The sequence below is a fragment of the Pocillopora verrucosa genome, chromosome 7 (assembly GCF_036669915.1).
Source record: "Pocillopora verrucosa isolate sample1 chromosome 7, ASM3666991v2, whole genome shotgun sequence".
In the NCBI taxonomy this organism is placed as follows: Eukaryota; Metazoa; Cnidaria; class Anthozoa; order Scleractinia; family Pocilloporidae; genus Pocillopora; species Pocillopora verrucosa.
In genome coordinates, this window is record NC_089318.1 from 21,450,780 (window position 1) to 21,727,488 (window position 276,709).

A 276,709-nucleotide genomic window follows, 5' to 3' on the forward strand; every position below is an offset into this window, starting at 1 on the left:
ATAAACGTGATCGCTGACCAGCCGCTGAGTGAAAACAGTACGGCTCAGTGGTGAGGGGCGGGGTGAGGGGTGGGTGCAGGCAGATTATCAGAAGATTTTTTGGGAACATTCGTACATATGCATTTAGGTATCATGATAAACATTAGGATTCTCAGTCTTAATGCGAAGGCATGCTTCGTGTTGCAGACAACTTTTGTTTTACTTAGTATTCCTTTTTTTCTTTCAAATACATTTCGTTCCAAATAGGACTAGCATCAATTCATAGATTTGCAAACAAATCTTTACCACGTAAATAAATGTGTTTAGATAATCGAGATAACCATTGAACCTCTTATATCGCGCCAAAAATAACGTTTCTTGTCTTTGCCTATCTCTGAGAGCATGGAGCGGCAAAGACGCGAGACACGAGTCTCGAGTCTCGCGGCTTCTCCATGCTCACAGGATACGCGTGACCGCACTATCTTCAAGAAAAATAAGAGACTGCTCGGAGTCTGTAATCCGTTCAACCATTTCATAAGAGTGACGCGAGTCTTTTCAATTGAGTGAAAAAGTCACAAACCCATTCTTTACCTCACGAGCGTAACCACTGACCACTCACGAATTACAGAAGGCTTTTCCTTTGACGCGGAAATTGAAATCGTATCGATTATACAAAGTTATGGTGAGTTCCTTTAGAACTCCCGAGCTTGTATTGCGTTGGAAACGATTACAAGGACAGGAAGAAGTCGTTCGTTAGCGAGACGTTCATAATGTCTCAGGACTGCTTTTTGAATAGCAAAGATGGAAAAAACTGTGGTTCATCGTGTGGCTTAAGTGGTTTGGTACGACTGTCTGAATGCAATGACGAAGTAAAACATCATTTGATAAGCTGCCACCTGTCTAAAGAGATCTTAAGTGAAAATGAGCAATCTTGGCAAGGACTGGCTTATTTCACCTCGCTCAGGAGGATAAACAAAAAAATGTGGATTTGCTATAGGCATCGCCACACTTTGGGGAAGTTTTGGAGAAGTGCAAAGGTAACATGTCAGAATCCTGATCATGAAGGTATCAGGAAGTGTATCCAAGGCAGAGATGTAATTACCTTGCATGTCTCAGGACATTCAAAAGCTGTTTGGAGTTATTATTCCAGTTGAATCAGGTAGTCTTCACTAACATTTTCTGTTATCTATTTTTGTCTCGTGACATATCTGCTCGAAAAGAGAAGAAATTCCTTATTAGATGAAGGGTACTTAAGTACACATCACGTTGAAAAAACATAGATCCATGTATAAGTGCTTTTAATTGCAGATGGAAATATGCTCAATGTTGCTTGGTTGATAATAAATAATGTTTTTGTAGAAGATCAAATCACCTGACAACGCAATACACTTATTCATGCGTACGGTTCACAATTATTTGCGGTCAGTTTTCCTCAGTTTGTGTGATTCTCATTAACCGGTATGATTAAATTTGCAGACTAAAACACTCCTTATTTGATTAAGAATAATAAAAGTAAACAGTGCATGTCGGTTTTCAATTCCCAATGGATGCTACTGGGCTTTCCTTTAACTGAGAAATTTGCAATCGCTTACCTCACTTCTCTGGGCCCATGCCGTAAGAAGCACAAGAAAAAAGTTGATGATAGTGAGTCTTGGCTGAGACAAGAAGAATCAGAGAAGAATCTACGGTCCCCAGAAACGCCACTTTTAAACACGAGACAACTAAGGTAAATTGAATGAAGTAGTATTTGTTTTTATTGAAAAACATCGTTCAGATTATAAGATACGCAAATAACTCTCCCCACCGATTTTTTCTTTAATTCTGTTAATCAGAAGTTTCAGTAATTATAAAGGCTTTCTTGTTGATCGTCTTAATAGTAACAGTTTCCAGGATTCAAGGGGAGCAAAAGAGAGAACAATTTTCTGTGCAGCTCGGTAAGGCAACGTGGCAGCTTTATACTTCTTCCGGCGTGATAACGATAATGATGACAACAATGGGAAAAAGCACCGTCCGCTAATAATAACGATTATCATAGTTATAAACAAATCTCAGTTATAGCCCTGAAAAAAGGCTCAGGGAGTCCTTTGAACTATCTACTTCATCACGCCAGAAGTCAAAGTTGCCTACACTCATTCTAAAGTTCGTGCGATTTTACGACGAATTTTTAATTTTGGTGTGTTGCACGCGCGACTTTTGATAGAAAAAACCTGCAAGCGACATAACTTAAAAGTTTTCCTGTAGTTACCTTTACTATGGCACTTACTTTCTAGCTATTTTAGTTGGATCGGTTAAGAACGCCTCACTTTTTCAAAAATTTACCTTGAATTTGATCGGTTTTGGCGTGTGTGACTTAGGCGGACCGATAAGGTGTCATTCAAGTCTTCCTGTTTCCTGATTGAAACGTGATGTTTACGAAAGTCGCCCCGATAGATAAGATAGAGTTATTATACATGGCTGTGGTATTTTTTTTTTTTTTTTTTTTTTTGCTGATTTCCGTAGTTTTTTGTAAATTGTCCTCCAAAGTTGTATGAAATTAAAATCTTGAAAAGTGTCACGACAAGCCTTCGCTCGAGTGAAATTTTATTTCCGTAAAACTCTGAAAAGTAAAGAGATCCGATCAAACGGATTGTTGTGTTAGTATACGTACATGAAAGTCTTACAACACACAAGAAACGAGCGAAATCCGTGTCTCAAGCAAAATCGACCGGACCGCTCTTACAGAGACACTCTTAAATGCGGCTTACGGCACAAACAAGTGAGGCTTCGCACGACTGTATGACGTAGTTCTAAAAATTTTCGCCAATCCTCAAAGGACCCGATGTCCTGCCTCGGAGGTTTCCAAATTTTGGCAAAACAAACAATCTTGTTTTTTTAACCGCTAAGCTGTCATGTTATGCAAGATTTCTCTGAATAAAATTTCATTGGGAAAAGGATACTTCAGTCCGATTGTATTTGGCGTGGGATGGCAGGATTTCTTTCATCTGACCCTTTTTCTTTTGAGGGAAACAAATCTGAGCTCCACTTTTACTAAATGTCTGTGATTCGTACCCTGGGTACGGTTATACTGGTAGCAATTTGGAGAACACATAGCTTCAACGAGAAATTCTCCTCCCATCGCAAGTGTCGAAGCCATCAAAAGTAACGCAAGCGTTAACCACAACGCAAAAGGTCAGGAGGAAAAAAAGGATCCGTTCTTGTGTAGCAATTCGCGCAATATTTTTTTCAGTTTCTTCTAGAGCAAGATGGGTTTGTGATTGACAAATGGATCAATTAGCGGACGTTTGGTCAAATGATATTAGTTTGATGCGACCGCGGCCAAAATTTGGAAAACGCAAAATTATTGCCAATAATTGAGTTGCGAAAAAAAGGAAAATATTTTAATTCGCTCTAATTTAGAAGCAATCTTTCTCAAGTTTACAAATTGGAGGTCGCATTTATTTTACTCTGCTTGCTGACAGATTTTTCAATTAAACAAACATAAAAGCTCGAATTACGACAATATCTTTTAGTGACACTTACCAAGTGTACCACGCCAATGGATCAAGTCACAAGCGGCCCAATATCATATAAATTACCGCACGTATGACAGGTGACACAAGATAAATCCTATGTCACAAGCAGAACTGAAAACTCACTTCACTTTACAGTTTCAGACTCACTCCCAGCGGATGACAACGGATAGTTCACTCGCGCAGAAGCCATCATGTCCACAATATTCCATTTGCTCTTCCTAGCATCTCTTGCAGCCAAATCTTTTTCAGGTTAGATTGTCCTGTATGATATTCTAGTTTTTTTAGTAATTTTGGCGAAAACCTGTTGAGTTATTAGCTTCAGACACTTCTCAGAAAACCACAAATTTATAAGTTGAGGCACAAGTCAAGGGGGTAAACTTTTTTCTTAAGGAAAGAAAGCAATCAATTTTTTATGATTATTTTTTTTCTTCTTGCTGAAACTGGCAGGAAGAACGAAAGGGGCTGAAGAAAGAAAAAAAGAACGAAAAGATAGCCTAAAAAAGTATTTTAATAAGTAAATAAAGTATGAGATGGAGACAGCACAATTGTGTTGCTCTTAAAGTTCAAATGAGCCAAAGTCATCTCTACCCATGGCAAGACTGAATCAAACAGTTGACCAAAATAGATGCAATGAAAACATGCCGTGAGCGAGAAATCTAGTGAAAATTTAATTTTGAGCTTAGAATATAAACTGGTTCTTGTTTTGAACAAGGTGATTCGATTTTTTCCGTTCTTGGTTTTCATTTTAGAAGTCTTTCTTTGCCTCATCAGTTAAAGACTGGCCACGCATTTTGTCAGTTTCCCCATAAAGTTTGCCGGTGCCCAGAAATATTTGGCGCACTTGAGTGAAAGAAACTAAAGTGTTTTAGAAACCTTATCGAGACTTTGTATCCCTTTTTATGCTGAATTGGTGCGGGCAACTAAAGTGGAAAAAAGGGAAATTAATGCTTTTTTTAATTTGGCTGAAAAATTGTCAAATCTGCCATTAAGTCTCAATAACTTTAAAGCCCTTCTTTCATAATTGAAGTGTCTGAAACTGCTGTAAGTCATCAAAGAAAGGTTCTGTCGATTTGTTGTAGTTATCTGAGTTTTTTTTGTAGCACATTGGTAAACCTTTCAAAGTCTTCAAAGAGTTTCCTGATAAAAACAAACAATGGCTTCTTGGCCGTTATGCGGTTTGGCTGAATGAGCTATAAATGATAATTTATCAACTTGAAGCTGTATCAATTATTTGATTTAAAATTCTGTTTTGTTTTGTTACCTTTTTTAAAAATAGAGATGATTTAAGATATTTCATCATTGCCTTTGAAGAAGAATTTGTCTCCAACTTAATTCAAACTTAGAGTTCCAGTTTTCATAAAATTATACATACAACTATCTATTGGGGCAGTGGAAATACATTTATAGTAGGAAGTAAGATGTTTCAGAATAACTTTTTTTTGGCCCAATTTCAAATCGACATTGAGAATCGACAAAATTATATAAATATATCATCTTTTGAAAGGCGTCGAAACCCGAATTTTTCTCAGGCTTCTTTTTAGCAATTTCTTCCATCACATGCAGCTCAAGTTAGCGGACCATATCTTCACTTTTATATCATAAAATAGGTTGTGGTTTGTCATCGTGGTAAATAATAATTTCAAAAAAGAATTATAATCGTTTGCCTCACGATGTGGTCGATTCGGATGTGGAGTTTTATTCATTTGAGAATCAGAAAACGATTAAATCGGAGATTCACAATCGAACACATTTATCAAATGTCAAATGCAGCAAGAAGCCTTACCCCACCAGGGAGAGACATGCAGTGAGTTCTTGTCTCAGTTTAAGTATTGTAATAGCAATTTGGTCAATATCCATTTTATCCTCCTCAATCCAGGAATGAAAAGTGCTGAACAAGATTTGGGCCCTTCTGACCAGGCAGATGAACAAAGTTATTTTCTTAAAGAGGAGTTCCATTATCTGAACGTTACTCAGATCAGAAAGTTCACGATGTTCGACATGTTTCATTGTGCCCTGGCGTGCCTCCGAAATAATTTGTGCCTCTCATTAAACATGGCCTCTTCTCGTGGAACAGAAAGAAAGCTTTGGTGCGAATTACTGTCCTCCGATAAGAACAGAAACGCTGAGAACTACCACAAAAACACGAGTTCGCATCATTTTTCCATTCTGCAGGTAAGAACACTTTAACCATTGTGTTAAAACTCTAAAACAAGGCATTTGCAAGGGAAAGTATTTAAACGTACTTGTTCTCGACGAGTTATGCTCATTCACAGCTATCGCAAGTACTGTTCAAGTATTCACAGCGTGGTCTTAACAGTCATTTCCTCTCTTTCAGTCTCCATGTTCTTCATCGCCGTGTCAAAACAAAGGAACCTGCATCCCGAATTTTAACTCCAACACTTTTGATTGTCTTTGTAAAGAAAGTTTCTTGGGAGAATTTTGCGAGAAAGGTAATCCATGAATATTTTTTAAATATCTTACAGTCTCTCTTCCGTACTTTTTTTAACAGTAGAATACATCTGGCTCTGACATCACACTCTATCTTTCAGCTGTAAAATCATGCAAGGAAATATATGAGGCAAACAAGTAAGAGGCTTTAACTGTTTACTCATTTAAACATGTCTTTGCTAAAATCTTATCATCTGTGTCACTGAAGACGCAGAGGTGGCCAGCTGGTTAAAACCACGTTGGATCTTAAAACCGAGTTCGGCGACATATCAGTCAGGAAGTTTGATGCGTACAAATGATAAAGATTGGTATCATAAGAGAGTCAATGACTTATATAACTTCTCCAATTGTATTTTTAACAGATCAAACGTGAGTAAACTTGTTTCTCTTCATCTGGGCTCACAGCCAACCTCTGTTCTCTGTCACATGGGAGATTTTGGATGCGGAGATGGAGGATGGACACCAGTCATGAAGATTAACGGCAACAAGGTACCGTATTAAACAGCTTTTCCTCATCAATGATAATTACGCTTCGGCAAAATAAGTCTGACAACACTCGAAAAGTTCAATGAATCATGCACAAAATCACATTACGCCCAGTTAGGAAATGAGACTGCTTAAGTTTTTTGTCACTCACCTTGAAATGTTGATGAATATGAAAGTCGCATTTTCAATTAGTTCCGCCATTGTTTCACTGCTTTGTTGAAAAAATTCTTTGACAAAAAGGCAATGAAAGAAGCAGGTTTGTGGTATAAATAAACCTTATAACCAGAAACGCATTCGAAAAAATTTTTTTCAGTCTACCTTTCACTATCGCTCGAATTACTGGAGTAATACAAGTGAATACAACACTGCTGGAGGGGAGACTGGGTTCGACTCACAGGAAACGAAGTTACCTTCTTACTGGAACACATCCTTCTCCAAGATCTGTCTCGGTATGAAGATCGGTGAACGGATCAGATTCATTGTAATCAATATGAAGGCCAGCTCTCTTTACTCACTGATCGCTGACGGAAAACACCGACGCACCTCATTGGGTCGTGAAACGTGGAAGAAGCTCATTGGCTTAGAGGCCTCCCTGCAAAATAACTGTAACAGGGAAGGGTTCAACGCTAAGTGTGACAGGTTGCCATTCGCCAAAGCAAGAATCGGAATCGTTTCCAACAACGAAAATGATTGCTTGAATGGTGACTCAAGGATTGGGTTTGGTACCGGAGGGGAATGGGATGACACCAACACGTGTGGAAACGAGGCTTCTTATGGCCCAGATAATGGAGACAAGCATATTAAGGCCATGGGATATATTTTAGTGCATTAAGAATATGAAAAAAAAAACAAAAAAAACACCGAAGAAATTTTTTTTATTCTAAAGTTTTGCTTAGAATCAGAATGATTGAAACGTTTCAAAGGATAGTAAATCAAAAAGACGAGAATGTTAGAATGTCTCTTCATTTAATGTGTCTGTAAGGAAATTTATATCAGTTGCTGCAACCTTCAAGGAAAGAGTAAACCGTTTGCTGAATTCATTGCATTAAGGCGAGTAAGTTCGCCTGCATGGATCGAAGATTCCGGCTTCGAGCCTCGACTTCCCAGGCTCCATACTTACTTCTCACATTATCTCTTCCCCCTCCCCCTCCCATCCTTAAATGGGAAAATTAGCAACTGTTCAATGAGCGCTTGTTGGATATGAGATGATAAACGGGCTGATTTGGCTACAATCGTCTTATATCCAACAAGTGCCAGTGGAATAATTGTTTTATTAAAAACGCCACAAAACATGGATAAATCTTTCCAACTTTCTTTAGTAAGAACAAACGGAATGTTAAAATGTACAAGAACACTTTCGGTTTAACTTGTCTTCATGCATGCCCATTGTATAATGGCTAATAACCCATGATGGCTAAACCAAAGAAAACTCTTGAAATGCATTATCCAATGATCCAGTTGTTAATAATGATGAATACATGCGAACTATAAGGGAAATCAATGTTAGGGGCTAACCTACAGAGGGATCTGCATCTGGTCGTTGACGAGAGGTTTCTTTAGGCTACGGAAGTGGAGATAGGTTCCACACTCTATGTGAGACAGTGTAGAATGCACACCTATCCTACCTCACCTTTAGAGGCAGATCTAAGAGAGAACTTTTGACGTAGGGGAGGGGGGGGAGAGGAAAGCACACCCCTCCTACCTCATCTTTAGAGGCAGATCTAAGAGAGAACTTTTGACGTAGGGGAGGGGGGGAGGAACGCACACCCCTCCTACCTCACCTTTAGAGGCAGATCTAAGAGAGAACTTTTGACGTAAGGGAGGGGGAAGGAAAGCACACCCCTCCTACCTCACCTTTAGAGGCAGATCTAAGAGAGAACTTTTGACGTAGGAGAGGGGGGGGGGGTCCAAACTTCCTAACACTCCAAAACACAGACATGTTTTTCAAACTTTTAGCTCAGAAATATCGCGAAACAAGAAAATAATAAATAATTCATAATTAACAATTATTTACGGAAGGCGAAATGAATGTTGATGAATAATCTCTGGGACGAAGTCGAGGGGATTATTCAACAATGTTCGCTGAGCCTGAGGGATATAATTGTTTTAATATGATAATTGCTAAGGTGCTTTCGAATTCTGCTCTAAATTGTAGGAACAAAGAAGCATCGCGTATATTTTGTTTCAATTGTGTTGATTGCCAGTATTAAGATAAGCAAACAGTTTGAACAGGCTTATTTAATGTAATTAACAAAAACTTCAAATTATTCTTTTGAAAAAGTGTTCTGTCAATCGTTTAGCATTTTTTGTGCTCTTCGCAATTAAATTTTCTTGTATAACGTTTATCACCTCCTCGGAAACATTGACATAACGCGAGGCAGCCATTCTGAGATTTGGCGCCCCTGCTATAGTTGCCTCGAGCAATGTGATTATAGCAAAATATGACGCAATCCTTGACCAATCAGAGCGCACTCACCTCTATAATAACCAATTATACTAATGTTGTATAGCACGCGATCCTATCTTTGCAAGAATGTTTGTGTCAGATGGGTCCAATGGTTCGATGGGAAGGGGTAACTGACCCTCCCCCCCCCCCCGTCCCGTTCCTTCATTGACTCTGTCATGAACTCATTTGGGGATCACAAACAAACCCAGCGAAGTTCCATTTTGTTTCATAGGAAATCAAAGTGCTCTGTGAGCAAACTCGTCAATTGACACATGATTTTTTGGATTATGTTTAATGCTATCTGGTCTAGGGAATTTTGTAGTTGATTGTCATATCTAGAGTACGAGCAGTAGTTCAGTGTTCGTTAATGTAGCAAAGAAACAAAGTAACGTTGGGATAATAAGGCATTACCATTGAAATGATCATGCTATTGCATTTGACAACGGTGGATGATGTCATGTGTTTTAAACGTATATCTATATATTTCTGTTTCTGGTTCAAAAGAAAAGGTTGGAAGTAAATGTGGGTGAAAAGTGAAATTTACTGTCTATCATTGTAAATATTAGAAAATTAAGGAAATACTTTCTTAATGAAAACATTAACGATTCCCTCTTTATCAAATGAGACAAACGGGAACGAGTTTTGAGTGATATAACTAAGCCAGGACTGCAACCGTCATTTTGGATCTCCGCCTAGGTAGATTTTAGTCACGTGCTGGGCAACGTATAATCAATAACAAGATAGATTTTCATTTCAGGCCTATTTATCAATTTTGTGGTGTGTAACTTTCGCATTTTAGTACGTAATATGTACTTTGAATCTTTAAATTGTCTTGAAACTTAGAAGAAAATTGTTCTTTAAAAATTCACTGAAAATCGGTAGCTAAAATTGTTTGTTTAGGTGTTATTTGATTTTCGTGTTAACTTGTAATTTCGTTAGTCGCCGGCATCTTCTGTTGTTTCACAGAGGAAAAACACACGATACGAAACGTAATGATCGATTTTGTTCTCAATCTCACGCCGTAACAGAAAAAGCTTTTGAACATCTGTAAACTCCGAGCGCTTCGCAGTAAGTGATATTTTCAATGAATCTTCGGATTGTTTTCAAGTTCAAGGATGGTAAATTACAATTTTATGAAAAGCGAAGGTTGTTCTGTTATTTCAGTGTGAATCCTTGCATACCTGCCAGTCGCTGGCGCCGCTTGTTGAAACTAAAACGAAAAAAAAAATTACTTTAAGATTACCATTGGCTTCTTTGTCACCCCACCACTATTCTTAGCAACAAAGGTCGCCATTTCGTTTGTTTATTGCTCGCCAAAAACTATCAAATTCACTCAAAAGCCTAAAATCGAAATAGAGTTTACAGGAATCAACCAATCGAGCGAGCGAGCGAGTGCCATCCCCCACATCATATTTACAACTCGCTCTTGCGCATGCGCGCAATTCACGAGTTAAAAAGGGCTGATCCGGCAGAAACTATTTCATTATTTATTGCAATTTTGTCCATTATAATAAACCTTAAATCATTTACAACATTTCCTTTATATTTGCCTCTTTTGATCACACAAATTGCGCTCTAATTAGGAACTGCAGTCACAAGATGTTTTTAATAGACGCCATGCTCTCAAAGATGCATAAGAGACTATATCTCACAATATCACAGAGGTAGACCCCACAAAAGGAAACATGATTCTTCTCTAAGAACTTTCTTTGATTACTAAGTTCAATACTATAGGCCAGTGCTTTGAACTGTAAAAATAAAGCCTAATTGGCAAATAAAGATCATTTCAAAAGAGCGAAAAAGAATAATTTCAACTGAATTGTTCCACCCTTTTCGAGCTTGAAAAGCTTTGAGGAGGTATGTCTGTTTTATTTGGAACAGTGGGTCTTTTACAGACTTAACTCGTCTGCTCTTAACGAACAAACATTTTTGGATCTTCAGGGTCACAGAGAAGGCGGTCCCACATCAACTTGGATAAACAACGTGTCGTCCACCAAATACCGCCTCGTTTTCAATTTCTCGTGAGACATGAATCTCGCGTACCCACGACCAGGGTTTTCTTCTGCAGTGGGTCTGGCAAAGTTATCTAGTTTCGTATTGGCTCTGAAGAGCATAGTAACGTTCTGACGCTCGTCTAGGCTCTCTTGCTGATCTATAAGCGTAAATGTGACCTTCTGATTAAATGGCCAAGGCAATATTGCGTCGTGTTCACCTCTCATGACGATTACGAACGCAGAGAGGTGAGTATTCCTGCCTGATCCGTCGCCGTTGGGATTGACGGAGAGTTTTAACTTGTAGCCATACTTTCCAGTGTAAAAGGGATCGCTGTCTATTTTATTGTTCCGGCCAACTTTGGCCTGGTGTAATATATCACCGAAACCAGTTATCTTCCATACAAACATCGGAGTTTCCATCTGGCTCTTATGCATTTCTTTCTCCTGTGCTGAAACTTTGAGCAAGAGATTGTTGTTTTCCTTTTTCAGGTCGTCCAGTTGTTTCTTAAGGGTTTTTTTCTCCTCGTCAAATTCTTGCTGCAGTAGGGCGAGCTTCTTGCAAGCGAAGCTCAAATGAGTAGTCGTATCTTCACGAACGTGTGTTTCCAAGTTTCTTCTTTCCACCTGTAAATATAACGCGGCCATTAGGAAACATGTTTCACATTTGCTACGAGTATGGGACAAATTCAAATCGTCTTCCACTCGGTGAAGCTTCGAATCTCAGCTTCTTCAAATTTAGCGGTAGAAAGCTCTACCGAACAAGCTACTTTGTACTCGCCAGCGTGCTGTGACCTACATCCCTTTTTTAAACCATTGTTCACCGAAGGTCTGGTGAATATATTTAAAGTCCTCAATTTTCGCTATTTTCGGCAATACTCAATGAGTCTGAGGAGGACGATTATTTGTGGTAAAATTGCTCGGGTGATATTAGAAAAATTTCCTGTGGTGGTTTATATCAAATTACACCCGAAGAGGTGCTATTAGTAATACTTACTTTCATGTTGCACCCCAAGTCATGAAAAGGACAAGACACTGGCGTAAGGTGGCACTCTGTTTCCAAATGCTTTAACATCTACGAAACACAAAAAGTTGTTTTGTGTGTAAAAATTCCTCTTACCCTAGGAATGACTATGATGTAGATATTTTGGTGAATATTCAAAACCAAAAAAAAAACAACAAGGGAAAGTGGCAGGTATTAGTTTGTTGACAGTTTTGTAACATTGGCTGATAGTTATGTAAACAGAGAGAAAAATTTACACCGATTTCAATTCTACTGACATACATCTAAGTATGTATTTTCCAATTAATGTTCTTTTGGGTCTCTTTACGATCTAACCCACCCTTGAGGGGTATTCTGATATACGGTGGGTCTCTTCACGATCTACCCCACCCTTGGGAGGTATTCCGATTGATATACGGTGGGTCTCTTCACAATCTACCCTACCCTTGAGGTGTATTCTGATTGATATATGGCAGCACTTATCTAAGGATTGAGGAAAAGTAATCCCCAGGGAGTTCTCTCATAAATAAACACTTTTCTTATCAGGACAGACAGGAAGCTAAGAAAATAAAAGAAAGGGCCAGTAGAGTTTGTACCCAAAACAGTGGATCAATATCAGTATCTGGGCAACTGCCCATCTACCCCTTCCCTAACCCAACATTAACCTTAACTTGTTGTCAATTAACTGTTGTTGAGTTAGGGAAGGGGTAGGTGGGCAGTTGCCCAGATACTGATATTGATCCAAAAAAGTTTCATACCAAAAGGGAAAACAGAGTGGTTCATCCCAGAGTTCAGTTTCTTCCCCAGAGTAAGAGGATTGCTGTAGCAGGTACAATGCAGTTTACCCTTAGGATGAAGAGCTATCTCACTTGTAATTTTTCCTGCACCTTTAGAGACCTGTAAAAATTCTTTGGAAATTATTGTAAGGCTTCACTCTGAGTTAAACATCTCTCTTACCTGCTCCCTTGGGACAACTTGTTCACAACCATTGGAACAGTTCAGAGGGAACTTAGGACAAGTTTCATTGTGAATCTACAAAATAAAATTAACAGCTGAAACATCATTTTAATCTTACAGTAGCATGCATTTGTTGCATAGGAGTTAGTACATAATGGAATAATCCCACTGTAAGTATTTCAACAAACTTCCCTAAAAGTTTGCAAATACCTATTCATACCCCAAGGAAATGAGGGTACTGTTTGATTGACCCCTTCACTCCTAACTGATTTTCCTTAGTGTCTACCATACAATTTTTACCATGCTAGTTTGGAGAATTTGGTGTTGGATCAACTAATAATCCCCTAAGTAATATTTTTTGTTATTCTTGTCAGTAGTCTATTTGATGATGTATTGATATTGTAAGAGGAAAATACAGCAGTAACTGCAAACTGTGCTAACACCTAAATCCCCTGGAATATAGAGTGCCAGTAAAAACAACATGGAGACACTTGCATGGAAAATGCCTCTAGAGGGAAGAGGTTGAAGACAAGGAGGAGTAGTGATACTGATATTGCACAAGAAATGTGATGGCTATTAGTTCAAAGTCAGTAAAACAGCATTCAGGTTTCTGTCTGTCACACCACACATTAAGACGGCTTATTCAAGTCTGCTCACATGTTCTTCAGCTTTTGGATACTCTTCTGAGCAAAATTGGCAAGAAACAATTCTCCATTGACACGACACGGCCACATGTTCTTCAATCAGGTTCCTTGCCAGGAACACACGGCAGTTGGAACTTGGACACTGCACAACCTCGTAGGGACAAATCTGTTGGTGGTTCTGAAAGATTCCAACAAAAATAACAATACTTAGCAACAGCACATGGTACATGTATGCACACTAGAAAGCAAAACAATGAAATTTGAAAAAGTAAAAAGTAGTTACAATCACCTAAAAATTATCCCTCACACAAGTAGAATTTTATTCTAAAATGAGCTGCTTGTTATACATGTATGTGTAAGAATGACAACTTTTAAATCTGGTATCATCTACATTAGGGTAACCAGTAGATTTCTGGAAAGCAGATTAAATGTCTTGATGAGACAAGATTAATCTTGTCTCCCTTAGTTTGTAACATCAGACAAGGAACAATACGAATAAAGGCAGTAAGTTTCTAAAGAAACTGTATTACTGCATAGGTGAGAGGGTATAACAGGGAAACTTAGTATTATCAACTGAGTTTGTATAACGTAAATTAGCCACTGTAAAGAGTTTCAAAGCTGAATTTTCAAGTGTTAGCCCTACATCAGCGCCGCAAAAGGTGTGCGTAAAAAAGGTGTGTGTAAAAAAGCATCAGATTAAGACTGTTAACTAATAAAATACAGACAGCTTTGACACTCCTACTCCCTTTTAAATGTTGAATATGAACTTCCATTTCATACCTGTTTAAGCTGACAAATCAAAGGGATGATGATAGACTGAAAGCATGGATTTCAAGATTTTCATATCCCTAGGACCATGCTTGACTTCATGTGCTTTAAGCTTAAGCACCTAAAGTTAGGTTTGCTGGTAAATTAGTAGGAAAAGTTTACCAGCAAGCTAGGACTTAATATATCCACCTCATTTTCTTTTTTTTGAGAAAAAAATTCTGATTAGCTACCTCCACATCTCTGAGCTCTCCTTCCCACTGGCATCTGTTAGGACACTTGACAAAGTAAGAGAGAATCCTTCTCTCGCTTGCCTTATCTGGAAAAATATCCTACAAATAAAAAAAGATTGAAATGATGGATAAGAAAACAGATCAAAATCAAATTTAATCATTCCTAACTGATTGAGGCTAAGATTAATTTTGGGATCAATTTTATTGTAGGAAAGTTGTGAACTTAAGTAACATTCTCTCCTCTTCCACTTCCCCTGCTCTTTCACTTTTAGGTACAAGTAGCATATCTGGGGAACAGAATGAAAGCAGCTAATGTTTCATATATAGAAATTAACTGCAATTACAAAGTTTTCACTTAAATATTCAAATAAGTGAGTACATAATGTGACTTTTTCTAAAGATCTTTGAGCAACTTGACTGAAAAAGGATCTGGTATTAGCAGATGGTTTAAACAAGACATCTTAGTAGTTCGTATAGTGTGATCGTCCGGGTGAGTGTAGTTCTGAAAAGAACTGTTGTTGGTGACACTCACCCGGACGATCACACTTTATGAACTACTGATACTCCTGGGTTCAAACCATTTACTTTAAGACATCTTAGTTAAGAAAAACCAACTTACTTCGGGAATATAGGCATAACAATTACATGTGTTTTTGGTAAAAATAGCCTTAAAATTGAGTGAGATGGAGAATAAGCTTTTTTGTTACAGAAGCACTTGGAATAAACCACTATAGGAAGTACCTTGTCTTTATCCAATCTTGTTCTGTCTAGTGGGCAGTTAGGATGTTGTATTCTAAAAAGAGAGAACTCTCGTCAAAAGAAATACTACTTTGTGATAAAGTAACATTCAATGTGTCAACATTCAATGTATATTTTGTAGGGTAACCATCAAGATAACGTAGTTGTCCTGAAAATGACCCTGATTTCATTATGTTGACGAAGAAAACACTGTTTTCGATTGTGAGATCCTATAAAGACACCACTTGTTTTTCTACGGTAGTTTTTCAAAAACTTCACTGTGAAAAGCAAAGCAACAGAATTTTGCCCGCATTCACATAATGCAGTGACAAGGACAAGAGATTTTACTTCGTGTTACATGCATCTATTTGTGTATTACCACAAAATAGAAGATTTGTAATAACAAGAGAACCGTTCACGTAGTACGACTCAATGACGAAACATTTCTCGCTGGCAATTGTGCAATGTCATCTACCAGAGAATATGCATCCCAAACTTGAAATTAGGTCAAACTTCAAAGTTTTGCCCACCCACTTGCCAGATTTAGGCTACTCTTTTCGGACCTTAGAGCTGACATATCGCAAATGTTTGCGTTGAAACAAACTATTAATTTAAAACACGACTTTCAAGATACGTGCGAAGCTTTTAACTGCTCGGTTTGATTCATTATGACCAGAAGGAAGCTAAAACCAATCAGGATGATTTCATTCGTAACAAGGCTTCAATGCCTCATATTACTCGACAATGGAAATATAAAAACAACTAGAACTCCACAATTGGACATCAACATGAAGTTTGAAATTGCCTTGCAGCTTGTTTTTGTCTCACGAGGAGCTAAGTTCTGCATCAGTTGATTTGGATTCGAACATTTGACTACACTTCTAAAAAAGTTGCATTGATGATGGCATTGGCTCTAAGTAATTACAGAATTATCATCTGTGAAATATGCTTCTTCTTCCAAAATAGGGGTAGTCCTGTTTTATCGATAATTCATTAGGCATTCGAAGATCAATCGACTCACTCAGACGACAGTTCTGGAATAACCATTCCAACTTACCGTTTGAAATGTTCATTGAGACAGTCATGGCAAAATCTGTGTCCACATCTAGTTAACACAGCATTTCTTAAAGGTAACTGGCATATCTGACAGACAAAATCTTCATCTAGTTCTGTAACAAAGTCGTAGTCATAGCCCGATGGAAGTGGCGGCGGACGGCCGCTCTGGTCTCGGTCGGCCATGTTTATGGCAACGAACTTGCGTGACTTTGTCTTGAACCCAGTTTCCTCTCGAAAGAGGAAAGGTAGAAGGGTTGAAATTTCCAGTTGTCAATCTGATGATCATAGTAACTCAAGCTGTGTTCCCATTACGGAAAACTATTTACTATTTTTATACTTGTTTATTTATCATTGTTGATTATCGTTCCAATCCGTTCTTAACCCTTCAAAATCAAATCTTCCGCTCTACTCTCACTTCGCGAGAACAGTATCATCCGTCGAACCGATACGATACAATATGTCAAGCTGTCCTGGTGGGGTCGCCACCTTGCAGTGTAGGGAGTATTTTGGCCCTGTTTCACAGAGACACTAAAGATTCGTAAGTTGAATCAACAAGAGATTTATTGTAGGGTAAAAACCTCCCAACCTTGTCACAGCGATGCTCAAGAATGCAGCGGTTTATTTATATGGCAATTATGCACACTTGGGAGTAAGCTCTTGCTGGTGAGATAGTTCATTCAAAACATACATGTATTTTGCAGCTTCGCCCTGCACGTGCACCAGAAATTATTATTTTCTACCCACCTGGGTTGGTGCAAGGTTCAGCTTCAAATTCAAATCACTTTTCTTTGCTCGCGAACTAAAATAATGGACTTAAAATGTAATTACTTGTGGAACCTTCCGTCAGTCTTATATAAATTCCCGATTTTCTGTTTCCCGTCTCCTGACAGTTAGAAGCCGGTATGTTGCATAAGATTACTTGAATTGTTGCATAGCAACGAAATAAGTTAAGAGAATTGCTTGACAATTTATCATTATCAATTGAGTTGTTAATGTAAATTGGCCACCGTAGAGTTAGAAAGCTAAGCCCTTTGTCAATCGCTCTGACGAGGGGCTGAAGCTCAAAACGTCAGCTTTTCGACTCTTTACGGTGGCCAATTAACGCTATCAACTCAGTCGATAATACTAAAATTACCTTGTTACACTCTCCCACCGACGCAGCACCACAGTTTCTTTAGAAACTTACCCCCCTTGTTAACAGAATTGCTACCGGTATTTAGAGAAAGGAATCGCGATTATTCGTGACACGCCCTGGCGTTTTTTAGGTCTGTTCCTCGTCTAGTTTATCAAAATGTCAGACAAACAGTTCAACAACGCACAATGAAACATTTTAAACACTTTGAACCCCTGCCAGTGACTAGCATCTAATTTCTCCTTACTTATGAATCATGCATTGCGGTCACGAGAATAGAGGAAGTGATTCTCCTCGTCAGAAACTTAGGAGATGCACAGAGAACAGTATGGAGAATATATATCCTGATGTTAGACAGTAAACGGTTGAAACACACCAGGTTACATGTTTGTGACTCCCAAACTAATATTTAGCACCCTCTCCAATCCGACAGCGATGAAGGAACCTCATTTTGAAGGATCCTGTCTACACCCTTGAACTCGTCAACTAAATGATAATTTAAACACAAAGTATTTCACTCTCTTTAATAATATTGAAAGCCAGGAATTCTGAGTAATTCAGTTGCCAAATGTCTCCATTTCATAATGGAGAAACTGGCGACTCAACACTGTGCAAATTGTTCATATCAAGCTGAACAGTTTATTTTGAGTAGGTTTCGATCTGTTTGTGGTCTTTTTAGTTTCTCCTGTACACGCGCTCGCATCCCAGCGGCACATGGCTTCTTAATGATATCTTTCCTTCGACATTTATCTTGTATTTACCTGTAAAAGAAGATTTCAGAAATTAATTCTTGCTCTGACTTTTTCCAATTTTCCAGATTTTGGTGGGAGTTCATCTTACTGTGAGGAAGGGATGGTGGAATTAAAGGCTTAAACCTGTGAACAGCTAAATCAAAAGTTTGGTAATCCTGTTTAAACACACTGACCCTAATCTTTAACTTCTGCCATAAAAAAATAGCTGTCATTGTATATTGCTGTTTCTAACGCTCCTTGTTACTCTCACTTAACTTCCGTCATTATGAAACCAGCGGGGAAAATATCCCGGTTGCGTGCGGTCTGCTTAGAATAACTTGTATAACTTAAGGCCGTTAAATTTACCAATGATAGTTATTTATACTTACAATGTCATCGATCTTCAGAATGCTACGAACTGTCTCGGATGCCAACTGAATGGCACTGGTTGACACGAGAAGCGGCTGCAGAACGTTCTCTTCTAGAATATTAGTAATTGTGCCCTGAAAAACAAAGATATGAACAAAAATGAAATATGAAAAAAGAAAACTGAATAAAACTCTGCCGACAAATAGAAAAAAAAACGCCATACGAGTGAAACTGCCCGTAGCACACGACGTAGAGGTTAACAAGTCAATTTCCTAAGAAAAAGTTATGAAACAATGTATCTCGCTGTGCTCAACTTACTTTTCTTAATGATGCCGGGCACAATTCAAAAACCAAACGCCAAAAGGCCAAACATGATAGAAAACGTCAAGCTATTTAAAGAACTATTGGAGTTGGACAAAGTATAACAAGAATAACAGACTTCTATATGTAACTGTTGTGGAGTAAAAACGGTCCACAAAATATACATTTGAACACTTGAATAGAGTTTCCCGGATCTTACCTTCCTGACGTTTATTCCTGCGGTAGTTTCGCCCTTTGCATGCCTGTTCCTTAGCTCCGTGACTGTAGCAATAGGATTCAGACCAGCATTCTCGGAGAGTGTGTAAGGGATAACTTCCAACGCCTCTGCAAATGCACGGACACAATACGCCTCCATCCCTGTCAACGTGCGCGCATGTTCAGCCAGCTTGATGGACACTTCGATCTCTGGAGCTCCGCCTCCCGCTATGAGAGCTCTGTTGATATCAAGAATCAGAATGAATTAAATCAACTAATAAAATGAATAAGAAATGAACCGGTTGAAGAACAAATATGAAAAATGACTCTGTCCCTGTTAATCCAGTACGAAGTCTAAGTTGTCCAACTATAGGTGTGAGTAACATGCTACGCTTATAAACCTTCTACCATACATATAATCATAGCCAACGTTGAAAAAAAGGAATTTTGTCAGAAATCTTCATATATACATCTTACTACCCTCGCTTTCTTGGCCCGTACTGTAAGTCACAGACCGAGTTATTTCTGCTCGGATTTACGGCCCAAGCACAAGGTTCCGTAATTTAAAGTACGGACCGAGAAAACAAGATTAGTAAGAGGCATGTACGAAGATTTCTGATAGAAATCTCTTTTTTTATAACGTTGACAATTTTTATATATATTTTAGAAGATTTATAAGCATACTGTGTTACTCACACTTACAATTGCATAACTAAGACTCTGGCTTATGAAGGGGAAGATCTCAATTTAAACAAACTTTGAATTTATGGGGCCGCACAGTGAAATTCGGCCCGCTAAACTAATAGATATACACTCAAAGTATAAAGGAAGTACCAGAGTAAAGAAAACTAATCAGTAATCATAACAAGCTTGAGAAAAAGGCTTTGGTACTTGCATATTTACACTCTTCCTCCTTTTGACTCAATGTTTATGGACATTTTTCCTCCCCTACCACATTCAAGGGAAATGATCTTCCACTAAGATATCGTTTTCATGATTCACAAGTTACCTCTTCTTAACCAAGCATCTCACAACACAAAGAGCATCATGAAGTGATCGCTCAGCCTCTTCCAAGACAAGCTTGTTGGATCCTCTCACCAATATGCTGACAGTTCGACCAGGATTGGTTACCCCTGTTACCTTGACTACTTTGCTGGTACCCAGGGGTACTTCCTCCACAAGCTCTGCAGTTGCCAACATCTCTGGAGTGAAGTGATCCAAACTGGCAATTGGTTTACATCCTAAGCTCTGAAATCAAGAAGATAACAAATTTACTGCATTCATTTTCAAAGTTCTGGTAGTGACAACCTAAAATTGTTGTTTAAATCACGACTGACTCAAATCAAGATTAATATCAATCTACTAATAAGTTCTTAACACTTTCAGAAAAAAAAAAACAGCTTACAGTTTATTTTCAGCCGTTTTCCCTCCAATTAAGATTCAACCCTATATAACATTATAACTAATATACGCTTTCACACAAGAATCTTGAGACAAAAATGTGTACCACCTTTCCAGTAACCTCTATGAACTTCAAAATGGAGTTCTTTGGCTACATCTTTCTACTATTTGTGACTATTTTCCCCTGGATTGCTTGAATAAATTCCTTAGCCCCACAAGGTTCACTTACCTTGCATATGAATTCTATTTCATCTCTCTCTATGTCCCTAACAACAAGAATCTTCATTTTGTTCAAGAAATGGAGGGCTAAGTCACTGACAGCATCTCTGTAAAACAGAAAACAGCAGAGAATATTAACAGAGATAAAGATAAAAACTCTGCAAAAATTTACACTTGTGCCTTCTTTGCCTGGTCGTAAAATAACAACCCAATCAACAACCCAATCTACAACCCAATCTACAAATAACAAACAACCCAATCTACAAATAAACACAAAAGCTGAAAAATGTGCACAACATACCTTAGAATAGATTTTTGGATGAGCAGAACATTACATCCTGCCTTTTTTATTTTCTTGCAGATATCAAGGATGTACTGACGTTCCTCGCGTAGCACCCTGTCCATCTGTGTGTAGTCACTAACTATTACTTGATTTTCCATCTGATAGGAAAACAATTCATAGTCTGGTCAATTAACCCTTTACACCCTAACATCAGTGTGCATATTCTCCATACTGTTCTCTATAAATTTCCTAATGTGCTGGCAAGGAGAATTCGTTAAACAATCTAGAGATTCTTCAGTTGGTGATCATTTCCTTTATTCTCATAACCTTAATGTTTGATTCAGGGGTGATATTGAAAGGAGAATTTAGATGCTGGTCACTCTCAGGAATTAAAGGGTTAAAAAAGGTTTCTTTAATATGATTACTGTGAATTCTTGGGGTGATTTTAACTCTGAATATAGTAAACAGAAAATTGGTCTTGTTTATATTAACATCAGAAATCTGTACAGGTTTATTTTGCCTAGCCTATCAGCAAAATCAGTGCACCCCCATGCTTGAAAAACTGCTTATCTTTTATTAAATTAGATACAGATTTGTGAATTTTACTTGCTATCCACACAAAGTTATCAATCCATTCAAACTTACATCTGTTTTTGGAGGAGAAATACAGAACTGTATAAGTCCAATTTTGGCTTTCTCCACTTGCGATATTCCTCCAGCCAAATGGCTGATTTTTTGTTCCAGAACAAGACCCTCCACCAGCTCTGTATCATCTACTGTGCCACTGAAAAACAAAACACAACCATCTCAGTGAAGAAGGTAAAAGAATTGTTAACATTGTTCAAGACCATGCCAAGACAAGAAGAGGAAGCAAGAGTTTCCAAAGATGAGTTAATAAAAGCTCAGAGTTAATTCCACAATTCAAGTTATTTGTCTGACAGTCATGTCACAGACAGGAATTGTGATATCATGAACATTCAAGATAGAAAATTTTCTGAACCAAAACATACTGAAAATATTCACTATGGTAAAATATCAACACTATACAAGGAAACAGCTCAGACAGCACTCAATGGTGCAGATTGATTAATCACAGAAGAATATTATGGGGGCAATCATTTGGTCATCATAGCTGTACACCAGAGTCCTAGCACACTGTACCCATCTTTACAAATCTTCTTACAGAGAAGCAATTTTGCAGCCTAATGTTGCTACATGGAATCAGAACTGGGAAAAATTTAAGCAAATCCATTTTAATGACATACCCTAATTTCTGCACAACTCGGATATCTTTAAGGTTAACATTTTCAGCTGTTGCAGGATCAATGACTCTCAGGACAGCATCAACCGTGATTGGTGCCAAGAGATTTGAGTACTGAGAGACAACCTAATGAGGAAATGAAAGGAAGTATTAAGACCACAAACAACATCTAAAGAGATGGCAAAATCTCAAAAAAACACTACTCAGATTTAAAGAAGACAAGAATGTCAAAAAAATGCTTTCATGCTGCTTAAAACCTGCTGGAAGTAGAGTGGAGTAGAGTTAACTACTTGACAGTACTTAATTAACACATAATTGGTGCCAGCCCCATCACCTTAGAACTGAGGGATGTCATTGCACTTTTCAGTAGAGATGCTCTGTCACTTAAAGCAACTGGCATGGACATGGTTGTCAGTATTTCCACTGCCTTAGCAGCTGCCTTCTCAAAAGATTCAGATACAGTGGTGGGGTGAATTCCTACAATGATGAAGAAAGACTGTTAAAAAAAGATCAATGCGTCTGATCACTTTAGTGTCTTTATTTTTGTGACATCTTTCTTACTCTGGAAGGCAAATTTCCCAGTCCAAATCTTGAGGTACATTTGTACATCATGCTCTCAGACCAGACTTTAAAGATAAATAATTTGTTAGACTCTAATCAACGTTTTCTTTGTCTTTTGTTTTACCTCTAGGACCACAAGTAATTAAAAAGAAACAGGAGGTAAACAAGTTGGTGCAGATATACTTTAAGAGTTCTCTCACCAAACCTTTCTCACATAATTTTAAGAGAAGTTGTAGGTTGCCTTAAGTGACCTTACCATTAAAAGATTAATGAAAAAGTTGTTGGGGGCAATCATTTTTTTCCTCCCTCTCATCTGAATAACAAGCCATTAGTTCAAGCAAGCTATTAAATGAAGAGGGTATGATGTCATTCTTTGCATTACACTAAATGTAAGTAACTCAAGAAAGATGCTAATGTTGCTCAAACTATCTAGCCAAGCACATTTAAAGCGATAAATCTTACATGGTGTCTGTATCTAATTTCCACACACAATTAATCCTTGTAAGGCATATGCAGTAACAAGATACCTTTCTCCAGTAGTTTAGCACTAGCACTGAGTAAGCTTCCAGCAATCACTACTACAGTTGTTGTACCATCTCCAGCCTCTATGTCTTGTGCTTTAGACAACTCTACCAGCTAAAATCACAATAATAGATATATAATTTTAACTCATGTGGTTTAGATGGTACACAAAAGCTGTCAGTAGTATCAAAACCTAAAACTCATTTATGAGAGAAAAGACAACAAATTTTTTACTGCATAACACACATAAGCACTAGTTTCATTGCAACTCAAGCAGTCAAGCTTAAAAATGTAGTCCTGGAAACAAGTTACTGCATGAAAAAAATTTATAAGACTCTCAAGGCATTATATATATGAACACAGCAGATACATTAATTCATACTTTACAGATGGTCTAAATGTACAACTGTACACCTAACAAGCCCATGTTGATTGCTTCTATTGACTTTAAACGTATCAGTTACAGTAAAGTTGTTGGAGCAACCATTTGATTTCTCCCTCCCATCTGAATAACAAGCCAGAAATGTGGGCAAGCTATTTAATGAAGAGGGTAAAAACAAACACTTGGTACAGATTCGCATTTTACATCAGTAGTGGAGCACAGCATGTAACTCCAGCAAGAAACATTAAATACAAATTTTGCAGTAAAAATTATATGCAGTTTAATGTAATTTAACAGAGTTAACAACAAAGAGCATCAGCTTTCTCTAGTAGTCTGCTGTTGTTGCATATGCGTGTGCGTGGGAATTCCGTGTACTCTTCATTTAAGGCTTTCTTGTGAAAGCTTTGAGTGTGAACTTTCAGCATTGTTTGAAGTGCCAGCTCATTATCCAGGTAGTTTTTCTCCCTCTTCCTTCCCTCTTTCCACTGTTTATTCAGTGTGACTGGTGCCTGTTTCCCTTTCCTGCCTGAGAGCTCATGGCTGAGTTGTCAGGATTTGCCAGCCATGGGAGCAGTCTCCATCTAGGAGCTGGCTGCCAATAGTGGAAGCTCCTGGATGTCTTGGTCACCCAACCTCCACTTAGTGATGCAGTTGTTAATCATAACTAACTAACTTTTTATATCTTTCCACTCCCTCTACTAACAAGAAACTCTACTGTATATCTCAATATGGATAAATAACCACTTTACCATTCTTGCAGCTGGGTGCAACACCTGCATTTGCTTCAAAATTGTGGCACCATCATTGGTGATTGTTACATCACCATTTCCACTTTGGATCTAAGACAGTAGCCAAGAACACAAACAACAATAAGTTCAATTTTTTGGAATAAGCATTGTACTAAGCTGTACAGAGGGATTTGTTACAATTCCTTTTAAGTGAATATGAATTAGAACATAGACCAGTATCCCATCACCCAAAATATCTATAAAAAATGCAAGAGAGTATATGAGGCTGACTAACTCATAAAGCTACAAAGCTTAAGGCTGTGGGGCTTAAAACTTGATTTATTAACCTTTTACATCCCATCATAGTTTGGGTGATCATTTCCTTAATTCTCATGTCATTACTGTGCAATTCAGGGGTAATATTGTGCGGAGAAATTAGATGCTAGGAATTCTTAAGGGGTCAGAGGGTTAAGAGATGGAAATGGAAACATCTCAAAGTTGACGGCTGGAAATCAGTCAAAGTTGCCGGCTGACAATCTGGCTGAGTGCCAAAAAAAACTGAAAAATATATTTCAAACCTTTTTTTTCCAGTCTGGATAATTTGTCGTATCAAGTCTGCCATCACTTCAATTTCGGATACGTTACAAAAATTCAACATTTAAGCCAAAAAGAGGCTTTGTGCAACCATACAAAGTGAACACGTTTGTTTCACCAACAAAACTCCGATAGTGACAAGACTGCATAGCTCCATTGCTACATGTGGCTGTCACTCACCATTTTGTCCATCCCTTTAGGCCCAAGACTTGTTCTGATCGCATCTGCAACAGCTAAGAACGCAAAATAGTTCTCTTGTAAATCCTCCCGTTGTAGATATTGAATCACGGACAGAAATACTCACCTTTTGCTGCTGTGATGTTACTCATACGAATCTCGGCGGGCTTATCCTTGTCTTTGAAAGCACCTTGTTTATTTCCATCTCCAGCGTTTGTCTTCGCCTCAGGCATTGTGAATAAATTCCTCAATTAATATCCTTACTCTTTAACGTGTAAACTTTACAATCAAGTTCTGTAGCAAGACGATGAAAACGGATTCTATAGGAAAACCTAATGCTTGCGCTTAAGAGAGCCACACCAGCTGAAAAGAGCTCTGCATAGACTGGTGCTAGATGACTAGAATTCATGCAGGCTTACATAACGTGTTCAATAAGGCCTACAATATGGCGTCTTCCTCTAACTCAGAAGAGAACAAGAAACTTCCTCCGTTAGAAAAGTTACCTGAGGTAGTGGAAGAACCAAAACCGGTTTATAAGGAGGTATGGGTATCCTTCTTGTCTGTACGTGATAAATATATTTTTGTACAGCCTGGATATTATGGAAAGTAGGGTCACCGTGTGCAAGTCACACCGCAATTGAATGTGTACAAAGAGTACAAATTGTACTGTATCGACATCGTGCGATTGTGTTATTTTTTGAGTTGGTTACCAAGTTGTAGTGGTATTTCTTTGATTATTATTTAATTATCTCCCAGATCAAATTTGTAATTCTCCTTACTGTCAACCGTACAATTCTTATAATGTTAGTTCAGAGAATTTACTTTTGGATTAACTAATTTTCCCCAAATTTATATTTTTCTTTATTCTCATCACTTATCTGGTTGATATTGTATTGATATTGTAAGGAGAAATGGTCACTCATGGAAGATGAAGGGTTAAAAAAACTAATGAAATTATGTAACCTGATGGTTGTTTTCATCCATAGCCTCCTTTTTTAATTTATGCATCTTTTTCACATTCATCTTCTTTTTCTTACACAGGAAAATACCAATGACAGTTGGTCAGCATTGGTTAGGAAGCTTGACATAGAGTTTAATGAGGATTGTGTGAGTTGTAAGTTCATTGGTGCATCAGTGTGTTATGTTTGTGGATACATCGCGTTGAATACTGTCAAGACTATCCCAGCTTCGAACATGCCAGCAAAGGTCATGACTGGATTATTTGGTGTGGGTATGTGAGACTTTTTCTTTGATGAAAACATGCCAAAATCTTTTCTTAAAAGTAAATGATGAAACAATCCTTGCAGTTGAACTGCATGTATTTAGGGGATTGCAACTAAAGAAGCCTGAAAGTATTAAGGCATTGATACAGTTTGAACCTGTGCCCACCAGATCATAGTTGGGTACTATTATCAGCGTGAAGAAAACTGAAAAAATGTGCTTCATGGGGTTCAAACCAGAATGCATTCCTCCCTCATTTAGGAACACTGCATCAATGTTACTTTAATTATTCTTTCACCTAGGACTTTTTGGGATTGGAACGCTCAGACTTTTTAAAAGTCCGGCTGAACTGGCGATCGACAGACCCTCGAACAAGAGCTCAGGCAAGGACAGTGGGTGGTGACAATGCTGTTGAAAAATATCCATGAGAGAATAAACTATTGTTACTATAAATGTAACTTCCTTTCATGTGTTACTTCATCTGTCAACCCTATAACACCTACAAGGAATTAACATGTAATTTCTCCTTGTGATTCAAATACATTATCTGGCTAACAGGTAATGAGAACTGAGTTATTTATCATTTGGAAGGTGTTATTTTAATAGAACACCAAATTCTCCAGTCTAGTTCTCAAGGTAATGTATAGCAGTCAGAAGGGAGACTTACTTGTTGGATCTTGGGAGTTAAAGAGGTAATTGAGGAGAAACATTTGTAACAACTGTAAATCAGAAAACAGCAGCTTGTAAGATTCGATTATAAACTGCTGTTATGGAAATTGCTTTAAGGTCCTTTTATGAAGGGACCTTACAGCTTGTCAGTATTGAAAATAGGACTCCATAATCTGGCTGAAGTCCAATCTACTGGACAAGAGATGTTTTTGGAGAGCTTATGTTACTTTTGTCTTTAAGTATGTATGTTAAACATTTCCAATGATGCATAATTTACTCAGCATTACCCAGAAACACAGTGGATATGGACTGTAGATTATAAAATGCTAAAAACAATGTTTTCAGTAATTTGATTGTAAGACATATCTCTGTTAAGAAGTTTTGAACAATGGAGTTCTAACTGAACATTTTAAATACTCAGGATAAAGTTTTTGAACATTTCTTTCTTTCCTTCTTTTTGTAGATGATTCTTGTAATAGCCCTCTCCCACTTTCTCCAGGCCACCTTACCCCTCCCCCAATACACCTACCCTGCCCATCACTAGCAAAAAAGGTAATTGCTCTTTGATATCACAAGATTTATTCAAGAAATCAAAACTGATATTAGAGATCAAACACTTCCCATGAGAAGAAGATGAAAAGAGCTTGATTTCCATTCATGTCTATCTACTACACCATTAAAATGTGGTTTGGAATTTTACTTTCCTATTATTATAATTTTTTCTGCCGTTTATTTCCCTCTCTCTCTCTCTCCCTGAAAAAAAATATTTTCAGCCAAAATGCGTTAAAAAAAACTCTTGTGCCTTGTACTCCTAAAAATTGATCTTAATTTGCGAAACGTAAAAAATTCCTCAAACCATGAGTCTTCTGAAAAGATGAGCTCGGTAATTTAAGCCAATTTGTGATGTTCGCGGCCCTATCAAAAATGGGCTTCCGGGTGCCGAAGTGATTTTCCCACTCGTGGCTAGTACGCGCGCGTGAGGTGTTTCAGTCATGATCTTGACCGGACTGTAACCATATTTCTTTTTCTATTTCCGGTGTATTGAGATCATCCGTTTGAGAGTTTGCGTGGAGGTCTCGTGTCTTTAATCGGCTATCCGTGAAAAGGAGGCATAGAATACATTTTTGGAAACTGTTTTATAGGTTAGCAACGGTAAAGAAGTGCAAACAGCCTTTTAAAAACTTGTTCAAATTCATGAGCGAAAGCAAAGTACAGCGCAAAGTACAGCGCAAAGTACAGCGCAAAGTACAGCGCAAAGTACAGCGCAAAGTACAGCGCAAAGTACAAAAATCGACCCGAGATGACCTCCTGAAGATAATTTCCTTTGTTGCTTGTCATAAATAGAGCGCTCACCCTTCGGGAATCGGTTGTTCAGAGTTCCCCGCTCATCGGGATGCTACCCAATATTACGTCATCAATCACGCAAGAATGAGAATACAGGGTACGGACAGACTCATCTAAGAAATTTTCAAACTTTCAGAATGGAAAATAATTTCTTGAAAATTCGGGAGTAACTCTGGTTTTGTAGATAGAAATAAGAGAGATGGTAAGTTTTGAGCTCGGTAAATAAAAGATGGTTTTTTTTTTCGTCTTGTCACGACAACAGAAAAATTTTAGTTTCCCATGAGAAGTCGAACCTCAGTCATTCGGTTTACGCGCTCGATGCACTAACCACTGAGCCACAAAGACTCCACGGTAAATAAGGTCTTTTACGAAGTTTAGATCACACGCTTCCTGTATACTGCTAGGATCTGCACTGTCAAAAGCGTAATGTTTGTAGATAGAAATAAAAGAGATAGTAAGTTTTGAGCTCGGTAAAGAAATAGAGAAAGATGTTTTTCTATTTCTTTACCGAGCTAAAAAAAATATTTCTCTAATTCTGGATTTTGCTTCCATGTTGCAGTTTATTAATCGATGAGGAAAATATTTCAGCCTTGTATTCTGAAAATAAAGTAATAAAGTTTGTACACAATATTGTACAATCCCTGAGAGGAAATCATCCATTTCTGGGTCAGGGAGTCCCCCATTTATCACGTGTCCTGCAAGTGACCTAGTGTGGCGTGATCATGCATATCCATATTAGGTAAGTTAAGGGTTCGCTTATTTATCACCTGAGTAACCGAGCCTGACCTTCCCTTGCAAGCAGCCGGCACGTCACACTTCCCTCCGTAACCCCAAATTCCGCTCAAACCAGCTGTGGATTACACTAATTCACAATGCTCAAAGCATTAGGAGATCCTTATGTTGTCGCTAAATTCCAACAGACGTTTGGTCTAAGGAGGGTGGACGAAAAAGATGACCTCTTCAAGATGCGTGATCAGAACGACTCCTCGTCGTTAGGAAATGGACATGTTTCCGATGGATATTCTACACACAACAACCATCTTCTCACGAACGGTTCAAATCACGCCCATCTGCGAAACGGATTCGTCAAGCCTGAGCCACTAGAGAAGTCCAAATCAGCTGGCGAGGAAAAGAAAATCGGCCAGCAGTACGAGTGCAACAGATTTTTCCACGCGCTTTTCGTGTTTGGTTCAACCCTGGGCTACGAGTCGTTTTATCTCACATTTTTTCCTTTCTTGATTTGGAACATTGACGAATATCTCGCTCGAAGAACTGTTATTTTATGGGCTGTTATTATGTACCTAGGTCAGAGTGCCAAAGATGTCATTCAGTGGCCAAGACCGCCATCTCCTCCAGTGATTTCTGTGGAGAAACGTTTCCAAGTGGAATATGGCATGCCGTCGACCCACGCGATGGTGGGGACTATTATTCCGTTTTGTTTGGTGTATTTTAGTTACGATCGTTACCAGGTAAGCTCATTTTTGTCGTGGTTTGTACCTGTTACGTTTATTAATATGTTTAGGGTTAGCTCCTTGTACACTTGTTGTTGCAATCAGACCATGTAAATATGTCACTTGAGGTGGGAACATGCTAATCAAAGAGATAATTGTCCTAACATCGTTCGTAACGAATCGATGGCTTGCTACACTGTCATGTTAATGACCGTTTTATGTAAACGGGAAATTTTCCACACTCCTTTGTCTTGATACTGTATACAAGTTTTGTTATGCCAAAGGAAGTAAGTTTCGTAAGAAACTGTGGTGTTGCGTCGGTGGGAGAGTATAACAGGGTAATTTAGTATGGTAAAATTTCCGCACAGCCCCATGAATAAAACAAATCTGTTTTCTCAACGGCAATGTATTTTTTGTCGTTGTTTTCTCTATCCAAGAACTGAATGCATAATGTAGTAGGGAGCTGTGCAGAAAGTTTACCATTTAGTGTGATCAAATGAATTGATAACGTAAACTGGCGACCGTAAGGAGTTTCAGTGCATGACTTCTTGGATGTCAGGAAGTGATTCAGCTCAGATCAGACAAAATTCCTGAATATTTTGAAAGGCAAATTTGAGAGATCGGTGGATCGCTTGTGGTGCTGCATTGGTGGGAGAGTATAACAGGGTAATTAGTATTATCAAATGAAATGATAACATAAATTGGCGACTGTAAGGAGTTTCAGTGCATGGCTACTTGGATGTCAAGAAGTGATTCAGCTCAGATCAGACAAAATTCCTGAAAATTCTGAAAGGCAAATTTGAGAGATTGGTGGATCACTTGCATCATTTTCTTGATAGCAAGGTGCTGATAAGGAAATAAAAAATGATCCCTGCAAAAATTAGTGAAATCAAGTACTGTCTCCAGTGTCAAGTGATGTGCTCTAATTTGCCTCATTTTGTGTACAAAATACTTCAAGCTCAAATGCAGCCTTTAACAATACAAATTGCATTTTGCCTTTATTTAAAAATGCTTTACAAATTGCTATCAGAGTATCTTCATCATCTTTGAAAAGAAGCATGAAAAAATTTCGAGTTCCTCCTTGGAATTTGCAGTTTCAGATTACAAGGAAGTTGGACCAGGGTGATAGCATTTATAACCTTGTTTTCCAAGGAATTCTACCGGCAAAGTCTTCTTGGTACCCCATCTTTTAAAAGAAATATTTATCAAGGGGCACAATTACGTAATAACATAAAATTCTACAATCTAATAGATTAAAAACAAAACAACTGACTGTTGTTCTCACATGGATTTTATTTTTGTTGTAGTATCCCTTATACATTGGTGTTATATTTGGAATATGTTGGTGTGTTCTGGTATCAACCAGTCGTCTGTACATGGGAATGCACACACTGCAGGTATATACATTTACTTTCAAAAATTTCATTGTCAGCACAAGAATGTGATTTCTCTAGTCAAGAGGGAAAGTTGTCTCATGCTTCCTGTTATATAGTGTTCCTGTTCCCTATCACTTTAAGAGTTGATGTCAATTGGAACCCTTGTCATTGTTAACTTGTAGAAGAAGTTACTAGGTGCAGCTTTGTTTACATTAGCTGTTTATCTCCCAAAAGTAATTGACATGTAAATTCTCCTCATAATTCCAACAAGCTATACATCTTTATCTTGTAAACAGATCATGAGAACAGAGAAGCTTATCAGAAAGAGGGTGTTGTTTTGGAATAAGACCAAATTCCCCTGTCTAGTTCACTTAGAAGAGTTAATGGCAACAAGAAGGGAGAATTAGTATTGGGATCTTTAGAGCTCAAGTTGAATGGTTAGCCCTTTACACCCTAACTTCAGTATGCACATTCTCCATACTGTTTTTATACATTTCCTAAGGTGCTGAGAAGGAGAATTTGTTTATTAATCAAGAGAATATTTAGTTTGTGATCATTTTCATTTATTCTCGTGACCTTACTGCGTGATGCATGGGTTATACTGTTGGGAGAAATAAGATGCTAATCAGTCTCAAGGGTTAAAGGATTAAGATGTAAAAAGAACTTGTGACTCTCACTTGGTATAATTTATTTAATGATTAACTTCCAAATGTAAGGTCAAAAATAAGAAATTTCAAAATTTGAAGACTTTGGATTTTGGCTTGAGTCAAATGTCAAGTCTTATGAAGTGGCATATTTAATTCCTAATCTTTAAAGGGAGTTTGAATTTTCCAATAAGCAGGAAACATAACAGACAAGACAACCCTTCAAATTATTTTTTAAGTGTGTGGAGGCAGCATGGCTGAGTGGTTAGGGTGCTGGACTTGTAATCTGCTGGTCCCAGGTTTAAGCCCTCCACCCTGTTACCCACTAGATTTTTTCTTGGTTGCCCTGAGTTCAACTCCTTGGCTGCGCTGTGTAAGTAGCCAACTGATCTGCCCCCCTGCTAGTAGGGATTTTCAAGCACTTTATGTTTATTTGAGACATTTGTTTCTCTCTTTGCACGTATGAGCATAAGTAAATGAATATGTACATGTTATAAATATTAAATTTATTGTTATTTTTAATAACTGTTGTGGTTATTTTTAATAACTGTTGTGGTTATTTTGATTTGTTAATTTTGTTTATTGCTATGTTAAAGTTTATTTTTTCCTTTGATCATGAAAAGGAACATGTCTGTCTGATTAACCCTTTAACCTCTGGGTGTGATTAGCATCTATTTTCTCACTAAGGTATCACTGCTGAATCAAACATAAGGCTAGTGAGAATTAAGGAAATGATCACCAACTAAACAAACTCTTGATTGTCTAACAAATTCTCCTTGTTAGCCCTTTAGGAAATGTATGAATAACAATTTGGAGAATTTGCATATTGATATTTGAGTGTTAAAACATGGCAGGGGTAGAAAGAAAGAGCAATGGATTTGATTTGCATTTTGGCATTTTGCAGGATCTTCTTGTTGGCATTGCATTTGCTGTTGTTTTACTTGTCACTGTGATTCCACTTCTGGATGTGTCTATTGACAAGTGGGTGTTCAGTTCTCCAAACACACCAATTTTTCTCATCGTGGTTCCAATGATCATGATCCTCATGTATCCATCACCACCAAAATACACTCAGACGAAAGCAGATACTGCTACCATTATATTTGGAGCCTGTGGAGCACTGCTTGGTACTTGGGGAAGGTTTTACTTTCAAGGGGTGCCCGACCCTTACCAAGGGGCACCATACCCAATCCGAATTCCTGGTTATGAGGAGATGTTTTGGATGATTGGCAAGTTTTTGTTTGGTGTTGGAGTGATTATTCCAACGCGTGCAGTGATGAAGTCAACAGTACATACAGTTGTACCATGGCTTCTTGCAGAGACTGATCCAAAGAAGATGAAATCTGTTTCAGAAATCCCCCATCGTTTCCTCACATATATAACGGTTGGCTTCACTGCAGTGTTCTTTGTTCCTCACATTTTTGCTTATGTTGGAGTGTGACCATCTCACAGTGGCGGTTCTCTCTGATTACTATTGAAGTCGTGGATCAATGTCAGTATCTGAGCAAAAACACCCCTAACCCTCCCTTAACCTGATAACAGACAAGTGATAACAGGTTAGGGTTAATTTTGGACTGGGGAAGGCATAGACACGCAGTTTTTCAGATACTGGCATTGATCTGATCATCATTCAAGGAGTAAAGGTATAATTGATCCTTAACCTTGTAAACAAAATTTTCATTCTGTGCCACTGTGAGATAAAAGATTAGAATCTTGGAATTTCTTTTTATTGAATTTGTAGTTATACTCCCAAAGAATTGCATTAACAAAGAGCCAAAAATGTAAATATATAAACCAATGTAGTTAAGGGCTGGTAAGCAGCATGGCTAAGTATTTGGTTGAAAACATTGATGACATTTGTCATCAGCAATTATAGGCTTCAGATTTTGTGGACTGTTTACCAGCTCTCTATGGTATCAAAAACTGATGGTCTTACCAATTGTTGGTGTGTTCTGTAATCAATGACTGGCACATGGTAAAGCTGGAATCTTTTTTTATCACAATAAATAGCAAAAGAAAGTAGAGAAAATTTCAAAACTTGCCCAGTAGCTCAACTGCCCAGAGATTCCACTGCAAATATTTTTCAAGGTCACCAATAACTTGGTTTATTTCATCTTGATGGTAATCATGTTCTGCTAAATTATTTTTCAATGTCACATCTTTTAACTTCAGAGTAATCCTATAAACTTTATTTAAACCAAGCACCATGTTGAGCAACTAGGTAAACACATTTCCTATGTAGCCATGTATCTATACCTTGATAGATCATTTCAGCAAAGACCAATCACAGAGTGGGTAAAATTCACTTCGCTTAAGTGTATGAACATGTTACTAAGCAACATAAATATATCAGAGCTGTCTCATTATTTAGTAAATCATTATTATGATCATCATGTAGGCATAACATCAGCTGCAGAAAAGGGACTAAAACAGATGGCAACGATGTTAAGTGCAATGTCTTCAATTTTTCTGCAACACAAACTTTCCCATTTCTTGGCCTCAAAAAAGTAACCTTTAAGTAAATGTCATGAGCTCATTGATAAGATTATGGTTAGGTGCAGTTGGCCGTTCAAAATAATTTTGAAGTGTTAAATTTATTTTTAAGGTGAAATTGTGGAATGTTTTCTCGAACAACAAACTTGATAATTTCCCAGATGAATGATTGAAAGACATACTCTCCCACAGTTCTAAACACAATATCATCCATATTAGTTGTAGAAAGGGAATTCAAGGTGCAAGAGAATTGTAGAGGTGTCAAAGTTGAGCTGTAGCTGATTTCTGTGTATAGTTATAACAATTTTTTTAAGTTTTTGGACATATTTTCGTTTTTTCTTCTTCCAAAAACTATTCTTATGCAGGAAGCAAAATACCAGAAAAAATATATTTTGGGTATTACTAATGATTTGGGATTGATGTCAGTGACAGCTGTTATTTTCATTGTCTAGTTTAAAAATGGCCTCACTCAACATTGTTCTCAAAAGTTGTGCCCCAAAATAATTTTTTAACTATTTGCCTTTGTTTTGCATTATAAAAATACTCTTTTGGGTAAGGTAAGATAAGGATTTTCCAATTAATGTTTTGGTTACATTCCATATAAAAATGTGTTTTAAGCTTTGTGAGTTTCATTTTGTATTACATCCTAACATGTACTTAGTATCTATTAACATGTCAGAATTGTTTCTGATCAAAAGCTATGTAAATAATATGAGTTGCTTCTATTTTACTAGACAGTGCTGTGCACTGCTATTAATATCAAATCTTTATTTCTTTCTCTGATAATGTAAATAATAATGAACTTTTGGGAAGATTTTAGAGATAATCAAGCCTAGTTCTTAGCCTTTTTCTCTTTGGTGTTATCACTGCACTCAAGGAGAATAAGGATCTGTCATGATTGAGTAGGTTCTAGGTTTAACCCCTAATTCTGCATGATTCCCATTCTCGTTTTAAGTAGACACTTTTTCTTGCAAAACTAGTTGAGCAAACTTAGTGTTTTGAAGATAACTATCTCAGACAGAAGAGTTTATTTACTCTTATTATTTTGCCAAAGGATGTAATAAATTATAAAGGGTGTTGAGAAACTATGTGTTGGTCAGTTATGGCCAGGGACTTTTTATACAAGCTTTACAAACTGAATCAGAAGTAGGTACAAACTAATAGGGGGTTTTACTAAATAACAATTTAACTCTTTTATTAAATATAGTGGGCGCACTGAATTCTTAGATTTTTCAAGACACACTTTGTGTTTGACAAGAAACTAAAGTCAAGTTGTGTTTTAGTAACATTGAGCAATTGTGTAAGCACAGTCAAAATGTGGTTCATCTCTGTCAATAGATAGAGAAACAAGAGTAAAGTATAATAAAAACTTCACTAACAAAGATTCCCTGGCACATGTTTCTTATGTTTGTAATGGATACATAAGGAATTATTTTTTTATTCTGGGAAGAGGTCAAAAATGCATAAACAGTAGTCATGTGATACCATTCTGTTCCTTTTTTTTTAATTTTTGGGAAGATCATGGTTTTGAATATTAGATAGGTTGGGGTAAATTAAATATAAATTCAGATGCAGAATTGACAGCAAAAACTGAAAGAAAACCTCCCAGCAATCCCAGGTGACATAATACTCACAGATCAGATACCAGTTTATAGCCCTTCCCCCACCTCTCCCAAAATTTTTATAAGCCTTCCCCTAGCAAATCACAGGTTCCCATGAAGAGAGGTACTGTTTGAGTAGTTAATCTTGTTCAAGAAAAACTTTTATTCATAAATTTGTTTAACAACAGTTTAAAACATCATCAAACAACTCTGTGTGCTGCAATGTTTGGACATCACATTGCTACCTATGTTCTTGTAAAGGTGCATTGCTTCTTCCTTTGTGACCAGAATTTTAAGATCAGTGTGGCACTATCTCATGGCAAAGTCAATAATCTGTTCCTACAAACAAAAATATAACAGAGAGAATTATTTAACAAATCATTTATATATTCTGGGATTCCAAAAAATTTGAAGAAAAGGGGATATCAAAGTTAGGCAGTTTTAGACACTTGTCTTTCTTCTCCATTCCCCTTTAGTGCTTCTGACTGATAAAGAGATTACTACAGGGTTCCTTTCCTTCTTTCAGAGGCAAATTTCAAGAACTTTTCCAGGACTTTTCTATGGCTCAGATTGACTTTTTCCAGGACCCCAAATTTCACATTAACCTTTTCATTTCCAAGATTTCAAAATCAGTTCAAACATTTCTTATCATGGAAATTCTGAAAATTTTATTGCTTGAGGTAAGCAGATTTCCAGGATTTTCCAAGACCTGAAGTCTTTTTCCAAGACTGGATAGTCCTGAAAAGTGTCTAGATAAAATTCCAGGACTTTCCAGGTTTTTCAGGACCCACACAAAACCCTTTTAGTAGCAATACTTCTATCAATGCTGGCTTAATTTCTTTTAACAATGGTAAGTTTTGTTAATCAAATTAACTATTAAATTTCATTGACTAAAACTGTTTACTTACCTTGATAGGGAGCATAGCACTGGTTGCTATGAGCCCCACTGATCGTGCAAGAAGTGGGAGAGGGCTTGATGTTGAGTAAAGTCTCTTGAGAGCATCAATAGCTGTGATCATAGGGACTACACTCTGCTGCCGTTTTGTTTCATATGTTAAAAGATGCTCCAAAGATCCTGGAAATGGAAAAAGTGGTCTAAGACGATAGAATCATGACATACAATTCTGAGTAATAAGCCAAGAGATTTTCTACTTTCTTTGATGGTTATCTTGTTTGTGTTTTTTTTATCATGACTGACTGATCTATAAATTAAAGTAGTAAGACTTACAAAAATACTTAAGATAGCATAGCTATTTCTCTTCCTGCTTGGGAAAGTTGTGGGAGTCAAGATGGCCTGACGTTTGGCATACAAGCCAGGTCACTGTGATGGTGTTGTTAACCCTTTCACTTCCAACATCTTATAAGTAATTCTCCTTCCTGTATGTCATACAATTCTTATGATTTAAGTTTGGAGAATTTGCTATTGGATAAACTAATAATTCCCAGTTGTTTCTCTTTGTTCTCGTCACTTGTCTGCTTGATATTGTATCAATGTTGTTAGGACAAATTCTATCTTGCTCACTCATGGGATTTCAAGAGGTTAAGCTCTCACAGTGAGGGCTCCCTTCACCCTAAGTTTAACTTGGTACCAAAAAACTGCCAGGACAAGCCTCAGAAAATGGAGTAACAATCCTGATCACTTCATGTGACATGAGCCAAGTTATGTACCAGGTACTTAGAGTAACGTGTTGACTTATACTAATTATAGATCTTGAGAAAGATTGATTCTTAATTACCAAGATCTTTTCCTTCCTGTGCAGCCTCCGACAGCACATCTCTTAGACAAGCAACGTCTCCAAACCCCATGTTGACACCTTGTCCAGCTAGAGGATGGACTCTATGAGCAGCATCACTATAAGAGAAATATGTTAAATGTTAACTTTGTAGTTAGAACACACAAGTGAAAGTGCTACGCAGTTTTATCCTTCTTGGGGCTCTATGTTATGTACAAATTGTCTCAACACATCTTACAAGTGTCACCATTATAACAAAAAGACTAACTCACCCTATCAAAGCCAGTCTTGGTCTGACATATTCCATGGCATGACCAAAGCCATATGGAAACATTGCTCGACTACCTTCCTCAACACCACTCACACTAGGGGGAGACTGGGTACCAGATCCCACCTCTGAAACAAATTGGCAGCATAAGAGTTTTTGTATACAAAGAATCAGAAGGAGTAACAAAATTAGGAATGAGAGATTCAAGCATTGCAGCCCCAACATATAAATTTGCCCCAGGGTTTTCTATAAATATTTTAAAAACTGCAATGTTGTTGATTCATAAATGTAAATAATTAATAGCAACCATTGACTCAGTTGCAAAAAGAGATGGTGAAAATACAAAGAATATTAAACACTTCTCTTCCTTAGTGAAAATAAAAGCTAGCCAAGCCAAGGAGTAAAATAATTTCTGATCAATAAATCAGTTTACATAGCCAGGAAATTTAAAAAGAGGGAGACAGAAGGAGAAATGGAAAGGAGAATTGAATACTTGGGAGGAAAGACCTTACTTGTCCATGGCTGAACGAAAGAAGCTAACATATATGATATCCTTGTGGCTTGATCCACCAAAGGATTGCGGTCCAAGTCCTCCCACTGACAAAAGTTAAGAAAAAAATTATATAAAAGCTCTAAGCTTACAAAAGAGGAAACATGAAGGTTTTCATATACTACAGCCAAGAGGCTGTAGTATATGAAAAAAATCAGACATCATCTGTAGTATATGTTGGTCTCGATCTGTATCACATGTGTGATAATTATAATAAAGAACATCTCAAGAAAACATAAATATTTTAGAATGTAAAACCTTGGACATTTTGGTTCTTAATTACAACATTCTTTAAATAAAATTTTGACAAATGACCTACAAAATAGATTTATGAATTCTGACGCTTCTTTCCAATATGGAATGATACCATGTTAACCCTTAACACCCTAAAACCAGTATGCATATTCTCTATACTGTTCTCTATACATAATCCCTCAGGTGCTGACAAGGAGAATTCGTTCGACAATCAATATTAAATTCTAGTGAATTTATTCTCGTGACTCTGCATGATGTGTGATTACAGGGTGATATTGTAAGGAGAAATACAGTGCTAGTCACTATAAGGGGTAAAATGCTCAGCAAAAGAAAAAATAAGCTAAGATAATAGACCTATATAGTTCATATTTAAAACTTACAAATGCATTGTTTACAGCATCAACAAATCTATCTTCCTCTAATGAGACCAGCTGTTTAGCATGTTCCAGAGTTGTTGACCACACTAATGAGCTTAAATTGTCTGTGAGCTAAATAGAGACCATAAATTAATTTAAAATAATTGTGAAAAAAATTTGGAAAATCATGTTGATTGATAATAAACTAACTGTATCATCTTTCTTTTCTTTCCTTTTTCCTGGTATATTCTTCAAACAGCAAATAGTTTTCATGTGGGTCTCTACTCTAAATGAATCTAAGGCTCTGTTGAAGATCCATAATGGGATCTTAGGAAAGCCAAAAGATCCCTCTAATTTGGAAACGGAGATAGAGACCATCAAACTTAGGATTAACTTTCATTGATGGTAAATTAATTGTACCCAATAAATAAAAGTCTGTGGTAAATTTACAATGATTTTGTGCATGCACTGGGATCTGAAACATGAAGCACTTAACATCATCCCACATAATTATACTCACTGGTAGAAGAGCTATTGGTCCTGTTGGCAAAAACTTCTGCCATGCAACAAGGTTATCTGTAATCTACAGCAGAGAAACACTTTTTTAAATTAAAAAAAAATCTGACTGTTACTTGAAGTTCTTCTCTTAAAGAAAACCTCACTCAGGTAGCCTTCACTAGCATCAGTCAGTATTTCTAACAAAGAGCAAGAAGGTTTTTTTTTAAAAGTAAAAGCTGCATCATCTTTACAGAAGATTACTGCAAAGTCATAATACTACCTCTCCCAACTGAAGAGTTGCCACAACTCCTGTCTGATCATATTTCCAGGAGAGGCAATCCATTGATGCTTGTTGTCGCACCAGGGACTGTGGACCATCAGCTCCTATCTTACAAAGGAATGAACTGGATCACTTATTTTATAAACAATACATAGTCCAAACCCAAAGCTGTGCTCATTGGGTGTCCAGTCACTAGAGGCCATCAACATTTGGCTTTGTATTGTCTCAGCCTACATGATTCCATGTTTTAAGTTTGGCATGCAGAGAATGTGCAACAAAATTTTAAGTGTTTTAAATTTAGGACTAAAACCACTATTTTAACCTGATTCTAAATGCCAGTTTTAGAATGGACTTGGAAATTAATAGGTTTCTAAAAACAAGGACTTGGATTTGAATTCTAAAATAAGAGTTACTTCATGGAATGACTTAGTATATGTTCTAGGGCACTTGTTGCTGTGGTAAAGTGGGAAAAGAAACCACAAATTTTCTCTATATTTGCCACATACCACTAGTCTTGAGTGAACTGTCCTTCCATCTTCCAGCTCCAAGGAAGCCCATGTATGACTAACATCCTTGTTATCCTTCAAAGTCACATGGTTTTTAACAAAGATATCAAGCTAATATTTTTGTGTAAAGCTCTGACAATAATCATGCATTCGTCCAAGGATTCATTATTTCAAATCAATTAAAATGCTTGTGTGGCAGATTTGAAATTGGAATCGTATCAAAACTCTCCTGAATATAAAATCAATCTATGTTCAAGTCCACCAATACTGTTAAAATGGTTTAATTTAATATTTACTTAAAAAAATTACAACCATAGCATGGAAAAGTTGAAAATGAATTTAAATTCCTAATGATTTTAAACTTCAGCTGACAGTTGACTCGTATTTACTTCTTTGTTCAAGGATTATGGGTAGCAAGTAATCTTTCTGAAGAGATAATAACACTTAACACAAACTTGTTTCATCATTATGCAAAATTTGTATTAAAAAGATAAAATATTAACTTCATATAAATATCCATCCATACCAAATCTTTTGTTAAATCAGGCAAACTTAATTTCTTGAGCTTTGTTCCATGCAGAACCTTCACTCGCGAGTGAAGCATTTTTAGCTGTTTTCTCAGGGCCTCAAGGGTGACAGGATTTTCTACAATGAATCCCATGTCTTTTGAACCATCCAAATCCCTTGAACTTGATTCAAATGTGATGTGTGCATCACTGCAAGCATCCCAAACCTTAACAAAAAAAAAAAACAAAAAACAAAAGAATGTCATAACCATGAATAAATTACCTCCTGAGACAATTACTCTCTGATTCTCTGCATTATCTGTCGAACATTTCCCATGTTCTTAGAATCACGAATTACAAGTTATATCCACAAGCTGATTATTTTCTTTTCTTCTTGTTATATTTCTGTTTGAAAATGCATAGATATTGCAGTAAAAAGAAATTCCTCCTCAGTCACTCCCAAGATTGTAAGGCTCAGTGGTTATGAAGAAAACAGCAGATTCATGAGGTGAGAGACAGAGTAAAGAGGAGTAACCCTTACATAAGATGAAAATATAAAGCAGTAATTATAATTTTAAAGCTTACTTGCATCCTTCTAAAAGGCTTTTGTCTCATTTCACAAATATGATCCCAAGCACCAATACCTTACAACAAAAATAATCATACACAACTTAAACAGATCTTTGTATTTACAAGAAATCTAATCATGCATGAATTCAAAATACTTGATGGTAAACAATGGTATTGGGATTTTAAGTTCAATAGCTGTCTTGTTTCCTGAGGTAAATCTTAAAGAAATTATGAGTAAGTCAGCACCTCAGTAAATGTATAGAGAACAGTATATAGAATACGCATACTGATGTTAACTTTCAGTGTACAAGTGTAAAGGGTTAAATTTATAACCTTGGCTATAAAATTATCATCAAATAGCACTTACTTTCCAGAAGCCTTTTGGAACCAGGTGTAATGTTGCTAACGCGGTTGCTGTATACTGAGGTGATCTTTTGAGGTCTGTCAGGAGCTGCTTCCAATAAGAGAATCTTGTGATCATCCAAAGATTTCTCTAGTCCTTGTGGGAAACAAAAAACACAAATATGATTTACAGAACTACCCAAAGACTGTTTGCATGCAGTGGCTGAATCACTGCATAACATCCCGACATGGAGAAGTCCTCTTTCTCACCTAGAGCACAGGCCAAACTCGAGCCGACCATTCCACCACCAATGATGGTAACATCATAGAAATCATGTGTATCTTTACTAGCAGCTGTACATAAAGAACACACTCTAAGTTTCAAAAACTGTTTACAGTTCAAAGATTTCCTCACAGCTGAAAACATTGTTCCAAGCTGACGGAAGGAAAGATTACATAATATATGGTACCGCTGGCCAGGTAATTTTGATTCATTGTCATGTACGCTCAACCAAGTGACGCGCGTTCTAAATCAAAGATGGCTTCAGCTGACAAAAATGTAGTGGGGTTACTAAATGGATTGGCACGAAGGGAATATTTCGGAGAATCGGAAATCACCGACGACTTCCTGCACCAAGAACTTTTTCCCGACCTAGGAAGAGAGCAATTTGATGCAATGCTGTCGAGATACGAGAATTTAATGCGAAATATCGTATCTGCGGATATGGATTTCAATCAACTCGAAGCCTTTCTGACATCTCAGACGAGACGAAAACAAGGCTCACTGACCCAGGAACAAGCTGCAGCGTTTTTAAAGTTCTGGAAATCGCAAAAGGTAAAAATCCACGACGTCTTAGTCCAGAGATCGTCGTGGAATAACAGATTGAAGGACATCAGCTGGAGGATTGATCTGAAGAGCCAGGGGAGACATCTTCAACAGATCAACACACCTGTAGCTATCGTGGAGATGCAGGTTGAGAAACGATCAACTGAGAATAAGGTAGAGTATTAGTATTTTATTTTTTAAAATTTTTTAATCGTTTCTATCCTTTCATATCTCCCAATTGTAGAACACATAGCCTTCGGCTGGAACACTACATCACCGTCCTGGGGGAGGGGGGGGGGTAGCCAAGACGCACATTCCTTTTCTAAGCAACAATTTGCAACTTTAGAAGTGTTCAGAACGAGTACAAAGGGAACTAGGAATAAATTAAATAATTCGAAGTAGTTTGTCACTTTTTGAAGTCTAAGGGTTACAGTTTTACTTTACATTAACAGCAAGCTCAAAATTAACCATCTTCTTAGTTTCTTATCCTAATTGTACACAACATTTTTGATATCGCTGGTCCTAGCAGTGTGCAGGTTGCATGTCACATGTGAACCTTGTAATGGCCTTGCTTACCATTAGGTCGATCTGTGTGGCTCAAAGATTGAGCATTAGAGTGTGGAATCTGAGGTTCTATTCCTCTGTGAGACTCAAACTTTTCTTGCTTTGTTGCATGATTGCAACAAGATTAAATTAAGTCTTTCCCCTTGCTGCAATAGTATTGATAAACATTTATACATATTTTTCAGGAAACAGATGTTTTCCAGTTTGAAATGGATGAATCTCAGCTCTCAAATATCCTCTCAAGTATTGATGAAATCGAAAAGAAACTCACAAGTTATGCCCAATGAATTTTCACATTCTCTCAATCAGAGAGTAGTGATACTGATACACAAATGACTACCCACAAAACAAAAAGGTCTTCAGTAATGATAAATTGTTGATTCTCAGAATGATTACCAAGTTAGATAGCTTCATTATGTGAATATTACATTGTAGGTAAGAATTGAATAATAATCAAGCTGAAATAGTTTTTCAACTAATTTTCATCAAATGTATAACAAAGTCCATGTCTCAAACAATGAGTTAAGTTTGTAATAATAAGAATAAAAAAAATAAAACTTGAAATTGTTCATCAACTAGAAGTCTTATAGAGAATAATCAATTTTAATTAGCAAAGTTTACAGTGGAAATAACTAAAGATAGAATTAAGTAACACAATCCTTAGATATCAATTGAAAAAAAACAAAACCAAAAAAAAAACAGGTGAGAGCCCTTAATTAAAAGCTGCTGGTCAAATGAACAGTATTCACCACTGCATTCAATTTGATGTTTTGCTCTTCTGAAGGTTGTTGTTAAATAGCAGACTTCAGAGGAATTGGCATCTATAATTGAACATCACATTAAGGCTTAAGAAGCTCCCCCTTATGTGGGTGATGAATATTATTTCAAGTTGTAAACAAAAAAACACACTTAAAACCACTTTTTTAAATAATTCATAATGAAAGACAATACTGATGATAAATAACTGACTGTTACCAATTGAAAGTTCTTTCTCTGAAATCTTACCACATGGTGGCAAATATTTAATAAGAACACAAATTAATGTGACTTCACAGGTTATTACTACAAGATATTCAACTTAAGTTTAAGTTCCTATGACCCACATTTTTTAAGCCATCAGTTGCTTATTGTCATGGTAAAGATTTTGATGTTTACCCAGTGAAATTTCAATTGTTGTATCTCTTTACTTTTAATTACTTAGAGCCATCAGTCTAAGCATTGAGCATACTGAATAACAGCATAGCTCCCTGATGTCATCCAGTCTTTATTGATAGCCTCCAGTTTGTCATCTTGACCTGGTGATAATCCAACTTGGACATCAGCCTTCAGGGTTCTTAACGAACACAGAGGTGCTGGCAAAAATCCCCAGAGGGCATGTGTAAAAGGAGTTGTATGATTCCATTTACGATCACCAACCAACTTGCGATAATTCAGGTCACCCTTGAAAAATACAATCTTTGCCTTTGACAGCTCTCTGTACAATTCAGGGGTACTGCTTTTCATTTCACTAAAATCTTGGGCCAGTGTCCAAAATGGGTGGCTTTGAAGAATGAATGTTCCTTCTCGGAAGCGCTGAATCCAGCAATCTCCAAGTTCAGATAAGCACTTGTTTGAAGAACCCTTCATTTGTTCTGTCATCCACAGGACATCTTTGTTACTAGCATCAGAAACAAACCAGGGAATTTGCTTTGTATGAAGATGAATCTCCTTGGCTAAATTTGCTTGCAGCAAAAACTCTGCAAAGCATAGGTCTGTAAAAAGTTCAAAGCCTGAGTTGTCCAGGACAAAATCAATCCTGGGGTTTTCACTGCTACAAGTTGTGTTCCAGACATCTTGAGAATTGTCGACAATTATATTTTTTTTCATGCGCTGAAGATGATCAGTCTGACCTGCTCCTTCTTCCTCTGTGATTTCACCACTAGAGATCGAAAGGTCACAACGGTTTCCCCACAAACAGAACTGTGAAAAAAAAGATAGAAATTCCTGCACTAACATCAGCATGATTACACTTACAAGTAAGTGACCTGAAAGAAAACTTTTGTCTATGGGGAGTATTGTCCTCCTTTTCCGGCAGTAATCTGTCAAATTTATCACCTAAGTACCTCTTTTTTCCACTAAAATAAAATTGTCTTTGATGCTTGAAGATTAATCTATAGAATGAAATTATTTCACTGGTCTAATTTCAATGTACAGGTACATCTTTAGCCTTCACCTGAAGCAGAGTGTCAAATGCATTCTTCACTTTTCTTTTCTCTTCATCATCAACACCAGAATTATGTAGGGAGTGATCAAGGAACTGAGCCAAGGAAATTGCTGAGTTCTGAAGTCCTTTAAATGATTCTTCTTTCTGTTCTTGAAAGGGATCAAAGTCCTGGTGGTGCTGGCTATCAAATAATAATAATGATGATGATGATAATAATAATAATAATAATAATAATAATAATAATAATAATAATAGTACTACATTTAAAAATTATACAAAAAAAATAGTAAGTGTGCTGCAAGTGAGTTTTTTCGGGCAGGTATTGTGAGTTGTGGTGTCTTTTTTTAAAAGATTAGTTGATAAATGCTAGTGTTATTCCCAGGCTAGTGTTATTATCAGGCCCTTTTGTTATTACGGCTTTTTCATACTTTGGTCCCTAAATTAAATAGTTGTATTAAGGGAATGGTTGTTTTTTTTCACTGACAGTCCAGGGTCAGGGGATTTTGGTTGCACTGCAATATAATTAACCAGATTCCTCATAATGGCAACTAATAGGCAGTCAATTTTCTATGCCCCCCTTAAATTTTGTTGGTGACAAGTGACCCCCTTTCCTTTCTCCCTGGAAACTAAGTGTCCCAGAAACCTCCCCACCCCTCCACAGGAAATAAATTATGACTGTTCAGTAAGGGGTGTTTCTTTAACCTTTAGCAAATTGCTCCTACCTTAAAGCAAAGGCTTCATAGATCTTGCGATACATGTAGCATTCAACAATCAACCATGCTCCAGTAAAGGAGGCAATTTTGTCTTGATCAACCAGTGATTTACTCTCCTTAATGGTGTTGTTCCAAATTTGCACATCTGGCCGATCATCTTCCATCTGCATCAATGGCTTATTGGTTTTCATCTCATATCTTAATTTAGAGAGCTTTGCTATCACTCCTTTGCTATCCTCCACCTTTTCCTATTAAAATAACAAAACATTTCCAATATCTAACTATTCATACTTTATTAAAATATTACTGTGAATGCTTTTTTTTCTTTTCATAAGATATTACTAGTTTTGGTCAGAAGCCCAACAATAGGAGCCTCTATCTCTTATACTAAACCTTAAAGTAAGCCTTCTCCAGAGTCAATCAGTGAATAGAAAGGCTACCAGGGGAAATTTTGAGTTCTAAGACCCGATTAAAGTAGTGCTATGACCACCCTATTGCTTTACATTAAACATCTGCTTACATGAATTGGGTAGTGAAATCAGTTCTTACAATTTGCATTTTACTAAACAGACATATGATATTTTTTTGTGGAATAAAGCTGTTCTAAAAATAAACCTATTCAGCAAAGGGTTGACTCAGTGGAGATAGAGGCACCAGTTGATGGGCTCCTGTTTACCTGTATTACACACCAGTCTGAAAAAGAAATATCTCATAAAGGGAATGAAAAGGAAGTCTCAATCAAGGTAAAAATTATAGAGAAAAGCAAACAGGCTGCTTCATGCCATATCTTGAGGCACAATGCCATTCATCGTTATGTTCTATCTCAACTTTATCATTGAAAACCAAGGAGTGGGTCACCTATATGGGGAATTAAAGTAGTTAGGATCTTTAAGACTCCAAATCTTGAGGTCCATGATCAAGCCTTGGCTAGTTCATCCTGCTTTGTTCTTCTAGATTTGCTGGTGTCAGATTTACATTACCTAGCCTACCTGTTGATTGGACTCTGACAATGCTGATGCTTGTCTGTGAACTAAGTCAATGACTTTGGTCAGAATCACTGGTAGTCTATCTCTTATTGTAAGATAGGCAAATGATCTAAAAAATAAAACAAAATAAAAAAGAAATATTCAATTATCACAAAAATACAAGGAATGAACATGAGTTTGACAGAGTTAAACAAAAGACACACACTCCTTACTAAACTGGTTAATTGATTAATATGACTGGTCCTTAAACTTTTGTAAATAAACTCTTGAGTGGCCTGAGAGAAGTTGTAGTAAAGTGAAGGGTAGTAAAATTAATTTTCTTGAGTTCTACTTGTAGACTTAGCCTAATCTAGGTATTAACAGACGAATCATTGCTGCATTACCCACCCATCCAGAGATTAAGAAAGTAACCCCTTCCCGAGTGATCTGGGATAATTCTATGATTTAATTTCTCTGTTTAGTTTAGGAAGCCGGGATATGTACCAAGTTCAGAAGGAAAAGGTAAATATAAAAATTATGAGACATATTAATATAGGAGGCCCGAGAATATAATCAAGCTCCTGCACGTATGATCACAATTTTTGCAAGTGAGTTATTTTAATAACAAGGGACGATAACTCAGTCCAAAGTACAAACATATAAACAAGATTATTTAAACTACTTCATACCCTTCGTCCTTTCCTGATAAAGGTTCTGGTCTTTCTCTTACTGTAGACATATTTTCAGTCACAATTTTCTTTTTGCAATATCTTCACAAAATTTCTAAAGAACCCGCATTAAAGTGGGTATGTGTCTCCTCACCTAATGATCTAATCGACGGTAACGGTTTTGGGCTGGGAACGAATTTGTTCCCAGTCGATAATAAGAATTCAATATGGCCGATTAAAATGGAAGACGAAAACTTGTCATTTGTTCTTTTGCGAAATCATCCTGAATTTCTGGAGGAGACGGCAATTTTATTGAATTCTGAATGGTCAAAAACTCTGGAAGGGAGGTAAGAAGTGAGTAAGATTTCCTTATTTTTGTAGGAGATAAAAGCTGAAAATGCTCACTTGGAGCAGGGATGTAAGTCACTCCTTTTCAGGTGAAGGGGTGGGGTGGAAGGGGACTTTTTTTTCGCAAGCTATTTTCACGCATATTTGGTCCGAGAAACCTACAGACTTCCAAAATTTTACGTGAAATGGGGATGGTTCCTAAGCATCAAAAATAGTAGGGAAATATTTACTTTGTACCAGAAGTTTTATTTATTTGTTAATTTTGTTTATTTCTTTTCCTCTTTTCCTTCATGGTTCTCTGCAATTTGTTAAGAATACTGTGCTTCAAATTGAGCTCATTATTGTCTTACTTTTATTTGCCTCATTTCTCAAACAATCCAGAGATATCAGTTTTGTACTATATTTTTTAATGTTACTGATAAGAAATTTTGGTGGAAAATCTAAACCTTCCCACGGACAAAAAAGGTGCCTTTTTTTCAAGAGAGAAAGAATGTTAGAGTAACACCCTTTCCCTCTTCTCTCCACCCCCCCACCCACCCACCCACCCACTATCTAACCAGTCTAAGGTGTCAAATGGCATGGTGAAAGTGTCAGTGATGATTTGGTTTTGAAAGTATTTCTATCTCTTCCAGACTTCATTATTTAGCAGAAGGTCAAGATGATCTTCCATGTTCACTCATTATTTCATTAAAAAATGACAAAGCACATACAAGAGTCATTGGTCACTGTAGACTCAACAAGGTTCTGGGAAAACCAAAGGCATCACTTTTGACTTGTGGTGAGATAACGTTTTGAATTTCCTTGCAGTTTTTATTCAATGAGAGCTAAGTCTAGAAAAGGCATGGTGAAACTCCAAAATTTTGAAAGAATTACCCTGTTTTAGGCCTTGTTTATCCTTTTTCAGTAATTGTTTTTAGGTTATCTGTTTTTGGTTATCTTTGTTTTTCCTTTTCTCATGTTCTCCCAACATCTCTCTTGGGTTGTTACATGGGTAAATCAATAGAAAGTGTGGTCTACTGCTTAAATAATTCTAGAATGTTTTATGTCTAATACTAACTACTTTTTTGACTTATTAGTGGTGATAGAAAAGGCTTATAGAGGATGTGGACTTGGAAGAAAGCTCATGCAGCTTACAGAAAGCTATGCATCTCAGTTAGTTTTCAACTCTTTTATTATTAAAGTATGTTTAAATTTATCTGTAGACTTGTTTACAGTTGTGAGAATTCATCCTGATCTTCCCTAGCTGGAACAGAGTAGTAGTATTATCATTTCACCTGGGAATCCAGCCTTCATTGACATTGGAAGAAATCCCATTTGTTGCAGTTTGTTATTATCTTCTATAAATGTTTAAATGGACTTTTTGTTAGAAATTTTGAAATAATAGATACATGAAAATAATAAAAAATGGTCATGAGTTTTTTTTTTACATACAATTTAGTAAGAAGATGCATTATTCTTCATATTCACCCACAGACTCTTTCATCTATTCTTTCAATTTTAGGCTAGGATTGACGGCAATTTACCTCTCAACATATAATAAGTATGAGTTTTATAAACATCTTGGTTATCATGAATGTACTCAAGTCACTCCAATTAAAGCAAGCTCAAGCCTATTTATTAACTCTCAGGTAATGAACTATGAATTAAATTGGGAGGAATTAGAATTTAATATTTTCTGGATATGATATTTTGTTAGTTTAGACACATTTTATGTTTTTTTTTCCATTTCAGCTTAATTTACTAGGTGAGCAGGTTGGAGAAGGGGATAATCTGACAGTAAATCAAGGGGAATATGACTTACCTCATTTCAGTCCTGAAAACTCTGTTTCAAGGAATCAAGAAGCCATGTTTAATGAATTGAATCAAAGGGAGAAGGAGCAAAATATTCACCAACAACAGCAAGAGATTGACAATGATCATGGAGCCAGAGAGAGGGAAACAAGTTGTTGCTCATCATCATTGGTTCAACTCACAGAGGCAGTGACACTCACATCATTGCAACAAGCATCCCCACCCCCTCCCCTGCCCCCTCCTCCTCCTCCTCCCCCTCCTCCACCTCTTTCTCTGCAATCTCCACCTAGTCAATTGAGATCTATTCTTGCAAAATCAACTTGGATGATGAAAGAACTCATTTCATAATTACTAGTGAAATTATTTGTCACAAAGTTGAAATGTCATCAGTGCATTTATGCTAAGTTAATCTCATCAAACCACTTTATTATCTAACCATGAATCAGTTCTCTTTTTACTCCATAAATCAAATTTTTAATCAGTTTTATGGCCCATGTGAATCTTTTATACCTCATGGTTTTATTTGGACCTTACCCTTTTCCTGCGGGATTTTTCATCGATCACACACATTTATAGTATTGCGGACGTATGCGCAATTTATGTGTACATTATATGGGAAGCCATTTGTGCCAAAATTATCAACCGCTAGTAACATCATCACCATGTAAGTAGGGGCAGCTGACATATAAAAACGTTACTAATTGTTCTCAAAGGGTATATTCGAGTAATTTCTGAGAGAAAAATGGATAAAAATAAATCAGTATCTACGCATTTTTAGCGCGTGATCTTTGGCTTCAAGCTAACAGGAAGAGGTGTGTAGGTGTGAAAGTCTTCACGTACGATCGCATGCTTCTACAAGCCTCCTTTGAAAGTTTGTGGAGAAAAACTCTGAGGGATTTTTTAATATTCTAAATTAAAAATGGACACAATGGTCATTTTGGAAACATTTCAGTTTCCTTTCATAGTTATCCTCTATTTTAAAATGTGATTAAAATGATAGAAAAAGTCCCCATCCATATTACCCAATTTAGCAAGCTTGCGTACATACGAAATCGGCCATGACGTAATCCCTTGACGTCAACATTGCATTAATTAATATTGTATCGTGATTGGCTTGTTTTCAATTTTCTCTACAGATGATTGGTTGAAAACATGATTAAAACCTGTTTATCTAGTTTGACTAGTTAGGTGTTTCTGTACGTAAAGGAAACGTTTGTTGCGTTGGTCAGTGTTTGGGGCATCGCTCGCACCTGGCAGAAGTAAGTCTTCACGCTGTATATTCTTACTCTTTACATCGCTTTATTACTTAGCCTTACCTGTATCTTCGCGAGAAAGATTTCCATCAAAGAGACGTCTTTGCAATCGATTTTGTGGGTTGTAGTGAAAAGTGTCACGTATCAACGAGTTCAAGCATTCAACAACTTTGCGTCGCTCATAAAACTTGGTACATCGAATCTGTCTTTGTTCAAATAAATTCGGATTGAGAGGGACAACCTTCAGTATCAAGGAAGTCGTAAGAGAGACGAGAAGTCAAAATCAAGAAGAATAAGACAGCAAAAGCGTGTAAACCAGTTCGAAAGGGTTGAGTTCACCTCAGTATTGGCTAGCGTCGTATTAAGAGGGTCCCTCCGTTGCGTGCGCAGAGGTAGTAGAACTTAACGTTTTTACTGTTTTCCTTGCGAAAATAGCATGCACAGCCGTCCCATCGTCAAGACTAAACGCAGCAAACACTCTTTGTACTCAGACAGAGAATTATGGTCTTTGTTAACGACATCTTTAGAGAAGAAGAAAGCGAACAAAAGGAGACGGGATCCAGACATGTTAAGAAACGCTGTGTTGGAGTTGACAGTACAAAAACTAAACGAAGAGATCACAGACAGATGTATGAAAAAAGTGAAACGTCGAAAACTGGAGGATTCTTACGAATGGCAAGAGTCTCCGGACGGACTTGGATGGAACATGACAGCATCCTACCAAGATGATGAAGATCTTTTAGGTATCGACGACTTCTTTCAGAAATTAAGTACTAGCTGTAAAACTCGAAATAACTCGTCTACCATTTCTGAGACGTGATATCTCATTGTCTGTAATGGCAAGGAAAGCCTGTGAAGGCCCATTGCAGGAAAGAAAATTTAAGAAATCTTAAGCGGTCGTAGAGGAATATTCCAGTAATTTTTCTAGACTGATAAGATTATTCTTGTAAGTTTGGGTAATTCGCAGTTTTCCCTGATCTGTTTTTTTTTTCTTTTTTTTTTTTTTAATAAAAAAGGTAAACGAGTGAGTGCAAGTAAGAGTATTTGCAAATGTTTGTACATTTGATAAGTGGTGAAGCGATATAAACTATTTTTTTTAATTGTAAATATTACTATTTATTATAAATTTGTGAATAAAATTTATGTGAATACATAAGGGTTCAAGGTTTGATAAATTTTCACTTATTTATTGATTGCCTTCACAGTCACAGGTTGAACATTATTGTTCTACAGCAGATGTTCCGTCATTAACATCTCTTGCCTAGAGTACATCTAAAGCTTCTGAGAGAAGGTATTATATTCAGAGTTGTGAAGTACTTAAGATAGAAGCTTTAAGTAGCGAAAAAGGCTTGTGTTCACAAAGAGTTTGCCACAGAATTGAATTAAAATCAGATCGGCTATAATCTTGTTCTTAAGTTTGATTTGAAAAGGGAATTGCTGCTTGTGGCAAATGGTTTGAAAACGATAGTGTTGCAAATGAAGAGGAAAAATTGTTATAAATTAGTGATTTTAAATGTAAGTCATTTCTCTTGAAGCCTTGTGCAACACCGATGGTCACATGCTGTCAAGTGACGATTGAGGAAAGGGAGAAATCAATGGTGTGCACGGAGACAGCTGAAGTCACTGGTAAATGCAATGCATTTGCCTGTTCATTTAAATTGAATGTCTGCAGATGGCTTTTGAACTGTTTTCTTGTCAAGCCTCAAATAGAGGAGCTGAAGTAGTTGTTTTTGTCAACTCTCTAGTTCAGCTGCATACCTTCTGAAAATGCACTGGGGGACAAGTTTAAAGGCAAACGTCAAGGCTTGTTATGTAGTGATATTACGTGCAGTTAGTTAGAGCTAATAATTTGAAGAGGGTAAGCTAGAAATGAGGATTTTAAAAAAATCAATAAATTGAGGGGTGAAGGTAATATGCTTAGCCCATGTAGCTAAAAATAACATTGACTTCCATTCATTTGACACTGCTGCATACAGGTTCTTGCTGTTATATTTTAATAGTAGTAATTGTTAGGGTTTGCAACAGTTGTTCCTTTGATTTGATCTTAAGTGGTGCCAAGAAACTGGCAAGCAAGTCCAATTGGAGCTATCAGACCTTGCAAAGGAAAAAGCAAGAATGTTAAGTACATCTATACAGATAAAAACCTCATTTACTTTAAGTCGTGGTTAAAGGAAGCATTGTCATGTCCCTCCTCCTTATTCATGGTACAACTATGCTAGTCTTGGAAATGGGTTATGGAAATTGCGTGGATGGTAGATAGTTTGACACCTAAAAAGTACTTTTGAACTAGTGGAGTGGAAAGCTCATAGCCAGTATTAGTAGTTATCTTGTTGCTCTCCAAAAGAATGGTCAGACATCCCACTTCCTTGTTTCATCACTATGAAGTGTCTTGAATCAGAGATCAGTGTGTGCGTGCAGATGGATGTTTTGTTGCAAAGTGTTTTGCAGGCATTTCAATTCATAGTTCAGCAACTGGAATCAGAACATCAGGTATTTCTGTTATCCAATCGTCTTTTGTCCACTCATAAGATATTCACAGTAGATCAAAAGAAGTATGCATTTTTTGTAATTGCAGTAGTGTTTTGGGCAGGGTGTTGTTTGTTTCTCTATTATTATGCAGTCAAGTAGACTTGGCAATACAAGCCAGAGAGAATGATCCCAGAGGGTCATCAGCAATTGGTAGATCATTGGCATTTCAGTGGAAGCTGGATTCAAGCAATGTAAGCTGACAAAAATGAATTTATCACAATTCCTGCATTAGATTAGTATCATCAATATGCCTGGTTTGCTACTTCAGCACCAAAACTGCACCTATCATGGACAGATTTAACACATCCCTGGGTGTTATGTATGGTGATCAGTGCAAATAAAGTTTACCAAGGATTGTATTTGCCATTCAGCCTTAAACAAAAGTTGAGCATCTCTTCCTCTCTTCATGGTTTGTGGCATCTAGTCATTTGATATTGTTCTTCTCCTCTTCACTACCCTTAAAGCCAGCCTAGCATTGTATAAAAGCGTTGCCAATGCATTTCGACAGAGAGAGACATTAATTTGCTACCCTAGACAAAACAAACATGATACATATGACCTGACTGGACACTGATTCAGCCTAAAGAAAGATGCAAAATGAAGTAGCAACATGAGAGAAAGTAAAAGCTGCCCATTTAGTCTAGCCCCTGAGGATCTTGAAACCATCTTCCCTATGATTCAGCCTAAACAAAGATGCAAAATGAAGTAGCAACATGAGAGAAAGTAAAAGCTGCCCGGTTAGTCTAGTCCCTGAGGATCTTGAAACCATCTACCCCAGTGATAGGACATGATGTGAAGAGCTGAAATGCTAGTAGTATTCCAGAATTAGCTTTGCCATCAGTGTAGAAAAGCTTTCACAGCTCCCATTTGATGGAAATAGCAAGCAGTTTTCCCAGTTTGAATGCAGACACTCTTTGGCAAATCTCATAGTAGAGGTCAGGATGTTTGAATTGCCCAAAGAATGCATGCTTTGAAGCTTTTTCAGCTATTCAGCAAGGAAGCAGCACCAAAATGATGAAATCAAACTGAAATGGCACCGAAATCATTACTTGTGGAGTAAGCATATTCATTGTTAGCAGTTCTTGTGGTGCTCTTGGCTCAATATACATGGTAAAGGTAACAAAATTTTTATTCAGATGAACTTCCTTTAGCAAGGAAAGCTAATCTCACTAGCAGATATTGGTTGTGTGACTTTTGCCCTCACTTGTAAGAGAATGCAACTAGCAATGCAGAAGAGCTGCTGATAAGGAAGACGCACCTTGATTTCCATAAGTGCAATTTTCAGCCCTCCCCCATCATAATGTGGGATCAATGGGACTTTTTCGTCGTTAAAATCACATTCAACCATCAGTAGTGGCAAGTAGTAGTTTACAGTTGTACTTTCAAGTTGCAAGCATCTTTTTTGTGGTTAAAAATTTTCAAGCTTCTTTAGCAGCCACTATTGTGATCTTTCCGGTTGTGTTGGATTCATCCTCGATTAAAAAAAGGGACTTAAATCTGTGAACTTCATAGGATCTGAAGAATCACTTAAAGACAATTTCCACCCAGCTAGGATTTCTTTTCATTCACTTAGATAGTCACTTCATCACACAAGGCAAGCTTTTGAGAGCGCAATGTTGGAATTTTGAATTTGTTTTCTACAGTGTGCATGTGTGTGTAGCTTTCTCATCAGAGTCAAATGTAAGCAGATGGACCAAGCAGCAGTTGGCTATCCTTTGACTGTCCGCATGTTAGGTTGTTAAACCAAGCAAAAATGAAAGAAGGACTGATTATTCTGCAAAGAACACCAGTAATTATATCTATCCTTGGAAATCCATTTTGCCCAAAGTCCCACTTCCCAAGTAGCGAGAGTACAGCAGCGGGTATTGAATTTCAGACCATCCTCTGATCCTTAGCACACCAGGCCATAGTTGGTTACTTTCTCCACTTTCTAGAAGTTATCATCAAAGAAAATACCAAGGTCAACAATATGTTTCCACTTGCATTAAGCCACAAGGTAGAGCTTTAGAGGATATTGGTTTTCAAATATACATAGCTTTGTTAGCAGAATTGGCTTCCAACTCAAGAAATTTGGCAAGAGTTTTGTCGTGATTGCAAATTGACCCAAGAAAATTGATTTGGCCTTTCACCCATGAGTGGCTTCCTCTTCCCCAGCATACTTTGGATGGATGTGTGTAGTTACTGAAGCTAGCTGGCAATTTGTACTTTCCTCAGCCCTTGGCACCTACTGAAATACTAGGTGGATGCCTTTGAAAGTAGCTCTCTGATTCACAGATAAGGGAAGCAGCAAGTAACCAATAGAAAATAGGAGAAGAAATTTCTCGGGAAGTCAGATTGGCTGGAGCAAGCATAATATTCAAAGTAACCTGCAGGATTGATTATATTCTAAGAAATAAGTATTCTTTTGTCAAGGTGATAACCCAACTGATTTCACAGGTAATAGCTTTTTTGAATGTGTTTTCCTTGTTTTCTGCTTGCTTGATGTGTTTTGTTTTTTTGTTTCTGAGAAAGTTGAGATGATAGAGCTTAGGTGTCAACTTGAAACGCAGCAAAACCCTACTGGTGTCTTCAAAGCAATGTCAAAAAGTTAATGTTTCTGACCCATTGGTGATAGAGATGACAACGCAGCTGTGGTGCATAATTCTAAAAGTTTAAAGCCCACCCTAAAAGTCACCTTAAGTTTCTCCTGTGTGATTGGGAACCTGATGTCTTGAGTCCATGCAATTAGATGAGAGAGAGAGGGGATTAGTTGTGCTGTATCTGTGAAGATGAGGAATCTAAGGAATGGCCTGTTTGCAAATTGAGTAACTGGATTTCTCTGGCAAGTAGTTTTGGATCAATTTTTCATACTATTTTTCTTGTGTGATAAGCAAATGATTGCATTCCCTGAGACAGTTTTTTCCAGGACGGTGAAATCAGTGAAACAAGAGCCTGTATGTCACTAGTGACTCTGAATAAGGCCTTCATTTGAGCCCAGCATTGCAGTGGCACTTGTTTAAGTTCTTGGAGAAGTGACTGTAATCAACTGATGACCTCTGCACGGCAGCAAGAACTAGATGCAGGCACAAGTTTTAAAGTCCCTCAGCTTTGCTCTGTAGCATGCTACTTAAAGTTTTCAGATAGTGAGAATTCATCTGATGGAAGAAGCTAAATCTTTGGATTACTATGAGAGTCAGAAAGTAGTGTGTAACATGGGTATTACTCATAATTTCAAAGTATGTCAAGGATGTTATTAAGATAGTGAACATTTTCTTGAGCTTTTGAGTCTTTTTTTTTTTTTTTTCTCTTGCTTGTTCTGAATTCGGTTTTCAGCAGTTTTGTGGAGGAATCTGTCAGCAATGACCAGTGGTGATTTTCTGCCATAGTGGTGGTCTTAAATTTCAATTGGCAACTTCATGAGGCGGCATTCCAGCTTTTAGCAAGGTGCAAGTTCCACTATTACTTTTAGATGTTGAATCGGCAGGCAAACCCAACCAATTTGGACATTTTACCATTCATGTGGCTTTCAGAAAAAGGCTCGCGGCATATCAGTAGGACTGGTCTGTATGGGTCTGGCCTCAGGTAGCTGAATTTAACTGAGATAATCCTGCAGAAAAAAAGAGGACAGAAGTACACGTACAATGACTGTTGGTGGAGCTTCCTCAGAAGTGGTAATGTTAGGCAACCAAATTCATTCTTCCATTGTTTTAAAGAAAGAATCAGAAACACTTTGCACCATTTCAATTGATATGAGCAGTCCTAATTATCTGGTAAGGAAATATTTCAAACAAGTTTATGCATGGACTCAGTTATTTTGGGTATATTTTTTGGATCTTTTTCAAGTGTCTTTCAGAATGTATACAGTCTGTGTACAGTAGCAGTTTCTTGGAAAAGCATTTTTCTCAATTTTGAACAAGACTTCTTAGCATCCAGCAGCTTTCCCTGGTCCTTGTTAAAAACCTTAAATGTGCATCAAGCATGAAGGAAGGCCCTGCTAACCCAAAGGTGTGAACTTAATGGGTATTAAACGTTCTCCGCCTTACAATGGGTGCAGTTTGTGTGGAAACTTTTTGCCAGGTTTTCAGCCCCAGCGTGTGGTTCACAATTCACTCTATTGGTGGAATTAGTGCATTAGGACAAGGGCAATTTTCAGAGTAATCCTAGGGTCAGGAGGCGCATTTTCAGGGTCAAATGTAAGTGCGTGCTGTAATTCTTCTCAAGTGAGTTTTGTCCTATTGGCTACCTTGTCAGTTTTTTTTGTGAGTTGTGTGTGCATGGTTTTAAATGAATTTGTTAGGAATGTGTATGCAGAGTTAGCAACAATGGTTTTTTAGGACTGTATTGTACCCAATTCAAGTCCAAAATGGAATTGTCAGACCATAAAATGGTTTTTCAGAATTTGGCAAGCACCTCGGAGGCAAATTCAGTGGTACACAAAAGACTGTATTGTACTCAATTCAAGTCCAAAATGGAATTGTCAGACCACCAAGAAATTTTTCAGAATTTGGCAAGCACCTCAGAGGCAAATTCAGTGGTACACAAAAGAAGTGAATATACCACATCCCGGAGAACTTAAACCTTCTTCAGAAATGCTGAGTAAAGTTAACCACTCTGAAGTCCTTCATCAATTTGGACCAAAACAACGCTTTTACTTGTTTGATATTAATATTCACAATAGTGCAGACCATCTGGTAAGGGAAACCTTCAAATCAACCATGTATGAGCATGTATTTCCTGTGGATTTCGTTTCTTTAAGGAGTCTTTTTTCAGGGGATAAGCCTAGTTATTTCAGCAGCACTTTACCAAACCAACTGAAATTATGGAGCAGCTATAGCTTTGTGCCAGCTTTGAAGATTATCCAAGTCCTTTTGTGCCAAGGTAGCATCACTGTGGTAATATCCAGTCCAGTTAAGTGGTTAAAAGTTAACCTCCTAGATCCTCGAAAGAGTTTTGCCATACCTGTCCAAGTTAAGGGCCATGTGCTGTCACTCAAGTGTAGCTGAACATGCTGTGTCTTAGAGAACCACATCCCTCTTGTGTATTTATGTGCCAGTGCATTGTCTATACCAGTTTCAGGACTGCGCAATGTACCGTGTATTTTGTTGCAACAAATTTATCAGAACTTGTCACTCTGGGGTAAAACAACCAGCATATTGGGTGCATTTTCGACCTGTTCTTAAAGAGCAAATTCATCTACACACATCTTGTATTCCATGTGTTGTGCCACCTGCCTTTTAGATGTCAAGTGTGTATTGCTTCATGGAAAGTGTCTGTCTGTTCAACAAAAAACAGCCCACTCAACAACAAACTTTTAAGAAGAACATTTCAAAAAATCTGGTTATGTTACTCCTTCAAAGTCTGTGATTGTCTCACTCCCATGGGCAGTCCCAAGTCCCAGTCACTGATTCTCTAAGTAGGCTGATCAGAAATTTACCAGTACATTCATGGAGGTGCAATTCACATCTGAATCCTTACTTGGTGGTTAAAGATTCTTGTAGAAAGTTAAATTAAAGGTTGGTTTTATGTTATGGTTAATTTGTAGTATTTGTAATTAGACAATTCATATTTCTCAATTAAGTTATCCAGGGATGAGGTAATATAAAGACCGTACTGTCTCTCAAGAATTGTTCTTATGCTCTTGACTAAGTGACTTAATTAATGAGATACAGAGTTAAGTTTAACCTAGTAGTATCATCAAAACCAGTACATACTTTGTCAGACCTTACAGATATTGAGTATCACCAAGTAATGGAAGTTTTTTGGCTTCGGCAAGTATTTGTTTTGGAATGTTGCCTTTTTTGTTGTTAATATGAAAAGTATGCTTTGTTTGTCTGTAATTGCGTGTTTTTCTTGTCATGAGAATCAGTGGAAGGGTTTACTGTGAAATACCATCTACTAAGATTTATTTCCCTTAGAAATGCATCATTAACTATTGTTAACATATTAGCTCCATACCTATTTATGCTTGTGTATAAAGTCGAAACTGTGAAGAGCTTTGTCTGTGATTGGGGGGATATTTTTGTTCTCTTTTGATTGTTACCAGGCAAATGTGCATTTTTTGGATGGAATATCACGAATATGAAAAAGGCAAGCTTAACTTTCTGATCCTTAGTTTCATTATAGATTACTCTTTTTTTCATTTTGTAATCTAACCAGCATTTTGATAGTGGTAGTTTGTAATTAACCTATTCCACACGTTTTTTTTAATTTATTTATTTACTGTAACTGAAAATCTTAGTTAGGTTGCAATACTTCATTATGTAATCTAGGATTTATTATGGGCAAACAGTGCATATTTTTGTCAACCTCTATAGCTATTAAGGTTGCTCATGTGATAGATGAAGCTCAGTTTCACTCATTTGGTCTGTGAGCAAAAGCAGCTGGGAATACTTTTTACAGGATAACAATCAAGGCTTAATCAAAAATTTCTGCTCTGAACTGCAAGTTGTCATCATGCAGCAATCATTTGGTTGATGCAGGTATTGATTTGAACTGTTGCCTTTTGAATTGTTAGGTCTTTGAAATATTTTGCATACTCTGATTAATTCACAGCGCTTGTTTTTTCTGGATCAACAATTGTTGCCAGGTCATCTTTGCCCAAAATGGTTATGGCCTTGACTTGCTGTTTGCTGTCGGTCAGTTCAGTAGTTTGTCTTGTTCAAAATTTTTATGCAGAAATCTGTGCATATATCCTCTCTACACAGTGTTGTAATCTTGTTGGAAATGAAGGGCTTTCAAATGCATCCTCTTCATCCAGTTGATACAGGTATTGATGTGACCATTTGGCATCTGCTTTAATTTTTTCTCTGAGATGCATTACATACTTTGATCAATTCATAGTGATTTCTGTTGGAATATACTAGAATTCAACTTAATTTTGAAGTTTTCTTGGCATCGACTTTCAAGGCTGAGTTGGTCAGTGATTGAAGTTCAAAATTGTCGCCCAGAATCATTTCATTTCATCTCTTCAAGCAGATTTGTATTTTCACTGGGTGTTGTCACCCTTCCAAGTGCTGCCTCGTCATTTAGTTTACACAGGTATTCGCTTGACCTTTTGCCACCTGGAGCATTTTTTCTTTGAAATATATTGCATACTCTGATCTTTTTACAGCATTTTTTATTGAATGTGCTACTGTTGACAGCTCAACTTGGCCTAAGATTTTATGGCCTTCGCTTTCCGGCATGCATAGGTCAGTTCCATGATGTGGCAGTTGAAATCGATGTGTAGAAATCTGTGTACATGTCCTCTATATACAGCTTCGTTAATCGATTGGATGCATATGTCCTTCAAATGCGATCTTGTCATTGTGTTGATTCAGGTATTCACTTAACGTTTTGCCCTCTGAACTGTTTTTCTTCGAAATGTATGACATACTCTGGTCAATTCACAGCAATTTCTGTTTGAATGTGGAACGGTGGACAGCCCAACTTGGTCTTGGAACATAATGGCCGTGACTTCTTTTGTCCATGAACGTTAGTTTTACAATTTGTCTAGTTTCAAACTGTTATGCAGAAATCCGTGCATTATATCCTCTTTACACAGCTTTGAACATCTCCTCTAAGCTAGTTGGAATTTGTGAGCATTTTGGACAAAGCCAGATTTTTCCATTCCATCGGCATGCTTTCAGTAAATCTTGAGATTTGTCAAGGGAAAAAATTCTAAGCAAACTGGATCCGAAAAGCAGAGGTACTTCTTCTTGTCATCTTTTTCAACTTCAGTGTTTCTCTCGACACCATGTATGTTTCATTAGTATCTTCAATAGTTTGTCCAGCCAAGCGCAGCACAAGTAAGGTTGAGGATTAGGTACCAACTTTTGAGGTAATTGCAATATGAATTACCATATCATTATTTCAAATTAGTGGCAATGTGGTGCATGCTTTGTTCAGTCTTGACAGAACTTTTGTTTTTTGGTTTGAACTTGCTATAAGCATACTTCATCTCGAATAACTACACTTGGGCAGCTCAACTCCAATCATGAAACGGTTTCCTTGTACAAGGTATTTCCAGCATGAATTATCACTTCAAATTATTGGCAATGCAGTGGATACTTTGCGAAGTCGACAGCATTTTTGTTTCTAGTTCATTCATGTGTTAGTGATTCCTTGGTTACCTTTATCATTTGAGATGTCGTCAAACTTTGGCTAAATCTTGGAAGGCTTTCAAGATATCAGGTACCAAAATCAAGTATCTTTCAAATTCCAATTTGAGTAGATGTGGTGTATGCTCTGTTCACTTTTCACAGCAGTTTAATGTGCCAGATGGAATTTACATTAATTGAACTTGGTCACCTTCAAGCTAAGGCCTGGTGTGAACATCGTGGCGTAAGTCATTACTTGCCAATCTATGGACAGTTGACAAGCTCTTTCTCGTTGGTGAATGCAAATTTTTTGGACATTGTACTTGTCAGTTGTGGCATTCATTCCAAAATTTTTTTTGTATGTGAAAATGTTGGATATTTTGTCAGGTTCCACAGTCTTCTGGTAATTTTTCTGTCCCACTCCGAAATAAGGTGGATTGTGTGCCTGCAGTATCGAAAGCATCAAACATTTCCTCTTGACAGTCAGCTGTTTGTAGTCTTTCTAATCACATTTGTTCAGATAAACTCTGGTGAACTGGATACCTAAAATTCAGGTATTGAATCTTATTTTTTGCCACTATTATGGTTTGATTTCAACATGCATGTCAACACTATGTGTGTTCCATCAGTATCTTGAGCAGTTTCTGCTGTGGCAAGCTCCACTTCAACTCGGATATACAAAGTAAGACATAATTTTAGTCTCATTTGCCATCACATTCAGTTTGAAATGGTTGTCTGGGAAACAGTGTATACTTTGTAAGTCTCGGCAGCTTTGTGAACAACTCCTACAGGATGAAGGTTAGTTTTCAGATATGTATTTGTTTCTGGTCGCAAAGGTTTTGTATATTTCTTTTTCAAGTGTAGTGAAGCATTGGATGAAGGAAAACAATCTCGGTAAAACATTTTCTGTTTTTCCAATATTAAAGTAAATTTGAACTCCTATAGTTCTTTTTCTAAAAAGTCAATTTTTGTAGTTGTGCAAACAGTGTATACTTCATTCTGATCTTAACAGCGTTAAAGTTTAGTGGATTTGCATCTGCTTCAGGTTGCGTTTTTGACCTCCTTTTGTAATCTCAGTGAATTAGTTTCTTTGCTGTCATTATTGTGTACTGTTATTGATAAATATTAACTACATAATGTACATTAAGGGAACATCAAACTGTAGTTGGTTATACTTTCATGATAACAGTTATTAAAGAAATTTGTCGTGCTAGTTCTCATAATTTAAAGAAATTTAGTTTGCAGTACTTTTATTTTAAACTGATTATGGATCATGTATGCAGCAGTGTCTATGCGTGGGCTAAGCCTAATTTAGCAATTAGATTAAATATGTTGAAGTAGCAGTGAGGTCAGGATAGGTCAGGGTTTAGGTTGCAGATGTACCAGCAGACATCACAGTGTGGAAGATGAGGAGGATCTGCTTGAAAGCAGGTGAGTTGAACTCCAGAAGTCCCATTCCCAGGAAGGCTAAAGAAAAGCTAGAAAACAAGGTTACATTACCCTTGCTATTTTTCTTTTGTTTTCATAGGAAGGTGTAAACTGTAAGGATGCTGTGAAATGAATTACACTCAAGGCTTGGATTAGCACATGTTTGAGGTACTAATGGAAATTAAGAATTATTTTTAATACTACATCTGCAATTTAATATACATTTTTTTTTTCACTGAGTCAGTGATTTTTTTTCTTTCTTTTCAGAGTTATTTTTCAAGTGAAAACAAAGTGGAGATTCATCTGAAATTATATTCAATTTGAAATGTGTAAATTTTTTGAGATAAGTCTTTCATGGCATGCCTGGGTGTCAGCTGCCTGCACTGGGCCAGGACTATGTTTCCAGACTGTTTTTATCCCACAAGGGTTTTTTTAAGTCTGGTTTTACGCAGCCGGCAGGCAGCACATAAAACAGATCTACCTGACAAATCAGTTTGATTTCATTTTGACTGATATATCTTTGGATCATGCATGGTTAATTAACAGAGTTTTTGGTGTTTAGTAACTTGGTATTAATTGAAAATAAACTACGTTTGGATGATATCTGTGCTGTCTTTCTCTTCTTTTTTTTCTTTTACATTAACTATTATGTTAAATTGCATGGTACGACTTAAGAGGGCTAAAATAATGGGGAAAGCGAGAGGTAGCTAACCTTTCAAATCCCACTAGTGACCTGGACAGAACTTCAGTATGATCAGTATGATGTCAAGCAGACAAGTAACGAGAATAGAGAAAAATGTCAATTAGGGGATTATTGGTTGATATAATTCCATCAGCATCACATGAGTTGTATGCAGACAAAAAGGAGAGTTACCAATGAAATCTTGGGAGTTAAGGGTTAAGTTACAGTACTTGACACCTAGCTTCCTGGGATGATAAGAACTTTTTCCACTACCACTATGATGATGGAGCTGTTAAGAAGCTAGTACATTTAAAAAACATTCATGCCATTTTATCTTAAATTCTTAACATTAAGGCAAGGTCAATCGTTGCTTTAGGCATACTGGAGTAGCTCAACCGCTTCAAATTGACTTGTATTAGTCAATTTAGCGTTTGATACCATCTTGTCTTACTGCAAAGTGACAAAAACCATCTGAAACTTTTGTTCTCATGGCTTGATCAGAAACAAAATTTCAACTCTCAGAAGTGCTTCTAAATTTCATCAATTTACTTACCGGTAAGTAAAACATATTGACGAACGAGAAATGCACAATGCCGTCAGTTACTTCTGTAACAACTGAGTCGTGTGTTTCAAGCAGAGGAGACTTGTTGAGCGACTTCTGCTCGAAATAGCCAAAAGAGCGGACAAGGTGTCGTGCGGGCTTACAGTCAAGTCGACTGAGAGTCATCTCGCCCAAAGTCATGTCGCCCGAAACACGAGTCATGTTGCCCAAAATTTTAGTTATGTCGCCCGAAAAAAAAAGTCAAGTCGCCCGAGGAAACAAATACTAAAAACATCAGAATTTCAGACTGTAAATAGGCAATAAAGTTGAGAAATTTTTCACACTAAAGCACTCTTTGTTTCCGACAACACCATAAAGATTCTAAAAGCGTTGTTCGTCCCTTTCAACAAAGGGAAACGTTCGTTTCTAATAACGAAATGAAGCGTTGTTCGTTTCTTACTCACGGAAATTTCGTAAGCTTGAGAAACTTTATCTTGGTTTCTAACAATACCATGAAGGGAAGCGTTGTTCGTTTCTACAACAACAAATGCACGGATGCAGCGTAACATACAAGTAAAGTTCTGTTGTGTCTATTTGTGACTTTCTTAACAATAACAGATGTAAAAAACCAGATAAACGAATGTCGATTGTCGCGTTTGACGAGTCAGTAAAGGGTCAACGCTTCATTTTGTTGTTAGACACGAACAACGCTTCCCTTTGTTGTTCAACGAACAACGCTTTTAGAATCGTGGCTCAAACAGATTTCAATTCCGACCATACGATCGATTTCTGTGTAGTCAAAGTCTTCATGACATTGTTAGAAACCAAGAAAGAATCTCTCAAGCTTACGAAATGTCCGCGAGTAAGAAATGAGTACAGACCAACCAACAATGATTCATTTTGTTGTTGGAAACGGACAACGCTTCCTTTGTTGCTAGAAACGAACAACGCTTTTAGAATCGTTTCTCAAACGCACGCTGAAATTCTGATGTTTATTGTATTTGTTTCTTCGGGCGACTTAACTCTTGTTTTCGGGCGACATAACTAAAATTTCGGGCAACCTGACTAAAGTTTTGGGCGACATGATTCTCGGGCGACTTGACCGGTTACCGTCGTGCGAGATGGCCCCCTGCAGCAATACTCGGTGAATTTTTCAATAAAGGTCGAATGAAAGCTCGTCATTATTACTAATTTAAAGCCACCATTGGGCTTGTATTTTCGCATTTTGCAGTTCAGTGGGGGAGAGCACAAAGCGTGCAGGAGGGGTGATTCTCTTGAGAGGGGGACTTTCAACAGTCCCTCCTTTTTGACGAACTCCATCGCACATGGTTGACATGGTCGTGCGTGCTAAAAATATTAAAGTGATGCTACTTTTTCGTACGCCTCACTCCCAAAGGTCGCGCGGGGGACCAAAAATCTTTTCTTTGCAAACTTTTCAGACGCGCCACTGAATTTGCCGTAGAGGGACTGCTTGTAGTTCTTGCGAGAGATGGAGCATAGAAATAAGACTAGCTATACGCTGTGAACAGTGATGTGTAGTCGCGCGTCATTGTATTTTGCTTGCACAAGAATGCAGAGCTGCACACCTGCTATGTATGCTATGCAAAGCTCACTGAGAAAAGACTTTCTCTTGTGGTTTAGCCTCTTGATTGGCTTTTAATTTGCCAACTTTTTCACAGACATAAGTCCCTATAAATAAGCAGTGGAAGTCAGCACAAACGGCAGTTTACAAGGACTAGATTTGTTCTTGCGTATTTTGCTCCACCTTTTCGACCCAGTTTTTCTGGGCTGTGGTGACTAGCATGTAATTCCTTCTTACAGCATTACCCTTGGGTCAAAAATTAAGGACATGAGAGCAGAGGAAAAGAATTATTGTCAGAACTATAGAATTTATATAGAAAACTGTGTGGAAAATATGCTTACAAATGTAGGGCTGTAAAGGGTCAAATTTCTTAATGGACAAACATGGATTCCAAAATCAACAGTGAACATGAATCAATATTGTGACAAAAAGTGATAATTTAGTGTTGTGTTCTCAAAGAGTTGGTTTAACAAATGAGGGTCAAATGTTTCCATGACAACTATTCTTTTATTGTATAATAAACCAAACTAACTCTTTAATTTGTTAATTCTATCTATTATACTAGTCACGACTTTTGCTAAATAAATTGTGGAGTTAAGAATAGCAGAGCACCATAAATGTGTTACAATAATTACTGACTGTTTTCTTGCATATCTTGTTTATCATCTGTTACAACATGAAATTCATGCTCTTTTACCACTTCCTCATCCTCGCTGTCCTGTCCAGACTGTTCATCAGTCTGCTGAATGAGCCCAGACAGGTCCACTGTCAGATGGGGTACAACCCCACCCTGTTCCTGTCCTGGTTCCAACTCCACAGAAAGAGGCAGCTGGATCTGCCCAGCAAGGATGTGTTGGCTTACAACACCTTGCATCATATGCTCAACATTTGACTGATGCAACACCTGATCCACAACAGACATCTCTGACTGGCTACTTGTGGGAATGATGGCTGCTCCATCTAGCATGGTGTGAATGACAGCTTGCTGAGCCACGACAGTTTCTGCCAGGGACACAACATCAGCAGTTGCCCGCACAAGACCATCTTGATTTACCATTGGGTCATCAGTGGCATGCACTAGCAGAGACATTGTCTGAACTGGCGTGGTTTCTATGGACACTTCCTTAGCTACAATGGGTTGAGCCAGTACCAAATGGTCACCTGATGCTTGTGTTACTATGGTATGCTCTCCTTGTGAGTACACAAGGGCTTGGGAAGTAATGGATTGCTCATCTTCTCCTCCTAAAGATAAAAAAAATAAACAAAATTACAGCACTTTTCAGTTTCCAGAACAATAGCAAAAATATAACTAGTCGATAGGCCAGGTAACTAATAGATCTGTACCTCACTAGAAGTTTGGGAAAAGCATGATTGCTCAAACCTTAAAGTTTCTCCAAACTCTAGATGAATTAAACTTAAACTGTCTTCCAAGATAAATTGGTTTATCAACTAAGTTGACAGTGTAAATAAGCCACCATAAGTAGTCTCTGCAGGTGACATTTCAAGCATTAGTCCTTTTGTCAGAGCAAATGGCCAAGTTACATTCATTCGTCAACTGACACCAGCCGAATAGACACAGCACCACAGCTCCTTACAAAACTTTGTACCTTTAAAACTGCCTTCCCTTTCCTAGTGGAACACTGTAGTCAAATCCTAATTTTTCTACCCTTCTGATAACCAAAACCAATCTCCTTTTCCCCAGAAGGCTAAAAAGACTAGGATTTTGTTAGTACCCGGCTTATTTGATTAAGTGCTTAACCTCACATAAACACTCGCCTTGTACAGCTGTAGCTAGAAAAAATTAATAAATTTATATTAAGCACTTTGACCCTCACAGAGCATGTTGTGTTATGACTTGTTTCTACAAAAAGACTATGCTTGCCTGCTAACATGAAAAAGGACTATACCTGTATCCTCCATATCGTCAAGGTGCTGAAGCATCTGGCCACTTTCTGTATCCTCAGGAATCTGTGTGGTAATACCACTCTTGCTTGTTGTCTTCTTGCTTCTCTTGTCGCTCTTGTTTGCATCTGCATGTCTCTTTTGATGAGCATTACGGCTTCCACTCTGACTAAATGTCTTGCCACAGATTTCACAGACGTATGGTTTCTCTCCAGTGTGTATAAGCTTGTGTTTCCGAAGACTAGAGTGTTCAGTGAAAGTGCGACCACACCCTTCATAAGTACACATGTAAGGTCTTTCCCCTGTTAATGGGTAAAAAGTGGTAAAAGTGAGCAATCAGAAGAGCCTCAAAAATGAACCTATAAATAGCAACTAATAAGTGAAGTTAGGAAGGTTGGGGATCATTATCAAAATTTGATAGGTTTTGAAGGAGATCTAAAAGGATATCGGAAGGTGGTTAGGCACAAAAAGGCAAAGAGTAATGTACAATGGGAAGTTAAAAAATTTTAAGAAAGAGAGAGATCATTTATGAGGTGTTATCTTCAACTGAGAATCCTGTATTTGACTTACCTGTGTGTATGCGCATATGATTCTTCAGATTTCCTTGTGTTGTAAAAGATTTCAAACAGTTTTCCACATTACATGTGTAAGGCCGTTCACCTGTGTGTACTCTCATGTGAACATTAAGCCTCTGTAAGACATAAAAGCTTTTGTTGCAACCTTCAAAAGAACAATGATAAGCTCTGTCTCCTGTGTGAGTCTTCATATGATATTTCATGTGTGCTGGCCATGCAAATACACGGTCACATCCTGGGTGTTGGCACTTGAATGTCCTTTTTCCATTGTGTGTACATTGGTGATATCGTAGGTAGCCAGATGATGTAAAGTTCCTGCCACATCCTTCATGTGAACATGAGTATGGTTTTTCTCCTGTGTGTGTTCGCACATGGTATCTGAGATGCGCTGCGGTGGTAAATGTTCTTCCACAATCAGGATAATCACATTCAAACAATCGTGATTGATTTCTAGTTGACATAAGGGGAAACTGCATTAGTAACCTAAATTTGTTTTTTAATTTCCTTCTTTTCTTTATTTTCTCCAAGTAATATAATTATGAAGATTTTTAAAGCAATATTTTCAAAATAGATAGAACATTTTGAAATTTTATATGCTCAGAGATAGGAGAGCAAGTAGAAAAACTTCAAAACAAGATTATCAAACACTTGGTACTTACTTGGTTGCTTCCCTTGACCTGGGCAACACAAGCATTTGAGTTTGCTGACTTTCCTCTGGTGAGCTGCAGTTCTGAATGTACAATAAGCCTTGTAATGAAAAAACAGAGGACAAAAGTGTTACTTTTGTTATTTTTTTGGTTGAAAGTCAGCTATTGTGCATTTCACTTTTGCTTTATCCACAAGTGAAATGAATAATACAATAACATTTTTTTAACCAAAACAACAGGCAATGAATGTAAACTATAGCCTGATTCAAGTGCATAGTACCTGTATCCTCTGCATCTGTTTCTTCACTTCTATCATTTAACACTTGTGGTGAGCTGCAGTTGATGCTATCTGTCACAATGGTGACACACTGTTGCTCTTCATTCCCTCCCTCAGTTATTATTTCATTTGGAATTGACTGCATCACATCAGAGGAACAACTGGAAGACACTCCAGATCCTTAGAAGCAACAACAAAATTGAATGTAAACTTGTGTTGACAGATAATACCCAATAAAATTTACTTGTGACCAAACTAAAACAGGATTGACGTTGAAGCACAAGGCAATGTCACTATCCAGGAGGGGGAGAGGGGGGTTGCAGTACTTAATAAAGTTCTTTCAGCAAAGGGATCAAGGTAAGTTGTGCCTTTTGGGCTATCACTTGAGCGTAAGACAACTTGTCCAACTAGGCTCATCTGTTTCAGACACTATCATTACCTTCTTTAGCCTCTACATTTGAGCACTCATCTGATGAACATGCTATCAAAGAATGCGATTCTTCTGAGAGAATCTCAGGAGATGTTGGAAATGCTTCTGAGCCAATTGCCACAAGACTTTCCTGTTCAACTGACAAATCCATGACAAAAACAGCAGAACAAACTACAAAAGAAACATTTATTAGATCTTTTATTTATAGATTTTCAATTTTCAAATGGAATATAAATTGTGATTTAACCCTTTACACCCTAACATCAGTATGCATATTCTCCATACTGTTCTCCATGTTTCCTAGGGTGCTGACAGGGAGAATTTGTTTAAAAATCAAGAGCATTCTTAGTTGGTGATCGTTTCCTTTATTCTTGTGAGCCTAATTTGTGATTCAGGGGTGATACTGTAAGGAGAAATTAGATGCTGGTCACTCTCTCACTGTACTCCATGTTTATTTTTTTGCTGTCTCTAAAGCACAACTTGATCTTTCTAAATAATCTAGGTGCATTTCAAAATTTTCCGGTATGATGGGTGCAAACGGAGACAAAATTAAACACTTTCGTCTCCTAAGTACACACGCTCATTTCCAAGTCATCCTTTAACAAACTTTTTTTAAAGGTTTTCGTTCGGACATGCTTCATTTAATTAGAGGTAAAAGACTGTAGGTTAATACATTAATGTACGAAAAGCAAGGGAGGACGGAGTTTCAACATTCACCCCTTTATAATTAGCAAACGTCCACGAACTTGACAATATATTATGCAGATAATGTACTTCGTTTCCGCAAACACTGAAAAAACCAAATGTAAAAAAATCGATGCGCACTAGACGAGAACGTCTGAACAATTGTTTACAGAGTTTCCCGTAAACATCTGACCTCACCATACTAAGACATATCCCTCTGAAATACTTCTTTCTGATATCTACCTAGCCTGATCAGCTAAAGCATTTTAAAAGTTACGAATCTGATGACCGTAGTATGTTTCAACGTTTTTTTTTCTCTACATTTTAATGTCAACATCTTGAAAGAAATGTGACTAGTTGAAGAAACCTTCACCCGTTAATAGCAATAACGCATGTCTGACTCACGCTCGCAACAGCCCGCGCTGTTCGGCCATTCTAGCGTTCTTTAGGACAATCATACTGACTGAATATACCTTTAGTCAGCCACTTTCAGCTGGTTGTATTTCCCGCTTCTTTTTAGTGATATATTATGGTCTTTTTTCTTGTGAAAAACTATCATGGTTTATCCGCCATCCCTTCATTTCTTTCTTTACGGTTTGCCTTCCCTGCTAACCTTGCGCGCCTTCAAGCAGAAATAAAACCGGAAGTCGACTTGATTCTCTCGTCATCCTGGTCAGTCACGAAAGTCGTTATTCCAATACGTGTTTAGAACATAAATTTCGCAACACTGAAATGTGTTCATTGTTGAAGCTCATCCATTTTTAGTTTCCTATTGAATGAAGATCTGGACCGGGTGAAATAAGATTTAAAGGGTACGAGCAAAAGGTTAATTTTCTCTAAAGTTTATGTTAAAAATTTTTGCCAAGAGACGATGAAGGAAAACAAAAGTTACGTTTCATCGTTTCAATGATACATTTACGGCAGAATTTACTGCTGATTTCTCTCAATTTTCTTTATGCAAAATTTACTTCCTTGTAATTTGAGTAAACGTCGGGCCAAAGTTCTCGAACACGGGTTCAGGTCTTTGTAAGGTACACATACGATCAGACGAGTTTCGAATGCAGACGCTTTCGAGCACGTAAACGAGGCGGGCTTAATTAATTCATGAGTGGTGCACGTGCCGCGTTCGTGAATGGGATTTTACTATCAACAGAGCGGAAATAGGTTACTGAACTGTCAAATTTACTATTTTTGTATTTGAAAACAATGGCATCTTCGTTGATCGCCCTTCGACTCGTGAACTTTCGTGATTGCTCATATTCTATAAATGTTACATAAGCAGAAATATAATATCCAATAAAAAATTCCTATTTTGTAGTGATCACGAGTTGAGAGATCTCAATACTCATTCATTCCCTCAACGATGTTTCACAGAAAGAGATAGAGAAAGGGCTCCAAAACCTGTTACATCCGGGCTTTTGTAGCGTTATGACTGGTTTAAACCGGGAAAAGCGGTGCAAACTGGCCGCGGTGTCCGCCGATAAACTCAACCAGTGCTCCGAGAAGGTCGCATAGAAAATTGTTCCCGTAATTTTTTTACGTTTATATCCAGATTATATTTTTTTCTCGTGATCTGTCTATTTGCTCCAATGCCTACAGCAATGGCAACCATAGAGCATGCCACGCAGCTGCTGGATTTTACGCAAAAACTCGATATAACTTTACTAGACTCGGTTGTCTCGTGTTTTTACATGGCACAAGGACCACAGGTTCATACATATTTTCCGTTCATTTTATGACTGTATCATGTGCAGATTTTGGAAATGGCCGTCTGATTGACGGATTATTTTTCGCTTCATCAGCAACGAATGGCAGACCAGATCCTAACTCAACTCAAACAGCACCCGGACGCCTGGACTAGAGTCGATACAATACTCGAATTTTCAAATAACCAGCAGACTAAGGTAGGTTTCAATATCTGGATTTTCCAAAAAATTTATAACTTTTTTGATTCATTCTAATGATTCTTATTCCAGTATTTCGCGCTCCAAATACTCGAATCAGTCATCAAGACGCGATGGAAAGTTCTTCCGTCCGAGCAGTGCGAAGGTTAGTCAGCCAGTAGAAAGTTTACTATAAGTCTGTCAGAATAAATTATCATTTCCATGGTTTGAAAGTAAAACCAATTAAAGAAATCCTTCTCATAAGGTAAAGTAAGATTTTTATTTTTTATTTTTCAGGGATTAAGAAATATATCGTAGGGCTCATAATAAAAATCTCGTCTGAAGGCGATATGTTGGAGGTGTGTTAGTGTAGTGTTGTTTACAAAGTTGGTTTTTGTTTTCGCGTGACAATTGTCTAATACTCTGTCTTCGCTGCGAAGTTTTAAGTCTCCTCTTCAGTAAACTAAATTTTTATTCTATTTTCAGAAAGAAAAAACATATATTGGAAAGTTGAATATGATTTTAGTGGAGGTATGTGAACTTAGGTGTCCGTTTACCATTTAAAGGGTGATTCCCGCCAAAAATATTCACATTTAGAATGCTACTTTCAGTGGTCAGGTATAGAAGCGACATTTATTTCGGTAGAAGACGGTTGTGTTCGTCTATGCAAACGAGATCTGTCGTATATTTTAAGTTCTAAGTTGTCAAAAACATTGATTATTTAGTCAGCTAATGCTGTTTATGACAGGTGTTTATGGGTAATAGGAGAGAATGGCTGGTTGCCAGACATAACTTCTCACCATGAGTGCCTAAACTGACATTTTCAGTTGAATTTAAGTACCATATCAATGGACCACTTGATTTTGTTCCTTGTTCCTCAGGTTCGGGTTGCATATTGTGGTTGCTTGCTTGAGCATTGAAAATCAGGCCTTACTGTTTAGCACCTTATTTCACTAAGTCTGATTTGGCGAATAGCATATTATTATTTAAAGTGATTTAAATATTTAAAATGTTGTAATGAATTGCTGTTTGTTGAATTGTGGCATTGTTTTTTTAATTCCACTTTTATAGTCTGTTTAATTTTAGTTCTTATATTTGTGTAGATTTTGAAGCATGAATGGCCAAAGAAGTGGCCAAGTTTTATCAGTGATATAGTTGGCGCTAGTAAAGCAAACGAGTCTCTCTGCCAGAACAACATGGTGATTCTTAAACTTCTCAGGTAGGTGTTTCTCTATGTAACCATTAAAAATTGATTTGAAGGATTGTATGATTTGGGATGAATTTAAGTTACTATTTGTTATTACAGATTTATTTAAACCTTTGGTGTTGTTGGAAGGCTTTTAACACAATTCTATGCAAACATTACTTAGACAAGATCAAAATAATCCTTAACCACAAGAAAGAAAATTAAGATTTTTTTTTGTCTTGCATCTATTATAAAGACCAGGTCAAGATAAATAAAATTGCCAAAAATCTAGTTAGAATGTAGTTTATTTAGAAATGAAATACTAATTATGTTGAAAAAGAAACCTGCAAATCATTTTAAAATATGCATATAAAGGTCAGTTGTCCTGATTGCTCACTTTTGGGCCCATCAATGTCTTTCAAACATTTGTTTTTCTTGACTGCAGTTCTTTTATGGAAAGTTTGTCATTAAATATGAAATTAATTTGAATTGCATTTTTGAGTTATTATTTTTTTAATTTAGTGTCTGTGACCTAATGAGTTTGTTAATTTTTTTCAGTGAGGAAGTTTTTGACTTCTCCAGTGGTCAGATGACACAAGCAAAGGCAAAACATTTGAAGGATAGCATGTGCAGTGAATTCTTGCAGATATTTACCCTTTGCCAGTTTGTTCTGGTGGGTTATGGACTTAATTTTTACATGTTGGAATACTCACTCTAATTACAAGTGACATGACATTTTCCACATGCAGTTTGATATAATTAACTATGGCTCTGTGATCTTATTTGTCATTAGGTTTATTTCTGATCTTACATGCCTGAGAAAAATAATGCTATTGCAGAGAAGTTATGCAGATGATTTACTCCTACTTGAATTATTTGCCAGGAAACATTTTTATAAACTATTCAATATATTTTTGTTTAGGGCAACTCTCAGAATGTCACTCTTATTGGTGCAACATTGGAGGTCAGTGGATTGTGTTACTTAGCAGCTTATTACATTATAACTCAACTCCTGTTAGTTCTGTGATTACCCAAGGTTTGCCTGGGTCCTGGAAAACCTGGGAAGTCCTGGAATTTTATTTTGTAATTTTCCAGGATTGGAAAGTCCTGGAAATCTGCATAACTCAAGCAATAAAGTTTTCTGAATTTATGTTATAAGAAATGTATATAGACTGTGACTATGATTTATTTTGAAATTTTGGAAGTGATAAGATTTAAGTTGAAATTTGGAGCCCTGGAAAAATAAAATTAAATCCTGGAACAGTCTACGAAATATGTTTCATAAAAAGGGTACAAACCCTGATTACAGGCTGAGTGGTATGTATGTTTTTCCTTGTCGTTGTTGTCTCACAAAATGGTTTGAACAAAATAAATTTGTAATGATCAATTTTAGATGGAGGAACAGTTGGTCTGTGGAGCATGACATCCTTAAACTCATTCCTTTTATGCTATTATTGTAGACTCTGCTACGTTTTCTCAACTGGATTCCCCTTGGTTACATATTTGAGACACAGCTGAACAGCACTCTTGTTTGCAAGGTATGCTGGGAAATAACCCATAACAACACAATTAATTTTTTTTTGTTCCCTCTTAATAATTGGATTGCTAAGTTTATTATGTTTGATGTGAAAAGTACAGACTAAAGCAGAAGTTCCTTCTAATTTGCAGTTTCTGAATGTACCCATGTTCCGAAATGTGACTCTGAAGTGTCTGACTGAAATTGGTAAGGGTTTTTTTTTTTTTTTTGCAAAAAGAATGAAACTGAAAACTGGCTTATGAAAGTTTGCAGTCCAGAAATCTTTTGCTATTCTTGCCCTGAACTAGTTTAATCCTTAGTGAAGTAATCTTAGGCAATAGAGTTAAAACTTTTTTTGCAATTGTTTTGTTTTGTGAGTTAGTGAATGTAGCAAGGTACAATTTTATTAGGCTGTTATTTTACTGCATCCAATCCATCCATTGCATTTTTTTAAAACTATTCTTACAGCTGGCATTGATGCAAACCAGTATGATGAACAGTTTGTAGTGCTGTTTTCTTTAACAATGGCTCAGTTAAAACAGGTAAGCATAGCAATATTAATTTTGGCTACTTCATCCTTTAAATACAGTGACTTCCTGCTGCTAAATACTGCATTTTAGCTAACTGCATTGCAGCCCCTTTATTTTGGAAGAAGAACTTGCATAGCCAGTCTTATTGTGTGCCACCCTTACGAGCTTTTTTAAGGGCTTAAATGCAAGTGCTGGTTTCCTGCTCCTTGGGATAGAGATTGCTATAACAGTTTGTGCCTTTGTAAATGTTATACACACTTACATATTTCATGTGAATACAAATGTGAAGAAACCAAATGTAGTTTTTTAATGAAAATTGTAGGAGCTATAAAATTTGTCTTGTTCATATCAATGTAGAGCTCACTCTTCAGTTTGAATTTCTATCTAGATGCTCCCTTTGACGATCAACATCAAAGATGCATATGCAAATGGAAAAGACGATGAGCAGAAGTTTATTCAGAATCTGAGTTTGTTCCTGTGTACATTTCTAAAGGAACATGGCCAGTTAGTGGAGAAGAAGGTATGGCTGAGAAATTATTTTACATCTCAGATTAGTACTTTTGAGTATACCTAAAGAAGCATATTTGATTTGTAAATATTCTCTTCTTTGTAGGAGGAACTACATACAACATTGTTGGAGGTAAGAATTTGGTGGTATATACTTAGTGTCAACTTCCTATGTGCAGTTGATGGTATACTTAATTGGAATGCAAGAGCAAAATTTATGTACAATGACACACCATAGTCAATTAAGAAGAGTCAATAAAATTTCAATTCAGATCTAACTGTACATGACTTTTTGAGTGCTGAGAGGGAAGTGGCAGAGGTGGCAAAATTCCTTGCTAACCTTGCAAAGTAGACAACAAAAAGAGTTATAAAATAATGCAAATAGTACGCATGCTCTGATTGGCCATAAAACCATTTTACATGAGAGTATGTAAACACGGTTTTCGTTCCTCTTTCATTAGTTATTTTGTAAAAGAAATGTAAAATGGTTTCCATGTTTACATAGCCTGATGTAAACACGCAGGAGGTTGGGAGAACACGAGATAAGCTGGAAACCACTCCGCTTCACGTCATGGTTTCCTATGCTTATCTCGTGTTCTCCCAACCTAACGCGTGTTTACATCAGGCTATGTAAACACGGAAACCATTTTACATTTTTCCATTGTTGCATTGTTGTACTTGTAATACATATTTCCAAACAAAGTTATTCTTTGCCTCTTCAGGCTCTCCATTATCTTGTCCTCATCTCTGAGGTAGAAGAGACAGAAATATTCAAGATCTGTTTGGAGTACTGGAATGCACTGGCATCAGATTTATACCGCGAGAACCCATTCCCTTCAAGTACACCTCTTTTGATTGGCTCTTCACAGTCTCAAACAATACCACCAAGAAGACAAATGTACTTGTCAGTATTGTCCAAAGTAAGTAAATTACTGCTGCCTTTAGCTCTTGTTACTTCATTTTCCACAAGAAACAGCAGGAATATAAACCAGGCTGATGGCAAATTAATTGTCACCTTGATTGAGAAACTGCTGTGCGGTTGTGCACATAGGCTCCATACCTACTATGACCTTTCTGAATTTTGAACATTGAAAGGTCTTATTTTTGCATGTTATATTCAGGACCACAGAAAAATCAACAAGAGTTGATTTATTTGGTGATATGTCATTCTGTTCACAATTATTCAAGTATTTCCTTGTTACTTGTTCATGACATATTTAGGTACGGCTGACTATGATTGCAAGGATGGCCAAACCAGAAGAGGTGAGAAAATCTGTGGGATGCTGATAGAATCAAGATGAAGTACAACTTTCTTTTTTTTTTATTTACTCTAAACAACATGATGGCAAAATGAGTATGCATGCTCCTCACTTGCAAAAAATTGATGCCTGGAAAGGAATGGGAATGATGATATTTCCACACTACTGAGGCAAAACGACTGCATTTTTAAAATTCCATTCCTTATTTTCACAGTTAGGGTTGCCATCTATAGTAAAGTTTCTGTCAAACCTCCAACGTCACCTATCTCACTCCACAAAAAAAGTATTGTGCTAACAGGTGTGAATTTAGTGACTGAAGTTGAGCATCAGTTACATGACTACAAAGTTTGTAACACTTGCTATTGCTTAAGCACTTCTTGTCATGGCCTCCTTGGTAGGCAAACACCCTGAAGAAAAAGTTTGTCATCTTGGAAGAAAAACCCACAACAGCTTATGTTTGCAGAAGACGAATTGCAGCCCTGAATGCACATATGGCTTGAGTAGGGTTGCATGTGCACTCATTTTGCCACTGTGTCACTCTTAACAGGTTCTGGTGGTTGAAAATGATCAAGGAGAAGTTGTCAGGGAGTTCATGAAGGATACAGATGCTATCAACCTCTACAAGAACATGAGGGAAACCTTAGGTAAATATAACGATGGAAGATGAGCTATCCAAATGTTTTTACACATTTTGAAATGAATTTAATTACTTAATGCTAATTCAGGGTGTAATAGTGATTTTTAATATGAAATGTGGTAATAATATGGAAAGCTTGCTAACTTTCATTTCTTATTGCATGTTAAGTTTATCTCACCCATTTGGATTACCAAGACACTGAGAGAATAATGACAGAAAAATTACAGAATCAAGTTAATGGCACTGAATGGTCATGGAAAAATCTCAATACGGTTAGTTGTGATTTTATTCAGAGATTTTTTTCCCTTGCAATATTTTGAAAAGGACATTTAGAATTATTCTTTGTGTGTGTGAAAAGATTTTTAACCACAGAAAATATTTCATGTTTGATATACTTGTCAGTATTTATCAGAATTTTGTTTCATGCATTAACGATTGATAATAAACAGTTTGATTTGTATTACTTAACAGCTTTGTTGGGCAGTTGGCTCTATCAGTGGAGCCATGCATGAAGAGGATGAGAAGAGATTTTTGGTTACTGTAATCAAGGTAATGAATAAAAATGATGTATCTTCCTTCGCATCTTACAAAATAAGACTTGTTCTTAAATTATATGTTTATCCTTTATGGTATAAATCAACATGCTTGAGGAATGTTGGTTGAACTTTACCACCTTGAACATTACATCAGCCTGTATTAATGAGTAGTCTGAATTTAGGACATCTTCTTGCTTATCTACTCCTTAGACTTACAAGCAAAAAAAAAAATTTAATTTTTGTTTTTTTTTTTAATTTTAAGTATATTTTTGTACATTGTCCAATTTTCATTGTGGAATTTTTTTATTTATAGGATCTCCTTGGCTTATGTGAAATTAAACGTGGGAAGGACAACAAGGCAATTATTGCCTCAAATATAATGTATATTGTTGGGCAGTATCCAAGGTTCTTGAGGTGTGTAAACATGCAGCTTAATATACGTATTTCATGCAGTATCTCTGCATGACTGTATGTGTGGTTGCATTTTGTTTCGTTGCTACCCTAGCCATAAGGGAAAAAATATCTGAATCATAACTATTTCTTCTTTCCAGGGCCCATTGGAAGTTTTTGAAGACAGTGGTTAACAAACTATTTGAGTTTATGCATGGTAAGCTTTGTATCCTTCATTTTAGTGAGACACTTACAGCTCTAGTAGCATTGGAAATAATTGGTCACTAGATGGGTGGGGCATAATTTATAGATTCATCAACATTCGTCAGTAAATTATTGTATTTTGTGTTATAGAAACACATGACGGTGTCCAGGACATGGCTTGTGATACTTTTATCAAAATAGCCCAGAAATGCAGAAGACATTTCACCCAGGTAGGAAAAAAAATCCATTTTACCAGTCTATTGCTAAAAGCTTGTAAATAAACTGTACTTTATTCACTCTTTATTAGGTGCAGGTTGGCGAGGTTATGCCTTTTATTGAGGAAATACTAAACAGTACACAGTCCATTATCTGTGACCTCCAACCACAGCAGGTAAATTTTATGTTATTCGTGGATTATGTAGCAGATTGAATGTAAGAAAAATGATCAAATAAAATCTAGAGTGCTATTGAAATAACTTACCAGTATATTTTGTTTCATTTTTTTTTTTTTTTAATATGTTTTCCATTAAATTAATGGCAAACAGACCCCAAAAACATTCTAATATTTCCTTCTTCATATTTATAGGTTCACACTTTCTATGAGGCAGTTGGATATATGATCAGTGCACAAACTGTAAGTAACATAAAGTTTACGTATTGTCTTTTTTCAGGCTTTCCTTTTAGAAAAAGTTACATGAAAATTGTTCTGTATATCATTTGCAGGATTCTGTTGTCATGGAGAGATTAATTGAAAAGTACATGTCACTTCCAAATCAAGCCTGGGACAACATTGTCAAAGAAGCAACAAGGGTAAGTTAAGAAAACTGAATCAGCTGCTGTATAGTACTGAATTTCACTTTAAAGATCTAGCATTGTTAACATTATAGGCTACCAGACAAGTTGATGGTCCTGTTTCCATTTCCAGACATCCAGAGCCTATTGTGGCATTCCAGCCACCTTTTTACGTTATGTGATTTTGACTTTGGTGTTTTGTTGACACACAGCCTTAATCATTAGTCTTTATGAACACTAGTGCTTTACACCGAATATTCTGGCCAAACCAAACAACTTTGAGTCATAGATTTCTTTTTTTCTTTTTTTTAGAATATCGATCATTTGAGGGAAATAGAAGTTGTCAAACAGCTGGGAAACATTCTGAAAACAAATGTTCAAGGCTGCAAATCAATTGGACACCCTTTTGTTACACAGCTTGGTAGAATATACCTGGATATGCTTAACGTTTACCGCTGTCTTAGTGAAAACATTTCTGTGGCAATAGCAGAAAATGGTGAAATTGTCACAAAACAGCCTCTTATAAGAGCAATGAGAACAGTGAAAACAGAAACCCTCAGACTAATTTCCACATGGGTTGGCAAATCAAATGATGCAAAGCTTGTGTGTGATAACTTTATTCCTCCATTACTGGATGCTGTACTGGGTGACTATCAGAGGAATGTGCCTAATGCACGGGAACCTGAAGTGCTGAGTACCATGGCAACTTTTGTTAACAAATTAGAGGTTTGTAGTAATGTTCTCATAGTGATAAAGGACTTTTCAGTGTAGTGTTTACTAAATTGTTTTTATTAAAGAAATACACAATGATCCATCAGAGTTCAGGAAAATATCACAAGAGCCACCAGGAACTCCAAGTCAAAACATGTAAATGGACTAAATTGTGGAAAATGGGAGTGATCAAGGACAAGTTGTCATAGTTTGGTATTTAATTGGTTAACATGACTTTAATTTTGTCTTGACTATTTCTTTTTTTATTCAATCTTCAGAGAAATGTCACAGAGCATGTGCCAAAGATATTTGATGCAGTGTTTGAATGCACCCTGGACATGATTAATAAGGTTAGGTGACTGTTGCCATTGTTTTTATTTGTATGATAAATCATGGAACCTTGTAAGAATTCTGTAAGTTGTAAAGAGTATGAATGCTGAAATAGCTCATTTTGTTTTTGGTTCTTCAGAACTTTGAAGAGTTCCCTGAACACAGAACAAACTTCTTCCTCCTTCTCCAAGCGGTGGTGCAACACTGCTTCCAAGGTAATAATGCTTGCATGTAATTAAAAATCTTCTCTTTGAAACCCTTAAAGGGTCTTTCTCTCTGATATTTTTCTTGCTGACAGGCTCCATTGGCCTAATGGTTGGTTAATTCAACTCCGAATTTAACCTAGCCTCTTATTTATTGTATAAATCACTGCTGAATCAAACAGGTCATGGGGTAAGAGGAAATGATCTCTAACCAAAGAACATCTCTATTGTTAAAGCTGTTATTTGAAGCCATAACTTAGCAGTCATTCAAGGAAATTTTGCTTTAAGTCTTGGCAAAGTAAAGCCAGCACACAACTGTCTTGCTGCTTGTAATTAAGTCTTGTAGATGTGACCATATCAAATCACTTCTTTATTTGTATTTCAGCTTTATTAACAATACCACCTCAACAATTCAAGCTGGTTTTAGATTCCATTGTTTGGGCTTTCAAACACACAATGAGAAATGTTGCAGACATTGGTATGTACTTTCATCATGTAAAATTGCATTAATTATTAAGTACTGCAAACCAATCATTATCAGGGCATGTAATCAATCTAAAGGAATGATACTTTTTCATAGGGCTTCATATTCTGTACTCGTTGTTAAAAAGCTTGGAGCAAGAAGCTGCAGCACAGAGTTTCTATCAGACGTACTACATGATGATTGTTCAGCATGTGTTATCAGTAGTCACAGACACATCACATACAGCAGGTACTGTTGAATAATGGTACTTTGTGTTCAACACAGGTGGAAACAATGAAGCCATCCCTAAGAAAGAAATGCAAACGTAACATTTTTGGACATGGTCCAAGTTGTGTTTAAAATTTATTTCATTAGAAAATACTCACTTTATACTTCCAGAATATTATTAAGTGTATCCAGTCTTTCTGGACTTGTTATTATGCAAAGTTAACTGTAGTGCCTATGTAAGGATATGCACACCAGCAGTCTCTCATCCCAGCGACCATAAATACCATGCCCCTTAAAGTAAGGTCAAGTCTCTCATAGGCTATAATTTCATTACTTTATTGATTGCTGAACTTTTTTCAGTCATGTGGTGTAACTTCTTAACTTGTTAGCTGGCTATGTTTTACACTCGGTAGATGTCACTGTCAACTTATATTGATAAAATTAACTGTTTCCTTGTGTCCTTAGGTTTAACAATGCATGCAACAATCTTGGCACACATGTTCAGTTTAGTAGAATCAGGGAAAGTTTCAGAGCCTCTTTTTGCTGCAGAAGCAACACAGTATCCCACAAATCAGGTGTGTGTGGTTACACAAGCCCTACAATTCTGCTTGTTTATAATTTGTACAGTTTATGTTTCTACTCTTTGTGAAAGTCTTGCTATTTTAACTATTTTTAACTCAATCATGTTTCCTGGTTTTAGGCATATGTTCAAGAGTGCATAGCCAATCTTCTCAAGCAAGCTTTTCCTCATTTGCAAGAGTAAGTGGTGCCTGTTTGCATACAGCCTGTAACCGAGCTTTGTGCAATGTGATCAATATCAAGTTTAATGATGTCGAAGTTCTTTCATAGGCTCTCAAGTTAAGAACACTTGTCAATCATGTTAAATAAAGTGAATCTGTTAAAAAAAACAGTGAAACCCACCAAAAACTATGAATTGGTAATTAACACAACTACTCTCAAATTTCTGATGGTAATTGTGGGATCAAAACAATTTCAACATGTAAGAATGCCAGAGTTTATTTTGTTCACTTTTTCTAATGGTGATTTTTATTCTGGTTAGTGCACAGATTAAGCTAACTGTCCAAGGGCTTTTTGATCTAAATCAAAACATTCCAGCGTTCAAGGAACATTTACGAGACTTCATGGTGCAAATCAAGGTATCCTGTCTGTTTTGTGTTGTGTTTATTCACTTAATTGTTTTGAAAGAAATGTTTCAAATATAAATATAAAGTGGATATGAGCTATTAGACCAGTTAATTTGACAATCACCTTATGTCCAAGAAGTTTCAGTAACAAATTTGTATTTTTTTAAAACAGCAATATATTTATTCATCACTCAGTGTTAGTTTGTAAAGGAAAAGCAACAACAACTAGTACAGAGTAATCATATACCAGTTAACTTCTAGTGTGAATTGTGTATTTTGATGGCTTATCAATCACAATCCTCAAATTGTAGTATGTACATGTGTGATAATATAGATGTTAAAACTCAGTTCTGTCTTGTTTATGTTATCCAGGAATACAGAGGTGAAGATGTCAGTGACCTGTATTTGGAAGAGCGTGATCAGCAGCTGAAATCAGCTCAGGAAGAGAAACGAAAAGTTCAACTCTCTGTACCTGGAATTGTCAACCCTCATGATGTGCCTGAAGAAATGCAAGATTAATATTTATTATTAGTTTTTAATGATATTCTTTAACTATTAGTTAGATTTTGCCAATGAGTAAGATACTTGTATTATCTGCATGAAACATGTATTTTTGTACTTTTTTTGTGTTTGTAATTACATGATAATCTGGCAGAGAAAAGCAACCTACTTTTTAGGTAATGGCAATTCAGAAACATTGTATGAATGACGGATTGTGGTCATGGATACCACACTCTTTAGCTATTATTGACAATAAGTTGTATTATTTCATGTTGAAAATAGTTTGCTGCAGAAGCTAAAAGGCCAAAGGCTGGAAGATACAATTTTTTAAAAGATTTGTTGGTTTATACTGAGCAGTGAGCGGTTGTATTTATATGGACTGTTTTATTAGAGGGGTAATTTTGGTTGTTAAAAAAATGCTTATGGCATACGCCATCTGAAATATTTGGACCATCTCTCCTTGCTTAGTTTCTTGAACAGTGATCCACAGAAAGTGTAGTGCTCAGTGTAAAGATTTTGTCAGTATATCTTGAGTTTGTATTATTTTGTTACCAGTTATTTACATCCATTCCATCATTTAATATAAAGTGTTCTATTGGAAAAGTGTGGAATATAAATAAAAAGACAAGTAATGTATTTTATATTATTTTATATTGAAAAGTAGGAGTTTATGAACAGTTAATAAATTAATTGCTGTACATTTCTATATTATATGGTGAAGAATAGTTTCACTGCGGGTCGAAGGGACAAATCGTGAGGCAGTTTGTGTAACATTCCTGTTAGTTAGAATGGTTTATCATTAAGTTTGAAACTTGAACGTTAGATTTGTTGTCAATGCATTATGTTGTCATACATGAAAACACTTCATTTGTACCACTGAAGTTGGTTGGTGTTCCAATGAAAAACGTGTAGTTCAAGTTTAAACAGTTTGCAATTAGTCCAGAAGGTCACATTATGTTAATCTTGTATAGTTCATAACTTGTGAAACATCAAATGAATCATTTCTCCTTTGAAAGAAAAAGGAAGCATATGTTTTATTGCTCAAGTTGTAGCAGCAAAATTAGGTTATGACCTATGTTTGCTTTTCTGATGAAGTGATTGGTCAAAGAATTCAGTCAATAACTTCAGTAAATTTAGGCAGTGTCAGAGCTCCTTTGTATTGTTTATACAATGGTTTGATTTTTATTTTGTTAGCAGTTCGCCATTATGTGTTGCAGCCTATCTCCCTGTTTGTAAATCTGTTTTCCTTGAGATGCGAGCTTTTAGATTGGGGGTAACTTTTTGTGTTGCTCAGTCCAGTGGACATGAGCCCAAGGTATGTGCAAAGAGAGAGTCATCTCTCAAGAGACTATAGCTTTGTGCCTGCCTAGCACTTGCTCCCACTTGCCCTAAAAATACAAAAAAAAAGTAGTGCTTAAGTTTTTCCTGACAATAAGTCTTTTGCTTCTTCTAATATTATTTTACTTTGCAAACATAGGATCATATTAGAATATCACAACCACACTGTCAATAAAGAGAAATTTAAACAAAACTCAACAAGGTCTGTTCTGTGGACATTAGTGGATGTCAGATTGATGATTTATACCAATTTAGTGGCTAGTATTTTTTCCTTTCCAAATCCTTTAGACTGTTATTATACTGCCAAACACCCTGGATGCAACCCTGAATGTAAAGATATTTTAGGATGCATTGAGAATTTGACTTACCCAGCCACTTGTGCTAAAATAGCAGGTCATGGAGTTGAGACAATCCATTTTTAAGTTAATTTGGTTATCCTAGACTGATGAAGTGGATAAGTTGTTTTAAAGGTCAGTAGTCAACCCTTGAAATCCTAAGATGCAATTGTTAGTTCTACCCTTTAGCTGGGACACATTTCCTTGTAAATTATTTACAAGAATTTGGTCTTAAATCAAGTGAACAAATTCCATCTGCTAAGTGTGAACAATCTTATAGTCTGTTTGATGGATGATGTTATTTCCTTACTCAGAACTGGTTAGATCAAATGACCACCACAAACCGTTTAATATCAAACCAAGCTTTAATAATTATTTGATCTTAAAGAAATACATTTATAATTCGCAATTAGAACAAATGCAAATCAAGTCTATCTTGTAACTAAATTCAAAAACTTCAATATAAACTTACTTCTGTGGCAGATCGTTACAACAGTCTCACTTTATGGGTTAGCAGATTCTCCAGGTAAGCAGATTTAGAGACAGAAAAACGATAACAAAATAACTTCTTTCTCACTTTGATTCTGCTGAAAAACTGACTTAAAACAATCTAATGCTTTTAAATCAATTTATTGAATTAATGTCAATCACAATTCTTGTCATCAAATAAAACTCAACAAGAGGCAACCCCTGTTTATTAAACGAAACAGATGTAAAGATGTTACAGGGAGAAGTTTCATGTTAATCACTTCTTGGAGTTAAAGGGTTAAGATCTGTGGAGTTTGTACACCCCAGGTTTTTTATTTTCCAAGGGCTGGAAAAAAATTCCCTCCCTTACCCTCCTGAGATATGACAGACCAAAAAGACATAAATCATTTTCTGCGGTCAAGATCTATCAAGAACAGTCCAAACACTGGCTTCATTCATACAAAACTTCTTGTTCATTACCTGATCCTTTTTTTTTCAAGCGTTGTTTCATTTTCCACACTAGCATGCAAATCTCTACCATATTTGACAACAATAACAGGATGCCACCGACATCAGATATACCAAAGCAAAATGGAATGTCCAATTTTTAATACTCTTACACACAAATCATAACACGCAAAAAAATAATTTCAATAGGTAATTATACATTCCTGTTTTGTTTTAATGTTTTTTTTTTTAGAATCTGATTCTCAACTTAAATGTTGAACACAGATGCTTTCCTTATGAATACTGATCAATGTGTATGTAACTTGGGTTTCAAAAGAACTTGAAGTATTTATTCATAGACCAGACTTTGACCAAAAAACAACTCCTTACTGAAAAATAATGACTTCCACTTGGCCTTTGGATTATTTCGTTCTGTCTCTGGCAACAGTCATTTTCAGGATAACTTGGTTGTACAGTGCAGCATTTCAACAAATACAATAAAACTTTTCATAAACATTTTTCACCTTTTTTTTTTTTTTTTTACATTTTCCACTGAGATTATGCCATAGCGATACAAAATAAACCCTCTTAAAATATCAGCTGTTCCAAAATCATGTCCCCAATGAATGATATAAGTGACAACATAAAGCTTCTCTCTCTCAAAAGTTTTAAGAAAAAGATTACTGGTAAGTCAATTCTTATCAGCTAAATATTGATTGCAGATTTACCAAAATTATATTTTTTCTCGCTTTCTGTTGTTAAATACTGGTATATTTAGATTACTTTTGTTGTCTCTCTTTTCCTACTAGCTTTTTTTCTTTTTCCTTTTTGTGTTTGTGTGGTGTGTGCACGTGTGTGGTACCTGACCCTTTAATGTAATAATTTATTAATAACCTAAGTAAGGCTGCACTATCTTTTTAGCCCTCAATGGTTATTATGGACAGCCTGTACTCTCTTCATTTTTTGTGTAATATATATATTTGTTGTATCATAAAGATTTAATGTAGAGTACAAATAAAGTTGTTGTTGTTCATTGGAGGGAGAAAGCACAGTCATGTTTAGGTTATTTGGGTAAAAATATCTTCCCTCCCCCCCCTCTCTTCCCTCCCCCCCCTCCTCTTCCCTCCCCCTGCCTGGTGCAAGGATTCAAGATAAGAATAGATACTCCGAGATATTTCATCTTTCCTCTGCATTTAATAACAGCAGGCATTCACTGTTGATAATTCAACTGTTTAAATGTATAGAGAGCAGTATGGTGAATATGCATAGTGATGTTAGAGTGTACAAGGTTCCAGGCAGGAGAGTTAACATGAGAGATCATCCTGGCCTGCTAACTTAACCCTTTTACATCCTAATATCAGTATTGATATTCTCCATACTGTTCTCTATACATTCCCTAAGATGCTGACCAGGAGAATTTGTGTAACAGTCAAGGGATTATTTATTTAGTGATCATTTCCTTTATCCTCTTGCCTTTAATGATTGATTCAGGGGTGATGTTGTAAGGAGAAAGTAGATGCTGGTCACTCTAAGGGTTTAACAGGTTAAAGATCTAATTTTTGGAAATCAAACCATTCCACTTTCCCATGTGAACAGGACAAATACATATATGAGGAAAAGAGTTGAAAGGCAAGAGCTCTGAAAATATACCAGTACAACAGACAAGGTGGATAACATGAAAAGACGATTTTTTGACAAAACTGTTCTAAGTATGCCTCTTTAATGACTGCAAATTTCAATAGCTTATACTTAAAAAATTGAATAAACATCATATATTTTTTATTGATAAGAAAACTTTTCAGATACACTATGTTTGACATATATTTATACTGAAAAATTATCAGAATCCAGATTTACACTTACTCTTTGGATTTGGCTCGTGAACCTTGGATTCTAACCTTTCCTACAATCTCTTTCTCTTTAAATATATCATCTGACTTAATATGTAAATATTCCTCAGAGAATTAGCTATATATAAATAATAGCTCGTTATGCTATAAATAATTTACAAGCTTATACTTTCCCTTTTTTACATTGCATGCGAGAGAATAGATTACAAAAACAGAAAAATTAGGAAACATAAGGTTGAAATAATAAAAAATATACAGGAACGAACCATGACGTCAATTTTCCGAGCGGAAGTATGGCAAAAATTTGGAACTTCCGTTTTGCAGTGTAAATTCTGATAGACTTTTGAGGGCCAAAATTAACTTTTATATCGTCAGAATTGGTACAAAAAAAATTCCCACACTGATCCATATCATCATGAAATTATAAAATATAATTCTTAACCTACGTATTCTCTGTTAGAATTTATGGGAACAATACCTCAAGAAGTCCTGGGTAAAACGGATCGCTACTAGTGTTTAGCAGTGATTCGATCTCGTCACCCAAAACATCTAGGTGGGATGAATCGCCTTCGATCTCTCTTAACAGTTCATTCACATCTTCAAACGTTGGCAAATTTCTCAGTTCTGTTGTTAAGCTCTGAAGAAATTCCTCGAGCTGCGAGTCCTCGCTTGCACTGCTCTGCGGTTTATCAGACATGGTGATAATTTCCTGAAGTTCATACAAGGAGTTATTTTGTATTTCAGATGTGCTATCTCCGCCATCAGGAATTAAATCTGTCGTATCTGTTTCATTGGACTCTCGGCTTATGCTCAATTTCCTCTTCTTTTTGGAGGAAGAACAAACACAGAAGTAACTTGAGCAAACTTCGCTACAAATTCTTCGCACAGTGCATTCCAAAACTGCTGCCACAAACATGTCAGGCTCTCGTTTTCGTTTATTTCTCTGCTGTTTCTTCACGGCAGATTGAACAAATTGTTCCTGCTCCACTCTTTTATCCTCTGTCGGACACATTTCACTGCGGCAATCCAGAGAAACTCAACCGAATCGCCAAGGAAGTTGATATAATTAAAGATTCTAATCGACACGGCGAGGATCCTAACCGTATCACCGTCACGGTAAACAATCTTTTCAGTGATGTGTAAAATACAAACAACAAATCGACGAAATGCTAGACGGGCTAGAACTTAAAATCAGAGTATACTATACTGTTGGCTACGGCAAAAGTACTGAACGAGCCAAATGTGATGAATTATTTCAACCTGTCACGGAATCGCCAACCGGCACATTGCACCACGAATCCGCAATTTGGTTTCTGAAGTCGTCGCTCTGGTAGGTAAGGAAACTACAGCTGTAGGAACGTAGTCGAAGCTGATTTCCCACTTAAATTCTATCGAAGTATCCAACACAAAACAATCAATTTCGCCCACAAGTTGAGATTCTTTCTAGCCGTTCGTTCTCATCTGCTCATTTAATTTTTCTAGAACTTCCGTGAAACTCCTGGTAAAATTGACGTTTTTCCGATCCTTGTTGCCATGATTACAGATGACTGGCAGCTAATGAACCAATCAATTTGAGCGGGCGTATTCCACCGGGAAAGACCCTTACAAAAAATGTTTTCGTTGTTAGCTAAAGTCGCTAAAAGATAAAATTTGTTTTTCAGAGACATTTCGCGAGGGAAATGGTCTCTCACTTCTCACTAAAAGTTTCAAGTTTCTTTTTCTAAAATGGACAACAATTATTTGGTGTTGTTAAAGAGAGAAACCCAAATAAATTTCAGGTTTCTCTTAGAATGTATGACCGTGACGACTTGGGGCGATTGGCCTTGACAGGGTTCGAAATGACGTCAGAGCATAGAGGCACGAACTAACAGAAAACGCAATATCAATTTAAGGTTTTTTCCCCGGCCTTCATCTGGTATCGTAAAAACAAACGACGCTAACATAAAGCCGTTCAAATTTAAATAAAAATTTTCTTATAAGGATCGAGTATTTGCCGAAGCTTCGATAAACGCGACCAATTTGCAGGTTGGAATTTTAAACTGGGTTTTAATGAGATGAATTTTAATGTTTTACTGCACTGTAGAATTGTTGCATGCTTAGCTACGTGTATGCTACGTATGCAAAAATGAAGGCTGAAATTAAAAAAAAAAATGTCAGATATGACAATTATACGAGTGTCGGAGCACTCGATTGTAAAATATTCCCGATTGTTTTAATATTCCGACCATGTTGCTTACAGGCGACAAAACGAAACTAAATCGTACGTGCTTGCTCTCATGATACAAAATTTCGAGTTGTATAATTAAGTCCGAGAAAAAAAAGCAATAAACACCTGCTGTTATCAGGCGAAGAACAGTACGACTCAAAAGACGTTTTAAATTTTCTTCAACCAATTTTATCGACGAAATAGTTACCCAATCCTATTATAACGAAATTCATCTTTTTACGAAATATACAAATTTAATATATAGTCGACACGTTCAATAACTAGAGGATCGCGTAAGAAATGCTTACATCAGATGTTCACTTCGCTTATTTGCAAGCTTCGCACATTCTTTAGAAGGGCTAACTACACTTAGCATAGTGGTGATCAACTGCTGCTTTGTTAAGCTTTTACTGAAGTTGTACTTTGAGTTTGCGAAAAATCACGTATCCTCTTAGGGTTTGCTTATCAGGTGCCAAGACAATCAGTTTCGGCTTAGCTTTGGCCAGACAGCTGTGACTCTGGGGGGGTGGGGGGTTGAGTTTGTTTCATCGCGGCTCTCTTGGCTCGGTACATTTCCAGTCGTTTATGTGCTGCATTTCATCACTCGTTGCGTGAGCCGGCTTCCTCTCAAAGATACCCGGTAAACTCACTGACGACTCGTCGACGTGTCACCGCTCGTTGACGACGTAAAACGTAACGACCACATAAAAGATGATGGGGACTCAGAATTTTTCCTTTGTCCCACGTTCGTGACTGGACGAAAAACATATTTCTCTAAGATGATTTACAAGTGGTGCTAAAGGACCTTTAATGTTGATTGATCTGGGCAGAAGGGTTTGTATGTGTCTAACCACGGAAATAGTCGTCGACCAGTGAAGCTCTCGGCCGTTCATAAAATTTCACTACCGTAAGATCTGTATGGAGAACACTATGGATAATATGCACACTAATACTGTTTGGAAGTGAAGGGTTAGCTGACCCCATTAACAGTGACCGCACTGCAAATTCAGAAAAGGATTATTTGGCCTCGAGTTTCAATCCAATGAACACAAATTCAATCTCTTTTAATAGTGTTGTTTATATACTGTATTTATTTCCCTAAGAAGTTCTTGACTACAAAACATATCTCATTTCACATTTACATGAAATACTTTTATATTTCATTATCGCTGATAGTCGTTCCATGGTCACTAAGATCTTGAAGTTCTTTGTTTTCTGGCTGTATTATCTGAAGCTTTAATCTGCAATGAGCTCTGAGGGCCTGTATTCCACGGTATTCCAGAACTATCAATCACGCTAGTAGACACTGTCACGTGATACACAGTGGGTGTACTCAGAGAGAGCAAGAATTGGGCACTGAAGTAGTCGTGATGCGGAACCACCGACTGTTCTAAACTGGTCACACAATCGCGCGGGGACTGAAACAGAGATGATTCACAAATTAATTTCTTAATTCAAATTTAAACAAAAAAAAAAACTTAAGGGAACTACAGTTTAGAACAGTTCCGTGTTACTCCTTTCAGCGAACATCTTCAAGAAGCTAAAAAGCCGCAATTATGAGAAAGAAGGAAAAAAAATGAACAGATGAAAGGATGGATGATTAGGAAATTTGGCGAACTCCACTAACCAGCGAACGGACCATCACTAAAAGCGCTGCAGGACGAGCGATAGATTTGAGACGAGTTGGGGAGAGGTTTACTGGGGGGTCTGGCATTAATAGTCAGTGCCAGAACCTTGCAGACCTTCCGTCGGTTCGCGATGCTCAAGACCTTATATTTTCATGCAGGTGAAGAAACACTCGTGCTGGAGAACCTACAATGAGGGCTTGCTCGTAAGCTAGAACTCCAAAAGCCTCTTGTTTTTATCCTTTCACAGCACTGTCATTCATTTCTGGTACAGTGCAATAAATTCACGGCCAACGATTCCAAATTAAACCATAGACGAACCTTTCCATCCAGGGTTTGCTGCTTCTTCTCCTCAGCCTGCCAAGTTACTGACAAACAGACGGACTGGACATCACGAAAAAGGCCTGGGAACAAAGCAAAAAGGGACGTATCAAAGTTTTACCCTTTCGAATTCCACTTCCCATTTAATTCCAAAAAATTCTTCATAGTTGTGAAGTTAATCCAAACCTGGTCGCTGTCCATGATCGATTACTCCTTCCACCTTGAGAACAAACTGTGTATCCAAACTGACCGTGATAGGCTCTCCAGGGGACCGAGCCGAGGGAGATAACGCCAGCTGCAAAAATAAGTTAATCTTTTAACCCCTAAGAGTGGATAGAATCTAATTTCTCCTTACAGAATCACTACTAATCAAACATTAACCCTTAAACTCCCAAGATCCGATTGTTAATTCTCTCCTCTAGCTGTTACGCACTTCCTTGAAAATAACTTACGAGAATTTGGTGTTAGATCAAGATAACAACTTCTACCTGATACATTTGAGTATTCTCATTACCTATTTGCTGGAAAGTGCATAGATATCGTTGGGAGAAGTTACTTTTTAATCACCTCTGGGAGTTAAAGGGTTTAGGTACGTTTTAAAAAAATACAAGAAATGACCGCCCACTACAGAAGCTCTTGATTGTGAAACAAATTCTTCTTGCCAGCACTTTAGGAGATGTGAAGAGTAGGTATGGAGAGTATACATACTGATGGTAAAAAGGGGGGAAAAGGGTCAGTGTTTGTCGATTGGTCAAAGGTGAATTTTGCGTTGGCTCTAAGATATTTTCTTTTCTAGTGGTTGGTTGTTGATATAACTTTGGTTTTAGTTCTACGACATTCAATCAAAAAGTGCTCAAAAATAATCAGTGATGGGTCACTTACCTTGATGGACGTAGATTGTTGGCTGCAAAAGAAGTACTTTGGAAATATGAAAGGTACTTTGATCAGAGTCATTGAAGCACGAATAAGACACTCGGTTTGCTGAAAGAAAAAGAAGCTGGTAAGCTTTCAACAAGGTCAGTGGATTTTAAACCACACAAGTGATCTTAATGAAGAATCTTCTAATATGTTAAACGTTATTTTGCTTTAATGTGAAATTTTCAGGATAGCCAGAAAAAGGAACATGTCGCGGTAAGGGCAAAGAATTGTGATCTTTTGAGCCCGAAGGTAAAATGATAGTTTGGAAAAGTTCATTCATGAAACAAATCAGTTCAAAGTGTTTAGAACTGAAGCCTCTTTACTACAGTGATTATTGCTATGAGAAAAACGCTTTTCCTTTTTTTCATTTATCTTTGTTTGTAAGAACTCAAGGGAAAAAGTGCGTGTCGGCAATATGTCGGCCGGCGCGTTCATCTTTCGTCTATTAAATACTCAAACACAACATTTCACAGGCTTACCAAATGACAGAGAGGAAGAGCTTCAAGTTGACTTGCAAGGTTCTGAAATTAATTATTATAAAAACAGACCATTCACTTTAACTATATGAGCAATTTTGAACGAAGTGAGGAAAGTAATCTTCGACATTGCATCGGTTTAGCTTTTGCTCAGTGATTAGTTTAGAAATCTTGCGCCAAAATTTCGACCAATCAGATGCAAAATGAAAACCAACGGCGCCTTTTTCAGTTGCGTCTTCCCGCGCTTCAGGTAGTTTGCTCGTCTTTACTTCAACTTCTCCTTGGTTTCTTGAGATTGTTTCTTTGTTATGACAGGACATTGCGATTACTTTTGGTTTCCTGACACTAAAACGAAATTCACCATAAAAAAGTAAAGATAAAAAAGAGAAAAATCTGGGACAAAACCAACCTCTACTGTTTCTAAAATGTCTGTACACGCCAAAGACAGTGCGTTTTGTCTCAGAGCTGAGGATCTGTTTCGTTGTTCACCCACAGAACTGGAGGAAAATTGCATTAAAAAATTAACAAATCAACACAATTCTGTGTAGTAGTCAAATTAAGCCATTAATATGAACCAACATAATGGCCAGCCCTCAATTGTCTTGTTAGCTCAGTTGGTGGAGCATCCCACTGGTATCGCAAAGGTCGTAGGTTCAAATCTGTACAATCCTGAATTTTTTTTTTAGGCCTTATTTTCACTACTGCTTAACTAGTGTTCATTACTACGAAGATCGCTTTTATATTCATTTCTGAAAAACCGCAGTTCACATGTATGATTTTCATATGTTCACAGTCATCGATTCGTGAATAAATCGCGCCAATGAGAGCCAATCAAATTACAAGCATCACCAGTGATTTCAAAATGGATGTAATGAAATCTGAAAATTATCAGTGACCGTACCTGGGCTGGGATGTCTTCATTAGTACATCAATACTGTAGGATATCAATAAACAGCTTTGTTGAAGACTGAATTACGTGTTAAAGAAAATACATGCTACTGAAAACAAGTTGCTACTTGAAATACAAGCGATCCTCGCAGCTATGAACACTACTGAACTAGTAGTTGAAATGAGACCTGAAAAAAATTCAGGCGCGTACGGGATTTGAACCCATGACCTCTGCGATACCGGTGCAGCGCTCTACCAACTGAGCTAACAGGCTAACTGGGAGCTGATCATAATGTTGCGAGGATCGCTTGCATCTCATTTCTTCACCGCAGTGTACATATATGATTTTCATATATTTCAAGTTGCTACTTCATAGAAAAACCAAGATATCTCTGGAGAATCTTCGAGATTTCAGGACCACGATCTCCAAGGGAGACGTTTATCCCTTTGACTCCCATCAGTGACTAGAATTGCCTTGAGAAGGACTTCATTCAGGAGAGAGAAAAAGTGCACGATACAAACAGACGTGGAGAGGATCAGTGGCAAAAGAGACGAAAGGGTTCAAGATGAACATGAAACCAGATGCAACGGTGGTTATTTGACAGACAACAATGGTACTCGTTTGAAAAGACCTTATGTGTTACGTTATCGTGATCAAATTGAGCAACGAAAAATCATGTGAAAAGATACGTCTCGATGTTCTTGAGGCTTACAGGATCAGCATTAAATGAAGTGCGATACAACTGTCCATAACTCTCACCAAGATTACGGAAAACTTTGCTGCATTCAGTCATCTGAATAAGAAAAAATAATACTGTTTCGTAAGTGCTACCTTAAATCGAATATTCTGTGAGCACATTAAAATCTTCAATGAATTAAAGGAAAAAAAACCTAACACGAAGACTAGCTGTCTCAGCTTTAACATTTATTCAGACGAGCAACGTAAAAAACTCCCTCCAGATAGGAAATCTCTCTTCCCTACAGACTTACTTGAGCAGCAAAGTGACTCAACCGCTGAACATCTTGACCAGTCGCCATGGCAACAGCCGTTGCAATGGCAGGCGGAGGACAGGATTTCATGGTAGCACAAGATGCGAGGAGCAGACTATGAGCCTGGAACGTTTCTGCCCTCAAACTGGCATATGAACATTGGAATGACAGTTGGTTGTTGGAAGACACAGAAGCCTGGTGAAAACGAAGAGCGATCATCATATCGTTAGAAAATCATTGAAAAAAGTACCACAAAGCAAACAACTTATTCAAAGCGGAATGGTTTTTTTTAACCCTTTACACCTGAACATCAGTATGCATATTCTCCATACTGTTCTCTATACATTTCCTACGGAGCTGAAAAGGAGAATTTGTTTAACAATCACAAGCTTCAATCTTGACTTGGTGATCCCTTCCTTTATTCTCGTGCGTGATTCAGAGACGATATTGACTCCTAATACACTAGTACTTGAAATTAGGTTTAGAGTGACAAAAAGACCATCTAAAGTTATTCAGTTTTATTTTTGGCTCATTAACATTTACACAAACCTTGAGGGTTGTAATGCCTTTGTGGTATTTGGCACAAGCTTCTGATATCTGTTTAGCTAACATTAACTGACTATCACATGGGACACTAAGCAAACTCTCTGCCTCACAAAAACACTTTAAGGCAGTTAACCAGAAGTAGAAGTGTTCTGATGCCACCTGAAAGATAATAAAGCAAAAAGGGCGAAAGATAAAGTCTGTAATCAAGCCAAGTGGCCCATTCGGAGGGGGGGGCCAGCCATGGGTTGACAAGGAGTATTACAACTCCCCTCTGGATGGGATGCCAATTTATTGCAATAGTTAGTTAGAATTCACTTTCCCTATGCATTAAAACTAAAATAGCTCATGCAAAAATTACATCACACTTTATACCTTGGATGACAGGTTTCCAAAAATTTTGGCTGCAATGCTGTGAAAACCCTGAGAGATAATAGAGGAATAGTTTAGGCTTAACATTTTTAATTGTGAAAATTATTCAGGACCTTGATAACTATAATTTGTCATAAGTTTTCAGGTTTCAAGATGGCTAAATGTCCAGTATTGTAGCATCAAGCATTCCAAAGGAGGATGCCAGGTCATTGAAGCAAAGCTATCAGCCCTTGCAGCTGCATAAGTGGGATTGCTCAGATATAAGCAGGCCTAAAAAGGCTTGTCATCAGGAACAGCAACAGACATTTTGACAACTTGAGTGAGGGTCTGCACCAGAGTCAAGCAAAGAGTTTTTCATCTGTCAAAAGTTTTGAATCTGATGGTCAGTTTATTTGGGATGTTTTCTACTTTGAGACTACAATCTAAGTTCTCAGTTTTGATTGGCTAGTTTTGGTGTATTATCTCAGCAAACCATTGTGTTTGAACACTTATTGAGCTAAATGGTAGCTATTTAAAGAAATATGAATAAAGGAGGTAAGTTTCTAAAGAGACTGTGGTGCTGTATTGTTAGGAGAGTATAACAGGGTAATTTGGTATTATCAACTGAGTTGATAACATAAATTGGCCATCATAAAAAGTTTCAAAGCTGACGTTTCGAGCATTAGCCCTTTATTAGAGCAAACTTTCAAAGTAACTTTCATTTGCTCTGATAAGGGGCAAACGCTTGAAATGTCCCCTTTGATACTCTTTGTGGTGGCCAATTTACATTGGTTGGTTAACCATCTTAATCCAGAGCACAAATTGATTTCCTATGGGCAGGAATTGAATAAGAACGTGCCTGTCTAGAGCTCTAGAGCAGGCAGTCCCAAACAAATAAAAAAGGCATTGGTACATAAAATGGACCAAACAGTGTTACAGCACTAAGACTAACTAACCAGTCTTGTGGCCTGTTTGCCAACTCTGAACATGGTCCAGTATCTTGAAGTTGTTGTTAACTTTCCCAGGTTTTCGAGTAACATTTTTTCCAAGTTTGCAACTGAATCTTCATCCTCATTGTGTGAAACACTTTGATAAGACTGTAAAACCAATGTTGCCATACCAACCTATGGTGCAAAGAATATACAAAAACTCCAAGTATTTTAGAAAACAGGTCTTCTGACAAACAGCAATTCCCTAAAAAAACACATACCACTAAATCTTTTGATTCCTTGCGGTCATCATCTGCAATTACTACTACTTTGGCAAATTGTGAGACAATTTCACTTCTTAAAGGTGCAAGTAAAGATGGAATCTGTGTTGCCATGGTGACCATCACATGACACAGCTCAAGTGCTATTGGACCTGAAAAGAGGAACAAAATGACAGAGATTTAGAATTCTCTTCAACACCTAAACAAGGAAATAGAACTCCCAATATCTGATTTGAAATTCTCCCTACTGATTCATACTCATTTCTTGTAAATCAGCAAGGAGAATCTAGTATTGGGTCAAGATAAGCTTTAAAAGGTTTTGCTTTCCTACAACCTTTCAGCAGAACAATGTATTGCAATTGAAAGCAGTAGTTATGTTCCCTCAGGTTTGGGCCACCACAATAAATAAGGCAATATTATAGTACTATTGCCTACAACTGACCAACAGATCACAGACAGATTACCAACTGTAGGCCACATGTCAGCAGACAGCTAACCAGGATGATAGGGCTATATATTATAAGGGTTTGATGATCTGCAAGATTTCACTCTAACACTAGCTCTTTCATTTTTGTGTAAAGAAGTGGAGAAATAATGCAAAGAAATTGAACACTAACCAGATGAAGTTGGAAGCAAGCTGGACACACTTTCAACCAGGGTGGGAGCCACCTCAGGGGAACTATTCACCAAACAATTCATTGATGACAAACAAACCTGTACAGAAAAAGATAAAAAATACATCATTTGTTATTATTGTATATCTGTTCTTGCATATTTTTCTTCATAGGTTCATCAAGGAATACCTTCAATGGCTGAAGTTGATTGTTTACACAACAGACAACAGCACCACTCTCTAATGCAACAGCTGCTTGTTCACAAAGGCTGCAGTCCTCTTTATCTAGAGAGTATGGAAGAATTACATCAAATTTCAAAATTGTATTTTGTCTAAGATTGAAATAACCTCTGTACATTCTTGACCTCAGGTAACCACTGGATCCCAAGCTCAGCAGCCCACAATGGACAACACAGTGACATGTGACCCTTTTTCAATAATTTATTTTGTGTGACAGGGAATGATTCTGTGGAAAACTTTCTCCTTGTGAAAGAATTTTGTGACAAAAAATTCACATATACATGCTTGCTTTGCTAACTTTCCAAAAAGGAGGCTTTTCAAACAATTTTAAATAAGTTTGAGTCTGTATTAATGATCACCATAAGAAAATGGTAGATGCTGTCCAAAAGAAGAGATTTATCAAAGAGATATCTCCAAAGAACTTGTCCCAAACTTTTTAATGGCACATAAATGAAAATTATCTTATGCTAGAGATAAGAAAAATTCTGGTTTTATACCAATCCCGTCTCCAAATGATCTACCAAATGTAACAACACCCTCTTGTTATGTGCAAACACGAGTTAGATAGAACAAAAAGAAAAAAGGTTGTAAAACAAACCAGACTTAATTCCTGCCACAGCAATGTTGACAAGGAGTTCTGATGCTAAGGCTGCTATAGCAGAGTTATAGGAATTTGTTTCTTTCTGGCAGATTTCAAGGACTGAAAAGTCAGCAACAGAGAAAGGAAATATTATCAGCAACATAGCACTTCAACCCTTTACATCCTAATGTCAATATCCAAATTCTCCATAATGTTCTCTGTACGTTTCCTAAGGTGCTGACAAGGAGAATTTGTTTAACAATCAAGAACTTCTTTAAATTGGTGATCATTTCCTTTATTCTCTAATCTATAGTATTGTTGAATTATCGAAATCAAAGCTTAAATAAAATATTAACCTTTTAACTCTCAGAAGTAATAAACATGTAATTTCTCTTTATGACATCCAATTCTGACTACACAAAAGTTAGGTAAGACGAGTCAGTCAGTCTTCTAGTTTACACATCCTGATACAATCTTAACATGTGCACCCTGAAACTAGTGGTTCTACAAAAAGAACCTGTACTACGCCAGATTCAAAACACCACTAAAAAACCACTCTTTAGATGTGGCCAAAAAATGAGTGGAAATGCATTCATCCTCAAAGTGCCATCAGAATGTTAACTTCTGACTAACTAGTTCCCATGTCACTCAAATGTTGGAAATTACATTATAATATTGAACAAACAGGTAATGATAATACTTGAACTTATCAGGTAGAAGTTGTTATTTTGATTTAACACCAAATTGTCCTAACTAATGCACAAGTAAATTTGTAGCCACTAGTGGGGAGAATTGACAATCAGATCTTGAGAGTGAGAGGGTTAAAGTCACCAAATTCACCTTTTTCACTCTTGAGCAGATCTACAGCCTCTGATCTTGATAGAGTTACCATTGTCCTCAATGCAGAAAATGTAAGGTTATCATAACAGCTACTCAAAATGAATTCAGAGAGAGCCTGGATAAAACAAGAAACAAATGTTAACAAATGGCTTGAATGAAAATTTAGAAATGAAATCCTTGACTTCAGATTGTCTCGCAGAAAACTACTAGTATGGTCATAATTTATTTTTTTTTAGTTGTTTTGGTCTTGTTACTGTAACTGTTTCATGTAAGTTCTGTTGAAATTCATACTGACTTTAGAGCAATCAAATATCACAGTAAGTAACATAAAATGAAAAGATAAATTAATTAGAATAATTGTTTTCTAAAAGAGACTGTTGACTTCTATGATGGCATGCACATGAAAGAGTGACAGGATTATTGCAGTGAAGTTGACACTTCAATTTAACATAACCATTCGACTTAGCAAATTACTATAAAGCTGACAACTTCAAATTTTAGTTTCTTGTCAAAACAAAGTGAAGGATTTGAGATCTTAGGTATCACAGTACCTCGATGTCCTGGATTCTCCACATGTGTGGTGCCCCCTTGGCTAGCATCCTTAAATCTGAAAGGGTATGGTTCTTAACTACTTTTCTAGGATCTTGTGTTAGGTACTTCAGTAACAACTCAGTCTGCAAGATAATTTTTAAGAACTTCATATACTTATTTGTGTCAGTCTTTGGAACGTGGATTATTTTCTCATCATCTCAACAGAGATAAAAACAGATAAAACTTTGCTAACCAAAAAAAGCTCAAAAATTCTATGAACTTTAAATTGTTCCTCTAGCTGCTACATTTTCCCTGTATTTTAGGAAAAAGTCAGAGAATTTTACATTCCTTTGAGATGATATGTTTCCCCTGATTGGTTTGTATACTCTCATGAAGAGTTCCCTGAATAGTGTATTGACTATGCATGGAGAAGTCATGTGTTCGTCGGTTCAGTGATTCGACCAGGTTAAGTAACAAGCCAGTCTTACCTGTTTAGGGATGTCAATCACTGATGATACAGCAAGACAAGATAAGGTGTGTAAGGTGACAACAACAAACTGGCATGTGGGATGAGAAGCAAGAAGAGAGGAACATAACTCATGGACCTGTAGAGAAGAAGACCACAGAGTCCTTTACACCCTAACATCATGTTGCATATTCTCCGTCCTGTTTTTTTTTTTAAATTTCCTAAGGTGCTGACAAGGAAGAATTTGAGTAACAGTTCAGAAATTCTTTAGTTCTTGATTGTTTCTGTTATTCTCATGACCACAAAGTCAGATTCAGGAGTAATTTTGTTAGAGAAATTAGATGCTGGTCACTCTTAGGGGTGAAAGGTTTAAGCCCTGTAGTTCGCAAATGAGTTTTTTCTTTTTTTCAAACCATATTTGATAAGCAGCGCATAAAAACTATTTATTGCCACAGTCCTTAAATGTGATGTCACTGTGATCATGCTTCAAACACCATTAACCAAGAGAATTTTTGCTAGGAAATAAGAGATGATATCTGATATTTCAGTTATTTCAGTTTACCTTTGCAGTCAGCTGTAAGTCATAATGCATGTGTCTGAAAATAGATATTAACTTCAGCTTCATTTCCACAGGAGTATTCAGTCCTAAAAGAGAAACAATAAAGTCAATAACCACATTATAACCCTAACAGGAAAACAATAAAGTCAATAAGTGCATTATGGCCCTCACAAGTACATAATATTGTCAAGCATCTGTACTAACACACTCTCAACTTACCTTCAATAAGCTGTGCTATTTTGTTGTAGAGACCAGAGGCAAATTCTCTGTCAGTAACAAAAAAAAGAGAAAGAGTCAGACATGCAATTCTAAGATAACAAAGCATTAGAAGGCTTTAGTCATAATCTCAAGTTCAAGTTTCAAGTTTATTGAGTTTGCAGGAAAATCTTTGTACAATAATCACCTTCAACAAGAGTTGCCAAGAGCAGAACAAATTTACTCACTCAGTGAAACAGTCCACTCATTTTCTCACCAAAAACACAAAAACTAATTGACACTGCAAAATTACCCAAACTATATGACTTGGACAAAGATTTTCACAAAATGAAGTGAGTTGTTACAGCTACATGTCAACCGTAAATTGTGTTGTCAGGACTAATCCTTAATTTTTTATGACCTCTATAGACATTTATCACCTGGATTGTGCACAAAGCCTGTCCGTTGCAAAAATTGCTGCCTCTAATTCCACCTGATCATGTGATTCCAAGCTGCTTCTTATGCTACAATGTGACAAAGAGGAGGTTTTCATATTCAGTTCAACAATTTGAAAAAAAAACTGTCTCTATTAAATCCACTACTTATGTTATCATCAACCTGCCTGAGAGAAGCAATCATCAAACCCTTTACACCTCAACATCAGTATAAATATTCTCTATACTGCTCTCTGTATATTTCCTAAGGTGCTGACAAGGAGAATTTGTTTAACAATCAAGAGCTTCTTCAGTTGGTGATCATTTCCTTTATTCTCGTGACCTTCATGTTTGATTCAGAGGATATATTGTAGAGAGATTTTAGAAGCTAGTCACCCATAGGGATCAAAAGGTTAAAGTGGAGAAAACACTGCTAAGTATTACAGTCAAACATTGTTTACCTGTGGTGGACATTCTTTCTTTCAGAGACGATACAAGCAATACTACCAAGAACTCTAAAGAAGCAATATGTTGAAATAAGTAACAAATGCAATACAATATTCTTTATTACACTGGATCAACTTTCAACAGACATGGGATGAGAATTAAAACCTTCATGCCCTCAAAAGTCATTTTGAGAGTATTAATTTTTTTTTTTTTGACTCTGAACATGACCTCTGCTGAGTTTATCAAAAGTGTCTCCAATTACCTCAAACAACATTCATTTACAAGGCTACTCTCACTTGCACAATCATGTCACATGATCATAAAAATCATTTTGTTGCCTCTATATGCAGCTGAAGAACCCATTCCACTAATAACCTATAATCTGTTCAATGAATAAACAATCCTTTTTCTATTCACCTGACAGTGATGGCTCTTGCCACTGGATCATTTGAATGAATAACAGAGTAAATTCGCTTCAAGAATTCATCCACATTCAAAATCTTATCCAGGTGTTTTTCACTTTGTTGAATAACCTTCAGAATGCAAAGCCGCAAAAAATTACTCCTGCGAAAAAAAGGAGAAACATAGGCATGGAATCTACGTTTTTATTTGATTTTTAGCAGAATGCGAAGAAACAGATGTGCTCAGTTCCCTTTTCTTTCGCATGAAACATCGATCAAATTACACATAATTGACAAAAAAATAATCTCTTTACCCGATACGAAAGACATCAGCCAGCTTTAGCAGAGCAGAATTGATTAAAATTGGGAAGGGATATTTCTCAAATAACCCTGGGAATCTGACTATTGCCTCACACTGTTCTCCAGCTTTACTTGATCGCAGTCCTAAAATGAAAATAAAATCATCCCCGTTGTCGACACTTGAGTGAGACTTACGACAGCTTGCAGACTGGTGTTACGGTTTATAAATTTTGGGATATTGGGAATAAAGCTTGTCTGCAAAGTAGCATTTATTACCTTTATCAAGCTCTGACAATGCACTGTTCGCATCTTGCCAGCTGTCAGAACTATTGGAAGATTTTTCTCCAATGTTTGTGAAAGTTCCAAAGCTTAGTAAGGACGCCATGTTGGAATCACATATCCCACAAATCCACGTTGGCGATGCTATAGAAGAGCATGCTGGGATCTTTCCGCGAATAACAAACCAATCAGAGGCCAGTATTGAAACCTTCCCGCGCACTTTTGATTTCGCGGGAAGACTCCTTCTTTCTGCTGCCGTGATAAATTTCAACGTGGGTTTATATTCATGACGAATACTGACAAAATATGACTCTTCTTGATTCAATTTTCCATAGACAACTTGTTCCTAGTCCGCTGAAGAGGGGTGAGTGCGAAAATGACGGATTATTATCGTGTGTTTTCAAAACAAATCGTGTAGTTGACTAGTACACAAAGCGAACAACTTCCTCTTTGAATATTTCAGCTTTTCCGTTTGACTTCGCGTTAAATACGTTCAGTTGTGTTAGAGATGATGAATATCTCGTCCAAAGAAGAGAGGTAGGTGTATAGAAAAATTACCTCCATGATCTATATATTTAGAACTCGTTTTGCTCACCATAAAACTTTAAATTTGATCGTGTGCACAACACAAAATCAAAAATAATCTCTGAGCTTCGCTTTGTTTTGCAATTGCAGATCGATGTACCACCATTTGCATGTCGTTTTAGTCGTGGTAAGTTTTCTCCAGCTAAAGACTGTCCGTTTCTTTCGTTTTTGGCTGGCAATCTGGTAACTCAAACAGTTTATCATGTCGATATTTTTAAAATGTATTTTATCATTGCAAGCTGGTCTCGGTGGACATATGTTGGGGATTGCTGATGAAGAAGGTTGGGTTCAAATACTGGATTCAAGGAGAACATCTCCAAAATCACTCATAAAAGGTATGAGCATAAAATTATCCATTGCAGATTCTATATGTTCATTCATTTCTCTTGAGGACCCAAGACTGGGAATAATATTCAATTGAACTTTTTAAAAATTTCAGAATGGAACGCTCATGAGAATGCAGTGTTTGATATTGCATGGATGCACTGGGAGCAATATATGGTAAGATGTAAATTGGAGAAAAATTATTTCAAAAGCCATAAGGAGACATCAGAAGATTGAACGTCATTATTCATGGGTGTTTCAAAAAATTAAGTTATCAATATTGGATCAATATCAGTATCTGGGCAACTGCCCACCTACCCCTCCCCTGACCCGACATTAACCCTAACTTGTTATCAATCGACTGTTGTTGAGTTAAGGGAGGGGTAGGTGGGTGGTTACCCAGATACTGATATTGATCTGCAATATTTATTAGCAAATTTCATTTCCTCCACTCTGGCAGCTGACCATTGAACCAATAGTTATGGAGAATTTTTTTTTTGTTTTAATAAAACTGTTGCTGTTTTAAGGGGGGTTTAGTTTCTATAGAGACTGTGTTGCTGCATCAGTGGGGGGTAATACAAGATAATTTGATTTTTTTAACTGGGTTTATAATGTAAATTGGCCACTGTAAAGAGTTTCTAAAGCTGACATTTCTTCCCTCTGACCAAGGGCTAATGCTCCAAAGAAAAAAAACAAAAGCCTTAAAAATTATTTACGATGGGCTATTTAAATTTTCAACTCAGTTGATAAAATCAAATTATCTTGTAGCTGTGTTACTTTTGCTTGATGATGGAGATTATATTACAGACCTGACAATTAATTCTGTGTCCAATGTTGAAGATTTCTGTTTTCTTTTTGGTAAATAATTCTGCTACTTTACAACTGATTGAATATTTTTTCTTTCACAGATATGAAATTAAATTATTGTAATGAGTGTGCTGATGAATTTCAACAGGTTACAGCATCTGGTGACCAGACAGTGAGACTTTGGGATGTCAACCGCGATGACTGCTTGGCAGTGTTCAAGGGGCACACTTGTAGCGTGAAATCTGTGGACTTCAGAGAAGATGACATCTGTAAGTTATTGTTACTGTAGCAGTCAATAAACTGGTGGGATGGTTCATGCAAGAGTTGTATTGAAAACAATTTAGTGATATCCATTACACAGTGTTCTCCCTTAATTTAAGCATGTAAAAGAAATTTTCAAATTGGTTGAGCAAACCTACCACCCATTGAACTTTCAACATTCCAAGCAATTTTAGGTGGCAGTAAGAAGTACTACAGGTGTAAATTTTTACTGGTTACTGCCTGATAAGGAGAATACTGGAAGCAATATGCTGATATTTGAGCAATTCAGCATCGTTTGACGCAAGTTAAGACATCTAGTCAGGTTCTTGCAATGTAACTGATACAGGATTATTACACTGTACAACTGACTGACTCCAAGATTTGAGCAATTAGTCTTGCAATTTTGCTGTTGATAGTGATTGATTTTTGTTAGAATCCAAAGAGTAGAATCTAGCCCACTATTTTGCCTGTAAAACCATCTCAGGTCTTCACAGATAGCTATCAAAAGTACTAGTAAACTTGTAAATAGAATTAACAAAGTCATTTTTTCCTTCCTCAGTTGTCTTTGCCTCAGGTGCAAGAGACGGCAATGTGATGGTATGGGACATGAGATGTAATCGTCGCTCAGGACACTTTAGTCAACCTGTTAATATAATAAGCAATGCACATGCAGAGAAACTCCCTGGAACACCACAAACAATGAAAAAGAAATCCAGAAGGTCAACCTCTTCGCGACCAGTTATGGTAAAGATGACTTGATATAACAGTGGTGTTTGTTGGTCTATGGTGCAAAGTAGTTGTGTGGACAAACAAATGGTTTGTCAGTTGTCTCATTATCAAGTGTGCATTAAGCATCAGAGCTCAGAGAATTCTTACCTATACCCATAATTCTGCAACTAAGTTTGAAGGCCTGATTTTTTTTTAAATTCAAGTGTTAAGCTATTCTGTAGAATATTCCACTATTATTTCAAACTACCTTCCTGCTTATAAATTACTTAATTAAAATCATGTGCTCACAGAATTCCGGCCAGCAAAGTGTAACAGCAGTGCTATTCCAAGGAGGGGAGAAACTCATATCAGCTGGAGCAATGGATGGTAGTATCAAGATCTGGGACCTGCGTAAAACCTATACCAACCTCAAAGCAGACCCACTTCCTTTTCACACTTTTCCTTACCCAGAGCAAGGAGTCAGGAGAAAACATGGTAAGTTGCTTGTAACCAAAAACCATAGAGCCATGTTTAGCATTAATGTCATCTCTGCAAGATACTTTCGCTTTTGCCAAAGAAGTGAAACATTTGTTGCTTTTGGGGCAAAAGGCCTTTGTCCTTAGTCATCCACTCAATCCTTTGTTGCTGTCAGAACAACACCAAAAGTAGTTTAAATAGAAATTCTAGAATCTGTCTTGTGTAGTAATACTACATTGTCTATTAAGTCTGTTGCTTTTTTTTTTTAAACGGGAAGGGGCTGGCTCGCAAACCTCATGGTTTCTTCAGCTAGACTCAGGAATGATCAGGCTATGTTTCTTGTTATTTCACTGTAAGACCAAGTACTCTTTTTGAGAATAGATGGAGATTTGTTGTGGTTGTTGTTGACATGACTCTTTATTTTCTAGTTATTTGATCTATAACACTTTTATTTTAAAAGACTGTTATAATTCCAGGTTTTTCATCGCTTGTCTTGGACTCCAACCACTCATCCTTATTTGCAAGCTGTACAGATGACAAAATCTACATGTACAGCTGCACTGCATTAGGTCAGGAGCCTGTGTGTACTTTCGCAGGTCACATGAACTCCACTTTTTACGTCAAAGCAGCTCTCAGTCCTGATGACATGTACTTACTCAGTGGATCAAGTAACAACGATGCCTTCATATGGAGGGTGTCAGACCCTACTGCCCCACCCACCCTGCTAAAGGGACACCTTGGAGAGGTGACAAGTGTTGCATGGTGTCCATCTGATCAGGGAAAGGTGTGTAGTTGCTGGATAAGAATATAATCTATTTAAAACAACAGTAAAGTTAGAAATTAAATTTAACATAAAGGATTTTTCAAGCAAATAAGTTGGACATGAAATCTGTAGTTGATATTTTTGCAAAATGAGTGTTTATCTGAAATTGAGGCCTCCTTTACATAGATAGTTGAGGAATGTAAACCCAACATTTCTCTAATTTTAGTGATTTTCTTTTTTTTGCCTCCACAGGTTATAACTTGTTCAGATGATAACAGCTTTAGAATATGGTAAGTGTCAAGTTCACAGACAATCTGGAAATTCATGCTCACAACAAGCTAAGAGTGGAAAGCACAGTACAACTCCAATACACTCTTATTAAGTTTGAACTTTGATTTAAAGTTTCTTAGAACCAGAAGGTTTTCTCTTGTTTCCCCTCAAGACAAAAACAGAACAAACAACAGAAAAATTGCCTTATCCCCAAAGCTAAAAAGTAGCTATTACACTTTTCTGCAAGAGGAATGAAATATTTATTTTCAATTCATATTTTGAAACTCATCTCACTGCATTACATGATCATTTGATCCCTGAATCTAAAGGAGAATGGATTGCAGAACAAATAACAGTGATAAACATGATGTCATTGGTGAGAGCTGTAGAGGAACTGGCACAGGATCTCATTCTCCCATCAATGGTAAGGAAAAACAACAAAACTGAAATGTTTAATGTTGAGTATGTGACCGCACTATGTCTTTGGTCTATATCATCCATTATAAAATAATTCAAATAGTATGTGCACTCTGATTGGCCATAAACCCATTTTACATGAGCGTATGTAAACATGGTTTTCGTTCCTCTTTCATTAGTTATTTTATAAAAGAAATGTAAAATGGTTTCCGTGTTTACATAGCCTGATGTAAACACTTGGGAGGTCGGGAGAACACTCGATAAGCTGGAAACCATTCTGCTTCGCATCGTGGTTTCCTACACTTATCTCGTGTTCTCCCAACCTCCCATGTGTTTACATCAGGTTATGTAAACACGGAAACCATTTTACATTTCTTCATTGCAAAATGTAGCCTAATCTTGAAACAGTTTTATTGAATTCTTTTCTCACTTTGATGATTATGCACCTTGCAGAAGCTTCAAGTCCATCAAGATTTTATAGAACACCAAGTCCTTCTCCCAACAACAGCCCTGATTCAAAGAGATTACTCTGGACCCCACTATCAAAAGTCATCACCAATCCAAGATTAAATAAAATCTCCAGTCCTGTTGGAAAGGTGTCTCCCAAATTGCAGAGCTCCCATAAAATAAGCTTGCAAAAGACACAAAATCTTCAAATGCAATCTTTGTCTCCAAAGCTTTCTACAAGTTTGCAAAACCTGACAACAGGTATTCCCTATAACATTTGCATTAAAAGTTGCTGCTAGTATTGCTTACAACATTTTGAGTCATTAATGTGAAGTGAATCATATACAGCTGGGTCTGTACAGATAATGGAAAACCTGGATGGTCATGGAAATTTTGGTGTCCTTTTCCAGCTGTAGAGGGTTATGGAATTTGAGTGTGGGTCATAGAAAGGCGTGGAAAATAAATGAAAATTGTTTTTCTGACAAAACAAAGCAAGAAATGCTACCACTGAATGATTATTTTCACATCATTTACAAACCAACATTACAATATTTAGGTCCTTAAAATAGGTCACCAAAAGTTGAGAAACTTTGATATCATTATCATAACACTAACTTTAGAAAAGTTCCAACCCATATGTTTTGTCTTAAAATGGATTAAAATGTTGAAATAACAGTTTTTCAAGGGAGAGAGAAACCAAAGGAACAAGAATAACACTGTATATGGACCAAGGAGGACAAGAAGGAAACTTATGCAAAAGAAGAAACTGACATTATTAGCCAAACTTTCTGAAATGTCTTTCACACATCATTGTAAATTCAGTTATATCCCAAAACAATGAAAATTGATTGTATTTTTTCCTCAGGTCCATCACCTCACGTGGTTCCTAATAAGAACTCAGATTCTCAGATAGTGCCTTCCTCTGTCTCCTTTCCCTCCTCTTCTGGATCCCAGTCATCACCCTGCTCCAGCCCTAAGTCACCTGCTGCCTCAAAGTTTCACAGCCCAACTCAATTGCTGACATCCTGGTTAAAATCAAATTCAAGAAAGCGATGTCACAGTGACAGTGATGACCAATTAAATCACCAGATCCAGTCTGTTACAGCTCAGAAATGCTCTGACATGACACAGAAAGCTGTTAATTCTTTACAAGATGTCAAACAACCAAACCAAACTGCCAAAAATAAAAGACAAGAATACAGGACTGAGGATAAAACTGAAAATACTCATTTCAATGGACAAAAGAATGTTTCAGTGTTGCCTCTCAGGAAAAGATTATGCATCAGTGATCTCTTAAATTCAAATGCAGGCCATGTGGGAATTAGAAATTGGAATAAATCAAGTTTAAACCCTGATAAGGAAAACAAACTAATTAACAACAGTTCTCCTGGTGAGGCTAAATTTGCCAAACTGGAACTTGATTTTAATTGTCACCAAAAATCAGAAGCAACTTCTGAACAAAAGGTTACTGCGAAAGCTCATTCTGCAAACTGGCTAACACAGTGGAGCAATCGTCGTCAAGAAGAGAATGGTGAGAAAAGTATTCCACTGCCTGAGAAGGGAGGCAAAAACTTTGTTGAAAACACAGATTCAATCATAACCACAGTTTCTGATGAAGAATCACAAGCCTATGGTTTACAACCACAGGTAAGATGTTAACTATGTCTCCCTTCGAAATGTTCTTGACTTTTTAACCCCAAGGGGTGACTACCATCAAATTTCTCCTTAAAGCAGCTCAACTGAATTAAACATTGAGGTAATGGGAATAAAGGAAATGATCATCAACCAAAAAAGCTCTGGATTGATGTATGAATTCTCTTGTCAGTATCATGGGAAATGTTCAGATAACAGTATAGAGAATGAACATAATGATGCTGGGCTATTAAGGGTTAAGCAAAAGATAAACATTTATTCATAATTTAATTTATGATTTATAGAGGGAGTATGTGACATGGTGGTGTGCCTATCTCTCAATCTAATGGGTCTCACTTGAGCCTAGGTTAAATATATTTCTCCTTGACTGATGATGTGTTTTGAGTCTTTACTTTTAGAGGATAAAATTGATCTCTATTAAGTGAGCTACTTTGATCACTCTTGTGAGGAAAAACAATTTATCACCTCTTGTCTTTTGGTTATCTTGTCAGAGAGAAGATAATTCCAAGCCAGGAAAGAGCATTTTGACTTATTTCAAACCAGTCAGCCATTCCTAAAATGTTTTTTAGAACTTACAAGAACTGACAATTTAGAAAATTATTCTACATCAACAATCATCAGAGCTATCAAAAGACCTTTCAAGAAAACATGGAGATTACAGACTGAGATGATTTTTTTAAAGAGGAAAGTGTTATTTAAATGTATATAAAATAGAATTTACTTATTTTTAATGAAAAGAAAAAATATTTAGCAGATGGGGTTTGGTTAACATCATTTTCCCCCTTACTAGTTCATGTTGTCAAGAATGAGAGAGTGCAGAGTTTATATTGTTTCAGCTGATAGAAATAAAACTGTGATTATTTTCAATGTCTAAAGATTTCATTAAATTTAACTTGAATCCAGTGGTGGCTAGGACATTGTAAAGTTTCAGATCAATTCTTAGGAGACTTTGAATAACTGCAATCATCACTAAATCAATTAAAATGGAAGACACTGCTTGGAAAAATAACACTTAGATTTCAGAGTGCCTCCTCCTCTTAGCCAAACTTTTCAAAAAGCTCCTCTTTTTCTTTAGCCAAAGTTGAAATAGAAGTGCTCTGTAGTGTTCTTTCAAGGATTTCCTATATGAATTCCACAACTATGTATCCTCAACTTCTGATGCAGTTGTGCAAAACAATAAAGGTCACTCACTACCTTTATTTTTAAATTTTATTGCAACCTTCAGTAACTGTACAAAACCTGTCAATAGTTTTTGAAAACTTATGTTGTTAATAGCACATAATGCAACTGTTAAATGTGTTTTACGTAACACACTTTTTGGACTAATAAAGTCATCTACATTATCAATAGTAGAAAAGCTAGAATTTAATAAGAAAGTTCTGAATAGAATTCAGAAGTTTCACCTCTAACATATCTTGCATTTGAAAAAGTTACAAACAAATGCAGAAAAGAAAACCCAACAATACCACTGCTGCTTTCAGATTGGCATCTAAACCTTTTATTCTACCCCTCATATCATCAAAATCAGTGTTATCCAGAAAAATCCTTCTTTCTGAGCACACCTTCACATCACAATCTTAACTTTCTTCTTCAGGTAAGTTTTCAATCACGAGCTGCAGATACAACAAATTTATGAAATAAAATTAAGATGGAATGTAACTGGCCAATGGTGCTTACAATAAGTAATAGCCAATTCATCCTCTCCTTACTAATGCAAAACATCACCATAAATAATCATTCATGTGATGTAAAATGTTAAAGCTACTCACGTCCACTTGAATGCCAGGTGCATCAAAATTGAAAACTTTGGAGTAGAAGTAGAATTCTCCATCAATAGAGAATTTAATGTTTTCTGCTTTGCGAAAACCATGTTGTTCACCTTGGAAAAAGAATAAAAGATTTCATCAATGATTAAGGTTGCATGAACAATAAGGTTGGAAAATTGTTTTTTCTTCCCCTCAGTGCAGAGGAATTTGTCTTGCTCAGTCCACTCATGGCAGGAGGGGGGGGGGGGGGGGGGGAAGGGGAATGTCTTACTCATCTAACTTGCATGAGTCAGTTAGTGTTAATTATTAATCTCTTCCATCAACAATTAATCTAGGCAAGTAAACTTCTTTCCACTGTTATGGTTAGAAAAGTGAGAATTGAAATGAGAGTTTCATGTCAGAGAGTTTAATCTTGGTAGTTTCTGTGCTGTAAAGGGCATAATCTTGTGTCTTGTTCTACAATTTTTCAAACTCCCTATGAGCACTCTTAAACAAATTGATTCCAGGAGCAGCAAGCTGAATCTGTTTCTCTTTGAAAAGAACAGGCACAGCACCAAATAGCTCACTCAAACTCAGTGCATGCATGGTTAACTCTGTAAACACTTTTCAGTCAACAGTGACATTAAACACACTACCTTCAAAAACTTTGTATGCCACAGGGACTCCATTATCCTTGACTGCATCATACATCTTTTCTGACTGTTCAGGTGGGACGATCTAAAGAACAATAAACAAATGAAAGAACTAAACCTTTCTCATATCTCACAATCTCATAGAAATTTTAGGATAACACCTGCTAGTCAGAGTGACAGCTAGCACTATGGACTGCAGATTTGAAGGTTTTAGTGTGAGCCCCACCTGACTTTCAACATTGCCACTTGTGTGTTGTGTTCTTGGACAATCATTTTACTCTCACAATGCCTCTTTTCACACAGGAGTGTAAATGAGTGCTAGCAAACTGTCAGGGAAGCCTGATGAAATGCTAAGAGTGACCTTACAGTGGATTAGTATCCAATCTTCTAACTTAATTCCTCTGTTTACTGATAAACTCACATAAACTGAACTGATTGGAGCTCTACTTTTAGGATTGGTTAAATCTTTATTTTACTGGAAAAATATTTTCATAATCTATCAGAGTTTATGAAAAACTTTTTAACACTGAAATTACTTCCACTTATAATGATTTCATATAAGTGACCCTAAACTGGTACAAGAGAATTTTTTTGTCCTTTCCTAGTAAATCAGGTGCCTTATATCTAATTTCTAGTGATCACAGCCTTTTTCCTGAAAGGGCACCGGCTGGTAGTTTTTTTACGTAAATTGCTAGTAGCTAGTTCACAGTTGTCACCAGCTCAAGAAAGTCTGATTGTGAAGAAATACTCATAAAAAGCTCACCTTGTCCTCAGAGCCTTGAAACATTGCCAGAGCAGCCTTGCACTCACTAGCATGATATACTGGTGACCTCTCCTCATATGTTGCCTTATCTTCAGGATATGGGCCAACAAGTGTTTCAGTGTAGCGACTTTCAAACTTGTGCGTATTTTCTGCAAGGGCTGAGATGTCAGATACTCCATAATTGCTTGTTCCTGCACTGAAATCTTTATGAAATGTTAAGGCAGATAATGCAACAAAGCCCCCTGCTGAGCCACCATCAATTGTAAGCCTTTTGCCATCAACTTTGCCTTCTTTAGCCAGATACAGTGCACCATCACAGCAGTCTTGAACATCTATCAGTCCCCAGCTGTGATGGAACCCATATGAATTACTTTTAAAATTGTTTCTGAATACCCAAATGTATTTTTTTGACTTATATTTGAAAAAAGTGAATTTCTTACTTCATAAGTGTTAATATACTTCAGGATTATGCATTAGTGTTTACCAATATACATCTGTTGTTCTTGAAAGCTGTTTTAAACTTGACTGTTTTGTAACCAGGGAATTTAGCAATCTGAACTGACACACAACTCAATCTGTAATTGGTGTGGATCCACAAAATCTGAAGAAGTCATAAGCCTTTGGTACTGTTCTGCTTAACTTAGGAAGTATGACAGATTTCCTACTGATGTTTTTCGCTTGGTTATTCACATAAAGGTTAACTTGGACTGTTCTTCGATTGTGCGCACTTAGGGTTAACAAAAAGATATAATGGTATTGGTGAGTCAGTATCTAGCATATTAACCCATTTAATAAGAAAAATGTTTAATTTGTTGATTAGGAAAATGTTAATTGGGGATTTATCATGTGAGCTCTATTATTGCACACCCCACCTAGTGTGCTGGGTCATTCCTGCTGCCATTAATTTTCCAAGCATCATTGAAAAATTCTGCCAAAGATCATCCCACGTGTTCGGCAAAGTTCATACAATCTTTTAAGCCAATTCAAGACGGAATGGAATCAAACATCTAAACCTTTCAATCATGCATTCAATTCATCTCAAAATGGAGAACTGACTGCTGTACAAATTGTTTCAAAGGTATTTCAATAATTATATGATTTTTCATCACTACTTATAGGAAAATGAGATGAATGAAACCAAGCTTCTTTTGGCCAGCAGTACCAGCTTTTAACCCTTAAACTCCCTTTCTCCTTACAATATCAACACAGAATCAAGTAGACAAGTGAGGAAAATAAAGAAGAAACTCAAGTTGATCTACTTATAACTTCTCCAAATTGAAATCATAAGTATTTTATGGCAGACAATTGGGAGAATTACTAATGAGATCTTCAGAGTACAAGGGTTAATGATAACTCTGGTTTGTGCACTCACTTTGTCTTAAGAGCATCCCTGAATTTTCTGCCAAATCCTGTACTGCCACGGTAGTTGACATCCAACACTGCAAAGCCTCGGGATGTAACAAATTGTTTCTTGAGATCAAGCACTGGTGAACAAGCACTGGTGGGTCCCCCATGAACCTTGACAAGCAGTGGAGGTGTCTCATCATCTGGCCCTTGATAATCCTTGTTCTGAAAAGTTTTATAACACAATGCATGAAAAATACCTGATCTGTACATAGTGATCATTCTATTGTTTGTTAGGAAGTGTTCAGTAGCATTTGCATTACTGGCTTAACTTGCTGCAAATGAAGCCATGCCTCTCATGTAAGGAATGCAACTGATGAGTTTACCACATTTAACCCTTTGATCCCTAAGAGTGACTGGCATTTAAATTCTCCAAACAACATCACCCCTGAATCAAACATTAAGGTGGAGAGAATAAAGGCAATGATAACCAACTAAAGAAGCTCTAATTTGTAAAAAAAATCACCTTGTCAGCACCTTAGGAAATGTTTAGAGACCAGTATGGAGAATAATTATGAATACTGATAAAAGTTAAGGTGTAAAGGGTCAATCTAAAAGAAAGGTGCTTGAATTGGTTTGCTTCAGCAGAGTGGTGTTATGTGCTTTGCATACTTAGGTGTGAGGCATGGGATGTTGTTTTTTGTAAGATGATCAGGATTAGCACTTTGCAATAAAGACAGTAAGAAAAATCATTCATTGTTTCAAACCCTCAACTTGTAACTAAGTCATATTGGAAATTGTCAAAGGAAAAACAGCTAAGAACCTAACAAAGATGATGAAAGTAAAGATCTGAAAAACTAACGACAAACTTGATCTGTACATAACATCACCCTAAACATTCCAGGTTCCCCTTAGAAGCACAGACCTACCTGAGGGGGGTAGTAATATCCATAGGCCTTTGCACCATCACGTGTTTCCCAGCTCACTTCTTGAGGAACACTAACGTACCCATCAATACCCAGAGCACCGTGAGATTCACGGATAACTGATGATTTTCCAGACTTCAGGTCCAATTTTATAAGCTTTGCAAACGTCTGTGGTCCACCTGCCACCATGTATGCGTACTTTCCATCTGGAGAGTATTCCAGCTTGGCAAAAGCTTTGTAATCATCCTCTTTAATTTTAATATCCTGCTTTTCACCAGAGGGTTTGAGGCATGCCAGCTCCTGCACACACACATAAAACAATGTAAGGCAAAATATGAATAATCATTTCCAGAAGAACAGCTTTGAGTTGTTGTTCCAGACATTTCATTATTAATACTTTCATGCAAGACATTGTTACTACTTTTTGATTGTCTCTATTTTGAATTCTATCAGGAGTCTTTGGAAAAGGCAAAAAAAAGTATTCTATGTAGCGTGCCTGACTTTTTGCACTTTCATTTAAACCTTTATTGCCCAAGATCTCATTATCAATTCTCCTTACTGTCTGCCATACAATTCTGATGATGATAGTTCTGAGAATTTGGTACTTATATTTGTCTTAGAATCCATAGGTCTCTAATATTCATTTGACAATTATCTACTTTGCAAAGTCAGGTTGACAAGCATGTGTTTTGTGATTATGATTGATATTTTTTTAATTGTTTTTATTTGCAAGTTTCAGGAGCAAATTTTTATTGAACTCCAAGAGTATCTAAGAATGGCACAATGGCTTGGGTGCAGTGCTGAGCAGGCCTTAGTTTACTTGACTCATGTAACAAGATGATTTGGTTTTATCACTTGAGTTGATAACAGAAATTGGCCACCATAGAGTTTCTATCGTTGATGTTTTGATTATTAGCTTTTGATGAGAGCAAAAGTAAATGAAGAGTAGCCAAATGCAGATAACAGCCAAATGGGAAACCAATTAACATACCTCCAAACACCTAAAGGATTCAACTTGGTATATCAGACAACTTTGCCTCTTCAGACAATTTGTTAGTCATTTTGAAGGAACAGCCATTTTAAAAAAATAATTGTTATCTGTGATTAAAAGAGTCATACCGAGCCGTGAATCATGAGAATGTCACCGTTGCCAGTGGGATTGCAGGAATACGGACTCCCTCCAAACTCCCACGCTGGCTGACCAATCTCTTCCTTCCTTGGACACAAACTGGTCTCCTCGTCATCATCATCTAACTGATAAAGATTCCACCAGTTCGTTTTGTCGTTGATGTAAAGGAGCTTGTCATCTGGGGACCACTTGGGAAGCATGACGCTGATACCAACTCCCCCTGCTACCTAAATATACAGACAACAAAGAGATAAGGACAATAAGTATTATAAAAAGAGAAAAAAGGAAGCTAACAAGTTGAAGACCTTAAATTACATCTTTGTGTTTCATCTCTAGATTTCAAAACTGCATCCTAAACAATCCCCCATTTAGTTGACCCTTTTATCGAAGCCATTAATATTTTTTTGAACAGCGTCAAGAGGGCCCAAACCTAACAGTGTAGGGACATTTATTCAAATAAATCAACGGTCATATAGAGAAGGCCTAAGGCCCACTGATTGGGTAAAACCATGGTTGGGTCAGACCTTGTGTAAATAAGTGGCCCTAGGATTTGAGTAACGACTTTGAGATTTTCAACAGTGTCCCTACCTTTCGTTTTGTGTCATCCTTTAGTGAATCTCCATCCGATGATATTTCTGCCAGCCAAAGCTCAGTGTCATCCCATGGCTTTAAATAAAAAAAAATCTCACTTAGTTTAGAAAATCTTTCTCAATCTCCTACTTCCTAAATTTGTTATTCCTAACTCCCTTGTTTAGAAAATACTGAAGATTATCAAATGACAGATTTTGACATTTTTGCATTTCCCTCAAGCGAACCACCCTCTCTTCCTCTTCAGTGCTTTTTACTCTCCTGTCAATCCTAACACTCTTGCTCCCTATTCTCTGTGGTTCTTGAAAACCTGTTGGTCTCCACTGGCCTGACAGAATGAGGTCATAAATTTTGTCTTCCCAATATGGCTCGGACCAAATTACTAGGTCAATGTGTAACACTGGATACACTGAAAGTCTTGTGCATTTCTTCTCTAATTAATCTTACCATATTTGGGTGATTCCACTGTACCCAAGCCATTGTGCCATTCTTGGATACTCTTGGAGTTGAATAAAAATTTGCTCCTGAAACCTGGGGATAAAAACACATAAAAAACATCCATTAAAATCATTAAACACATGCTTGTCAAACCTGACTTTGCAAAGTAGATATTTGTCAAATGAATATTAAAGACCTATGGATTCTAAGACAATTAAAAGTATGAATCCAAGGGTTTCCAATTGACTAAGTAAATCTGTGGGCTTACCCAGACCTGTATACATTTTCAGAGGGAAAAATCACAAGCTACCCTTCATAAAAAATAAAGTTGTGCTGTAGTGCTAGCAAGTTAGCAGTAATATACATTTTTCATTTTAGAAAGGGCTCAGTTAATTGTCTAGTAACAATAACTGTGCAAACTTTATTATACCTAAATAATACAATGACGCTTCTTGAGTTATACATTTTCCAAGTATTTCCTCAAAAAATTCAATAAAAAACTTGAACTGGTGATCATACCTGTCCTTCACCCTTGAATTCTCAGAAGTGATTAACATTTAAATTCTCCCCATAGCAGACTTACACAAAATAGCAAACAGATTATGACTACCATAGTAACTCACCAACACAACCTGCTCTTTTTTCTTCCGGTTGATAGATACAACTGTGTTTTGTGCCTCTTCTGCTCCTTCAGAAAGCACCTCATGATCTTCACGTACACAAACAACGATGTTTTTTTTGTACATGGCACCATCAGCATATCTCCAGGCTTTATGCTTTGGAGTGATAGGAACTGGTTCAGTCCCAGATTTCTTTATTTTCTGGCAGTACATCCTTTGATCTTCATAATTGGAAAAATAGATCCGGTACTTGTGAACAAAGAAAGCACCCCCTCCATATTCATGGACAAGTGTTCGACTGCTGAAACCATCTGGGGTAATGGATTCTAGTCCCCCACTCCAACAACAGATGACATATCTTCCCTCTTCCTCTGGCCGCATCTCTGACCAGAAGACTTTATCTACAAGAGTAGGTGGCAAAACAAAGAACCTATGAGTTTGTTCACTTATTTATAAACATACTAAATTACTTGCTTTCATTAGTGAATTAAAAATAATTTCCATTGAGTGTGGTAAAAATGAAGCCAAAGTAATCACAACAGCCAAACACAGCACTCCCAGTGACTCATAAAAACCACTAACTGATCATTAACCCTTCACTCCCATGATCTCAGTAGTCTACCCCATGATTGCTCTTACCATCTGCCATAGAATTCTCACAATGTTAATTTCAGTTTGGTATTGTAAAGAATTGCAAGTAAAATGTTGGATCATTATTTTTAAGCACTCAATTGAGGATTAGTCAAACAGAGATACACCCAGATATGTTGAGTTTTTCAAGAGGCCTAAATAAAATTTTCCTTAATTTGAGAGAAATCTTTGAATAATTTTATCAAGGAAGACAAATAGAATGTGACAAATGTTATGCAATAAAGGACTGATTGGCATGGATAATCCCAGCCAAACTTAAACATCTTTTGCCACGAAGCTTCTTTATAGGCAGGAGTAAAGGTCAAAGTGAAAACTGATATCCACCTTGTAAATTCAGATGAGACAATAATGGATTTTGTGTGTCAAGAGCTCTTAATGAACTAGCCAACAGGCTTCAAGCATTTTATCTCAATGTCAATGCCACATTTACATAAGGTAAGATGTTAATTATGGACGATTGTTTAGTGAAGACTATCATGGCACCTTAAAGAGAAAAGACAATCAAGTAACATTTAGCAAAGGTCTTCTACCAAACTAGAAAACAGAAGAGCAAGGAAACAAATTTAGAAATCCTTGTAGCATCCTAACTTGCACATTTTTGATGCACAATTTGTTACAAAGTTCATTATTAATTCATATTATTGCAATTTTAAGCTTTAAATACATAACGATGAAAGTCTGGAAACATTGAATCAAATAATTTTAATGAAAGTGGCATTTCTCAGTTGCAACTTAGAGATATTAAGTAACCTAACAACCTCAATTCTGAGGCAAAAGGTTTACTCTTGGACTTAAGAAAAAACTAGAAGTATTATGAAACGAATTGTGGTTGTTCATTGCAAAGAAATTCAATATCAAAAGAATGCAATTTTCTATCTTATTATGTAGTCACTTTTCATGTGAATCGCAATGTCTTAATGCATATTGTAAATCTTCCTCAGGCAAAGAAAACATGTAGTAAGCAGTTGCAGCAACATTATTCACAATGGAAGTGAATACAATGTCAGACTAATTACACTTAGTTCTTTGAAATAGAAGTAGACTGTGTCTGGCAAGCCTTGCACTTATCTGTCTTTAGTTTAGTATACTTGCAAGTGCAAAAATACAGGATAATCAAAATTAACGGCGCACATGTACAAGTTGTCTGAAAAAACGTTAAGTCTCTTAATATGCATATACTTGAAGGAGGTATGCCTAGGCTGTAGCTGCTGAAACTAAATCAAAGCCTTTAAGTGGAATCAAATTAAAACTTCCAGATTTCTGGCTTTGTGTGGTAGGAAGAGTGGTCAAGCTGTTCCAAACAGTACGTCTTTACTTCAAGTGTCAAAATTTTCATGAATTAAAAAAAAGATGAGGCATGGTTCATTAAGAGTTTTAGGTCTGTCAGCCATCCCGCCTAAGGCAACTTGCAAGACAAAACCATCTGGTTTAATTATTCCTTGATCAGATTCAGCGTCCCTCTCTGTAAGCCATACATGTCTACAAATTACTAGCGTTTAACTCAACGGTTAAAACCTTTTTTTAAGCTTTTTTCCGGTTAAGTCAAAAAATTAATAGGAAGGAAATAATTTTTCTCAGTCTTTTTAATCTTGTCGCTCATGCATACAAAAGGCGCACACTAAAGAGTCGCTTGCCTAGCTCGTGAGCTTTTTCTTCTTTACCGTTTCCGTGACGCTTCTCGGAAAAATACATCGTTCAACTTCTTCCTATGCAAGTTTGCCGACCTTGATCAGCTCATAACCTAAACATGAACCTGCAACGCTTAAGAGAAAAAACCTAAATAAAAGATTGCTAATGCTTCATCTGACATTAGCTACTGCCATGTGCTTTCGCTCGACTCACGCTCGTACTTTCAGAGGAATTTTGCAGTCTCTGTCACTAGCACTGCAGACACTTATTCAAAAGTACGCTTACCTTCTTGGAAAGGGTCTATCCTAACTTCCATTATTGATCTTGACTCTGAAACGACAGTAGTGCTTGATATCTTGCTTTGCCAGGAGCCGTACGGTGCTGTGGATTCCGCCATCTTCTTCAACAATGAAAGGAAAGCGAAACCGTCTGTCTATTCTTCATGCAAATTCTTTTTTAAATGAAAAGGTTATTTGAATTGTCACGCAAATGACCTTTACAGAAAGTCCTTGATCTACATCCGCAAGGCGGGAGGTCAAACCCTGCACGCGTACGAGAATGGTTCCGCTGACAGTTCACGCGCCAGACTCAGCTGAGAAAAATATATTTCTTTCTTGTGATGTGTTTTGTCATTTTTTTTTTTAAACAAGAATCGATAAAAATGGCGTATATTGCTGGAGTGGAGCTTGGAGGCACGACATGTATTGCCGCAATTGCAGAGTTACGCCAACCAAGAAAGATTATTGCGAGTTTTGAAACAGAAACAGAAGCTAGGCCACAGGAGACGCTCTCAAGTTTGACGAAATTCCTTAAGGAGAAGCGCACGAGTCTGGGCATTGCTTCATATGAAGCTATCGGAATCGCTTCCTTTGGGCCAGTAGATCTGTGCAGGAGTTCTCCAACCTACGGCTTTATCACCACAACTCCAAAAGAACCTTGGAGAAATACCGATATAGTCGGCTTTTTTAAACGTGAATTCGGCGACTCCACTCCAATTGGGTTCGATACAGATGTCAACGCACCAGCAATGGCTGAACTCGCGAAAATTGAACACGATCCCGCGGATCCTCCCACGGTGGTTTACATCACTGTAGGAACTGGTGTCGGCGTAGGAGCTGCGGTGTGTGGGAAACCCTTACACGGGCTTCTTCATCTCGAGGGAGGACATACTATGGTACCTCCCCTCGATGGGGACAGCTACCCTGGGGGGTGTGGTTTCAACCATGGGTATTGTGTAGAGGGAATGGTGCACTCTAAAGCAATTGCAGCTCGAGCTAAGGTGAGCCAAAGGGAACTCCATACCCTAACAGATGATCATGAGGTGTGGGAGAAGGCTGGCTACTACCTCGGAGTTCTATGCCTAAATGTCACATATCTGCTCTCTCCTCATGTGATTGTCTTGGGGGGAGGAATCCTGAAGCGCAGAGTACTTTTTAGCAAAGCAAGAAGATGGTTTAAGGATTTAATGAAAGGATATCTTGAGGTAGAGAAATTCAAGACAGAAGATGGATTGGCAAGTTACATTAGGGGAAGTGTTTTTGGTGATTCAACTGGAATTATCGGTGCTTTAGAACTGGCCAGGAAAGAAGTCTGTAACAGAAATTGAAAAAAAAAAAAACTACTGATAAGATGGATGTTTGATAGTTTTTGTGATTAATTTTTTAAATTTCATGAAGCTCACCATTTAATGAACATTTAATTTAAATAAAATGAAAGCTAATAAGAATTGCATGCTTAGGTTCCACAACATGAAAAACAGAATTTAATCAAATGAAGAAAAAAAAATGCAATTTGTAACAGTATCTTTTTCAGTAATTGTTGGTAATGAATGTTTTAGTATTGCCTGAGTATAGAGAAACTTTGTTGCTATGAAACGAGTTGGGAGACTGTTTATTTAATTTGCACTATTTTAAAAAATTGTAAAAGAAATCTGGATCAGTGTGTAAAATAAAACAATTGTGGCATCTGGGAATAAAAATTGTTTCAAGTAAATGCATAGTCTTTGAAATTCATGGGAGAAGAAATTTTTTCCACCAAGTAACAAGTGCATGAATGGGAGACCAGTTTCTCTGACCCTTTAATAGTGAAAATTTTGTTCAAACCATGCTTTGTATTGTCCATGCTACCCAAAGTAACACATCAAACAAATCCCACAAGGCAAAACTTGTATATTTAAGAGATAAAATACCTTTAATTACAATTGAATTGCAAAGAATGTTCTAACAAAAACAACAATTCACTATGAAAAACTTCAAGTTAGTACAAAAATGACAAATAAATATGTGTAATTCTGAAGATAATATGTTTTGTATTTAAAAGCAATCTGATTTCCAAACAACAAACCCTCCTGAGCCATTTCCTCTTTTCAAACAATACTTAACATTTGGCAACAGAGGTAATTCTTTAGAAATTATTTGGTATCAAAATGGAAAACATAAATTTTGTACCTTGGGACTTCAGAAAAAATCATTTTGTTAACCACAACGTTGAAAATTAAACACCACAAAATGTCAAGATATAGAATAGAAGTTAGCAGTTGCAACAGCAGTTTAACAGTTACAACACTACAAATTAATATTTAATTTAAAAAAAATAGAGCAAACCACTACTTTTGCTAAACTTTGTTTTTACAAATTCACCAAGTTCATTTTATCTGGAGGCTGAAACTTGCAAAAATTTTGGATGGTAAGTACCAAAAATAACTACCATAATTCAACTTGTCTCCTTTTTCGTATCTTCATTCAACAGAGCAGATATCATACTATAAACAGAAAAGAAAATTAAAATATTTCATTCAGTACAATGCATCCAATAGAGTTTTACTACCAAGGGATTCAAACCAATAAGTTCATTTGCCAAACAAATCCAAACCCTTAAAGTACAGTGATGATGAAAATGGTGTATTCAACTATCTTTCTGGGGCCGAAAAACACAAACGAGGAAGAAGTCAACATAAGCAGGATTTTATTGATTTGAGGAGAAAAAGAAAATAAAATCCAACTCATAGCCTAGCTTTACCCACATCTTTAACACCCAGATATATTTCCTTAAAGAGCATTAGAAGCTAACTGTCTTTTTTCAAGAAGACAACACTTTTACAAACAACTCAACTTACAGAGAATCTTCAAGACAAGATATGTTTTCAAATAAAGGCTGTTTAAATAATGAGGGATTTCAAAACATGTTGTTGGTTACTCTGGTCAAAATAATTACCTTTTGGCCTTTAACCCTTTAACTCCCAAGATCTGATTGTTAATTCTCCCCTCTAGCTGCTACACATTTCCTTGTAAATTGGTTACAAGAATTTGTTGTTTAATCAAGACAATATGTTGTACCTGATAAGTTTGAGTATTCTCATTACCTGTTTGCTGGATAATGTATAGATATTGTAGGGAGAAGGTACATGTTAATCACTTTTGGGAGTTAAAGAGTCAATGAACATTTCACAATCACCTACAATTTCAGAGTCTGATGCCTACTTTGAAACAATTTAAAACCACTGGTTTATATACATGTTAATGTTTTTGGAAAACAATTATCCTTATGGAAAAAAACTGAAACTTACCTATAAAGATATAAAAAAAAGAATAAGAGATGAAATCCAAGTTTGATCATAGCTTCTTTAATAAATCCTTTAAGTTCATGCCTGTTGTGGATCTCTGCTGGGTCATATACACCAACATTACCAGTTGGCTTGTTAACAAATCTGAAGTGAGAGACAAGATATTAGTTTGCAAGTTTACAAGGCAAACTTTATATAATCCAGGTTTGTTCATGCAGGCAACATAACATTACAATCTTGGCAATCTTAGAATTTTCCCTCATGATTTCATTTGCATGTTGCCATTACTTACAATACTCTTTGCCTCTAACTTTCTTCCTTAGAGCTGAAATTTCTGGGTAAATTCAAAGGGGGGGGGTTTGAGATCTATAAGCCCTGACCCTCTAGGGGACAGAATAAGCACTTCTTGCCAACCTGTCCACTACAAAATATTGCAGCATATATCCTTCTCCTGGAAGTCACATCAAGAATATTCTCACCAAATATCAACTTTTCAAACATTTTTCCAGGCATGAAATCCTTCTTAAAATGCTAAATAGAGAAAATCCTACACCCTGTCAAAATAAGAGGGGTGAACTCTTTTCTTGGTGCTCAGAAAAACCCACCTGTAAACAAGCCAACCTAAAAGAGGAGCATTGAACAAGAAAAATATCCACTGAAAATGTACAAGTAACAATACTGTTATGACTCCATGTGCAACTATTTCTGGAAGAATCCACTGAAAAAACAAAATTAGAAAAATATACATGTGAATTTTGAATTTTGTTGGTAAATAATTTATAGATTTCTCATATTAACAAAACGATGAGAACATATAACTTGACTTATTAGTTGTAGTGGTAACAATTGATTTGCAGCAATCGTTTTAGATGTATTAAGGTATCGTCATAACCATCTAAAGTCTTAATTTTGTATCCTAATTTTAAATTATTGGGGTGTTACGCCGTTATCTAACTACCGGGTGTGGTTATAGACGTTTCGTGTTTTCAAGTCATCTCTGTTTGAATTTGGAACAAGTTTTTAGGTTTCTTTATCTCAATATGACACTTACCATGTTAAGTCTCCTGCAACATGTAGTGGCGTTGATGTAGTCGCATTCCAGATCCGATAAGTTAATGATCTTGATTATGCAAAAACTCAAGTTAACAAAAAAATCTCGACAATGTAAAACATAGAATTACGATTCAAGCTTAAGTGCAAACTAAACGGTAATAAGCGAATTATTAAATGATACATTTATGAGGATAATTAGGTCATGTTCAAGGTTATGCCTATGTAGCAGAACTGAATTAATGCTGATGGCACTGAATTAAGCCGGGAATCTTAACTCAACCGAATGAGATATCGCTACAAATGGCATGCATATGACAACTAACAAATATAGATGTACAAACTAACTTTTCAGAGAGAGTGACGTCCAAAATAATGTACCTATTATTATGTAAGATCAGTTGAAGGATACAAAATAAACGGTTAAAAATAGTAACGCAGCTCCATCGATCAAGCCAAATATATACAACGCTGCTTCAGACATCTTGAATTTTTCAGGCCGAGCCACAACGAGAAGGAACTGGGAACAACAACAAAGAAACGAGGCTGAATCGCATATCCTATACTCAGTGGAGAGGGATGTGGCAGAGTTTTTGTATTGTACAAGCAGGTATGGAATTTTTCATAAACTCAATAAACTAATAAATAATATAGCCTTAATAGTGGTATAAATATTATTTTGTAAAATCTGACGATCCATTTCTGACAAATTATCGAATATAATTTAATTTGACAGCTTTTGACTACCGTACCATACTGCGTATAAAATTTGTCTTCGTTGTCAAGACAAAACATAAAGCCTGCGGTTGTTACGAACTCAGTATTCAATATGGCGTCGAACCATGGAACGACCGTTATAAAAAATCTGTGTTATACAGCGCCTAGACATCCCAGAACAAATAAACCAGCAACTGAAAACGAAAGAGCAAGAAGTTCCTTAGAAGCAGAACCACTTGAGAATGATGGATTATCCGATTTTAGTGAAAGAAAACTGCCATCTTCTCGTAGACACAAAAAGCATCACCAAGGCCACAAAACCAAGGTGTCGGTCAGAGAGTCTTTGTCGCATTCTCTTCGTGAGCTTGACGGTGTTGACGAGGAGAACTTCTATGAACATCTATTAGCGCTGAAGAATGAACACAAGAAAAGTCTAAAAGCGCTGGAAAAGCTTTATTATTCCGAAAAGGACAAACGCGACCACGGGTTTGAACTAGACTCCAAGACGAAAATAGCTGTAAGAGATTTTGATGAATCTAGAGTCCAAGAACACTTCCCTTTGCGTGATTATAATCCCTTTCTAAGAGCGGAAGAAAACGATGAAAAGGAAGGCACTGCAATTTCAGTCAGACCAGAAGATTGCATTAGGGACATGTCAATCAGAGAACATAGAACAAAAGAAGATAAGGAAAATGAAGGTAATAATATTATGCATCATTATTGATGATAATAATAATAATAATTATTATTATTATTATTATTATACAAATAATTTTTATAATTATAGTAATAATTTATTTTTATAATGATAATAATGATAATGAAATGATAATGACAATGGTTGTAATGATAATGATGATGACTTAGCACTTTTACCAAACTGTCAAACATAAGAGCATTGAACATCAAGTCAAACATATATTCTTTAAAAAATAAGGGTGGTAATGTTTGTGTAGATTCTCTTGAGTCATCCAGAAAAAGTTCTTGCTTGTTCCAACACCTCTCTTTGACCATAATAACAATGTGTGCAGGTCATGTTTGGATTTTGGAGGAAAGTGGGCTTGTGCCTTGAACTGTTTTTCTTTATTGTTCCAAGATCTCAATGTGTCTCATTGCTCTGGAACTAGAGTAGAAGAGTTAACTGGAATAGACTGGAAGTGTAGCTTCTATAAACTGTAGGACACTGTAGGACACAGTTGTCCAAGGCTGGGTTGTTCATAGCTGGTTTGAGATAAACCAGGGTTAGAGTGAAATCTGATTTCAGATCTGAAAGCTTGAAAAGAAAATTCACTATAACTCGTTTTTTCTATAATTTGATGATTGGATGCTCTGAAGAGAATAGACAAAATTATCCCAATAACAGCTTTAGAAAATAGGAATAAAGAAACCTGAATGAGAATTTAACCCTGGGTTAGCACTAATCGATCTTTGGACATCTGGGCCCAGGAAAATAAAATTAAGGCTGTTTTAGATGAGAAAAACCATTACTTGCACTTGATTTGCATTCCCCAAATAAGCAAACCACTCCTTGATGTGGCAGTATTGAGTAAATATTGAGTTAAATATTGAGTGAATATGGTAACTGCCGTGAAAACACCAAACCTTCAAACTGGAGAAGGAAAAATTTTCTAGAAGCTTATGCATAAGTCATGGATACTTTCTTTATCAAGTTTTTCAGGATGGCAAAGCTCACTTTAAGTCATTCATAACACTCAATCCTAGAGATAAGTCACTTACAACTTCTCCTTACAAATTCAAAACATTATTAGGCAAAGGGGTCCTAAGAATTTAAAGGATAAATTAGCTAGAGGGAAGTATTTCTTAGGTCTTGATAGAGATCTGTTTTTAAGATCGAGCCGTTTTCTCCCAAAAGTATTATTTTTAACTTTTTGATTTTTTTTCTGCAGGAGACTCATCTTTAGAGGAACTGCAAGCTTCACGAAGAAGATCTTTTAGTGATCCTTTAGATGGAGAATACTGGGAGGATGAGGACAGAGATGCTACCAGGAGTCGATCAGAAGATCACAAAGTCCTGTACAAGGAGATGTATCCGCAGAGATCGTCCGCGCTGGATGTGGTCGAGAACATGTGGGAAGATTTCTCAGTTTATGATTACCCCCCTGAGGCCAGCCCACCGCGCGAAAGACATGCGAAAAAGAAAGAGTGGACCCCGCAGATCACCATTCCTAAACCATTTACAATGACGACGAGAGAAGCTAAGAAAAAGGCGAAAAACATGACCAGATCACAAATGATTCTTCAGGAAGATTTGAAGAAGAAGAAAGAAAAAGAGGAAGCTGAGTTGCATAAGAAATTCCGCGCGCAGCCTGTGCCCGCTACGACGTTTCTGCCACTTTATGACGAGATTACCCGGCAGAACGAACTGAGAAGATATCACGTACAAGAACTGAGCAAAGCGATCCTCAAATCAACTGAAAAACCGTTCAAATTCACGAAGCGCGAAGAGGAGAAGAAACAAATGCGTCGGACCAAATCTTTAAGCAATCTCGCGGAACTCGAGAACAAAATTGATGAAAAAAAGAAGTTTAAAGCTAACCCATTTCCTGATCATTTGTTTGATCTGACTCTTGCAGATAGGATTGCCGAAAAAGAGGAGTACAGAGCAATTCGCATACGCATGCGAGCGCAAGAAACGCTAGCTGTGTCACGTCTCCCTCCAAATATGGAAGCGAGAGGGGAAGAATACACGCTTGGTCATTTCCGCAGTAAGCTGAACAAAGAAGGCAATAAAAACGCTTTTATGACCAAAGACCACAAATTTCGACCGCAAATTAACCCGGACGTGCCTGAGTTCGATGCGCTTCATAGACAGTTTGAAAAAGAGATGAGGAATAAGAAAAAGGAGCTGGAACCTACAGTTGTAGAGCCATTCAATCTTAGAACAGCGCGTCTATCCACGACAAGGAAGGCGAGGTCCTCTAGGTCTCAAGAGGTCCCGGATACTGGCAGATCGTCCCGGGATCGCTCGGCTAGCAGGGAAAGACCTTCTAGTGCCAGGTCATCCACACCACATGATACACTTCCTTTTGGGTAAGCATAAATCCATTTAACAAATAGATTCCATCTAACTACGCGTCTTTTTTAGTAAAAGATCACAGATGACGTCAAAATGTGATGAGAGCGAAAAATTGGCATGCGATGCACGGCAGATTGACCTCCAACAATCTTTCCTTTTAGACGAGGTCTTTCGCTCGAGGTAAAAAAAATCAGGGGTTGCTCATAGTCTACACAGCTGAGTGCGTCACTGATGTTCCTTACTATATTTTGACGTCATTCGAATTTCTAATCTCATTTCTGCGTCCTCTATGATAAAAAACTGCTGCATGACACCACACAAAGGAATCTTTCTTGTCTTACAATAGAAGGAAATGTGAAGTGAACTTAATTACAAAGTTGTCGTGCAACCCTCGACTGTTCCATCTATATTTCACTCTTCAGAGGTTTTTCACGCCTCTAAGGACTCGGTTTCTTTTCCTTACTTTTAATAAGACCCTGTCTCACTTCTTTGAAGCCTTAACTTGTTCAAAACGGAAAAATCCGGCCCATCTTTTCCAAACTGTGCGCTTTGTTAGACGAAACAAAGTGAGCAAAGAGAGAAAAATCCCTCCCATATTCTCCAAACTTTGCGCGTTGTTGAACAAAAAAAAGGAGAAAATTCCTATATGACGTCGCGGTACATCTGAACTCTGATGGATAAAGGACAACGAACAATCTCAGAATGCATAGTATACAGTCAAAGAGAGCCCACCACGCTTAAAATTCAAAGCTGTCCCTTAACGTGGCCGCAAGCGTAGAATTTCTGTCTCTCTTAAAGTGCTCATTTTTCTTTCGAATCAAAAAACGATTATGAAATTAATAGGTATAACTTCACTATTTTGTATTTTAAAAGAAGGCCAAAATGGAGTAGTAGTTGTGTACTACTTGATGTCACGTATTATTTTACAGGGAAAAAAGCCAAAAGAAACTTAGCGGGCATGTATCAACCTTGGTGTAAGATCTGCATTCGTGATGAATCTTACAATTGTGGTGAACATTTTATTTGCCCTTCTTATCGCCCCTATAAGGATTTGATAGAGTTTTAAGATCAAAGTCAGTATCTGAGTAGGAGCGCAGTTGCTCAGATACTGCGGATATTGAAGTCTTCGCGAACATTTTTCTTTCAGAATCACAGAGTCTGCGCGGTTGCGCGAAAGTACAATCCGCAGGAGCCTAGAAAATAGAAGAGCAAATGAGCAAGAAGAGATAAAACAGGTGCAACAGAGGCAACGCCGACAAAAGATATTAAAACCAGAAGTGACGCGAAAAGTCATGGCGAATGATCACAGTGCGCAATTGAAAAAGGCTGCGAAAGAAAAAGTTCAAAGTTTCAGGTGGGTGACCTTTTTATTGACGAGTAACTTATTTATCCCTCTTGCGTGTCTTTAATTCTAAAGCGCATTGCTCCTATAACCACAGAAATCTCGCATTCACACGCGTGTTTCAGTTTATAACACGCGATGAGAGTGGGACGTCTTTGTAGGTTCAAATATTGAGCTGATTAGCGGAAACGTCTCAGTTCCTTCGGAGTGGCTGCTCGTTGCGCGCTCAGCAACGCGCGCATGTCAGACAGGCGTTTCCATCTATTATTTGACGTAAATGAGTAACGCCGTTTTTTTATTACGTAGAGAAAAGTTCGATGTTTGATGGTGGTAGGACCAGTAAATCAATTTTAGTTGCTTATCCTGTAGGCTAAACAAGAACTAGGTATTTCGATTGCAGACTTTTTTTTTGCCAATTTAATTTTCGTCTTTTATTCGATTAGAGGGAATAGGCTGTCGATTTTCGGTCCTTACATCAGTCGTATGTACAGTGTCTCCGGGGAACTACAATTATTCATTCTATGACATTATCTACTTCCTACAGGGAAGGTGATCGGGCACGGAGAGAAGAATACAACCGGGAACTGAAGGAGATGCAGGACCGTGTGAATAAACGACCCCTGCTCTTTGAGCAGCAATCTCAAGCCACGGCAAGGCGCGCCGCAGAGCGAAAGTATGCGGATATCCTTCGTAGCGCAGGCGTAGAGGAGGCGCTGGTAAGGGACTTGGTTACTAAGGATGGAAAAATCGTAGATGTCGACTCGGACGATGAGTTCGAGGAGACTAGGTCCCAGGTTAATTACAGTGGATCAAGGAGGTCTTCAGGAGCAGGATATACGAGGGACAGCCATGATGGAAATGTGGATGAAGACACGAGCGACGTTGAAGAGGAAATAGAGGAAGAAGAAGATGAAACCTAAGCTATCTAAAAGAAAAGGTTGTGATTATCCGACAAAGCTATAAGCCCCTCGTCCCTCCCCTCCCTCCTTTTCCACTTTTACTGGAGGTTGAATTAATGAAATCCAGAAGACAGATAAACAGAGGTCAAACAACAGCCTAGGTTTATCCAAAGAAACCGTTGTCATAACGCAGACTCGTGTCTAATGGCTCAGTTTAATATCTTTCTCGTTGGAAGTAAATTCTGCTTGTTAATTACAATATCGTATTGTTAAACCTTTGTAAGTAACACAACGTTGTTAGGTTCAATCAGTTATGACTGTGTTACTGACGCAATGACGCAAAAGCAACTTGTCGGGGATGCATAAAACAAAAGTCTATTAGGCGCACAATCGTGGGTTACATAAAAAAAAACAACGAAACAAAGGCTGTATCTGCATTGTGTGAGGTAAAATAAAATGAAGTTTGACAAAAAATTTCAATTCCGGATCAGCCCCAATCGCCTTTCGAACAAGCGACCTTACCGTAATACGGTCAATCAAATGGAAACCAATATTCGAAATTTTATTTGGGAGTTAAATTTATCGAAATTTTGGAAAGTAATTTATCATTAGCTACCCGCTTTTAGCTCCGATGGGACAGTGTAAGTAGCCTGTGAGCAGGATTCTGAAGCGTTTCTTCCCTTGCGGGAACGTATGAGGCTTTGACCAACGCGAACCGAGAAGTTTAGAAGGGGTTCAGACCTCCGGCATACCTTTCCCCGACTTGTCTCAAATCTTCTTCCGCGAGCGGAGAAACGCGCTTTCTGCAACGCCGACGGGCCGACTCTGAGGCTTTAGCGTAAGTGTCATTATTGACATTAACGATGCGTTACTTGCGAGCAGTTATATAGACTATGCTTCCTTCTCCGTGGCAAAACATCTGCTTTGTTTTTTATTCTTGAATACCAAAGGGTATTTTTCTCCCAAAATCTTTGTCATATCTAGTTCAGTTCAACTCTGTTTGACATCATATTCGTGATTAACAACCTAAATCCTAGCTTCGCGGTCGAAATCGATTTTGTTAATCACTCATATAAATACAAATAAAAATGGTCTTCACTATCATATCACCATTACCTGAAAGCCCCAAGTTACGAAAATGGTGAATAGAATCGTCGTTCAGTAATTAATAGAGTACAATAATAGCGGTATCATGACTTCTACCATTATACTTTCACTGATACCACTAATACTACTGCTGCCACGGCTACACTACTATTTCAGTGACTGCTACCACTTCTTCTGCTACTACTAATACTACACTACTACTACCCTAATAATATACTACCTACTATATGCCCTATCACTTCTTTCACTATATTCCTGCTATAACTGCAACTCACACCACTACTAATGCTCCTACTACTACACCTACCACTGCTTCGACTACCTCATATTTTTACTTTTACTACTACCGCTACTTCCACTACCACTACTATTACTGCTCCTACAACTACTACTTCTATTTCTACTACTACCACTTTTACTGCTACTTCTGCCACTGTTGCTGCTTTTGTTTCATTTACCATCATTAATTTAACTACTACTTCAAATTTTGCTACTACTTCTACTACACTATTACTACTACAACTGCTACTACTACTGCTACTACTACTACTACTACTACTACTACTACTACTACTACTACTGTTACTACTACTGCTACAACTACTGCTGCTGCTACTACTACTACAACTATTACTACTACTGCTACAAGTACTGCTGCTGCTGCTGCTACTACTACTGCTATCACTACTACTACTATTACTACTACTACCACTACTATCACTACTACTACTGCTACTGCTACTACTACTACTACTACTACTACTACTACTACTACTACTACTACTACTACCACTACTACCACTACTACCACTACTACTACTACTACTACTACTACTACTACTACTACTACTACTACTACTACTACTACTACTACTACCACTACTACTACTGCTACTACTACTACTACTACTACTACTACTATTACTACTACTACTACTACTACTACTACTACTACTACCACTACTACTACTATTACTACTACTACTACTACTACTACTACTACTACTACTACTACTACTACTACTACTACTACTTCCACTATTACCACCACTACTACTACTACTACTACTACTACTACTACTACTACTACTACTACTACTACTACTACTACTACTACTACTACTACTACCACTTCTACTACTACTTCTACTACTACTACTACTACTACTACTACTACTACTACTACTACTACTGCTGCTGCTGCTGCTGCTGCTGCTGCTGCTGCTGCTGCTGCTACTACTACTACTACTACTACTACTACAACAACTACTACCTCTACTACTATATTATCAAATTTATTACTGACGATACTGCTGGGTTAGTATTGTACGTATTACAATCATTTTGTTGATGCAGTTCTCTGTGTAATCTCGGGAGTAAAATAATTCTTCGAGAGGAAAATTGAATATAAATACTGTGTCAGATATATCTCTTAAATGATCTTTAAGCTCCTCCGACACTCGAGGGTCTATGCTGTCAGTAGAAACTAATCACAAATCAGTCAAACGAAGTTATCACTTTCACGCGCCAGATGTTGCACGAATATTGTCTTATCATGTAAATTACACGTGAGCAGATCATGTCTTTGTTGCAGAGTAATATACCCATGATGCCTTTCCAAGTTCAAAGACCGGTCAACAACAAATAGAGAGATGTCAAGAGAAAATCTGTTAAATCTGGTTAAATTGAGTCATTTATTCGCTTTCCAAGCCTTATTGAATGTAAAAGATATTTCAAAGTTTTCGAACGGTCTCCTTGATAGCCAAAACGAGACTAATTCGTTTATTTGAGGACTGAATTTAATTATTGAACGGTAACGATTGTGGACTCATTCAACCGGAACGTAGTCAGTATCGAGAACTGCCTTCTGGCGAAAAGCCAATAACATGTTTGCGCGAATCTGAAAAAGTACGATAACATTTAGAGAATGAAACTCCCTAGTTGAATAAAGAGATGACAATATCATTATATTGTCGACGATCCTATCGCTTTCCCTTCAACGACCGACTAGAACTTAAGGTTGCTCCGTTAAACCCAAATAAGTTCAAGGTCGCTTGAATTGATTAGCAAGTTGCTAAGCATCGGGTATAACTTGTTTGTTTGGCGCAAGAAACGGTTGATAAAATTTTGAGTATTATCAATCATTGCTTGTCTTCAGGGTTACGCGGCTCATCTTCCTGATGACCAACTCGCGCTGACTTGAGCGTATTGACAATTGATAATTTAAATTTATTCTTTCAGATCGCTTTCATGAAGTAAAATGAAAGCAAGATTGTCTCCTTGGATCTGCTTATCGTGACCGAAACGTCAGCCCTAATGTGTTCAATTGTCTGGCACCTGTGTGTTTTATACAACTTATAAAATCAAGTTCCTTGCCTCCTGGCATACCGGTTCAACTCAAAACTGACAACTTTTGAATCTTTCATTTAATGTTGTTGTTTGCACACCGAATATCCTCTGAACAGAATCCTTTCGAGAAAAGTTATGTCAGGGGTTCAAATTGTTGGGTAATGCAAACTGATCGCCAAGTCAACATTGTAAGTCTTAAAAAAAAAAGAACTGTTTCCAGAAAAAGTTCATGATACTTAGTACTCTGAATCGATGCGGCTATTATGCCTGCGGCTTTATCATTGTAATGCGCTGTAAATAATGTCTAGTTCTCGATTCGCGAGTCCACTGGTCCAAAATTTAATATCCGTCTTTGTCCTTTTGTAATTTGAGATGTGCGAGTCGTGCCAATCAATCATCAAAGTGTTGGCTCCGCCTGCCGATATGTCACAACAAGCAACATGCACTTTCACCAAACTAGATAAACCGGTTTATTCCACGCACTTCAGTTGAGGCTGCGCAGAATGTAATATGACGTCAGGACGAGAGTTCGGCAATCGAGATTGAAGCGAAATTTGAAGCAAATATATCACGAAAATTTTGAATTGAGTGCAATTCATTTGAATAGCGTTTCAAAGAGAGTATTGTGGCGTACATCTAGTTCATAGGATTACAACATCGTGAAACTACTATGGTGCCTGTCACTGATTTTAACAACCAAAACTTAAAAGGGAACTTCTTGGAATAAATCTCTTAAAAATTAGATAGCTTTCAAGCAAAAATCGATTACAATTTTCCGGAAAGGCCTTGACATGCAGCAAAACACGTTTCGGTAGGCGTAATTGCGTATAACAAAGAATCGCTTTAGCGAAAACATAACCACAATTACGGCTATTCAAATTCGTGACCAACACGAATGCAATTTGCGTTATGGCCGAACGCGAACCAATGAAAATCGAGGACGCTTGGGTGTGTGTCAGCTACAACTACAACCGGTAAACATACAAACAAGCTGTCAATCACGCTTACGTCATTCTAAACAATCCGAAAAATTCCGAATTGGCACGATTTTAGGCGAGTCTGCGCACCTGTTCTCTCTTGTATCTTCGTGACAGTATACGTTCCGTTCGTGACGTCAAAAGACGCGTGGTTCGCTTTGAGGCGAACAATAATGGCTGCGTTCGTGTGTGGTGAATGACGTTTTCGGTGGAATAGTGCACAGTCTCCATGAAAAACTTGACATTCGTAATTCTTACAGATCAAAGTTTCAAATAAGAAACTCCCGCCATTAGTGAATCATGGCGAACGCATCAAATGTTTTCCGGGTTGGAGGTGAGTGATCACACTAGAAACTTCGGAGAATTTTTCACTGAAAAGCTTCATTTTCCCCCCTTGAGGAAATCGCATTTAATGGCATGTCTTTCCTTGCCTTGCGAATGCTTCATTTCTCGAGTATACTTAAAAAGGAAGTAAATATATTTATTTGATGTTGGTGTGGATTTTTTACGCGCGGACGATTGCGTTATTTTATCCGTATGCCGGGAGAATGAACAAAAACCTCCGTACGGTGTACGAATGTTATCGGGGACTTCACTACTGCCATTCTTTACTAGAAAACCCGAGGGAAGTCTCGTGGAATTGATTTGTTGTAGCCATAAATTGAAGGTTGTCTCAATGATTGTGATTTGATTTTAAAACGACGAAAGGAAAACCGAAAAAAACTTCACAAATGATAGTTTCAGGTCTGTTGATTTGGTGCGCGCGGTTACCTGCTTAGCGGCTGTCGTTGCGACCATGTGCGTTTTTTTGGTAGCAAACCGTATTTCTGATGATATCTGACGATTTTAAACTGATGTATTGCGTTAATTAACTTCTACTTCAACACAGATTATGTTTACGTTGAAACCAATCCTGCGTTACCGTATCAAATACGAAGAATTGAGGAGTTGACTAAGGTAAAAATTTAAGGTGGCTCTGAACATTTATTCATAAATATGTTAATTACTAAATTTGGTTATGGACTTGGAGTAACTTTCTTCTTTTTCTTCCAGACAAGCAATGGGCAAGTTGAAGCTAAAGTTCAGTGTTTTTACAGAAAGAGAGATTTATCTTCAGCCCTTGCAGTTCAGGCTGAGAAACATTTGAGTGAGTATAGCCAAGCTGGAACAAACTAGACACATTGCACACTTTCTTTAGTGGCTTTTATAGTGTCTTTTTCTTTTCAACATGTTCCAAAACACACAATTAAATCATGGAAAATGTGAAGAGCCACTATAATTTCCTGGATCAGGTGTGCATATAGTGAGATTTAGCTTTGGTGTAATTTGAGACAAACAGTGTTGCTCTATTTGTCATAGCTGTTGACAGTGTTTTACTCTGAAATGCCTATGATACCTGGGTTTTTCAAGATCCCTAATTTTTCCAACCATTGTATGGTTTCTGTGATGCATGCTTTAAGACAATTTGGTACTCAGTGATCGTATCGAAATTTTTCTGCTGTTGTTCCCGTCAAGCTATAGGCATAGTTGTGTTATGGTCTTAGACTAAGCAGATAATCTTGAAAAGGGGGTTTGATTTGTACAAAGGATTGTAATGATGATTTTAAGGGAAGCAATCAGAAGTTGTGTAATTTCAGGGTGTTAAAAATTTTTGAAATTCTTGGAATTGATGAGGATGCCCTCCTGGGTCACATGCTCAGAAATTATCTTATATTTCAATGTGAATTATTATCCTAATAAAACTGAACATTTTGGTATTGGTTTATACCTCAAACCTGTGACAAGTAACTTTCTCCTTGATCTTGAAAATTTTCATTTATGGTATACATTAACTGATTTGCAATATTATAATTAAAACAAAGTTTCAACAAAAGGAAATTGGATCCTAGCTTTTGTTTCATCATCAGTAGCACTGAAATGGGGAATTTTTATCACTGTAGGTTGTCCCTCATTGTTGGGTTTTCAGCAGTTATCAGTTATTACAAGATAACTGTTGGAGATATGAGAATTGAGGAGGTTGTTAGGAATAGCAAGTATTTAACCCAACAGAGGGGTCTCTAGCTGCTTAGCAGCTGTAAATGTGATTAATAATAATCAAATTATTCTCAGTTTTCATACTAAAAAAAAATCTATTGCATAACATTATACTTTCTGGTCATTTTGCTGGGTTTCTGGTATAGTAAAAGATTCTGATAATATAGTCAGGGTTATACTTTGGCCAAGCACATGCACTACAGTTGACCAACATCTGTCTTTAGGAGACTTAGATACCCTTGTTTGTATGAAAGGTTTTAAAAGCTTAAAAAATCAGAAAACTGAGATAAGAGCCTTGAAGAACCAAGATATTTTTTTAAGAACTTCACTTTATAACTGAATGTTGACATCCCTGTTTTTTTACTGTTTATTCAATACAATTTTGTCGCAGTACAAGCAGAAGAGGATGCAGAAATTGAAATGGGTGACAATGAAATGGAAGATGTGTTAAGACATCAGCTGATTCACAGAGAAGTGTTTTTGTCCAGACAGTATGAAAATATTAATGCCAACACCATTAGGTAAGAAGACTTAAAATGTCCTATTTTATTCCTTTAAACTGAAGTGAAATCTCAAGTTAACATATCATTTATTGTTATTCCCAAAATCAAATCCTCATGGCAGGTTAGAATGCCGGGAGGATATGTAATTTTGTATACAGTTGGTGTTGTTCATTAAAATGTGCAGAATATATCCACATGTCATTTGTGTTGTAGTAAATTATAGCTTTTAATTACTGAATTTCATGCCAAAGGTCCTGTGATACAATATAAGTGATAAATCTTCTTGGTAACATGCAAAATTTCGAAGTTGTTTTAATGAATAGAATTTCAAAAGTGATAAAGATAATGAAATCACCTTTATTTTGTACCTTTAGGACTTTACCATTGTTTTTTTACACAAATTATTTCCTGTCAAAACTAACTATTTTCTTTCACTCTTGATATAAACAAAGAAAATGATTGAGCTTTTATCATGGCTAGCTTATGGACAGAATCATTGCTTTAATCTGTCACTAGAAATGTTTAATACATGACTGTAATAATTTTAGGCAAGATGTTTAGCTTTTGCAAGGTCAAGATTGTTTTGTATTACAAGATACATAGTTCATGTAATGTTGTTTTGAAGTTTTCAAATCGCTTGAATTAGAAAGAAGAGAAGGAAAAATCACAAAGCAGATTTAGAATTTGGACCACAGGAAATTTCCGTCAATTTTTGTTTTGCAAAGAAGGAAGTTGATGTTTCATTGTGATTTTGAGACAGGTCTGTGTCATCCTATCATGGTACATGCATTGTCTGTATAGAATTCAATTATACCATAGAATTGTTTCATAGTAATTTTCTATGATCCTAAGCACAAATTTGTGCTCTTGTGGGTGTGTTTTTGTAGTACATCTACCTACCTGTTTTGAAAATGCTGACTTTCCCAAATTCTACAATATAGGGCACACTGGTTATTATTGGTAAAGGTTCCAGTTGTAAATTTTAAACTCATACTAGGCTACTATAATGTCAGGTTTCCTGTTGTGTGATCAATATGCATTGTTCTTACAAAAGAATAATTTTACTTGAATTGTGTGTGTTTTTTCATGCTGTTTGTGAATTTTGGATAGAATAAGAAAGAAAAAAAAAAGCAGAATGAAAAGCTTTTTCATTCAGAACACTGAGAGATCACTCCAGAAACTCAAGATGTTTTAGAATTTCTGGATGTGGTACTTAAAATATGCAAAATGTATTTTCTTGGTTACAAACCAACACTTTCGCATAACTTACATTGTACATTGTGCTGATTTTATCAATTGCACTTGTAATCACTGAATATGTTTATTAAATATCTCTGTCCTTCTTAATAATTCATGGGGAGTGGTGTGGTAGCTGGTACAGCATATGCTTGTTGTCTAAAAATGTTTTTTTCAGGTGTCTTTTTAAAAAAATCAGAAGTCAAGGGAAAATCTTTTTAAAAACTCTGAACTGTGTCAAAAATAATTTTCCCAGAGATTCATGTCCTAAACTTTATTAGCAAACAAAAGTGAACAGATGGTTGGAACCTATGTCTTTTTGGCACAAACTACTGTTCAACAATAATTTACTTTTAAATGAAAATAATGCCATTTTGTAACAAATGAATCCTCATACATATATGTATATATGTGTATGGGGTCAAAAGTGAATTTTGAAGAGTTTAGAAATGTGTTGATTTGTGTGATGTTTTGTCTGTCAAATTGCTAGCTTGTTTTTAAATTATAAAGTTGATTTATCTATACATTATTGATTTTTAATGTTTGTTAATGAGAGTTTGATTTTTTGCACTGTAATATTTCTTTTTTTTTCTTTGTAGAGGAAAATGCTTGGTGACTCTTTACAATGAGGCTGAAGTTCTACCAAAATATTTAGAAAAAGAGGTGTGTTCAATATCTTTTATACTCCTGATGTTTGAGGTGATCATGTGTTCTATCATACTGATCATATGTTCCATTCTTCTTGCAGGACTGGTTTCATTACTTTCTTGTTTACGATCCTCAACAAAAGACTTTAGTTGCTGACCGAGGAGAAATGGGAATAGGCACTGCTTATCAAGCTCAAGTACCCAAAACAGCTCGTAAAGGTTAGTTATTGACTTTGGCAGACTTTTGAAATACCTTGTATTTCATACATTGTATGTCATGGTTCAGTATTTTTCTAGACCTCAATTAACACCATCACAACAGAATCTTTCCAAAGGGAATCCTTTGTCTTGTGGTAGAAGGTCAATATTTCATTTTGCTATCATCCACTTCTGGAAAGCATGAAATGTTTAAAAGACAGAAAATGCTCTTGCAGTTGTTGACATCTGCATATATCAAAGATCAAGTTTGCTTTTGATGCTTGAAACAGAATGTGATACTTAATTTTTTTGGGTCTTATGTTTCAAGTGTCAGTTCAAGTTGAAAATGTTGATTTTAAAAATTTTCAGTGTAAATTAGTTAACCTGAAATGAGTTGAAATTGTTGTTCTTTTTATACTTAAGGACTTCAAGATGATAGGGATCTTTCTAAACTGGAAACTTTGGTTTGGAACCCAAAAAATCCCCTGCAGGATCAACACATTGATCAGTTTCTTGTTATAGCAAGGTACACAGGACAAGTGGTAGAACATAATATATTTGTTGTTGTTGTTTTTGTTTTCTATACCTTTCAACTTCCAAGGTCTGGTTTGTAACTCTCCCTTCTGAATATCATTAATTTCCTAGTGAAATACTGTGACTTAATACATGACATGTAAGTGTAATATTTTCTTTTCTCAACACCTCTCTGGTCAATGCTGTTTTGATATTGTAAGGAAAAGATGCATTTTAATCACTGTTAAGAGGGTTACTAAACAAATCAAACTGATGTAAGGCTTCGTACCTAAGCCTTACCCATGTCTTGGTCAAATGAGAATAAATGCTTTGATTCTTTCTTGTTTGGTATGACAAAGCTTCTCAATTTTTTTTAAAATTTATTTTAGATCTGTGGGGACATTCGCCAGAGCTCTTGATTGTAGCAGTTCAGTTAAGCAGCCAAGCTTACACATGAGTGCTGCAGCAGCTTCTCGAGACATCACACTGGTAAGTTTTGAATGATTAATTTCCTTTGTAGTGTGGTATTGGTCTTTAAACGTCTTGAAACCATTTGTGAAAATGTAGTTTCTTAGGTTAGTTGTGTGTAGCCCTTGTCCATTGCCTTAAAGGCACGAGTTCAAGATCTGTCAAAGCCTGAATTATTTTTGTCCTTTTTTTCCCTAAATTATTGCAGCTTACTAAGAATATACTTAAAACTATTCATAGTTGGCTTATACATCATTATGCTTATCAGTTAACTGTATGTGTGAAAATCATTTTAAGCCCATGTTATTGAATACAGCTTATGGTAGGCATACAGTATTTGTCAGTATTATGGGCAGATAAAATGCACAAAGAAAAGAAGAAACAGAATGGCAGTGAAATTACCAAAAAATAAATATGTATAGCTCCAAAAAACATATTTCATGTGACTTCCTTTTTGTGAGCAAGAGCTCTGTGACATCTTTGCTTAATATATACCAAAAAAGTCCTGTTTATGTACTTCTTATATCTAGCAAGGTCTGTGAATGTATGTTGCTTCTAAAAGAAAACAAATTTTATAATTAATTTGTTATAAGGTATGTCAATTGTTGGTAGGCCAAAAAATAAATAAGTTTGGTAATACATGTACCCAAAAAAAAATTAATAAGTTTGTTAATACATGTAAAGAAACAAAGAATCTTATAATAAATAATTTGCATACTTGTTTGATTTGATGCATTACCCAAGCCAAAAAAAAGAAAAAAAACACAAGGTTTCCACCCTATCAGAAAAATCATGTTATTGCATAAGATGTGCTCTCACTTGTAGTTCAGGTTTTACTCAATACCAAATTTGAATATGATAAATTTAGGTGCATTCATCAAACATGCCAGAATTTCTTGTCATGCTTCAGATCATATCGTTACCTTTGTAAATCGTATTGTTTGTTGTTAAGTTTACCTGCCCTTCAGCTGTGTCTTGGTTTGGTCTTAATTTAAGGGAATTTCGTTTGGGTTTGGAATACATTTTCTTATACTAAGTCAAGGTTAAAGGCAAAACTATTGTTGATTATAATCTGATTAGATCTTGCACCCTATTCATAATATTTAAATTCCTTTATGTAATGTGATATGTGATTCATTGGTGCAATATGTGATATCTGTTGTTTGAGAAAATCATTAAAGAAAGAATTCAGAAGCACATATACTGAAAAAAGCCCTAAGCTTCTGGGTTTCAGTGTCATTAGCCCTTTGAGGTTCTCCTCAGCAGGGCAGTTTATTATGCTGTTTGAATGATAATCCTCTTTCTGGGTAGAATTGTCAGAGGTGGTTGAATTGAAGTAGAGCAGAAAGCTGGTGACCTTGCATAGCATGTGAACAGTCCTAGAGTGTGAACAGTTTTGGGTCTCCTCGATAATGTTGTACATGTACATTGTAAGACAATATTTTTAAACTACCCAACTCTGTGAGAACCTTGGTTTCTACTGGAATATTATAGTATAGCAGAAATGCTTCTAACTATTAGTGCATTCCTTTTTCTTGGGGTTCTAATTTGTCAGAGTATACTCTCATTCTGCCAGTAGGGAAATGTGGTTAGGAAAGAATTCTGAGAAAGACCTATCTAGGTTAAGGGGTGAACTTTAGACCACTGAGAAATCTCTTATATGAAAGCCTGAGGCAGAATACAACTTTTTTTCCCTTAATTTTGTGTTCTCTGCCATTTTGTACTCTGTTTTTATCAATAATTTCATGCTTAATTTGGTTTCAGTCTCATGCCATGTGTGCTCTCCATAATAATGGGTACAATGTCAGCAAGGCAATTGCTAGTCTGGTTCCCTCCGGTGGACCCATTCTTTGTCGTGATGAGATGGAAGAGTGGTCAGCAGGTAGGTGTATCAGAACATTCTCTTATTATGCATATTCTCCTTACTGCTCCCTATACATTTTTTAGGGTGCTGTAAAAGAGAATTTGTTTAACAATCAAGAAGTTCTTTACTTGGTGATCATTTTCTTTATTCTCATGACCTTAATGCGTGATTGAGGGATGATTTTGTAAGGAGAAATTATATGTTTGTCCCTCGTAGTGGTTAAAGGGTTCATGAAAAAAATTTTTTTTTGACCTGTTGATGAAATTCTACTGAAGAAAAGATCCATGCTGATGTAAATGTAGAGAAGAGGCCTGTAAAATTCCAGCTGCAAGAGGATTCAAACCTGAGCTTCTTGGCTCAGTTGCTAGTGGCGCCCAGATAGTATCTAGGAGGCAAGTGTTCAATTCCAGGGGATGCCTGAAATTGTTCTTTCTCTTGAAGCCTGATTTTGCAAGATGACAACATCAGGCTTTTGGGAATAAACCATGGAGTTAATCTCAATGAGTCCTGCAATGATTTCTTTTGTGAATCATGAATTACTGATCTACTCCATGTAAAACATTGGATAAATGTTGAGCATCCTTTTGTTTCCACACAGTGTGAAATATCAACATTTTATTTTAACCACCTTCTATCAACAAGTTCAGTTCAGCCCAGTGAAAGTAAATTATTTTTAATTACCCAAGGATAATCACTATCATGCTTGGTCAATAGTGAACTCATTATATTTGAGGTATTACTCTTACATTTGTGTATGGTTCAATTTATGTTCAGTAACAAATGACAATAACATGATAATGTTGGGTGATCATGTGTGGACAGTGTCACAATTTCTTGGACTATTGATGAAAGTGCTAAAATTATTGTTTGATTATCATATTAGGAGAAGCAACTTTGTTTGAAGAAGCGCTTCAAAAATACGGAAAAGATTTTGCTGACATTCAGAAAGACTTTGTAAGTTGTAGTTCAATGTTCTGCTAATGTTTAGATCTGCACTTTTTTATTATTCTGTGTGTGACCTCTATAAAGTGATCTATGTGGCATCACTGGTTAACTCTGTGTTTTCATTTCCCTATAGCTTCCTTGGAAGAGTCTACCAAGTATAGTGGAATATTATTACATGTGGAAAACCACAGACAGATATTTACAACAGGTTAGAGAAAAGCTTTACGGTGAAAGAAATATAAATTTTCTCCACTTAATTTGTCATTTATTGCCTTTTTTATTGTTTATTCAGCTCCTGCACTTTGGTAATATGATAGATAAACTCAAATTTTTTTTTGGATTTCTGATTTCCTCCAGCCATATACCCAGTGTTTTGCACAACTGGAGAGCATTTTTTCCTTTAATTGAAACAGAGAATTTGGGTCACACATTTTTTCATATTTACTGGTAAATAAAACAAAAAAATTGTTTGATTTGATCACTGGATGCCCAATAATAACAATGACACTTCCCAAGTCATTTGTTTGGTACAAAGGAAACTCTTATCATGTTATGTAAATTCTATAGAACTTCAAATCCCAAAATAAATTTTACAACTCTTAATGGTCAGACATAGTTTGATGCTACTCTGGTTTGCAGATTTAATGAATGTAACTGAAGAAGTTACAATTCATAGACCCAACGTTTCGACACTCCTGTCTAGTGGCTTCATCAGGGGTATTAATGGTATTGAGACTTAGTTGACTATTGTTGTACCTACAAAACCTAATATATTAATTTTATTTCTACTAATTTTATTTCAACTTTCACACACATTCTTAGTATATAAAGAACTCATAGGAATTAGATTATTTGAATTTGAGAATGATGATTTTTAGTCTTGATAATTTTAAAATGGAATAATGTTATTTTAGAGCAATAACAATAATGATTTCAATGTTTTTTTCATTTACTTTATAGAAAAGACTTAAAGCAGTCTCTAAGGAATGTAATCTAACACAGATCTACATACCCGGCCTGTAAGTACACTAAAACATGTGTTTTTGACCTAACCATGAGGATAAATTATATTTTCTATGAATTGATGTTGGTTAAGTGTATAAAGTACTTAGTTGTTCTTACTTCATTTTGTTGTCATTAGTGATCTATTACTAGACAGACCCACTACATCATGGAATCTACTTATAAGAAGGTCTCATCCACACTAATTTGAATACATTCGAAAATGCATCTTCTCAATTGGTTGTGCAGGACAGTATGGTTTGATAGAATTGAGCTTTCCTGTACCCATTCATACTGTCAAAGTCCTTTGTTTATTAAATTACTGAAGATTAAGCTACTTTCTGAAGATAATTAACTATAAATAACCTTCAGAGGAGAGTGTTCCAGCATACAGAGCTTTGTCAGAAAATTTTAGTTTTTTATTTGCAGATAGTAGATTGCTGACGTTTTACTTGTTTTTTTTTTAGTGGTGGAAGCACAAGTCAATCAGGGAAAAAGCAGACATCTACTATAATTTTAACTCCACCACCTGGTGTAGCAACTAACCTCATTGGTGTTACTTGTGAAAGCTGTTATGGTGCGTATGATAAACAGTTTTAACTGTAGGTAAAGCATTAGGCTTAGGGCATTGAAGAGGCTGCAAGATAGTGGTATTAGCTTGTTTTACTCCAGTTTACTGCTGTAAGGGGAGATGAACAAATCTTTTATGCCAATTGTCTGTTTGTGAACTGTCTGGTTTTTTGAACTGCAAGATGGTTTGTAGCAGACTTAGAAACCTTTGAGAAACTTGTTTTGCACAAGATTTATAATAATGGCAATTTTACAACAATTGAAGAGGGTGGACACTTATTAGCTTTTCATACTTACAGGGTGGGCTTTTATTCAAAGTTGGGTACTTTATGGTAACACTCTTTACTTGTGGCCACAGGTACCTCATCCCAGCAGTGGTATCCCTGGGGAGTTCCAAATTCGCAACATAAATTCTGGCTTTGCACGTTGTGCTGGATTTACTGGAAGAAGTATGGTGGACTTAAAAGACCAGGTGTTTATATGTACATTTTTTTCACAGCTTTTGATGTAGGACCAGGAATGTCTATTCTGAGAGGCTTGTAATCAAAACTGAAGCTTATTACAACGAAGCACCTGTAGAAAAAGGCCAAGGGAATGTAAAAACGCATTCTTTTATGACAGTTAACTGTTATGAATTAACGTTTTCTAAAACATGCATGGACAAAATTTGAATGTAAACCTTTGGTCTATAGACAAAGTACATCAAACTACCCCAGGCAGGTAACATACTCGGGTTTTAAACAATCACAAGTTGATAATCTGAATCAAACATACTCTAAAAGAGAGTGGCACATTTCCTAGTACAAATCAACAAGGAAACGGTAGGTTGGTAGACATGTTGAATTTGGACCACTTAGATGGAAGTTCTGCTAAATTCTGTTATTGTTGTGAGTGGAATGGGAACCTGGAACCTACTAAGCACATCTTGGGGGTTAAGAGAGGATAAACAACTCTTCGCTGATGAAAACGCTGATTTTGGAAATAATGTAACGTTTCCGACCCGTTGACCCGATAACCTCGCTTTTGCGTACGCTAATAGGAAACCACTGTCCAACTAAACCACGTGTGCGGATCTGGAATAAGAGCTACTGTTTTTAATAATATTTCTTTTGCCTCCGTGTCAGATGGTCTGTCTGGAAAGGGTCATGGCGGTCTTCAGCCAAGCTACACCTGCAGAGTATGCGGCAAGGTCTTCAACAGAGCAGGTATCTACAGAGTGACGTGTAGTTTACTTATGGGAAATTTATCTGAGCAGAAAGGAAAAAACAACAACAACAACATCATCTCCATGTTTTCAAGCATCTTTTCTTCTAGATTTATCAACTCCCTCTGATATTTTCCTTCCCTCTAACTGGCTGTTAAGATAACTGTGGTTTTGGTTTTACAACACTTCATGAAAACATCACAGTATTCATTGATCAATTTTATTTATTTGGTTGATTGCTAAATCAGGTGCAGAGTTTCCTCTGTTATTTTGTAACATACGTGTAATATTGACACACTTAATTGGAATAATGCTCTCAAACGCAATGTTTATGATGTTCATTAACAGAGCGTCTATCCAGTCACATGGGAACACACAAGGTGTACAAGTGTGGGGTGTCACGATGTGAAAAGGTAAATTTGTCACGATATGAGTTATCTGAATTATGGTGTGACTGTGACATCGTGGGCACAGGCATGATGCATTGCTGAGAATGCTCTCTGTCCAGTGATGTGACTTAGGTTGAGCACGTGGACATTTCAGTTCTCTTAGTGAAGAGATTCTGGACAGAATCATTGTCCTCCAAGCTTGTTTTTTGTGGAACCGTAGACATGTACATGAATAGCAAAAATCTCTAGAGGCTGGCGCAATTAAAGAGATGTTGGGGGGGTTAAACTAACCCATTTTCAAACCCGATTTGTAGCCGTACACCCCACTTATGAAATGAAAGCCTATCATTGTAAAAATATTTTGTGAGAGTTTTTAGCTTAATCCTATAAGTATTGAAGAGTTAATGGAAAGTGCATCCCCTTACCAAGGAAACTGAATGTTCTCTCAGATCTTTTTTACGCTTTTGACGCTGTTTACATTGTAACAGTTGCACACAATTCTGTACCTGACAACACAATCCCAACGTTTTCGTCGTTTTGCGTCAGTGAACCTAATGTTAAACATGCTCTGACAAACTTAAAAGTTTGAGTGATTTTTGTGATTTGCAATACTTGGCTCTACACGGTCGCTGTAACTCTTCATTCTCATGCATCATTCCTTCTTTTAGCAAAAATTTATGTTAATCTCCTCCATTCGCAGGTATGCGTATTTACTTGGTACTTTTTGTTGTTGTGTTACATCCCTTTTCATTCTCGTCATCACCAGGTTTTCAACTCTCGTCCCAACCTCACTCGGCACCTAACAGCCGTGCATGGATGCAGACCACCCAGCCCGCGTAAACTCAAACCTAGGTCACCGTTTTACATTAGGGCCTTACCGCTGACCAAACTGGCTCGGCGGCTGTGCCAAGATCTGTATAATAAAGTGCATCATTGTCGAGTGGTCGGAGAAGCTCTGAATATCCAAGAAATCAGAGCACAGTGTAAGTTTCCCACTGGTCAGTCTTTTCATAATTTCCTAGAGATGTCATGTCTTTTGAACTCTTGCATGAAAAGCTTACTCCCAAATATTAAATCTTATCAGTGCTCGTTCACGAACTTGTGTCAGTTTGGTAGGAAGGGGGCAACAGAGTCAGTTCAGACTCGTGGATTCTTTAAAATGTATTCAAATTTGGAGTCCTATTTTGATGACCTTGAAAGAGTAAACACGTTGAAAATCAGTAGAAAACTGACTTTCTACCATTGCAACTGATAGCAAATAAACTTTATTGTTTTAGTAGTTATTCCCAGCCAATACAATGGAATAGTCCAGTATCACTCTTTTGTGATTTAAATGTCTGTGAATTTTTTTCCATCAGGTTTAAAGAGGCTAGAGACGCCTAAAGCTGAGGCCATAATTAAAGCGAAGAAACGGAGGGTGGAGCGAAAACTTCACGATGTCGTGGACAAGATTAAAGCAAACCCGCCAAAACCACACAAACCTCCTAAACCGTCCAAACCAACCTTACTACCCCTCCCTAAGGAACACTCACCAACCTCACCATCCCCTCCCACTCCTACTGGTCACTCAATTACCTCCCCTTCAAGAAAAATGATTCCCCCGTCGAAGAGCTATGTACCCATACAGCCGACCCCGCCCAAGGCCAGCGACTGGAAGTACGCAGCCATCCCCTCAGCTAAACCTGTTGTACAAAGTCAGCAAACTTCCCAGCAGACGACGAACCATATGATGGCCAGGAAGCGGTCTCACGAAAGTGGCTCCGTGCAACAGAATGGTATTGACGGTAAGACGATCTGTGGTTTGAAGTCCTACTGATAGAGCAATGGCTCTACCTAGCATCGCCCCATAATTGATCGAGAAAAACTTGTGCTACTCTCCAAAGCAATCCGTTGCAAGACTAAAAACCAGTCGCTACTTGATCACTCATGTTTTCTTGTGCGTGATGCTCCATAGAATAACGCTCAGCTTAGCAGCTCAGAATTGCCAGCCACTTTCTGTTACCAGTGTATTTGTTGGCTTCACAGAACTACGCCTTGTTAGTGTTCTTGTGGAAAAATCACCCCAGCCTCGTAATAAATCAGATGCAAAACTCGAATCAATCACGAATTCGTTATCGGCTTTTACTCTGGCCTCATTATGTTTAGAAGTCACCTGCTCCTTTAAATTCTTTCTTTTACTTTGGTTCTGGTGTTGAATCAAGAGTTCTCTAATTCTTCGCAAAATTTTATTGTAAGAAGCGCTATAAAGTACTGTTTGTTCCCGTCTGCAGGTCCTTCGGCTAAACGGCTCAGTGCAACGTCACCATTGGGGAAGAAAGGCTGTGAGTGCACCTATTGTGGCAAGATCCTTCATAATCAAGGTAAGCAGTAACTCATGTTACAGGCTGCTTTGCCGTACCAGTCTTTGTGGAGCGTAAGGCATCGGCTGAAGAAAGTGTGAGTTTGTCAGAGAAGATGATGTTGGACGATTCCTTGTTGGGTCAATTTCTCTTACTTCCGGGAGTTTCGGTCTTGATTGTGATCAAATTAGTGGATTTTTAGCTGATTGTTTTCTTCATTAAAAGAAAATTAAAGGAAATGAAAACGGTGTGGAGTCGGATCTTCTAAATTTGATAATAAATTTGAATTATTAATCGAAGAAAATAAATAGTCATCACAAGGAAGCTTAAAATTGTCGGCCGATAGAAGGGGAAAATAAATTAGACAGTATCGGAAGGGAGGATGTAAGGAAAATGTGTGAGTTCCGTTCTAGTGACCAGTTTGTTTAAGTTAAATCCTAAAGGAGTGTTTTCATTATTATTGACAGCGAGCTTAACACACCATGAACAAACGATGCACGCGTCTGCAGAGCCGCCTAAACAGCGGTCGTATCCCGCATATTGTGACGTCAGCCCGGCCTTGGGTCCCGGATCTACTAAGATTGTGCCATATGCGCAGCATTCAGTGACGTCATACATCAACGGACAGCTTCATTTAGAGCGTGGCATGAACAATTTGCCCAACTACTCTCCCTCAGGGGCAGCAAACAAGCCGTACCTCCTCCCAAAGCCTACAGCTCCTGTTAAGGGAAATCCTGAGGGAGGTGTCATAGTGAATTCAGTGGCCACACCAGTTCCTAACAGAGTGGTGGTCGGTGAGAATGTCAAGCCGGTGGAAAATAGCAAGCCAAGTCCGGTGATCAAGTCTGTAAGCTCCAAAGGTCACCACCTGAATCCGCAGTTCATTGATCCACCTGAGGAATTCCAGTTCCGCTCAAACAAACGCTCAAGGTAATCTAAATTGATAATCTAAAATTGGTAATCTAAAATGATAAGAACCTATCGGTAAGAGGCTCATTGTAGAATTCTTATCGCCTGTCTTCTTTATTGTATTGATGTTCGACTTCGCTGGTCTCCAAGTATGTTAATGTTGAATTTGTCCTTTCCTTGGTTTTCTCAAAATACACTTCTAGCAGTCGCTTTTTTTTAGGCGAATTCGCCGCGCGAGTCCAATTAAAATTATGTTTGCGCGCCGTGCAGAACATTGGGGGTTATGCGCACGGCGCGCTAAAATCAATTTTTTTATTTTCCACTGAATTTTTTTGACTCGTGCGACGGATCCGGCGAAAAGGAGGGACTTCTCGTAGTCTAGAATCAAAAGCGCATTTAGAGGTTTTGTGAATGATTCTCTGAGTCTTGATATGTTGTTCTCCGCTAGGAAAGCACGCAGAGTCTTACCAGCGGACTCCCAAAAAAAAGTTGCGCGAAGACCGTGGAAGGAAGTGAAATGTAGCGTGCATCTTCGCGCCCTTATTTACGCCATGCCGCCCCCGCCAGAAAGCGAAGCAGTGGAACCTATTGTTATCGACGATGACTAAGATGTTGATCAGATGCAAACTTGAAGCTCGCGTTGGGAATGGTTAAAGATGGCGACATGTGTGAGTCACATGGTATGTGATGTCACCACAGGCTTTGCATGGCTTTAGATTCAAGAAATTCTCGAGATTTCGTCTGTAAAACACGTGCTATTTTGGACGGAATCTAGACTATCTGAAGTTTATGAGGTCAAAAAGTAAAACTGTTCAATTGACCTAATTCCCTTACGTCTCTATTGTGCAATTTGTACGAAGACGGTAAATTAATTCTTCTTTTTAATTAGGAAAAAAAAATCTGATACTCCCTTCTCTTTGACAGCGGATGTCATATACACATTCGCAAATGTATAGTAGTCTTCGCTTGAATATACCTCAAAGGAGGAGAGAGTTTACGGTGTAGAAATTCGTTTCACTTGACTTAAGCATTCTGTTTCATTTTGTGGACCAATGCATTCCTTAGACGATAAGTAGTAGCTGCTGAGTGTAGCAATTAGTTAGAGCTGGAGAGGTAGGGGGTGGGGTGAGCCGACTGATACATCCCCTCCTAGGGAAATTCCTGTAGATTTTGTTTTCAGGTTTAGAGGTAGTATGTGTTAGAGAGAATGAAGAATATATGATTCAAGGCCGCCTGGGAAAGTCCTTAGGTAAAGTGTTTTGCAGTATTGTATTATAGTTATTATAAGCGTATATTCGTTTTATATTGAGAGACCCTATGTATTGGATCAGATTTTTATTTTAAAGTACTTTGTCTATTAGTGTTATATTGTCTATGTAATTATTTATTTGGTCTTGCAGTAAACTGTAAGAGACTCGAACGCCTTCCTGGCGAGAGAGATAAAAGCCTTCAAAGGTCAACTTTTTCGTTTCGCATTAACCCTTAAACTCCTAAGAATGACTGGTATCTAATTTCTCCTTACTGTGTCAGTGCTAAATCAGACGAAAGTAATGAGAATCAAGGAAATGATCGTCAACTTAAGCCCTTGATTGTTAAACAAATTCTCCTCGGAAATGTACAGAGAACAGTATGGAGAATATGCATACCGATTTTAGGGTGTAAATGGTTAAAGAACAGTTCTTTCTTGGTCTCTCCTCTATTCTGGCGTAGGGTGAATGTCGAATCGAAGTCAGCCTAAATTGACGAATTACATTTATTATATTTCCAAGAAAAGCTTAGGTTCCTCAGCTGGGTTTCGAGCCGCCTTTTTCGTGAAAAGTCGGTCGCATTCAGTCATCTTCGGCACCCTATCGAAGTGATTTAAATTCTTGAAGTTCGCACTTACTCCAAGTGAAACCTGACTGTAACTGTTAACCTAACTTGAACTATTCTAAAACGATGAAATAAATTGTGTATAGTTACTACCAAGAACGGACGTTATTGGCGTGAAGCATTCAACGCAACATAGATTGTGGCTGGGGGGGAACACCTCAATTTCAACGGAGTTTCTGCACGCGATTTTAGTACAGGTCATTAGGGATGTTATTAAATCCTCCGTTCCTACCCCATCTTACCCCTACCCCCAAATCAACTGCTCCCGCCCCCCCTGGGCAGACACAGCCTTGTTTTGGGGTTTAGTTAGCAGACAGAAGTTCATTCCAAAGCGACTACCTGAACTAGGTAGAGCCTTGATCATTGTGACATCCGAAATCAAGAATAAAGACGCGTTGTGACTCGCCATTAATTTTTTGAAGAAGTACATTTATACTAAAGAAAAGTAATGGGGGGGGAGAATCTAGTAAGGAGAGCTAGGCTCCGCGTCACAATTTGAAAAAAAATCCTCCAAGATTTTTCATTACATGAAACTTCAGGCATTCCCTTTCAACTTCCGGCTCCTTAATTAATTACCTATTCTTGTTCCCAGTTCCTAGAGCCCCTTGTTTTTACTTCCTGTAGTCCTCTAGCACGTGGTCGAAAGAGAGGACAACTTTGTGATCGAAAAGCAGCGTTGAAATTACAAACCTGCTCTTGTTGCGATTACGACTGAGAAGCAAGAGGTGAAAGTTCTCAAAATGCAACAAGTTCAGAGCATTCCCTCCGTTGTAAAACTCAATGTTGGCGGTCATTTCTTCACAACAAGTCTTCAAACGCTGACCAAATCCAAGATCAAGGCTCAAGGTTGACCGCCATTTTGTTGTCAAAGTCTGCGATAAAACCTTACGAAGACGGCGCCTTCTTCATCGACCGAGATGGAACTCACTTCCGGTTTAAACTTCGCACTGGGAAATTCCAGGTGACTCTATCGTATCTCCGTATTGGACAATTAATGGAACCAAATAATATATTTCTTAATCAAGTAATCAAGAGGTGGCAGTAGAAGCTAGGTCTAATAAAATTACCAAAATGGTAGAGATGGTTAACAAGCAGTTGCTTTCTTTTAGAATGCAAATCCGCCCGTGAATTTCGAGTCTATCCTAGATCAGTTAAGATCCGTGGATCATCGTCGCTTGTAACGGTATGAATTACACTTCCGTTATCAGCCAAATAACTGTAATTGAACTAAGTGGCGTGCATGATTTTTAGTGCCATATGAGATGAATAAGCACGAGTAAATTTTGGAAAGGCTGACCAAATTGCAAGAGCCCGTAGGGTGAGTGCAATTTGTAATCTTTTAAAAATTTACGAGGGTTAATTTATTCCAAATCGCACAGATAACTTATGAATTTACTTAACAATGATAAAAATGCAAAAAAATCGATTAGGTTTTCCTGTTTAGACGTGTTTACTTTGTTTCATGGCTCACTGGTGCAGCCGCTTGCGTTTGTCTTGTCGTCAGACTTATTCCTTGAAAAACTTGCTCAAAGTCCGTTTTCATCATCTGAGGCTAAATTTTAATTGACCTGAGAACTGCAGCCGGGAGACTCGCTTTACACTATAAAATGCAGGATGGCGTTAGCAGGAAACATGGAGTACCAAATGAGGAAAACGTAAATCACATATTTTCGACAATAAAACTTAATATTGGCGGTCATTACTTCACAACAAGTCGTAAAACACTAACAAAGGATCCGGAGTCCGAGTTGGCCGCCATCTTTTCATCCAGGTCTAAGTTTATAGAATGCGAAGACGGCGCTTTCTTTATCGACCGAGATGGAACCCACTTCCGGTTTATACTTAATTATCTTCGCACTGGGAAAAGTGTCCTACCAGAAGGAGCAACAGCCCTCAGCCAACTGCTGGAGGAAGCTAAATTTTACCAGATCAAGGAGTTATTAGACGAATTAAATTTGGTGGCGTCAAAGACAGAAGGAAGGGTTAGAATAAATGTCGGTGGTCATTACTTCACCACAACTCGTCAAACACTGACCAAAGATCCAAACTCAATGCTGGGCGTCATGTTCTCAGGGAAATTTGACATGAAACCTGCTGAAGACGGCGCTTTCTTTATCGACCGAGATGGAACTCACTTTCGATTCATACTTAATTATCTCCGGACTGGGAAATTAACTTTTCCTGAGGGAGAAAAAGCCTTCAAAGAACTACAGGAGGAGGCTGAATATTATCAGATAAAAGGAATACTTGATGAATTAGAGTTTAACTCCGAAATTATAACAAACGACAACCACCGAAGCTTGTTGTTAAGGTGGCTGCCCCCTCAAGATACACAGGAGAGGCGAAGGCGCCTTCGTCTGCTGTTCCGCGCTTCTCAAGATGGCTTTATGGCGAAAACATTTCACTCCAAGTGCGACAATAAAGGGCCCACGGTCACTATTGTTCAGAGTGGAAAATATATTTTTGGTGGATTCACTGAAGAGTCGTGGGGCAGTAAGTACTCGAGTGTCATAAGATTTATGCAAACTGAGTTTAGTTATGAAGGCGAACGAAACTAGTAGAGCGGTCCAAAATTTTCAATATGCTCATTGCCAAAACATTTTCTCAGAAAAAAAAAACAGACTACGCTTAAAGAGCTACAATCATAAGATAACAATTGGGAAATACGTCAATAAACCATCGCAAGTGTCATGATAGGGTCACAACCGAGGGCTTTTCGCAGAAAAGTCTTCTAAGTATTACGAAACAAACTGCTGATATTTGATAAAATAAGGATTAATGTCTATGGAGAACAACACTCTCATAATGCAATTTTTACAGCTCAAAACAAAACTTATTTATTTCCTTCTTTTTACTATCCGCTGGCATAATCTCCATACAGTCACGCACCGAAAAAAAATAAAACTACATTTTAGCTATTTTCTTAAGAAATTAAATTTGTTTACTTTTAACTCAGGATGACAGGTACTACTCGCATTCATTTTATTTTTCTAGGAATTACGCATTCTTTGCATACATTTTTAGGGTAGATAGTAAAACCTGATTCTCGCGAAATTTCGCCCAACAATCTATTATGAGTAGCAGAAGAATAGCATTCTACGGATTTTCCACATTACCCTCGTGACGGCTGCTAACGCGGCTCGGCGGTTGCGTTTGCGTTTGCGGTTGTGTTTTGTATCTATAAATTAGATGGAGTCGTACACTCGGTGGATGTGAATTTGCCAACCTCTCTCGTACTAGGAAAGGCACGGTTGATATTTATTGCTTTTATTTGTCTGGTTATCTGTTCTTATTTAAAGAAAACAACGAAATAAAATTATTCGTCAAACGAGCCACACGGATAATCCGTTAGGTCGTCTCACCCAAGCAAAGAGCAGATCAACGAGCTAATTCAATTTAATTATTGTAGACAGTGTTATCAAACGCGCTGTGTTTAATAGAGAGGTAACATTTCTTCAACAGGCCAAGGAGATTACACGAGATGTACAGAAGCATTCTTGTTCAGCATGGTCAGCCCAAGTGGCTCAGAACCGACTAAAATGCCACTTAAGCGAGAAAGTCAGTACGCTATTTGCTGCAGAAGTGACTATGGCCCAACGTTCGGGTTGGGAAGGGATGGGCATGACCTGCACATCTCAGGCAAAGCAAACATATCTGCTTCAAGTTCAGTTTGTCTCGGTGAAACTTACAATAACCCAACTTATAATGACCCGGAATCCAAGGCTGATTTGTTCTTCACTGGGAAAACTCATTTTCATGTGACCAATTACGAAGTTCTTGAACTTGTGAACTGACAAATATTCTGTTAAACGGACATTTAATGTGTTTTTTTTTGGCGACTAAAAGGAAATCGGGCACCTTTAATTACGTAACTGATTATCAAATGACATCGGTAAAGAAGGAAAATCTTGATTTAAAGAAAGAAGAAGAGGAAATAAAAAGAAAGAGATTGTTATCACAACTTAATAGAAGTTGCAAGGTCTTTCGGACCTTGCTCCCCTTTTTCCATAATTTTACGATTTTGAATTAAATTTCAGATACTGAAAAATAAAGATTTAAAAAAACGCTGACATTTTTACTCGATATCGATGCAGTGCACAGAAGTGATTATAGAGACGAATCGTTTATAGAAATTTCTCTAGAATTGTAATTTGTTCTTCAGCCGCTAAATAATTTGATGCCATACACGTACTTGTTACTCTGTTAAACGAGTGTCTCAAAACTGAGTCCTAAGACCTCAAAAATTAACCAAGACCTCGAAAAGTAAGACCGAGAAAAGTTAGTGAATTGATGAACTAGCAGGTGCTTAAGGTCTGTTTTTTACAAAACATAACTACAAAAATATAAATATTCCTTTTGGTTTTTTTGACGGTTATGAAATGCCACGTCCGTCTATGCTAGTTAGCCCAAGCTGTCACTTCGGCCATTTTGGCGTTGGAGTTACCATTTCTAGGTTTACTACTCCTAAGAAAAGGTCCTTCTCCTACAAGTAGTAAACCTAGAAATGGATAACTCGGTAAAATGGCCTCGTTGCAACAAAGTAAGCGGTCACAAAACAAGCAATGGACTGTGAAAGTAAGGTGAGGTATTTATCGAGAATTTGACTGTATTTTTACTTCCTAAAACTTTTTAAAACTCGCGCCATGTTCACACCCAGATCTCGCGCAGTCAAAAAACCCTATGGAACCTTCTTAAAGTCTGTTTTCCTGCCGTCTCCATCTGAGGCTGAATTTTAATTGACGTAAAAACTGCAGCTGGGAGACTCGCCTTACACCAAGATGGCGTCAAGCAAGCAACACGAAGCACTAAACGAGGACGACGAAAATCGAATTACTAAGATCATAAAACTTAATGTTGGCGGCCATTGCTTCACAACAACTCTTGGAACACTGAGAAGCTCAAACTCAATGCTATCCTCCATGGTCTTAGAGATATTTGAACAGAAACCTAAAGAAGACGGCGCTTTCTTCATCGACCGAGATGGAAGGCACTTTCGATCAATACTCAATTACCTCCGAACCACGGAATTATCTTTTCCAGAGGGAGAAACAGCCTTCAGGGAACTACAGGCGGAGGCTCAGTTTTACCAGATCCAGGGGATACTTGATAAATTACAGTTTAACTCCGAAATTGTAACAAAAAACGAACACCGAAAGAAGTTGTTACAGTGGCTGCCCCCTAAAGATACACAGAAGAGGCAAAGGCGCCTTCGTCTGCTGTTCCGCGCTTCTCAAGATGGCTTTATGGCGGAAACATTTCACTCCAAGTGCGACAATAAAGGGCCCACGATCACTATTGCTCAGAGTGGGGACAACATATTTGGTGGATTCACTGAAGAGTCTTGGGGCAGTAAGTACTCGAGTATTGTGAGATTTATGCAAACAGAGTTAAGTTATGAAAGCGATAGAAACTAGTAGAGCAGTCCAAATTTTCAATATGCTTATTGCCAAAGCATTTTCCCAGAAAAAAAAAAACAGACTTCACTTAAAGAGCGACAATCATAAGATAAAAATTGGGAAATACGTCAATAAACCACCGCAGGTGCTATGATGGGATCACAACCGTGGGTTTTTCGCAGAAAAGTCTCAATAGTATTACGAAACACACCGCGGATAATTGATTAAATAAGGATGAATGTTATGGAAAACAACAGTTTCATAAATAAGCATGCCATTTCTACTGCTCATAATAAAAATTATTTATTTCTTCCTTTCACTTTCCGCCGACATAAGTCACGCACCGAAAAAAAATAAAACTACATTTTAGCTCTTGAGTTTCGTAAGAAAATTGGTTTTGTTTACTAGTAACTCGGGATGACAGGTACTCAGTACCTGAATTCATTTTATTTTTCTGGGAATTACGCATTATTTGCATACATTTTTAGGGTAGGTAGTAAAACCAGATTCTCGTGAAATTTCGCCCAACAATCTATTACGAGTCGCAGAAAAATAGCTTTCTAAAGATTTTCCGCATTACTCTTGTGACGGCTGCTAACGTGACTCGGCGGTTGCGTTTTGTATCTATAAATTAGATGGCGTCGTACACTCGGTAGATGTAAATTTGCCAGCCTCTCTCGTAAAAAGAAAGACACGGCTGATATCTGTTGCTTTTATTTGTCTGGTTATCTGTTCTTATTTAAAGAAAACAACGAAATAAAACTATACGTCAAACGAGCCATACGGATAATCTGTTTAGTGGTCTCACCAAAGCAAAGAGCAGACCACAGAGCTAATTCAGTTTAATTATTGTAGACAGTGTTATCAAACGCGCTGTGTTTAATAGAGAGGTAAAATTTCTTCAACAGGCCATGGAGATTACACGAGATGTACAGAAGCATTCTTGTTCAGCATGGTCAACCCAAGTGGCACAGAACCGACTAAAATGCCACTTAAGCGAGAAAGTCAGTACGCCATTTGCTGCAGAGGTGACTATGGACCAACGTTCGGGTTGGGAAGGGATGGGCATGACCTGCACATCTCAGGCAAAGCAAACATATTTACTTCAAGTTCAGTTTGTCTCGGTGAAACTTACAATAACCCAACTTATAATGACGCGGAATCCAACGCTGATTTGTTCTTCACGGGGGAAACTCGTTTTCACGTGACCAATTACGAAGTCTTTGAACTTGTGAACTGATTAATATTCTGTTAAACGGACATTTAATGCGTTTTTTGGGCGACTAAAATTAGATCGGGCACCTTCAAGTAATTGATTATCAAACGAAATCGGTAAAGGAGGAAAATCTTAATTAAAAAAAAAGGAAATAAAAAGAAAAAGATTGTTTTCACAACTTAATAGAAGCTGAAAGGTCTTCCGAACCTTGCTCTCCTTTTTCCATCATTTTACGATTTTGAATTAAATTTTAGATACTGAAAAATAAAGATTTAAAAAAACGCTAACTCGGTATCGATGCAGTTCACAGAAGTAATTATAAAGACGAGTCGTTTATAAAAATTTCTCAAGAATTGTAATTTGTTCCTCTATCGCTAAATAATTTTATGCAATACATATTCTTGTTACGGTGATTTTGAACGGGTGTCTCAAAAACTAAAACCTAAGACCTCAAAAACTAGGACCTCGTAATCTAAGACCGAGAAAAATTGGCATATTGATGGACCAGAAGGTACTTGAGGTCAGTTTTTCTTGTTGGGATTAGTTGGCGTCTAGCTTAAAAGCGTCAGAGTCAAAGACTTTTCATCGATAAGTTTTCAAGGTCTTGGTTTCCGAGGTCTAAGGCCTTCGTTTTCGAGACACCTCAGGAAAAACTATGCAAATGAACTGACGAAGAATCAATAAAACACTCGAATTGCAACACAATGCATAATTACAAAAAGATAAATTTTCCTTTTGTTTTTTTCGTCCGCGTCTATGTTAGCTATTATGACTCGTCTGTGAAGCACTGTTTGTTCAAAACCGCCGTCAACGTTGCAATCTACGCCTGTTTAGCTTCCTGTTTTCTACTCAACCTTCGTTCGAAAAAAAGATTCGAATTGCTATAGATTAATTACGGAAACGTTATTGTGCGACTGGAAATCAGATATTTCAATACGATCTATTAATAAGCAAGAGCAGGAATTTTATTGAAATGCAGCAGGACTCCGGCGTTCCTTCGATTGCAAAGCTCAATGTCGGCGGTCACTATTTCACAACAAGCCTTCAAAGACTAACAAAGGATCGAAACTCAATGCTGGGCGTCATGTTCTCAGAGAAATTTGATATGAAACCTGCTGAAGACGACGCTTTCTTTATCGACCGAGATGGAACTCACTTCCGCTTTATACTCAATTATCTTCGCAATGGAAAATTAACTTTGCCTGAAGGAGTAACAGCTCTCAACGAACTACAGGAAGAGGCTGAGTTTTATCGGATTAAAGGAATGCTGGATGAATTGAAATTCAATTCAGAAATTCTAACGAATAACGAACGCCGAGACTTATTGTTAGGGTGGCTTCCACCCCAGAATACAGAGAAGAGGCTACGACGCCTTTGTCTGCTTTTCCGCGCTTCTCGAGATGGCTTTTTGGCGTCAACGTTTCACTCCAAATGCGACAATAAGGGACCCACGATCACTATTGTTCAGAGTGAGGAAAACATATTTGGTGGATTCACTGAAGAGTCTTGGAGCAGTAAGTACTCGAGTATTGTGAGATTTGTGGAAACAGATAAAAGAAACTGATGCAACCAGACTAATGATTAAAATGTAATAATCGTTCGCAAGAAATTGAAGAAAATACGTCAAAGAATCATCGAAGGTGATTTAATCGCTGGCTCCAAAGCGAGCTTGTGAACGGTTTTTCTTTCCCAAAAGAAAAAATTGACTGTCGTTTCTAGGAAAAATATGGATTTATGAAAGCGAGCTTGTCGCATGATTAGAATTTGCTTTGTTTTTAATAAAGTAATGCACCGTCGATTCAGAGAAAAATATAGATAAGTGATGTTGTACACAACGTTTCCGAAAATGATCATGGCTCTTTTTCTGGTAACATTAAAGCTGCTTCAGAAAGTTTTTAAATGAGCCACAAGTGCCCTGACGAGAAAGCGAGTTTTTGTCCCTTTTACTTGCTAAAACGATATTTCAATGATTGTGTATTCCAAGAAATTAAATTTGCTTGCTTTCAAAGCCAAAAGTTCTAGTATTTCATTGGCTGGTATTTCATTAAAGCGATGACGTAGTGTGCCCTAATTTCTTTTTTGAGGAAGTACTTAATATACATGTGTCACAGACAACGTACGCTGTCACAAGCGTAATACTTATCTACATAAAGTTCGCCATATTATGATTAGGCACATGTTAAAGACCCGGATCTGACTTGTAAATTGGTGAGTAATTAAATCTCATTAAAGGAAAAGTGCGTGTGTTTGATGGGTCTTCGATATTTTGTTTCTTAGAAAAAAAAAATCTTGATTGGCAGTGACAACACAGATGAAACACAGGTGATAGTTGTCATGACCCTGTTGCACCATTAACAGACAAACAAAAGTTAGCTCTTGTCTGCTCTTCCGCAACCTCCCCAGTTTTTTCACTCCGCTGCTACAATCGCGTCCTTTGCTGACACGCTTCGTTTCACCAACTGCATGCCTGGAATAGGCTGGTTTATGGTGCATTATTTATAACGATATCTTTTAACGTCTTTCAAGAGGCGTAGGAAACCTCGTCCTACGGATAGATAAATGAATGGGAAGAACAAGCAAAAGATAATCTTTTTGAAGAAAGGAAACCTGTTCATGAAGTTTGGGTGCGGGGTTCATTTTTTCACGGATTTAGTAAGTACCGAAGACGAAGATTAGAAAGAGTCTGCATGAAAGGGGTGGAACTGTCAGCCGTCAAACGGCCTAAAAATTTAACCGTCTATCGTAAAATAGTGAATTTAACCGTCAACCGTAAAAAAGCAGCATTAAATTAGCGGTTTTAAGTTGTGGCAAGATTTCTGCACAGCCCTATCCATCATTATGCATGCAGTTCTTTGTTAAAAGAAAACATTAACGCAAATAATTAAAACTATAACAAAATTCATCACCAGCTCGATTTGAGTACTAACCCCTGCAGAGAATCTGTAGAAGAATTTGTGTCACGGTTTTCAAAGCAGTGAAAGTACAATCAAAGGTCAGTAGGACAATATTTATCATTTTGAGTACAACTCTAAAGATCCTGATTTCAGCATGCAAAACTATCTTTTCAGTATTTCAAATCGAAGCAAACACAAACAGGGTTGGATAACTGTGAAGGCCACACAAGGAAATGTACATGGTACAACTTGTTTATCGATGGAAATGCTTCGGAGATGAAGGAAAGCAATACATAAATATCTCATAAAGAACGGGCACAACCGCCAGTGCAGTAAGACACAAATAACTAAGATCTGCATTAACATGTACCTTTGTTTCTCTCAAAGGTTTGGCGGTTTTAATCCAGTGTAAGACGATCCAAAATCCGCTGGAAAAATGTTTGGATATTGTTTACCGTACAAGATGGCACAGGGACCCTGCAGTGTTTGTCGAGATGACCCCAACACCAACGAACAAGCTATCTGTAGGCAACTTAGCGGGATTTCCTTCCAGGAAAGAAGCGAAAAACAACTAGCTGTAGTACTGTATTATTAAATCAATGGCAGAAACAACTCAAGCAAATCGATCTCAAAATGTAACAAAACAGATGAAACAGAAAACATTTAGCTTACTCGTTTCCGGTGCGATTATCTGTGCCTTACTGCTGCCTGTAGGCGTAATAGGCCGTCTCCAGCACCCAGAAATTGAGGCAAATTGACTGAAAACCTGGATGCTCAGTGATACAACTTATCTGGGTCTCAGGCCCTTGCTCCTCTACTTTTTGCCACAATTACCCGATTTCCGTACAACAAACACTTTCATGAGTTTTCGGCGTTGGTTGACAAGTTCCACACTCGCACCTTTGATAATTACTCAGGCTCTCCAAAGGAAACGCCCGAGTTGAAATTCCGGCTTCCTTTTTCATTTTCGTTCGGTCGCAAATCGCAGTCAAGTCCCCATCACGCATGCGTGACGTTTGACTAATGAGCACATGGCATGGTGTAATGGCGGACGTAGAGAAGCTTTCGCGGTGCAAAATCAGCACAGACACTGTGTATAATACGTTCAAAACGCACACAAGATATGCACAGATCGTTCGCGGTAGAACCACACTAAAAGATGTCGAGCATTTTCGGAACGAGTCGGTCCGCGAACCCTATGAGAGACCTCTTTATGAGCAAACATTTATGAGTGAACCTTTCATGGAGAAACATGCTATATCAACTGAGCTATCTAATGTTAATCGAGAGAAGCATAGACAGAAATCTCATCATGCACGTAGACGTGATCGTGAACCAAGCAGAATACCGATTCGAAGTTTGAAAAGTTAAGGAAGAACAGCAGAAAGGTTAAGGAATTTGTCTATGCACGTATTCTCTCATGTATCCCCATGTCATCTACATTGTAGTGTCATGTTGATGCCAAAAAACTATTAAATGAAAGGACGTTTAAGTTAAGCTGTCGTGAAACAAAGTTTATTTCCAACAGAAAACCCGGGTGAACGCAAATATGCGTATAGTTTTATATAAAACACCCTCAGAAGCTCAGGTTTTAAAAATTTGTGTTGCATTCTTTTAAATTGTACCCTTGCTTTATTGGATTTTCATGTCAAATACGAATAAATCTCACATTAAATTAAATATCAGTTTGAGTTTCCGAGGAGGTCGCATCGCTGTCAACATGTTCTTCGGTAAACCTTACGCGGCTCATATTGTTAAGGACGTGGCCCAGACTCACCTAAAGATTCTGGATTATTCCCATCGCTTTCATATACTAAGCTCAGGGCATTCGAGTTGCTATCTTCTGAAAAAACATCTTCCAAACTACCGCTACTTATACGAGCTCCCACACTAGTTCTATTGGGAAATATGTGTTGCGCAATATCTTAGTTCCACGGCTTACGTCACGACCTCTCGCTATTGTTTTTACCGGAAATGGAATTTCAGTTGAAAATGCCGATTTTCTCCTAAAATAAGTCGAATTGGACAAAACGAATTTCAAATTCGTTTTCTAGGCCACTTTTTACATTGTACAAGAAAAACATATATTTTTGGGTTTACATGCCCTTTAACACCGAGTCACACAACGCTTGACGCTTTCAAAAATTTCTGGGGACTTGAGCTTGGGCCGCCTGGAGCTGCATATGTACAACTGTTGTCTAGAGACCGTGAGAAAAGGAGTTGAACGGTGAGATGTGTTCTGACATATTGACCTTTGCGACATGTTGTTAAATCACATGTATTTATCTATTTTTGAAACTAAGAGCTCACAGTATGAGCTGTAATACCTATAATGATATTTTTGGTAATTACGCATTTCCATGATGGTTTTTTTTTTTCAAAGGAAGTGCGAAGTTAGCTTTTGTGTTTACATCGCATAATACGTTATTTTATCGTGCCCGATAATAACATAATTTGGGAACTACTGGTACCGTGCGGTAACAGTAGTTCCCAAATCCTACTGGCTAGCGGGACAACTGAGGAGTACCATGATCGAGTTTCTGCGTCGTGCGGTTTTCGGAAATTGTTGCCGGGTTCCAATATTGTGCTTCGGTCTTGAGACCCGTACATCGAGGGAGTGTTTTTTAAAGAAAAAAAGTATTAAAGCGTGCGGTACCTATGCACCTTGGGGGCATGGAAACATTTTTTCTTAAAAAAACTGATCGACATAAGTGAAATGCGAACACAGATGTCCGCAAGATATATAGGAAAAAGTAAATTAGCTTAGCTGGCTGGTTTCGAAACCAGCTAGCTAAGCTAATTTAAAACATGCTGACGTGGTTAGGAAGTGTCTGGAAGACGTTTTGCAACCTGGCATTGTGATCTGTAAGATTAGAAATTCCTACTGTAAGTTAATTTCTGAGTATTATACGATTGTGTCTCTCCAATAACCGTTTATCAGTATTTCCCGGAAACTTCAGCTTTAATAACTTTGGTCTTGAGGAAGTTACGATCTGCTGACATATGACTCGCATGCTTTTCCCGAACAATGCTTGGTAATTACCAATTGCGATTAAATAATACCCACATAATTCCTTTTCAGTTCGACAAAAGAAAATTCTAAAATGCGTCAACATTTCAGCTAACGTTGTTCAGATAAATTTTTTCATTCATGCAGAGAGATCTAGAGTAGACACACGAAAAAAGTGAAACTAGAGTAATGTGTAAAAATAGAACGGCTTAAAATTTCTCAACGCAATTGTTTTGTTGACAATTGTCTGACAAGGCATTAATACAGAGTAGACTAGTTTGTTTACCATCGGATTTTACAGGCAGCTGTTATTCAACTATCTCACAAGGTTTTCTTCAGATTCTTTCCTCAAATGAAGCTTACCGTTTTCAGCCGATTCATATCATTTACCTCGAATCATGGTATTATTTTCAAACAAGTAACATGCAGAGACGTGTCGAATCAAGTATTCACCTTCAGGTGAATGTGCAAATAATTATTAAAGTTTAAATGGAAACAAGCTCGACTCTAGATATCGTAATGGTAATGTTTCTTTAAAATTGCCCTATAGGAAAATTTCTGAGGAGTCCAGTGAAACGAAAACCTTTTGGATGATTCCGCCATCATATGAGTGATACACATGACTAGTTCCGTAGCATAATGTTATTTACATTCAAGAAACTTGCTCACATCAGCATGTCGTCGCATCCGAACAGAACAGCAATGACACAGCCAAGCATTTCACTGAGTTGGAGAATCGCGTAAAATAGCCCATCAAAATCTAGCAAATTCAATCGATATGTGATTAACGTTAAGCAGCAACATGCAATGCTCAATGCAGGCTTCCTCGATCATCAAACTCAACGTCGGCGGTCATTACTTCACCACACGTCTTCAAACACTGACCAAAGATCCAAACTCAATGCTAGCCGGCATGTTTTCAGAGAGATTTGAAGAGAAATTAGGCGAAGACGGCGCTTTCTTCATCGACCGAGATGGATCTCACTTCCGGTTTATACTCAATTACTTGCGCACAGAGGAATTAACTTTACCTGTTGGGGCAACTTTTCTTGAGGAACTTAAGAAAGAAGCTGAATTTTACCAGATCCAAGGATTGATAGATGAAATAAATAAGTCAATGAAGAGCGTCGTTAAACTTAATGTCGGTGGTCACTACTTCACCACAAGTCTTCAAACACTGACCAAAGATCCAAATTCGATGCTGGGCACAATGTTTTCTGGGAAATACGAGACGAGAGCCGTGGAAGATAGCGCTGTTTTTATCGACCGAGATGGAACTCACTTCCGGTTTATACTTAATTTTCTGCGCACTGGGAAACTAACTTTGCCGGAAGGAGCAACAGCTCTCGCTGAATTCAAAGAAGAGGCTGATTTTTACCAGATTCTGGGGATATTAGATGAGCTAGATGATACAAAGCTGAAGTCGGAGATCCTGACAGACGAAGGACAACAAAACCTGTTGTTAAGCTGGTTGCCTCCTCACGGTGACGTGAGAAGACGTCGCCTCCGTCTTTTGTTCCGTGCTTCTCGAGACGGCTTCGCGGCAAATACCTTTCACGACAAATGTGATAACAAAGGACCCACAATCGTTCTTGTGCAGAGTGGAAATTATGTTTTTGGAGGATTCACGGAGAAATCTTGGATGTACAGTAAGTCATGTGTTGAATGTTCAAGTTTACACAAGATTAACTCACACAGCAAATAATCAAGCCAAATTTTTCATCTAGATTTTTCAGTATTCACTCCATGAAACTGATAGGTAAAAATTCAAATCGCTGCGACGATTTAAAATCTGTTTGTTTAAGAATTCAATAATTTTTAATCAGCATTAACAACAGACTGCTCGTGGCACTAAACATGTCAGATTTTTTTCGGTCACAACAAAATTCAGAAACTTTATTTCTTACCGATTTTTACTATTACTTTTTTTAAAGTTTACTTCTTTTCGAAAAGTAAAATTGTTATATATTTTCACTTCTTGAAGAACTTTATTATCTAGGGCTATTTAATTGAAACCTTGAGTGTTTTACCTTGACAATTCGAGCTAACTGGTGAAACTGTAGAACGACATGTATCAATCCAGAAATTTTGTAATTTCATATTCAGACGGGGTCATATATAATGCCGAATCGAGCATGAATGTGATCGATTATGCAATCAGAACCATGTGGTCACGCAATATACGACTTCGTCAAATTGCGTTAGCCTTTAGTTTCAGCTTCCAGCAATCATCAAGAGTGACTGTTGACCAAAAGATAGTCTACGACAGGAATATCAAAGCACCCAGTGGCTGCGTACGATAATTGAGTAGAAATCCGCCAGGCTTAAATACAATAGGCCATTTTTTGTTCCCCTTGCACTGATTCATCTCTTTAGTTGACTCTCATTTCCAAAATGTAATCGAAGGCACGATGCTCTATTCGGCATTTTACAGGTCATCATTTCATCAACAGGTCAGGGAGGTTACACCATCTGCACACAAGCGTTCCTGTTCAGTTTGGCCAACCCAAGTGGTCTGGAACCAACCAAATTACCACTTAAGAGTAACAGCCATCAGTATGCTATTCTCTACAGTAGCAGCAACGGGCCAACATTTGGCTGCGGTTGCGACCTCCGCATTGCAGATGATGCAAACACGTCTCCTTCGAGCTCTAGTTTTCTCGGCCATACATACGAGATTCCACCAGCATGGAATAACACATCGTCCTTAGCAGGAGGAAGAAACTTCGTGGTAACGAACTACGAAGTGTTTGGATTCCAACCCTGACTCAAAACGGATCATACGCAGGCAATATCTGGGACTTTGTGTAGATCAAGAGCTAATGAATCCAATTTGTTTTCTTGGCATAAATTGTCAGGGAATAATTTGCTTAAAACGGCTTTTTTTTTTTTTAAAGGAAAAGCGCTTCAATGTCTCTGGTCCGAGACGTGAAGTCACTGAGAAAAACTGCTTATTCGTACTGAATCCTGTTTAGGACAGATTGGCGAAAAATTATAGCCCCGCTTACGACAGAATGGTGCAAAAACCAACTTTGTCCCAACTCTGTATTCTAGCAGTTGCCTCTATACCCTCTACGAGGATGTAACCACCAGCAGGTTTTTTTATATAACAAGGCCGGATTCTTATCTCCAACCTATTTATCAGGTCAGGCCGGGGATTGCGGGTAATCACGTATCGGTCTTTTTGTACGTAGTAAGAGATTAGGATTTTTAGTATGTATACACGATTCAACAACCAGAGGCACCTTTTAACATGTGGTGTTAAACTTTTATCATTTTTTTGAAAACGTGAACTGGTATATTGCGAGAAAGAAATTCGCGGATATCAATAGCCCACTACCCTCTCCTCCCTGGTCAGGCCTGATTAACAGACCCATGTTTCTACCTTGGAGCGTATTATTTGCATAAATCTCCCTATCTGATTTAATACATTTAGGAAATCATCTTCTGAATGCAAGAATTGACTGGGGATGATAAAACACAAATAAATAGATAAACAAATAGAGATATATGCCTGTTGAGCGCTGACCATGTACAGATGCTTATTCGACACCATATCAATTTTTTTCCGATCGTTAAATTGCTATTAAAATGTGCCCTCAGACTGGAGTAAGATAATTAGAAGAGTGATTGAGGGGCTGGGTGTGGAGATTTTGAACCAGGCAAGAATTTTCTTGTACACCTTTTCAGGAATAAAATGTAGTCTCAGTGAAATTGACTAATTGACTCCTAGTAATGGTTAGCATGCAAATTCTCCTCACAGATTTCGAAACATTATTCGGAGAAAAAGTCCATTAGAACTACAGACTTATCAACCGGGGGGTTTAATGTTGATATCTCTCAAAAAGTTTTCAAAGAAATGTATGGCAGCTAGTTGGGAGAATTCAAGATTAATCACAAGTTGGGAGTCAAAAGTTTATTGTGTGCTATTACTTGATAATCCGTGTAAGTGAACTTTAAGCGAAATTTTTAGAGACTTAGGAACCAGTTCGCTCGATATCATCTCTGCTCAGTTTAACTTATTATTTGCATTGCTTTTTGTAACTAATTTGCCAGTCAGCACATTGATAAATAAAGACATCGTTACATGAGACACCATTCTCATTTATTTATGAGTCCTAAAGACAAATCATTTGTCTCTCAAAACGTACTTAGTCATTTCATCTTCTTCTCGACTGTGCACTGTTAGTCCGCTCCAGCTGATGAGGTTTTAGAGTATCATTATTTTTCAACCTATATTTTGAGGTATTTCTTGAGTTTTATCGTAGTTCAGCGGAAGACATATTTACTGAAGCAGTTTTTTCTTACAAAATTGATATATTTGCTGCGACAGTGCTTGGTTTAGGAAGTAAGAAGCGGCGATATCGAGAGAGAAATACCTATGTAGGGAGAAACTGGAGACACAGACGACCATTATGTTGTAGTTTTGTCTTCAGTATACTATCATAAGATATGGACACTAAAACTGCGCAAAGCGCATGCTAGAGTGCTCCAAATAATTTAAATGGCTAACGAGAAAAACCGCAAACTTACTCATGCTACAAAGAACTAAACTTTGGAGGAGAGAATGAATGCCTCAATTACGGTCGTGTGGTCACTTTTCAAATCATGTGCACTTAAATTAAGTCGAATTGAAGCTCATTGACCCGCATTCTCTCTTAACAACAGCACAACAAAGATACAGATAGCTGGAAACCGTGATACGCCCGGAAGTTTGCAAATTGCTGAGCTGGAGCTGAGTTTGAAATGAAAAGCAAGACTATTGTTTAATGGCAACAATGGGAATTATCCAGACTGTGTAATGTCGAAAGACTTAATTGCTCTCCACTCAAAGAGTCGGACCGTTTATTCGTACAATACAGGTTCGGCTTCCTTATCACATCTGACGCGTAAGCCACGCACGGCCGCACAGGAAAAAGCGGGACGAGCGAAAAAACGAGTGCGAAGGGGAATAATGAGAGGGAACGAAAGCCTCCCGCCACGCCCCTCACGTTTCCTTCATTACTCCTTTCCCCCATCCGATCTCCTTTTTCCCTTTTTCGCTCGTCTCCCTCAACGGACGCCTGTGCACTACTTTTTTTGGCCCTCAAGGCCCCCAACCATGCTAATGTGTCCTTACCGAAAATATCAGCTTTCAGCTGAACCAAGTCGAAGGAGATTATGTTTTCCCAGTCTAGCGTTTTTATTTTGTTTTAACCAGTCCACACTAAGGCACTCACTCGTGAAAACGCCGTTATGCAATGTAACATGGTTTTCGCTTATTGTTTTCAAAGAGACGCCCGTAAACGATGGCGGGTGCGACATTATCTGATTATTTGACGCCCTATTCGTGTCCGTTTTCAAGATGCTTCGTTTTAACTTGCTTTCTCTTGACTCAGAGAGTTTCCTAAACACGAGACTGTTTAAACACCCTATTTAAATAATCTCCGTTCCCATCGGCGTTTTTAGACGTTTTAGAGTGGATGGTAAACGAGAACGTTAGTGTGGATTGGGCCTAATTCATAATGCAATCTCATTTCACTTCGTCCTGCAAAATTTCCGCTTTGCCGATTATTAGAGACCTAACGATCCGCCAACGTCAACGGCAACGGCAACGTGAGAAGTCTGGGTCGAGCGGGGGCTACGTCGTGTTGGCGTTCCCGCCAAAATTTTACGAGCGAGAACGTTGACGACGGCCATCGATGTTTATCGTGTTTAAGTCAACGAAAGTCTTTTAAAAACCATGCCAAAGTTCCGTGACACCATTTTCCTGGCCCAGGCTTCTCGCTTGATTAACGCTGAAGAATTTGCAATTAACTCTACGAATTACTCTAGCCTAAAAATCCGGAGTTACCCTGCACCAACTACGAGTGCTTCGACCTCGACAAGATGACAGATGATGAATGTAAAACCGAGTTTAGATTTTACATGAATGTCTTTAACAATTTGGTAGATATGTCAACTTTACCGGATCGAATCGTTTGTTACAATGGTGTAAATGTCGACATGGTTGAGGCATCATGTATTTTTCTTAAAATATTTGCCTATCCCTGTAGATTCGTAGACATGATATCCAGATTTGGAAGGCCAGAGCCACAATTGTGTATGATCTCAAATGCTGTTATGAACGAGTTGTATCAAACACGGAACTGCCTTCTTACTGATTTGAACCAGGATTAGTCAAGCCCCGATTATTTAGCGGAGTTTGCTGTTGCAGTTCACAACTGGGGAGCTGCTCTTGACAACTGTTGGGGTTTTGTTGACGGTACTGCAAGGCCCATTTGCCGACCTACATCTGCAAGGACCTTTTCGAGGAGCTGGACTAACTTCCATACAGTCTGCATGGAATGAATCTATGAGTGGAGAGAGTTTCTGTTGAATGGAATTTTGGTGATATAATAAATTATTTTAAATCTCTGGACTTTAAAAAAAAAACTTAGTTTTAAAAATAAGTTCAAGTGCTGTTGGCAAAATGTATGTGACATGTGCCCTTCTTCACAATGCTCGTGTTTGTTGTTATGGATTCACCACATCAGACTACTTTGATGTTTCTCCTCCAGAAATTGGAGATTGTTTTCACTAAGTCTGCCAAACAGGTTGTACAAAAGCTAAATAGCACTTTTCCTTTACAAAACTGAACTGCTTTTTAGTAAGAAATTATAAAATTGAGAAAGGCTAACATATTGGAATTAAAGTGAAATAAATGCCACCAAAACAGACCATTTAATGGGAACAAAGGGTGAGAATGTTCACAGAGAGTGATGCAATTTCATAGTTGAATAAGTCCTATTGCCTTGATAAAGGCTCAATCCCAGTTCCTCCAGCGCTAACCACCTTAAAATCTACAGGCTTTTAGTGCTGGCATAATATCAATTTTTTGACTTTCAAAGGTTAACAATATTAAGCAACATTTCCTTTACAGTTATATATGTAAACCAATAATTATTATTATAAATCTTTAATTTTTAACATCCTTAAAAATGTTCTCAGGCTAATAAAAAAGGTGAACTTTTTGTGCATCTAAATGACCTCTTGCATATATTTATCAGCATCACTTATCAGCAAACTTTTTCATTAGCTCCCTTAGTGCAAGGGTTTGTTGTTGGTGCTGTTGCATCATGTTTGCATTCATTTGCATTAAATGCTGCATTTGCTGCTGAATATCTCTAGTTTGCTTGTTCATCAGATCAAACTTCTGTTGTCTTCCTTCCTGCTCCTTTGCTTGCAGTGCTAACTCTTGCCTTTTTATCTCAAATTCATCATATTTTTAAGTGGCTTCAACTTCTGCCTTATCCTTCAGGTAAGCCAGAGTGTTTGCACCACTAGCTCTACTCTTTTTATGGTCTTGCTCCTTGTTGTTCATCTGCATTCCTTTTTGCACTATCTTAAAAAGTTTCTAACGGTCTCTTCTGCATTTCCTCTGCTTTCTTTGCTTCTTCTTCCTGTTTCTGTTTTGTTTCATCTATTGCTTTGTCAGACTCATCAAACAGTTCAATGATTTCATTAAGTAGCTGATCTAGTTCCTTGTCCTCTTCAGGGGCAATAGCTGAGGCTCTGTCTTCTTCCCTGACTTTTTTCCTTCTTCTCTTTTCCATTGTAGACTAGTGGTCATGAACAGACTGATGAGTAACACAGAACTGCAGACAAGGAATAGCATTTAAGGACACTACCAGCTTTTCCCAATCATCTCTTCTTGCTAGTTTCTTTCTTATGCAGCCATGGCTGCAAAAGCATCAATTCCTTCAACAACAGCAATTTGTTTTCTTCAGTCCATTCCATTGATTGACTGAAAGTGCAGCGCAACAAAAATTACTTCATGAGGAAGAACTATTCGTATATCAGCAAAATTTGTAATCAATAAAATTATCATTGTACAAATGTGCAATTTGAACTCTGAGATTTACTAAAACTTGGTTCTAATCATGATTAAAAACTTTTAAACAAAAAAAATAGCTTGCTTTGGCTGGTATTAACTAGATCATCATAAGATTAGGCAATATCTTAGCTTTCTTTTCTTATTACAGTCTTTCAATAAATTAGCTAAACTTGTTGACAGATAAAGAAATGATGGCCTCCCCTTTACCTTCCGAATAAGGGAAACATATATACATATAAGGTTGGAAGGATGCTTTCAAATGAAAACAGACAGGAATTACTAACACATATGTAGCATTTGCAAGTTAAATATCGAGAAATCAATAAATCTTGGATTTTGTAAGATAATTTTTATTTAATTAGTAAACAGTGGAATGTAAACGTCCCTGCTTTGTATTTGTTTATGATTCAGTTATGAATATAGTAATATTTGAGGTAGTCAGGAATTCCTCGATAGAACTGCTAAACCTAGCCACTGAGTTCCTTGCTAAATAAGCTTAATCTACGCTTATAAATGACAATTTGCTGAATGAAAAGAAATACACTTTGAATCGGTCGAATCTAGTACCGTTGCCGACAAAATCCTCCTACTATTTTCTAGTAAAACTAAAATAAAAATTAAGCTTAATTTTCTCTTTTTTGACTATGAAAAAAAATTGAAAAGTATAAGATAGAGATAAGATATAAGATAGCTCAGCAAGAGCAAGTAAAGTGCAGTCACAAACAAAAACAAAGCATAATAATTCAAATCTCTCTCCATTCAGTTTGTGGTCGTTTACAAAACACTCCGCGCTCTGTTAGTTTACATTTCATACAATATCTAATAAAAAAAACTAATTTTCTTTAAATTTTGTCGCAAAGTTTCGTTTTTACCTTAATTCCTTTGCCATGGTTTGGCCTGGTTAGGTAGAGAAGTCCCACGTTTTCGTAGAGCGTAACAAGGCTTGTTGATGTCCGCGCGTGAAGGGAAACCGCTCGCAGTACGCAACCGGAAGTAAAAAAGTCTCACGTCGCCGTCGCTGTTGTCAGGTCCCCATTCAAATCGTTATTAGGATAATATATTAAGTCTGCTCGACAATATCACGCTCATTGTGGTTCAAAGCGTCAGGTAGGGAAGCTAAACATGCAATCCGTAAAGCTCAATGTCGGCGGTCATTACTTCACAACAAGTCTTCAAACACTGACCAAAGATCCAAACTCCATGTTGGCTGCCATGTTCTTAGAGACATTTGAAATGAAACCTTCTGAAGACGGTGCTTTCTTTATCGACCGAGATGGAACTCACTTTCGGTTTATACTCAATTATCTTCGCACTGGGAAATTAACTTCACCAGAAGGAGAAGCAGCTCTTAAGGAACTGCAGGAAGAAGCTGAGTTTTATCAGATCGAAGGCCTCATAGAGAAATTAAAGGTAAATCCGGAGAGTTTAACAAGCGTGAAACTGAATGTAGGCGGCCACCACTTCACAACAAGTCTTCAAACACTGACCAAAGATCCAAACTCAAAGCTTGCCACCATGTTTTCAGGAAAAGTGAACATGAAACTTGCTGAAGACGGTGCTTTCTTTATCGACCGAGATGGAACTCACTTTCGGTTTATACTCAATTATCTTCGCACTGGGAAATTAACTTCACCAGAAGGAGAAGCAGCTCTTAAGGAACTGCAGGAAGAAGCTGAGTTTTATCAGATCGAAGGCCTCATAGAGAAATTAAAAGTAAATTCGGAGAGTTTAACAAGCGTGAAACTGAATGTAGGCGGCCACCACTTCACAACAAGTCTTCAAACACTAACTAGAGACCCAAACTCGATGCTGGCTGCCATGTTCTCAGGGAAGTTTCCAATGGAACCTCATGGAGACGGCGCTTTCTTCATCGACCGAGATGGAACTCACTTCCGGTTTATACTTAATTATCTTCGCACTGGGAAGCTAACTTTTCCAGAAGGAGCCACAGCTCTCGCGGAATTTAAAGAGGAGGCTGATTTTTACCAAATTCAGGGGATTTTAGACGAGTTAGATGACACAAGGCTGAAGTCGGAGATTTTGACAGACGAAGAACACCGAAGCATTCTGGTCAGCTGGTTGCCTCCTAAGGGAGAGATAGGCAGAAGACGTCGCTATCGTCTTCTGTTCCGAGCTTCTCGAGATGGTTTCTCAGCTGCGACTTTTCACTCCAAATGTGACGACAAAGGACCAACAATAACCATTGTGCAGAGTGGAGACAACAAATTTGGTGGCTTTACAGATAGCTCTTGGGGGAGTAAGTTGTGTACATTAAGCAAATGTAGTTAATTTTGATTCCCTAAACTGATTTCCACGCAAAAACTTAGCATTGAAGGAAATAAACGTGGCAAAATAAATTATCCAAAAAGTGAAAGAATAATGCTTGGTCTCTTGGCAGAAATTTACCGAAGTTCACAGAGAAGAGAAAATGACTAGGAAGAATTTCATTTGGAGGCCTCCATCTTATTGTGGATCTAACAAAAATGACCCGATGAAAGTAGCTCATTATGCGTCGTCTAGTGATTAGCCATTAGATTCTGAATTTAGGTTTTAGTTTAATGATCAATAAGACTGTAGCAGTATTTCTTAGGTTTCCAAGTTTTCAAAATTTTCACCACCGGTACCAACTTGCACATTTGAAACTTTCTATCCTTGTTCAATTATTCTCGCCTGATAAAGACAATAAATTCAATTAGCACTTACAACATAAGTGAAGAGTGCTGCTAGCGCGAGCTGATTGGTTGGTGCGGAAGTAAACAGCAAGTACAATTCACCTCCGAGCAGCTGAAAAGACAAAATCAAGCGTTTAATTTCCGACCATTTTACGGTATATTGAAAGAAATAAACTAATTTTCTGGTTTTTGTATAGTATACATAAAAAATACATTACCCACTTGAGTGACGTTGAAAGTGATGGATGTTTACTTCGCCGCTTCAGTTTGGTTAACAACTGTTAATTATTATACATTAAATTTGATATGAAATCAATCAATATCTAACAGCGTGTGAAGTTGACATAAAAACGCAGTATGAGCAGCGGCAAGATAATATACTCTTGGCAGCGGATATTACATTTATCATGTCGAGTTCAAAGTCTGTCTAGTTTCCAAGCCCCTCGTCCGTGTAGTGTTCTGAAACTTTTGCAAACTTTGCGAGTAGCGTTTTCTTTTGTAGATTGTTTACAAAATGTATAATAAATCAATTAGTGTTGTTGCTTTTCTTGTCAGGAGATAGTGACGAAAATTGTAGAGAGGCATTCTTGTTTAGTATGGTCAACCCATTTGGCTCTGCACCAACTAAAATGTTGTTACGTCCTGACCCAGAGGTGAATTGGAGCGGCAGACCAGGAGGAAAAAGCTCCAATCTGCCGATTCTAGTTGGCATTTTACCTGAAGCGCAAAGTGGACCAGCATTTGGTTCGCGACAGGAAGATACTTTTCGGCGATACGACCTGCTCATCTCAGGCAACGCTAACGTAAGGGATTCAAGTTCTGAAAGCCTTGGCGCGTCATATCAGTGCCCTGAAGGATATAAGGGAACTTTCTTCACAGGGAAAAGATCTTTCATGGTATCAAATTATGAAGTGTTTGAGGTCTTTAATTGACATAAGGTAATTTTTCGAAGACAGAAACGATGTAGGCGCCCCTCCCCCCCCCCCTCCATTACCTTATTTAGGACTTAAAAGCGTGACAATAGCAACATGTGATTTCAAAATGGGTGTAATAAGGGCACGATATTAACACTTGTGAATTGAAGGAAACACGCATTAGTTTCGAAATACACGACGACTAGTTCAAACTACTTTAAAAATAGAAAATCAAATTGCTTAAGTTAAGAATTCCTGGGATGCTTTCAAAATAAAAAATAATCTCGTTTTAATAGTCTTTTTTTATTAGTAGTGTTAGTATAATTGTAAATACTTTTGATAATGTAAGTTTTCTTTGTTTATTTTAATAATAATAATAATAAAAAACAAAAGAAAGAGATCATTTGCTGTCTTTGTTCACATTGGTATGAGATATTAATATTAGTAGAATTAAATTTATAGTTGGAGCTATTCTTCGTATCCTATGATGTGAATGGATCCTGAAACCAGAAGCGGTAAAACTGTAAAAAATAGACTGTGTTTCGGCTGGCCTGGCCAAAATAGACTTCTGAAGGTAAACCGGACTGACTAGAATGAGAATTTAGATGTTTATGGGGCAATATTTGCATGATACTGGTGAAACATAGAGCTGTAACGTGTTACATAGGGAAAAATTAAAGGTAAGTGTAACACTAAAATAATATAAGATAAATACAAGGAAATAAACTGAAACGTGTCTTCGTGGACTTGTAGACACTCAGGATGAATTCTTCGTTCGAGGTTGCTAATTTTAGCATTACGGGTGAGCAAGAGATTAAAACGGTTTATAATCTCTTCGTGAGAGCCAAAAGGAGCGCTGAATTTCATACCGATTAGTTCCCAATCCACCCAAAGCGATGTATAGCGCTTAGGGACAGTTGACTGTTGGGATATTCCGTGATGACCTAATTACGTAAAGCTGAATTTTAATTAGTTTGCCTGAATCTCTATTACGAACAGATGGTTGATGTGCCCTGTAAGCCATCAAAACAGGAAATTTAAACGTATTCAGTAATTACTAAGGCTTGATGAGGAAAGTTAACCGCTGGAACCTTAAAATGTCAATTTGACGTCACGTGTTTATTCCAAACTTTCATTTTCAACTGATATATTCACAAAGCTCCGCAATCATCGTTTCGGCGTCGCTACTCGCGGGAAAGACTGTGGTCGCTTTTTTATTTCAAGCCTTGATAAAGTGAAAATTTACCACTGACTTTTAGCGATAATGCAGAACGGACACGACCAGGGAATTTCCTCGACCGTAAAACTGAATGTCGGCGGTCATTTCTTTACTACAAGTCGACAAACACTAACCAAAGATCCAAACTCAATGCTAGCCATTATGTTTTCGGGAAAATTTGACATGAAACCTAGTGAAGACGGTACTATGTTCATTGACCGAGATGGAACTCACTTTCGATTTATACTCAATTACCTTCGCAGTGGAAAATTAACATTACCTGAAGGAAGCACAGCTCTGAAGGAACTGATGGAGGAGGCTGAGTTTTACCAGATTCAGGGAATTCTTGATGAATTAAAGTCCGTGACAGATAATTTAACGATCGTGAAACTGAATGTTGGCGGCCATCACTTCACAACAAGTCTCCAAACGCTGAAGAAAGATCCAAAGTCAAGATTGTGCGCCATGTTTTCAGGTGAACATGTAAACAACAGCACCTTCATCATTGACAGAGATGGAACACACTTCCGTTACATACTCAATTATCTTCGTGATGGAGATGCGAGGTTACCGGAGGATGAATCTGCACTGAAAGAGCTCGAAGCCGAAGCACAGTTCTACCAGGTTGAAGGGATACTAATGAAATTGAGCGTTATGTCGGAGATAATAACGAATGAGGAACACACAGCCAAGCTGCTTAGTTTCCTACCCTTGCTTGACTCAAGGAGGAAGCGACATCACCTTCGTCTACTGTTCCGAGCTTCTCGCGATGGCTTCTTCGCCAAAACCTTTCACTCCATGTGTGACAACAAAGGACCTACTGTTACCATTGTGCGGAGTGGAGAAAATATATTTGGAGGTTTTACAGAACAGTCTTGGAATAGTAAGTGTGAACTGATATACTGCTATACATCAGAGGAATGATACACTTGAATAGCTTACGAGTAGAAACAAAAGTTCTGTTAAAATTTCTATTATAATGTACCGAAATCTACGAAGTCTAACTTAATGTTTCACTTTTTTATCTTGTCATTTTTATTTTTTTTGAAAGTGATGTGTGCTTGTGGGGAGGGATGGTTGGGCCAATTGAGGGTAATTGGGTATGTGTTACTGGCTACTCAGAACCCTTACCCTATAATGGTTTATTCTGTGGCCAGTTATTGAACCCATCTTAGTCACTTTTGAGCAAATGTAATATTTGTGATGCCAACTTAGTGACTTTCTGTTCATTCATCTGAACTTTACAAGTCTTTTAAGTAGGTCATTCTGAAATGAATTTACACATTTGTTAAGCTGAGTGTAGAACTTTTTTTAAACTAATGGAATGTGATGCAAGTCAATTGTTGAATATTAAAACAAAAACATGAAATACAGTAACTATTTCACTGGGAATCTTCCTATTTTGAAACCCCTATTTAGCAGAATTTTCTTACCCCAAAAAACAGGAAAATGTATGACCCCATTCTAGTAACTCTATCAAAAACCAACCCCATAATAGTCAATACAGAGGTGAAAATGCCACCCCATCTAGCGGCATTTTACAAGGAAGTGACCTTTCCCCCCTTTGCAGGAAGTTTATAGTAAGCAAGTTCCTTTTGTTATTGGCAATATGTATTAACCTTTATGAAAAAGATTTGATTTTTTTTAATGGAAGGTGTCTTCTCATTAACAGGTGATGGTGATTATGCAAGATGTTCAAAATCATTCTTGTTCACTCTGGTCAACCCACAAGGACTGGAACCAACTAAAATGCCAATTACTACTGATGGCCAAAAGTACGGCATCTGCTGTTACAGTGAATATGGACCAACATTTGGTAGAGGTCTTTATGGCGGGTATGCTTTGAAAATTTCCGACCATGCAAATGTGCGCAGCAGTGACTTTGGTATCAGTGACTCCTATGATTTTCATCAAGATTTCCGTACTTTCTTTACAGGGAAAACACAGTTTCTTGTGAGTGATTATGAAGTCTTTTCGCTCGTGAACTAGCATGTAGCAATTGATGGCTTGGGTGTTTCTTTTAACCTTTTGACCCTTGAGGGTGATTAGCATTTAATTTCTCCTTACAATTCACCCCCTGAATCACAAATTAAGGTCACAAGATTAAAGGAAATGATCACCAAGTAAAGAAGCTCTTGATTTTGAGAGAAATTCTCCTTGTCAGCACCTTAGGAAATGTTTAGAGAACAGTATGGAGAATTTGTACACTGATATTAGGGTGTAAAGGTTTAATGAGTTGCTTTTCCTTTATCTAGTGCTTTTGCAGGGGGTAAATAACAGAAAAAGGAAGAGTGGAGTTATAGGTCCAAAGAGGTGTAGAAAATTATAAGTAGATAAATATTATGCTAAGGTTTTTTTTTCCTTCATCATGATAATATTCAAGTATTTGACTTTTCAACAGCATGCTGATATTCTATGTCATGTAATAACACTTGCAAGCCTGTTATAGACTAGGGCTGAGTTGTTTGAAGCTGGGTTAAGATAACCCAGGGTTAGTGTGAAATCAGATTTCACATCTGAAAGTTTTATAAAAAATTCAGCATGATTTTTTTTGTCTGCTGTTTGATGATTGGATGCTCTAAAAAGAAGAGAGAAAATTATCCAAAAAAGGCTTTTGAACAAAGGAGTAAAGATGCTGGGATTAAAATGTAACCTTGGATTAGCACTAATTGGCCTTCAAACAACTGGGCTCTGCAGTCCATTTGAGACACCTTATGTAGCCGCAAGGTCTTAGTTTTCCGAATCCATTAACCCTTTAACTTGAATGAGTGACAAACAAAGAATTTCTCCTTACAGGATCAATACAATATCAAGCAGACTAGTGATGAGAAATAAGAAATAAAAGTAATAAAAATTTTAAGTAGATAAATATTATGCTAAGGTTTTTTTTTTCTTCATCATGACAATAATCAAGTATTTGACTTTTTAACTTATAGCATACTGGTATTCTACTTCATGCGATAACATTGGCAAGCCTGTTATAGACAAGGACCACGTTGTTTGAAGCTGGATTGAGATAAACCAGGGTTAGTTTGAAATTGGATTTCACATCTAAAAGCTGTATAAGAAAATTCAGTATGATTTTTTTTTGTCTTCTGTTTGATGATTGAATGCTCTAAAAATGGTAGGGAAAATTATCCAATAGAGGCTTTTGAAGGCGTAAAGATGCTGGGATTAAAATGTAACCTTGGATTAGCACTAATTGGCCTTCAAACAACTGGGCTCTGGAGTCCATTTGAGACACCTTATGTTTCTACAAGGTCGTAGTTTGCTGAATCCATTCACCCTTTAACTTGCACAAGTGACCAAGAAAGAATTTCTCCTTACAATATCAATACAACATCAAGCAGACTAGTGATGAGAAATAAGAAAAACATTACAAGGGGATTATTAGTTGATCCAATACCAAATTTTCTGAGCTAACATAAAGAAGGAAAGGAGATGGCCAAGATCATCCCTTATCCCAGATTGGAGTTTGAAGAGGAATAAGAAAAGGCTCATTAATCTATGTACTTTGTTTGGCAGTGGCCATTTTGAATTTTAGTTTCATGTTCTGGTGTTGAGAATTTGGAAAAAGAAAACTTTCAAAATCCATTCAAAGCATGATGATGTCACCATTTTTCAAATTTATTACAGTCCACTTACTGTCATGGATCCTTTAAGTTGTGGGTTCCAATCTTCATACAAATTAACATGCTAACCCTTTGACTCCCAGAAGTTATTAAGATGTAACTTTTCCTGATGATATCCATACATTATCCAGCAAACAGGAAATGAGAATACAGAAATATATCACGTAGGAGGTGTTAGCTTGATTTAACATCATTTTCTGGTATCAAATTTACAAATAAATTATGCGTAGCAGCTAGAGGGGAGAATAAACAATCAGATCTTGGGAGTTAAAGTTAAAGAGGGCATCTATTGCTTTTCGTGCCCCTTGTGCCTAGACTGTGAGTTTCAGTTAGTGGTCTTTTGTGATTCTCACTGTGTTTGTTCAAGGCAATCAAAATCATAGGTTAAGCTTTTCTGAGAGCACTAGTAACTTCAGGACACAGTTGTTGACTCTCCCTTGTTAAATTCCTGTGACAAGTCTTATATTTTGTGTGGTCTTTATTAAGTGGTAACAGGAACACATTATTTTTTCCCCTTTCTTACTGGAAACATCACCCAATATTATGTGATGACCTCCTTAATTGCAAAAACGGGAAATTGGCACAGAGAGAGTCTTGCATCACACTTGTGAATCAAGCCTGCAGCTCACTTAGCACAAGTAATTTAACATCAGCAGACCTAGTTGTGTAAACTAGGGTTACTGGTTGGTTTTCCTTTCATAAGTAAAAGTACTGTCTTGCCAGGCACTTAGGAGATCATTTATGGATTAAAGTTCAGTTGCTCAATTGCTTAGCTTGCTTGTGCACAATATACCTTGTGTGCACTCTCAGAACTATTTATCTATCCCTCCATTCCCTCCCAGTATTTCATGGCGTCGGTCTTTTGGGTTTGTGTGGGTTTTGTAACAGACAGCCTTCTATATTGAACAGTGCATTTCAGCATTGTTTTATTTTTAGCTTATTTCTTAAATAGGATTATTTTTATTTGTGAAAATAATAAGTTGAGTAGTAACCTTGTAGTGATGAATATAACTAAGTAAGTTGGTAAGTTACAACTGTGTTAAGAGAGGGTAACACATGATAGTATGACTGATAAACTGATGACCCTCTGTGCTAAACATCTACTGAGTAATGATAAAATATTGTGAAGATAGAAGATAATTGAGTACAAACAGGAAGTGAGGCTGCCTTTGTCCCAAACTTTGTTGTAGTATGTAGTTAAGACATAGTGAAAACTGTGCCTTTTTAAATGCATCAGTATTTACAACTGTAAATTTCTTTAATGTTAAACCTGAGTGTTTTTGGGAATAAATTTGGTGTAGTACTCACTCGTTGCAGGAAAGAGGTGTCGTTCTTTTGATTTTTAAGAAGCCATGTCTAAAAGTGCCTCAAGCAGGACAGAAAAATATTATCGATTCTTCAAACACAATCCTCTATTTCGGGCCTTATATTCACCGTGGAGATCGCTTCCATATTCATTTCTTTGTTCGCAGTTCACTCGTATAACTTTCATATATTTACAGTCAGTTATTCATCACTTCATGGGTTTATTTGGGACCAACATAATGGCCAGCTCCTAGTTGGCTTGTCAGCTCAGTTGGTTGAGCGCTGCACCGGTATCGCTGAGGTCATTGGTTCAAATCCCGTACAGGCCTGAATATTTTCAGGCCTTATTTTCACCACTGCTTACGTGGTGGTCATAACTGCGAAAATCGCTTCCATTTACAATCCTTTATGTCCAGCACGGAACAATAATTGGGCAAATTAGAGTAATTGATAAATGTCTTGTCTGGTTTTGTCTTTTGGGCTAAGTTTTTAGCGAAGAATTAATCAGCTTAAAAATAGTCTGAAATTGCAAGCATACCTTCGCGTGACAAACATATTTATTCGACAGAAAACGCTTACACTTCTTAGTCATTACGGGGGGGGATGTGGAGAATTCGAGGGGGGGGGACGAAAGAGATGATCAGTCATCGCCAATAGAATTTAAAGTGGGACTACTGTGTCAATGAGGGGAATCATAAAAATATTTCAGAGCGCTTGGGGTGATCACGTAGATTTTATTGTGAAACAACCAAAATCCTCCAACCCCCCCTCCCACCCTCACCCTCCCCCTTGGCAATAATTAAGATTCTCATCATATCTCGCAAGTTTGGTCAGCGAACAGAAAGCAGGAGTGATTTCAAGAAAGTATTTTACACTTTACTCACCAAAACCTGTTTGTAGCGATAAGCAGGTACGGAAAGTAGACAACATGCAGCATGATCAAAGTATTCTCTCGATTGTAAAACTGAATGTCGGCGGTCATTACTTCACCACAAGTCTTCAAACACTGACCAAAGATCCAAACTCAATGCTGGCCGCCATGTTCTCAGGGAAGTTTGAAATGGAACCTCGTGGAGACGGCGCTTTCTTTATCGACCGAGATGGAACTCACTTCCGGTTTATACTCAATTATCTTCGCACTGGTAAATTAACTTTACCAGATGGAGCAACATTTCTGAAAGAACTTGCCGAAGAAGCTGAGTTTTACCAAATACAAGGGATACTAGATGAATTGAAATCGATTTCGAGCGTGAAACTGAATGTTGGTGGCCATTACTTCACAACAACTCTCCAAACACTGACCAAAGATCGAAACTCGAGGTTAGCCGCCATGTTTTCAGGGAAGCATGCCGAGAACGGCACCCTTTTCCTCGACAGGGATGGAAAACACTTCCGGTTTATACTCAATTATCTGCGGAACGGAGAGCTAGTCTTACCGGATGGTGCAACGTTTGTAGAAGAACTTTTAACTGAAGCGGAGTTCTACCAGATTAAAGGGATACAAATGAAGTTGAGTATTAGATCGGAGATACTCACGAATGAGGAACATATCAGCCTGCTGCTAAGTTGGTTGCCCTTGCTTGACTCAGGGAAGAGGCGACATCGCTTTCGTCTTCTCTTCCGAGCTTCTCGAGATGGCTTCGCAGCCGCAACCTTTCATTCCAGATGTGACAACAAAGGGCCCACTGTTACTATTGTGAAGAGTGGAAATAATGTATTCGGAGGTTTTACAGAACAGTCTTGGAAATGTGAGTGGTAAATTAACTTAATTGAGTAGAAAATAGTAGCTAAAGATTTGAGTAGAAACGAAAGTTAAGTTAAAATTTTGGCGTGAAACAACGAAAACGTTGGGTTCACTTCTTCGTGACTATAATACCGTTTTTCTTATCTCCCTTTCTTCTCTAAACGGCCTCCGGCCAAAAGTAATTTCATAAGAAAACGCTTCAAACGGCCGGCCCACGAAGGCGACAAAAATACCACAAAGGTAACATCGATTAACATTTCATTAAACTTTATTGAGATATTCAGGCCGAGAGGTAATTTAGATATGCAGTTTTCAGAGCTTTATCAATAACCCTCATAGATTTTGTTCGTCTCATGTCCACAGTAATTAACTCTTTAACTCCCAGAAGTGATAAACACTTAACTTCTCCCTATAATATTCATACATTATTCAGCAAACAGGTAGTGAGAATACTCAAATTCATTAGGTACAAGATATTATCTCGATCTAACACCAAATTCTCCTAACCAATTTACAAGGAAATGTGTAGAAGCTGAAGGGGAGAATTAACAATCAGATCTTGGGAGTTAAAGGGTTAACCACGAACACATAGTGTGGTCTGCCTGTGATTAAAGGAGCATAATTATATCAACAGGTGAAGATGGTCATTCAAGGTGTACTGAAGCATTTTTATTCAGTATGATCAACCCACATGAGCATCAACCAACTAAAATACCGCTTACTCGTCCTTATGAAAGCCGGTATGGCATCTCGTATGGATTTGACCAAGGACCAACGTTTGGCGGCAGGGAACGTGGCGGGCGTTGGGCCCTAAAAATCTCAGACAATGCAGACGTATCATATAGTGAGTCTTGTGATGGTGATAACGCATATGATTTTCCTCTAGAAAGCGAGCCTTTCTTTACAGGATCTTCAAGATTTGTTGTGACTGATTACGAAGTGTTTTTACTTGAGTGAATCGAAACAAATGATTGCGGGGAGGGGGTGGGGTGGGGTGTACCTTCTACTTCGGGGATGCTTCGTCCTAATATTGAGAACCTTTGTCTGGAAAAGGATTAATTTTATAAAAGAGAAGAGATTTCAGAGGTTGAACCACAGAAAAGGGTGTAACAGAGTTGGACTTAAATCAGATGAATACCTTTCGAAGGCCTCGATAAAGCGAAATGATATTGTAGTATTGCTGTTTGTCTCCCGTTGTGGTTAGTTTCATCATGAGGCCCTGTTAGGGTGAATTTCGACAGGCGACACGGCTCGAGGGATGTGAAATGACGACGAACGACGAGCCGCTCACGCGAAATTACGACAGCGAAAAAGAAAAAGTGAAATCGACAGCGACATTGTCGTTTTAAAAATTAGACAGCGTCTTGCTGCGCATTCGGTCCGAAGAAAATATAGTAAAACTTTCCGTGAGTATTGACCGTCTACTGTGTGACCTTTGTCGTCTGACTCTCTTCTGTTATCTTCTCTTCTCATCTTTCATACCACGTCACGCTCTGTGTCGTTTATGGTCACGCGCTCAAAATTCAGATTTGATCTTTTCTAGGTTTTTTCTCTCTCTGTCTTCCCTTGTCGCACTTTGTAAGGCTATTAAATTTGGTTGACAATTATCCAAAAATGTTTCGGGAACAGAATTACGCGAATTCATCTATGTGAAACATTTTGTATTTTAACATTTCCAATGTCGATATCTGTGGCTTAGGACAAAATTCCGACAGCGACATGGGAACCTTCCAAAATTGCGAGGTGAAAAGGTATAAAACTCAGACGGGGGACATAAAGACCACCCCCTCCCCCCCTCCCTAACAGGGCCTCAATTATGGATCACGACTTTTCGACACTGTGCATACATTTAGTGTGGTAGTGGTTATTTAAATTTACGAATCACTTTTAAAGTTATGTATTATAGTACACTTGCGCTCAAGCACCTTGGTTTTTTTTCATCATGGGAGAATATAGACATGAACTGTATTTTATCAGAGGCGTAGAGAGGGGGGGTTCACACTGTGACAAACAGAGGGTACTTTCCTGATTGTCATGTCGATCCCCACGCCTTGTTTTACTTAATGTGACCAAAAAAAGGCTTACAAAGAGGGGGTCACGACCACCCCAGGACCCCCCACCCCGTAGCTACATCCTTGGTTGTATTTTGCTTTTTACAGTTGAACTACCAAATCTTTTACTGAACACTAACATTTACATGATTGTGTAAATGTAAACGAAATAAGGTAACAAAAGCTCCTGTATAATTTTTAGTTTGTGTCGTTATTTCTGTAGTTGATAAGCTAATACATCAAGTTACATATCGTCACAGGAAAAACTTCAACTCCTTGAAAAGAAATAAAAAAACCCTTACTTTGTGTAACCATTTAAAACTATTCAAAAAGTCAAGTATTCTGTATAGTTTGTAAGCTAATACATCAAGTTATATATTAGTTACAAGAAACAAAAAAAAACAAAAAAACTCGAACTTCTCGCAAAGCAACCACCGCGTTGGAAATAGTTAAAACTTATCATATAGACTAGTATTCTATATATTTGGTAAGCTAATATATCAACTTATACTTCGGTTACTAGAAAAAGTTTAACTTCTTGTACAGAAACTAAGAAACTGGTGTTGAACGAGTTAAAACTATCACATAAGTGAGAATTTTTTATAGCTAGTAAGCTAATAAATCATGGTATATTTCATTTACTGAAAAAAAGTTTAAGTTCTTGGATAGAAATAAAAGAGCTATTAGGTTGAACGATTTCAAATTTTCATGTGGCGTTTTGGCAAAATCCCTCGAAAAGTCAACAGTCAATTAAGCTTCCACTGGCACTCCTTCGGCTATCACAGTGGTAGTTTCCTTGGTAACTATCTGGGCTGCTATTTTGCTGGCCTCTGTAGTTTTAGCGATCTTTTCATTATTTGGGTTGAGGTGTTGTTTAAGAGCTTCTGGTAGAGCTTCTGTGTACTCGTTGCATCAGTCGCTGTAGATGTGCCTGAAATTATCATTGAATTGTAGTATCCATAAAAATACGTTATTGAGCATAAATTTGCAATTAAAAGGTTCTTCTATCTACCCTCATAACTGATCAATAGGCAATTTAACTATCGTTGCCTCCGTTATTTTTATCCAGCGGAATAGTTAAGGGAACGAGGGCTCCAGAAGCGAGATTGAGTTATTGTCGTGTTCCATCCTCTGGCAACGTGACCATGAATTGGTAAAATTCCCTCCAAAAGAGCATGAATGCACAAAAAAAAAAGGGTTATTTTTAATATTTTGTCAGAATGAAAAGTTTAAATAAAAGCCACTAATAATCGAGAGTTCATAAACATTAAAAAGCTCGAGATTTCAGCACTTTCGTAAACAAACGTCATGTGTGTCTCCTCCGTTGAAATAAACCACTGCCCTTTTCGATTTAGTGTCACGAAATACAAAAAACATTGTAACCATGACGGCCAATCACAGTAAAGTACCCTAAAGAACCAATGAGAACTCAAAAACCTACAAATTGACAAAAACGCGGGAAAACGCGAATGACCAAAGCGTGATTGGCTTACGTTTGCATCTGATTGGTTAAGAGAGTGGCGAGAGTTTTTTTTTTTTGGACCAATCATAAAGCGAAGCAAAGCAAGGATAATTCAGTCCCAAATTAGGTTTGGCACTCAAAGGGTCAAAGGGAGGGAAAACAACGATGGTAAGAGAACGTAATTATACTAACAGATACATGTTGGTTTAGTGAAAATCTAGGAAGTTTTGAGGAAAGAAATATTTCTAAGGAAACATTGAATCAGGAATGAAATTACGCACTTAAGGTAATTGCTGTTTTATTTTGCTTTTCTTTCCTTACGCTCATTTCCGGATACTTCGCCTGAGCCTCAGATTTCACCCGACCCCTCCCACGCCAGGGCTGATTTGCACCGTCTTTCGACCGACACATCATACACTGACGTGGGGAGGGTCGGGTGAAATCTGAGCTCAGTTAGTGATTAATTTGAAATTTAATACGGTTAATCGAAGGATTTTAATTGACCTCTTTGGTCCACATCATGTGTCGACGGTAGATGATGAGCAAATGTGGGAAATCGAGCAGGCTTTTGAGGTGGTTAGAGGCGGGTGATTGCACTGATTTTTGGCCTGGCTCTTATACGTTTATCGAATTTTAACGTGCTCGAAGCTGGGAGGTGAGCGACATTTGGAAACGGAAGAAATTCGGCGAAGTTCTGGAGGCTTTCGGCCCAGATGGTCTCAGGAAATGGCACGCCTTGTGTTTTTCCTTTGCCTTTGGAGAGGCGTCAGTGCAAAGTGGCGAATTAACCGTCCCCAAACCCCGCAAAGCTACTCGAGACAACACAGAAAAACGAAGGTAAGTGAACTTTATTTATCTGACTGTCATTAAGCGGATTTTGGGGATGAAATGTTACGATTTGCGGAATTTATGAAACATTTCTTGGGATCACTTGCGTCTTGCCGAGATCGACCGTCGCAAATTACAAACAATGTACGTGTTCAACTAGCGTATCAAATAACTGACGTCACACGGCCTCAAACCTGCAGGATTATTGTCTGCCTGTGGTGTACTTCATCGAGAGTGAAACATCGAGCCCTTTTAAGATGTTTAAAAGCATTCTTGTTTAGTTTGGTCAACCTACAGGGCCTGGAACCAACTAAAATGCCAATTACTTTTGGCCAAAAGTACGGCATCTGCTGTTACAGTTAATATAGACCAACACTCGGTAGAGGTCTTTATGGTGGGTATGCTTTAAAAATTTCAGACCATGAAAATATGTGCACCAGTGACTTTGGTATCAGTGACACCTATGATTTTCATCAAGATTTCCGTACTTTCTTTACAAGGAAAAACACAGTTTCTTGTTGGTGATTAGGAAGTCTTTTTGCTCATGAACTAGCATGTAACAACTGATGGCTAAGGTATATCTTTGAACCTTTTGACCCCTTAGGGTGATAAGCATTTAATTTCTCCTTACAATATCACCCCCTGAATCACACATTATTAATGTGTGAGGTTATGAGATTAAAGGAAATGATCACCAAATAAAGAAGCTCTAAATTTTTTGGAGAAATTCTCCTTGTCAGCACCTTAGGAAATGTTTAGAGAACAGTATGGAGAATATGTACACTGATATTAGGGTGTAAAGGGTTAATGAGTTGCTTTTCCTTTATCTAGTGCTTTTTTAGGCTCTAGGTTGATAAAAGGGAAAAGAAGGGTTGAGTTATGGGTCGAAAAGGGTATAGAAAATTATAAGTAGATAAATATTATGCTAAGGTTTTTTTTTCTTCATCATGACAATAATCAAGTATTTGACTTTTCAACTTATAGCATACTGGTATTCTACTTCATGCAATAACATTGGCAAGCCTGTTATAGACAAGGACCATGTTGTTTGAAGCTGGGTTGAGATAAACCAGGGTTAGTTTGAAATTGGATTTCACATCTAAAAGCTGTAAAAGAAAATTCAGTTTGAATTTTTTTTTGTCTGCTGTTTGATGATTGAATGTTCTAAAAATGGTAGTGAAAATTATCCAATTGAGGCTTTTGAACAAAGGAGTTAAGATGCTGGGATTAAAATGTAACCTTGGATTAGCACTAATTGGCCTTCGAACAACTGGGCTCTGGAGTCCATTTGAGACACCTTATGTTGCTACAAGGTCTTAGTTTGCTGAATCCATTCACCCTTTAACTTGAACAAGTGATCAAGACTGAATTTCTCCTTACAGTATCAATACAATATCAGGCAGACAAGTGATGAGAAATAAGAAAAATATTACAAAATGATTATTAGTTGATCCAATACCAAATTTTCTGAACTAACATCATTAGTATTGTATGGCAGACAGTATGGAGAATTAGTAAATGGGATCTTGGGAGGGAAAGGGTGGAAGGATACATAATGGGCAAAGAAGGAAAGGAGATGGCCGAGATCATCCCTTATCCCCGATTGGAGTTTGAAGAGGAATAAGAAAAGGCTCATTAATCTATGTACTTTGTTTGGCAGTGGTCATTATAAATTTCAGTTTCATGCTCTGGTGTTTAGAATTTGGAAAAAGAAAACTTTCAGAACCCATTCAAAGCATGATGATGTCACTATTTTTCAAATTTATTACAGTCCACTTACTGCCATAGATCCTTCATGTTGTGGGTTCCAATCTTCATACAAATTAACATGTTAACCCTTGACTCCCAGAAGTTATTAAGATGTAACTTTTCCTGATGATATCCATACATTATCCAGCAAACAGGAAATGAGAATACACAATTATATCACGTAGGAGGTGTTTGCTTGATTTAACATCAACTTCTGGTATCAAATTTACAAATAAATTATGCGTAGCAGCTAGAGGGGAGAATAAACAATCAGATCTTGGGAGTTAAAGTTAAAGAGGACATCTATTGCTTTTCATGCCCCTTGTGCCTAGACTGTGAGTTTCAGTAAGTGGTCTTTTGTGATTCTCACAGTGTATGTTCAAGGCAATCAAAATCATAGGTTAAGCTTTTCTGAGAGCACTAGTAACTTCAGGACACAGTTGTTGACTCTCCATTGTTAAATTCCTGTGACAAGTCTTATATTTTGTGTGGTCTTTATTAAGTGGTAACAGGAACACATTATTTTTTCCCCTTTCTTACTGGAAACATCACCCAATATTATGTGATGACCTCCTTAATTACAAAAACGGGAAATTGGCACAGAGAGAGTCTTGCATCACACTTGTGAATCAAGCCTGCAGCTCACTTAGTACAAGTAATTTAACATCAGCAGACTTAGTTGTGTAAACTAGGGTTACTGGTTGGTTTTCCTTTCATAAGTAAAAGTGCTGTCTTGCCAGGCACTTAAGAGATCATTTATGGATTAAAGTTCAGTTGCTCAATTGCTTAGCTTGCTTGTGCACAATATACCTTGTGTGGACTCTCAGAACTATTTATCTATCCCTCCGTTCCCTCCCAGTATTTCATGGCGTCGGTCTTTTGGGTTTGTGTGGGTTTTGTAACAGACAGCCTTCTATATTGAACAGTGCATTTCAGCATTGTTTTATTTTTAGCTTATTTCTTAAATAGGATTATTTTTATTTGTGAAAATAATAAGTTGAGTAGTAACCTTGTAGTAATGAATATAAGTAAGTTAGTTGGTAAGTAACAACTGTGTTAAGAGAGGGTAACACATGATAGTATGACTGATAAACTGATGACCCTCTGTGCTAAACATCTACTGAGTAATGATAAAATATTGTGAAGATAGAAGATAATTGAGTACAAACAGGAAGTGAGGCTGCCTTTGTCCCAAACTTTGTTGTAGTATGTAGTTAAGACATAGTGAAAACTGTGCCTTTTTAAATGCATCAGTATTTACAACTGTAAATTTCTTTAATGTTAAACCTGAGTGTTTTTGGGAATAAATTTGGTGTAGTACTCACTCGTTGCAGGAAAGAGGTGTCGTTCTTTTGATTTTTAAGAAGCCATGTCTAAAAGTGCCTCAAGCAGGACAGAAAAATATTACTTGGAGCAGGACAAGGGAAGCTTTATGCAAATAAAGTGGTTTTGTCATCCTCTAAGGCCTTCGATTCTTCAAACACAATCCTCTATTTCGGGCCTTATATTCACCGTGGAGATCGCTTCCATATTCATTTCTTTGTTCGCAGTTCACTCGTATAACTTTCATATATTTACAGTCAGTTATTCATCACTTCATGAGTTTATTTGGGACCAACATAATGGCCAGCTTCTACTTGGCTTGTCAGCTCAGTTGGTTGAGCGCTGCACCGGTATCGCTGAGGTCATGGGTTCAAATCCCGTACAGGCCTGAATATTTTCAGGCCTTATTTTCACCACTGCTTACGTGGTGGTCATAACTGCGAAAATCGCTTCCATTTACAATCCTTTATGTCCAGCACGGGACAATAATTGGGCAAATTAGAGCAATTGATAAATGTCTTGTCTGGTTTTGTCTTTTGGGCTAAGTTTTTAGCGAAGAATTAATCAGCTTAAAAATGGTCTGAAATTGCAAGCATACCTTCGCGTGACAAACATATTTATTCGACAGAAAACGCTTACACTTCTTAGTCATAACGGGGAGGGGGGGATGTGGAGAATTCGAGGGGGGGGACGAAAGGGATGATCAGGCATCGCTAATAGAGTTTAAAGTGGGACTACTGTGTCAATGAGGGGAATCATAAAAATATTTCAGAGCGCTTGGGGTGATCACGTAGATTTTATTGTGAAACAACCAAAATCCTCCAACCCCCCCCCTCCCACCCTCACCCTCCCCCTTGGCAATAATTAAGATTCTCATCATATCTCGCAAGTTTGGTCAGCGAACAGAAAGCAGGAGTGATTTCAAGAAAGTATTTTACACTTTACTCACCAAAACCTGTTTGTAGCGATACGCAGGTACAGAAAGTAGACAACATGCAGCATGATCAAAGTATTCTCTCGATTGTAAAACTGAATGTCGGCGGTCATTACTTCACCACAAGTCTTCAAACACTGACCAAAGATTCAAACTCAATGCTGGCCGCCATGTTCTCAGGGAAGTTTAAAATGGAACCTCGTGGAGACGGCGCTTTCTTTATCGACCGAGATGGAACTCACTTCCGGTTTATACTCAATTATCTTCGCACTGGTAAATTAACTTTACCAGATGGAGCAACATTTCTGAAAGAACTTGCCGAAGAAGCTGAGTTTTACCAAATACAAGGGATACTGGATAAATTAAAATCGGTGGCAGATAGTTTAACGAGCGTGAAACTGAATGTTGGCGGCCATTACTTCACAACAACTCTCCAAACACTGACCAAAGATCCAAACTCAAGGTTAGCCGCCATGTTTTTAGGGGAGCATGCTGAAAACGGCACCTTCATCCTCGACAGGGATGGAAAACACTTCCGGTTTATACTCAATTATCTTCGGAACGGGGAGCTAGTCTTACCGAATGGTGAAACGTCTGAAGAAGAACTTTTCATTGAAGCGGAGTTCTACCAGATTAGAGGGCTACAAATGAAGTTGAGTATTATGTCGGAGATACTCACGAATGAAGAACATATCAACCTGCTGCTAAGTTGGTTGCCCTTTCTTGACTTAGGGATAAGGCGACATCGCCTCCGTCTTCTGTACCGTGCTTCTCGAGATGGCTGCACAGCCGAATGCTTTCACTCCAGATGTGACAACAAAGGGCCCACTGTTACTATTGTGAAGAGTGGAAAAAATGTATTTGGAGGTTTTACGGAACAGTCTTGGCATCGTAAGTAGTAAAATTTATTTAATCAGGTGGAAAATACTGAATAGCTAATAATTTGCGTAGAAACGAAAGTTAAATTAAAATAATTAAAATTTTGGCGTGAAACAACGACAACGGCCAAAAAAATTTCGTAAGAAAACGCTTCAAACGGCCCATGAAGGCGAAAAATAACACAAATGCATCGATTAACGTTTCATTGAACTTTATTGAGATATTCAGACCGAGATGTGATTTAGATATGCAATTTTCAGACCTTTATTTATAACCCTCGTGGATTTTGTTTGTCTCATGTCAAAAATGATTAACCACGAACACATACTGTGGTCTGCCTGTGATAAAAGGAGCATCATCTCATCAACAGGTGCAGGCATGTACTCAAGATGTACCAGAGCATTCTTGTTCAGTATGATCAACCCACATGGCCATGAACCAATGCAAATACCACTTACTCCTGGAGGCCAAAAGTATGGCATCTTTTGTTGTTCTGACTTTGGACCAACGTTTGGCGGCTCGTCAAACAGAAAGCAATTCACCTTAAAAATCTATAGCTATTTACAGATGCCATTAGGTGAGTCTAATGATTTTGATAGCCCATATCATTTTCCTCCAGAACGCGAGACTTTCTTCACAGGAACTTCAAAATTTCAATTGAGTGATTACGAAGTGTTTTTACTCAAATGAAGTAAAACAAATGATCCAGGGAGGAGGGGGGTGCACCTTCTAAATGGGGATGCTTCGCCCCAATATTGAGAACCTTTGCTAGGAAAAGGATATATAAAAGAGAAGAGATTTCGCAGTTTGAACTATAAAAAAGGGTGTGGGGTGGCTGGACTTTTAAAAATCAGGTGAATACCATTCAAAGGTCTTGTTAAAGCGAAATGATAGTTTAGTATTGATGTTTGTCTCCCGTTGTGGTTAGTTTCATTATAAGGGGCCTGTTAGGGTAAATTTCTGTGTGTTTCTATCATCTTTCATATCATGTCCCACTCGAGGTTTTTTATGGTCAGGCGCTCAACATACAGAGATACCTTTTTCTGGGTCACGGGGTCACCCACACCCCTTGGTTTTATTTTGCTTATTACAGCTGAACTACCAAATCTTTTACTGAACACTAACATTTACTTTACATTGTGTAAATGTAAACAAAGTAAGGTAAAAAAAGCTCCTGTTTAATTTTTAGTTTGTGTTGATATTTAAGTAGTCGATAAGCTCATACATTAAGTTATATGTTAGTTACAAGAAAACCTTGAACTTCTCGCAAAGCAAGAGGAATGGCTACCGCGTTGGAAATAGTTAAAACTTAAGATATAGACTAGTATTCTATATGGACTAGTATTCTATATAGTTGGTAAGCTAATATATCAACTTGTACTTCAGTTACTAGAAAAAGTTTAACTTCTTGTAAAAAAACTAAAAACTGGTGTTGAACGAGTTAAAACTATTACATAGTCAAGTATCCTATATAGCTGGTAAGTTAATAAATCAAGTTATATTTCAGTTACAGAAAAAAGTTTAACTTTTTTTAATAGAAATAAAAGAGCTATTTGGTTGAACGAGTTAAAACTACTAATCTGGCGTTTTGGGAACATCCCTCCAAATGTCAACGGTCAATTAAGCTTCCGCTGGCACCCCTTCGGCTGTCACGGTGGTAGTTTCCTTGGTAACCAGCTGGGCCGATGTTTGCTGGCTTTTGCAGCTTTAGTGATCTTTTCATTGTTTGGGTTGAGGTGTTGTTTTAGAACTTTTGGTAGAATCCCCTGTGCGTTCTTTACATCAGTCGCGGTAGATGTGCCTGAAAATTACATCGAATTGTAGTATCCATAAAAATACGTTCTTGAGCATAAATTGGTAATTAAAAGGTTCTTCTGTCTACCCTCATAACTGATCAATAGGCAATTTAAATTACGCACTTAAGGTAATTGCTGTTTTATTTTGCTTTTCATTACTCAGAGCCACAGTGCTCGCCTTGGCAACTTTTCTTACTTTCCTTGCGCTCATTTCCGGATACTTCGCCTGAGCCTCATAATTTCACCCGACCCCTCCCACGCCAGGGCTGATTTGTACCGTCTTTCGACCGACACATCATACACTGACGTGGGGAGGGTTGGGTGAAATCTGAGCTCAGTTAGTGATTAATTTGAAATTTAATACGGTTAATCGAAGGATTGTAATCGACCACTTCGGTCCACATCATGTGTCGACTGTAGGTGATGAGCAAATGTGGGAAATCGAGCAGGCTTTTGAGGTGGTTAGAGGCGGGTGATTGCACTGATTTTTGTCTTGGCTCTTATTCGTTTATCGAATTTTAACGTGCTCGAAGCTGGGAGGTGAGCGACATTTGGAAGCAGAAGAAATTCGGCGAAATTCTGGAGGCTTTCGGCCCAGACGGTCCCAGGAAATGGCACGCCTTGTGTTTTTCCTTTGCCTTTGGAGAGGCGTTAGTGCAAAGTGGCGAATTAACCGTCCCAAAACCCCGCAAAATTACTCGAGACAACACAGAAAAACGAAGGTAAGTGAACTTTATTTATCTGACTGTCATTAAGCGGATTTTGGGGATGAAATGTTACGATTTGCGGACTGACGTCACACGGCCTGAAACCTGCAGGGTTGTCTGCCTGTGGTGTACTTTATGGATAGTGAAATATCGAGCCCTTTCAAGATGTTTAAAAACATTCTTGTTTAGTTTGGTCAACCTACAGGACCTGGAACCGACTAAAATGCCAATTACTTTTGATGGCCAAAAGTATGGCATCTGCTGTTACAGTGAATATAGACCAACACTCGGTAGAGGTCTTTATGGTGGGTATGCTTTAAAAATTTCAGACCATGAAAATATGTGCACCAGTGACTTTGGTATCAGTGACACCTATGATTTTCATCAAGATTTCCGTACTTTCGTTACGAGGAAAACACAGTTTCTTGTTGGTGATTAGGAAGTCTTTTTGCTCATGAACTAGCATGTAACAACTGATGGCAAGGGTATATCTTTTAACCTTTTGACCCCTAAGGGTGATAAGCATTTAATTTCGCCTTACAATATCACCCCCTGAATCACACATTATTAATGTGTGAGGTTATGAGATTAAAGGAAATGATCACCAACCAAAGAAGCTCTAAATTTTTTGGAGAAATTCTCCTTGTCAGCACCTTAGGAAATGTTTAGAGAACAGTATGGAGAATATGTACACTGATATTAGGGTGTAAAGGGTTAATGAGTTGCTTTTCCTTTATCTAGTGCTTTTTTAGGCTCTAGGTTGATAAAAGGGAAAAGAAGGGTTGAGTTATGGGTCGAAAGGGGTATAGAAAATTATAAGTAGACAAATATTATGCTAAGGTTTTTTTTTTTCTTCATCATGACAATAATCAAGTATTTGACTTTTCAACTTATAGCATACTGGTATTCTACTTCATGCAATAACATTGGCAAGCCTGTTATAGACAAGGACCATGTTGTTTGAAGCTGGGTTGAGATAAACCAGGGTTAGTTTGAAATTGGATTTCACATCTAAAAGCTGTAAAAGAAAATTCAGTATGAATTTTTTTGTCTGCTGTTTGATGATTGAATGCTCTAAAAATGGTAGAGAAATTTTTTAATAGAGGCTTTTGAACAAAGGAGTAAAGAAGCTGGGATTAAAATTCAACCTTGGATTAGCACTAATTGGCCTTCAAACAACTGGGCTTTGCAGTCCATTTGAGACACCTTATATTGCCACAAGGTCTTAGTTTGCTGAATCCATTAACCCTTCAACTTGCATGAGTGACCAACAAAGAATTTCTCCTTACAGTATCAATACAATATCAAGCAGACTAGTGATGAGAAATAAGAAAAATATTACAAAGGGATTATTAGTTGATCCAATACCAAATTTTCTGAACTAACATTATTAGAATTGTATGGCAGACAGTAAGGAGAATTACTAAATGGGATCTTGGAAGGGAAAGGGTGGAAGGATACATAATGGGCAAAGAAGAGAAGGAGATGGCCATTCCTTATCCCTGATTACAGTTTGAAGTGGAATTGAAAAAGAACTCATTAATCAATTTACCTATGCTCCCTTATGAAATTACTGTGATAAGTCATCATTTGTCTGGTCTTCAGTAAATGCTAACAAGAACACTTTATTTTTTTTCCTTTCTTACCGGAAACATCACCAATATTATGTGATGTGCTTCTGAATTACAAAAAAGGGAAATTGGCACAGAGAGAGTCTTAACTTGTTATCAGTTACTTGTAGGAAGTGAGCCTTCAGCACACTTGGTACAAATAATTCAACATCAGCAGACTTAATTGTGTATATTTGGGCTGCTAGTTGATTTTCCTTTTGCTTGTAACATTAGTGTCTTGCTGGGTACTTAAGAGATTGCTAAGGGATTTTAGTTAAGTAGTTCATTTGCCTTGACAGCACAAGCCAATTTTTTTTCCTTCCATCCCTCCCACTATTTCATTTTGTTAGCCTTTCATATCTGTCCAGTTTTTGAATCTTTCAGCTGCTCTGTTCATGAATTAATTGCTTGCAATTTCTTGAGATGTGAGCTTGGGACACCTTTGATATGAAGCACATCCTACATACTGCTAGGATAAGCAGTACAATGTCGATAGCATCATGTTTGTAAATGGAATAAGAGAGATGGAGTCCCCATGAGAAATCGGACCTCAGATCTTTAGATTCCTCCCTCTGGTGCTCTACCACTAAGCCACAGAGACTCTATGGGGCTAGAAATAAAGGGGGTAAGTTTCTAAAGAAATTGTGGTGCTGCGTTGGTGGAAGAGTATAACATGCTAATTAAGTATTATAATCTGTATTGATAACATGAATTGGCCACCATAAAGAATTTAAAAGCTGATGTTTCAAGGCTACGGTTAGCCCTTTTTCTGAGTGATTGGAGAAATTGTGGGTTGTGTGTGGGTTTATATGCGGATAATGGAGCTATGAATGTGGTGATAAAAAACAAGAATAAATTGGTTGAATGAAAAGAGCTTCTTGATGCTGTGGGGATTAGGAGAGCTGGTTTGAAAGATAAATTTTTGTTCTCGTGTTTTGTGGCTTTCTGAATTGCCTAGATGTAGGGAAAGGCTGGAAACTGCCATATGCTGTTTAGAATGATTAGGGAGATTAAAGTGTCTAGTGACTGGGTTGGATGCATCCTTATCGTTTATTTCTATGTCGTGGAGGTGTTCTTGCACCACAGTTTCTTGAAAAAGTTATCCCTTTTGTTGTCATTAGTATGTTTGTTTATTATCTGATTTTTAGCTTATGTATTAGGAGTTTTATTTGTTACTGTAGTATAATAACCTTATAATGATAAAGGCTGCTTTTCTCTCAAACTTTGCTTGTAGTCATGTTATGTGGTTTAGATGTAGTGAAAACTATGATGTATTAGATGCATCACAGTCTTAATTATTTAGTGGGGTTCTCTTGCGTGCTACATGGCAGAGAAATCAAATCCACTTGCCTGCAGGAAGTACCCAAGTTGCCAAGAGTTCTTTTTATAATGGCTGTACTGTTTATAATAATTTTTGTTCAGGTTAATTATCTTAATTTTATTTTTTCCCATTTTTTCTATATATGTTGTAATGTTTCTGAAGATGCTTTTTATGCATTTGAAATCAGAATATTTTTAAACTCAGGGTTCCTGTTGATAGCAGGGTAGTGTACTTTTAGGCTTCTGACAGGACTATTGGTTATCCTTTAAATAAAGGTGTCTATCTGTCTATCTATCTACTTGCAACTTTGGGTAAATTGTTTGATTTTAAACTTTAGTTTTTTTGGAATAAATTTGGTGTAGTATTCTTTCAATGCAGATCAATAGTGTTCTTTTGATTTTCAAGAAGCCATATTATGTTTGCTGATTTGTAAAATGTCTTGTAAAAAATATTACTAAAAATATTACTTGAGGCAAAAATATTACCGGAGGCCGTTGTGGTTAGTTTCATTATGAGGACCTGTTAAAGTACATTTGGACGGCGATACGACTCTGAAACGGCGACACAATGGGAGCTGAAACGACCACGAACTACGACCCGTTAACGCGAAATCGACAGCGACATCGGCGTTTTAACACGTTGTGTGACGCGTTGTTAAGTTGCGAGAGGAACCGTTCAGAATACGTTACAAGGAACAGTATGGGGAACGAAAATATGGTCGATTTACAACGATAGATATTTCGAAATATGAACATTTTACACGTAAAATCAATAGATCTTACCCAAATCTTGTGTGTCCGTTGTGATGGCAAACAAGCTTTTAAAAACGGCAGAAGTCGCCAGAAACCATAGCGGACACAAGTTGTAGGTAAGTTTTATGATATGTATCGTGTTAAATCGACCATATTTCGTTCCTCATACTATTCCTTATAACGTGTTCAAATTCGGCTTATACTATTTTGCGAAACGAAACGAAACGAAACGAAACGAAACGAAATCGGGTCAGATGAAATAAAACAAAAGGAATAATGCAGATATATTTTCAAATAAGGTAAAGACAACTTTCACAAGGATTTTGGAGTAATCGTTCATTAATAAGAAGGATTTTTATTCATTTCGCAAAATAGTAATTTTAGGAGAGTTACTATTTTGCGAAATGGACTATTTTCACTCTGCGGTGACAACGTGACCTCTTTCATGTCGCGAAAATACATTTAAACATTACAAATTAGTATATAACCGAACATTTTGGCCTCCTCTTATTTCTTAAACCGTATTAAAATATATTTCGCAAAATAGTAATTTTAGGAGAGTTACTATTTTGCGAAATGGACCATTTTCACCCCTGCGATGACAACGTGACCTCTTTCATGTCACAAAAATACATTTAAACATTACAAATTAGTATATCACCGAACATTTTGGCCTCCTCTTATTTCTTAAACCGTATTAAAATGTATTTCGCAAAATAGTAATTTTAGGAGAGTTACTATTTTGCGAAATGGACAATTTTCACCCTGCGGTAACAACGTGACCTCTTTCATGTCATAAAAATTCATTTAAACATTACAAATTAGTATATCACCGAACATTTTGGCCTCCTGTTATTTCTTAAACCGTATTAAAATGTATTTCGCAAAATAGTAATTTTAGGAGAGTTACTATTTTGCGAAATGGACTATTTTCACCCCTGCGGTGACAACGTGACCTCTTTCATGTCACAAAAATACATTTAAACATTACAAATAAGTATATCACCGAAGATTTTGGCCTCCTCTTATTTCTTAAACCGTATTAAAATGTATTTCGCAAAATAGTAATTTTAGGAGAGTTACTATTTTGCGAAATGGACAATTTTCACCCTGCGGTAACAACGTGACCTCTTTCATGTCATAAAAATTCATTTAAACATTACAAATTAGTATATCACCGAACGTTTTGGCCTCCTGTTATTTCTTAAACCGTATTAAAATGTATTTCGCAAAATAGTAATTTTAGGAGAGTTACTATTTTGCGAAATGGACTATTTTCACCCCTGCGGTGACAACGTGACCTCTTTCATGTCACAAAAATACATTTAAACATTACAAATAAGTATATCACCGAAGATTTTGGCCTCCTCTTATTTCTTAAACCGTATTAAAATGTATTTCGCAAAATAGTAATTTTAGGAGAGTTACTATTTTGCGAAATGGACAATTTTCACCCTGCGGTGACAACGTGACCTCTTTCACGTCACGAAAATACATCTAAACATTACAAATTAGTATATCACCGAACATTTTGGCCTTCTCTCATTTCTTAAACCGTATTAAAATATATTTCGCAAAATAGTAATTTTAGGAGAGTTACTATTTTGCGAAATGGACTATTTCACCCCTGCGGTGACAACGTGACCTCTTTCATGTCACAAAAATACATTTAAACATTACAAATTAGTATATCACCGAACATCTTGGCATGTTGCACCAACATGACAGTTTTCCAGTGGCGTCTAAACATGTTTAGACTCTCCGTCTCGTATAGAGAACAGAAGCATATCCATGCCGAAATAGTCGTCCAGCAGTTTTATAATCGCAAGTAATACAGTTCCTTTGCTTCAAAATTTTTAATAAAAATAATATACATGGAAAAGTTACGCGTACGCGCTTCTGATTACACCCCCGTCGCACACCTCTTCGTTACGAGCAAGAGATCGTGTTTCGCATTTGCGCAAGTTCTACGTGCTTTTGTTTGTTTAAATGAATTTTTATGACATGAAAGAGGTCACGTTGTTACCGCAAGGTGAAAATTGTCCATTTCGCAAAATAGTAACTCTCCTAAAATTACTATTTTGCGAAATACATTTTAATACGGTTTAAGAAATAAGAGGAGGCCAAAATGTTCGGTGATATACTAATTTGTAATGTTTAAATGTATTTTTGTGACATGAAAGAGGTCACGTTGTCATCGCAGGGGTGAAAATGGTCCATTTCGCAAAATAGTAACTCTCCTAAAATTACTATTTTGCGAAATATATTTTAATACGGTTTAAGAAATAAGAGGAGGCCAAAATGTTCGGTTATATACTAATTTGTAATGTTTAAATGTATTTTCGCGACATGAAAGAGGTCACGTTGTCACCGCAGAGTGAAAATGGTCCATTTCGCAAAATAGTAACTCTCCTAAAATTACTATTTTGCGAAATACATTTTAATACGGTTTAAGAAATAAGAGGAGGCCAAAATGTACGGTGATATACTAATTTGTAATGTTTAAATGAATTTTTATGACATGAAAGAGGTCACGTTGTTACCGCAGGGTGAAAATTGTCCATTTCGCAAAATAGTAACTCTCCTAAAATTACTATTTTGCGAAATACATTTTAATACGGTTTAAGAAGTAACAGGAGGCCAAAATGTACGGTGATATACTAATTTGTAATGTTTAAATGAATTTTTATGACATGAAAGAGGTCACGTTGTTACCGCAGGGTGAAAATTGTCCATTTCGCAAAATAGTAACTCTCCTAAAATTACTATTTTGCGAAATACATTTTAATACGGTTTAAGAAATAAGAGGAGGCCAAAATGTTCGGTGATATACTAATTTGTAATGTTTAAATGTATTTTTGTGACATGAAAGAGGTCACGTTGTCATCGCAGGGGTGAAAACGGTCCATTTCGCAAAATAGTAACTCTCCTAAAATTACTATTTAGCGAAATATATTTTAATACGGATTAAGAAATAAGAGGAGGCCAAAATGTTCGGTTATATACTAATTTGTAATGTTTAAATGTATTTTCGCGACATGAAAGAGGTCACGTTGTCACCGCAGAGTGAAAATGGTCCATTTCGCAAAATAGTAACTCTCCTAAAATTACTATTTTGCGAAATACATTTTAATACGGTTTAAGAAATAAGAGGAGGCCAAAATCTTCGGTGATATACTTATTTGTAATGTTTAAATGTATTTTTGTGACATGAAAGAGGTCACGTTGTCACCGCAGGGGTGAAAATAGTCCATTTCGCAAAATAGTAACTCTCCTAAAATTACTATTTTGCGAAATACATTTTAATACGGTTTAAGAAATAACAGGAGGCCAAAATGTTCGGTGATATACTAATTTGTAATGTTTAAATGAATTTTTATGACATGAAAGAGGTCACGTTGTTACCGCAGGGTGAAAATTGTCCATTTCGCAAAATAGTAACTCTCCTAAAATTACTATTTTGCGAAATACATTTTAATACGGTTTAAGAAATAAGAGGAGGCCAAAATGTTCGGTGATATACTAATTTGTAATGTTTAAATGTATTTTTGTGACATGAAAGAGGTCACGTTGTCATCGCAGGGGTGAAAATGGTCCATCTCGCAAAATAGTAACTCTCCTAAAATTACTATTTTGCGAAATATATTTTAATACGGTTTAAGAAATAAGAGGAGGCCAAAATGTTCGGTTATATACTAATTTGTAATGTTTAAATGTATTTTCGCGACATGAAAGAGGTCACGTTGTCACCGCAGAGTGAAAATAGTCCATTTCGCAAAATAGTAACTCTCCTAAAATTACTATTTTGCGAAATGAATAAAAATCCTTCTTATTAATGAACGATTACTCCAAAATCCTTGTGAAAGTTATCTTTACCTTATTTGAAAATATATCTGCATTATTCCTTTTGTTTTATTTCATCTGACCCGATTTCGTTTCGTTTCGTTTCGTTTCGTTTCGTTTCGCAAAATAGTATAAGCCTTCAAATTCTCAACGGTTCCCTTCGTAACTTAACACTCAGTCACACAACGCGTGACGCTTTTATGAAATAATCGTTTGCTTTTTCTCGGGACGTGAGCCTGGGCAGCTTGTAGTGTGACCTGTGTCGTCTGACTCTCTTCTGTTATCTCCTCTTCTCATCTTTCATATCTCGTCACGCTCTGTGTCGTTTATGGTCACGCGCTCAAAATTCAGACTTGACCTTTTCTGGGTTTTTTCTCTCTCTGTCTTCCCATGTCGCAGTTTGTAAGGCTATCAAGTTTGGTTGATAATTATCCGAAAATGTTTCGGGAACAAAATTACGCGAACGCATCTACGTGAAATATTCTATACTTTAACATTTCCGATTTCGATATCAGTGGCTTAGGACGAAATTCCGACAGCAACATGGGAACCTTCTGAAATTGCAACGTGAAAAGGTATGAAACTCAGACGGGGGACAGAAACACCCCCCTCCCCTGCCCTAAGAGGGTCTCCATTATGGATGACGATTTTTCGACTCTGTGTGTGCATTTAGTGTGGTAGTGGTTACTAAAATTTAGTAATCTCTTCTAAAGTTATGTATTATAATCCACCTGCCCTTAAGCACCTTGTTTTTTTATCATGGGAGAATATAGACATGAACTGTATTTTATCAGAGGCGTAGCCACGATTTTTCAAAGGGGGTCACACTGTATCAAACAGAGGGTACTCATCAGATTTTCGTGTCGATCCCCACGCCTTGTTTTACATAAGATCGAAAAAGGCCTGCAAGAGAGGGGGGGGGGGGGGGTCACGCCACCCCGGGACCCCACACCCCCTAGCTAGCTACGCCCTTGGTTGTATTTTGCTTAATACAGCTGAACTACCAAATATTTTACTGAACACTAACATTTACTTTACATTGTGTAAATGTAAACGAAATAAGGTAACAAAAGCTCCTGCATAATTTTTAGTTTGTGTCGATATTTATGTAGTTGATAAGCTAATACATCAAGTTACATATCGTCATAGGAAAAACTTCAACTCCTTGAAAGAATTAAAAGACCCTTACTTTGTATAATCTTTTAAAACCATTCAAACAGTTTAGCATTCTGTAGAGTTTGTAAGCTAATACATAAAGTTATACGTTAGTTACAAGAAAAACTTGAACTTCTCGCAAAGCAAGAGAAATGGCTACCGCGTTGGAAATAGTTAACACTGAGCTTATAGACTAGCATTCTATATGTCTGGTAAGCTAATATATCAACTTACACTTCGGTTACTAGAAAAAGCATAACTTCTTGTAAAGAAACAAAAAAACTAGTTTTGAACCAGTTAAAACTGTTACATAGTCAAGTATCCTATATAGCTGGTAAGTTAATAAATCAAGTCACGGTTATATTTCAGTTAAAGAAAAAAGTTTAATTTTTTTAATAGAAATAAAAGAGCTATTTGGTTGAACGAGTTAAAACTACCAATCTGGCGTTTTGGGAACATCCCTCCAAATGTCAACGGCCAATTAAGCTTCCGCTGGTACCCCTTCGGCTGTCACGGCGATAGTTTCCTTGGTAACCAGTTGGGCCGATGTTTTTCTGGCTTTTGCAGCTTTAGTGATCTTTTCATTGTTTGGGTTGAGTTGTTGTTTTAGAACTTTTGGTAGAATCCCCTGTGCGTTCTTTACATCAGTCGCGGTAGATGTGCCTGAAAATTACATCGAATTGTAGTATCCATAAAAATCATACGTTCTTGAGCATAAATTTGTAATTAAAAGGTTCTTCTATCTGCCCTCATAACTGATCAATAGGCAATTTAGCTATCGTTGCCTTCGTTATTTTTATCCAGCGGAACAGTTAACAGAACGAGGGCTCCAGAACCGAGATTGATTGGTGGTCGTGTCCCATCCATGAGTTGGTAAACTTCCCGCTAAAGATGCATGAATGCACAAAAAAAAAGGTGATTTTTTCATTTATCAGAATGAAGAGTTTAATAAATACCACTGACAATCGAGAGTTCAAAATCATTAAAAAGCTCGAGATTTCAGCACTTTCATAAACAAGCGTCACGTGTATCTCTTCCATTGAAATAAACCACTGCCCTTTTCGATTTAGTGTCACGTAGTACAAAAAACTTTGTAACCATGACGGCAAATCACTGTTAGGTAGAGTACCGTAAGGAACCAATGATAATTAAAAAACCTTCAAATTGACCAAAACGCAGGAAAACGCGGGTGACTAAGGTGTGATTGGCTTACGTTTGCATCTGATTGGGTAAGAGAGTGGCGAGAGTTTTTTTGGGACCAATCACAAAGCGAAGTAAAGCAAGACTAATTCAGTCCCAGATTAGGTTCGGCACTCAAAGGGAAAGTAAACGACGATGTTAAGAAACCGTGATTATACCAACAGATACAAGTTGGGTTAGTGAAAATCTAGGAAGTTTTGAGGAAAGAAATATTTCCAATAAAACATTGAATCAGGAATGAAATTACGCACTTATAGATAAATGCTGTTTAATTTATTTCGCTTTTCATTATTTAAAGCCACGGTGCTCGCCTTGCCAACTTTTCTTATTTTCCTTACGCTCATTTCCGGATACTACGCTAGAGATATTTTTTTTGTGTGAAAGGGATGTCTACGATTCCTTTAAGGTGATAGGGCTTTCGGAAAGTGCACTCACCAAACAGGGCCTGTATCTGTTGAGTATCATCCCTGCTCAGCTTGTAGTCCGGCAGATAACCTTTATACCAGGGGTACATAATGGACTCCTGATTGCGGGAGTGTTTCAGACCCATAGTGTGTCCAAGTAGATGAACCGCCGCCCAGTATAAGTTGATGCCGTTGTCTGTTCCTGTGGTGAATGTTTCATCGTCATCAAAATGGACCTCAACAGGTAAATCTGAAAAAAATATGGTAATAAATGAGTGAATAGTATTAAATTAGGCTTATTTCGGGATGCTACAATTGCTGCAAACGTAACGGCCAAAAATCGACGAATCTTTTTTATTTTTTACACGGTAGCTATTTGTTCTTTCTAAGTTTAGATTAGACCATCTTCGCTCATGTTTGGGACCATGGGGCATCAATCATGGACCTCCACCGGACTCTATCTGGGCAGTCCTCTTTCTTCCTCCATCTGATGCTATTCTCAGCGAGCTTGAATCGGACACCGCTGTTCTTTATAAAACATGCCAAAATTCTCAAACTATTTGCTTTGACCCGAGTTACTAATACTGTGACATTTCATAGAAAAAGTTACCGAGCTTAGGATAGTGAATCCAAAAAGGTGGAGAAATTTAGAGGTTGATTGATTGTCCAGTTTCTGGTGTGGAGTCAAAACGGAAGTAATGTGGACATTACAATTTTTTTTTCGGATTAGTTCTTTTTTTTATAAACCCGAAGCTAAAAAAACTAATATTGACATGTTTTATATTAATGAATGGAGATTTGTTGGCTTTCTGTTAGGGACCATAAGGCTTTTTTATATTCTTATGATCCCCATCTCTCATTGGCAGTTAGTTGGCAGTCAGTCCCCCCCCCCCTTAATACTGTGTTAGTGGCGAATGATCACCCCTCCGTCGAAAACCATGCCACATCATCCACAAACTCCCCCCCTCTCCCCAGGCCACTAGTCCTTTATTGCTAAGATACACCACCCAGAGAAAAAAAAAACTTTTCTCTCACCCTTGCTGGAATCTGGATTAAACACGTGTCCGAATGTTCCTCCTTTTCCATCAAATGGGTACGGATCACCATGTGATCCTTTCACAAATCGAACAAGAACTTTGCTCTTTTGGTCATCTTGAGTCGAGCGCTTCGTAACTCGGCATCTTGATCCGGCTGGAACATAAATCTCCAAACGTCGCAACAATCTGCTCAGCAATGAAATTCGTCCCACAGCATATCGGTGGGACATAATTGTTGAGATCATTTCCTGAGATGGAAAAAAGGAGTTGTTTACCTTACATAACATCTTGACGATTTCCAACTTGTGAGATTCTAACACCTCGCTAATACGCCTTTATTGTTTTGGTGTTTATTCCTTTCATTTTTACTCGTCGCTCGTTGATCAACGAGGAAACAGATAATTTAATTGCATGTAGTTAAGTTTTTCATGTCACGCAATCTACGTCGAAAGGATCACACAACGAATCAAAGGAACCTATGTCTTGGTGCCAATCTTGAGCCCAGGGTCATTAAGCTCCTTGCCAGCGGTATTTTCGGGGACCATACCGCTGACGAGGAGCCGAAATGACCCCGATATTGTCTTAGTGTCTGTCTACTTGCAAGCTTATCTCCCTCTCTCTCTCTTGTTTAGGTCTTACGTACCCCTCGAGCTGCACAAAACAGGTCCACGTATCTTTGAAAGTAAACAGAGCGTTTGTTTTTTCCTTTTTTCTCTTCATGTCGGTGTGGCTCGTCGTTTTTCTCCACATTTCCACATCGAGGAATGACAAACAGTTTTTTGGTGTCGAAATCCAATTCCCCGGTGACACTTAACCCAGCCATGCGCTGTACGTTTGAGATCATTTCGGTAAAGTTGTTGTCTTGTCCTGGTTTAAAAACCTTGTACTTTTTCATCCATTCCTACAAATGGGATTAACGTTTTGGTTTGAAGAGTTAGATTGAACACTGACCATGGCTTAGTATACGCCTGACACATCAGTTTCTCAAGGGTGGAGAGGCAGGGGGGTTGGATTCTTAGGAAGCGCGTGACCCCCATTTTTGGATAATAAAGCAAACGGAACACATAGTCTAACTGAATGCAATCGAGTCAGCCCTAGTAAGCTCAGCACGGAAACTTAAACACAATGGCATACTTACTTGTGCTGTAATTCTCTAACGCAGACCAAATTTATAGTGCGAAGGGAGGGGGGGGGGGGGAGAGGGAGTCTAACATCATATATGGGGGCATGACAGGCTGGGTTAGTATGTAATTAATGCGCTTATCGAGTGAAGGAAAATAACAACACCTGTAAAATATTAATTAATTCGCTGACGGGGTGAAAACGACTCAAAATGAACCCGTTTAACTTGGTTGGAATTAATATTAGTCAAAAACTGTCTGAGAATGTTACAGAACATTTACCAGGTAGTAGACATACGAATTCAAGGTTTTGGTGTGGTTTCAATGGGAAACAGTTTCCCAGTTGAAATGCGGCGGTGCAGTGTTATCATGTTGACCTCTCAAAAGAGTTGTTTAATTTGCGTCGAAAAAGTCTAAATTTGATTTTCGCACCTTTTAATGAAGTTTTTTTTTCTCATATTTATCTGCAGTTAGTATCTAACATAAATATTTTGTAGGCGAGGACCGCTGTCGAATTTACCTGGTCTAAGTGCAAAGTGTACTTCATCGAGAGTGAAACATCGTGCCCTAGACCTTTTTTCAATGATCTCAAAAGGAATCCATTAACGACCAGATCTCGGGCAGTTTCTATTTCGTTCAACAGCTTTTAAATTCTTTGTGGCTTCATCGGTAATTTGCTCTTAATTTAGCAGATAATACGCGATAAACTCTCTTAAGACAGCTTTTTTAGAGTCTCTTATCAGGAGTATAAGTTTCGGCCAAGTAATTTAATCAACGCGTGCAATCAAAACTATAAATGTTTTCTAATTTACAAACCTCAAAGCACGCCTCAGCTATGTTTAAGAGCCAAATATCTTGGGATTGCACTACACAACAATTGCACAAAACTTTACTGAAACATCTCTGTAGTTAGTGAACTAGCAAAGCACAACCGACCATATGGGCCAAAGATATCAGAGGATAAATTTCTTGGAGTTGATCTGAGAAAGAGATAACGATTTTAGTCCGATCTGTTTTTAATTGCAGCGCGCGTGCTTCGATTCCATTTAAAATAGTCTGTTGCTTTTATGGGTTCCGAGAATAAATCAGAATCTCAAGAAAGAGATTTTTCAGTAAGACTGCAAATGACTTCTAGATCCTCATAGCTGTCTGATGTAACGTTTTAATTTTTCCTTTTCGTACTGCTAACGGCTCAAAAATTTAGTCTTTTAAATAACGCTAAATAAACTGGAGTGAACTTCACAACATATGAGACCTTAGACAAACAGAACGAAAACGCCGAGGAAGACGTCAATTTAAAAATGAATTTCGCGAATGGCTGGATGAGGTTACTGTCTGTAACGGCGCCACACCTCAACTTCAGTAAACGTATCTGAACAGCTTAGGGTTCCAAATGGAAAATTAAATAATCTGCCGTCTGTCCTTCTGTCCCCAGACTACGCAAATTTTGACGATTTCACATTGCTGTTTTGCAAAGGACTGCTAAGAAATGTAAAAAGTTTTAAAACGCACGTGCTGAGCTATTGTTCTCCCCTTTAAATCTTTTGTTTTACCACGTCCTCGTTGGCGTCGCCGTTGTGGTTTCTTAAAAATATCCTAATATTATCTTACCAGAGCTGTTTCGTATGTGACTGAATCAACGACTTCTTTGGAGGGTTCACTCGAGTCAGCCAACGGAAGTGGTGCCCCCAATGTACATCGACTGCACCAAGTACTAAGGAGCAAAGCGGCAGTGATGACAAGCCACTTAAAACTGAAACCTCGGGTTTTCATCGAAATGCTCGCGGAATTCATCATTCTCTCAACAAGGCCAATTGTGCTGAGATTAAAATTCGTAGAAACTGTTAGTTCTACTCTTAAATGTACTTGCTGTGTTGCAATTTACAACTGAAGACTTAGAACTTACAAATGAAGCGAGAAAATCCAGTAAACGACGAAAGTCTGGGCAGATCTGCAAGGGGGCATTCAAAACAACAGATGCACTTCAAGTGACACCTGAAGTGCGGAACGCTTCATATCTTTTAGGATGTAGATATCTAATGAAAACATCTGATTCAAGTTTAATTTTTTTTTTTAATCGTGCCGAAGCTCCGTAAAAACATTCCAGGTTGTCTGTAACCAAACACAAAACTTGTTTTGTTTTCTGATTTTGAACAGTACAGGAATGCTGACCGCCAACAAAGTCGTGCTTGTTAGAGGAAAGGATTCCTCCCTGGGTGGGGTTTAAAGCCCCTGTCCTTTCCCGATGGTAGAGATTACTAAGGTATATTTTAAGCGCGGTACTTCACGACGTAGTCTGAATAAAAAAGACATAGTGGTCAGCACATCTTCGAAAAGTGAGGATTTTAGGCTTTTTCAAATAGTTGGCGAGAGATATTTAGGACGATGATGTGTTTTCGCACTTCCTCTCTTAATCCTAATTTATGGGATCAGGAATGGCACAGTGGTGATAAAGCTCGCCTCCTACCATTGTGGCCTGAGTTCGATTTCTGGACCAGTTGGATTGAGTTTGTTGTTGGTTCGAGGGTTTTTCCCCAGGTCCTCCGCTTTCCCTTTCTCTACAAAGATCAACATTCTAAATTCCAATTCGAGTTAGAAACAGCAGACAAGAAGAGCCACCCCGTGGAGTGTCCACTGCTGCATCCCGTTCATTACTTATTTATTTATTATCGAGATTAATATTAACAGGAAGAGAAGATAGATGTAGAAACCGATCTCCCTCTTAGCCCCAGGCCGCGCGGCTATCCATACAAGTTTGACTTTCGCGCGGATCATGCAAATACAAAGTGTGAACTCAAGTTGAAATGCAATCGCTGGTAAAGTTCTTATGCCGTATTCTAAAATCGTCAGGTAAATCGCCCTTCCTTATGTTATTAGTATTTCCTATGTTATTTCCAATTTTGTAATTAGTCATTCCATTCTTAATGTACTATGTTCGTAATACTTTACTTAGAAACCACTGGCAATGGCGTGTAAATAGAAAAGTTCGGTCGAGTCGTCAGGAAATGAAACTCCTCTTAAATTTATTGCTGATCCGTTGGTTATAAGTGGTGAGAGAAAACTTCATCAGAGAAATACTGAATCGATCCCAGGTGATATTCTTAAGTACTAAATTACTAGCGAGTAGTTAGGAAGAGTCAACTTAAGATCTTTGCAATCAAAAGAGGACTTCTACACTACTGCTTATAGGAGTTTGCTCATTTTGGGGGTGCAATGCATGCTGGGACCTTGCGTCGATTCACGGTGAGTTTCTCTGCTGATTATACACTGCTGGACTACTATTTCACTGGAGATGGTAAGGAAGGACTGGGCAAGGCAAAGGATGCACGTAGCGAGTAAGTATCGCCTGATCGCAGGTTGGTAGCGAGGAGGTTTAATTTTATTACCAGGAATCGAAGGAATGTGAGTCAAAGAAATGGAATTGTTTTGTACTTCCGAAAGGAATAACACACACATTCTTCTACCAGTGCCGTTACATTGCGCATCTGTTCTTTCAGCGGTGTACAAAATTACTGGCAACGAAAGAAAGCGACAGAAACAACTCTGGGCCATTTTTTTATTAAATCTTTTTTCGTACAAAGTCCTTTATTTAAAGATAATTTTTAAGCGATTGTTTTGAGTATTTTTTTGTCCCCATTTAATAAAACTTTTATTAATTTATTGATGTATTTAGTACATTTAGAAACTGTTCGCCAGCGATATTTCAGATAAAAAAGATTTTTTCTTGGCAAATGGCAAATATTAAGAATTACTATTGTAATTTACCGCTTTACCACCAGTTTAATCTACCTCAGTCAAAACCATTGAATCAATGTTAGGCCCTCAATGAAAAAGACAGCTGAAGCAACCCGCGCATGCTCTGAACATGCGTCAGTTCTCCCTTAATGGCATCATCTTAATACTTGTTAAATACCCTTTTTCCTTATGGCGGTCGTTATTATTATTTATTCAGTCAAGCTCCTAAAACGGAGGACCATGGTTAGATGTAAGACACTGCAGTAGACACCCACAATTTAAATTGAAACCCGGTTCCCAGAAACTTACAATCTCTTAACCCTTTAACTCCCATGAGTGACCAAGACAGAATTTCTCCTTACAATATTAATACAATATTAAGCGGGTAAGTGCTGAGAATAAAGCAAAATATCAATTAGGAAGTTTAAGTTGATCCAATACCAAATTCTCCAACTAATATCATAAGAACTGTTTAGCGTACGGTAAGGAGAGTTGGGAGTAAGCGCGACGGAAGTCCTATATGGTTACTTACAAAAAAAAGAAAAAAAATTGTAGAGGACTTAAGTTTTTCTTTTTAGGATATCATTCCGTGTGTATGCACCTTGCTGAACGTCCCGTGACTAAGCCTCGTGAGTAACCCTGCCCAATCATACTGATAACTTTGCATTTTGGTTGGTATTGTGTTCACTCGGGTTTGAAAAAGAAAAAAGCTTGCTTTATCTATCACGACTATCTCGTGTTATCGTTTATGGATGAACTCTGCCATATTTCAACCTGCTTGCTATGAACTGTTGTTGTTGTTTTTGTTGTTGTCTTGTACGCGGGTCATTAATGCAAAGGCGTCTAAGTTTCCCTATTTGCATCTTTAAACGCAAGTCATATCTCTGCAATGAATCACTCACCTATTTCAAATTAGAATGGAACAAGTTGGATCACTGGCTCCTCATTTTGTCAATAAATATAATCACATTTTAAAGATATAAATACAAATCATATGTTGGATTCTCTGGTATTTTCTAGTTTCTTAACTAGTTCGTCGACATTATGATGTTTAAATGAGATAATTGAACCGAAAGAAGATGATGGTCTCTTCAAGTTCTTGTCTTCTCTTTTTTTCTTGGGTTCTTTTGAGGGTTCTTTGTCTTTGTCTAGGTTGAGCCTTCGGTAGTTTTCTTGGAAGCCCAGCAGTATTGGAATACAGCCCGCACATGCTCCAAACATGCACCAGTTCATCCATTCAGTTCCTGAAGATGGAAGACAAGCGATTGACCAAGTCAGAATGTTTACAGAATATTTCCATGTGTGTCGCTGAATTAGTAATAAACCCAAGAAAATCGCAATAAACGGGTTCCGTATCAATCACAAAGGGGACAAAACAGTACGGGTAAGATTGTGAGGAAAAAATTAAGACACTGGCAGAAAACGTGGTAAATAGCGTAGCTATTTCCTCGCTCCCAACATGTTGCTTTGTAATTCAGTTGGTAGTAACGCCCAGCTGGTATTCAGCGGGAACGTGTTCAATTCCCCTCGAAGCCTGATTTTTTTTAGCGATTTTCTCTTTTGCAATTACTTAAAATATAGTTAACTTGTGAAGATCAATTTAATACCAGACAAATTTTCCTCAATTTACTTTTACTTACCGACTTTAGGCACCATCAAGACGAGCAGGAAGATAACAGTAAAAGTGTTATTAATGATAGTCAAAGCTCCTGTGGTGATTCCTTCCGCTACTGGGTAAGTGGACTCTACCGTCAGCTCATAGAACAGAGGAATAGTACCACTGACGAAAAATCCTCCTAAAATACTGGATTTGTACAAGGCAGCTGAAATATCAAAAGTACCAGACTTGTGATGAGTATTCTTTTTAAACAATTTCTATAAGTGATCCGCTATCGATGTTCAGTTAATACTCGTCGGTTAAAAAGCAAAGACAAAACTGTTACAACATTTGTCACAGAGGATGAAGTGACAAGGCACTACAACTGTACCATTGTCCTTGTGAAAACTAAATTAAAGTCTTTATTCCAAATAATTACATTTGCATTTTTTTACAGACAATGCTTTTAAGGTTTTCGTTCTTACCGTCATCATATGCTATCATCCTCAGACAAAGAAGCGAGAACCACAAGAAACAACCTGCGGCTCCGAAGAACAGAACGAGCAGAAGGAGTTTCATTTTGCCGCCAAACAGATCTGCGCACCTTGCCAGGATTAAACCTGCTCCGATACCAGCTAATGTGGCGTAAAAACCGATCCAACCCGCCTCGTTCTGAAATAAAATAAGAAAATCGTAAATCAAATGAAAAAGACAAGAACTTCGCGTTCGTCAAGGTCATTGGGCATACTTTCTCTTTCAGTGCCTCTCTCCATTCAGGAGAATCAATGGATACCAGCTATGGAATGGAATTCCACCTTAGGGGGGCAGCAACGCCCCCTTCTCACTTCACCCAAAGGAAACTGGGTGGGCGCCGGCGGTGTAGACCTCTGGGTTTGCCGTGTGAGTCCTTGACTAGACTTATTAATCTATAATATAAACGCTAATCGGTATCATTCTATTCGCTAGCTCTGAAACAATTAACCAAGCTAAAGATGGGTAGATTGATAGCCCGCTAAGCTATCAGTTTTGTGATAGAGTCGAAACAGCGAGTGGGGGTTTCTCCCGGCTTCGCCACTCGTTTTCACAGCTCCGCAGCAAAGCGCACACAAACCTACTGGCTACGGAGATTAGAAGATGGACTCACAAAACGCTCTGTCTCCCAGGACATCGTTTGACCCACATGAACTCACCTGTCCGATGGAGAAGGTCTCTAGATTAACTGCTAAGGAGGCACCCCAACCACTGTACACACCTACATATGAAAGCAAAGACAGCTCACTTAATCAAATACTAATCATTGGCGGCGTAAAATTCAGAAATGGAGAAATCATCTGGTTACTCATCTTTCAAATAAAACAAAACTTGGAAGACAGTCATATTTCACTAGTTTAGGTCAGCATGGAGTAACAAAAACGTGTAACCAGTACCCATTATATAAATGGCGTTAGTTTAGAGCCAAGCGCAGGTTTTCTTGTCACGCCATTTCAGTGACAAGCTTGGTAAAATATTACCAATTTGTGAGAAAACACTACGAGAAATTTTTGACAAGCTCTTATTTCATACGCTTTTTAAGTAGGACACAGCATTACGTAAGTCTTGGGGCTTGTGCTTACCAGTTGTGACTCCGTAAACCAGCGCAAGAGTCCAGAACTGCTTGTTCCTGTGTTACAAATAAGGCAAATAATTAGTTTTATCCTTCGATGTTCAGTGCTCGTTGAATATCCACGACTCTTTTGAGTGAATTGGGTTTTTCCTTTACTACTTCCTGGATGCTCGAGTAAATGATCAACTCTTAGACGAACAATCCTCAACAGAGCTAAATGTAGATAGTGAAAGGTAGAATTTTCAGGCCAGTTAAGTGAAGGGAGCACATGCAAACTTGCAATATGCAAGACTACGAGGGGCTTAACGCTCGCACGAAGAGGGAGACAAAAAATAATATATAGATTTAGCCAAGCCTAAAAGCGGAGCTCGCATTTTTTTTTTCCCCTCACGTCTCAAGGGCGCAGCGCCCTGCCCCGGCCAGGACTATAACCCGGGTCGTCCGACTCGGAGCCCAGTGCACTGACCACTGGACTACTGGACAAAGCCGTGGCGTTGGCGTGCCCGCGGTACAGTTGACCACGCATGTTAAAAGTAGCACTCTGTACGGTCGTACGGTCGTACGGTCGTACGGTCGTACGGTCGTACGGTCGTACGGTCGTACGGTCGTACGGTCGTACGGTCGTACGGTCGCACGGTCGTACGGTCGCACGGTCGTACGGTCGTAGGGTCGTACGGTCGTAGGGTCGCACGGTCGCACGGTCGTACGGTCGTACGGTCGCACAGTCGTACATCCAAATTTTTTCGGCTTGATGGGTTACTACTATTTTGTATAATTATGGGGCTACGCTCTGCGAGCTCCGCTATGAGCGGAGTACAAGTGGAATAGTGTAAATACGAAAACAGAGCGCAGTGTAGGGTTTAACCCTTAACATCAGTATGTAAATTCTCAATACTGTTCTCTGAGGTGCTGACAAGGAGAAGTTGTTTACTAATCAAGAGTCCCTTTGTTGGCGATCATTTCCTTTGTTCTTGTGATTTTAAAGAGCGATTCACGGGTCATACTGTTGGGAGAAATTAGATTATTATCACTCTTGGGATTCAAAGGGTTAAGAACCGGGAAAGTAAGAAAAAGATGGTATCTTACTTAAATATTTGTTTGGCGCCGGCGAAGAAGTCTTCTCGTTTTCTTCTCGCTGATTTACTTGGTGGTAGAGGAGGTTTGTTTGGGAAGTACATACAGACTAACAGGAAAAGAAACATAACAACGCCACATTCTGTAAAAAGAAAAAAAATAATATGATGAAAATAGCAAATGTACAAGCAGGCTTGATAAAAAATAATCAACGCTGATTTTGTAAACTGAAGCTAACTCACCAACATATAGTAACGTCATAATTTCTTTTTTTCCGTCCTTGAGTAGTCGCTGTTTAGCTGAAAACAAGAAGGAACAAAGGAATTAAACAAACATGTAACAGTAGTGTTCAAAATAAAAGTAATGATGACGATGATTACAACAACTGTAATTATGGTAGAAGTAGTAGAAAAGAAATACGGGATTGAAACAAATTTTATAACTAATGCCGGTTTTTCCTTTGTTTCTGTCGGATATCAAGAACATTACAGTTCATTTCTGACAAAATAAATTTTGTGATAACAACGCGGAAGAGGTTTCCACGAACAGGAGATCAGCACTAAAACGTTTTAGATGGACGAGGACACCGTCCAGCGCTAACGCCGAAAACACGAGTCGTGGTAGCTTAAAATTCCTTGCTATGCAAGACAATTCCTTGCTATGCAAGAAAATTCTTTGCTATGCATCACAGTAATATGCGATGCTAACTTCTGGAAACAAAGGCAAACTTTGACAGGCATCAGCGAATTTGCGTGTTTCACAAACCTCTCAAACTTCCGAAACTGATTGACAAGTAACCGTGTGCAATGCCAATACTAAATCGAGAAAACAGGTCGTGGAGCTTAACAGACTGGACAGATGAAGGTTATCATATTGATGTAACACAAAACTCTCCTAATGATTTTACAGGGTCATGTATCTTAGCTGGAGGGGAGGGTGACAAATTTGACCCTTGGAGTCAAAACTACTGATAGGAGTCGAAACACACCTTCCTCTAAATCAGGAGTTATCCCGATGCCTGCAGTTCGTTGATAAATAGCTTCAATTTCCCTGGGATGAAGCTTTCTTTCCCACACTGCTAACTCGTCATACGCAGCTTTTGAAAAAGCATAGACATTATTTGGTCTTCCGAGAGTGAACATCGTGAAATAACTCCTCTCGAGTTTGGTGGTTTTCCCCTTTGGGTCCCCACCCACATTAGAACCATTCGAGTAAATCACAAGTCCTTCACGCTCGTCCCACGTGAACGTCACGTGCGTCCAATTGCTACGTGGCACGGAGAAGCTTCGTTTCCATAGCACCGTGCCGTTTTCTACTTTAATGGCCAAGTGGTCTTCCTTGTCGTAAGGAAAATCTTGATAAATTAAAAATCCTTTGAGACCATCTCTGTTTCCGCTGGTCCCCATGAAATACTGCAGACCGTTAGCGTCCAAGATTTCATATTTCATCCACAGCGCAACGGTAAAACCATTCGGGCACAGGGACGGGTCACTCACACAAGTGTTTATAAAAGGGCCAAGATTTACCCAAGCGCTTTTACCGTCAGTCATTAAACTCTGATTGACGACACCTTGTTCAGTGGTGCATTCATTGAATAAAAGTCCCTCCTTGTTCGTTTTAAATTCCCTGAGTCCTTTGTTGATTGTAACTCTCCTATAATCGTCAGGATTTCGTAAATTAGTGCTATTTTCCTTCCTATCTTTTCTGATGGACTGGACATTTTGAATGCTGATGTTCAGATTGTCCAAAGGCCAATAGTACACAGCATCTCGGTATATAGATTCTAAAAGCCAAGAAAATAAAAAAAAAGTTAATTCAAAGAATGCTCATTCGGGCTACCACTGAGAAGGATGAAAAAAAGAGTTATTGTCTTTGAGTAATTAGGCTTTATCGTTTGTCACTCGATGTAATGACTTCCAATTAGGATCGCGACGTTCCGACTGCTTAGTGCAAGTTCTCGGCTTTCAGGCGATGAAGTCGAATGGTTTACATAGGATGACTCTCGACTCTTAAAACCCTGAGAATTACAAGCATCTAATTTCTCTTTACTTTAAATCTTCTGATTGTTAACTTTAAACTTGAAAATCAAGGTAGCTCACACAAAGTTTTTAAAACTTTGCAAAAAACCGATTCATGTTTTGTTGATAACAACTATCCTGTCTTGCCGTTGAGCAGTTTCGTTTCTCACCTGAATATAAAGTGTTTCCATTGAGGTACAAATCTAGAGTATCACTATAAAAATCAAACCAACAAAAAAGATATTAAAGTCTGTTTGAACACAAAAAATACTTCTTAATAAATTTTAAACATGAAGCTATCGATGAATGGCTCTAGAGCTAAGAAAATTTGGAGACGAAATTTGATTTATCAAAAGCGAGTGAATAGAGGTATGTAGTGAGAATATTTGGTTTAATTCCGAGCTCTCCTTTAGGTACTCGATGCACAAACCAAATGGACAAATGCCTGCGAAACATAAAAAAATCTTGGTAGCCCAAGCCTAAGCTATCTCTATCAGTCTATACGCAATATAGGCTTGCAAAGCTTTAAAAAATTAAAGGGGGTAAGTTTCTAAAGAGACTGTGGCACTGCGTCGGTGGGATAGTACTATAACAGGTAATTTAGTATTAACAACTGAGTTGAAAACGTAATTTGGCCACCGTAAAGAGTTTAAAGGTTGACGTTGCAAGCGATAGACGAAGGGCTAACGCTCGAAACGTCAGCCTTTAAACTCTTTACGGTGGACAATTTACGTTTCCAACTCAGTTGTTGACACTTACTTACATTTAAAAAACTAATTTTTTTTTTTATTCTTTTACAAAAACCTTTTTTAATTACCTGAGATTTTTCGACACGTTGCCTCTATCCGGTATTAACCTATCCAGCTCATATTTAACATCTGTGACAACTAATGGGCCTATCACAAAAGATATGGCAACACCTAGCGACCCACACAACGCCGCAACCGCTGTTGAAGTAGTCCGCTGCTCAGATGGGAACCAAGTTGATGACAGGAGCGTGGGCGCAGCTTGAGTGACAGGACCCGCCAAACCATTCAACAGTTGACCAGCGCCCATAGACCTTAGCATAATAGTAATAAAAAAGAAGTTATTTGAATCGAAGTGGCATTATGGTGAACTCGTGGATATAATATGCAGAATATAATTACAATAATCAGTATTTGCGCCGCAAGCCAGTGATTTGTGAGTCCAAGAAACAAAATTGAGCCGTCATCTTGAGCCATCCCCTCTCAAGTCAACATCCGATCCGCCATCTTTAAATGCATTCTCTCCCCAGACTCCTAAGACCCTCTCCAAAGGCTGCACTAACGCCACGCAAATTGCATATTGAATCCCACCTTACTCATAGCTGTGCTTCGCGTATCCGCGGGTGAAAAATGATGTTTCGAGCGTCCAAGGTAAGGGGATTGCCTTATGAGAATCACATTGTTTTGCCCAAGAGTGACTCGCTGATCTGGAAAAGGTTCGAAGTAAGTTCGAGTCGAGCCTTCAGATCAACGGTTTACCTTGTTAACCCTTTAAACTCTAAGAGCAACCACCATCTTAATTCCCCCTACAATATCACTTCTGAATCGCACATTAAGGTCATGCAAAAATTAAGGCGTAAAGGGTTAACTGTCAGCTCGTTGCTTCCTCCTTATTGAAGATGCGGATATCGGAGAAAATTATATCCCTATCGAAAGGGTTCCAGCATACCGGTTGTTTGTAATTTTTGAAGAATTATTGACAATGTTATCATCCTGGATGAAAGAAGAGCAAAATTCCACGAGTTTCGTTTTTGTGACAAATTATTTAGGTCACGACTCCTAAACTAAAGGAGACCATCTTCTTTTCCTTAAGCTGTGAAAAGAGAGAGCATGAATATTGCCGTCAAAAACCTTACCAGATAGCGTAGGACGGATCTGACGTCACACATCTTAATGCTGTTCCAACGAACATAAACGCACAAGAAATAAGAACACTCCGTCTTAGTCCTGTCAATCAAAAGGAACCGTGGCTGTTGACATCAATCAGATACCGCTTTGCGCTGGATAAATCTTTATCCGGTAGATAGCGCAGTAAGTTTTGTTAACACGTATCTGTTGGATAGCGTTAACTGCTCATTGAGCACCCAGATGTTAAGATGATTAGGTACATTCCCAAAGACTCCAAATTTTTTTCAAGTTTGACAAAGACGCGAGCTTAGTCGAACCGTTTAACAAGTGTTTCGGTTAAAGGACCCAACAAAAAATCCCTAATAGAAAGTAAAAACTTCCAAAAGTAAGAATCATTAAGTTAAATCATATTATGATATTCACAATTGGCAATACATGTATCCTATCGACTCTCCTGTTTTCCTATCACATTGGCTCAGCCAAACCTCTCAGTTGAAGCAATATTTTCAAGAGTAAGAAACCAAGGGCAGGCGGAAAGGGAGGGATCCAGGTGTGCAGGTGACCCTCCCCACTCTGAAATCAATATGAAATCGCTTTGGCTTGCCCCTCATAACATTCATAGGTTACAAAGAGTACATTAACATCTATCTGCCCTTGCTTCCAACATGTGCATTTAGAAGCTGCCAGGCACAAGTTCAAACCCCGCATAATCATAGAATTTACTATAATAATTTTGTTTGCAGTTCGCATACGAGGATCATCCTTTGAGATGCCACGCTAGGCCATCTTTCCAAAATAAGTGCTGCGTGACAACTTTAACCCTTTAAATTCCAGATACGATTGGCGTTTTATTTCTCCCTAAAACATCCAAACCCTATATCATCGGTGAAGAATTACCTTTCTCATCCATCAACCAGGAGAAAAAAAACATTGAACATAAATAGGTGATAGGATCCATGCTAGCCAAGAAGGCGATTTCTGTGTTCGTCCAATTGAAAACCATTTTAGCGGTAGTAGCGATTGGCCCATACGTGTTCCACGCGCAGTACTGGCTAAAACTTATCACAGAGAATAACAACAGGATATAAAAACGTCTTTTGTAGCTTTTAATCTCTACTGGGGGATCATCTGTAAGGTAAGATCCTTTATCGTCTGTTAGGAGCACGGTGTCGGATGAAAGGGAGTCTTCAGCACGTTCAGGTGAGTATCGCTGAAGATCTGCAGAGAGTAAAAGACAGAGAGAGAGAATTAAAAGTATTCATATGCATCTGATTCGGTTGACGCGAACCTTTGCGGTACGTGAGAAAAGTAGACCCTTTCCAATTCTCCTTACTTTCTGCCATATAATTGTTATGATGTCACTTCAGAGAATTTAGTATTGGATCAACTAATAATCTCCTCATAAACATTTTTCGTTATTTTCATCATTTGTCAACTTAATATTGTATTGATATAGTGAGGAGAAATTCTGCCCTGGTCACTCATAGGAGTTGTAGGGTTAGGCCCACCAACAAAAACATTGTAGCTCAATGGAAGTAAACACTCAAGAGAGACATTTTTCTTCGTCCAACACTCGCTTGTGACCCATTTTAAGTCTACATTTTATCGTCAGATTTACTAACATTAGTCAAATCAGCAAATTTTTTAAAGGTCATTTATATTTTCTGCACATTTTATATTTCAAGGTGGCGCTGTAAGTTTGTTTGAGAGAGCAGTTTAAAGCCTTTGATTGGACTTTAGTAATAATTGGAGGGCTGGAGTATATTTTTGCACCAAAACAACGGTGAATTATGACGCATGTTTTATTCACAAAATTCTTAGAGTTGACTTAGGCGTAGAATTTGTCAACTCTGGTGGGCAGAGTGCTTTGAGAGCCGTTTCCCTTGACCAACTAATTCAGCCAGATTGATTATAAAACTGAAAACCAAAACTCCATGACGAATTTTTTGATTACAAGGCACTGCAACAAATTACTTCATTTAAACAGGAGCTGTAAATAATTAACAGTTTTAACTTTCTCGAAGTGGTGACTGCGCCTGCAATTTTCAGGAGAGATTGGGTAGTTTAGCAACAGGGTTTTTGCAACAACGAACGTGATTCCTTGACGAGAATCAGACTATTTTCCTTGAAAAATGTCTTCTCAATCTTGCTACTCAATCAGAATGGCAGGGTTTTTTACAAAGAAACAGTGATCGAACACTCAGTCTCCTTCGAAAGTCTTTCGGGTTTTTTTCCTCGCGATTTGTCACGCAAAGTTTCGTGACCACCGAAAAAAACTTCTGACTAATATTTTTGTTTCTTTCTTGTTTTAATTTTAATTTTTCACCACGCGTACCTTGAACGTGAGTACACTTCTTGGGTTTATAATCTTCCCTTCTCACCCAGGGATCGTCAAGATCGACCTCCACTAATTCATTCTCTTCTGGATCTAGAAATGACTTGCGGTCCTCAGATTTTGAGCCGGTTGGGTACATCTTGGAACCCCTGTCTGATACCAGCACGGAGCCTGTGAGAGAGATAACAATAAAAGTAAAAATGAAAAATCACCGTTCTGAGGCGCATTGTAAATTTTGTGAGTGACAATTGTATCAAAGTAGTTGAAAAGCTAAAAGGAACATTTCCAGAAATCATCAGTAGGCCAAAAAATCCACTCTTGAAGCTTAAGTTAAGATGCTTTAAATGCTAATTACGGGTACCTGCGAAAAATAAATCACCAAAATAAAACTCCATAAACAAAACTGCCGGGTCTTACATGACCCTACAAGGTCTTTTATCAGGCATTTACATGCACAACATATCATCGAAAAAAACTTCAAAAACCGACCTTTCGATTATGACGCGAAACTATGAAAACACCCCATGATTTGTTTGCCACACAAGCGATAAGATATTTCGTTGGTGTGTTAAGATGCAATTAGTTGCAACAAGCGCTTCCAAGGTAATTGAACTTAATTTTACATGCACGCAATGCTCAAACAAAAAATTTATATATATTTATTATATAAAACGATTTTCTTAAGAACAAGGATCATGTGGTGAAGTTTCTGGATCATTCCATGTCTTTAACGGTGAGTTAAATATAAACTGAACAGATGAATAAATTGGACTGATAAAAAATAAACCTTACCAATGAATATTTTTGACTGATATCAAAACTAGATGAAAACAACTCGGATATTTGCTCAAAGTACTTAAGCTAAAAAAGCTCATGAAAGTTTTTCGATCTTTAAAGGAAGCTTACTCAAGCAAATCGACGTACAAAGTTCACTATTTGAAATGCTAAAATTAATCTATTACACTCTATTCTTGTTCAGAAACATGTATGCTATTATATAATACTTATTACGGCTGTTTTCCCACCGAAGCAAATCTGTATGGAATTATATTCTTACCCCTATAGGCAGAAAACCTTCCCTTACAAGCATACTAAAGTTTTTAGGTCAAAAATGTGTTTCAATTCGGTGAAAAGAGTACGAAACCGGCATTTTAAAATTTTCTATTTAAAATTACGCAGGCAAAATCGTCGACACGAAAATTGCAAATCTAATGTTTTTCACACAGCTAAACTTAATCTGAGGGTTTCTTTAGAAAGGAAAAGTTATAATTTCAAATCCAGAATATTTACCCGATGAAAGATTCCGGTTCTTTCACAAAGTACGCCTTCGGGAGATTACAGGAAATCCATTGTCAAAAGCAAATCTATTTCTTAGCTTGTCTTTGCCACAACGCTCCAACGCCTCGTATCATCAGTCCTACAAAACTTTGCCCTGTTAATCCGATTCAAAAATCCTTTGCATTTATTCCACGAAATAATCGTTTGTCCTGACAGTATTCGGTAGATTGTTGTTGCGGAACAAAGGCTTAGATTATTTTTTCCCCGAAGCAGATATTGTTCTAAATTTGCATGGAAAGGGCGAAACAAGTTGTGAAAACAGAAGATGATTGACAGCAAAAGTAAGGGGAAAGTTTTGATTGGTCATTTCAACAAAGAGCGGGCTTTCCACGTGTGACCTGCGTGATGACGCAACCGTTATTTTTGTCACGCATACAATCATTAAAAACGTTCCTAAAAACGAACAATCATCTCACAACTTATATACGGGAATCGTTATCGAGAATCCACCAAAAATCCCACGAAGTGAGTTCCAACGTGATTCTAGAAATGCTAGTTTCTCATTAAATCGATAATCGACAGATTTCCTTAGGCCTTGGCCTTACAGAGATCAATATCCAAGGACTGTCAAGAATGGCATCAATGAGAATTAAGATTTTGAACTGTGTTAATTCTTGATCTAACTGAGACGAATTAATGACACTCGCCAGTTTTTAAGAGGAAAGGAGCCTCAGTTTTTTGAATTTAATCTCAGTTAAGAATTATTTTTAAACTTCACAGCTAGTGTCTAAATGGTACTCAAGATTAAGAGTGTTTCATGGTAACGGCCGCTTAATCATTTTCAGGGGGCGGCGTCTGTCAGATGTTTTTGTCCGTGCTTTATAAATTAAGTACGGAAAAAATTCAGAACGAACTAGCTTTGAATGAAAATCTGCATATCATTGATAAACCGCCTGTTGAGTTGAGTACGGACTACTGACTATGGAATCGGAGTGAGGGGTAAAGCATTATTTATCAAATACAAGGGGAAAGTTATTACAAAGGCTCTCCGATTATCAAGAGAAGACGTAATGAAATGTCCGCTTTTCCAAGGTCATACTAACCTAAAAAAAAAAGCCTCCGACAAAACGTTAAATTGAACGTAAACAAAGCTTTTAACCCCTCCAAGCTTGGTCAACCATAACACGTAATCATTGCACAGACATCTTTAAGCGTTTAAGGTCCACTTCGTGTAACTTTTTCCGTTACATTTGACGATGGGTTATGGTCCACTATCTGAACTATGGTTGTTAGACATCTAATTTACCAAGTAAGCCGGAAAAGTTTGGAAATGTTTTTAAGTTCTTCACTGATATTCTGAACTGACCTTGGAATTTAGACTCTATTTTTTGAGTTAAATCTTGAATCAAATCAAATATTTCTAGCCTACGGCTAGTGGTTCGGTTGAGTTTTGAACTTTACCAAATTTGCGTAATACCATTTCACAATCTGTGAGAGTGTTGAAACTGTTTTTATTTTAGAAAGAGAAGGAAACGTCAGATAAATTTTCCAGTTTATGGCTGATTTTGTTTCGTAACGTAAGTGAGAAAAACTTACGCATGTTCAAGGAGCGAAGAATCAAATCATGTGTCCTGCGTTCAGGTCCTTTACTATTTGTTTGAAATGCTCAATAGTCGAACCAAAACACGAAAAACAACAGGAAAGTGCGCGACCTTTCAGTTTCATCTACTACTAATGCTACACTAAGTAGAAAATCTCTTTCAAGTGACAGTTTTCATTTCCTCCCCCCGCTTCGTAATCTTTTTGTATTCACGTGCGGAGCGCGTGCTTTCACAAATTAGTCAATCACGTTAACCAAAGAAATCTAACCTTGACATTGGAGAACTAACGTGAACATTGTTCGCGTACTTTTAGTTCGTTTTCGCGGAGTTTTAGTTAGATGTTTTGGAAATTAGTTAGATTGCTTGGAAATTTACGATGTTTCGGAGTTTTTTTTTATCCAAATCTTGTGGTTCATTTAACAAGTTTAATACACATTTTTACGGAGTTTGGAACCTAGTCTCTTTTTTCGGAAATGGATATTTTAAAATTTGAGGGAGAAACTCGTGCGTGTTCAAGGAGCGAAGAATCAATTCGTGTTGCTCGCGTTCAAGGCCTCTGCTCTTTGCTTGAAATGCTCAACAGCCGAATCAAAACACGAAAAAATGCGCAAGAAAATGAGCCACCTTTCAGTTTCATCAATTACTGACGCAAGCATTCAGCAATCTCAAGATATCGTTTTGAACATTTACTTCACTGGTGTATTGAAAACCATCTAAAAATCAGTGTTGCATACAAGATTACATATTTCTGTCACAAAACTCACCCCAAGGCTACTTCGATGAAAAAATAAGTGGGACATACAAACCTTTCTTTACAGTAGACACCATCGGTGACAAATCGCATTTGAATTCATTCGCCTCATTTAACGGAGCAACGCTTGAGCGCATTTTGTAGAAAAAAACGACGAAATTGTCCTTTAAATTCTCGCAAAAAGAGAGTAGCTCTCATCCATCGAGTTTCATCGCTATGCTCGCATTCGAAGCCATTCAATCTATGGAAGACCCGACAATGAATATGACTAATTCAGCTACTAATTTCTTAATTAGTATTCATGATTTTCATGACGTCATAATTATTTATATGGCATCATTAAGGGATGTTGACATGGAGGTGGGGACCCCAGGTAGGTGAGGTAACCCGCCTAGGTGGGGTAACCCGCTTGTTCATATAATTTCTTATTTTATCTTGATCACGTTTACATGATAGGTGGGGTGACCCGCCTAGGCGGGTTGCCCGGTCTGCCAGGTTGAGTAACCCTGTCAGCCGGGGTGACAATTTGCCATGTAAACGTCCCAAGGTGGGGTGACCCGTCTAGCCGGGGACGCTTTCATGGCAAAAAACTCGAAAGTGAAACACGTATGTTTTAAAACTTTGTACATTTCTTAGCCGTCTCACGCCAGAAATCACCAGAAACCGCAACGGGCACACAAAGAATGTAAAATGTTCACATTTCGAAATATTTAGCGTTGTAAATCGACCATATTTCAAACTATTCCTTATAACGTACCAAGTTAACGGTTCCTCGCGTAACCTAACACCGCGTAACACAACGCGTGACACTTTCATGAATAAATACATACGTATCTGGGAATTAATCTTTCGTCTTTCTCGAGACGTGAGCATGGGATGCCTTTGCTCAAACTCCCTAATTGGAAGCGCAACAACAGCCTCAGCACAACGGGGTTGTAAGATTGTATGTAGACGCGTTTTGTTTTTCGACCACGGCTAAGCGGGTTACCTCACCTACCTGTGGTCCCCCACCTCCGTGTAAAAAGGCCCCAAAAAAACGGCCATTGTGTTTAATTTTCGAAAGGCGCCGCGAGGGAATTGTGCACACAACAGGAGATACAGTTTTGTAGGAGGAAATTCTCTACAAGTAAGACATTTCAAGATATCAAAGCCTATTTATTATGTAAATTTTATGCATTTTTTAATTGAGAAAAATAAATCTCTTACGAGATAAGTTGGCCTAGTTTATGCGCTGAAAACACTGTGCTAATATTCAAAATAATTCGAGAGATCTTTGAAGACGTTTCCTCTTCAACAGCGATTTTTCATTTTAATCAACAGAGATGGAAAAAAAAAAAAAAAAAAAAAAAAAAAAAAAAGGAAAGAAAAAAAATGGCGAGACTTCCACCTTAGCCCAGCTTGCGCACGGCTATCAGGAACTCATTTCACACAGAGTACGTGCTATCATTCGGGATCAAACCTGGCTTATGCTCTTTCCCACATATCAGATCATATAGAGAATATTGAATTTTATGATTATGTCAAGGACTTCCGTTTCAGTTTAAACTATTTTTAGTCGCTTTGAAAGGCCGCGATGAGAACAAAAAAGTTCTCGCTCTTAAAACTCTGAATGTCAAAGATTCGAGAACGTTGGATATTGGTATTGTTTTTTTTTATTTAACCTTCACCTTCGCTTGCCTGCCACGTGCCAAGGTGTGGAATTCTAACTGTATAGACAGGTGATAATTTTCCACTTAATATGTTATCAGCCTCAGTTAAATTTACGTAGACTGCTCGCAACGATTTTGAGACATTCTTTTTGATAGTCACCAAATATTGACTGTTCCATGCAGTCAGTGTATAGGAAATCAGTAAGAACTGGAATTTATTTAAAATATAACTTTATGCCCGAGTCATTCTTTTCAGTCATCTCGTAACTGTTAAGGAAAAATCGAGATGTTTTGCGAATCTTGACGTTATCTGTGCACCAAAAAAGTCGCGCTGTGTCACAACATTTAATGCTGCAAGTAAGATCTAACAGTGGAAAAAATTATCATAGATAAGCAGAAACAACCAGTTCGAGCAGTCAGTCACAATTTGTTTGAGAATAAGAACAAAATCAGATTATCTCGCTTGAAATGATGCGAATTTATTGCAGTATTTTCAAGTTGGTTTTTAGGTCTATGAAATATTAATCCTTGAATTTCAACTAGACTTTATTCACCGATTTCGGAAAGTTATGACGTGCTCAGACGCAAAATGAAAATTTTCAGAAAAACGTTTGGCTGAGGAAAGAAAAGCACTTTGACCCATGCACAATCAGCCTGTCACGATTACTTGCGTCAGAAGACTTAGTTTTAAAAAACTTGCCCGGGATCGTGATGTCATTCGAATGACTGTCAATGCCGAGGTCACAAAAGGAAGGCGTCACGGACCAATCAAACACAATCACGTTTTTGATGGACACTGAGGTCAGTTGTAAAGATTGAGTAACAACCGCTAAGGGCTGCGGCATGATATTAAACTAACATGAATCGTACTAATGTTTTCAACAGGATATGCCAGAGAGGAAACGCTACCCACATAGCTTGTGAACTTTGATCTAAAATCACTTAGGAATTTGCAGAACAGAATTCACAAGTTTTAATTGAGCAAAGGCGAAGAGTCTGTTTGACCCACTGGAAAAGCCCCCTGTTAAAATAAAGGAGCACCTCCCGCGATTTTTCACGTGCACAATATTTCATATTGAATGGAAGGAACAGAATATTGCTTTCTTTTAACACCAAATCCTGAGGTATTTTCTTCTACTTTCAATTGGATTCTAGACCTTGTACCACACATAACGGATGTCAAAAAATCAGACAAAGCGGAAAATCAGAAATTCCGATCTCAAACAAAGACAAATTGTAAAGAACATAAACTTGCGCTCTGTAACGTAACAACCACGTGACTTTAAGTAAGGAAACACTCGCTGACGGTATAGTTTCACGTGGAATTTTTAACCACAGAACGAGACGGTTTATTTTGACAATTATTTTCAATAAAATTCCTTTTTAACAGGTTCACGGTTTTAAAGGGCATCGATCAAATAGTTTGAGAACAAAGAATTGATAACAGAAAGATAATGTGACTGGAAATGGGAAGAGTATAACAATTCAACGTCATTCCTGGTCACTGCCAAATTGTCGTTGCTGCTTTTCCACGTGAAAAGAACGTGGAACGAAGTGGGATGTTGTCGAAAGATTATCCGTAATGTTGCCGCTGCCTAAGAATTCTCTGGTATGTTTTTTCGTCTGAGTAAGGCAATAAGAAAAAGAAAAATTTCCAGCGTTAGCGAAGCCAATTTCATATCTCCACACCTGACAGGTCAATCAAAAGCCTTTTCAAAAGAAGTGACAGCCATTTCGTGCTTTAAAAACACCGACCTCAAATTTTTTCAAGAAACAAGAATCACTAGGGTTTTCCTTTTTAATGTTGACGCGATCTTTGACCGCATAAGAATAGAATTTTGCGTTTTATGTGAAGTTTAAGTCACATTTTGCGCAAGCAACATCTGTTTCGAGTACGTCGCGCCCGGTCAGTCTAAAGTTATTGTAGGAAACAATGTCACATCTCTTACTCCGCGAGTGGTTTTACCTTATGTCTTTCATACATGACAAATATATTAACGATTTTACTCCCAGCCGTGAAATTAAAGAAGGCGTTCTGAGGTGGCTCTGGAAAAGCGAAATATGGAATCCAGTGTTAGATAAAAACAAGAAAAAAAAACACGAAAAGGGTTTACAGAGAATCCAGAATGGAAACCAAGTGTTGAACCTCAGGGAAACGCTGTGAACAAAGAAAACCCGCGGAGATGTTTCTAACGACGTTAAGAAAGTGTGGGTGTTTAGGGAAGGAAGGGTATGTGACCTTTAATAATATTATTCTCTCTTACAATACAAATAATCCGCAGGGTATAGATTAGAGCTATCAACAAATCTTCTCGAGCCTCAACTCGCGTGACGTTGTGAATGCTGACAGGTTTTGTCTGTTTCTTTTTATCTTATAAAAACAAAGATTTTTTTCCTAATTCGTCCATCGATTTCTCCGACTCGTAACAAAGGCTCTCTAATTCTGAAGAAAAGTTAGCCATAAAAATAGCGAATTTAATACCAAATAGGTTTTCACAAACACCTGTAATCTTACAAATCCCTGCACAGCAATGATTGTGCAATTTAGAAGACCATTAATAAGCTAAAATACTCACACTTAAGACTAAAGTATTTCCAACTTTTATCGGGTATGTTTTCAATGTAAACACAGACTTTCAAGAGCTTTCTTAACAGTAGAGCGCGGTATAAACACTATTCCTGAATACGTGGTCTAACATTTCCCGTTTCCCTCGACATTTTCCGCTCCCTGGGGAACACAGTAGGACATTAATAGGGTTTTACTGATTAATGACAAAGGTTTCGAGGTTGATGCCTTTACGTCGCTTTTTGAGGTTGCGTGGAAAGGTTAAATAATTTAAGATAATGCCCTTCGAGTCTGGACAGTGTGCCTTTAATGGATACAAAAAAAAAACCTTATTCTTGACGAGCAACGATTAAACGAATATTTTAAATTCACGGCCATGACCATATCCTTGGCAATATTTTGCACTCCAGTTGTTGTGCCCATGGTGAACATACAGTGAATAATTTTCAGTCATATCTTTCCCATGTAACATAAACAAAGCCTCGACCCAAAGTAAAATTTTCTTTTAACCAGAGAGGGAGTAAAAGCTGTTTATTTTCGAGCCATATACGAGATAACTTCAGTACAATCCAAGCATAACAATAAAAACTCGTCCCGTAAGATCTGGGCAAACACAAATTATGTGCAATTATCATACAACAAACATTTTTACATCGCTTTGGTAATAACCTTGTGGCACAATACTCAAAAAAGATTTTATAAATTCCGTTCTACGGCTGGACTAAAACACAATACACCGGCTTGAATAATCAAAAGTCATTTTAGAACTTTCTATATCGTTTTATCCCATCATGAGCTTTTAAATTGTACTCAGCACTGCGTGTAGTCAGGAGTGTATATGCCATCCACGTAATGTTTTCATTCGTCGTGCATAATATTTATTCTCTACAAGAGATGAAAAATTAGTTGAGGTGACTCACCGTTTAGGTTTCTCTCTGCTCTCAATCCAGTGAAAAGCCATCGTTTTTTCCTCTGACGGAGAGATTGCCCGGAGAGTCGTTTTAACTTCGCTTCTTTTGATCTTATTTCAGGAGCCATTACCTGGGATCGAAAATGCTTTCAAGTCTACTCAGACTGGCTTCTGTGATTATTTAAAAGAAAAAGATAAACTGTAATAGAATCTTGACGGAATAAGACCATCAACTCATGGAAATTGACAAAAAAAATAATTTTGATCGTGTCATTCCGTTAATTCTTTTTTACCAACCTTGTTTTAAGAAATTGGCTCTCGACCTTTACCTTCGCGGAATCCATAACAAAACCCAATTTTTCAGTGTTTACCATATGTCATCACGTTCCAGTAATTTCCACTGTTTTTATTCGCCCGTATTTATTCAGGTACATTGAACGAATGAAATATTTTTCCGGCAATCTTTAGTTTGGGAAATCGAGTTTATCGCCGTAATTGGATGACTCAAATCGATCTCGACTTCTGTTTATGGATGGAAACCTCTACTTCCGACAACTTGCAAGCTCACATCACTTCGCGCACGTAGGGAATTCGTTGAGCTAAATATAGATAGGCTGGGGCATCCCTTGAGCGGAATTTTTTTCAATACCTCCATTCATGAACACAAACGAAAATTGGTCAAAATTTCCCTTCAGGCGCGAGCGAAGCGTATTGCACAGACGATATTCGTGAAGATAAAAATATTTCCGCATCTAAACGTTGTAAGCACTGATCAAAAGTCTCTTGATTCGTTGTGGATTCAAACACATGTTCTGCTCTTCAATTAACCCAGAGGGAATTTAATTTAAAATTGTATCTAACAAAGAGAAATCTGCGATGGTTACTAGAGCGCTTACCTCAGAATTTCCATGCAGAGGAAAACTCGGTAAAATTAAGCTGCAAAAGATTTCTGTGCGAAGATCATGCAGCTGATTCTCGCAATCCGACCAGGCCTGCACAACACTGACAAGCTTTGAGGGTCGCACACCACAAAGTAAATTGATATCAATGTCCAGTTGCCCAATATCCGAGCCGGCCGGACGCGCGCTATGGGGTTAACACACTTTCAAACGACCAACCCTGGCGTTGCAAGATCGATGCTAACAAAACAGCTGATCGAAAATATTACTACAAGCCTGCAAGTGTCGTGAAGCAGCATTTGCTGCACGGATATTCATGAGTTGAATCGATAATTTATTCCAAGTCGAGGTTGTAACCAAAATTTGCATCTGCGATACAATGATATCGCTTTTTGGGAATGACGCAACAGTTCTCTAGGAATCGAACGATTTTGAGCTTGACTAATCAAAGATTTAATTTTTTCAACTTTGGCGATTTGTTTTGAGCTTTAGTACTATTTTGAAAACGCAAATCAACAACAGATGCACCTGATTGCTTTTATTCCTTGTTAGAGGTAAGTAAAAAGGCTTTTGTCACGCGTCACACCATCTTGTTAGGTAAATTTGGCCCAGAACAACTCCTCGTACGAGGAGGACTGGACCAATTCTAGAAAAAATTTCAAAATGGCGGACGAAGACGAGGAAGATTATATGTCGGACAAATTTTTGCTAAGTACGACTGATAACAATCCAGGTTTAGTTCCAGACAAAATAGCAAAGAAGTATAGGAGAGAGATGAAGCATAAGGAGTTGAATCAGCGAAACAAAATGAAACCGATGAGAGAAAGGGAGATGGAACATCGTGAACAGGGTCTAGCAAATGCTTTAGACAGCAGTAATAAAGGATTCGCTATGCTACAGAAAATGGGATTCAAAAAAGGAATGGGCTTGGGAAAAGAAGGTACGTTAAAGAGTTTCCTGCAGGAATATTGCACCCATGTGCAAGGCATACAGTTTTCGGGATACAAAGTTTGCAGCGAAAGTTAAGGTATAACTGAAAGGTATCTCAGGAGATTTTATATCTTTCGGTATTTTTTAAGTATTCAGTACATAATTGTAGCTATAACTACGAGATATTTTAAGGGCTGGATATGCAGCAAGCAGTTAAAATTTTATTTAAGACTTAAGATATGTTTTCTTATTATTGTTTATTTTTATTTTTGTGGAACTGTATGTACCAGTCTTTTGAAACCAACTTTTGATAAGAAACTAGATGCAAAAAATTTAATTTTTCTAAGGAAAATGTATAGTTCTCATTTACGATTGACCACACTCGTTGGAAACCTCTAAAAAAAAATTGAGTTTACTTCTGATTGCAGAATATTTAGTTTCATGCAAGTGCATGTTCATTACTTAGTATACATAAAATAACACGTGGAGTGGACTCCTTACACCTTGAACTGACTTGAATCTTCAAGGGAATAAGGTCGATCATCAAGAGTTTGAGTTTTTAAAATCTTAGATCAAATAAATGGAAATAAAGAGAAAAGCACTGTTCACCCAATTTCTAATTGTGCAGGCAAATGTAAACAAATTTAGTTACAGTGGAGAGGAATCAAGGAATTTAAGGAAGAAAGGAAGTGTTGGCAAAGCTTTTTGGTGATAAAATGTAATGTAAACTAGCAAAACATGAACAGATCTGAGACAATTTGCTCTCTGCAAAGAACAAAAAATGAAGAAGAAAAGAAGAAAAGAGAAAAGGTAAAGTTGGAAAAATTGGAAGTTTCTTCAAAGTAAATTCCAATTTTGAATCAAAGCACTTTTTTTACTCGCTTGAAGTCGGGAGGCTGTAAGTTATGCAAGTCAACTTTTATGATGTTCAATTAAATATTCATGTTTGTAATCAATCATGCGTAAATGATATCGCATGTCTAGGTTTTATGCAAATCTAAAATGTGTATTTGATATTTGCTTTGTTTATGAGCATCTTAAGATTCTGGACACATCTCTACTGCTAAATCTTGTGTACTGATAGACTTAAGTTGCAAGTTGTGGACTTGTCTTCCGTGTTGCGATCATGACTCTGTCTATAAGTTGTAGTTCTTCATTCAAAAATATATAAATTCAGACTTATTAGCACCCTTAGTGTTTAAAGTTGTTATGAATACGCAGTTTTAAAACAATCTAATGAAACTGTCATCCACTGAGTTTGCTTGATGTTTCAAATCTGCCAATTAGTTTAAATGTCATTACCTATTGTGGCTCTGAAATACAGCGACTTGTATCTTGTATTTTGCTGTTCATTCCCCTCTTGTAATCAACCAGAACTCAATGTGCTCTGATTGCAACCATCAAAATAATTTTCTAGTCACTCGGTGTTATCATTTTGTTTGAAGAGCTGAACAATGTTTTAGTGTACTGTGTACATACATACCATGTAATTGGTGTAGTCTGATAGTTAAGCTTCTTATTGCCCACTTGATCATTAGAAATAAATGTAATGTGAAGAACCTGCAAGGTCAAGAATGTCTTAATTTAGTTTGATTCAGCTTGCTTTGGAGGTGTGATTAGGGAGGGATGTGGGAGGTGAAGCCCAAGGGAGACTGGGATAGTCTTGTTAAGACTGATCAGTGGTGGACTAGCCTTAGTCCTTTCTCAGGGCTCTCTCTTGGGGGAGTCCTTGTGTACATTAAAGATATTTTGATTCAAGTCTGGTATGATCTTGTCATGAAATTATATTTAATATGAACAAACTATCTTCTCTCAAGATGAACTGAGCAATTGCTTTCTGTTTCATAACAAGTAGCCATTAAAGACTTACATTATTATCATCATGACTTTTTCGGCAACAACACATTATCAAGATGAGTGTTCTTTCTCCCTTTTAAATTGTTTGTGAGTTTACATTAAGCAAAATGACACAATGCTTTTTGACACAGTACACTTACACTGTATGAAATTTGGTGGACTACGGCACTGAGAATTTGAATCAAGCAAAAAATTTGTTATAACTCAGATATTACAATAAAATTAAGCAATGCAGTTGCCATCATGATCACTGTACAAAATTCTCATTATTTTCTTAGGGACTGGAAGAGCTGAACCTATACCATTGACTGTTAAAGCAGGTTTGAGTACTTTTATTTACTTCTTTGCCTTAGATTGAACCTGGATGGCATGGCTCCATGAGACATTGGAGTGGAATCCACACCAAAGAAATAAAAAATGATCGGTTATTCCATCTTTTATAGATCGTGGAGGCCTTGGGCGTGATATGCTCTTAAAAAGACAGAGAGAGGTGAAAGAGGCATTAAAACATGAAACTGCAAAGAAAAGAGTGAAGATTGAGGAGAAGCAGAGAGACAACTTCAGAAAACACATGAGTGGCAGGTTTGCCGAGAGGCAAACATCAAGTGATTTATATAAGAGCCAAAAAGCATGTGAACAGCTGGACAAATCAAAGGTGAGGAGCTGTAAGGATGTTAGAAGCTTGCTTATATATAAGTTTTTGTTTTCTTGTCTAATACTGGGCTAAAACATGGCCTCATCAGATACAGAGAGGCCTCACATATCAAAAGTGTTTTAAAGGAATATCTACAGTGTATAATTGCTCAATTGCTCTGACGAAGGGCTAATGCTTGAAATGTCAGCCTTTAATCTCTACGGTGGCCAATTTAAGTTTTCAACTCAGTTGTTAACAGTAAATTACCTGTTATACTCTCCCACTGACGCAGCACCACAGTTTCTTTAGAAACTTACCCCCTTTATTCTACAACTTGCATAGTTTTGAAAAAGGAGGAAGGAAGGAAGGAAAGTTTTGAAAATCAGTATTGTGTTATATTTATGATTTATCACTGAATGTTCACTTTTTTCTAATTATTTTGTGTTTTCTTTGATGCTTTTTTTATTAAGAAATTGAATAAGTGGATTTGAAAGGTAACTAAGCATAGGTGAATTAGAATTTTTTGCTATCACTCCTCTAACTTGTAGGACTTACCTTGTGTCGAGAAGTGGTTTTGGCCACAGGAGGAAACAAAGGAAGATGATGAGAATAAGGAAGAAGATGAAGAAGAAAATGATGAGGAAGAGGAGGAAGAGTTGGAGGTTAGTTGTCCCTCAGGAGGAAAATATAGAAAGCTTTCTTTGGTGCATGCTTCCACATTCATTGTCAGTTTTAGTTATTGGTATACAATATTTTTGCAACAGGACACAGATGTATGTCAAGGCCTTGGACATTTCAATATTGGAGATTGATATGATAAACTCTTTTTAATGGAATATGGTAGTGTGAATAAATTGTTCGCAGAGTTGTTGGAGTGAAGAATCATGGAAGGGCTTGCTCTTCAATCTAGTAAGATTTCTCAAAGAATTTTTTTTTCCTGAAACTTCACAATTTCAACCACATTTGCCAAAACTACCATGAGAATTTCTATAATAATCTACTCCTGACTCTGAGAAAAGTTCCTTAGTTCCTTTTATATCTGGCGAGTGTTGTTTGCTTGTTAAAGAATTAAACCAGGTTATGTGGTTGTGAAGGTGGTTGTAACATAGGGTTTAGGTTGAAAAAGCTCATTTTGATACTCCAACAAACAGCAAGCAGTTATTAAGGCCATCATAGTGATTTGTTTTTCCGTGAGCATACAATATGTTAGCAGCTTATATGTAGCCCAGTAATTTATGCCTGCATAGTTCCAACACTGTGATGTTTTCTTGCATGCTCGACAACAGCCATCAGAGAAGCTCATGCACCTAACAATGTACTTGAGAAGAACTCATCAATACTGTATTTGGTGTGGGACCAAGTATGATGGTAAGTAGAACAACCAATCATAGGAGATTTGAAACGGGTGGAGGGGGGGGAGGGGAGGGGAGGGGAGGGGAGGGGTGGGGCAAGTGTGGAGGGTTGTCCCAAGAGATCTGAAGGGGATGGCTTCATCTTGCATTTCCCACACAAGCCTTTGCGTCATTTGACATCTTTATGGGGAATGGGTAGGAACAGTGTATTTTAGTCTAGCATGTGTATGGGGGGGGGGGGATGGATTTAGCTTGGCGAAGGTCATTCTGTTGTGCTGTGCCGGTCCACCGTGATGTGTTACAGTTTCATGAAATGAAGGTGAACAAAAAGATTTTGTGGCAGAACCATCTCAGAGGTTAAGACAAACATTATGTTCTTTTTAATTTTAAGGCAAAAATGCAGCTGCAATCTTTCAATACTAAAGTAAGGATAATTTTGTTTTCTTTTCAGATGATCAGGACATGGCCGACAACTGTCCGGGAGATTCAGCACAAGATCATGAATAACAATCATGAAGGAAGAAGGGAAAAAACCAGGTTATTTTATAGAGTCCATCAAATTTGTGTTAAGATTTTCATCACGATGACTTTCGAACGAATACCGGTAGTAATGAATGTTACGACCATACTCGTCAGAGAAAATACCGATTGTCGTTGTTCACGCCCGAATGGGTATTCACGACCGAAGTCGATCGTAACCGATCACTGGCGATCAGAACTTGATGGCAGGTTGCGATTATAATTGAGAGAGGCGATTGTTCACGAAAGTAATCGCATGGCTAGCGACAGCTAGACTACGGGGACAAGTGATGGAGAATATAAGGCTGACAGGGTTCTCATTGACGATGGACAAACTGAAGATGACTTTTTTTCTTAAATATCAGCTTAACTTTTCTCGGAAACTTAGGGATGGTGAATGAAAGTTAAAAATCTCTCTCGAAATCTTGCTACCTTTAGCAATGAGTCTCCAAGTCTCGTTAATGGTGCATTTAGTTATATATTCATCTAAAATGATGACTGGTATATTTTTTCAAAATCTAAAAGTCTCGGATTTGTTCATACAGCCGACGAGCTTGGTCAAAAGTTCGTTAGGATGGTCGAGATTTATCTTTATTAGCGACGAAATCCTATGAGCGCGTTGGGCGCTCTATAAAGAGAGGCGAATGCTTATCTGCTTTTCTGCCGAGGAGAACATGCGCATCACACACCAAGAGGAAGGATACACCGCATTACAACTCGATTAAGAAGAGGAATTCAGCTATTTCCCTTTCGTAGACATTTTAAGCACCTTGTTGAACTAACCGAGGTAACAGTTAAGTGAATTAAACGATTAAAGTTGAAAATAAAGTAGTGCTTTCTCCGGATGAACTGGAAAATGAACATGACAAAATGTCAGGGAAGCTTCTCATGTCCAAAATGCTGTCATGAATTGGTATAGGCATGACTAATTACAAAAATTGCAAGAGTACATGGCGAGCGCCTCTCCGGAAAAAAGGAAAAAACAATTCAAGCACAGAAATGTTTGTTTGCGTAAGTTAAGTAGGAATAATTGTGTAACAAATATCCTCACTTTTACTGAACTCTTTGCTTTTGTTGAAATAGGACGCATCTAATTTTATCCTGAATATTTTTTTAATGCACTTTGTAGGAGGGGACTGAGTTAAATTAAATGCACTCAACACCTCCTTTCTGATCCTCTGAGGAAATTTTCTCACTTTAACACTTGAGAGCTAAGCCAAAGTACAACATTATAACGAGGAAGGAAGTGGTGACAGGTTTTCAGAACCTTATCCGGGTCACATGCAAGCGTTCCGCTGAGATCGTGGGAATGAAATCAAAACGGCACATTGCTCACACAGGGAGTTTCATCAGTAGGAGTCTCATCAATGTTTACACAATAATTAATCCCTGTCACATTATTATTCGATGTTCGACCGTGGTCTGGTTTGAAAATTGTATTTGAGGAATAAGAGCAAGTTAAGAACCTTGATTCGTTTCGAACCTTTCATGTAAAGTCAAATTTAGCAGACATCAAGTTAAATCATGTGACAGGTACTTTGACCTTGTGCACCAAAGAGGCTTACATAACAAAACACAACATGATAGTTTTCCTGGCCACGTTCGCCTTAAGCTGTAGTTTATGTAAATAATTAAGCACGTAACCCGAAGAACATTTTGAGAACTTTTCCAGGCCCACAAAAAGCGGCATAACACAAAAGAGAGATGAAAAAAATACCAAAAATTAGAAGGTTCAACCTCGGCTCTAAAATTCGACGCTCTTAAAAAAAGCACATTGTGTACCCAATGGAAGAGGCAAAAGTTAGCTTCCATACCTTTCCATGCCTACATGATAGAGATTACATTTTCCTTGCTACGTAATTTACTGAGACCTTACCGGCAACAAAAACAATTTTCTTTTTCTTTCGCTTGTACCATAGGGTGGGACAACCATGCAGAAAATTGATCATAAGTCACGTACTGTGCAGTTGATAGTTCACAGGAAGCTACAGGGAGATGCCGGACGCTTGTAGTTCTAGGCGATTTCATCAAATAACCATAAACTGTACTGATATCAAAGAATAAAGGCAAAAGACATACTTACGTCAGTGTAATTTTTGTTTTTTTTCCAACTCACATCACCTATAACACATTTCATTCGTCAGCACCAAAACATTCACAAGGGAACGAGACGATCAATTTTGTGGCAGCTAGAGAGGGTGAACTCTGGATCAGCTCCGGTGGTCGACACTCAACCGGAAGAGGTGAGGGAGCGCGTGACCTTAAAAAGGGTCAGGATAGGCCATGAAAGAGCCGACCGTCCGAGGGTCCATCGGTCCAGTCCATGTTGCATCCTTTCCATAATTCATTAAAAAGCTACAGGAGCGGTCTCGGCGTCTCGGCAAGTTTCGGATTTTGCCGTTCGCCAAACCCAAATTTTGAAAGCATTGGAGTGAAAGTTGTTAAATTAGACGCTGGGACATTGTGTGAACACTTGGGTTGTAATTGTAAAAATAAGATGTCTATTTATGCAAAGCTCAATAACCTTTAAGAAACTAATGAAACTGGAGTGTTAGGTTCTTGAAATATTCTTACAATAATGGGCTTCACTCCTGAAATATTGCAAAGTGAGGTGAAATAAGTCTTTGTAATCTCTTGGGAAATAACTGCAAAGTCGAGTCAAAGTAAAGATACCTGACATGGTCACAGTAAAAGCAATGAATTGAAAAGTTATGGAACTTCTCAAAGGATTAAGAAAATTGACAACCTTTTTGTTCGATGGCATGGAGATGTAATTATGCTGCGGTTCGTGGTTATGACTGACTTTGAAAACCAATATTAATGGCACTTGATGAAGTGTGAATTAGCTTTTTATTTTTCCAATACCCTTTTTTTAATTTACAAACGAATTTATTAACTGGTGGAATTAATTTTCTGTCGTTTGAAACCTTACTTAATGTATTGAAAGGGGTACCAGGCTAAAAAGCGGCACTCCACGCGCTTTTAGTAATCGGTTGAGTGAAATTCTTTCATTTTGTTTCAAGAGAATGTGATTCGACAATTTGTAGCTGGTATTTGTGGAGACTCGTCACTGACTTAATATAAGCCAGACATCAATAACTTAAGGTGGGTATAAAATACGTTTGTTAATCTATTGCAAGATTGATTCCTCGACTTCTTCACAAAGAATGCACAATGGCAGGAGGCTGTTTTTTCTCCATTTCTTTGGATTCTCGACTTGACAGAAGGCTAGTTGATCTACTAGGCCTGCAAATTCAGTTTTACAAAAATAATAATAAACAAAAGGAAGCAAAAAAACAGAGGAGAGAGAGGCTCGTGCTCCCCTTTTCAACAGCCCGTTTTGTTTACAACACTCTACCCATATTGCGTTCTGAAATTAACGAACAGATAATCTTTCTGGGTTTACTTTACCTAGATATGACGCGTTCGACAGAATCAGACTGCAAAACATTGGTGGCCCTGTGTATCACAATTGTAGTTTTATTCATCGTCTGGTTGGTTGTTCTTTCCCTAATTGCTCTCTACTACTGGCGTCAAAGAATTAGAACTCGACCAAACAGGTTAGTCCAGATTAGAAACCTGTCAATCAGGTGCACTGAGACTCGATGGCTCAATGGTGAGCCCGCATGACATTAGGTCAAGAGGTTTAGTTTCTACCCCTTGCCGAGGTTTTGGGTCAGACGGTGGGGGTGGGGGTTGGGAAAGGAAACTTTGACCCGAAATGGACTAACTAAACTCTCGTCCACTTTATGGCCCTGACGTAGACTTCATCAAGAAGCCAGTTTTTTTTGTGTTTTTTTTTTTTGGTCGAGTCACTCTCGATTGTTTATCTTCTTGGAGGTATTCCTGTCATTTCTGCCGATTATTTCCTTTGAAAATCCTGGCATTTGAACCTAATTTTCATTATTTAATCTCCACCCTTTGGTAAAGGAACGCCATTAATCACGTGGTTGACCCAAGTTCATCAGAAATGACAGCATGGGACTCTGCACAGGGGACTGGTACGGTGCAAACAGATAATGCACCAACCATACAACGGTACAACAAGTCGACACAAACTGCAGCTCTACTGATGGATCATTTGGTGACACCAGAGAGGCCCTCACAGCGCCTTCCTCCCATCACAAGCAAATAATACTGATATTCATCAGTATCAAGTATTGGTCAAGGAATAAAGTGAACACTGATTTGTTTGTCCAGGGTGAATATCACATATTTCTCTTCGACTTCGGAAGTGGGTTTGATATCTGACATATCATAATTTAAAAGGAACTGGCCAATGAGAACGTTACATTAATTCATGATTGTCACATAGCGAGAGCACTGAAGACAAAACATTGTGGGAGGTCATGGAGCTCACAACATAAACTGTAGCACCGTTGTTTTCATTTGTCAATTCTCCGGCTTTTCTAACCATACGTGTTCATTTTTAGCTAATATAACCGGTTCCCATCAACGGGAGCTTCTATATCCGCTAGTTCCTTGAAAACACTCCTTCCCGTTGAGTCCACCGTGAATCGCAAAAACTGATTTCGCTGCTCAATGCATGTGAGCGGATGTTTGACATAAAACAATAGGATTATCATACCTCTGTTTTGATTGCATGGGTCTTAGAACTCAAAACTTTCTCTGGAAGCCTTTTTATTAATGAATCTATTCAGGAAAGGGTTGACTCCAAGGCTTTACAGAGGAGATGGAGGATCTTAGCGACTGGCTACTGAAGTTAACCAGTGTGCGTTTAATGCCTTAAAATGTCTTCTCCCTTTGTAATTTCTTTCTGTAATGAACAGCAGGTACCCATTTAAATCAATTTATTTGTGTATAGGATTAAAAGAAAAGTTCGCCGCGACAAAAGCGTAATAAAAACAATATGTAATGAACGGTTTGGTGTTTAAAGACTAGCAGTCTTTAATGAAGTGTTGTGGTGAGATCATAAAAGTTTCAGATGCTAATAAAACAAGCTCGGGGTCCCTTTATAATTCATCAACTAATTGCCTGCAAGTCAAAACGAAGTCTTTGACGACCTAAAATTACAGGCAAAAGTTCCTACCTTGTTGGCCATTGTTCTCGTGGTCTTTCTGTCCATTGCTGTGCCGATGTCTGTCACTTATCTCGTGTCCCTCTGCAATGGTCACGTCAAACGAACACATTTTATAAAGAATCGATCTGCTCTTCCAATTTGACGTCTTCCCGTGATGACGAGAGTTGAATGAACCATAAAGGTCGTATCCATACACAAAAGTCACTAGAGTTTCACCGTGATATTGCGACAAGCAGCAAAGTGCGTAAGAAAATGAAGAAGTGAGATCAACGTCTGATATCAAAAAATAAAATATATGATGAACAGCTATTCTTGAATTGTCTCGGCAAAGAGGAGAGGGGAGGAGGGAAGGGGGAGGCAAGCAGCGTTTTACGGATAAAATTTAACCGAGGCTCTCTATTCAAGAAACCTGCCAAATCCGCAAAAATGTGAGAAAAAAGGACTACACCTACAAGTGCGCCTTTCTAGAAACTATCAAACCCGCCCTGTCAAAAATACTAGCGTTAGTTCGCTGTGTAGATAGCAACAAGTTAAAGGGTAATGGTTTACAGCCGGAATTTTTTAAACCTTAAATTGAGAGCTTACCGACAGACGATGGTAGTTTCTTTTGGTAACTCTTCCCGCCCACCACCACGGAAAGATATTTCTAAAGAAAATTCCATTCATGTAAATGGTTCAGTGCGGCCGTTCATAACTTAGAGGCACTTACGTCCAGGCTTTAAATAAAAAAGACCAGGGATAACTAACCGCACAAATAACAAAGAAAAAATTGAATTCACTTTTTCTCGTTAAAAATTGCTGCGCGAAGAATCCTGATAATACATATCACAACTGGTATTTACAATTACAACCATCTCTCTATTGAAAGTTTGGTCACAAAAGACAAATTAAGCTTGTTAATTACCTCATAACTGCGCGGTTAACCCAAAGGTGAATCATTCTGTTATCGCGCACACAGAATATGAGTTCTGTCTCTTCTGCTTTCATAAAATAACCTTTTACTTAACTGTATTCCAGTTCGCGCGTCACTGACTCACACTGACAGAGCGCGCGTTGGACATGAGATTGTTATGACCAATCTCGTATCCAACAAGAACGAATGGAATAATTGTCTAATCAAATTTCATTACATCCTGAAATTTTGGATAGTTGAGGCTTTTTCAGCCCCGCAACAGTTAACGCAGAGCATTTCCAAGTAAGATGACTCGGAATATAAGCTGATAATCGGAGTTCGAATCAGAACGCCAGAAATGTAATATTCGGAGTTGAAAATTCAATAATAGACAATACTCGTGCCCTGCTTTTCTTATGTTCTGTCACTTGTGTTCTTGCAAGGAGAATACCCTTGTTTAAATTACCTTGCTCTACTTATGTATATATGTATATTTAAATGGAGTTCTTGTCCAAAGGTTTGCAACCAGTAAGTCACAGGCCACATCTGTTTTCATCACCGAAACAAAGAGCAGTAAATCAGCATTTCATGATTTCATACAATTCTCGAAGAACAACCTTTTCTGGCGAATTGAAGAGTGGAACTGAAGCCTGTTTCTTAACTATGTGTATCTTCAGTACGGGTTTACGTAATGATTGAAAACTCCCAGAAGTTATTCAAAAAAGAAAAAAGACAACAAAAACAACACTAGAAACAACGAGCCTTAAGGCGCTTCCAGGTTTAATCACTTTTTCTGTCGACTTCTTGTAACTCTTTTAGTAACAGTCTCTGTTGATTTCATAGGGGCAGTTTTTCTAGAAACCTTTTTAGGGGACGCTAAAGATTCTTCATCTTCAATGTGTTCCTCGTCTTCAAAATTTTTCGCAGAGTCCTGCCAAAGTGTAGTAGCCTCTGGAAGTGAAGGCGTGGATTTCTCTCTCTGTGATCGACGAGAAGAAAGTGTGCCCGCCGCCGTGACGGGATCAGGGGACAACTGAACTTCTTTTACATCCAAAGATTTCCGTGATTTTCGAGTTTTAGGTGTCTTTTCAGCTTCTTCGACGTAAGATGTATCAGAGTTAGGTGTTTTAACCTTAGGTACCACAGGAGTGTCGTGAGATTTTGTTTGAAACCTACCAGAGACTTCCTCAGTTGTCAAACTATCGGATTCCCGAGACGAGAGAATGTCTATAACAGTATTAACCAAAGCATCTTCGGTTGATACCGAAGATTTCGTCCCTTCGTCTTCACGGGACCTATCTGCTACGACGTTTTTCTGTTCAGCCGATGACTGCTCGTTCGCGGGTGTTTCATCGTCTCCTCGACTGTCACGTTCTGACGCTTTATCATTGAAGACAACATGCTCGGTATCCGCCAAGTCAGAGTCTTTTGAGGTTAATTGCAAAGAGGTACGTGTTTGTCTCTTGACGGAAGGTTTATTAGTTCGCTGTGAGATATTTCTTTGGGCTGATCTACGACTTCTTCGGTTGCTGCCAACGTCCATTGCTTCATCCTCTTCCGCTATATTGGAAGATGCTTCTACTTGACGAGATGTTATGCTTCCCTGTGGTACCTCTGGTTCTTGTGATTTTTGCGCAGATTTCCGTGTTTGTCGTCTGTTGGTGAGTATACCAGACTTACCGTTTCCTTCTATTTCAGGTGAGGTTTCTATCTTAGGACTTTCAGAAACCACTTTTTTTCCCTCCTCCTGGCTAATGACAACAGGAGTCTCCATGGAAATGTTCTCGTACTCTACATTCTTGCTTCCCTCACTGACCCTTTCCGTGAACACTGAACCTTCTGTCTCTGCTGCTTCCCTTCGCGTCTTCCTCGTTGGTGGCCGAGGGACCACTCCTTTCATTTCAGTGCTTTCCTGTTTTCGTTTTCTTCCCCGTCCCACTTTCCCTTGCCGTGGACCTGCCGGGGCAGTCTCTGTCTCTGAAGAAGAAACCAAACTTTCATTTAGCCCTTCCTGGGAGTCACTTCCGGTCTCCGGAGCAGCACTGCCCTGACTCAATATATCTGATGATTCAGCCTTATCAATGTCGCTCACATCCATTCCTCCTCTAGACTCTCTGTCTTGAACATCTTGAATGTCCAGGTTCTCGGCTATTGTGCTTGGTGCTCCACTAATTCGGGACCTTCTCGCCCTTCCAGTAACTGCTGGAGTTTCTTCCTCGGTTACTGTAGAATCGGTATCCTCTGTTGAAGTAGCTGGTTCAGGTCTTATGGACCTCCGAGATTGCCGGGTACGTTTGCTTCGAGCGGGTTGCATACCGAGTGACCCATCCTCCTTTTCGGAGATTACAGAACGTACACCTTCGGTGGAAACTGTTACTTTAGGGTCTTTCATCGTTTCTGGCAAAACGCTATCAGCATCATGATTGTTGATATCGCTGGTAGAGTTGTGTTCATTCTCGCTACTCTCCAACAACTGGCCATTATCTTGGTCATCTTGCTGTCCTACAATTACTGATTCTACGCTATCACTTAAGATCTCTTGTGACGCCACCACGGACTGTTCAGAGGTACGGGTGTCTACTTCTTCATGACCAAACAAGTTTTTGTCTTCAGACGCAGTAATGATGACATTAGATTCAAAATCTATTACAAAGGAAAGAAGAGAAAGAACCAGGGACGTTAAACGAAGGACAAGGCATCAGCACGCTGAGATGAATAAATATCACTAAAAAGTTTCATTTCCGAAACCATTAAGTGATTAGCTATCTATTTTTAAGTACTCCCATAAAACGACACAGACAGAATTGGCACCAAGATTTAATTTCCTCGTTGAGATTGAATTATTGTGACATTTGTTACCTGCGTCTTCTTCACCAGGAGGCTTTTCATCATAATCGACCATCTGTTGTCCTTCATCGCTGAGTGCATTAGGCTCTGCTATATACTGCTCACTGACTGTTAGATGTTCCTTCTGGATCTCTTTCTTCTGGTGTTCTTTCTCATGACGAACACGGGCTTTTGCTCGGTCAATCTGGTTCAAAACCATCTCAAATCGGGCAGCTGCTACTTTACTATTATCCTCTGCAGTATCCTGCTCGGAACTCGGATCCTGTTGAGCTGGAACTGATGTGGCTGATGTTGCTGCAGTCACTGGAAGCTGCGGCCAAGGCGCTGGAGGTGTGGCTTGCGTTGGTGCTGAATGATGAGGTCTTGCCGCAGGAATTGGACCATACCTTGAAGATGGGGGAGGTGGGTAACGGGAGGGAGTATGGTAAGGGTAATTTCCCCATGCACCTGCAGAGGGGACTGGAGTAATGGCTGGTGTGGGATAACCTGGAGGGGGAACTCCAGGGGGTGGAATAGCACGAAGCACCCCAGGGAGTGGTAAACTTGGAGGTGGTATCCCAGGGGGAAGAATTCCAGGAGGCAGAACCCCTGGGGGTGGAACACCAGGTGGAAATATCCCAAGGGGTGAAATACCAGGAGGGGGGATTGTTGACTGTGGTGCAGCTGGTGGGGAGAAAGGATAGGTTCCAACTGGTGGTGGCGGAATGGAAGGTGGGGGATAGTACGATCCATAATAACTGGGATATGCTGGTGTGAAGCTGAGAAGGAAAAAAGAACAGCAAAGTCAAAAAGAAGATCTGCATTTAAAAAACATCACAGATCGAAATGTTGATAAGAATCATCTTTCACTCACCCATGGTAAGGAACTGGTGGAGGAATCCCAATAGGTGGTGGGTACCTTGTTGGAGGAAGCCCCATGGGAGGAGGGTAGGATGGGTATCTAGGAGGTTGTTTGAAGGGTACAGCCCTTTGTTTGGTGGATTTGTTTGAGGTAGATTTAGCTGTCGTGGCTGTGGCAGATGAAGATGTGGTAGGTGGCAGTCCAAAGATGAGTTCAAGGTTTGCAGTGGACCAGTTCAGGTTGAAGCCATACTGACATTTCTGGCACTGAAAAGATGGTGGTTCACTTTCACCTAATTTATGTCATGCAGGAGATCAAAAGAACAAGTTAGTTTATGGGTATAACTTCGTCCCAAATCAAATTCAGCATCAACTTCATCAAAACAAAGGGGAAAAAAGCGTGGATATAAGACTCGATAAAGGTACAAAATATCACAGAAATAAAACAATAATTCATCAGTTCATTTCAAGCAATCCAGTCAAGTATTATTCAGCTATTACTTCATCAACCTGTTGGCCCAAATGCATCATCATTCAGGATCTTTGGATGATGAAGGCATTCCTTTTTTGTTTTGAAGTCAATCTTTTAATTAATTTGCTTCATTCCTGATACCCCAGCAAAAGACTACCAAGCAAGTAGACTCCCAGTTTGTTCATCAAAATTAAATGAACAAGGAGCTGGAGCAATATCAACTAACAAAGGATGTACCTGCTTTTGTTTAGCTTTATAGTTGGGTGAATTTGCCTCGACCATTTGTCCTTTAAGATTAGGAAAGATTTTCTACCAAACCCAACATGAGCTTTGAAGCCCCCATGCAGCCTGACAAGTAGATGTCATTTAGAGATACATTGTATGGTTAGCTTTTATTAACAGAGTCCATTACAAAACAAAGGCTGTATGTATAGTTGAAATGTCAGAAATTAGAGTCTGACAGGATCATTCCAAAATCAGAACTTTGGAAACTGCACAATTTCAGGATGCAAAAAACATACACAATTTATGAATTTTATTTAAAAATTTATGTAGCCATCCTCCTTGGGCTGGGTGGTACCGTAAAACAAATGACAATTGTGATTCAGTGCCCCCATAAGTGAATATCACAAGTCATAGGAAAAGCAAGTGATATGTAATTTTTTTACTGAGTGTTCTGTCAGACCACTTCTCACCTTGGAGGCTCTGGACACTTATGTGGGGGAGGGGATAGGGTAAAGAGAGCATTCACAGTAATCTTAATTGTGGGTGTTGGTGGCAATGTCTGGTCTTGGGCTTAAAATAAATACAATGGTAGGGGGTCAACTCTTGAAATAGTGTTAATTCAAGTTCAATTATTGGAAAATCTGACATATGTTTTGAAATGTACCAGAGTTAGAGGACATTTTGGAAAATTGTTTTTCATGAAATAGCTTTGTTTATAGTGTCAAGTAAAATTGTATCCTCTTAAAACTATCCCATTGTTTTTCCAACTCCAGCCATCATTGCAAACTGGCTTGCCCTGCCTGTGACTTTTGTCTGGGTCTTCTTTCACAAAACTTTGCTTCATGATGTAGTGAAAAAATAGATGATAATTCCAAATAATCAATTCAACAATCGATTATATGAAAGTGGGGAAGTCCCTCTTCCCAGAATTAAAAATCTATACTTCTTTCTGAACTACTTCAGGACTCTTTCATGTGCCATCCCTCTTGCGTGGTTATAAACTGTGACATGATGCAGACTGACAGAGAGTAACACTGTAAGGACATATACTTTAAAGAGCTTTAAAACAACACAAATAATAATTTGTTATCCTTTCTTGGAAGGAAATAAATTTTATTTCGATTTCACACCATTTGATTCTGCAATGTTATTTTCAAACTGGTAGAGCTATTCCTCTACCTGTTGAATTTTCAAGAATTTGAAGCCATTTATGCAGCAATAAGAGGTACTACTGGTGGTACTTCTTACTGGCTACCACCTGAAAAGGAGAACACTGATTATAGAGCAATAAAAAGTAAATTTTCCATGCCTTACTATTTGTGCTCACCCATTCTACCTCACCTTTAGCCATTTTAAAAGCCTGATTTCTTTTGAGCAACTGTTGAAGACTTTGAGGTAGATCAGTATCTTTGGTGTTTTCTGACACCATGATGATGTATTTAACATCTGAAGAGTCACAGTAAGGGCAACGCCCATTGGATGACACAGGATAGCTACTAGCTTCTGTTGATGGTGCTTTGTTACTAGTTGTTGTAGTGGATGTTGCAGTGGCTGTTGATGCTGGCACATTGACCACTGAGCTTCTTATCAAATTGCTTGATGATGTACTAGGTTCTGAAAAATTGTCTGAATCAGACACAACAGAAGCTTCTTTTTGTTTGTCATCATCCTCATGATCTGCATGGTCTGCTGCATCTTCATCTTCATCTTCACTGTTGTTCTGCTGAGACAGTTTTAGCTCTTCTTTAGCAAGCATTTGTTTGATGAGTTCTTCTTCATCAATGTCATCCTCCTCATCCTCATCATCTTCTTCGGTTTCGTCCTCTTTGTCTGATGAACCTGAGAGGGTAGAGATGGAAGGTAAACTCCCTCACACAGTGTTTCTCTATTCTTAAATTACTTTCCAGGACATTAACTTATGAAGATAAACAGAACTCATTAACTAACAGAGTCATCTAACATATAATCCAGAATGAATACCACACAAAATAAGATGAATGTAGTAACAAGAGGATATACATACTTTGCATTGTTGAGGTTTGAGAGGCATTTCCTTTTTCATGATTTTTTTGGCCTCGTAACTCATCCAAAACATATAAAGTGTTATCTGATGATTCACTTTGACTGGAACCTTCATCAGTTGTTTGCATGAAAAGTGAAATCAGACATAAACATTCAGTTTGCTTGAAAGACTTGTTGAATACCTAATCTAACCGACCAAAAAGTAAACTTAGATCAACCTGAAGGTTGAAATGTCTTTACCACTGATATAGTAACATGATAGAATGACAAGATGGCAACATCAGAAATTTATGATAACCAAAAATGTAAATTGACATGTGTGTTGAAAGTTCAAAATAATATAAAAGATACTAACCTTGAAAGCGGCTCTCATCTGGACCTGATACAGGTTTAAATGCCTTCTTGTGGTAAATTGATGCAAGAAAGATACATGTATGATGATTGATCATCTATTCCACAACAGCCACAGATAATCATCTCCATTAGATATCATGCACAGACAGATATCCAATAGCAGTCCAGTTTGAACAAAACTTGCATGATTCAAGATAAATTAAGTGCACTGCATACCTATGGAAAGGTTTTCTGCAGTACTTTTAGATAAAAATTTCTTTGAGTAGTTGAAGAGCATTGCATTTTTTGTTGTTTAATTATAAATTCCTTTGATTCAGTTGGATACAAGAAAGAAATAGCAAGATTTGAGATGGGATACATAGATCAAGAGCCAAACCTTTCATAAATAAGAGTCAGGGGAAGGAAAAGAATTGCAACATATGAAAAAAAAAAACATACTGCCACGCACCTGCACTGGATTGTCTAGAGACTCCAAAATTTGTTGCAAGGAAACATTGCTCCAGTTCACATTAAACCCAGCACCCAAAGGATCAGGGGGGCAGAATCCTCGGCATAGGAAAGTTGGTGGATCCTATGAGCATTGAATGTTTTGTAAACATTTATAACAAGAGCAGGGCCAAGGAAATCTGAATTCTCTGTCCTGATATGACACCTAGGCATTTTAATTTATCAGTCACATGCTCTATCGGTTGAAATCCAAAGAACTCCTTAGAGAGGTACAAGAAGCCATTTTCGAAATGCAAAAGGCCTCTGTTTTAGTCTAAGAGTACATGTACAATGTAAGTGCAAAGCTTTTGATTAACCCTTGTTAATTCTCCCTTCTAGCTGTTACACATTTCCTTAGTAAATTGGTTCTGAGAACTTGGTGCTAGATCAAGATAGCAGCTTCTACCTGATAAGTTTGAATATTCTCATTACCTGTTTGCTGAATAATGTATGTATATTTATCGGGGGAAGTTTCATGTTAATCACTTCTGGGAGTTGAAAGGTTAAAAAAAATTCATTCTCATATGCAAATTATTAATTTTCACAAAACAGCCTTATTTTGAGAGTTAGTATTCTTAAAATTGGGAATTGCCTATTGCTACCAGAACTACTGAATAATTTCTTTGTGGTTCTTTCCCCATCACCCCTGCCCCACACAGTTTTTTTTTTTTTGTTTCAAGTTTTAAGTACAGCCACATGGTGAAGATGTTACCTTACCTGATATCCTTCTTTTTCTTGACTTGACCACAGAATAGCCACTTGACCACAGAATTTCTTTGTGGTTCTTTCCCCATCACCCCTGCCCCACACAGTTTTTTTTTTTTTGTTTCAAGTTTTAAGTACAGCCACATGGTGAAGATGTTACCTTACCTGATATCCTTCTTTTTCTTGACTTGACCACAGAATAGCTCTTCCTTTGGCTATCAGGGAGTGCAGAATTTCAGGCATATCCCCCATAGGAAACAATCTAAAATACATTAGAATTCTGGTTAAAATGTTGAACAAGGTGCACAAAAAAGGTCCTACAATTAATCTTCCTTCTATAGTTTAGCAAACCATGATCACCTTTATCAAATATGGAAAGTGTACAATGTTACAAGCAATCACAATGGGAATCAAGACATGCAAACAACTATCCAAACAATGAACTACTCAGTATTAACCCTTTCCATCCTTAAATCAGTTTACACATTCTCCATACTGTTATCTATACATTTTCTGTTGAGGCCAATCCTCAACAAGAGAACAATTTTGTTTTCCTAAGTCCGTTCCATTCCATTTTTGTAATTATACTCCCAGCATGCTTAGTTAGCGCGTCTCAGTGTCGTCGTGTAGCGAGAAAGTAACCATGTGCTTTGTTAACGCGCTAGTCGCCGGCAATTTCTCATCATATGGTGAGTCTTAGGAGCTCGTGTATTTCCAAATCCCGTTCCAACAGTGATTAAGTGTTTGTTTTGTAGGTTTTTACTTGCGAGGTGAAGCTTGTTAGCCAAAGATGAGACTCCAATTCCGATCCTGTTGTGTTGTTAAGAAAATATGCTGAGTGTGCAACTCTCGATTATTAAACCTTGTGTTCAAGAACCCTTGTGTTGTGAAGGCGCGTTCTTTGTCCCCTGCACATTTTCTAAGGTGCTGACAGGGACTTGTTGAACAATCTAAAGCTTCTTTAGTTGGTGATCATTTCCTTTATTCTCAAGAAATAAGATGTGCATCACTCTTGTGGGTCAAAAGGTTAAATTGTGTGCAGTGAGGTTTCTCTCACTCCTGATTGGTCTTTTTTTCAAGGCACATACATGAACAGTCTTGAAGCATTTTAGGTATTCATGGTTTACTAAACTTTGTGGAGGTAAGAAAACATACTTATCCAGTATGACATAGAGCCTATTTGAATTCCCACAGCGAGGACACAAACCATCCTGAGAAACAGTATACTTTGTCCCTCTCAAGTCAGTTCCCTTAATCCTATCATCCATATCTATAATGTCAACACTGCAAGAGAAACATAGATTGCAGCTGTTGTATAACATTACTAAAATACTCCATGGAATTAAAATATTTTTCACTAAGAATTCTCTTGGTGACGTGCAGCAAACTTGGAATCTGCATAATTTTAGTTTAAATAGTCTTGTGACCATGTATGTCTTTTGTGTTTATTCCTTTACATAGCTTACTTATTCATTTTTGTACATCACTTTTGTACTTCAATGTATATTTTTAAACAGGAAACAAGTCATTTGTATGCTTGGGCTAAACTTCAGAATACCCGGCCATTTTGGTCTGCCTCACTTACATGTGTCGGGAGGCTTTGAAGATCGAGGCATAACACAATAGACATTATTCTTAACCAATGACATGTAAATGAGTGGCCGGGTATTCTGAAGTTGCTCCCACGTTGTGTATATTTTTTCCCAGTTTTTCCCGTCCCTAATTTTTTTCGGATTTCCTGGGTCACACGCCACCATATAAAAATGAACATACCACCAAATCAAAATACATTCATGATTTTGAAAAAATAAAACTAAACAATTATAAAACAAAAAAAAAGGAAAAAGAAAAGAAAACACACTTCATCATTTTCCAGAATGATTCATATGCTGACGGTTCAAAAGCTTGTAGGAAGGCGAGAAATATTCAAGCGAAGGCACCAAACTGAAAACTCGATTACTGCTACTTTCCGCCATGTTGGTACCTATCCCAAAGTGCTTGAGGGCCTTAGCAAATAGCTACTCATGCGCAGCTTAAAAAGCGCGAAAAAAACAAAAATGGCGGACGATGGAAGAGTCTCTGTTAATAGCAAACAAACAGTTCTCAGAATTCACGATAAAATTAAAAAGGAAGTGCATGAAATAGCGAGTAAGAAGTCTTGGAATGCACAACAGAAAGAGGAATTTGAGAGAAAGCTGCTCGAGGTTGGAGGATTCTCTGATTTTCCTTGCATGAAAGAAATTTAAGCTTGATTTTTAAATGTATTAGGGTGCCAAGAACATGTCAATGTCTTGCAATTTAGCGATTTACGTGTAAATGTTAATTTTGACTGCTTTTCGCTTGATCAAGCTTTACAAGGAATCTGTTGAGGAAACTATCAAAGAAAACGTAACCATTGGCGGTCAGGCCTGGGATAATGTAGGCGAGTCAGAAGCTTCAAGTAGTTCTCTTCTTCAGGAAGGTGTGTGCATGCGTATTAGAAAGTTTATATTTTGTACATTTGAGTGATCTTTATTCTAAGCGTATGTGAGCGATGTAATAAAGCCTAAGACCGAGGGCTCACAAGCTTGGAGCTTTTCAAGTCGCTGTAATGAATTTTGGCTAACTTGAGCCATAACATGCTCGCTATAACGAAGATTTTGATTTAGTCCCCTGTGAAATGATTTTTTTGCTATTTTACGACTTGCTCTACAGCTTGATACACTGCTTGTCACTGAAACAAGCAAATTGGCTGGAAATGACTAATGGAAGTCCATTGCACTTCTTGATAGATAGTATATCATGCAAAAGTTTATCTCTCTTTAACCCTTTAACTCCCACAAGTGACCAAGACAGAATTTCTCCTTGTCAATACAATATCAACCAGATGAGTGATGAGAATTAAGAAAAATGTCGATTTGGGAAAAATAAGTTGATCCAATACTAAATTCTCTGAGCTAACATTATAAAAAGTATATGGTTGACAGTTAGGAGAATTACAAATTTGATCTGGGAGTTAAAGGGTTAACTTCAGACCACAATCTCAAGGTAATTCTGGTTGTCGAATTTGTGGCAAATTTAGCTGTTAAAATTTTTCTTGCCATGGCAACCAAAATGTGTTCAGTCCACTTGGAGAACTGAGACCATAGACATGACAAAATTTTCCAGGTAACATAACGCTAAGCTTCCAAAGAATCTGCATCATGACTCATCTTCTAACTCATGTTATTCTCAACAATAACACAACATTCAATGGAATAGAGCCCAAAATGTCAGAAAATACTTCTGTTAGAGTCTAGACTGTCAAAATTTCTCAGGGATGTTCATACTTTTTGGGAAGAGCAGGCCTTCTAGGCTTTCAAAACTACCAGCTGCCTGCCATTCTTAACTACCCTTTTGTTGCAAACATTTTGGAGTTCACTGTGCAGTGCTAAAGGACCCTTTAGTTGCAGAAGTTTCAAACGTTTTTTGTTATGACCTATTTTGAAAATGTTCTTCAGTCCCCAATGATTACTGGTCCTTAATTTGCAGAAATGGAGCCCCTTAACAGAGACAGAATTACAGAAGTTCTTCAAATATGTTCTGAACTGGATGATATGATCAGAGATACCACACAGAAACGTAAAAAATATCCTCAGCAAATTGTTGAAGGAGTCAGTAACATTCTTCAGAGCCATAAGGAATTTTTGGTGAGATGATCAATAACAGTACATTTACACCAAACCAGAGCCTTATTCACAGACTGACAAACCCTCGCATTTCAAGCAGTATTGAATTTGAGACCTCAGCTTTTATTTTAACTGCCTCTTAAGTAGTGTTCATAAATGCAATGATCACTAATCTGCAAGTCAATTATATGATATTCTTATATCCACAACAGAACATTCTCCAGAGCAAATTAAGTATGCATCGTTGTCAGCTCAAGTAGAAAATTATAGACATTTTATTTGTATCTCTGTTCCAATCAAAATGCATGGTAAATGGCCATGTACAGAGAGAATAAACAACTTTATCAATAAATGAATTGCATTAATAAAATAATAGTAATCTTTAATGAGGATGCCAACGTCACAAAGTGGTTTATAGAAGGGTCCTCAGAAATCTAATGATTTCTTGTGTATTTTTACCTGTAGGAAAACTATCAGCCGGTGATTAAAAGCAACTTATTGTCTGGTGGGTCCAATGTCATAACACCAGGTGAGGCAACAATTTTGTTCATTTTCTATCTGTAAAACCTTTTTTTTTAAATTTTATTTTACAACATGGGATGTTGTCCATAGAAGAGTAATTCAGCAGAAGTCTTAACTTGTAGTGAACTTCATGTGTGTTGGGCGGATACTTACTCTTTTGAATGTTTGTGGTGGTTATATTGAATGGTCATGAAGTTTTTTTTTAATTGTTTGATTTTCAACTTTTATTTTAGATTTGGAAGAGTGCATACAGAGATTACAAGGAGCAGCATCTGATGTTATGCAGCTATCAAAGGTGTGTTTTTTATTAGAAAAAAAATGACAGAGGGGTTTGAGGTACATGTAGTTGTATACAAGAGTACATTGTGGCTTTTGTTGACTAGCTTAGCATGGTTCTGAAGTTTTTTTAAATTTATAATAAAGTGTTTTTGTTGTTTTCAACAAAGTCTCAATGAGAGAGAGAGCTCCCACTTATGCTTCCACATGAACTTTGTTTGCTGGAATGTAAAATTTGCCTTGAAAGTTGCCTCTGAAATAAATGACCTCTAAGCCATTTTAATTCATTTTTGATTGGTTAACAGTATTTTTTCTTTTCTATTTTTGTTCTAGTCTTTTCCTGAACTTCACAGCAAAGCTGAACGTCTTCAGCAAGCTGTCCATTCCCGTCAAGCCATGCAGGAATGTGAGACTGATGGCGTTTTATTTGCATTAGAAAATAAGAATGAGACTTTGAACTCATCTTCCACTGAACCAACGGTGTTGCAAGAAGATGAAAGCACTGAAAAATTGAAGATGGTAGATTTTCTGTGGTGGGGCGGGGAGAGGCGCAGGTCACGTCCTCCTGTGAGATTTGATGCTTCTCAAAATACTTATGGCCTGTGAATTTATGGCTATTTTATTTAGTAACAATGATAAGTGATTAGTTGTTTTAGCAGTTGCTGTAAACTGGCATGTAGTTTCATATCCTTTGTACAGAAAGTATGTTCAGGAGTCAATTTTTATTTATGATACTTTTGTTGTTGTTTTTTTTTTGGTACCATGATCACTGCTTTTAAGGAAATGAAAATGTTATATTTTATTTTGTACTTGCCGATTCAAATTAATTTTTAACCTTTGAAGGTTAAATAGGAAAACTGAATATTTCTAAATTCAATTTTGTACACTTAGGGTATAAAAATTATAGATTAGATGACCACTGGTTTTCATGCTGCAAGTTTTTTGCTTCCCACTTTCTTCTGTTGCTAAAGAAGATAAAGAATTAAAAAAATTGTGCAAAAGAACATTTGCTTGTAGCATATTTGCTGCATTGAAAAATGTAAGTGTCATATTAAGTGTAAATAGTATGGATTAATTTGATACAGTGTTGGGCAAAAAATCTACCAGTAGTACACTCACTCATTGTAGTGAAAGTTCAATGTAAATAAAAGAAAATTCCTTGGTTGTTACAATCGCAGTATATGAAAACTTCATTTATTAGAAATTAATAAATAAGTTTTTGACCAGTAAGTCCCATCATGTATTTCAAATATTGATGTCATGTTCATTATCAGACAGAGTTTTTCATTAATCATCTTTGCAGTAGTTGTCTGTTTGAAGAGAGAGTGCTGTTTGACTATACAAAACAGTTCCTGCGAGGAAGACTACTCTCCATGTGGGAATTTAGGATAAATGTCTGAGCAGTTGAGGGTGGAGGTAGGGAAAGGGTAGAGTTATTTCTTTCCTAAGAGAGACTAGCATCTAAATTCTCTTTATGATATCACCCCCAAACTGCATAGTAAGGTTACAAGGATAAAAGAACTGATCACCAACTAAAAAAGCTCCTGATTGTTTAACAAATTCTCCCTGTCAACATCTAAGGAAATGTGAAGAGATAAGTGTGGAGAATACCTACACTGATGTTAGAGTGTCAGGGGTTAAAGTGAAAGGTGATACTTTGAGCACAAAACATGTGGACAACTGGATAAAGAGCAGTTTATAGAAGGGGGGGGAGGAGGGGAGGAGGAAGGAATCTACCATTGTTTGTATTCCATTCGAGATCGCAAAAAAAAAAACGAATAAAGGAACAATTTGAAATTAGGATGTTTTAAGTAATGTCTCTTAAGTTGATAGCTCTCTGGATCCTTAGCAACTGTGAGCTTGACAGAGTATCAAAATCATCAGTTGATCACCTGAGATTATGCCTGGGATTACGAAGGATAACTTGAGAGCCATTGTAATAATAATGGGAAACAGGATGGGGTGAACATACCTGTAAATATTGTAGTGTCTGTTTATACAGTAGATACCTGAATTGATTTAAGAATTTCAGATGGTCCTGCCTGTCAGTAATGGGTTGCATAAAATTGGAAAGAAAAAAAAAATTAGGACACTTTTGTAAAACGATTTCAAATCACAAATAAATCATGGGGTTCCCTTTCATATTTTCCTCCTTGTAAGATAAGTGATGTGTAGAGACAAACTGTTATCCAGTTCCTAAAGGTGCGCGCGAGGATGACAGAACGAGGAGAAACTGGAACAAATAATTTGCGTTGGTATACATTCCATTCACCTTACACAACATGTACCTCTGATTTCTAAAATGGCGAACGTTGAGGAGACGGCGACCGAAAACGACAGCGAGAATTATGATATGCCTCCACCTAATCTTCCGACAAAACCTCTAGACCAGGCAAAAATTGTAAAGGAAGAATCAAAATCAAAACCTTTATCAAAAGAAAAGAAGGAATCGGTGCCAGAATTGCCCTACAAGGAACCATCCTGGAGTGGTATCCCAGACGAATTCTACAACTTGGAAGTTTTGAAGAATGGATGCATAATAACAAATGTTGATCTCACTAGTAAACCTTTTCATGTGTTTGGAAGGCTTCCTAGTTGTGATGTTAGCTTAGAACATCCTTCGGTTTCTAGATACCACGCGGTGATTCAGTACAAGACGAGCGATACCTCAAACAGCGAGAAGGGTTTTTACCTCTATGACCTTGGTAGCACGCACGGAACATTCGTCAACAAGTCAAGACTTGAATCTAAACGTTACTATAGACTGCGTGTAGGATATGTGATTAAGTTTGGGGGAAGCTCCAGATTATTTATTCTCCAGGTAAGCTCGAATCTGAAATGGTGCAGAAAAAAATCTAATTATTATAGTGGTTTGTCTTTGATTGATTCGATCCATTCATTATGTGGATTATTGTGTAAAGATGCGTGTATTGATGAAAGCACACACACATACCGTATTACGAATGTACATTAAAAAGATTACGCGCTTCTGATTGGTTGAAAACGAGTGTATTTTCATGTAACACGAGTGTAAAGTTGTAACATGAGTGCAAATTACAACATGATTTCTCGTGCAATTTGGTGTAAATAAGCACTTATAAATTTTCCAAAGACTAGGGCTTGTACAATTTTGTTGTCTTTGAAAATTTGACTTGTGCTTATTAACACCAAATTGCGCTCAAAATCATGTTGTTACCTATACTTATTGCATCAAGCACCCAACCTTGAATAAGTGCCCACCTCAAATAAGAGCCCACTTTGAGTAAGTGCCCACCCTGTGGGTAAAAAAAGCTTAGCACCTAGTCTCTAGTAAGCACCCATTTCAAATCATTGAGTGTACTTCCCTCCATAATACTGTGTTATTTTGCTTTTGTCTGCAGGGCCCTGAAGATGGTGAAGAATCTGATTCAAATGCTGCTATACAAACAGAAAAACAAACAGAAGTCAGGAGCAGTGAAGTAGGCAGAGTTATGACAGAAGAGGAATATGAAGAATGGAAGAAAGAAAGAGAGGGAGGAAAACAAAATGAAGAAGATACAGGAATTGATTGGGGAATGGGTAATAATTTATATTGAGTAAAAATTTATTCTGCATTCAAAGAGAAGAGAAGTCTTATTTTGGCCATTTGCTAATTTTTTTCTTCAAATAACTGGCCCACTGAGTTTTTTAACTGTTACATTAGCACTATTGATGTTATAAAAGGGGTAAGATTTTCTCGTTTTTGAAAATTGCATCAAGTATGATATAGCTTGCTTTGCTTTCACTTGTATCTGAGAATTATGAGTTGTTCATAGCATATTAAGTATAATTATAAATTTTGAGCCGTCCAGCAAAATTAAATGGTTTCCCTTTTCAAAAATAAATATATAGCACTTATTACTTGTGACATAAGTGGTCCCTTGCAATGATCATATCCTTTTATTTAATTCCTTAGGGGAAGATGCAGTTGAAGAGCCTGCATATCCACCTGATTTTGGTGAAACTGAGAAGACTGAGGAGCATCATTTCAAAGATCCTAAGAAGACTTTGAGAGGATTCTTTGAAAGAGAAGGTTTTTAACATTAATTATGATTGTGGTTCTTCATGAAGTTTTTTGTGTCAGTAGTGTCCCATTTATGTTGTTTATTTTTTCTTTGTTCTATGTTCAGTGACTCTGATTAATTGTGCTGTAATATTTTATTGTTATGGTTGTCAGGGCTGGAGTTAGAGTATGATGTGGAAGAGAAAGGTCCAGGTCATGCAAAAGTTTTTCACTGCAGAGTAAAGTAAGTGAAATTTTGAAATGACATGGCCTTTATGGTAAGAAGGCTGGATTTGAAAACTGGAGGTCCTGGGTTCAAATTGTCCACTTTTCATCTCAAGAAGATTTGCTGCTCTATAGTTTTGAGTCCTACTCCATTGCTATGATTTATGTCTTGTAGAATTTGGGGTATTGGTTTAAATGTTATACAAAAATACAAAATTTATGTTGTATTTTCTTTGGTTGGTGATTTAATACCATGACCTATAAACAAAGTTATTACTATTATAGTTATAACCAATAGTATGAATTATTATTATATTTATTAACTCTCATGATATCATTAAAACTACGGTAATCACATTTCAAATAATGACTATAATAATTTTGATATGATATTTTATTAATAACATAACCCTTTAAACCCTAATGGTGACCAGCATTGTTTCTCCTTACATCTGTTTGATAAACAAATTCTCCTTGTCAACACAAAAGTAAATGTATATAGAAGAGTGTGGAGAAAATGAAGATTGACCATGTTACATTTTTTATAGATTGCCAATAGATGGGCCAAGTGGTGATCCTCTTTATGCCGAGGCTGCTATCACAGGAAGGAAGAAGGAAGCAGTATTGGAGTGTGCAAAGGAGGCATGTCGAATGCTGGATGCTGCTGGCCTCCTGAGACAGTCCTCTCACGGTAGTGGACCACTTTATATTTGGATCAGTCAGATAAATTGATGGTTGATTTTAATAATCATAAGAAATTATATGTTTCATTTATCTCTCTTAAGTCAATTTCAAGTTGGAGATGGATTCTATTAAATGTGTTAATTCTAGTTTTGTTGTTTCCCATGTAGAGAGTAGGAAACACAAAGAGAAAAATTGGGAAGAAAATGATTTTTATGACAGTGATGAAGACAATTTCTTGGATAGAACTGGATCAGGTCAGTTGTTATTTGTTGCTGATAAATATCTGTGTTGAACAAAACATAAATTGTTAATTTACAAGGAAACGTGAAGCAGCCTGAGCAGAGAATTAACAATCAGATCTTGGGGGTTTAATTGTTAATAACTTTGACTCTTTGATCTTATAGTTGAGAAGAAAAGAATACAAAGAATGAAGCGTGCCGGTAAAGATCAGTCCACCACAGAAACTTATGAATCTTTGGTAAAATATTTAAACACTTTACAAATCAGATCAATGTTTACATTAAATTATTGCATTGTGACAGTTGGAATCATGCCCATATTTCCCTGTTCCCTGTTGTCTTTACTGAACGCATTAAATTGCTCTGGGTTTACTAAAAGTTCTCAAGCTTAAGACCCCTATCCCAATATTGCAGCAGAATTCCCCCCCCCCCCCCCCCCTTACCAGCTAAGCTGCAAAGGACTCTTTGGTGAGCTAGGAAAGGTGTTAGGGTCATATAAAATTATGAGACTGTCTGTATATAACAAATTCTTAACTTTGTGTTGTTATTGTTCTGAGCAAGACTTCAAAGCTTCAGATGTTGGATGATGAAATTTCAGATTGTGAGAGTCGATTAAAGCAAGATGCAGGGGGTAAGTTTTTTGTAAAGTGGATTTAATGGTTAAGATAGATGTTCGGAGAAATTCCATTTTGCAGTTGTTGGCTGCTATATTTTACTAGCCCTTTGTACTTGCAAATTCTACACGTGGTTTTCAAAGAGGACTAGAATTTGTCAGTGAGCATTTTCACCCTAATTTCCAGTGCAGTTTTTATTAATTGACATCTCATTTGGTTTGACTACTTCATGTTTTTTAGGAAGAAATGGTTCAATGTCTGGAGATGCTGACTCTTTGGATGATTTCATGAGCTCGCTTGGAACATCACTAGACAAGACAACAAGGACTCAGATCAGAAGAAAAATATTTGACCTGAAAAAGGTGAATTTAGTAATAACTTTAAATTTACCATGAGTAACTGTGTGATTTGAGACTACATTGGTTTTACTTTTATGTTGCTTTGTGTTTGATCTTGAAATAATTTTCACACAAAGCCAAGAACATGTCTTTCCCTTTGGCCTCTCAATGTGTCCCTTCAAGATTTTTGTTACTACTTTCCACTAGTTTTGGTTCACAACACTCAATCAGTAAAATTGCCTTTTATGCATGTAATGTTAAGTGGTAAAGGTATGAGGAAGGTCATGATGAGAAGATATGTAAATGCATAATATCTCCATTATTTTCTAGGAGAGACAAAGACTGGTCAAACTTGTTAATATTGCCAAGCCAGCTAATCTTCCACCAGTTGCAGAGTAAGAGGAATTTTCAATGGCAAATGTGAAATCTTATTTTAAACAATTTGCGAGAATATTCCACCCTCATATCTGTGTATTTACCATGAGCTGTGTCAAAATAACTTAATTTTAAAATAGAGTATGCAATTAGACCTAAATTGCTGTGTTTCTAAATTTGGTCCACCTAGTATTATTTGGGTATTTTTTTTTGTTTTGTTTTGAGGTTAATTAAAAATCACTGAAAAAATGTCAATTACTCCAAGGCAAGTTGCTACAAGCTGATACTTGTATTAACACCTTCATTAGCTATTTCTGACAATTGTTTTGCTTTTCAGGCAAGCACTTGATACTGATCTCAAAAAGTTTAGCACAGAATCCGAAAGTAAACCCACTGACTCTTCATCAAGTAAGACAGCAGATATAAACACAGATTCTAGACACACATTCTCAGCTATGCCAGAAGAAGAAAAACAAACCAAAAGGTCAGCTGATAAGGAACATTTACATGAAAAGGTACTCAGGGACAACAGTCAATCACATCCTACAGAACAGAAAGAATTTGCTGTTCCTGTTTTGCCTGCTTTGGGTGAAAGGAAAAAAAATAAAAAAAAGAAGGATGTTGTAGTGCCATCAGACAGTGACAAGACTGTAGACATAGAAGAAACAGAAAAGTTTGAGCAAGAAGAAGATGGGGAGAGTGAACTAGGAAGGAAAAGAGTCAATTCAGATGTAGCGATGGACATGCAGGAAGATGATAAGAACAGAACAGAAGAAAATGTAAGCTGTGAATATTTCCCCTAAAATATGTATTGTATGTACATTAATTGTCAACGTCAAGTGGGAAGTATGATGGTATAAAATTATGTGATGATAATTAGGAAAATGCTACTTAACAGAAAGTAAAATGGTCTACAAATCTCTTCTATTCAAAATGGGTAACTGAAATCTTAAGTTGTAGCAGTTACTTTGACCACTTCATTTTTCTTTGCTTTTTTCCCTAGAATGAAGATATTCCAAAAAAGAGAAGAAAGATGAAGAAACGGTCATATGGTGTGCCCACACAGTGGCAGGCTGATAGTGACCCTTCATTTACTGCATGGATGCCTCCTGAAGGTTTGTCCACTTGTTGACTGTTGAAAGTGACTGGTTGTACAGTTCTTATAACTTACGGAAGTGTTCCTCCAAAGGACAAGAAAATGTTTGTGAGGTGCAAACTAAGGAAGTTGAAAGGTGGTATGGTCTAAATGATCAAATAAAAAAAAAAAAAACACCAAGGTACATAAACCACCTTTCATGCCATCTGTTCAGTGATGTTCTCTGATTAAGGGAGACCTACTTAGACATGGCCACAAGTCAAGCTGATGAAGTCGCTTTAATAAAGGGCTAATGCCTGAAACTCAACTACAGAGGTGGTAAATTTACAATATCAACTCAGTTGATAAATCCAAATTATCCTGTGCCACCTGCACTGACTCAGCATCACAGTCTCTTTAGAAGCTTACCACATTTATACAAAGGCTGAGTTTTTGATTAGAATAGTTTCTGCAAGGCTCAAAAACTATGTTGAGATCAAACTAGAAGCTTACCCAACAACTGGAATGGCAGAGGAAAATGTATCTTGTCAATGAATGGGAATTTCCTGGTAACAAAATAAAAATTAATTGGTGTTTGTCATGGTCAGAAGTTGTCTTAGTTGACTGGGGTGGCACTGGAGGATTATTTGGACAAGATTGGTGATTTAACCCTTAAATTCTTAAGAGTTGTCAAAACAGAATCTCCCTTTACATTATTGATACAAAATCAAGAAGACAAGTGACTGGAATGAAGAAAAATATCATTAAGGGGATTATTAGTGATCCAATACCAAATACTCCAAACTATCATCATCAGAATTGTATGGCAGACAGTAAGGAGAATTGTTAATGAGATCTTGGGAGTGAAAGGGTAAAGATCAACACCAATAATAGGAAATAATAAGTGACCAGGCTATTAATGATCTTTTTGTTTTGGTTCTCAGGTCAGACAGGGGATGGAAAAACACATTTGAATGAAAAGTTTGGCTACTAATGAGTCTTTAAATGAATAGAGAGCAGTTTCATAACAAAATGTGTCTCAGTTGATTTATTTTCAATGTGTAGTAGTTTTGACATCAGCAGTAGACTGAAACCCAGGTTGCTCATAAAGAATTTGAGGACCTTGGTTTTCATCAGTGTCCATTTTCTTGTAATTCTAACCTAACCGCAACCCAAACCCCTTCAGTCAACTTTACAGAGCGTTTATAGGAAATTTGACTTCTGCTGACCCTCCTTCAGCCAGGTTACATCTCTGACAAAATGGTGGAAGACAGGGAATTAACAGCCATAAACAACCTGGTTATGGTGTGTGCACACATCTTCAAATTAAGTTGTCATGTCTCATGTCATGAGAAAAAGTTGTCCTGCCTGCCAGGGCTAGCCTACTTGCCAAAGTGAGACAACTCTCCCCCCTTTCTCCCCTCCTCTAGTTGACCACTGACCTGAGATAAGTTGACAACCTCATGTGAGTGGTGGACTGAATTGTGTAAAGAAATAATTGAAAGGTTAGCTTGCCTAGCATAACTCAGTGGGGGGGGGGGGTTGTTACAGTTACCCAAGATCATATAAATGGGGCCTTAAAAGGATCATAACATTCTTTGCACATGACACAATGGATGATTGATTTTGCAATCCAATAGGACAAGAAATCTTCAGCAAGATATCTTTACTTGCTCAGTGTTTAACAGACTGTACAAATGGCATGTAGCATGATGCATTAAGGGTGCAACTTAGACTTGTGTACAAAGCTCATAAGAGGCTGTGGCCTGTTACAATTGTACCGGTGATTTGAGATGTTTCTGTAATATTGGCTACAATTAAGCACACTGCTGTATTATCTTACAGAAATAAATTTTTAAGTGGCCAATTAATATTATCAACTCACTCAATAAAACCAAAGTAATTTCACTCATAATATTGTCCACTAGAACAGCATCATAGTTTCTTCAGTAAACTTACCACCTTAAGTCATATAGCTAAGTTCAGTTTTGACATTAAGTGTTCAGGACCAAAGCAAACAAAGATGACATCGAACCTGGATGTAATTTATTCTTTTTTTTCCTGTTATCAAACTCAGTTTTGTGCAAGTCGCCCTGGACTTAGTTCAACTGTCTGAGAACTATTACGTCATCCATGGTTATGGTGGATGTTAAAGATTGTTTGAAGCAATGTTAGGCCAGCGCCGAATCGTATTGTACAAGTTTCTCAAGCTTAAGTGTCCTTTTTATCCTCTTCGGCTTTGTCCAGTAACAAAGATCTTATTCCAACTTTCTGCAGTTCCTCGATCAATTCACCTTGTTGATGCAACTGTAACACAATATCGCATCCACCGATAAATTCTCCTCCAATGTAGACTTGAGGAACTGTCGGCCAGCTCGAATATTCTTTCACTCCCTGCCTCAGTTCCTCGTCTTCTAGTACGTTATAAGCTCCATAACCTTCGACACCATGCATCCGAAGAATCTGAACAACAGCATTGCTAAAACCACACATTGGTTGCTCAGGAACTCCTTTCATAAAAACCACCACTTTGTCCTTCTTTACGACTTCATCGAATTTTTCTGTTGTCCATGTGGCTACTTGGTCACTGAGGAAGCGTAACTTAGCTGTAATACGGCCTGTAGGAGGACCGAAGGAAAGAGATCTGTTTAAAATCCGTCGTACAACCAAGGTGGCCATCTTAAAAGTCACCAGTCTTCGCAAGTCACCCTCATTCAAACTAATACCCAGACTTCCCGGCTCTTGCTCTAACAAGTCATCTTGAGGGTCGTTTTGCTATAAAATGGAGATACGACCTAATAGGGATGTAATACAATTTATACTTAACTGGACGTTGCTCGGAAAAAACCTTAATCGAAAATGGAAACTTGACGAGGTGACAATAAATTCACCTTTAATCTCTTGCGTGACTGGATTTGAATGGCGTTACTATTACGAAAGGTTCGCTCATCTTTCTGGGCTGGCACTTTTTTTAACCTTTCGAGGTTTCAGGGAAATCTTGAGTTTTCACGAAATGTAACAAAAAACTTTCGGGTCGCGTATATTTAAGGAGGCAAATCAAACTTTAAACTAGTTCTTAAATTTACGGATCACGCTCGCCTTTGACACCTTTAATATCCCTAACATGTAGTTGGTTCTCAGAAATGTCTATGACTATGTGCGCGCCGAAGCGGACGGCAGCCGGATGTTGAGAGTTTATGCATGCGCTACAGGTTTTTGTCTAAATCTTTTAACTTTGTTAAAAATGTCAAAATCTTACGAAATCGAGCCTGGAGAAGTTGCATAACACCTTCCCCCATACCTCCCTACTATGAATGCGAGGCTGAATTCACTACTGTCATACGATCAGGCGACAAATAATTAATTCAAATCAATTGATGCACATGGATTCGCAATCTGTAGGTCAGTTTTTTGCACTTGTAGCTTGAAAAATTATGTATTTTCATTAGTTTTCACGCAGTAACTTGTTTAGTGGATGTTTAATCAAGGAACTTACCGAGATCTTGCGCGATTAATTTTCTCAGTTATTCGCTAACTTGACTTATCACTCACTTTGACAGTAGCTGATATTTTGGATCTTACGCAACAACCTCCGATTGATTGGCTACCCAGATAGGGTGACGCTTTTGTCACGAAAGCGATGACGAATCGACAGTCCTATCAAGAAGAATTAAAGGACAAAGATCTGCGCGATTGCTGTACATTTTGTACCATTGACATCTTAAAGATTTTTGAAACTAAGCTGGAAGACAAGATTTACCTATAAGGTTAGCGCTTTTAGTTGTGACAGCTTCAAACTTACGCAATTTCGTCGCCACACCCCCCGTTGCGTCTTAACAATCTTACAGCTGTCTCGTTGCATCTTAATCAACCGCTGAAGTGCATCGAGGCGCTGCCGTCCACACTGGACTTTTACGGTGACATCAAAATGGGGGGACATGTATCGAGGACTGACTTTCGAATGGTCTTACACAGCCGAACCACATGCTTCAAGAAGGAAGGAAATTTTAGGTAAGAAATGCAAGCATCGAGCTCGTTTTCTTTTTTATCGTTAAAGGGAAGGACTCGAACGCTCTCAGATTTTGCGCTTGTTTGCTTTGGCAGACGATGAAAATTTATATTTTCACGCGGAAAGAATTGCCAGTACAAGTTCACTCTGGTAAACCATTTTCAAGTTGACTCTTTTATTGTTTTGATTAAATGGTTTTCTCCCGAAGGGAATTCATCTGAAATAAAAATTCTCACCCTTCTTTGTAAATAAACGAGAGAGAAATGCCGGTTCCGTGCATCGGGATCTGTAGCCGCAGGCATCGGGACTCATGGCCACTCTTGATTTAGTATTGATTCGGTATGAAATACGAGTATTTAGTCATCGAATTTTCCACGACTGTATCAATTCTTCTCTCTGAAAATTTATACTAGAGAACCCACATGGAAGAGCATTTCTTATTTCAATCGGTACACCTAAAGGACTATGTTATGCAATGAGATTGAACTAACCTCGTGTAAAAAGTAATGTGATTTCCCACTGAAAAACTTAAATTTGTGAATTATTTCGAACATACAGTATCCAATCTGAACTAAATGAACCTTGTTCAATCTCAAGATCGAACTTATTATTTTGGATTGCTTCGTTTCTTATGGCCTTAGTCTGATATTCCAAGCTGTAGTAGTACAAAATGAATTATTTATTCAGTGTCAAGCTGAGTTGTCTGATGTACAAAGGGCGAAATAATATCATCCGTCGGGCCTGATCATTTTCCGTTTTGCTTGGAAAAAGTTTGAACAGCTATCAAGATTCGATTGAACAAAAGTAACATTTATATCCACATGTACTCTCTTGAATGACGAAACAGGATACAGTAAAAACAGTTCATCAAATAAGTTATATAACAATCAAAATAGAAATTTACACATATACGCTAAATGTATGCAAACAAAAGCAAAACCACTCCTTCTCTTTCTCAGTCACTTCTTGTGACAACAATAACAAAGAATAACGAATCTTTTCATGCTCACAAGAGGAGATATTAATATGAAGTAAAAGAGAATTATTTAGCATTTACAGGCAAATCTTTAACAAGCAAAGTAAAATCTTTACTGGAAACCCAAGAGCTAGAGGAAGCGAAAGGTTTCCAACCACTTCTTACCTATTCAAAGTTTTTATTTTAAAGCAGAAGAGTGAAAGAAACCAGACTAATATAGGAAATGTGATATTATTTGGTAATACAGGCACTAGACTTTTTATTCAAGGAATCATGTTCTGACTACAAATAATTTCTTTTTTTTTTTGGTGAAAGAGTTTGTATTTAGGTCTTTCAACTGATGAGGAATGTCTTACCAGAGATCTAGTGCATGGTCTATGAGACCATGAGAAAAAATTGCTTGTATTTTCCCACTACCTCCAGTTTTACAGAGTTCTTAATAATGACTAGAGTTACCATTTCATTTCTCTGTTGATGTCACCTATTTCTACGATCAATGTATATTTTTTCATCAACCTTCAAGTTGCAAGTGTTTTCTTTTCTCTGTGACAGATTCTAAAGTTACCATTTTATTTCTCTTGATATCAACTTTTGTTTGTGATCAGCACTATAGTTTTTGTTCACTAGTAAAATATTTTCTGTTCTCTTATCAGCTAAGTACCCCAAAATCAGAAGTTGATGGGCTATGATCCAAACTTCAAGTACCAAGTATTGCTGTTAATTGTGATCCAGTTCACATTGACATATGTGCTGAAAGATTTCTCCTGGCCTGTCATCTTTTTGGCTGCATATTTTGTTGGTGGCGTCATCAACACATGCATTACTCCTAGCCATACACGAGATCTCCCACAACTGGCATTTGGCCATGCACGACCAATCCACAACCGAATCTTCTCACTGATAGTAAACTTTCCTATGGAGTACCATGTGCCATCTCCTTCAAGAAGTATCATTTGGAGCACCACAGATACCAAGGTGATGAAGAGCTGGATGTGGACCTGCCCACAGAATTTGAAGCCCGTTTGTTTTTTAACACATTAAACCAAATTTTTCTGGGTGGTATTTCAACCATTCTTCTACTCATTCCGCCCAATGTTTGTTAACCCAAAGAATCCTTTGGCTTTGGAAATCTTCAACATTATTCTCCAGTTTGGTGTTGATGCAGTGATAGTGCATTACTGGGGAGGAAAGGCACTTTGTACATGATTGCAAGTTCACTGTTAGGTATGGGGCTTCACCCAGTGGCTGGGCATTTTATCTCAGAGCACTACATGTTTGCCAAGGGTTTTGAAACCTTCTCATACTATGGCCCTTGAATATGGTCACCTTCAACGTTGGTTATCACAATGAGCATCACGATTTTCAAGTATTCCTGGTTCCAGACTACCCTTGGTGAACGAGATTGCACCAGAGTACTATGACAATTGCCACAACATCACTCCTGGACAAAAGTACTTTTTGATTTCATCACTGACCCAGCAATTGGACCATATGCTAGGATGAAACGAAAGGCTATGAAGCCAAAAAAATAACAAGGAATAATAGAAAGACTTGAACCAACCGAGTGTGAGGAGAAAAACTTGTTATATGGCAGTATCTTGTGAGATGTAATATTGTAGTTTGATGTCAACAGACAGTAGTATTTGATAGTATACTGTCAGTTAGGGGAATTATGGGTTATCATGAGTGGTATTTAAAAGGCTGAATGTTCTGTGGAAGTGATGAATATTGATCCCAAAAAATAAAAAGTAAAATAGTAAAAGTTTCCTTGAGGCAAAGTTGCTGGACATTTAAGGGAAATTTTTGATTTTGAGGACTCAGAATTTTTCTTTGTCCCACGCTTGTGACAAGACAAAAAAAACTTTTTCTATTTCTTTACTGAGCATCTCTCATTCTATTTACAAACATGACGCTATCGACATTGCTGATCCTAGCAGTATGCAGGATGCGTGTCATATGAACTTTGTAATAGACCTCATCACCACAGGTCTCTCTGGCTCAGAAGTAGAGCATCAGAGTAGTTTTTCTGTTTTCGCACTCATAACAAAACAAAAACATCTTTCTGTAATCTTAGATTGTTTGTTAGCAAACCAAGAATTTTTTCCTCTAGAAAAGCTTATCTGTAGAGCAGTGTTCCAGGTTTTAAAATTTACTTTGAGAATTTTTACCTTTAATGAACCAAGTTTCATGAAAAAATACACAAATTAACGAATTTAAGCCTCTTTACAGAAGTATTTCCTTATTCATTATTTTCAAAAAACTTCATGGAATTTATGATGTCAAAATAATATAGTGTACAGTTTAAGTCCTGAAGGTTTTTGTTTTAGGGATGTTTGAGGTTATAGTTATGATATTTCTTCTATTCCAGAGAGAATTGGTTAAAAATATTGAGAAAGATGCTGTCAATTAGGATCAAAATGCTAGAAGCAGACTTACCAGAAACCTTCCAAGGACTGATTAACTCTCCCTTTCAACTGTGGCATACTTCCTGATAAATTATTTAAGTGGATGTACATGTAGTGTTATGTCAGAAATTACACCTTGCTTCAAGGATTGACTTCACAGTCCTGCTTTTGTTGGTTAATGTAATTATACTGAAATTCCTCATGACATGCACCTAAATCCTATTCTCAGCCTTGCAGGAGTAAATGAAACTAATAGCAGATGAGCCATGTTGAAATTTTGCATATATGTTATTACCTGTACTTCAAGATCAAATTCCTAAAAGAAGAGATAAGTTAATTGAAATATAACAAAACTAAGAAATATTATTTAATGTACTCTCAAATAAAATTAAATCATTGCAAAATGGTTTTAGGACTTTCGATTTGAAATAAACTGAATCATTTGGGAAATTGAACCAATAAATAATTAAACATTTGTCTGTTTTCATTAAAAGAAATCATTGAAACTGCCGATGAAAATCATGGGAAGCAAGGATCATGGCAGGATCTTTGATTTGCTTGATTTTCATGATCTCCTGTTTCATCTCTTGGTGGATTTTGAAACCAAATGATATCTTTTGAAAATTTTTGTACTTATGCTTATTTGAAATTTATGTCTGTTATCTTTCTGAAACCAATTGTTGGTTAGTGTTATAAGTGACAATGTGGCAGAGATAACAACACTTCAAGGATTTGCTAAAACTTGCAGATTTATTTTCCACAAATGCAGAAGATAAAGTACTTGCAAACAAAGATGATGGCAGACTTAAAGTAGTTGTGACTGATACAGACACTTGGTGGTAGGGGTTAGACCCTTGATGAAGATTGAAACTAAAACGTTGGAAAAGCTAAACTATTAATTGTAACATAAATATAAAGAAGCAACAGTCAAAGGCTAAGGGGACTTACAATTGTTACAAACTCTCCAAGAAGCGAACTGTGTACTGGAAAATGTGAACATCTGCAAAGAACTGTATTATAGACTAAACTGCATTGTTTGCAGAGAAGGGTTAATGAAAAATTTCTGTCCTTGAAAAAATAATTAAACATGGAAAAGGGGTAGGTAAAAAATGACCATGACTTAACACCTGTAAAACAAAGAAAGAATTGATCAAAAACAAAGTAAACTGAGATGGTAATGTTAGGTAATGAGCAATAACGATTAAACTGTGAACTTAGATCTGAAATAAGCACAAATAAAGTGAGAAAGTGTGAAGCAATTTGTATGACCTGTTTTGATTTCTGGCACTTGAAAGAACTTGGCACAAGCTATAACAGAGATAAAGTGGCTTAAGTACAGGCCCTGACTGGGTCATTGCGCTGTGATAATAGGCAAGACACCACTTAATAGTGAAATCAGTATGTGGTAAACTGTCAAGAAAGCAGGCTCAATCCTGTAGGTGGAGGAGGGGGCAAACAGTGGTAAACTAGCATTCTGTTCAGGGAAGAGAAGAACTTCCTGTTAAAGACACCAGCATAATGATAAGTTTCTGAAGTGTTAGTTTTACTGGAAAGACTGACCCTTTACAGTGTTGGCACCACAGTCCCAATCTGGTCTACAGTCATCAGTTTGATGGGGTATATTTTCAACATTAGTTGCAATATATGGAGGAAAAAGAGGGAGATTTTGGACTATATAGCTTGAATTAAAAACAATTTGATTAATGTAAAATAAATAACAATGAATGCATAAAATTATTTGTTCTTCTCCCTTTTGATGTTAACCATTTTCCAGTTGATTGGTGGGGGAGACATTTGATGTATCAGTCAAGGAGAAGGCTTTCCCCAGCTGAGATTAGTTTGCATTGTTTTCATAATCTGTTTTTGATATTGCTAGGACGAACATTTACGTTAAATGATAAGCTTTGCACTGAAAAAAAAAAAAAGGCATATTAGCTGCGCTGCACATTCACTCAGATAATTTGCATAAGTGATTAAAGCTGAGGTTGGGCACCTCTTGGTGGCATGACGTGTTCCCTGACCTTCTCAGGACAAAACTGATAATGGCCAACCAATTAAGCTTCAGTACAGCTCCCCTGACTGAAATGAAAAAAAGCACGACTCCAATAATATTTCACAATACATTTCCCAGACTACAACACTGCTTTCTTTGTACATTGTCCAAAACCACTAAGAGTCCAGGAAAACGAAAACTGTATGGGTCTAATTCATGAACATGACATAGGGGGCCGTAGGCTAAGCTTATTTTGTGGAGAAATGCTGCATGTCTTAAGAAGAAAACAGTAATTCGGCAACACAAGGGCCACAAATAGTCCTCAACAAAATGGCACAGCACAAAATAACAGGAACTTTACAGTATCTAAAGAGAAGAAGACCACCTAAGCCAATGGCATAAAAAGCTATTGTTAAAGCTGATTTCACCCCCATGAGCGAAGACCAATTGAACGTTACCCTCAGGTATACACCCCAGGTGTTACATACGGTATAGAAGAGATTTTAAATAACACTCAGGTATACACAACCCCATGAGGGTATAGGAGAGATTAAAAAAAGCCTTTAGGTCCACACATACTCAAAGAGCGGTTAGAAGAGATAAAAAAAGAAAACCCTCAGGTATACCCTACCCATGAGAGTATAGAACAGATAAACTTATCATCAACAGATTTAAGTAAATGTGCTAGGACACCAACTGAGCAAGTGTTAATGTAATTCTCTAAATTGATGACAGAACGACAATGCCTCTGGAGAGGAGCATGCTACACTTCTTTTCAAGGCAGAAGCTATTCATAAAAAGGCAATAGCAGATACTTGGTTGTGGACTACAGAAACAGACGTTCAGCCAGGGTTAAAACTAATACAAGTATTGTGAGAAATCACTTTCTTTCAATAAACTGTGCACGTTAGGCAGGTTAAAGCCTTGGTTATTAGAAGTTGACCCTCATTTCACATAATCACTAAGTGTTTTTCAGATCTGGGAATGAAATGAGGTCTCAGCAAATCCATTAAAAGAGGAGAAGTTTCTTAAACAATTAATTTCTTTATTTTTGATAAGTTTTTCCTCATCTCAGTCACGAAGTTAAATTTGACTTAAATTCTCACTTTTTATCTTTAAAATAACCTTTAACAATAACAATTACATTTAGGATCAGTTATTTTTTTAATATGGTTGCTACCAGATTATCTGCCATAAAATGTAGCTAATAATATTTATTTCATTACACACTGATCTCAAATAAATGTTGTCTTTGTGATTATTGAATGTTGCAGACTAAGGAAAAATTACCAAGAAATGACCCCCTTACATAATGCTATGCCCAGCCAGAAGATTTTGGGGGTTATGAGATACAAAATATTGAGGATGGCAAAAATTGGTGACCTTAATCATTCTTTGAAATCTGTACAATTATGGTGAGAAATTGCAAATCAAGAAAGGCTTCAGTTTTAAATAATGTTTACATGTACCTTGTAATGATCTTACATAATTGTTATCATTATGAGTTAATAATGAATGCCACCCTTAGAGGAATCCCTCCTCACAAATGCTCAATATCAAATGTACACTGTGGTGTTTACTTGATAAGTATATACCGTTTATTAGTTTTGTTAAAGTTTAAAGGAAAATGATGCACCACAGGAACACCCTGTTTCTGAATTAGGGTTGAGTAAAATTCTGAAAGCAGAGCGTATAAGTTCTTCATGGTAGTCCACTGTGGAACCTTTCAGGTACTCCAGTGAAATTTCATCAATGACAACCTTTGCACCATCTCTTTCAAATATTCTAGAAGAAAAGCACATTAGAAAATGAACTTTTTAACTCCCAAGATATGAATGTTACTTCTCCAACCTAGCTACCACATACTCCCTTCGAATTCCTTGTAAATTAGTGCAGTCTGTTCATTGAGAGTGACTTATCAGGCAAGGGAAATTAATACACGAAAAAAACTGCACTGTGCGTAAATTTAGTCGAATTTGTGTGATGTTTTTTTACGGGGAGAAAACCCCTTTCAAGGGACAAAGATGTTCGCAAAAACTATCCTGGTCCTAGGAAGCAAATTGTTCGTGCAACTTGTTCTTGCAATGTGTTGTAGCTGCATGTCACCAAGTCTATCTGGTCTCTTAATCTTTCAGTGAAATGTATACTAATAGGAAAGAGAAAAAACCTTGGTACACAAACCTATCATCTTCGCTGATATCAGAATCAACGTCAAAGGCGTATTTAAATCCTGAACAACCACCTCCCTCTACTGCTACACGAAGAAATCCATCTTTGTCATCTGGGAATATCTTTTTCAGTTGCTGTTAATCAAAATTACAAAAGAACAAAATCAAAAGATGAGTCACCGTTCCCTTTAATTAGGAACAATTGCAAGATGGAGGAAATGTTACACAATCCAACCTTTATACAGTTGTCACTCAGCTTCAAGTCTTGGGAAGCCGCTTTGTTTTCTTCCTCTACTGAAGAAAACTGCCGAACGAAAGGTAAATTTTGTTCTTTGAAATAAATGCAACGATGTATGAGTGGTAAAACTTGACTTCTACAGGCGGGTGATGAAATTTTTCGCCGTACAAAACGGCAGGCGGCCATCGCCGTCATGTTTGTTGCTGTTCTTGGTAGCCGCGCCTTGTAATTATTTCTTCATGACCTTGTGAGATTAACCAGCGGTTAGAAAAAAAAGCATATGGCGGACGGTTCGAAGGTAAAACAGTGTTTTCTGTTTTTATTTTTTTTTGCACATTTTAACTAAAAGCGGGGCCCAATTTTTGCAGTTCCTGTTTTACATGATGCTAAAGGCGAATTTCATATGGTATCACTTCCTATGCGAGGAGCTCTATTTTCTTATTTGTTGTTGTTTTTTAAATTTGATTTAACATGTGATTTTCAAGGAAGAGAACAGTTTGTCTATTGACGAAACCCTCAAGTTAATGCCCTGTTGCCCACGATGTATTTTACGACTTCTTGGAGAAAGAGACACCGACTCATACACAGACAGTGTTGAGGTAAAACGCCGAAATCCTATCGTAAATTATCTATCAATGGAGTGCCCTCGTGGTGTACCTAGAATCCGAAGCCTTTAGACTTAATAGTGTGGCACCGGTACAATGGTTTTTTTCGGCGGTAGGGTCAGTTGAGTTGCACATCTCCCTGATCCTCATATCTTCCCTACTCTCAATTTGTCCTCACTCTTTTAAATTTTAAACCCTCTTTCCCCATTTTATCCACACATCATGCACAATACATTTTTGTTATTTACTTATAACTCACCTAGTGTTGAACTCGCAATCTGAAGTTCTCTATCGCTGGACTACAACGACCTCGCAAAGACCTCTGCACTATAGTTTTTTTAAAAAATATTTGTCATTTCCCACCTCCCCCCTCAAGACTTTATTTTCATTTACAAATAGTTTTGTTTCTATTATAAACAGTCTTATTTCTATTGTAAACAGTTTTATCTATATTATTAATAGTTTTGCTTCGAATTATCTGATTAGAATTTCATCTCCTATTCTATTTTTTTTTAATTCACTTATCCATTTATCTATTTTGCATTGTGACATGCCAGTGAAGTAGCTTGTGCAGTCTTTTAAACTTAACCAAACAGCTAAGCGCATGGTTCCACTCTGAATAAACTATTGTATTATGTTTTGCATGTATTGTCTGTCATTCTTTAGAGAGAAATTGAGAGCATTTGTGTAGCTTGTCTTGGTATCTTGGAAAAGGCTAATGAAAGTGCTTTCATTGATAAGGTAAGTTTGATAGAGATGAGTTAAATTGATATCCTGCCCATGCTCTTGTTCTTGACATGGAAATATTTTTATCTACAGGGCAAGGGTTTCTTTCTTTCTTTCTTTAAAAAAAGGGAAAAAATAATGATCCAAAGTGAGATGTTGTTGGGAGAAAAATAAGATATATCATCATATGACCTGTGCAGTCCTGAGTATGCT

The 276,709-nt window shown here is 37.6% G+C and overlaps 37 protein-coding genes, 1 long non-coding RNA gene and 1 pseudogene across 49 annotated transcripts in view; 24 read left to right on the top strand and 15 right to left on the bottom strand.

Moving 5' to 3' along the window:
- Positions 1-5,413: 5,413 nt before the first annotated feature.
- On the top strand, positions 5,414-7,257 carry LOC131781459 (uncharacterized). The gene is made up of 5 exons (XM_066170019.1): positions 5,414-5,663; positions 5,827-5,941; positions 6,041-6,077; positions 6,302-6,428; positions 6,739-7,257. The coding sequence occupies exons 1-5, from the start codon at positions 5,481-5,483 to the stop codon at positions 7,255-7,257; spliced, it is 981 nt and encodes a 326-aa protein (XP_066026116.1). The 5' UTR covers positions 5,414-5,480.
- Positions 7,258-10,686: 3,429 nt separating this feature from the next.
- LOC131781428 (TNF receptor-associated factor 6-like) lies at positions 10,687-16,442 on the bottom strand. Its single transcript, XM_059098081.2, has 7 exons — positions 16,260-16,442; positions 15,206-15,257; positions 14,465-14,563; positions 13,480-13,644; positions 12,823-12,897; positions 11,860-11,937; positions 10,687-11,489 (listed from the first exon to the last, which is right to left on the bottom strand). Exons 1-7 carry the CDS (start codon positions 16,439-16,441, stop codon positions 10,815-10,817), a joined length of 1,326 nt encoding a protein of 441 aa, XP_058954064.2. The 5' UTR covers position 16,442; the 3' UTR covers positions 10,687-10,814.
- Positions 16,443-17,899: 1,457 nt separating this feature from the next.
- LOC131781407 (T-complex protein 1 subunit delta-like) lies at positions 17,900-25,508 on the bottom strand. Its single transcript, XM_059098053.2, has 13 exons — positions 25,262-25,508; positions 25,138-25,190; positions 24,385-24,474; positions 23,259-23,367; positions 22,505-22,647; positions 22,175-22,296; positions 21,555-21,693; positions 20,928-21,067; positions 20,637-20,733; positions 20,016-20,254; positions 19,011-19,245; positions 18,511-18,624; positions 17,900-18,151 (listed from the first exon to the last, which is right to left on the bottom strand). The coding sequence occupies exons 1-13, from the start codon at positions 25,365-25,367 to the stop codon at positions 18,137-18,139; spliced, it is 1,602 nt and encodes a 533-aa protein (XP_058954036.2). The 5' UTR covers positions 25,368-25,508; the 3' UTR covers positions 17,900-18,136.
- Positions 25,509-25,567: 59 nt separating this feature from the next.
- On the top strand, positions 25,568-27,465 carry LOC131781446 (uncharacterized). Its single transcript, XM_059098101.2, has 3 exons — positions 25,568-25,675; positions 26,176-26,365; positions 26,658-27,465. The coding sequence occupies exons 1-3, from the start codon at positions 25,580-25,582 to the stop codon at positions 26,756-26,758; spliced, it is 387 nt and encodes a 128-aa protein (XP_058954084.2). The 5' UTR covers positions 25,568-25,579; the 3' UTR covers positions 26,759-27,465.
- A 1,681-nt stretch (positions 27,466-29,146) lies between these two features.
- On the top strand, positions 29,147-35,716 carry LOC131781435 (sphingosine-1-phosphate phosphatase 2). The gene is made up of 3 exons (XM_059098091.2): positions 29,147-29,837; positions 31,127-31,216; positions 32,744-35,716. Exons 1-3 carry the CDS (start codon positions 29,241-29,243, stop codon positions 33,278-33,280), a joined length of 1,224 nt encoding a protein of 407 aa, XP_058954074.2. The 5' UTR covers positions 29,147-29,240; the 3' UTR covers positions 33,281-35,716.
- A 370-nt stretch (positions 35,717-36,086) lies between these two features.
- Positions 36,087-42,237, bottom strand: LOC131781421 (ubiquinone biosynthesis monooxygenase COQ6, mitochondrial). The gene is made up of 13 exons (XM_059098075.2): positions 42,068-42,237; positions 41,823-41,954; positions 41,471-41,529; positions 40,906-41,112; positions 40,380-40,454; positions 39,874-39,981; positions 39,616-39,678; positions 39,120-39,227; positions 38,447-38,531; positions 37,939-38,062; positions 37,670-37,785; positions 36,842-37,008; positions 36,087-36,272 (listed from the first exon to the last, which is right to left on the bottom strand). Exons 1-13 carry the CDS (start codon positions 42,222-42,224, stop codon positions 36,243-36,245), a joined length of 1,431 nt encoding a protein of 476 aa, XP_058954058.2. The 5' UTR covers positions 42,225-42,237; the 3' UTR covers positions 36,087-36,242.
- Positions 42,238-42,329: 92 nt separating this feature from the next.
- LOC131781432 (COMM domain-containing protein 1) lies at positions 42,330-43,696 on the top strand. The gene is made up of 2 exons (XM_059098089.2): positions 42,330-42,797; positions 43,373-43,696. The coding sequence occupies exons 1-2, from the start codon at positions 42,336-42,338 to the stop codon at positions 43,472-43,474; spliced, it is 564 nt and encodes a 187-aa protein (XP_058954072.1). The 5' UTR covers positions 42,330-42,335; the 3' UTR covers positions 43,475-43,696.
- Positions 43,697-43,851: 155 nt separating this feature from the next.
- LOC131781431 (damage-control phosphatase ARMT1-like) lies at positions 43,852-47,899 on the bottom strand. Its single transcript, XM_059098088.2, has 5 exons — positions 47,758-47,899; positions 47,093-47,198; positions 46,113-46,351; positions 45,400-45,571; positions 43,852-45,146 (listed from the first exon to the last, which is right to left on the bottom strand). Exons 1-5 carry the CDS (start codon positions 47,805-47,807, stop codon positions 44,394-44,396), a joined length of 1,320 nt encoding a protein of 439 aa, XP_058954071.2. The 5' UTR covers positions 47,808-47,899; the 3' UTR covers positions 43,852-44,393.
- A 58-nt stretch (positions 47,900-47,957) lies between these two features.
- LOC131781450 (uncharacterized) lies at positions 47,958-50,927 on the top strand. Its single transcript, XM_059098106.2, has 5 exons — positions 47,958-48,083; positions 48,717-48,862; positions 49,161-49,236; positions 49,586-49,712; positions 49,816-50,927. Exons 1-5 carry the CDS (start codon positions 47,977-47,979, stop codon positions 50,221-50,223), a joined length of 864 nt encoding a protein of 287 aa, XP_058954089.2. The 5' UTR covers positions 47,958-47,976; the 3' UTR covers positions 50,224-50,927.
- A 1,406-nt stretch (positions 50,928-52,333) lies between these two features.
- Positions 52,334-63,745, top strand: LOC131781427 (uncharacterized). 2 transcript variants are annotated; one of them, XR_010718153.1, is made up of 6 exons: positions 52,334-52,419; positions 52,664-52,754; positions 52,874-57,829; positions 58,033-63,145; positions 63,243-63,310; positions 63,410-63,745. It is a non-coding gene; the product is annotated as an uncharacterized lncRNA (long non-coding RNA). The 2 variants fall into 2 exon arrangements; XR_009339955.2 differs by having other exon boundaries at positions 52,874-63,145.
- Positions 63,746-66,427: 2,682 nt separating this feature from the next.
- Positions 66,428-71,061, bottom strand: LOC131781412 (zinc finger protein 76). Its single transcript, XM_059098059.2, has 7 exons — positions 70,936-71,061; positions 69,788-69,949; positions 69,352-69,528; positions 69,084-69,171; positions 68,420-68,874; positions 67,855-68,151; positions 66,428-67,189 (listed from the first exon to the last, which is right to left on the bottom strand). The coding sequence occupies exons 2-7, from the start codon at positions 69,927-69,929 to the stop codon at positions 66,579-66,581; spliced, it is 1,770 nt and encodes a 589-aa protein (XP_058954042.2). The 5' UTR covers positions 69,930-69,949; positions 70,936-71,061; the 3' UTR covers positions 66,428-66,578.
- Positions 71,062-71,909: 848 nt separating this feature from the next.
- On the top strand, positions 71,910-85,025 carry LOC131781411 (exportin-1). Its single transcript, XM_059098058.2, has 33 exons — positions 71,910-72,171; positions 72,265-72,366; positions 72,439-72,511; positions 72,643-72,704; positions 72,832-72,876; positions 73,449-73,564; positions 74,090-74,204; positions 74,454-74,495; positions 74,992-75,069; positions 75,200-75,254; positions 75,516-75,589; positions 75,966-76,097; positions 76,191-76,217; positions 76,807-77,004; positions 77,306-77,347; positions 77,891-77,987; positions 78,149-78,252; positions 78,452-78,529; positions 78,830-78,930; positions 79,068-79,123; positions 79,261-79,340; positions 79,418-79,501; positions 79,697-79,744; positions 79,834-79,920; positions 80,215-80,628; positions 80,892-80,963; positions 81,083-81,158; positions 81,532-81,624; positions 81,727-81,858; positions 82,303-82,412; positions 82,538-82,596; positions 82,898-82,994; positions 83,355-85,025. The coding sequence occupies exons 1-33, from the start codon at positions 72,052-72,054 to the stop codon at positions 83,499-83,501; spliced, it is 3,216 nt and encodes a 1,071-aa protein (XP_058954041.1). The 5' UTR covers positions 71,910-72,051; the 3' UTR covers positions 83,502-85,025.
- Positions 85,026-87,277: 2,252 nt separating this feature from the next.
- On the bottom strand, positions 87,278-89,427 carry LOC131781410 (uncharacterized). The gene has a single exon (XM_059098057.2). The coding sequence runs from the start codon at positions 88,931-88,933 to the stop codon at positions 88,385-88,387; it is 549 nt and encodes a 182-aa protein (XP_058954040.2). The 5' UTR covers positions 88,934-89,427; the 3' UTR covers positions 87,278-88,384.
- Positions 89,428-91,192: 1,765 nt separating this feature from the next.
- LOC131781409 (integrator complex subunit 7) lies at positions 91,193-103,452 on the bottom strand. The gene is made up of 26 exons (XM_059098055.2): positions 103,332-103,452; positions 103,070-103,199; positions 102,772-102,918; positions 102,369-102,422; positions 101,914-101,997; positions 101,498-101,544; positions 101,282-101,364; positions 100,742-100,858; positions 100,274-100,396; positions 99,723-99,837; positions 98,901-99,002; positions 98,253-98,347; positions 98,067-98,163; positions 97,450-97,601; positions 97,196-97,363; positions 96,264-96,311; positions 95,895-96,050; positions 95,346-95,540; positions 95,046-95,149; positions 94,369-94,434; positions 93,877-93,964; positions 93,471-93,512; positions 92,956-93,054; positions 92,260-92,368; positions 92,074-92,156; positions 91,193-91,545 (listed from the first exon to the last, which is right to left on the bottom strand). The coding sequence occupies exons 1-26, from the start codon at positions 103,438-103,440 to the stop codon at positions 91,318-91,320; spliced, it is 2,841 nt and encodes a 946-aa protein (XP_058954038.2). The 5' UTR covers positions 103,441-103,452; the 3' UTR covers positions 91,193-91,317.
- Positions 103,453-103,589: 137 nt separating this feature from the next.
- Positions 103,590-115,312, top strand: LOC131781413 (denticleless protein homolog). 3 transcript variants are annotated; one of them, XM_059098061.2, is made up of 14 exons: positions 103,590-103,698; positions 103,798-103,871; positions 104,010-104,046; positions 104,159-104,254; positions 104,359-104,420; positions 105,199-105,319; positions 105,871-106,055; positions 106,331-106,514; positions 106,973-107,280; positions 107,512-107,549; positions 107,859-107,953; positions 108,400-108,654; positions 109,259-110,040; positions 114,326-115,312. In XM_059098061.2, exons 1-14 carry the CDS (start codon positions 103,641-103,643, stop codon positions 114,377-114,379), a joined length of 2,349 nt encoding a protein of 782 aa, XP_058954044.2. In that variant the 5' UTR covers positions 103,590-103,640; the 3' UTR covers positions 114,380-115,312. The 3 variants fall into 3 exon arrangements, with proteins under 3 accessions (XP_058954044.2, XP_058954043.2, XP_066025556.1); XM_059098060.2 differs by lacking the exon at positions 114,326-115,312 and adding an exon at positions 110,538-111,104; XM_066169459.1 differs by lacking the exons at positions 108,400-108,654; positions 114,326-115,312 and adding an exon at positions 110,538-111,104.
- Positions 111,242-121,068, bottom strand: LOC131781414 (dipeptidyl-peptidase 5-like). The gene is made up of 11 exons (XM_059098062.2): positions 120,818-121,068; positions 118,256-118,653; positions 117,642-117,725; positions 117,195-117,272; positions 116,597-116,833; positions 115,481-115,777; positions 114,580-114,776; positions 113,208-113,553; positions 112,448-112,529; positions 111,816-111,925; positions 111,242-111,659 (listed from the first exon to the last, which is right to left on the bottom strand). The coding sequence occupies exons 1-11, from the start codon at positions 120,927-120,929 to the stop codon at positions 111,624-111,626; spliced, it is 1,977 nt and encodes a 658-aa protein (XP_058954045.2). The 5' UTR covers positions 120,930-121,068; the 3' UTR covers positions 111,242-111,623.
- A 57-nt stretch (positions 121,069-121,125) lies between these two features.
- On the top strand, positions 121,126-122,175 carry LOC131781415 (putative fructokinase). The gene has a single exon (XM_059098063.2). The coding sequence runs from the start codon at positions 121,152-121,154 to the stop codon at positions 122,136-122,138; it is 987 nt and encodes a 328-aa protein (XP_058954046.2). The 5' UTR covers positions 121,126-121,151; the 3' UTR covers positions 122,139-122,175.
- Positions 122,176-122,669: 494 nt separating this feature from the next.
- On the bottom strand, positions 122,670-125,642 carry LOC131781437 (protein cornichon homolog 4-like). Its single transcript, XM_059098094.2, has 5 exons — positions 125,557-125,642; positions 125,146-125,214; positions 124,700-124,812; positions 124,098-124,238; positions 122,670-123,293 (listed from the first exon to the last, which is right to left on the bottom strand). Exons 1-5 carry the CDS (start codon positions 125,626-125,628, stop codon positions 123,245-123,247), a joined length of 444 nt encoding a protein of 147 aa, XP_058954077.1. The 5' UTR covers positions 125,629-125,642; the 3' UTR covers positions 122,670-123,244.
- Positions 125,643-125,973: 331 nt separating this feature from the next.
- On the top strand, positions 125,974-131,601 carry LOC131781423 (protein FAM161B). Its single transcript, XM_059098077.2, has 4 exons — positions 125,974-126,559; positions 127,769-128,912; positions 130,046-130,252; positions 130,785-131,601. The coding sequence occupies exons 1-4, from the start codon at positions 125,974-125,976 to the stop codon at positions 131,158-131,160; spliced, it is 2,313 nt and encodes a 770-aa protein (XP_058954060.2). The 3' UTR covers positions 131,161-131,601.
- Positions 131,602-135,696: 4,095 nt separating this feature from the next.
- LOC131781425 (metastasis-associated protein MTA3) lies at positions 135,697-151,853 on the top strand. The gene is made up of 21 exons (XM_059098078.2): positions 135,697-135,906; positions 136,462-136,529; positions 136,626-136,719; positions 137,998-138,127; positions 139,945-140,008; positions 140,094-140,211; positions 140,614-140,716; positions 141,093-141,192; positions 142,936-143,053; positions 143,919-143,989; positions 144,114-144,188; positions 144,941-144,999; positions 145,450-145,559; positions 145,911-146,024; positions 146,677-146,757; positions 147,105-147,169; positions 147,912-148,128; positions 148,504-148,929; positions 149,416-149,505; positions 149,952-150,414; positions 150,842-151,853. Exons 1-21 carry the CDS (start codon positions 135,873-135,875, stop codon positions 150,999-151,001), a joined length of 2,760 nt encoding a protein of 919 aa, XP_058954061.2. The 5' UTR covers positions 135,697-135,872; the 3' UTR covers positions 151,002-151,853.
- Positions 151,854-152,912: 1,059 nt separating this feature from the next.
- Positions 152,913-156,540, top strand: LOC131781420 (uncharacterized). Its single transcript, XM_059098074.2, has 2 exons — positions 152,913-154,758; positions 155,728-156,540. Exons 1-2 carry the CDS (start codon positions 153,873-153,875, stop codon positions 156,057-156,059), a joined length of 1,218 nt encoding a protein of 405 aa, XP_058954057.2. The 5' UTR covers positions 152,913-153,872; the 3' UTR covers positions 156,060-156,540.
- A 265-nt stretch (positions 156,541-156,805) lies between these two features.
- Positions 156,806-159,577, top strand: LOC131781458 (uncharacterized). The gene is made up of 2 exons (XM_059098112.2): positions 156,806-157,614; positions 158,570-159,577. Exons 1-2 carry the CDS (start codon positions 157,044-157,046, stop codon positions 158,899-158,901), a joined length of 903 nt encoding a protein of 300 aa, XP_058954095.2. The 5' UTR covers positions 156,806-157,043; the 3' UTR covers positions 158,902-159,577.
- Positions 159,578-159,631: 54 nt separating this feature from the next.
- Positions 159,632-161,090, top strand: LOC131781457 (BTB/POZ domain-containing protein KCTD21-like). Its single transcript, XM_066169601.1, has one exon. The coding sequence runs from the start codon at positions 159,851-159,853 to the stop codon at positions 160,439-160,441; it is 591 nt and encodes a 196-aa protein (XP_066025698.1). The 5' UTR covers positions 159,632-159,850; the 3' UTR covers positions 160,442-161,090.
- A 1,062-nt stretch (positions 161,091-162,152) lies between these two features.
- LOC136282248 (uncharacterized) lies at positions 162,153-163,696 on the bottom strand (annotated as a pseudogene).
- LOC131781419 (uncharacterized) lies at positions 162,826-168,874 on the top strand. 2 transcript variants are annotated; one of them, XM_066169600.1, is made up of 3 exons: positions 162,826-163,159; positions 165,332-166,430; positions 167,235-168,874. In XM_066169600.1, the coding sequence occupies exons 2-3, from the start codon at positions 165,584-165,586 to the stop codon at positions 167,546-167,548; spliced, it is 1,161 nt and encodes a 386-aa protein (XP_066025697.1). In that variant the 5' UTR covers positions 162,826-163,159; positions 165,332-165,583; the 3' UTR covers positions 167,549-168,874. The 2 variants fall into 2 exon arrangements, with proteins under 2 accessions (XP_066025697.1, XP_058954056.2); XM_059098073.2 differs by lacking the exon at positions 162,826-163,159 and adding an exon at positions 163,677-163,998.
- Positions 168,875-173,643: 4,769 nt separating this feature from the next.
- Positions 173,644-176,551, top strand: LOC131781422 (uncharacterized). Its single transcript, XM_059098076.2, has 2 exons — positions 173,644-174,893; positions 175,864-176,551. Exons 1-2 carry the CDS (start codon positions 173,759-173,761, stop codon positions 176,238-176,240), a joined length of 1,512 nt encoding a protein of 503 aa, XP_058954059.2. The 5' UTR covers positions 173,644-173,758; the 3' UTR covers positions 176,241-176,551.
- A 664-nt stretch (positions 176,552-177,215) lies between these two features.
- On the top strand, positions 177,216-182,410 carry LOC131781426 (BTB/POZ domain-containing protein KCTD4). Its single transcript, XM_059098079.2, has 2 exons — positions 177,216-178,324; positions 179,114-182,410. The coding sequence occupies exons 1-2, from the start codon at positions 177,487-177,489 to the stop codon at positions 179,428-179,430; spliced, it is 1,155 nt and encodes a 384-aa protein (XP_058954062.1). The 5' UTR covers positions 177,216-177,486; the 3' UTR covers positions 179,431-182,410.
- Positions 182,411-183,215: 805 nt separating this feature from the next.
- Positions 183,216-187,099, top strand: LOC131781456 (uncharacterized). Its single transcript, XM_059098110.2, has 2 exons — positions 183,216-184,126; positions 184,757-187,099. Exons 1-2 carry the CDS (start codon positions 183,307-183,309, stop codon positions 185,077-185,079), a joined length of 1,143 nt encoding a protein of 380 aa, XP_058954093.2. The 5' UTR covers positions 183,216-183,306; the 3' UTR covers positions 185,080-187,099.
- A 5,275-nt stretch (positions 187,100-192,374) lies between these two features.
- Positions 192,375-195,237, top strand: LOC131781448 (uncharacterized). The gene is made up of 2 exons (XM_066169646.1): positions 192,375-193,360; positions 193,719-195,237. The coding sequence occupies exons 1-2, from the start codon at positions 192,529-192,531 to the stop codon at positions 194,036-194,038; spliced, it is 1,152 nt and encodes a 383-aa protein (XP_066025743.1). The 5' UTR covers positions 192,375-192,528; the 3' UTR covers positions 194,039-195,237.
- Positions 195,238-204,352: 9,115 nt separating this feature from the next.
- Positions 204,353-210,300, bottom strand: LOC131781434 (matrilysin). Its single transcript, XM_059098090.2, has 6 exons — positions 210,201-210,300; positions 209,906-210,113; positions 207,817-208,074; positions 207,172-207,421; positions 206,168-206,386; positions 204,353-205,195 (listed from the first exon to the last, which is right to left on the bottom strand). Exons 1-6 carry the CDS (start codon positions 210,257-210,259, stop codon positions 205,014-205,016), a joined length of 1,176 nt encoding a protein of 391 aa, XP_058954073.2. The 5' UTR covers positions 210,260-210,300; the 3' UTR covers positions 204,353-205,013.
- Positions 210,301-211,852: 1,552 nt separating this feature from the next.
- LOC131781417 (solute carrier family 49 member 4 homolog) lies at positions 211,853-234,734 on the bottom strand. Of its 6 annotated transcripts, none has more exons than XM_059098068.2 (15): positions 234,598-234,734; positions 231,296-231,456; positions 222,531-222,701; positions 221,093-221,413; positions 220,204-220,294; positions 219,139-219,381; positions 218,492-218,535; positions 217,292-218,086; positions 216,546-216,602; positions 216,316-216,445; positions 215,240-215,286; positions 214,817-214,878; positions 214,112-214,298; positions 213,670-213,852; positions 211,853-213,273 (listed from the first exon to the last, which is right to left on the bottom strand). In XM_059098068.2, exons 2-15 carry the CDS (start codon positions 231,411-231,413, stop codon positions 213,020-213,022), a joined length of 2,703 nt encoding a protein of 900 aa, XP_058954051.2. In that variant the 5' UTR covers positions 231,414-231,456; positions 234,598-234,734; the 3' UTR covers positions 211,853-213,019. The 6 variants fall into 6 exon arrangements, with proteins under 6 accessions (XP_058954051.2, XP_058954049.2, XP_058954052.2 ...); XM_059098066.2 differs by lacking the exon at positions 234,598-234,734 and adding an exon at positions 232,182-232,385; XM_059098069.2 differs by lacking the exon at positions 234,598-234,734 and adding an exon at positions 231,615-232,108.
- Positions 232,585-240,581, top strand: LOC131781418 (G patch domain-containing protein 11-like). 2 transcript variants are annotated; one of them, XR_010718109.1, is made up of 7 exons: positions 232,585-233,124; positions 235,250-235,291; positions 235,415-235,626; positions 236,154-236,267; positions 236,892-236,973; positions 237,409-239,719; positions 240,500-240,581. XR_010718109.1 is itself a non-coding variant. In XM_059098072.2 (6 exons), exons 1-6 carry the CDS (start codon positions 232,848-232,850, stop codon positions 237,462-237,464), a joined length of 783 nt encoding a protein of 260 aa, XP_058954055.2. In that variant the 5' UTR covers positions 232,585-232,847; the 3' UTR covers positions 237,465-240,575. The 2 variants fall into 2 exon arrangements, 1 of the variants encoding a protein (XP_058954055.2); XM_059098072.2 differs by having other exon boundaries at positions 237,409-240,575.
- A 2,773-nt stretch (positions 240,582-243,354) lies between these two features.
- Positions 243,355-253,349, bottom strand: LOC131781454 (uncharacterized). Of its 2 annotated transcripts, none has more exons than XM_066169491.1 (10): positions 253,222-253,349; positions 252,516-252,644; positions 251,526-251,622; positions 250,618-250,740; positions 250,171-250,213; positions 249,817-249,924; positions 249,135-249,632; positions 247,110-247,389; positions 246,269-247,014; positions 243,355-246,052 (listed from the first exon to the last, which is right to left on the bottom strand). In XM_066169491.1, the coding sequence occupies exons 1-10, from the start codon at positions 253,227-253,229 to the stop codon at positions 244,194-244,196; spliced, it is 3,891 nt and encodes a 1,296-aa protein (XP_066025588.1). In that variant the 5' UTR covers positions 253,230-253,349; the 3' UTR covers positions 243,355-244,193. The 2 variants fall into 2 exon arrangements, with proteins under 2 accessions (XP_066025588.1, XP_066025587.1); XM_066169490.1 differs by having other exon boundaries at positions 250,171-250,216.
- Positions 253,350-253,411: 62 nt separating this feature from the next.
- LOC131781452 (kinetochore-associated protein NSL1 homolog) lies at positions 253,412-257,494 on the top strand. Its single transcript, XM_059098107.2, has 6 exons — positions 253,412-253,564; positions 253,710-253,821; positions 254,871-255,028; positions 255,473-255,536; positions 255,763-255,824; positions 256,139-257,494. Exons 1-6 carry the CDS (start codon positions 253,418-253,420, stop codon positions 256,409-256,411), a joined length of 816 nt encoding a protein of 271 aa, XP_058954090.2. The 5' UTR covers positions 253,412-253,417; the 3' UTR covers positions 256,412-257,494.
- A 621-nt stretch (positions 257,495-258,115) lies between these two features.
- LOC131781408 (kanadaptin) lies at positions 258,116-265,291 on the top strand. The gene is made up of 13 exons (XM_066169406.1): positions 258,116-258,626; positions 259,186-259,363; positions 259,740-259,856; positions 260,001-260,070; positions 260,600-260,742; positions 260,903-260,989; positions 261,140-261,213; positions 261,536-261,605; positions 261,829-261,950; positions 262,257-262,321; positions 262,639-263,080; positions 263,305-263,416; positions 264,321-265,291. The coding sequence occupies exons 1-13, from the start codon at positions 258,159-258,161 to the stop codon at positions 264,368-264,370; spliced, it is 1,998 nt and encodes a 665-aa protein (XP_066025503.1). The 5' UTR covers positions 258,116-258,158; the 3' UTR covers positions 264,371-265,291.
- LOC131781405 (glutaredoxin-related protein 5, mitochondrial-like) lies at positions 265,026-266,948 on the bottom strand. Its single transcript, XM_066169407.1, has 2 exons — positions 266,873-266,948; positions 265,026-266,171 (listed from the first exon to the last, which is right to left on the bottom strand). Exon 2 carries the CDS (start codon positions 266,053-266,055, stop codon positions 265,588-265,590), a length of 468 nt encoding a protein of 155 aa, XP_066025504.1. The 5' UTR covers positions 266,056-266,171; positions 266,873-266,948; the 3' UTR covers positions 265,026-265,587.
- Positions 266,949-267,084: 136 nt separating this feature from the next.
- Positions 267,085-270,334, top strand: LOC131781404 (sphingolipid delta(4)-desaturase DES1-like). The gene is given in 12 exon segments (XM_059098051.2): positions 267,085-267,331; positions 267,333-267,387; positions 269,015-269,032; positions 269,035-269,174; positions 269,176-269,212; positions 269,215-269,274; positions 269,277-269,386; positions 269,388-269,544; positions 269,547-269,672; positions 269,675-269,722; positions 269,725-269,781; positions 269,784-270,334. Coding segments are annotated over 12 exon segments (945 nt in total). The 5' UTR covers positions 267,085-267,304; the 3' UTR covers positions 269,894-270,334.
- A 3,327-nt stretch (positions 270,335-273,661) lies between these two features.
- LOC131781436 (iron-sulfur cluster insertion protein ErpA-like) lies at positions 273,662-275,383 on the bottom strand. Its single transcript, XM_059098092.2, has 3 exons — positions 275,163-275,383; positions 274,941-275,062; positions 273,662-274,544 (listed from the first exon to the last, which is right to left on the bottom strand). The coding sequence occupies exons 1-3, from the start codon at positions 275,358-275,360 to the stop codon at positions 274,370-274,372; spliced, it is 495 nt and encodes a 164-aa protein (XP_058954075.1). The 5' UTR covers positions 275,361-275,383; the 3' UTR covers positions 273,662-274,369.
- Positions 275,384-275,416: 33 nt separating this feature from the next.
- Positions 275,417-276,709, top strand: part of LOC131781438 (tRNA pseudouridine synthase Pus10) — a 9,920-nt gene continuing 8,627 nt past the window's right edge. The window contains exons 1-3 of the mRNA XM_059098095.2: positions 275,417-275,463; positions 275,651-275,764; positions 276,437-276,511. Coding sequence (XP_058954078.2) covers positions 275,446-275,463; positions 275,651-275,764; positions 276,437-276,511 — 207 coding nt within the window. The 5' untranslated portion in view covers positions 275,417-275,445. The remainder of the gene's footprint in view (positions 275,464-275,650; positions 275,765-276,436; positions 276,512-276,709) is intronic.

Bases quoted from the DNA above. Each gene is read 5' to 3' on its own strand.
- LOC131781414 (XM_059098062.2), bottom strand. From the start codon at position 120,929: ATGGCGGAATCCACAGCACCGTACGGCTCCTGGCAAAGCAAGATATCA. The intron at 113,554-114,579 runs GTGAGTGCACAA...GTTCCATCACAG, and splicing joins AGGGATGCTCTTAAGACAAA to CTGGGGACTGATAGATGTTC. The intron at 112,530-113,207 runs GTGAGCTTTTTA...ATTGTTCTTTAG, and splicing joins TTCAAGGCTCTGAGGACAAG to ATCGTCCCACCTGAACAGTC.
- LOC131781420 (XM_059098074.2), top strand. From the start codon at position 153,873: ATGCAGGATGGCGTTAGCAGGAAACATGGAGTACCAAATGAGGAAAAC. The intron at 154,759-155,727 runs GTAAGTACTCGA...TTTCTTCAACAG, and splicing joins CACTGAAGAGTCGTGGGGCA to GCCAAGGAGATTACACGAGA.
- LOC131781446 (XM_059098101.2), top strand. From the start codon at position 25,580: ATGGCGTCTTCCTCTAACTCAGAAGAGAACAAGAAACTTCCTCCGTTA. The intron at 25,676-26,175 runs GTATGGGTATCC...TTTCTTACACAG, and splicing joins CAAAACCGGTTTATAAGGAG to GAAAATACCAATGACAGTTG. The intron at 26,366-26,657 runs GTATGTGAGACT...TCTTTCACCTAG, and splicing joins GACTGGATTATTTGGTGTGG to GACTTTTTGGGATTGGAACG.
- LOC131781435 (XM_059098091.2), top strand. From the start codon at position 29,241: ATGCTCAAAGCATTAGGAGATCCTTATGTTGTCGCTAAATTCCAACAG. The intron at 29,838-31,126 runs GTAAGCTCATTT...TTTTTGTTGTAG, and splicing joins TTAGTTACGATCGTTACCAG to TATCCCTTATACATTGGTGT. The intron at 31,217-32,743 runs GTATATACATTT...GGCATTTTGCAG, and splicing joins TGGGAATGCACACACTGCAG to GATCTTCTTGTTGGCATTGC.
- LOC131781436 (XM_059098092.2), bottom strand. From the start codon at position 275,360: ATGACGGCGATGGCCGCCTGCCGTTTTGTACGGCGAAAAATTTCATCA. The intron at 275,063-275,162 runs GTTGGATTGTGT...TTTGATTAACAG, and splicing joins TGAGTGACAACTGTATAAAG to CAACTGAAAAAGATATTCCC. The intron at 274,545-274,940 runs GTTTGTGTACCA...CTTTTCTTCTAG, and splicing joins GATATCAGCGAAGATGATAG to AATATTTGAAAGAGATGGTG.
- LOC131781437 (XM_059098094.2), bottom strand. From the start codon at position 125,628: ATGTCTGAAGCAGCGTTGTATATATTTGGCTTGATCGATGGAGCTGCG. The intron at 125,215-125,556 runs GTATCCTTCAAC...TGCATAATCAAG, and splicing joins TATTTTTAACCGTTTATTTT to ATCATTAACTTATCGGATCT. The intron at 124,813-125,145 runs GTAAGTGTCATA...TTGTTTTTTCAG, and splicing joins GTTGCAGGAGACTTAACATG to TGGATTCTTCCAGAAATAGT.
- LOC131781425 (XM_059098078.2), top strand. From the start codon at position 135,873: ATGGCGAACGCATCAAATGTTTTCCGGGTTGGAG. The intron at 144,189-144,940 runs GTTAGAGAAAAG...TTTACTTTATAG, and splicing joins CAGACAGATATTTACAACAG to AAAAGACTTAAAGCAGTCTC. The intron at 148,930-149,415 runs GTAAGACGATCT...TCCCGTCTGCAG, and splicing joins GCAACAGAATGGTATTGACG to GTCCTTCGGCTAAACGGCTC.
- LOC131781457 (XM_066169601.1), top strand. From the start codon at position 159,851: ATGCAGCAGGACTCCGGCGTTCCTTCGATTGCAAAGCTCAATGTCGGC.
- LOC131781428 (XM_059098081.2), bottom strand. From the start codon at position 16,441: ATGGCCGACCGAGACCAGAGCGGCCGTCCGCCGCCACTTCCATCGGGC. The intron at 13,645-14,464 runs GTAGCTAATCAG...GGAATCTTTCAG, and splicing joins GAGAGCTCAGAGATGTGGAG to AACCACCAACAGATTTGTCC. The intron at 12,898-13,479 runs GTGAGCAGACTT...TTTATTTTGTAG, and splicing joins ATCCAAAAGCTGAAGAACAT to ATTCACAATGAAACTTGTCC.
- LOC131781459 (XM_066170019.1), top strand. From the start codon at position 5,481: ATGTTCGACATGTTTCATTGTGCCCTGGCGTGCCTCCGAAATAATTTG. The intron at 5,942-6,040 runs GTAATCCATGAA...TCTATCTTTCAG, and splicing joins GGGAGAATTTTGCGAGAAAG to CTGTAAAATCATGCAAGGAA. The intron at 6,078-6,301 runs GTAAGAGGCTTT...TATTTTTAACAG, and splicing joins GAAATATATGAGGCAAACAA to ATCAAACGTGAGTAAACTTG.
- LOC131781458 (XM_059098112.2), top strand. From the start codon at position 157,044: ATGGCGTCAAGCAAGCAACACGAAGCACTAAACGAGGACGACGAAAAT. The intron at 157,615-158,569 runs GTAAGTACTCGA...TTTCTTCAACAG, and splicing joins CACTGAAGAGTCTTGGGGCA to GCCATGGAGATTACACGAGA.
- LOC131781431 (XM_059098088.2), bottom strand. From the start codon at position 47,807: ATGTCTACAGTAAGAGAAAGACCAGAACCTTTATCAGGAAAGGACGAA. The intron at 45,572-46,112 runs GTAGGAGCAATT...ATTATTTGATAG, and splicing joins TATGAAGCCTTTGCTTTAAG to CCAGCACCACCAGGACTTTG. The intron at 45,147-45,399 runs GTGAAGGCTAAA...TTTTTTTCACAG, and splicing joins CATTTGACACTCTGCTTCAG to TTCTGTTTGTGGGGAAACCG.
- LOC131781423 (XM_059098077.2), top strand. From the start codon at position 125,974: ATGGCGTCGAACCATGGAACGACCGTTATAAAAAATCTGTGTTATACA. The intron at 126,560-127,768 runs GTAATAATATTA...TTTTTTCTGCAG, and splicing joins AGAAGATAAGGAAAATGAAG to GAGACTCATCTTTAGAGGAA. The intron at 128,913-130,045 runs GTAAGCATAAAT...TTTTTCTTTCAG, and splicing joins CATGATACACTTCCTTTTGG to AATCACAGAGTCTGCGCGGT.
- LOC131781413 (XM_059098060.2), top strand. From the start codon at position 103,641: ATGACTCTTCTTGATTCAATTTTCCATAGACAACTTGTTCCTAGTCCG. The intron at 106,515-106,972 runs GTAAGTTGCTTG...TTATAATTCCAG, and splicing joins AGGAGTCAGGAGAAAACATG to GTTTTTCATCGCTTGTCTTG. The intron at 107,550-107,858 runs GTAAGTGTCAAG...CTGAATCTAAAG, and splicing joins GATAACAGCTTTAGAATATG to GAGAATGGATTGCAGAACAA.
- LOC131781411 (XM_059098058.2), top strand. From the start codon at position 72,052: ATGCCTACAGCAATGGCAACCATAGAGCATGCCACGCAGCTGCTGGAT. The intron at 72,877-73,448 runs GTATGTGAACTT...ATATTTGTGTAG, and splicing joins TGAATATGATTTTAGTGGAG to ATTTTGAAGCATGAATGGCC. The intron at 76,098-76,190 runs GTATGGCTGAGA...TCTTCTTTGTAG, and splicing joins GCCAGTTAGTGGAGAAGAAG to GAGGAACTACATACAACATT.
- LOC131781421 (XM_059098075.2), bottom strand. From the start codon at position 42,224: ATGTTTTCAGCTGTGAGGAAATCTTTGAACTGTAAACAGTTTTTGAAA. The intron at 41,113-41,470 runs GTAAGCTTTAAA...TTTTTTGTTAAG, and splicing joins AGCCTTTTAGAAGGATGCAA to GTTTGGGATGCTTGCAGTGA. The intron at 38,063-38,446 runs GTAAGGTCTTTC...AATTTGTTTCAG, and splicing joins TTTCGTTCAGCCATGGACAA to AGGTGGGATCTGGTACCCAG.
- LOC131781418 (XM_059098072.2), top strand. From the start codon at position 232,848: ATGGCGGACGAAGACGAGGAAGATTATATGTCGGACAAATTTTTGCTA. The intron at 236,268-236,891 runs GTTAGTTGTCCC...GCTCGACAACAG, and splicing joins AAGAGGAGGAAGAGTTGGAG to CCATCAGAGAAGCTCATGCA. The intron at 236,974-237,408 runs GTAAGTAGAACA...TTTTCTTTTCAG, and splicing joins GTGTGGGACCAAGTATGATG to ATGATCAGGACATGGCCGAC.
- LOC131781426 (XM_059098079.2), top strand. From the start codon at position 177,487: ATGCAGAACGGACACGACCAGGGAATTTCCTCGACCGTAAAACTGAAT. The intron at 178,325-179,113 runs GTAAGTGTGAAC...TCTCATTAACAG, and splicing joins TACAGAACAGTCTTGGAATA to GTGATGGTGATTATGCAAGA.
- LOC131781454 (XM_066169490.1), bottom strand. The intron at 251,623-252,515 runs GTATGTTTTCTT...AATGTATTTTAG, and splicing joins CTCTATGTCATACTGGATAA to ATTGTTTCCTATGGGGGATA. The intron at 247,015-247,109 runs GTGAGTGAAAGA...TTTCCTTCTCAG, and splicing joins CCACCAGTTCCTTACCATGG to CTTCACACCAGCATATCCCA.
- LOC131781456 (XM_059098110.2), top strand. From the start codon at position 183,307: ATGCAGCATGATCAAAGTATTCTCTCGATTGTAAAACTGAATGTCGGC. The intron at 184,127-184,756 runs GTGAGTGGTAAA...TTATATCAACAG, and splicing joins TACAGAACAGTCTTGGAAAT to GTGAAGATGGTCATTCAAGG.
- LOC131781412 (XM_059098059.2), bottom strand. From the start codon at position 69,929: ATGGATTTGTCAGTTGAACAGGAAAGTCTTGTGGCAATTGGCTCAGAA. The intron at 69,529-69,787 runs GTAATGATAGTG...GTTGCTTCTAAG, and splicing joins AAATGTAGAGGCTAAAGAAG to GATCTGGAGTGTCTTCCAGT. The intron at 68,152-68,419 runs GTAAGTCAAATA...ACCCATTAACAG, and splicing joins TCATATGCGCATACACACAG to GGGAAAGACCTTACATGTGT.
- LOC131781407 (XM_059098053.2), bottom strand. From the start codon at position 25,367: ATGCCTGAGGCGAAGACAAACGCTGGAGATGGAAATAAACAAGGTGCT. The intron at 20,734-20,927 runs GTATGTTGTGCA...TCTGTTTTACAG, and splicing joins ATCCAAAAATCTATTCTAAG to AGATGCTGTCAGTGACTTAG. The intron at 19,246-20,015 runs GTAACTTGTGAA...TGATATCAACAG, and splicing joins AGATGCTTGGTTAAGAAGAG to AGCTCTCATAGCGGGAGGCG.
- LOC131781434 (XM_059098090.2), bottom strand. From the start codon at position 210,259: ATGCCCCCTTGCAGATCTGCCCAGACTTTCGTCGTTTACTGGATTTTC. The intron at 208,075-209,905 runs GTAAGATAATAT...TCCCATTTGTAG, and splicing joins TCACATACGAAACAGCTCTG to GAATGGATGAAAAAGTACAA. The intron at 205,196-206,167 runs GTGAGTGCACTT...TGTAATTTTCAG, and splicing joins ACAGATACAGGCCCTGTTTG to GCACATCTACCGCGACTGAT.
- LOC131781419 (XM_066169600.1), top strand. From the start codon at position 165,584: ATGCAATGCTCAATGCAGGCTTCCTCGATCATCAAACTCAACGTCGGC. The intron at 166,431-167,234 runs GTAAGTCATGTG...TTTCATCAACAG, and splicing joins GGAGAAATCTTGGATGTACA to GTCAGGGAGGTTACACCATC.
- LOC131781409 (XM_059098055.2), bottom strand. From the start codon at position 103,440: ATGGCGTCCTTACTAAGCTTTGGAACTTTCACAAACATTGGAGAAAAA. The intron at 97,602-98,066 runs GTTAGTGTTCAA...TCCTCTTTTCAG, and splicing joins CTTGCTTCCAACTTCATCTG to GTCCAATAGCACTTGAGCTG. The intron at 95,150-95,345 runs GTAAGTCTGTAG...TTTCTTATTCAG, and splicing joins TGAGTCACTTTGCTGCTCAA to ATGACTGAATGCAGCAAAGT.
- LOC131781417 (XM_059098068.2), bottom strand. From the start codon at position 231,413: ATGGCTCCTGAAATAAGATCAAAAGAAGCGAAGTTAAAACGACTCTCC. The intron at 219,382-220,203 runs GTAAGGTTTTTG...TATTATGCTAAG, and splicing joins GATCCGTCCTACGCTATCTG to GTCTATGGGCGCTGGTCAAC. The intron at 218,536-219,138 runs GTAATTAAAAAA...TGATTTTTATAG, and splicing joins AACGTGTCGAAAAATCTCAG to TGATACTCTAGATTTGTACC.
- LOC131781405 (XM_066169407.1), bottom strand. From the start codon at position 266,055: ATGGCCACCTTGGTTGTACGACGGATTTTAAACAGATCTCTTTCCTTC.
- LOC131781450 (XM_059098106.2), top strand. From the start codon at position 47,977: ATGGAAGACGAAAACTTGTCATTTGTTCTTTTGCGAAATCATCCTGAA. The intron at 48,084-48,716 runs GTAAGAAGTGAG...TATCTCTTCCAG, and splicing joins TCAAAAACTCTGGAAGGGAG to ACTTCATTATTTAGCAGAAG. The intron at 48,863-49,160 runs GTGAGATAACGT...TTGACTTATTAG, and splicing joins GGCATCACTTTTGACTTGTG to TGGTGATAGAAAAGGCTTAT.
- LOC131781432 (XM_059098089.2), top strand. From the start codon at position 42,336: ATGGCTTCAGCTGACAAAAATGTAGTGGGGTTACTAAATGGATTGGCA. The intron at 42,798-43,372 runs GTAGAGTATTAG...CATATTTTTCAG, and splicing joins AACGATCAACTGAGAATAAG to GAAACAGATGTTTTCCAGTT.
- LOC131781448 (XM_066169646.1), top strand. From the start codon at position 192,529: ATGCAGCATGATCAAAGTATTCTCTCGATTGTAAAACTGAATGTCGGC. The intron at 193,361-193,718 runs GTAAGTAGTAAA...TCTCATCAACAG, and splicing joins TACGGAACAGTCTTGGCATC to GTGCAGGCATGTACTCAAGA.
- LOC131781408 (XM_066169406.1), top strand. From the start codon at position 258,159: ATGCCTCCACCTAATCTTCCGACAAAACCTCTAGACCAGGCAAAAATT. The intron at 259,364-259,739 runs GTAATAATTTAT...TTAATTCCTTAG, and splicing joins AGGAATTGATTGGGGAATGG to GGGAAGATGCAGTTGAAGAG. The intron at 261,606-261,828 runs GTAAGTTTTTTG...CATGTTTTTTAG, and splicing joins ATTAAAGCAAGATGCAGGGG to GAAGAAATGGTTCAATGTCT.
- LOC131781410 (XM_059098057.2), bottom strand. From the start codon at position 88,933: ATGTGTCCGACAGAGGATAAAAGAGTGGAGCAGGAACAATTTGTTCAA.
- LOC131781415 (XM_059098063.2), top strand. From the start codon at position 121,152: ATGTGTTTTGTCATTTTTTTTTTTAAACAAGAATCGATAAAAATGGCG.
- LOC131781452 (XM_059098107.2), top strand. From the start codon at position 253,418: ATGGCGGACGATGGAAGAGTCTCTGTTAATAGCAAACAAACAGTTCTC. The intron at 253,822-254,870 runs GTGTGTGCATGC...CTTAATTTGCAG, and splicing joins TAGTTCTCTTCTTCAGGAAG to AAATGGAGCCCCTTAACAGA. The intron at 255,537-255,762 runs GTGAGGCAACAA...CTTTTATTTTAG, and splicing joins GTCCAATGTCATAACACCAG to ATTTGGAAGAGTGCATACAG.
- LOC131781422 (XM_059098076.2), top strand. From the start codon at position 173,759: ATGCAATCCGTAAAGCTCAATGTCGGCGGTCATTACTTCACAACAAGT. The intron at 174,894-175,863 runs GTAAGTTGTGTA...TTTTCTTGTCAG, and splicing joins TACAGATAGCTCTTGGGGGA to GAGATAGTGACGAAAATTGT.